This window comes from Lepidochelys kempii, chromosome 6, assembly GCF_965140285.1.
Source record: "Lepidochelys kempii isolate rLepKem1 chromosome 6, rLepKem1.hap1, whole genome shotgun sequence".
Classification (NCBI taxonomy): Eukaryota; Metazoa; Chordata; order Testudines; family Cheloniidae; genus Lepidochelys; species Lepidochelys kempii.
This window is the reverse complement of record NC_136385.1, coordinates 15,690,265-15,932,786: the sequence shown is the minus strand read 5'-3', so window position 1 is coordinate 15,932,786 and position 242,522 is coordinate 15,690,265. Positions and strand designations below refer to the sequence as shown.

The following is a 242,522-nucleotide window of genomic DNA, read 5'->3' as shown; positions in this document are numbered from 1 at the left end:
TGTGTTAGTCTGTATCCATAAAAGGAACAGGAGTATTTGTTTCAGAGTAACAGCTGTGTTAGTCTGTATTCGCAAAAAGAAAAGGAGTACTTGTGGCACCTTAGAGACTAACCAATTTATTTGAGCATGAGCTTTCGTGAGCTACAGCTCACTTCATCGGATGCATACCGTGGAAACTGCAGCAGACTTTATATACACACAGAGAATATGAAACAATACCTCCTCCCACCCCACTGTCCTGCTGGTAATAGCTTATCTAAAGTGATCATCAAGTTGGGCCATTTCCAGCACAAATCCAGGTTTTCTCACCCTCCACCCCCCCACACACAAATTCACTCTCCTGCTGGTAATAGCCCATCCAAAGTGACAACTCTCTACACAATGTGCATGATAATCAAGTTGGGCCATTTCCTGCACAAATCCAGGTTCTCTCACCCCCCTCCAAAAAACACACACACAAACTCACTATCCTGCTGGTAATAGCTCATCCAAAGTGACCACTCTCCCTACAATGTACATGATAATCAAGGTGGGCCATTTCCAGCACAAATCCAGGCTTTCTCACCCCCCCCTTTTTTTTTTTCCCAGGGACACACACACACAAACTCACTCTACTGCTGGCAATAGCTCATCCAAACTGACCACTCTCCAAGTTTAAATCCAAGTTAAACCAGAACGTCGGGGGGGGGGAGGTAGGATAAAACAAGGGGAAATAGGCTACCTTGCATAATGACTTAGCCACTCCCAGTCTCTATTTAAGCCTAAATTAATAGTATCCAATTTGCAAATGAATTCCAATTCAGCAGTTTCTCGCTGGAGTCTGGATTTGAAGTTTTTTTGTTTTAAGATAGCGACCTTCATGTCTGTGATTGCGTGACCAGAGAGATTGAAGTGTTCTCCGACTGGTTTATAAATGTTATAATTCTTGACATCTGATTTGTGTCCATTTATTCTTTTACGTAGAGACTGTCCAGTTTGACCAATGTAAATGGCAGAGGGGCATTGCTGGCACATGATGGCATATATCACATTGGTGGATGTGCAGGTGAACGAGCCTCTGATAGTGTGGCTGATGTTATTAGGCCAGTGCTAATAAACAATGGTCACATAAACACCACCCTATACCGGAAACCTACTGACCGCTATTCCTACCTACATGCCTCCAGCTTTCACCCTGACCACACCACACGATCCATCGTCTACAGCCAAGCTCTGCGATACAACCACATTTGCTCCAACACCTCAGACAGAGACAAACACCTACAAGATCTCTGTCAAGCTTTCTTACAACTACAATACCCACCTGCGGAAGTAAAGAAACAGATTGATAGAGCCAGAAGAGTTCCCAGAAGTTACCTACTACAGGACAGGCCCAACAAAGAAAATAACAGAACGCCACTAGCCGTCACCTTCAGCCCCCAACTAAAACCCCTCCAACGCATTATTAAGGATCTACAACCTATCCTAAAGGATGACCCAACACTCTCACAAATCTTGGGAGACAGGCCAGTCCTTGCCTACAGACAGCCCCCCAACCTGAAGCAAATACTCACCAACAACCACATACCACACAACAGAACCACTAACCCAGGAACTTATCCTTGCAACAAAGCCCGTTGCCAACTGTGCCCACATATCTATTCAGGGGACACCATCACAGGGCCTAATAACATCAGCCACGCTATCAGAGGCTCGTTCACCTGCACATCCACCAATGTGATATATGCCATCATGTGCCAGCAATGCCCCTCTGCCATCTACATTGGTCAAACTGGACAGTCTCTACGTAAAAGAATAAATGGACACAAATCAGATGTCAAGAATTATAACATTCATAAACCAGTCGGAGAACACTTCAATCTCTCTGGTCACGCAATCACAGACATGAAGGTCGCTATCTTAAAACAAAAAAACTTCAAATCCAGACTCCAGCGAGAAACTGCTGAATTGGAATTCATTTGCAAATTGGATACTATTAATTTAGGCTTAAATAGAGACTGGGAGTGGCTAAGTCATTATGCAAGGTAGCCTATTTCCCCTTGTTTTTTCCTACCCCCCCCCCCCAGACGTTCTGGTTTAACTTGGATTTAAACTTGGAGAGTGGTCAGTTTGGATGAGCTATTGCCAGCAGGAGAGTGAGTTTGTGAGTGTGTGTGTGTGTCCCTGGGAAAAAAAAAAAAAGGGGGGGGGTGAGAAAGCCTGGATTTGTGCTGGACATGGCCCACCTTGATTACCATGCACATTGTAGGGAGAGTGGTCACTTTGGATGAGCTATTACCACCAGGAGAGTAAGTTTGTGTGTGTATGGGGGTGGGGGGGGTGAGAAAACCTGAAATTGTGCTGGAAATGGCCCACCTTGATTATCATGCACATTGTAGGGAGAGTGGTCACTTTGGATGAGCTATTACCAGCAGGATAGTGAGTTTGTGTGTGTGTTTTTTGGAGGGGGGTGAGGGGGTGAGAGAACCTGGATTTGTGCAGGAAATGGCCCAACTTGATTATCATGCACATTGTGTAGAGTGTTGTCACTTTGGATGGGCTATTACCAGCAGGAGAGTGAATTTGTGTGTGGGGGGGTGGAGGGTGAGAAAACCTGTATTTGTGCTGGAAATGATGGCCCAACTTGATGATCACTTTAGATAAGCTATTACTAGCAGGACAGTGGGGTGGGAGGAGGTATTGTTTCATATTCTCTGTGTGTATATAAAGTCTGCTGCAGTTTCCACGGTATGCATCTGATGAAGTGAGCTGTAGCTCACGAAAGCTCATGCTCAAATAAATTGGTTAGTCTCTAAGGTGCCACAAATACTCCTTTTCTTTTTAGAAGTATTTGTGGCACCTTAAAGACTAACCAATTTATTTGAGCATAAGCTTTCGTGGGCTACATCCCACTTCGTCGGATGCACAGAATGGAACATATAGTAAGAAGATTGTATATATATATATACACACACACACACATATAGAGAACATGAAAAGGTGAAGAGGCTAATTAATTAAAATGAGCTATTATCAGCAGGAGAAAATAACTTTTGTAGTGCTAATCAAGATGGCCCATTTAGACAGTTGACAAGAAGGTGTGAGGCTACTTAACATGGGGAAATAGATTCAATATGTGTAATGACCCAACCACTCCCAGTCTCTATTCAAACCCAAGTTAATGGTATCTAGTTTGCATATTAATTCAAGCTCAGCAGTTTCTCATTGGAGTCTGTTTTTGAAGCTTTTCTGTTGCAAAATTGCCACCTTTAAATCTGTTACTGAGAGGCCAGAGGGGTGGAAGTGTTCTCTTAAATGGACACAAATCTGACATCAGGAATAACAACATTCAAAAACCGATAGGAGAACACTTCAACCTCTCTGGCCACTCAATAACAGACTTAAAGGTGGCAATTTTGCAATAGAAAAGCTTCAAAAACAGACGCCAACGAGAAACTGCTGAGCTTGAATTAATAGATACCATTAACTTCGGTTTGAATAGAGATTGGGAGTGGCTGGGTCATTACACATATTGAATCTATTTCCCCATGTTAAGTATCCTCACACCTTCTTGTCAACTGTCTAAATGGGCCATCTTGATTAGCACTACAAAAGTTTTTTTCTCCTGCTGATAATAGCTCATCTTAATTAATTAGCCTCTTACAGTTTGTATGGCAACTTCCACCTTCTCTGTATGCATATATATATCTTCTTACTATATGTTCCATTCTATGCATCCGATGAAGTGGGATGTAGCCCACGAAAGCTTATGCTCAAATAAATTTGTTAGTCTCTAAGGTGCCACAAGTACTCCTGTTCTTTTTACTTCCAACAGTAACTTGTGAAATGGCTTTCTGGGTGTGAGCCATGCAATCAAATCCTGATGCCTTAAGGGGGGCAGGACTGTTAATTGGTTATCACAGCAGTCCCCATCTATCCCCAGCTGGGCCTGGAGGGCGGTGAGGTCTGTAGCCTAATGACCTGAGCTCTGTCCTCCCCTTCAGTTTCCTACTGACTTATCTGCACTGTAGTGCTCCATCTGAGGGGCACAGAGGATGCTCTTTGGCTGCAATGATTCACACCTCTCATTGTATGTGCCTATCCTGCCATCTAGCACCTTGGAGCTGGCTGGGAGCTGCCCTGTTGCCCAGCGGTTGGTGCTGTGCAGTCCTAGTGTTACCCTGAAAATTCAATTTTGGGGCACTCCTAGAATCACCCTCTTAATCTGTTCTTCCCAAGGTAAAGGTTTCCAGGATAGTTAAGGTAACACTTAAAGGACAAGGATACAACCTTTCAGTAAAATGAGTGACACAGGCAGTATTCTTTCCCCATAATCGAGTATCTTTTTATTAAATGTAACTAGTAATCATATACTACAATATGATCTCAAATTAAAAATCAGGCATGAATCCCCTATTGCAAGTTAAAGAGCATTTAAACCAAAAGAGCAAACAGTTTAAATGATTCTAAGTGATGCGCTCTATTGCAGATGGCTAGTCTGCAATAGATCACTGACAGCAGTTCTTCAAATGTACTTTAAAATTTTACATATGTAAACCACAAATTAACACACTTATACATCCACATACTAATACTGCTATACTATCACTATACTAGCTCATACAATGCTATACAATAATTAAATCTAACAGGCTTACGGTGATTTCACTGTGTAGTCTCTGACACTGCTGCTGCTTCAACTTTTTTGCCTGGTTGCTTTTCTCCACTCTTCTCCCAACTTTTCTCTCTTACAGCTGGTTCTTCCAACTGATCTTCTCTGTTCTGTCTCAATTGTGTCACCATTTTATATTGTCCTGTCAGAACTTTATATGCTTTTTTTTTTTAACTTTACAACTTCATTCATTTTTTTTTTTTTACTACACATTCATTCATGCTCACTGACACCGTTTACTTCAGAGTTACTGGTTGCTGAGACATATCATGTGACCTAAGCTTCCAATCGTACGTGGTCTACAGTTTCCGATGGTGGAATGACTTTTGCTTATTCAAAAATGGAGATCAGGAATACAAAATGTAGTCTGGGGAATTTCTCTGGTATCACCTGCTCTGATTCATGGTCTCTGACTGACAGACCAATTAAGGTCTGAGTCAGCATCTAGTAAAGACTCCCATTGACTCCAGTGGGCTTTGGATCAGGCTGTTCTTTGCAAAGTCAAGTCCATTTCTTTCAACAGCATTTATTTGACCTGGTTATTGGCCATGCCAAAAATAAATCTGTCTCTGATTAGTTAATCTGGTACTTGTCCAAATTCACATGACCTTGTGTTATATAATAGTCAGTGGTCTCAGATGGCGGCTTGTTCTTTGCAGAGAAAATGCACCTTTCCCAGTTGACGTATTTGTATGAATCACAGTATTCCTGGGTACATCACACCTGAATAACTTTGTCAACAGTTTACAGCGTCCTTGGTGTTTTCATTTTGGAGATTTTCAATGCCACTGGGCCTGCCAAGTAGAGGATTTTACCCTTTCTTGTCAACACCCCTTGCTCTCATGAGAATTTGGGAGCACTTTTGTCACCACTGCCCATTTTCTCTTGAAGACAACAGAGTCAAGGGGCTTCATTCATTCCGTTTTTGCCAAGGAGTAACACAGCAATTGTCGGAAAAGACTGATCTTTATTTCCTGGCTCATCATATGATCTGGGTTAACCAAGGTTATACATACCGTTGTCACATGGTGGAGGTTAATATTCAATGCCTACAGTGGCTAGTGTTATAATTTATTTATATTGCAATAGCATCTAGATGCACCAGTCACCTATTAGGATGCCAATCTTCTAGGCCAGGGGTCTCAAACGACGACGAGGGCCACATGAAGACTAGCACATTGGCCCGAGGGCCACACCACTAACCCCCAACTGCTGCCCCGGCCCCGCCCCCACTCCACCCCTTCTGTGAAGCTCCGCCCCTGCCCCGCCTCTTCCCACCCCTTCCCTGCCCCCATTCCAACCCCTTCCCTGAAATCCCCACCCCAACTCCGCCCCCTCCCTGCCCCCAGGGGGAGCAGGAGGGGTGCAGGATGCATCAGGGACTCAGGGCAGGGGGTCAGGGTACAGGGTGAGGCAGGGGGTCAGGGTGCAGCAGGGGGCTTAGGGCAGGGAGTTCGGCTGCAGGAGGGGTTTGGAGGGCAGCTCCGGCAGGGCGCACACTGGGGGCAGGGCAGGCTCCCTCCCTGCCTGCCTGCCCTGTCCCCACGCCGCTCTGGAAAGTGGCCGGGATCTGGGGGGGGGGGGGCACAGGGGTCTGTGTGTTGCCCTGGCCACGCCTCCAGGTACCTCCCCTGAAGCTCCCATTGGCCGCATGTTTGACACCCCTGTTCTATGCCTTCTACATCTTTACTCTCTGTCTGCATCTCCATGCTCATTGTGCTTATTTTGCCCCGGATCAGTCTCCTTTGCTGTTCTTCGTTACTGACTCAAGGCCGGATCCAGGCACCAGCTTTCCAAGCAGGTGCTTGGGGTGGCACTGAGAATGAGGCAGCAGTCTGTGTCCCACAGCAGCAATTCGGCAGCAGCTCCCGTGCTGTTCCGGAGGCGGCAGCAAGTCGGCAGTAGCTCCATTGCTGTGGCGGTGGCAATTCGGCGGCGACTGCTTGGGGTGGCAAAATTGGCAGAGCCACCCCTGGCTGGACTTGCCAGGAATGTGTCTGATAAGAATTATATTTACTGAACACAGAGGCATGGAACAAAAATGTGTTAGTCAGTGCAAGATGAGCTGTGTATTGGGTAATCTAGCCTCACAGGGAGCTTCCTTGCCCAGCACTAGAAGAGAACGCTGGCTCCAGGGAAGTCCCAGCATTGCGGGAAGTCATCCAGCTCTGAAGAGACACCAAAGACAAAAGTCTTGCATACACGGGGGTTTTGCCTCAATTTCAGCCACCAGTGTAAAACTCCAGTGTAGGCAAGCAAAACTGCTATTTGTACTGATGGAGCAGACCCTGGTTTTGAGCAGCTACAGGAGTGGCTGGGCCTGATAGCTGTACTCAGAGCAAATCCCCACATAGATACTGATGTAAAGGAGGGAAGTGAAGAGAGTGACAGGAAAGCACTGACTGGAACTGCTATTGTTCAATTATGCAGTGAGTCAGTTAACTGGGGAAGCAATTATGATCTGCACCAATAACACAAGAAATCAATAATGAAACAATTATTACAGGAATCCATTAATGAAAGATTCAGCTGTACACCAAATCAATTATAGAAGGGAATGGGGACAACAGCCAGCCAGTTGGGAACTAATACTACCAGGTCTAGACGATCAGGGATTGAGTGATGTTAACAGTTAAGTAAAGTTGTAACGACATAACTACGATTCTGGTGCTGGTTGGGTGCCTGGTTCCTCCAGCCCAGCGGGAGGCAGGGAGAAGATAGCACTGGCATGGTGATGCCTGGAAGAAGTGGTAGCGAGGGCCTACAGGTGTCTCAACAGCAACACCTCCACAACTGGGAGCAAAGGGGAAGGTTGGGAAGGATCTGGATCCCACAAAGGTTAAATCTACCAACTCCCCCCTTACCCTCAAAAAACAAACAAAAAATCCTAGATGAACATTAAATGAGATCTGAATCCCAGAGTCCCTGTTTTCTTTGATAGTTTCTAATCACATCCCCCAAAATCTAGATGAGGAGGTGGGGATGGAGGTAGAAGTAGTGTTCCCAGCTACCTTTGTTTCTGCTGAGTGAACAGGAAAGGTCTGTGCCCAGGGGGCAGAAGCCTGTTGGCACTCCTGCTGCGTGATCACAGCTGGTACCAAGCGTTTCCCAAATTGCTCCCGCCGGGCTAATCCATGGGCTGAAAATGCCTCGGCAGCGTTAGCATCGAGCGGGGGTCCTGGCGGCAGCTTGGTGTTGCGTGTGCCACGGTGATCTCAGCATGACAGTGCTTGCTGTAGGTGCCGCGGTTGTCCCCAGGTTCACACCTGCCCGCACCAGGCAGGGACTGTCTGGAAATGAATTAACTCTTCCTGTGCCAAGGCTACGTCGTGCCCGTGAGTTAACGAAGCAGGGAGTCAGCCAGGGCCCGGGAGGGTTGTGACATATGCAGGAACCATGGCGCCGGCTTAGTGCTTGGCGGGGGAGGGAAGACGGAGGCGTCTCCCTCCCAAATATGCCGGACTCCTCAGCTCCAGCACTCCGGTGCCCTGCCCCCAGACGGCTGATGGTGGCAGCCGAGCCCTGGAGGGGTTCGGCCTGTTGTGTCCATGGGGGTATTAGCCCAGGTCAGAGCTGGGCCAGGTGTAGGATTTACCCCTCCCCCCATGCTGGAGGTGGCCCGCATCCCATACAGGGCACGGGCTGTCGGGGGACGGGCGCTCAGAGTCAGCCGCTTGAGGCCCGGCCCAACCCCGCCCCCTCCGCAGCGGAACAAAGATGGCGCGCGGCTGAAAGCGCTCTAGACCGGACCAGCTGCCGGAGCGTACCATCCTCCTCACATTGCCACCGTCTTCCCCACCCCCCTACCTCCACAGCAATGGTGAGGCTCACTTCCGGTCGAGGACCGGAACCCGGAAGTGTGTGGCCCTGGGGGCTCCCCGGCTGCTCACAGGTGAGTATTCTCTTACCGATTATCGGCTCCTTATCGCTTAACCCCTTCCCGGCCAGGTCTCGCGAGAACAGTGGGGATTGGCTCTCTTCCTCCCCTCAGCTGGCGACAGGGGCGGGACTGTGCGTGCGACGATGCACCGACATTCTATGCTCCCCGCCCTCCCCTGTCGCGCGCCGATCTCTTTCTCCTCCTCCCCAGGTGGCGTGGCACGTGCATCAGCGCCAGCTGTCCAGCCCAGCGCGTGCCCTTCCCGCCCTTCGCCGGCGGTGGGGGGAGGGGAGAGGCTGTTACGCTGGGAGCCCCCGTCACTATCTCTGCCCGTACCCCGCCCTGTCCTCGCACCAACACACCCGGTGCCAGGGCCAGATTAACCTTTTGTGGGCCCAGTGCCAAACATATTTGTGCGCCCCCACAGGGGCAATGGAGCATGGCGCGGCGAGGCCAGTCCCCAGGGCGAGGGGCCCGCCAGGCGCATGGCATGGCAGGGGCGGCCCCGCTCCGCCCAGTCCAGTGCGAGGCCACTATTTACAAACTGGCAGTTGCCAGATGCACAGTGGCCATGTGATGCCAGCATGTCCCATCCCACGCCAAAGAGCCCCCCCGCCCAACACCCCACTGACTTCCTATGACCATAGCCCCCCCAGACCTCCCCTGGAAATGCACAGCACCCTGCCCAGCACTCCCCTGCCCACAGCCCCATCACAACTGCCCAGCACCCCCCACAGAACCCCCACTCCCTATTGCCCCAACACACACATCTTCCCTGCCCCCTCACAACCCAGCACCCTCTCCCCCCCAGATTCCCCAGAGACCCACTCCCCCAAGCCCTGCCTCCCGGCTGCACTCACTGGTCCTGCTGGGAGGCGACTGTGTCTGCTGGGCTGAGCTGGCAGTGCAGTTAGGGCTGGTCCCAGGGCCAACAATTGCTCTGTCCCTTCATGAGTGCTGCAATCAGCCAGGCCAAGGCCTGCTCCGCCAGGCTCCCTCAAGAGGCTCTTGCCTGGAGGGGCCCAGCTAAGCCCCCCACACTGTCCCCCCGCCCAGACTGAGACTGGCCAGGCTTCTGCGCCAGTCCCAGGCGGCTCAGCTCCAAGGAGACAGGTGGAGCCCCACAGGCCTGGAGCCAGCAGTGCACTGGGGTCCAGCCAGGGGGCAGAGAGGAGCCAGAAGCAAGTGGTGGGTGGCGGGAGGAGTGTGGTCTCGGGGTACAGTGCAAGTGGAGTAGGCCAGGGCCGCTTCTGAGCTCTATGGAGCCACTGGCACCATTATAAACCTGGCACTGCTCGGTGCAGCCATCAAGGTGGGTAACTCGCCCCCGGTATAGCTGGAGCGGGTGACTTGCGCCGATGCGGCCAGTGCTGGCCCTTATGTGGGCTGCTCAGCCCAAGTGCCCACCGCTGGCCCTTCCTCGTGCGGGCAGCTCAGGTTGATGCTGCCAGCACTGGCCCTCGTGCAGGTGACTTGCATCAGTGTCCAGTGCAGTCCCTGTGTGGGTGAATTATGCCAACACACCCAGCTGCACGCACCCTGTGTTCATGACTCACACTATGCTTTGCCGACGTGGGAGTGGCCTGTACCCAATGTGCCTAACACCAGCCTTAAGTGGATGACTCATGCCAACACTCCTAATGCTGCTGCCAGGTGAGTGACTTGTGCTATTGCACCCAGGGCTGCCCCATGCATGTGACTTACACCAACCCTCCCAGACCTGGCCTGTGTGGGTGACTCATGCCAACAAGCTCTGTGATTGTGACCCCATGGGCCGCCCCATAAACGGCTTGCTTTCACTGTTACTAATGTATGGGCCTCATCAGCTGAGAAATAGCATTGCTACTCATCAAAGGGCTTACTAAATAGATAGCCCGATCCCACTGTGCTTTCCAGGCTTCTGATTCTGGGCCTCTTCAGCAGAAGTCAGTTCTACTAGTGAACATCCTCTACTGAAATTCTTCTGGTATAGGTATGGCCATGCCATTAGAATTGTTTTTGTTCTCTAGGAGATTATAGATACACTGAAGCAGGGGGTAGGGTTTCCAGCTGCCCCAGTTCTCACTGCCCTGTATCATTCATCTTGTGAGTGTGGCTTGTGAGACAGCTAAGAGCCCTGAGTTTGTTTAAGAGTCTGCAGCGTGATGGCAAAATTTGCTGATGCACATATGCCTTCTGGTTTCACAACGTGATTATTAGATGGGTTTGGTTGTGTCCTGGCTGGAGGGGATTTGGAGACCTGAATGTTCATTTGACATAATATGTTATTTGCAGAGACTAATGCAACATCTCCAGAGTCAGAATCTGTGAGATATTTCACTTGAATCAGAGGTAGAAGAGACACCCGTAGCTAGTACTAGGTTAAAATCTGCACTAGTTGTCTCATTGGTCCCTTTTCGCACCTCTGCAGGAATGTACCTCTGTTTTTTTTTTTTTCCTGTTTAGTTTTTATTCTGTTCCCAGTTACTGTATATAGCACTTTTCTGACAGAGTGTGACCTTAATGCGTAACAAAGCTAAATGGTACAAGACAGCCAGAGCATATATAAATGATGGAAAAGAGTGCTGCAAAGGGTTTATTCCACTGACCTCAGTGGAGTTAATCCTGATTTACAAAGGTGTGAGAGCCCATTGCATGGAAAATATGAAAGTATTTATTCATAAAGGGAAAAGAAAGGAAAGGGAAATTCAGGTGTGACATGGGCAAGAAGATAAAAACATATTGTCAGACATGATTTGAAAAGGTAGGGAGATACAGGAAGGCTGTTCCAGGTGGCAGGAGTGCCAGAGTGGAAGGCATTTACATCGGGTGATGTGTAGAAGACTAGCAGGAAAATGAGCAGGGAAGTGTGTCTAGAGATAGACGATTGGTTTTAAAAACACAGGGGGATCATGCTGAGCAGAATCTTGAAATAAATGGCCAGCTAGTGAAGTTGTTTAAGAATTGGATTGATATAGCCACACACTTTGGTATGACTGAGAAGGTGTTTTTCTCCACTTTTAAATGCCTTTGTCCTGGCACAGAGGAGGAATCATCTCCCTCTATTGTCCCTGAAATGGAAATACACTGTTGTTGTAGCTGTGTTTGTCCCAGGATACTAGAGAGACAAGGTAGATGGATAATATCTTTTACTGGACCAACTTCTGTTGGTGAGAGTGACAAGCCTTCGAGCATACCTCTCTCGCCAGCAAAAGTTGGTCCAAAAAAAGATATTAGCTCATTCACCTTGTCTCCCTGAAATGGAAAGACCGTTGCCAAAATCAAAATGGCTAGATTTGCTGTTTTCTTTTTCTCTCTGTCCTCAGACTCTCTGTTGTGACAGAATCCCCCCTACCACTGTTGATTGACATAATTTATCAAAGCGTCTTGTTAAGTCTGTCATGGGATTAATATCTATATATTGTCAGTGTGCAGCTGGCTTTGTGAAACCTAGTAATTGTCCATTTACACTCCTCATCTCTTAGGAATTCACATTCCCCAGTGAAAATGGAGACCTTAAGGGACCTATCTGTGAAGGAGCTCCAGGAGCTGCAGGAGAATTCTGAGGAGATAGAGCGTCTGGCACTGGAATCAACAGAGGTAAACATTAACATGCATGCTGCAGGGTAAGGAAAGTGTGGATGCAGACAGGAGGTGCTGCTCCTCATTGGCTGTGGCTTTTGATCTCCCCTCTCAGGTCCAGGAACTACAGCTGGAAAGGGAGATGGCCTTGGCCACAAACCGGAGCCTGGCAGAACAGAACCTGGAATTCCAGACGCCGCTGGAAACTGGCCGCACAAACCTTTCCGACAGATACCAGAAGCTGCAGAAGCTGGCTGAACAGTGCCAGGAGCAGAAGGCAAAATTGGGTACGTGTCTCCCAAACCACCCACCCTCCCCAGTGTAGTCAGGTCATCTGTAACCAGGACTTTTTCCCATCTCTTTCCCCACCCCCCGCATTCCTGCCCAGTGGACTGAGGAGCTCCCTTTCTGTACAGGAGGTCTGTATTCTGAATCTGTCTTCTGGTTTTTGTTCAGACTGACATGGACAGAGTAGAGGTGATTCCCTAGCCAAGAGACTGCACAATGTTGGTTTCTCCTTGGGTTTTCTCCCTATATTAAAACTCCCCAAGGCAGCGAAGGTTCCCATTGTGAATGTGAGGGGTTTAACAAAGTCTTGGTGGCATGGGGCAGGAAGGTGACATAGTTTCTACTTTACGCTTTGCTGGGATCATGAGTTAAAACATAGAGCCTTGGGATAGGTGCCTAGTATTGTCTCTGAGAGAGCTGGAGACATGGTAATTTTGCCTAGTTTTTGTATGTCACGTTTTGGTCATCACATTTTTCCTCCCCAGAGAAATTTTCTGTGGCGATGCAGCCTGGGACCTTGTTAAATCTTCTGCAGGTGGAGGGCCAAAGGATTGAAGAGGAATCTGAGGTGATACTAAAATTTAAGTTCAAATGAAAATAAAATTGACTAATGGAAATCTCCCTGAAAACTTGAAATTGCCCTCCCCAACCAGCACCCTAAATTGGAGATTATCTCCCATAGATTGAAGCCATTGTCCTAAAGATTGGGATTATCACTCCTTTATAGTTGAGTGGTTTAATTGTTTCCATGTGATCTAGGCCATGTCTGAGAACATGGGGTCTGAGCTGGAGCTGGGAGAGAACATTGGAGGGGGCAGCGTTGGTATCAGTGGTGTCTTGTGTTTCAGACTATGGCCGAGAAGTTCCTGGAGGGCGAAGTGCCACTGGAGATATTTCTTGAGCAGTTTTCCTCCATGAGGAAGTTGTCCCACCTGCGACGGGTCAGAGTGGAAAAGCTCCAAGAGGTACTGAGGAAGTCCGAAGCTTCACAGGAACCAGCCAGTGACTCTCATTTTAACCACCAGCATCCTGCTCCTCACGTAACTCCTGGGCCTGCTGATGAGCAGCAGCCACAGCCCTTCCTATCAGGAACACCATCCTTCCCTTTGCCCTATAGTCCAGCCCCACGCATGCCTGTAGGCCCCACAGCCCATGGAACTCTCCAACCTGCTCCTTTCTCTGGAGCACCAGTTATAATGGGACCCCTCACCTCCTCTCAGCCAAGCACCCAACCCACATTTCCCTATAAACCACCTCCAGCTCCCGGATACCCACAGGCCCCACCTGGAGGCTCGGCACCAGGATACTCCCAGCCTCAGACAAGAGGCTCATCTTCAGCCCCAGGGTACCCTTGGGCTCCATGCAGAGGGCCACCATCTGCCTCAGGTTACTCTCAACCCCAGCCCAGAGCTCCATCTGGACTAGGGTACCCCCAGCCTCCACAGTCTCCATATTTTCCACCAGGAGGTGGAAGACCACAGTGTCCATACCCAACCCAGCCACCGCTACCTAGTTTTCCAATTCCATCCCAGCCTCCGTATCCTCCAGCTTCACATTCTCCCTTTGGATACCCACCACCTCCACCACCTCGAGGCCCTGCTTGGCCTGGATACTAGTTAGTACTTCTGGAGAGCTTGCTTCATCATCCTCTCCTGTGTCATGGTCTGAGATATCGATCCTTGCTGAGAAATAAGCAAAAGAAGAAAGAGCTGGGAGTGTTGTCCTCAGACCCATACATGTATAAGCATTATGTAAGGTGAGAGGTGTGGTTCTGGCGTCCTATACATGCTAACAGCATGAGATGTAAGACAAAGTGACACCGTAACAGCACATCCGAGGATTGCACTATTTTAGGTTTTGGTTAATGAATAATACCGTGTGATGGCTGCTGGCATTCTTCAGTGGCCACTTGTACTGCTTGGTCTTTCGAAGCCATGTTGGAAAATATAAATAGTAAGCCAGATTCTCTACTACTATAAATGGGCAAAACATGCATTGATTTACACCAACTGAGGACCTGTGTGTGAGATGCCTGTGTGTATAGTTTTCTACATATATAGATATATACCAAAAGAATTCTAAAGACACAGGTGTGAGAGAGATGGAGTGAGAATCTCTGACAGTATTTGACCGGAAATGCTCATATTGCTTCCTAGGGAACTCAAGTCTGGAAACTAGACTAGCAGAGTCAGCCAGATTCAGAATCAATGCATAATTTATCTTGTCAATGAGAAGCGACTAGCTAGCATGTTGGGATAGGTCACCCCTTGATATGCCCCATGTCACTGTAGCGTAATTCAAAACCGGCTCCAGTCCTGCCATTCCCAGGATACTGCAGGACCAACATTTCCTTACCACTGCCTCTGTCCGTCTAACCATACTGATGTTATGATTTTACTGCAAAGCAAAGGTCTGTCCAGTGCTGCCACTGTCTATCCATTTCAGCTGTTTCCAGCCTACTCGTGGGAAAAGGCCCCTTTAGCACTGGCCCCTTTTAGCTACGAGGCAGGCAGAGCCCTCCTTTGCAGGATGTGGATTATCACAGAGAAGGCATCAGGGTCATGAAATATGCCTGGGATTTGATATGTGGAATATCTGTTCTGCCATGGAGATAAAATGAGTTGGCGTGATGCTTCTGGAGCTGCTAATAATTTGGAGGCAAGGCAGCATGTGCCTTGACCTGTAGAAATCTGGGTGACTAAGCCTTATTTGCTGGTTGATGGTGGAAAACAACACTACTATCCAAACTTTGGTAATGGTTCAGTGAAACACTGAGGTATGTAAGGTCTCCTGCAATGTCTCTTCCTCCTCTCTAGTGACCTGCGGTAGGGGTGAAGGTACACTGGATCAAGAAGCATCCAGTATCCCTTGCATATTCCCCGCCCCCCTTCCTCCTTTGTTGACCTGAGGAAACAATGGACCCAACAGAGAGAATGAAGGATTCTTAACAAAAATGGTATTTTGCTTTGGTCTGCACTTACCTACCAAATTCTGTTGCTTACCTGTAAGTTATTTATAAAGATAGATGACTAATGGACTAGACCAAGTTGAAAGCTTTTGGAATTTGATGGAAACAGTTCTCTATCTGTGATTAATTAGAGTAATAAAACTTGATTAATTGCACACAGGGTTGCAGCTGTGATTGTTTTGGGATATGAAGTGGTGCCTGGTTGAAATTTTTTATTGATTTTGGTTTTTTGCCAACTCAGCATCCTTGCATTGATTTCCCTTTGATGTCCATATAGTCTTTCCTCTTCTATCTCTCGCTGCCAAATTCTCTATGCATCATCCTTCCTGCCTTTCAGTCTGCAACATACCCTAGGCGCACATTTGTGCAATCCTCTTCTCCAGGGGCTAATTGATCTCATGCTTCAGCATCATTTCTCCTTTACCTTCCTCTTCTCTGCACTGTAGTTTCTATCCTCCATTTTCCCTTCCCACGCCTCATTCCTTTGTCTCATTTCCTTTCTGTCTTGGTTTAATATTGACCTCCTCAGCCCCCATTTCTGCAGCTTTTGGTGTCTTGAAGCTGACCGGATCAGATTGTCTCAGCTTGAATGAGAGGGTAGTTCACTCTCCATGGTTACACACACCCAGTCACAATTACAACCCAGCAAAGACTATTGCCGAAGTTTTTAATTTTTTTTTTTTTAATGGGCGAGTCTTTTCATATCAGTATTGTTTGGTCTGTTCCATCTGTAGCACCAGCTGAGCAGTTCTTTAGCGCCCAGGATGCACGGTGTGACCTTCACTGTGAAGAGCTTTCTGTGAAAGAGAATTCTTCTAATATTGGTTTTGTGAACTTCTACATCTAGTTCTCTAAATTCATGGAAATATGAGTTCTCTGTGTGTCCCCCCCCGGCTCACTGTTTCTTTATCTACTGGAAACAGCAACAATAGCACAAACTCATATGTTTCAAACAGTCTCTCTGCAGATGTAAGGAGTGAGTTTCTTCTTCATTTTGTCTGGGTGAGAAGAGTGTTGCTGGGTTTTGTTGTTTATTTCACAAGTGATATCATATGCCTGTGACATAACAGCTGGCTGCTGTGGAGTTAGTGATATTATAGGACAGTGAGTTAAAACAAAGAATGGTTGGATTAACTCAGAATCAGTTGTGATAATCTGTTTTCACACACATGTTCTTTAGTCATAGGGAAGGGGAAAGACAGAAGCAGAAACCGCTCTAAAAAGAATTGGTTTGGTACACTTTCTGCATGGTGTCATCAATTGTTGAATAGCACCACAGTGTGGGGTAGGCTGTGAAGTGTATTTCAGGAGGAGTCTAAGAAGGCGCTTAAAAATCTCCAAATATCTATCTTATTTTTCTAGGAACTTATACTTCATTAATTATAGTGGTCTTTGGATGAGACTGAGTCTCCTTTTAGATTAAATAGATTAAAGCATAATTTTGCTGTGAAAAGTGATTACATAAAAATGTTACTGCCTTACTCCAAAGGCCTGCTCCCTGGGTGTAGTCAGAGTTGGCTCTGTTGACTTCAGTGACAATTGAGGCTTTTGTGTTTTTGACTTCTTAGTCCCTATTCAGCTTTGGAAGACTTACTTGAATTCTGTTCTGGGTCTGGCATCATCAGCATATATCAGCTAAATTCCAGGTGCTGAATCTTTATTGTCAGCGTTATGCAAGCCAGTAAGATCCCAGCTTAACTGTCAGATAACAGGCTGAGCTTGTGGCACTTAGTAGAAACATCTTTTCTCATGTCATCTGAGAGAACTGATATGAAATTCACCATGAGAAATAAGCATGGAGCTTGACAATGCCATTTTTGCCATGTCACTTCAGAACCAGGTTTTAGGAAAATCTTCTTAATTTGTTTTACAATAGTGCCTGAATTGTGCTAGGCACTGGAGATGCACCAAGTAAGAGACAGCCCCGGCTCTGGAGGGTTTACACTATAAATAGACAAGAGAAGTATTATTATCCCCATTTTACAGATGGGGAAACTGAGGTCCAGAGAGAATAAGTGGCTTTCCCACAGTCACCCAGAGAGTTTGTGGCAGAACCACGACGAGTGCCTTAATCCCCCACCCCCACCCCAGAGTGTGTAGCTCGTTCTGTTGTATTGAAAAAAGAAGCATAACTACTAGAAAAAAAGTTTTATTACAACTGTTATTGCTTATTAAATATCTCAGTCATGTTTGTGTTCAGCATTATCTCCTCCCACTCTCATCACACATCCAGCTTGCCTCAATCTTACATATGCCTTCTCTTCATAAACCTAGCCATGCACACCCCCACACATACACACCAGCCCCACTCACATACACATTACCACAGGATATTGTACTCCTCGGGTACTTCAACCATCCAGCCATTTGCTGAGCCAAACATGCATCATCACAGCTTCCTAAGTGACGTAAGAAGACAGTTTATTCCTAATCTTTTCCATGGTGCTTATTACTCTGGTATCTGAGCACCTTGCAGACAATAATGAAGTTAGCTTCACTATATCCTTGGAAGATAGTGAAGTATTCGACTGATTTAGAGTGCAAGAGCAGGCATGGAGACTTGCAATCCACTCCTCCAGGGACTAAGGCCTGGTATACACTTAAAAATTAGATCAACCTAGCTACATTGCTCAGGGCTGTGAAAAATTTCGCACCCCAAACACCATAGTTAGGTTGACCTAACCCCCATTGTAGAAGCAGCTAGGTCGATGAAAGAATTCTTCTGTCGACCTAGCTACTGCCTCTCGGAGAGGTGGATTAACTGCAGCAATGGGAAAAAACTCTTCCATTAATGTTGGAAGCATCTATACTACAGTTTGTTATGTAGACATATCTTAAGTAAACAAACACCACCACTTCACAGCCCAAATGTAAAGCACAATTCTTACACTTGCCTGCCCTTAACAAACAACAACAAATCAACTTCAGCACACACACACACATTTCCTCCCAGTGAGAGGAATGGAGAAGAAACCACAAGCAATGAATGCTAGATGAATTTGTCATAGGAAGGTGCTCACATACCATAGCGATGGGCATAGTACAAGAACCTGAATAGAATAGAATACAGAGGTTAATGACCAACATAGAAAAATCAAATCCACTGATCATGGGTGCCCCAAATTTTAGATGCCTAGCATGAAACACACAGGCCCCTTGAGTTCAGCTCAATACCGCTGAAAATTAGGTCCGGTGGGTCTGAAGCTGTACACCAAAAAATAGAGACACGCACAATTAGGGGTGCTTTTGAAATTTTGGGCCTAAGTGACTTGCCAAAGGTCACTAGGGGGAAAAGAAGGCAGACATCCTGATTCTCTTTGCCCCTATGCATGGAAAGGGATGTGTAATTTGGGGCTGTACAGATTCCCCCATCTCATGTCTCTGGCAGTGTGGGAAAAGCCTTTACAGCTGCATGTAGTAACACGGAAATGATTCCAGTGCAGGATCGTCTCAGATATTTTTTTTCTTCTCTTCTGTCAGTTTTTCAAGTTGTCTTGTCTGCAGGGCAAGAAAACGAACCATGTAGAAAATCACTTAACAGCTGCCAGAATTTTAAGAAGCACAAACACAGCTATTGATTCAGCTCTCATGTGCCTCCCCTCCCCTGCTTGGGTTTGGTGATGACATGATTTGGGAATGGCTCAGCCTGGTGATATAGTGCCAAGGTTAGGGAATGGCTTACCTGGGGGAAAGAGGCTAAAGTCGCCGAGCAGAATGCAAGTCATAGTCACTGTCGGAGGAGTTGTCTGGAGGGTTGGAAGACCTGATCGCCCCTTCCAGAGCTGTAAAAGGAAGAAACCATCACTCTCTTCACTACACAGCCAGAGATCAAGGTGCTAATGACCTCTGTGAGGAGTACCAGGGGTGTAGGAATGAATATCAGGTCCTCCATCCCCAGTACCTCTTAAGTCATGGAAAAATCATAAGAGGTAACAACTACTTCATGCATTCACATAAGTGCCTTTCAGCCAGCTATCACAAAAGTGGTTACTACCCCTCATTTACAGATGGGGAACTGAGGCACAGAGAGTTTAACTGATCTGCCTGAAGCTACAGAGTGGAAGAAGAACCCCTCTAGAATGATTCCCACTCTATTCTAGGGAAACACTGTAGTCCATCTCTGCAAAGCAGGCCTGACTGTCTCCCTTCCCTGCTCTCTTGTTCCTACCTGTCCACTTCTTTTTTTGTGTCATACCTGGTCACTATACACTGTGCTGTCTCTTACCTGGATAAGCCGAAAGGTAGGAGTTCTTCTTAGGGGTCTGAGAATAGTCATTGTCTTCTCCCTGTGCGCCTTGACCTTCCTGACGGGGCCTGAGAGTGACAGTGCTGTTGCGATGGAATGAAACTAGATGGCAGCACAATGGGGAATTGTTAGTCACTGCATCTTTAAGGTAGAATCATAGCAATGTAAGAATCCACTCCAGTCCCCCATGCAGAGGCAGGATTAAGTATACCTAGACCATCCCTACTCCCTCTCCTTTTGAGCTGCAGAACTGTCTTATTGTTTAACCAAAATATCGAGTCTTTTTTCAACATTTTCCCCCAAAGCCGTGGTTGAAACTCCTCACCCTCATTCGCCAACCGCCAGTAGCACCTCCCAAACCCAAACAGGCCAATGTTTGTCAGTCAGCGGGGCTGAGTAAGAACTGAACCAGTGCGGGAACACAGTGGAAGTGTACTGTGCCACTGGAATTGGTGTGTGACTCAACTTTCCCATCTGAGTCACTAAAGAACCATTGAGTCAGCATGGGCCCAAGGTGGGATGCTGCACTACGCATCCCACTACGTGATAGTGGTGAGTCATGCATGGTACTAAGAATTACAGTCCTGCAACAAGTGATCAATAGGGGGCGTTCTTCCTTCTGAGCAAGTATGAAACCAGCCACTAGTCTGGTGAGGAGGGAGTGTTGTGTTGCTGGAGGTGCTGCCTTTTGGTTGAGGTATAAAGCCCCAGTCCTGACCACTTGTGGTCATTAAAATCCCAATGTCATTTAAGCTGGGTAATGACGTTCTCCCTGCCTAAAACTCCCAGCAGTTTCAATGGGAGAGATTATCCTTCACTGTGCCTCCTTAAAGCAGTACAATGCTGCTGTGTTCCACCCCAGAGATGGCTGCATTTCAGGGGTGGGTGTACAACCTTTTCTATGCAGTGTTCTGGGATACTTAGTAACATTTCAAGGGCTTGGATAGGATCTTTCATCCCAGAGCCCTGTCACATATGAAGTTCCTGAGGCCTCGGCCTTATTTTCTGCTTCAGACACGTCTTGTACCTGGGCTGTTTTCTGGCCCTGTGATCATTCAGACAGCCTGAATGAAGGTGGTGAAATGGTGGGATCAGAGGGAAACCTCAGCACCTGTGGTGGCTGTTGGCTGTAAACCACTTAACCCTCAGGCTGAACAATAGCCATCCTGTTGCTGAGTTGTGGAGCCCAGGGGGCCTGTGTGCCTGAGATCAAACTGACCGCAGCAGTGCATCAGATGCTTCAGAGGAAGCTGAAGAGATGAGAGTATTAGGGGTGACCTGCAGAGACCTGCCTCTGTCTTGTGCTTGCTCCTTACCAGTTTGCTGTAATCCAGTTGGGCCTATCCACTGGCGCTGCTGCTTCTTGGAGTCTGCAAAGAGAGGGAGAGGCAATGGGGGGGAGGGATAGCTCAGTGGTTTGAGCATTGGCCTGCTAAACCCAGGGTTGTGAGTTCAATCCTTGAGGGGGCCATTTAGGGATCTGGGGCAAAAACTGGGGATTGGTCCTGCTTTGAGCAGGGGGTTGGACTAGATGACCTCCTGAGGTCCCTTCCCACCCTGATATTCTATGATAAGTGCGGTGGAGGAGGGAAGGGTGAAGTTAGATGGGTACAGACCAGTCTGTCACTTTATACACATCACAGAATCACAGGCACTAGGGGCTGGAGAGCCCCATTAGATCAGCTTGTCCTAGAAGTGCACTTTCTAGTGCTTTGTCCATTTGGATTTCACACAGCTCCAGCAATGGGGATTCCCTTGGAGACTATTCCCCATCTTGATTGATCTCGCTGTCAGGAGCAGTTTTTTTCTGGATGTTCTGCCTTAATTTCCCTTTTGTCTCCTCCTAGCCCCATAAGCCACATCAAATAATCCCTCTGCTTCCTGGCTAGACACTTGAGATGCTAGAAATCATTTGGATAAGACAGGGCCTGGCTGATCCTTTGTGTCATTTCCATGTCTAAGCCTCTCAAGAGCCTGTGAAATACACAACACTGGGTGATTCAAGAGGCTTTTCCATTCTGAACTCCTTTTTTATTTTGCCTGCATTGTGTGGGCTAGACAATTGCGGATCTCGAGGAGAGGCATTTGTGGTGTGTTTCAAAGACTGGGAAACCCCTCTGACTCAGGAACTCACATTCCAAAAACTGATGTACAAGATCAACAGGAGAAATGCGTGTGTGTCTCCTGAATCCTCAAAGGGACGATATATAAAACTCCTTTTGTTTAAGAGCAATACATCAGCCAATATAGCTCTGTGATGCCACCGCTCCAGAGGTAATGGAGTGGGAAAGAGGCCAAAAGAAGGGGAGGGCATGGGAAGACAGACAGCAACAGAGCAGGAGGAAGAGAGCAAGAGACTGGGAGAAAAAGAGAGAGAGAAGAAGACGGGAAATAGACATAAGAGCTAGAGGGACAGTGACTCCCAGCTGTGTGAGTGAGATGAGAACTTGCCCTAGACTCCTTGGAGGAGTGAAGCTGAGGGAGTCAGACATGCTATGGTATAAGGACAACAGGATCAGTGGTCTCACAGCTACAGCAAGAGTTTGTCACATACATTTCTTCTGTAGCTTCTTGTAGGCGGGAGGTCCACAGATAATGATGAGAACTCCAAGGAGGATCAGAGCCAGGAGGATGCTCACAATGGTTCCTGCTCCCACCCCAGCTGAGCGTGGCTTGAAATTCTGGCCTGGGAAAAGGAGTTGCAGTTACTGATTAATTCCCATCTCTCCAGAGACATGCCAGTGCTTCGGACAGGTTTGACAGCTTAGCCAGCCTCTGGTGATCCCTAGGAGAACAGTCCCACCTTAAACCCCAATCCCTCCACTCCGCCCCAAAGACTCAATTACAACCCAAAATCCCCATGCCAAGCCCTTCCCAAGCTCCCAATCTATATCACAAATCTCACTCAACTCACATCTTCTGCCCCTAAACACCACCTTCTACCCAATTTCCAACCCCAGCAATTTGCAAAGGTTGACTGTAGATCAGGCAAATTTCTCTTCCTCCCCATTTCCTTAGTACATCAGCCACATGTGGGTCTTTGTCCCTTTTGAGTGGCTGGTCCACGTAAAAGATTTATGAGTCTGCTTCTGCCGCCAGGCTAATGGCATTAGTTCTTTAGCCTACGAGTAGCAGCTCATGTGAGATCCAGAGATCCTTTGTTCCATCCCCATAGATGACCTAGCCAAAGGGTCATCACCGACCTGTTTCCTGATGTAAAGTGGTCCTATCCCATGAGGGATAAGCACTGGTCTAAAACACAAGAGAACCTGTTGGCTTACACGTGACTCTCGTTTTGGAGCAGCTTTCTCTTTTGAAAGTGGAACACTCCTGGAGGTGCTGTTGGCTGCAGGACACTCCCTGTGTCTTGGCACCTGGGACTTGGACGCTCAAGGAGAGCTTCCCGCACTGCAACTCTTGGCACACCTGCTGCCCCCTAGATTTCTTCCATGAATTGGAATCGCACAAGACTTCCCATTTCCCCTCATGGAACACCTCCATGACCCCTTCACAGGGGCTCTGGCTGTCCCCAAGCCTTCGCATCACCCTTGGCTGGGAACCTGGGGAGGAGACAAGCAGGGATTGGTGAGACCCCAGGCGAGTGGATATCTGAATGACCCAGCTGACTACAGGCAATGTGGCCTAGTGGGTAGAACACTAGCCTGCCAATGGGGAGACCTGGATTCTGTTCCCATCCCTGCCGCTAATCTGCTGGGTGATCATGGACAAGGTACTTTACTTCTGTGTCCCCTCCCATCCTTTGTCCTGTGCAGTAAGAATGGAAGCTCTTGGGGGTGGAAGCTGTCTCTCATGATGTGTCTATACAGCGCCTAGCACAGTGGGATCCTGATCTCATATGAGGCCTTCAGGTGCTGCAAATAATTATCAACAATGGGCAGACTGATGGGGTTCCAGTGCATTTCATACCTAATGCTGCTAGTTAATAGTCGTTTGTGTGGTATACGTGGCCATGAAAACCACCCCATTCACTGCTGCATTTCACAGCTGGTGATATTGCACTAAATTCCTATCCATTCTAGTGATCTCATGGTTTGTTGGTTAGACCCCAGGCTGGGGTGGCAGGTGCTCTGAGTTCCAATCCTGACTCATTGTGTGATCCGGGGCAAGTCTATGGTTTTGCCTCCTGTAAAATGGGGACAATAATCACGCCTCATAGGGAAATTATAAGGGTTAATGATTAATGTGTGAACAGTGCTTGGAAATCCTCATCTACAAGTGGCTAGAGAAGTTCAGAGTATTAGTAAAGTAATATTGTACTGCATCATATGGAATATTAATTGCACTGTATTGTATCATATAGGCTTGCATTGCAATGGATGCTATCTATGGTACTGTATTTCAACAGGATTGCATCATATGGCATTGCATTGCCATGTATTGTGCTGCAGCGTATTTATATTATATTTGCCTTGTATTGCATTTTAACCTATAGCATTGCATTGGCTTCCACTGTTCTCAACCCAAGAGTCTGAAAATTCTCAGGGTCAGAAGTAGTTGTTACTAGAAATAAACTTGGTAATAATTTTGACTGACAGTCGGCATTTCTGAGGCTAATGCAGAGGATGCCGTTGTGTGGAAAAGTGATGCCAATCTTGACACTTTTAGATTTGCATACTAAGGGATGAGGGAGGAAAAGAGGAGGTGAGGGTCAAAACTGCTGGCAGTTACAGGCAGCAGAGGCCAGCAGCAGGCGTGGAGATAGAAGAGAGTGGGATATTTTTGAGGAGTTTCGTTGCTATTCGGGAAATGTACCACAATCTGACACTAGGTTCATGGCCATGCAGGCTGCCAGTGGGGTAAGTACCCTCTGCCCACCTTGTGCAATAAATGGGCTGCGGGGATGGATTGGCCTCTTTAGAATGCACAGGAGTAAAGGTGAAACGTGGCAGGAGAGGAAAGCAAAAAGGAACTTGACTTGGCTGTCCTAAGATGGACTCACTCACTGGAGCAGATGACAGAGGCTGGAGTTTTGTCCTGAGAGTTCCTGGTTCTGTTGAAACAGTCTGGGATAGAGTCACTTCCACATGAAGCCACCATCTCCCAGTGGACAGGTAGATGCTGCCTTTCATTTTGCACCAAGAAAGACCGATCTTTCTGCTCTAAGGCATCACCGCAGCCCATCTTCCGGCAAACCCAGCGGGCCAGCTCTGTCTCATTTTCTGGATTTGACTGGACCGTTCCCCAGTGGCCTCCCATGTAGAGCTCCACAATCCCTGAGCAGTAGAACTTGCCATCGACCAGCCGCATCCTGGGGGGGCCTGGGAGAAGGACAAAGAGAAGGGGATTGTTACAGACAGTGACATCATCTCACATAATTTACCGACATTGCCTGTGATAAAGGTCCTGGGATGCCTTTCTGCTGCTTTTTTTGGTCACATTAACCAGGGGAGTATTTTGGTGTTTTCTCTCCCTAGTCATCTGATAGGCATACCCTGGTAGACTCCAGCTGTGGTAAGCTGTGGGTGATTGTTAGGAGACAGCTTGGGCCCAGTGGGTAAGTGAAATCCCACTGGGGGCATGTACCTGCATTGACAGCATATCCCTTCCCACCACTTTCCTTATTCCAGCTTTTCATCTACACCTGACACAATGGGAACAGCTCTGGGGGTGTTTTCCAGCCCACATCTGCTCAGCCATAGAGGGCTGCTGTGACCCTGTGGGGTAGTTCAGTTCCTGAGCAGAGTTTTCATCAATAATTTAAATTAAATCACCCAAATGCCCATTAAATTGAAAATATAATCGATCTATCAATCACGATACAGATCTATCTAATAATCAGATTTCAGAGTAGCAGCCGTGTTAGGCTGTATTTGCAAAAAGAAAAGGAGTACTTGTGGCACCTTAGAGACTAACCAATTTATTTGAGCATAAGCTTTCGTGAGCTACAGCTCACTTCATCGGATGCATACTGTGGAAAATACAGAAGATGTTTTTATACACACAAACCATGAAAAAATTGGTTGTTTATCACTACAAAAGGTTTTCTCTCCCCCCACCCCACTCTCCTGCTGGTAATAGCTTATCTAAAGTGATCACTCTCCTTACAATGTGTATGATAATCAAGGTGGGCCATTTCCAGCAAAAATCCAGGTTTTCTCCCCACCCCCAGGTGGAAACCTTTTGTAGTGATAAACAACCAATTTTTTCATGGTTTGTGTGTATAAAAACATCTTCTGTATTTTCCACAGTATGCATCCGATGAAGTGAGCTGTAGCTCACGAAAGCTTATGCTCAAATAAATTGGTTAGTCTCTAAGGTGCCACAAGCACTCCTTTTCTTTTTGCTAATAATCAGAGTAACATAGGATTTGCCATACTAGATCTAATTACTGCTCCCTCCCCTGCTTTACCATAAGAGACCATTGGCCTATTTTATCTAATATCTCACCCCCTGCCAATGCCATACTAGATTAGACCATTGATCCACAGAGTTCAATATCCTGCCTCCTGCTGCACCAGTTCAGACAGCTGTCCACCTGGTCCAGTACTGTGTTTCCACTACCAGCCTCTATGTGATGCTTCAGGGCCAGGTGAAACCCCCGTAATCCAGCTTGCCCAATGTGCAGTGCTGTTCATTGGGGTGGGAAAGGGGAATTACATTCCAGCCGCAGAAGAGATCTGTTTATGCCCCTGAAGCATGAGATACAATTACCACATTTTAGCTGGCCTCCCTACAAATGTTATTATCCATCATAAGATCATCTGTCTCTCTTAAAAACCCATACACAGATGGCCTCCTGCAGCAGTGAGTTCCATGGATAGATGTCTCACTGTGCGAAGAAGCATTTGCTTTGATTTGCTAGATGCTAATTTCACCAAGGGACTCCTTTGATTTCTTGCATCTTCTCTCCTAATGATCACCTTTAACTGTGGTAACTTGCAACCATTTCTATCAGAAGAGTGAATGTGGATCTGAAAGGATTTGGTGATCCTGGATGTGTGGAGTTTCCTTACCGGTGGGTTCTGGTGTAGTTGTTGGTGGTGCAGTGGTGGTTTTTTCCGGATCTGAAATGATAAGGATGTCCAAAATGTTTTAGTAGGGTGCAGACCCAGCCCCAGGCAAAGTTCTAAGGGAGGCAGTCAGGAAGAATGTTATGTTCACTGAATAGACACAGCGAGAAATTAAATAAAAAAGATAAATTCCCTTGCTGGAAGGTTTCAGTGTAATTCTACTTTATTTCTTAGAATTCAGAACAGTAGCACATGAAAACTCAAAAACACAGAGAGAACACAGGCTGCTCCCTATGGAAGCGAGACACAACTCACCCACCTTGCTTTAAGCTGGCTCTTTCCTGCCTGACTCCGATTGCAAGCAGGACCAAGAACACCTGTTCCCCTGCTCTTAGTGGTAGCTTGTAATTCCAATACAGTCCTCAATACAACCCAGAGGGGAAGACCAGACCTACCTTTGCAGACCACGGTCAGAACCTGCGTGCAGTTGGATTTCTCCCAGTGGCAGTTCCTGAGGGCAGCCTCATTCCCCTGGCAGCTCAGCTTTATCCCTTCAATGGGTTTCTGCTCTGAGACTATTTCACTGGAGGGGGAGCCACAGCCCAGCCATTCACAGACCATTTTTGTGACCGTCTGGTTCCAACCACTTCTACAGACTCTCTCCCAGTGGCCCCTAGGGTTAACCTCCAGCAGGCCAGAACATCTGCAGTGAAAGCCTGTGAGTCTCATGGTCCACTCTGCTGAGAAAGTAAAACAGCATGTTAGAGAGAAGAGCAGTGTTTAGGAAATCTCTCCTCTCTCTCCCCTTGTGTCTGTCTCCCTCCCTATAGCTTTGTCTTCTTTGCCACAAAAAAGTGTAAAAATCCGATGAAGTGAGCTGTAGCTCATGAAAGCTTATGCTCAGATAAATTGGTTAGTCTCTAAGGTGCCACTAGTGCTCCTTTTCTTTTTGCGAATACAGACTAACACGGCTGCTACTCTGAAACAAAAAAGTGTATGTTTTATGGCAGGATAACCAGTACATGTTAGCTCCCCTGCTGTCCAGTTCCAGTGGAGACAGGGCACTGTAGTTGTTAAATAGGTAAGATTGACTACGGGCAGCGGGGGAGATAGTGCTGACCAAAGCTAAGCAAATAATCGATTTTGCAGTTTGTGGGCTGACCTGAAAGACTCAGGAAAAAAATCAGTTTGGTTTGAACTGAAACCAAATTTTGCTGTTTTTTCTTGCTGAAATTAAACAACAACAAATCTTTTCAAGTCAATCGAAACATTGTTTTTGACCCCAAATGACATTTGTTTTAGTTTTTGTTTCATTTCAGGTTAAACTAAATGTTTCATTCAATCTCAAATGAATTTTTTTTTTAATTTTCCTTTTTGGGTGTTTTTCACCCTATGTTTTTAAATGTAGCTAAACTTTGAAATGCAACAAGGTGGGGGAGGTAATATCTTTTATTAGACCATCTTTTGTTGGTGAGAGAGAGACAAGCTTTCCAGCTTACACAGAGCTTCAGACTTGAAGAAGAGCTCTGTGTGAGCTCAGACGCTTGTCTCTTTCACCAACACAAGTCAATCCAATAAAAGTGATTACTTTCCCCACCTTGATTATCATGCACATTGTAGGGAGAGTGGTCACTTTGGATAAGCTATTACCAGCAGGATAGTGAGTTTGTGTGTGTGGTTTTTGGGAGGGGGGTGAGGGGGTGAGAGAACCTGGATTTGTGCAGGAAATGGCCCAACTTGATTATCATGCACATTGTGTAAAGAGTTGTCACTTTGGATGGGCTATCACCAGCAGGAGAGTGAATTTCTGTGGGGGGGGTGGAGGGTGAGAAAACCTGGATTTGTGCTGGAAATGGCCCAACCTGATGATCACTTTAGATAAGCTATTACCAGCAGGACAGTGGGGTGGGAGGAGGTATTGTTTCATATTCTCTGTGTGTATATAAAGTCTGCTGCAGTTTCCACGGTATGCATCCGATGAAGTGAGCTGTAGCTCACGAAAGCTCATGCTCAAATAAATTGGTTAGTCTCTAAGGTGCCACAAGTACTCCTTTTCTTTTTGCGAATACAGACTAACACGGCTGTTACTCTGAAACCTTTCCCCACCTTGTCTCTCTAATATCCTGGGACCAACACGGCTACAACAATGCCGCAAACAATTTGAAAGGAAACATCATTTTGAAATGGCTAAAATGGACTGTTTTGACTTTTTCCAAAAAAAAAATTCATTTTTTTCAGCCAACGCTATTTACCAAATTTGACACAATTTTTGTGAATGGTTTTGGTGCCCTGAAAAATGCACTTTTCTGCAAATTTACTATTCACCAAAGGAAAAAAAAATTCACTGAGCTCTAGTGCTGACCCTACCCTTGTAAAAGCTACAGGTGCCTTGTCTCCACTAGGATTTTACAGTAGGCTAGTGAATGCACGTTAATTATCCCCATGTAAACCCCACCTTTTCTGCAGTGAAGTTAGCCTTCAACTCACTCGTCTCCTGTTAGTTCCCTTTGCTCCAGTGCTGTCTGAAATGTCAGCAGGTGTTTTGTGAAGCAGAGCAGGAAGGAAATGGTGCTCGTTTGTTTGTGTGACTCTCAGATGTGTAGTAGTGTGTGTGTGTCTCTCTCTCTGAGCGTGTAGACACACTAGTGTGCATGGGGAGAAGGCCTGCCTGTCTAGCTGGTCTATACTAGAGAAATGTTGCCGACACTGTTGCAGCTCCATGATGTTAAAACACTGGCAGCCTTGGGATAGATGGGCTGCCAGGTGGATTAGCCTTGGGCTGATCAGCGATAGAAGACATGATGCTAAAAGCCCTGCGGCAGATAGCCGTATGTCTGCATTAGGGCTCCCAACATTGCTAACCTCAGTGGAGCTGTTTGCAATGGTGAGACATTTTTGGAAAATTTAAAATGTCAGGGACCCAAGGTCATCTAGTCCAACCCCCTACTCAAAGCAGGACCAATCCCCAATTTTTGCCCCAGATCCCTAAATGGCCCCCTCAAGGATTGAACTCACAACCCTGGGTTTAGCAGGCCAATGCTTAAACCACTGAGCTATCCCTCCCCCTTCTGTAGCTGAGGCTTGTGTGCCCCAGAAGTGTTGAGGGGTAAATATAGTCATCGGAGCCCGGGTTGCTTGATTCAATCCTCCCGCAAAGATTTCTCAGGGTCCAAGGCATCCCAGGGCTACGAGGGGGCGCTATGCCTGGTTGCCTAACCCTTGCTGCAATGACATCCTGGAGCCATATCCACACCAGGGCCAGGAACCCAGCATAAGTCTATCTCATGATGCCACAGAACACTAAGCCGGTTGCTGATAAGCTAAGTAACTGATGGCTGCCTGATTGGATTTTATTTTATATCCAAGATCAACATGGCTTGAAAGAGGCTTCAACAGATGCACTGACCTGCAGGTTTCTGGCCTTCTCCATTGTGGTAGGAGGTCACTGCAAAGAGAAGAGACTGTCAGAAGAAGTGAAGTGGGCAGGGCAGCCATGACTACAGTTCAAACCTACTTCTCATTAGGAAACAGGCAGCTAATGCTGCGCCATTCCCCTTGGCCAGTGAACCTTGGCACCTGGTTCTAAAGTATGCTCCCGCTGAGGGACATTTCCTGCTAGAACAGTCTCCTCTACATCTTCTGTCCATCCCTGCAACATTTTTGGAAGCGCTTTCGCTATCCTTCAATAAAACCATCACACCACAAACTATACCCTCTCCGAAAGGAGCTAAGCACAGACTATCAGGCCTAAGCAATGCAAAGGATTTCTTGGGGCCCAATGAGACCAGTACAGAATCGTTCCCTATATCAAGCCTGTTTTAAATGTCCTAAGTGATAGAGCTGCTGCTACTTCCATGTCTGGGGCCTTTTCTGATCCACAGTTCAATTATTATTATTTATATTACAAAAGCACCTCAAGCCCCAGTGGAGACTGGGGCCCTGTGGTGCATGGTACAAACAAATAGTGAGAGACAGTCTCTGCTCCCAAAGAGCTTACAGTCTAGAGAGACAAGACAGGGAAAGGGTGGGAGGGGAAACTGAGGCACAAGAGGGGGAAGGACTTGCCCAAGGTCACGCAGCAGGTGAGAGCTGGGGATAGAAGCTAGGTGTGGGGCAGCAACCTCTTGATGCCTACTGGCAGAGGATACAGGGGTGCCTAAGGGTTCCAGGAATCCCGTGGGTCTGGTCTCTACATAATAGTTCATCAGAGGGCATCATGTAAGGGCTCTGCTGAAAGCTTGTGTCACGCTGATCAGCATCACCACTGTGAAATGTAGGTATGGATAATATGTAAGGTGCTGTTTATATATTCTGAAAATTAGGCTCTTCGGGTTTGTTACTTAGGGCCGGTCACCAAAAGGTGACAGACAACCTTCGTTCCAGCAGGAGACACTTATCTATCTGTCTGGCTATATGCAAATTGGGTATTGTTTGCTTCACAATGAACAACTGTTTACAGTCTGAGCCAAATGCTAATCAAGAAATAACAAAGTCTCCAGGGTTGATTCTAGACAGGCAATAACAAGCAGCAGGGGGGTACCCCATTTACAAGTGAAGACACTGGGTGGTTGGAACTCTATCTGGGGGTACAGAGGTACCCCATTAACCATCACCTACGGGAAAAGCCACCAGCATGCTTGTTTAGCTGGCCTGGTTGTTAGGTGCTGGGAGAAAGACTTTGGGTGAGCTAAACTTCATGAGCCAGAAAAGTGTCTTGTTTGTTAAGTCTAGGCCTGGACAGCAGGAGGTGGTTTTATTTGACATGTAACCAATCATTTCCAATATTTCTATTTACTTGCTATGACTTGAACCGCTGTTCCTTGTTAAATACACTTATCCTTGATTTCCCTATAAACGTATCGACGTACTGTGAGTTGAGCCGAGCGGTGATCTGAGGTATAACTGGGAAGCTACCGGATACTGTTCCTTTGGGAACAGCAGCTGTGTGACGTCTGTGAGTGTCCAGTGGACTGAGGGCTGGGCACTACAGGGAGATGCTCACAGGGACTTGGGGGTGGATTGTGCCAATTGCTAACCTGCAGAGGGACAGTGGGGCTGTGTAGACTGAGAAGGCAGTGCTTGTGTGGGCGGAGGAGGCAGGGGCCTGACCCCCGGCAGGCACAGACAAGGCTCCCTCAAGCTAAGGGCAGGCGGTGGGAGAGGTGCCTCACAATCCTGGAAACTCCTGGGAAGTGTCACATGACGTCTCCTGAGTTCCCATCTGTGGCCCTATCCATTAGCCCAACCTGCCTCTCAGTGTCTGTGACACATGCCCTGCCAATGGCTGGCCTACAGACCTTTATGAGTCTGGCCCTGCTTCTAGGGGGAGGATTCACTCCTGCAGCTCGTGTCCTTAGTGCAGAAGACCCTGGGTGCAAGCCCTGCCAGCACCCCAGTGGGATCATGTTCACGTCTGAAAACCCCATTTTAAAGGAAATTTGGCCCAGCTTGCTTGAAAGTATTTGGAGTGAGATGGTAGCAGCTCCAACACCTTCAGTGATCACCAAAGGCTGCAGAGGGTGTGGGGGCAGCTGAAAGAAGGATTGCAAAGCTCCAGCAAAACTAAATGCATTCTCTGATTCGCTGTGTGCCACTGAAGCTGATGGGAAGTTGTGCAGTGCAGGCGGATTCCTACCCCAAGGGCTCTGCCTGGAAAATCACCAGGAAACCCTTACCAGCCGTGATCTTGAGGAAGGAGTGGGCAGCAAAGTAAGGACATCTTCAGAGCACACAGTCTTCACTGGGTTTGTGCTGAAAATGGCCCAACTTGATGATCACTTTAGATAAGCTATTACCAGCAGGAGAGTGGGGTGGGAGGAGGTATTGTTTCATGGTCTCTGTGCATATAATGTCTTCTGCAGTTTCCACGGTATGCATCCGATGAAGTGAGCTGTAGCTCTCGAAAGCTTATGCTCAAATAAATTGGTTAGTCTCTAAGGTGCCACAAGTCCTCCTTTTCTTATTTAAACTGTGGTTCTAGTCAGTCTGTTCCAAGGAGATCACGGGCTCCACACTGATTCCCACCCGCAAGTCTAGATACCACGTGCTCAATTCGCAAATCCACGGTGGATTTTTCTAACCGCCATAAGCGCAACAAGCTCCCTGCGGGATCTGGAAATCCAGCTTAGCCATTCCTGCCTCCTGCACCATTGTCATTGCCAGAGCGGGCAAGCCTGCTGATGTTGCCAGAAGCAGAATAGACCATCCCCCCCCGACTCTCCCACAGCTGTGCAATGCTCACAGGACTGGCGCAGAGACAATCTAAGGTGATTCAAGGACACCGTGAGGAACGGGCCATGTTTCCATGCACTTTCCCGCTCATGTCGCACCTGAATATTGAATTTTTGGTTATTTTTAAATACTTGGATCCAGATCTCCAGCTGGTGCAAATCAGCATAGCTCCATTGGAATCAATGGGCCAGATCCCCAGCTGGTGCAAATCAGCATAACTGCATTGGACTCAATGGGCCAGATCCCCAGCTGGTAGAAATCAGCGTTACTCCAATGAATCAGTGGCCCAGCTGGTATAAATAGGCCCTAGCTCCATTAGAGTCAATGGGGCTACATCAGTTTACCTCAGCTGAAGATCTGGCCTATAGTATCCTTAACACAGAATATAAATAGGGCATGGGATCTTGGGCAGGCCCTCCGCACTAACGTGACTTTATAGATTCACTGGTGATCAGCTAGTCTGACCTCCAGTACAACATAGGCCTTAGAAAATAATCCCTAGAACAGATCTGTTAGAAAAACATTGTATCTTGATTTAAAAACTGTCAGTGATCAAGAAATCCACCACAACCCTTGGTAAATTGTTCCACTAGCTAACTGCCCTCACCATTAAAAATTGACACCTTTTTTCCAGTCTGAATTTTTCTAGCTTCAACTTCCAGCCATTGGGTTAGTGTTCTACCTTTCTCTGCTAGACTGAAGAGCCCATTGTGACGCCGGCAGGCCAGGTGCCAGGACATGCCAACGCCCCAGGCTTCACTGAACACTTACAAATGCAGAGCTGGAAGCCAGGCCGACCCACTTGTGTATTAGTATAGATCAAAGTGATTGATAAATGTATAAGAATGTCTTTGGTGTTTGAACTTCATGAAAACAAAAGGGATGCTGCATGCATTGTTATCACTTATTTGTATCCTGTTATAATGTAATGGCAAACATTTATATTGTGTGCACCCCTGTAACTAAATAACTAAGGCTGTCAAGCGATTAAAAAAATTAATCATGATTAATCGTGCGATTAAAAAAATTATTCACGTTTAATCGCACTATTAAACAATAATAGAATACCATTTATTTAAATATTTTGGATGGTTTCTACATTTTCAAATATATTCATTTCAATTACAGCACAGAATACAAAGTGTACAGTACTCACTTTATGTTTATTTTTGATTACGAGTATTTGCACTGTAAAAAACCAAAAGGAATAGTATTTTGCAATTCACTTAATACAAGTACTGTAGTACAATCTCTTTATTATGAAAGTTGAACTTACAAATATAGAATTATGTACAAAATAAACTGCATTCAAAAATAAAAAAATGTAAAATTTTAAAGCCTGCAAAATCACTTAGTCCTACTTCTTGTTCAGCCAATCGCTCAGACAAACAAGTTTGTTTACATGTGTAGGAGATAATGCTGCCTGCTTCTTGTTTACAATGTCACTTGAAAGTGAGAACAGGCATTCTCATGGCACTGTTGTAGCCAGCGTCAATGCCAGATATGGTAAAGATTCATGTGTTCCTTCATGCTTCAACCACCATTCTAGGGCACATGCGTCCATGCTGATGATGGGTTCTACTCAATAACAATCCAAAGCAGGATGGGCCGATGCGTGTTCATTTTCATTATCTGAGTCAGATGCCGCCAGCAGAAGGTTGATTTTCTTTTTTGGTGGTTCGGGTTCTGTAGTTTCCGCATCAGAGTGCTGCTCTTTTAAGATATCTAAAAGCATGTTCCACACCCCGTCCTGATCAGATTTTGGAAGGCACTTGAGATTCTTAAATCTTGGGTCGAGTGTTTTAGCTATCTTTAGAAATCTCACATTGGTACCTTCTTTGGGTTTTGTCAAATCTGCAGTGAAAGTGTTCTTAAAATGAACCACATATGCTGGTCATCATCTGAGACTGCTATAACATGAAATATATGGCAGGATAGGGGTAGAACAGAGCAGGGGACATACAATTCTCCCCCAAGGAGTTCAGTCACAAATTTAATTAACACATTATTTTTTTAACGAGCATCATCAGCATGGAAACATGTCCTCTGGAACAATGGCTGAAGTACAAAGGGGCAAACGAATGTTTAGCATATCTGGCATGTAAATACTTTGCAATGCCATCTACAAAAGTAGAAGCATTGCCAGCAGATCGAGGGAAGTGATTATTCCCCTCTATTTGGCACTGGTGAGGCCACATCTGGAGTATTGCATCCAGTTTTGGGCCCTCCACTACAGAAAGGATGTGGATAAATTGGAGAGTGTCCAGCAGAGGGCAATGAAAATGATTAGGGGGCTGGGACATATATCTTATGATGAGAGGCTGAGAAAACTGGGCTTATTTAGTCTGCAGAAGAGAAGAGTGAGGGGGGATTTGATAGCTGCTTTCAACTACCTGAAAGCGGGTTCCAAACAAGATGGAGCTAGGCTGTTCTCAGTGGTGGCAGATGACAGAACAAGAAGCAATGGTCTCAAGTTGCAGTGGGGGACATCGAGGTTGGATATTAGAAAAACCTATTTCACTAGGAGGGTGGTGAAGTACTGGAATGGGTTACCTAGGGAGGTGGTGGAATCTCCATCCTTAGCGGTTTTTAAGGCCCAGCTTGACAAAGCCCTGGCTGAGATGATTTAGTTAAGGTTGGTCCTGCTTTGAGCAGGGGGTTGGACCAGATGACCTCCTGAGGTCTCTTCCAACCCTAATCTTCTATGATACTAAGAAGAAGGCAGCATTATCTCCTGTAAACAAACTTTTTTGTCTTAGTGATTGGCTGAACAAAAAGGACTGAGTGGACTTGTAGGCGCAGAAGTTTTACATTGTTTTGGTTTTGTACACTTTTTTATTTCAGTTACAACACAGAATACAATATATATGAAAATGTAGAAAAACATCCAAAATATTTAATACATTTAAATTGGTATTCTATTGTTTAACAGTGCAATTAAAATGTGATTAATCACATTTATTTTTAAAATCGTGATTAATTTTTTGAGTTAACTGTGATTAATTGACAGCCCTATAAATAACCCTTCAAATGAGAAAGAAGCTTTGTGGAATGCAACTGAAGAACTTTAACAGGAGAGTGCTAATTTCAAAGCAAGTGGTCACTGTGTGTGATGATCGGAGATCAAAGACTCTAAGTGCACTCCTCATTCTCTGGCATCAGAGAAAGAGCCCATGTGTCAGCTTGGTTTCTGTGAGAAGCTATAAGTACGGACACAGGGAAAAATTCTTCATCTCTGGACTGTTTAGATTCTAACAGGGTAGAATAACAGAACAAGAAGACGGAGATCTCCAGAGTTATTCTGGGTAGCCCTGAGAGACTTTTTTTGTTTGTTTTTATTTGGGAAACTGACAGATTATTACATCTCTGCTACCATTTGGAATTATAGACTGTCCAGATATTTTCACCTGCTTTAACCTCTCAGTAACTCTCATTCCTTTTTCTTAGCTAATAAACCTTTAGTTAGTTTACTTTAGAATTGGCTACCAGCACTATCTTTGATGTGAGATCTAAGACACAAATTGATCTGGGTGAGTGATTGGTCTCTTGGGACTGGAGGTAACCTGAATATTTTGTGATTTATTTAGGTTTAAGGGACCATTTGTCACATAGTCCAGCTTGCCTTGGTAGCAAGATGGACTGGAAAGTCTAAGGGGACTGTCTGTGAACTCCATTATAAGACTATTGTAGTACTCTGGTACTGGGTTGGTGAAATCTAATTATAGAATGTACCGCCTGTTTGGGGTGTTTTTGACAGTCTGCCCTGAACTAGGCACTCTTAATCACGAGCGACTCCAGACAACATAACACCTATTATTAAATATTTGTCACTCATGTAGGTACTTATAGAGTGTAATCAACTCACCCATAACCTTCTGTTGTTAAGTGAAATAGATTGAGCTCTCTGAGTCTTTCACTATATGGCATGGGTTCTAATTCTTTAATCATTCTTGAGGCTTCTCTCCAAACCCTCTCCAATTTATCAGCATCTTTCTTGAATTATGGACACCAGAACTGGACGCAGGATTCCAGCAGCAATCATGCCAGTGCCAAATACAGAGGTTAAAAAAAACCTCTCTGTTCCTATTTGAGATTACCATAGAAGCATCCCAGGATAGCATTACCCTTCTGGCCACAGCATCGCATGGGAGCGCCTGTTAAGCTGATTATCCACCATAACCCCCAAATCTGTTTCAGAGTCACTGCTTCCCAGGATAGAGTCCTCCATTCTGTAAGGATGGCCTACATCCTTTGTTCCCGGGTGCATACATATTAAAACACATATTGTCTGCTTGCCCCCAGTTTACCAAGTGATTCAGATTGCTCTGTATCATTATTTACCACTCCTGGATTATTATGTCATCTGCAAATGTTATCAGTGATGATTTTACATTTTCTTCCAGGTCATTAATAAAAATGTTAGTAGCATAGGGCCAAGAACTGATCCTGTGGGACCCCACTAGAAACACATCCATTTGATGACGATTCCCTGTTTGCGGTTACATTTTGAGACCTATCGTTTGCCAGCTTTTAATCCATTTAATGCATGCCATGTTAATTTGATATCTTTCTAGATTTTTCATCCAAATGTCATGCGATACCAAGTCAAATGCCTTACAGAAGTCTAAGTATATTACATCAACTCTATTACCTTTATCAACCAAACATGTAATCTCATAAAAAGAAAAAAAAAAGATATCAAGTAAGTTTGACAAGATCTGCTTTCCATAAACCCATGTTGATTGGTATTAATTGTATTACCTCCCTTTAATTCTTTATTAACTGAGTCCTGTATCAGCCCCTCCATTATCTTGCTTGGGATCGATGTCATGTTGACAGGCCTATAATTATCTGATTCATCCCGTTTATCCTTTTAAAATATTGACACAACATTAGCTTTCTTCCAGTCTTCTGGAACTTTCGCTGTATTACAAGACCTGCTGAAAATCAGCATTTTAGGGTCAGAAGGGGGCCATTATAATCATCCAATATAACAGAGGCCATGGAATTCACCCAGTGATTCCTGAATCAAGCACATTTCTTGTGGTTGAGCTAGAGTGTAGTTTTAAGAAAGGCATTCAATCTTGATTTATTATTGTGTATGGCTGCTATTGCACTTCCAGATCCCAGTCAGGGATCAAGACCCCTTTGTACTAGGCTCAGTATAAACAATACAAAAGCAGCCGTTGCCCCAGAATACTCACAGTCTAAGATTTAGACAATACTTAACCTTGTCTACACTAGAAAGTTGTACCGCTTTAACAATCCCAGTGTAGTTAAAAGGGGCACAATTCCTTGAGTGTGGACATCGTTATATTGGCATAACTGTGCTTATACCGGCATAGCTTATTTCCTTATGAGAAGTGGAATGAAGTACAAAATGGTATAAGGTAACTTGATACTGGTATAGCTGTGTCCACACTGGAGGTTGTGCTGGTAAAAATCAAACCTCTAAACAAAATAGATAGACCAGTACAGAAGCTGCCTGTAGACCAGGCCTTTAGGCAGGGGCCATTTGTTTGTTATGCATGTCTGTACAATGCCTAGCACAAGTGGGGCCCTGATCCATGCCACACAGCAGGAGCGTGAACAGACAAGTGGTGGGGAAGACAAAGTGGCTTCCAATGGCCAGGACTGTGTTTTATTAATGCAGCCTTGCAGATTTCAACTCTCCTGGTGCCAGTGATTGTGGTTTTTATTTTATTTTTCTGAGGGGTGAGTCCGATAGAGTTAGATTTCTCTTTCTCATTACTCAGGGCTGCTAGCAGATTTTGTGCATGGGTTGGCAAATGTGCCTGATGGTTTTTTGCAAGGCTGGCTTAGCTACATGACGAGGTTTGGAACCCAAATTGGCTTGCATCACTGGCACACGCAGAGCCCCACTGACCCCTTTGGGCACCTCTAGGGTGAATAAAGCGGGCAACATATGGCCCCATGCAAAGAGATTGCCGCCTCCAAGGTAGTTGAGCACCAGTGGAAGAAAAATTAGAGGGGGAGGGGCCTAAGGTGTATCAGATAAATGGGGGCAAAAGGGAAAATGGACTGAGCCGTAGGCTTACTTGGTCCTGCTACAGTGCAGGAGCCTGGAGTTGATGATGTCTCAATGTCCCTTCCAGCCCTATAGTTCTATGATTCTATGATCCCTCCTTGATCATAGAATCATAGAAGATTAGGGTTGGAAGAGGCCTCAGGAGGTCATCTAGTCCAACCCTCTGCTCGAAGCAGGACCAACCCCAACTAAATCATCGCAGCCTGGACTTTGTCAAGCCGGGCCTTAAAAACCGCTAAGGATGGAGATTCCACCACCTCCCTAGGTAACCCATTCCAATGCTTCACCACCCTCCTAGTGACATCGTTTTTCCTAATATCCAACCTAGACCTCCCCCACTGCAACTTGAGACCATTGCTTCTTGTTTTGTCATCTGCCGCCACTGAGAACAGCCTAGCTCCATCCTGTTTGGAACCCCCCTTCAGGTAATGAAGGCTGATATCAAATCCCCCCTCACTTTTCTCTTCTGCAGACTAAATAAACCCAGTTCCCTCAGCCTCTCCTCGTAAGTCATGTGCCCCAGCCCCCTAATCATTTTTGTTGCCCTCCGCTGGACTCTCTCCAATTTGTCCACATCCTTTCTGCAGTGGGGGACCCAACGCTGGACACAATACTCCAGATGTGGCCTCACCAGTGCCAAATAGAGGGGAATAATCACTTCCCTCGATCTGCTGCCAATGCTCCTACTTCTGCATGCCCTTGTCTGGGTGGGTTTGACCCCCATATTGAGGCCTTTAGATCTTGTATTTGGTGCCTAGATGCTATGGTGAGGCAGACAGATGATTGGCAGCTTGCCTTCCTCCCAGCCATTGGGTCTCAGGTGCAGACTGGCTGGGCCGAGAGGCTGGTTCAGTACAGCAGTCTAATTTGTCAAGTCTTGTGTCTCCCCTCTTCCCTTCCTCTTCCAGAGTCCCTCCTCTGCTTCTTCTTTGGCTGGTGTTGGCGGGTGGGGAGGGGGGCTTATTACAGACCTGAAATAACTATTCAGGGCAAACGCCCATTGAAGTCAATGGGCTACATCCTGACTGGTGCTGTGCTAGCCCAGCAGAAATTTTGCCCAAACAGGGACTGAATAAAGCCCTAGAGCCAGGTTGTCCCAGAGAGAGAAGAGATGGAAAAGATCTAGACATTTACTTCTTCTTGAGTCACCTCTGGGTCCCCCAGCCTGGGCTAGGGTAGGATTAGTCCCCGGGCTGTTGTTATCAAGGAGGAGGTTTGTTATGCATTTGTTAAGCACCGACAGCACAGCGGGCCCTGCGCAATGCCTCCAGAATATGCGTCCCTCGCCCTAAGGTGCTTACGACCTCAGTTAGACGGACCGTGCAATCTGGACACAATCCGTGGGCTGTCTGGGGAACAGGAGGGCTGGTTTCCCAGTGGCACTGTGGTGAATATGATGCACCCTGTAGCGATTGTATATTGGCCTGGTTATTAGGATGGTGTTTTCTGCATGGACATTTTGGTCTGTTTCTCACAGGGTCAGGCAGGAAAGAGGAGGTGGTTTGTGATGGTCACTATCACTCGCCGCTTAAGAGTCATTATGGGACAATGCTGAGCAATTAGCTCCAGTGGCTCTCGCTTGATCCCCTTTGAGCCTTCAGGACTGGTTTTGCCAAGAGGGGCCAAAACCTACCAACCCTGGAATAAACCTCCTCAGGAGCAAAAAATCTTGGCAAGATTTAAAAAAGGGATGCCAGAAGGAACCAGATTGAGACATGGGAGTCTGCGGGGTGTTTGAGGAAATGTGACCTGCTTCAGTCACCATGGTGGGATGGCAGAACTTAGGTAAGGGCTTGTCCACATGTGAGAGTTATTCTGGATTAATAAGGTAGAGTGTGAATTTGAGGTGGCATTTCTGAATGACTCCTTTTAAACCCTAAATTAGACACTCACGAAGGCTGGCTGTTGATTTCAAATCCCTTTTTCTCTCATGCTTTGTTCCAGCTGCTAAATAAAAAATCCTGTGTTTAAGGCGGCTGTTGGCTGCTATACCTGGTCATAGGTTCCCCAAGCCCAGTAGGGCCTGCAGGATGGTAGCCAGTTTGTGTAAGCGGGACTGTGTTCCTAGCTCCTGGTCTAAGAGTGGAAGAATTGTGAGATCCCACCCTGAGACGGGGACAAGAGGCCCAAAACCTGCTGTAGGTGCGCTCAGAGAGACCAGACAAGGAGACAGAGGGGCTACCAGCCCGCCCGCCCTGTGTTTGGGACACGTGCATCAGTACATTCTCAACAGAGCTCGGCGGGAAATGGTTTTCCTGTCCTGCAACAGTGTCTGAGATTTCAAAAAAAGTTCCTGTGATGCACTGGGACAAAGGAGAGGCCTTTTCAAATTTTTTTCAGAAAAAACAGAGTGGGAGAGAGGCCCCAGAATAAGCCAGTGGTTAGGGTATTCACTCATTGTATGAGAGGCGCTGGTTTAAATCCCTGCTCTGCCTGACTTGGATAAACGAGTTGAAACCAGCCATCTTGCAGGGCAGTGCCCAAACCGGAAGGCTATTGGCCAGGCCCTGGCTGGGCTCTGTCTCTCGCTTTGACCAGAAATTCCATCCTGGACCTGAGCAACCATCCCAAAGAATGTTTCCTTTCCTGCATAAATATTTGGTTTTGACAAATCAGCATTCTCCGGTGAAAAACCATTTCACTGAAAATCTCCTGACCAACTGAAGCTCAGCACATCCAGATTGAAATGACTCAAGAAAAACTGATGCTGCTTTCCCTTATTTCGAGTTCTCGCTCACACGCTTTACAGGACTCACAGAATTACCACTTTGCATGTTGTTATGCTTCTTATTTGTATTGCAGAAGTGGCTACAGGGCCCAGTCAGTGATCAAGGCCTGCTGTATTCAGTGCTGAACAAACAGAGAGAGAGAGACTAGTTCCTGCCCCAGAGAGCTCCTGATCTAGGATTACAACAAGATGCAATTTGTGGATAAATAGACAAAAGGGAGGGATGGAGGACCTGGTAGTTACACAAGACGGAGTCATGGCATAACTGCTTTTTGCACCTGATCCTCAGGCGGTGTAAATTTGCATAGCTCCATTGCAGTCAATGGGTCAGATCCCCAGATTGACTGTAACTCCATTGACGCCAATGCCCTTTTACACCTGCTGAGGCTCAGCCTCATATTTCTTCATGGTTTAGAGCCCTGCTTTATTTCAAAAGGTGCAGTGCTAAATAGCAGGCTGGTTTCATTTATGGGGCTCTGCTCATTTTATTGGCTGATGGTTTGACCATCTATGTTTGGTTTTTAGTCCTTTAATCAGCCTATGTTGAAGAGTAAATCACCAAACACACTTTGGCGCCACGTAAATACGACGTATCGTTATTATGTTAAACTGCTAAGCACAATGCCCGACCAAGGCCGCAAATACAAAGACACAGCAGATATTCTTTGGAAACTCCTCATCTGGTGTAAATCAGCCCCAGTGGAGCGAGATAGATAGATCCCATTTGGGGATCTGGCCCATCGATGCCAATGGAGCAAAACCAATTTACACTGATTAGGGATCTGGTCCATTGACACCAATGGAGTGATACCAATTTACCACATTTGGGGCTCTAGCTCATTTTTTTAAGTTCCTGAAAACCAAAGCTAGGACAGGGTGAAATCTACCACTCCACCTAGGGGATCTCTGCATCTCTGCACCAGTTCAGTAGGACCTCATCTATCCTGCCCTGGTTCCCCTGGCTGGACGCCTGCAAGTGGCAAGAAGATGTGTGATTACTGCATGCCCCGACTGCAGAGGGAAGGGCGCTCGCACACACTGGGACTCCTCTGTAGATCAGGGCAGCCGCGCTGAGTCCCTGAATGGCAGAGGCCAGTTTGAGTACTCACCCCACATCCCCACCAAGACCAACGAGATGAATGCCGGCTGCTGGACTCCCATCGGGCTGGGTCTCTCCCTCCTCCACCCCGTCTGAATCTGTGAGCTCGGGGCTGAGCGACCGGGCGTTTGCACCCCAGCTGGCTCTGCTACCTGGCACGGGGAAAGGGAGGGGGCCGGGAGGAAGAGGCTGCTTTTCCTCCCTCTGTGGTTCTCTGCGTCACGGCTCGCTGAGTTGAAGCCCAGCCTGCCAGCTTCCTTGACAGAGCCTGTCGAGCACAAGAGAGGCGCAGACGTCTCGCAATGAGGTTCATGCTCATGCTTCCTCACAGCCAGTATCCCCAAGACCCGAGCACATGAATTCCCAGGGCCAGGAGAGAGGGGGAGCACTGTGTGTGTCACGAGTGTAGACTGAGTGTCTATGGAGCACCAGGGAAAGGTCCCACAATAAGGGGCTGGGCTCCCATTGGAGGGGAGCAGGGCAGAACACAGCCCAGGGCTGAATAAACCTAGGGGCAGAATCCCCCTCCTACTCTAGGAGATGGGGACTCCCTCCCAGGTCAGGGACTGGAGTCCCACTGGGGTGATCAGTGTAGGAGCCCCGAGCCCCCAAGACTGAATCACTATGGAGATTGAATTCCTCTCAGAACTGAGGGGTAGTGGTGAGATCCCACTGAGCAGGGAATTCAGGGGGTGACCCTGATATGGGGGTGAGGAAGGGGCTGTGGGTACCAGGGGAGACTAAAGATTTAGAAGTGCCAGATCCCCAGCTGGTGTAAATCAGCTATAGCTCCATTGGAGTCAAAGGGCCAGATCCCCATTGGGTGTAAATCAGTGTCTCTCTAGCGGAGTCAGTAAGCCAGCTCCTCAGCTGGTGTAAATCAGCATTGCACTATCAGAGTCAAAGGGGCCAGCTGGTGTAAATCAGTGTCGCCCTATTGGAGTCTATGCTCCACATCTTGCAAGGTGTAAATTGGCATCACCTCTGCTAAGGATCTGGCCCTTATTGTCAGTGGCAGAGCCATTGCTGAGGAGATACTGATGTGGTTGTTACGTAAGGCCCAGCCCCGACAGAAATAACCTGATCCATTTCAATCATAACCTCCCCTTGTCCCTGAGGCAGTGTGTTTTTTTCTCCCTGCTATATTTATTCTCTTATCGCCGCCTGCGGTCGCCGTTTGAGGTGAGAAAGTTTTCTGCTCAGTGGCAGGAAATTTGCAGCCAAACGCGCAGTGCAGCAAAAGCCCCAGAGCAGGGAGTGAACGGCACCCCCACTGCTCAGCGCCGGCTTGCTGTTATCTGCACAGCGGAGACACTCGGTGGGGACAGGACCCTGCAGGCACACGCATGAAAACCAGCACCGTTATCTGCACAGGGCCACTGCAGCAACCGACATACGGTGGCAGTTTAGCTTCATCTTGATGATTGCGCACCAGTCCCCTCCCCTGTGCACCTCCAAAGGTCACTGAGGCATTGCTCACCTGCGCTTCCTCGACTGGCACCAGGAACTGGCTTTCAAATGGCAGTTACTGAGAAACGGGCGCGCCAGAATTCCTGCTCTGAGTTAAACGAGAAGGTGAACCCCAGCCGGGCAAGTCGGGCAGTTCCTGGAGACGCTTGAGACTCACACAGAATCCGGTTCATGTGCCCATGATTTCTATAGCCTGGGGCTAAACACAGGGGCCAGGTCCTCGCTGGTGTAAATCAGTATTGGCACAAATTGAGCAATGTTGATTTACACGAGCTGAGGCTCTGGCCGTGTACTCCAATGGAGCTGTGGTTGATTTACCCCATTGCGGGGAGCTGGGCCACTGACTCCAATGGAGCTGTGGCTGATTTACCCCATTGCGGGGAGCTGGGCCACTGACTCCAATGGAGCTGTGGCTGATTTACCCCAGCTGGGGATCTGGCCCATTGACTCCAATGGGGTTATGGCTGATTTACACCAGCTGGCACCTGCTCTGCAGAGCCCAGGACTGAGATGGGAGCTTAGTCTCCACGGCCTGTTCAGCCCTCGGCTTCTCTGAGGAGGTTGCCAACAACTGGCTTTGAGCTTGATCAAAACTCATTGGGGCCAGTGGGATTCTGTCCATTGTCTCTGGCCCGTCCGGCCTGCCATGGACCTGTCCTGAGTCTCCTGATTAATTTCGCATGGGGTCATTTGGGGAATGCACCCTGCAGGTACAAACCTCGGTCTCCCATTCACACTGTGATCCCGGGGGCAACTGTTCTGACCCGAGGTGTGACGGGGCAACTGGACCGATCCATTCTCCCCCAGACTCCCCATGGCACAGCTCACCCCAGAGACACCCCCCTGCACTCCCAGAAGGGCATAGCCTGCTATTGCCTGTAAGGGAGTGGTGGAGGGGTGGGGAAGGGTGATCAATCATCCCCTAATTAATTTTCTGGAATTCAGTTCAAGTATGTTAATAAAGGAGGTCATTTCCCATCGACCGGCCAGCACTTCCACTGCGGGGAGAATTGCCCATCTATTCCTGGGTGCTAAGGCCCCTGGGGTGTGTTCCAGACTCTCAGGCGGCATCCCTCATTGACTGGCATGGGCATTGCGCGCTGTCTGGAGAGAGCAGGATTTGACCCCAGCATTGTCTGTTTTAATTGTCTCCTCTTCTAGCTCCCTTTGCCTTCACACCTCGTCCGCTTTTCTCCGCCCTGATCCTGCTTCCAGTGGAGTCAGCAGGAGCTTGGCCACTGGCTCCAATTCCTTCTCCCCCATGATACAGGGATCTAGACATGCTGAGCAGGGCTGAAGTCAATGCCATTACCCCAGGGAAGGAGAGGGCCCGATAGGCCCGATTCTGATCTCCTGTGCACAGATGGGGCCTGATTCTGCTCGCATCGCAGCTTTTCTCATGTGCAGGGGGCTGGATTTTCACTGGTAAACATGGGATTAAGAATCAAGCATATGGGACCTGATCCTCATCTGGTATAAATGGGCATAACCCCCCCCTCCCCCCCCGCCCCAAGCTTCAATGGAGCAACACTGATTTACACCAGCTGCAGATCTGGCCTGTTGAGGGACACAGGGGTGTACCCACATCCCCCCACCCCCGTGACATCCTGGTGGCAGTGCAGCAATACATGTCCCGGGTGCCCTGCTCTCACCACATGCTCCATCCCTTTCGGGCATTTCCTGCACTCACAACTATTGACAGGCTAAAGATTTTCCATGACACAAGAGGAAGTTTGCTTGCACGGGCCGGGTGTGTGGTACTTGCCTGTCAGCCGGCAAGGTCATGAGCTGGGGTTTGGAGGAGGGGGACAGAGAGAGCTTGGTATGGAGCTGCAGGCTACACAGCCCTGCTCAGTGCCTCCGGCTCCTGGGGCCAGAGCGGATGGGAAGTGGCATCTTGGAGAGGTTCCAACGAGGTAAATAACATTTTGAGCTTATGCCGCTGTGCTCCTTTCGCTTCTCTCCCCCACCCAGAGCTCGTCAGCAAACAAGAGCCAGTCCCTGCCACCCCACGGCCTGGGCAAAACTTGCAGGGGTGGGGATGAGGAGGAGATTGTCCGCCCAGCCTGGCAGCTGTGTAGGCCCAGAAACATCATGTTCCCAGGAATGGTAGGGAGTGCTGACCCAGGCTCTCCAGCCCCACAGGTGTCAGAAGCGCCATGGGGGAAATCCCTCCTGGCTCGATTCTTGGGCCATCTGCATAGAGGGCAGGGATACCGGCACTGAGGGGCTGCCCCTGTCTAGCACTCCCCCTACCATAGTCCCAGGTAGAATGGCTGCGGAGCACCTAAGCCGGATGTTGCTGACTACATCTGCTGCTTCATGACTGCGGGTCAATTCCGGTCTCTCCACTCCACACGTCCTGCGGCTGGGTTGCTCCACTCGAGCATGGGAGGTGTGGCTGAGCTGCAGCTGTGCTTGGGCTATTCCCAGCTTTAGCAATGGCTCTGGGAGCTGTGGGCAGCTGGGCATACATTAGAGCAGCCACACTGAGGTGTCTGGCCAGCCACAGGGTCTACAAAAGGCTGAAATATAAAATCCGAGGGGTAATTTCACACATGGTGGAAGATCACAGAGAAAGGCCTGTTGCCTTTGTGTCTAGCTCTACACAGAAAGTAACTGTGCTCAGGTTGACATGGATGCTCCGAGTTTAGTCTGGGGAGCTAAAAAGTGTCACCGCTATGTGGATGGGAAGTGATTTTCTTTGGTCACGGACCTTCAGCCTCCAGTTTCAATGAGCAACCCGCAGAGAGCAGCTCGGACGGTTACAGACAGGGGCAGGGTTCTCGAGTGCTCACTGGTAGGAGATCAAGTTTGAAAGCACCAGCCGCCAGCCCAGCAGCCAGCTGCTGGAACTAGCAGACAGGGGGCCAGCTTTTCCAAGTGATTTAGGTCCCTAAAGATGCAGCTGAGTGCCCAGCGGGATTGCCAAAAGCCCCAAAGCAGGGTAGGCGCCTAAGTCCCAGTAAAACCCTTTGTGGGGTTCACCAGTCGTGTACTTTAAATCCACCTTTGGCCCCCAGCCTGGGCCTGGGCCGAGGGCAGCTGGGCCGGAGCAGAGAGTCTGGGCCTTATTGCCGTGCTACAGAAGCACGAGGCAGAAGGGCGAAGGTTAACGGTGCAGCCTGACCGTGCTCTGACTGCAGTTGTTATTGCTGCATGGGACGGCCTTTAAAAAAGAAATGAGAGAAAAAGCAGGAGCTTCCTTCCCTAGGCCTCTGCAGACCGGGCCATCGCACGGGGCAATTCTACAGCCTAGATATGACGACCTGTGCCCATCCACCTTAGCAGGACCCCTCCCTCCTCTGAGCCTTAGGAGCTGCAGAGCTTCCTCCCTCCCTCGCTCCCTCCCGTGAAACCTCCTGGGTATATTGGGATCAATCCCCATCCCTTTCCGACCCCCCGTCAGCCCGCCCGTCTCGTCTGCGCACGGCTCGCACTGCACGGGCGTGTGCGACCTGGGCCTCTGGCGCTACCTACGCTGAGTGAAAACGCACTGGGTACGAGCAGCATGGAGAGAGAGGGGAGCAGTCGGGAGGTCTGATCCCAGGCTGGCAGCCAGGGGCTCCTTGCAGTGCGAATGACAGGACAAGATAGATCTACCCCTGCTGCCCTCGGACCAGTCAGTTAGGGCTGGCGGTTAGCAGCTAACCCCCTGTCCAGGCAGAGGTTAAAGCGGACTGGAGCAGGAGGGAGAGCTTCTGCCCCGCCAGCCCAAGGAGGAGGTGTTCCCCGTCACCCCTGTATTTAAGGATCTAAATAAGTGGCCACGTGGTCAGAGGTGCTGCAGCCCCAACCGCCCCCACTGGCTTCTGTAACTGATTGCGTTTGTTCCAGTTCATCCCTGCCAGAATAAAAGCCCAGGGGCCACGCGCATGTGAGATGGGGTGAGGCAGACCCCCAGCACTTCGTGGTCTCCCCTCAGACCCAGTTGAGATTGTGTGTGAGGGCGCAGAGCTTCCGCGCCAAGGAAACAGACAAAAGTGCAACTGAAAGCAGGGAGGGGGCTGCTCGGCCTTGCCCCCACATGGGAGAGGCTTTCCCTGGGGCACTCTCTCCCAGCCCTTCAGCACCAAGGAGCTCAAAGTGTGACTTTTTCAAATCCCTGAGCAATGTAGCTAGGTCGCCTTAAGTTTTAGGTGTAGTCCAGGCCCTAGAGATGGGAACGATCTGTTAGCTTCTCTGCCATTCAATCCCTTGGGGTCTGGTGCAGGCTTGTCTCCCACACTGTGCCAGATCCTTGGGGTCAATGGGTGAAGCTCCATGAAGCCATTGTAATGGGGCCGTGGAGACCCAACTCCCCTCTGGCTCCTTATCTCTGGCCTTCCAGAATAGGGCTGAGACCTGCGCCTTACTCCCCGGGTGGCCTTGGACAATCATTTCACTTCCCTGCCTGTCTGTTTCCCATCATCGTATATGAAGACACAGGCCCTGCCCCTAAGAGTGTACATGCTAAATAGCCAGCAACAGATGAGGGGTGAGAGGAAGGGGATGTAACGTACAAGCAAAGTGTTCATGGTCTTGTGAAATCGAGCTGTCTGTGTTTGTACGTATGCCCATCCACCACCATCATAGCTGTCTGGCAGATGTTATAATCCATCTTTCTTTCTTCCCCCCTAAGGGACAACACACACCAGAGTGGAAGAATGGTAAAACAATGACACAGCACCCACGGGCCAAACTCAGATCGGGTGGAAGCAGCTTCGGTGGGGTTTGCATGTAAAGGACAGCAGAATTTGCCTCTGTGAGACAGATACTGAGCTAGTGTAAATCAGTGTCACTCTACTGACGTCAGACAATTTGGATCAACTGGGGATCTGGCCCACTGACCCCAGTGGAACTGCGGCCAATTTAAACCATTTGGGGATCCATCCATGTACAGTTAGTGCCACGTTCCAATGAGATGCAGCATTAGATCCTTAGAGGGAAGGCAGAGGCTGTTTTCTGCCTTAATGTTCTCACTGCATTGCTCCTATCTCTATCTGATCTGTTGCTGAATTGCCTTTTATGAAGAAATAGAAAACTGTCACAATTGGGCTCAAACCCTTTGATCTCTGCACTGCATGAAGCACCTTAGCCTGCCTGCTGTGTCATTCTCATCCTTCTCACACACCCCTTTTCCTAATAAATGAAATAGTTAATGACAGCCACTGAAATCTCCAAACAAATCTTTCACTCCCACTTCCTTGGCTGGGTTTAAATTTAGCAGCAGCTTCAGCAGCTCTCATGAAATACAGTGGGGTTGCTGGGGTGACGGCTGCTCATAAATCATCCTACCAGCAAATCAAATCAGCAAAAATCCAAGACAGCAAAACACAGGGCTCGGTGTCACAGCCTGAAGCCCACTGACTTCAGTGGGAAAGGCTGCAGGATTGGGACTTTTACTCAGCTCTTTTGAAGTTGGGATCTGGCAGTTTCTACACAACCACAGCTCGAAATTTGGCCCTTAGACCTCTGCCTGGCTGCAAGGAGACTGGGGAGTGCAGTTAAAACATGGGCTGGTCCCATTGGATGCACATCACGTTGTTAATTGTTGCCAGATCCTGTCACACAGTGGAAATGACCTTCTAAGGCTGGGCTTTCGCCTCAGTAAATGGGGTGGAGGTGAAAGTTCTAGCTCTGAGGAATATGAACGGGTTAATTATTCCATGGGGATAATTCCATGGGACATTAGTCCCTGAAAATCAGGGCTGAAGGAAACTCAAAGAGCTGATGCTAAAAACTGATCCCCAGAAGACATAGAGGAGATGCTTTTTTATTTGGGTCATGGAATCATGGAAGATTAGGGTTGGAAGGGACCTCAGGAGGTCATCTAGTCCAACCCCCTGCTCAAAGCAGGACCAACCCCAACTAAATCATTACAGCCAAGGCTTTGTCAAGCTGGGCCTTAAAAACCTCTAAGGAAGGAGATTCCACCACCTCCCTAGGCAACGCATTCCAGTGCTCCACCACCCTCCTAGTGAAATAGGTTTTCCTAATATCCAACCTAGACCTCCCCCACTGCAACTTGAGACCATTGCTTCTTGGTCTGTCATCTGCCACCACTGAGAACAGCTGAGCTCCATCCTGATTTGTTTTTCATGTGATCAGTAGAGACGGATTCATGGGGCAGATCCCCAACTGGTGTAAATCAACATTGAAGTCAAGGGTTTGTACGCCAGCCCGACCCATTAAAAGTGAAATGAGAGAAAAACTCCCACCTTCGTAGCAGGATCATATAGAACACTGCGCTGAAGTTAGGGCCCGATCCTGAGAGAGTCAGGCTTCCTTGACTTTAAAGGCAGGTGCCGGCGATTGACACATGTCGGGATCAGGCTCTTAGAGCATTAAACAGAGAGGGGTTGTTCTTGCACAGATCTGGTTGCACAGTCATGCCTAAGCTATTCACCTAATGACTGATGGGTGTTAGTAACGCCACTGACCCCAAAGGATTTTGCAGCAGCCGTGTGCATCAGGGATGCTGCTGTTTTTGCACGCCTGGGGGGTGGGCGTGCGGGTATTGATTCTTTGCAGCAACAACTGCTCTGCCGCAGGAAGTGGCTCATGACAAACCCAAGCTGCAAGAGGTTTTTAACGATGCAAAGCCTGCAGAATTGGGGACAGATTTCCCCCCACCCACGCTTGCTCCCCTTTCCCCTCAGCTCTTTCTTCAAGCACGGCAGAGTCACGGAACTTAGAGAGACAGAGAATAGATCCTCTGGGGTGATTTGTCTACCCACCAGAGTCAACGGGTTTGTTGCCGCACTTGTCCAGTGCTTTGGTGGTTCTAGAGTTAAATTGCTCTGAAGGGGAAAGTATTTGCTGGAGAAAGAAAAAAAAATTAGATCCTCAGGAGGTGTAAACTGACACATCTCTGTGGAAATCCATAGGTGTTACGGGGTAGATGTATATACGGCCAGGCTGGTTTGATACTTCAGTTGTACACCTGGTAACGCCACCAAAATCAGTAGAGCTGCACCCATTTATGCCAGCCAGGGATCTGGCCCACTGACTCCAATGGACTTAGGACAATTTGCACCAGCCGAGGATCTGGCCCTAAATCTATCAGGGCTTTTGTAAGAAGGCAGTTTAGTTCCAAAAATGCTGATGTATCCAAATGCTTCTCAGAGCCTGATCCAATAACAAAACGGACAGGCACCTAATCACAATGGCCCTAATTCTCCTCTTGCCTATTTTGGTGTAAAATGGGAGTAACTGGTGTAAATCCAGAGTAATTTGCACCAATGAGACGCTGGTGCAAGTGAGTGAACGTCGAGGACCTGATTTTGCCCTGTGTTCCACCACTTTTACACTGGGGTAACACCATGGGATCCAGTGTAAAACTGGAGTCATACCATAGTGAGCCAGACTCACAATGTATCTAGCTGCTCTCTGAGAGGCTCAGCTGACAGTCCTTACTCATGCAAGCAGGCTCAATAAGTTGGATTCTGCTCTCACTTATACCAGTGCAGGTCAGGAGGGCCTGATTCTGAGCTTAGTTGGTGTAAAGCCAGATTGGCGTGACTGGGTCAACTCCCCAGCTGGTGCAAAAAGGCAGAGCCCCATTTAAGTTAACAGAGTGACATGCGACAATGACATACACCAGCTGGGGATCTGTCCCACTGATGCCAACAGCCTTACTCTAGATTTATACCAGTGTAACTGAGCTCATACATTGGACCCATTGACTTCAATTGGACCGAGTCAAGAATAAGGGTCCTTATTCTTATTTTGATAGCATTATTCCTCCCCACCCCATATGATTTTCAGGTGTGCTGGTCTGAGCTGCTAACAGGCTGCATGGGTGGTTGATTCACAAATGCTGTTCTCTGAATTTTTACTAGGTTTAGTAAAAGCCCAATCTCAAGCTTGGAAGCTTAAATTCATAATTTTGCTGGACACTAAAAATCACAGACACAATCAAGACACTGGATTTATGGCTCAGTATAACAATCTGTAACCCGCTAGCCCTGCTTTGTCCTAAAACTGCAGAGGTGTTAACTGCCCACTTCACCTTGAACGGTCTCTTACAAGGTGTTAACTACTTGTGCTAAACAATCTGTCCCACCTGGTATTTAGCTGTGACACTCTGAGTACCTTTCCCAGCCCTGAAGAAGAGCTCAGCATAAGCTCAAAAGCGTGTCTTTTTCACCAGTAAAAGATATGAGCTCACTCTCCTTGTCTCTGTACTATGTTTAGATCATTTGATCATTTTATTCTGATAGAGCTGTTACCCTCAGAATTTTGTACTGATTTGCAGCCCATCAAAGCCAGTGGGAGTTTTGCCTGAGTAAGGACTACACAACTATGTCTTGTTTAAAATTCCTTTGCTTAGTTATGCATTAAGGCTATTGGTCCAGAATTGGATAAATAACTTGTAACAAATTCTTCAGTGACTTTTGCCTATTTTCCTGTTCATAATTTTTCTGCAGATAAATGGTGAAATTCTCAGCTGTGCTTGTTGGCTGGAATCTCATTCACAAGTGTCTTCAGCAAACAAGTCTCAGCCTGCAGATTGCAGATGAAATGTGCATTGCAAAGATTCAAAAGGAGTACAATTTACCTCCCCCCCCAAGTGTAGGCATCACCTATGTGAGGGAAAATGAACCCTTTAGCACAAGGCTTATACATCGATGTCCCTCTTCAGCCCTGCAAAAAGGTGAATTTCACACATTAGATGGGTTTCAGAGTAACAGCCATGTTAGTCTGTATTCGCAAAAAGAAAAGGAGTACTTGTGGCACCTTAGAGACTAACTAATTTATTTGAGCATAAGCTTTCGTGAGCTCACTCCGATGAAGTGAGCTGTAGCTCACGAAAGCTTATGCTCAAATAAATTGGTTAGTCGCTAAGGTGCCACAAGTACTCCTTTTCTTTTTACACATTAGATGCTTACATAAACACCTGATCAAAAATTTTCAGCTGAATTTCTCCTTCTCCCCCCATCAGAAAATATGGTTATGTTGAAATTAACGTCTTCCATGGGAAGATGTCAGTTCAGATGTGATTTTTTTATTTTCTGATAGGGAAAATCAAAACGAAAGAATTCATTTTGAATCACCATTTCAAGATTAAATGAATTTTTCATTTTGATATGTTGATTCAAACTGAAAAAAATTCATTTTGAAAGGCTGATTTGACTCAAATTTAGCTTCAACTTAATATGTAGTTTTGCTTCAGTTTTTGGAAACAGAAAATTTTGGGGGAGGATTATTCTCAATTTGGGGGTTTTCAGGGTTATTCCCCTATTTGTCCCTCTATTTTATCCCAACCTCATTTCCACCACCACCCCCAACTATAATAAGGAGTAAAGGGTAAGAATGTGTGTGAAAATGGGGGAAAGTTAATTTTTCACAGCTTTTCTTTTTTACTATTTTCCACCTGGAAAAAATTGGAAAACACTAAGAAAGTAGTTTTCCTGCTACTTTTCACGCTCTTACTATTTTCAGATTTTTCCAGTGGAAAAAAGGGTGAAAGATAAAAAAGGAAAAGAAAGCGGGAAAATAAACCCCCAAATCCCCAAATTTGAAATGGAAATAAAAATCTTTCTATTTCCATAAACAGCAGTTTAAGTCAAAATTAAATGGAAATTTTCATTTTGAGTCTAAATGTAAATTCCTGTAGAAAACCCAAAATGTTTTTATTTTAAATAAATTTGAAAGGTGATTTTTCCTGAAGAAAACTGTTTAGTTTTCTAGTTACCTAGTTAAATCATGTTTATCCTTTCTGATCCCTTATTGGTTAGTTCAGGGTACATTATTAATGACAAAATCCTAAGTAATTCACAATTTGCTCTGTTATTGGATAGTTATATACACTTGGGGTGGATGCTTGAAAATTCAAGTGAAACGCTCATTTTGTAACTATTGGAGCTAGCAAAGCTTTAACATTTTAATGTTTGATCATACTTCATAATAAAAGGATGTTTATAAAATTAAATAATTAATAGATCCCATAAGCATATTAGAGACATGAGTAGCATGTGTTAGAGATGGTTATAAGTACATCAGTCACTCTTTATATTATAAGCAATCTATTGAGCTAGAGTGAGCAAATGTTTGTATTAAAAGGTGAAATCGAAATGTTCTTTCAAAGTCATAAATAATTTTCAGTGCTAGTCAGGTGGAGCGTGTCCAGACCAAAAGAATTGCTTGCTTTTTTTCTTGTGGTCCACTCTGCGTCAGTGATGCCTGTGTTATTGGTTTGCCCTAATGATCATCTAGAAATGCTGGAAACACACATTTTCGGTATTTATACCCTGTAGCTATGGCACTGCCTTTTTATGGACTGTCTGAAAGTTGGATCTGTTACAGTTTTCAAATCAGCACTGAAAAGGTTCGTGTTCAGTTGTGCAGTTCAAGTAGTTTAAGACCAAAGTTCAGCTTTGGTTCAAAAGAAGTGTTTTGCAAACCCCTGTATTAATAGCCATGTTCTCACGAGGCAAAAAGAACCCAAAACAAACCACTTCATTGAAAACAGGATATTTTTGCCTTAACTTTCCCTGGCAGTGTTTGCAACCAACCTAAACAGTGTGGTGTTAGCTATGCCAAATGCACAGTGAAATCGACAAAAAACTGACGTCCTCTTTTCATTATACAAAAGAGTGAAAAGTAAAAATTAAACCAACAGACTAAAAGGTGAATAATGAACTGAATAGTTTAAATTTCTGTAGTTAGAGTAACGCAAGATCCTAGTAAGGAAATGGGCCAGATATTCAGGTGGTGTAACAATCCAGCTCCATTGATTTCCATAGAGTTATGTCAGTTTACACCAGCTGGGGCTCTGGCCCCAGAAGTATTTAAACAACTCATTCTGTAAATGTCTGAGGAGACCTCTGAAACCTGGAATATTTGGACTTCTACAAACCACTGGAAGTTAGGAGCTTAAATACCTTTGTGGATTTGGGCCCAGGTGAACAAAATTCACTTTTGATATGAATTTCAGAGTTGGAGAGTTAATACAAATGTTAGGTGACCTGAAATCCAGTTAACCAGGGTTTGGATAAGGTTTTACTTTATATGGGTTTGAACGTTACAGTGTCCCTTTCAATTGGGTTTGAAATGCAGATCAGCTTGGCCTTTTATTTCTTCAGGTGAATGGTGTATTTATGCATTATGTGATATTATTATTATTATATCTTTATTGAGACTGATTCTCATTTACACTAAGGCAACTTTACACTGCTCTTGCCGCATAAAGAGGCCTTAAAGTGAGTGAAGAGCAACCTTAGTGTAAATAGGAATGAGGTCCATTAGTTGTGATCACTACATTTCTTCTGGTTTCTGGGAGCAACTTTAAAAGAGATTGTTGTCTTGATGTCTCTCTTTCAGAACCTGAAACCAACATGGGCTTGAAGAGCTACCTAGACTGAGGGCGCTGGCAAGCTGATGCCAGTCAAACCGGAATTTGGATTCCATCTGCAAAGAGCAGTCTGAGACCAGATCCTCAGCCGGTATAAATTAGCACAGCTCTATTAAAGTCAATGGAGATATATGGGTTTACCCCACGTAGGGATCTGGCCTGAGATTTAGGTTTGATGATGCTTTCAGTGCTTCTCTGAAATGGGGATGTAATAGCTGTTGGTGCTAAAAGATGTGTGTGCAGTTTTTATGCTTGGAAGAATTTGATTTTTATTGGTAAATGGCAGTAAACATTGATTTCACCGAACACACACACTCACCCACAAACACACACACATCCTGATGAAAAAATATTTTAATTGATAATAACAAACGGGCAGATAAGCAAAGTAAGAAAAATGCTGCTTGAAAACTTATTAAGGGCATATTTCATTTGTACATGGTGACAGAAAGACAAGGTGGGGAAGGTAATATTTTTTATTAGATCAACTTCTGTTTGTGAAAGAGACAAATATTTGCACTGTAAAAAAAGAAGAAATAGTATTTTTCAACTCACCTCATACAAGTACTGTAGTACAATCTCCATTGTGAAAGTGCTACTTACAAAAGTAGAATTATTTTTTGTTACATAACTGCACTCAAAAACAAAACAATGTAAAACTTCAGCGCCTACAAGTCCACTCAGTCCTACTTCTTGTTCAGCCAATCGCTAAGAGAAACAAGTTTGTTTACATTTACAGGAGATAATGCTGCCCACTTCTTATTTACAATGTCACCTGAAAGTGAGAACAGGCATTCTCATGGCACTGTTGTAAAATAAATTCAGAAGTGTACACTTTGTATTCTGTGTTGTAATTGAAATCAATATATTTGAAAATGTAGAAAAACATTCAAAAATATTTATAATAAATTTGAATTGGTATTCTATTATTGTTTAACAGTGCAATTAATTGCAACTATTTTTTTAAGCTAGTTAATTTGTTTTGCACTAATCATGTGAGTTAACTGTGATTAATTGACAACCCTATTATAAACCTTTAGCTTTTTGAATCTCAACATCTGTCATAAATAATTATTGTGTGACCCCCCCATTATCTGACTGCCCCATCATTTTCTGCAAGTGTGAAAATTTTTAATTGACGTCAGAAAAAATGCTTAGAAATGAACATCGATGTTCTCTGTCAAAACTATAAACAAAAAATGGAATTCTGCCACAACTAAATATTGTGTGTTGTGAGTATTTTTTATTATTTGTAAATCCATCTGATTCAGCATTTAACTCCTGATTTACACCACTGTGAATGAGAGACGAATCAGCCCCATGATCAAAGTTAGGATTGGGGTTAAGGTTAGGATTACAGTTAGATGACTGTCATGCAGATAGCAAGACAAATGTTACCTGACTGTGTCGGTGTCTGTATGGGATCAACAGCGATTAAATCATCATCCAATAAAATGTACTAACAGGTACAGGTCAGAGCATGGCCCGGGGAAGGAGAGATTGCCTCCTATGTTACCAGTAAGGTCTCAGCCTCTTTCCTCCAAGCACCTGACAGACTGGGATCTTTATAAATCTTTGCCACAAATAAGCGCCACAATTTCAAGGGTTTGGGAAAAATTTTGCCAACCATCCATCCTATCTCATCCACCCATCCCACCCCATCTCACTATCCCATTTAATGAGACAAGGTGAGGGAGGTAGCTCTTCTTGTAAGCTCAAAAGCTTGTCTCTCTCAACTACAGAAGTTGGTCCAATGAAAAGTATTACCTCACCCACCTTGTGTCTCTAATATCTTGGGACCAACGTGGCTACAACATCACTGTATATCCCATTTAATCTCATCCGTCCTTCCACCCACCCTCAGCCTATCCAGCAATTCATCCACCCATTCATCCATTCCACCCCATTTCATTTCATCCACCCATCCCTTCCCAGTCCAGCTGATCATTCCATTTTATCTCATCTGTCCATCCATCCATCCTACCTATTCACCCCATCCACCCTTTCTTTCTTTCTTTCTTTCTTTCTTTCTTTCTTTCTTTCTTTCTTTCTTTCTTTCTTTCTTTCTTTCTTTCTTTCTTTCTTTCTTTCTTTCTTCACTGTTGGCTGCTTCGGCTTTGTTGCTATTCTGGTGCTTCCTCTAGCTTTGCGGTGTAGGGCAAAATCTCCTTTGTTCTGGGGCTGCCAGACCCTCTCCGAGTTGGTAAACAGCTGAAGGATGTGGCAGAGAGTGAATTTTCCACTAAGGCTGGTTTGAACTAGTCCCGTCAAGGTAGGTCTCCCTCACCCCCCCATCCCAACACCACGTCACCTCTCCCCTCCCCCCTCTCGCAGCCTGCAAAGCAACCCCAGTGAGTGTCAGTGCTTCAAAACAGCTTGACGGGGAGAAGGGTCTAAGCAAGAGGAAATGAACTCCTCCCCCAGCACACACAACAGGGGACTGGTACCACCAGGGCAGGAAATGGAAACCCACAGATGGAGCTGATAAAATTGCTGAGGGCATGGCGAGGGGAGATCCATATCAGGGCTTAGGTTTCCAGTGGAAACAGCTCCCCTGGCCTACTGCACTGTGATGTATTCTGCTGGGTGTGTAGTGTCATGTGCTCAGGTGCCATGGTGATGGGGCTGGTGGAGAATCGTGGACAGAGAGCGAGCTGGTCATTGATCCTAATGCGCTGCATGGTGCTTTGCTGTATTGCACTTGGCCGCAGGGCATGCACCACCTCAAGGCGAATGCATGTTGCTGTCACGGGGCATTGCGTGCCACCTGCCGTAGTTAAGGCTGCACAACAATTTCCATTCTAACCCCTAATTGATCCGAACTACTCCTGTACAGTAGATGTCTTCACTGAGGGCCCCACTGGTGTCAAGGGCCGTTAGCGTATATGCTTATAAAGGGAGCAGCAAGTGACGCCCGTCCCCTTAACAGAAGGGCAGCAGAGAAAGGTAGACCTTGAGCCAATGTCTGGAAGCCGAAGCTAGACAAATTCAGACTGCGATTAAGGAATACATTTTTAAATTGTAGCCACTGGAACAATTCGCCAAGGGTCGGGGTGGATTCTCCATCACTGACCATTTCCAAATGAAAATCAGATATTTGTCTAAAAGATCTGCTCTAGGGATTATTTTGGGGAAGGTCTGTGTTATACGGGAAGTCAGACTAGATGATCACAACAGTCCCTTCTGGCCTTAGAATCTACGCAACTCCACAGCTGTCTAGTGTCAGCTGCGTGGAACTTGATGGGAGAAGCACAAGTTGCGGGGGGGAAGAATTTTGGAGGCGACATGAGGAAGTTGTGTCTGTGTGCACATGGTTGGAATGCTCCCTGCAGTTGCAATGTTTCTGGAAATAGTTCTCTTAATAAAGAATCTCTTTACTTTTAGAAACAAAGAGTCCTCTCCTGTTATAATCCATTATACATGAAACACCTGGGACGGCTTTGCTCAGGAGATCACAGACCTGGGTAGGTGATCTTTCTCCATTCTTCCTCATAAGACCTAGTGCTGGGGTTCTGGGGATCGGGACCACCCCACTAGGGTTGTCAACTTTCTAGTCACACAAAACTGAACATCCTAGCCCTACCCCTTCCCACAAGGTTCTGCTGCTTCCCTGAGGCACGGCCCCCGCTCAATACATTCCCCCTCTCTCGGTGGCTCGCTCTCCCCCATCCTCATTCACTTTCACTGGGCTGCGGTAGAGGATGGGGTGTGGGAGGACGTGAAGGCTCTAACTGGGGCTTTGGGGTGGGGCCAGAAATGAGGGGTTCAGGGTGCTGGAGGGGCTCTGGGCTGGGGCAGGGAGTTGGGGTGTGGGAGGGGTGAGGGCTCTGGCTGGGGGCGCGGACGCTGGGGCGGGGCTGGGGATGAGGGATTTGGGGTACAGGATGGGGCTCCAGGCTGTGGGATGGAGCTGAGGGATTTGGAGTGCGGGAGGGGGCTGTGGGTTGAGGCAGGAGGTTGGGGTGTGAGACGAGGTGAGGGCTCTGGGCTGGGGGTGCTGGCTCTGGGGAGGGGCTGGGGATGTGGGGTTTGGGGTGCAAGAAGGTGCTCCAGGTTTGGGGGGGTTCAGGGCTGGGGCAGGGGATTGGGATTCAGGGTTGGGGCGTGAGCTTTCCTCAGGAGGCTCCTGGTCAGCAGCACAGCATGGGGGATAAGGCAAGGCTGCCTGCCTGTCCTGGCACCGCGCTGTGTGCACCCCGGAAGCAGCCAGCAGGTCCGGGTCCTAGGTGGAGGGGCCAGGAGGCTCCACGTGCCGCTCTTGCCCGCGGGCACCCTAACTCCACAAAATGTGAGAAATAGTCTGTGATCCTGGAATACAGACCATGCTCTAATGTGGCAGATGCACGGGGGGCGGTCAGAGTTAAGGTTACGCACTCGACCTTAATGTTGGCATAGCTTTGCCATGTAATGCAGTTTTCTGTACTGGATCCTGTATTACAGGGCACTGTCTTGTAGATCAGTGCGTTTGATGGTGTATCTGAGAAAACATATACACCATCTGCCCTGGATTAGAACACTAGAATGTGGTGCAATAGAACACATTCCTGTGCAACGTATCTTTTCAATGCATTTGCTTGCACTATGCTGCAGTGTACTGCGATGCTTTTGATCATAATCCATTATAATGCAGTACACTGGGTGGTGTTAACGTGTATTGTGGCAGGCACAATGCAGTATTGTGCACTGCATTGTATTGCAATTCTGCTTTCTTCCCCTGCTAGTAAAGGAATGAGAGTAGGTTGCTACAGCAGTGCTGGAAGGATTTTAAACAACATAGCTACAAGCAGAGGGCTGAGGCTGTACTGGCATATTTCTTCCAGCCTCCGCAAGTATCAGGTAAACTGCTGGTCTTTTTACCGCCATGTCCTTCAACCCTGCTTGTGAGAGAGACACGATGGGGTTAAAGCACAGCGGATGGGGGAGGGGGAACTGAGCTCATACCTAGCAGAGCAGCAGTGATAGGAGGTTAAGGTTATAATGCCAATCCAGGCTCAGCCTAGTGTGTGAAAGCATAAGAGGGATGTTGCTTTTTCTTAGCTTGGCCTGTAGATGGCAGGAATGGCCGAGGGAATTTCTGACTGTCATGCTTCTTCTGAGAGGCCTTGATCCTAATCCCTTTGAAGTTGATTGGACAGACTCCCATTGAGTTCAATGGGCTTTGGATCAGCCCCTAAATTGCTAACTCCAGGAATGTGCAGCAGGATCACCTAGGAGCTGGGGAGGAGGGGACCCCTTCAGGGCAGAGTTAGTTCTGTAGAGTCATGGAAGAGCCAGAGCAATGCCAACCAGGGGGTTAACCCTTTGAAGCGCTGAGTGCCCTCAATTCCCACGGATCCCAGGGAGAGAAGAGAGAGCTCAGCAGCCCATGCACCATGTTAGTTTGGACCTTGGAGGTGCTAAGATGATCCGTCCGCTGGTCAACATGAGAGTCTGGGTCTCCTTATTGCCCCTAGTCGGGCACAGAATCGACCAAGCTTCTGCATGGCACAGCACAGTGCAGATATTACACACGCTGGCCGGCGGACAGCAGTGAAAGGGGAAACCGCATCCTGTGACGGTTACACAATGACTGGGGGGGAGGGGGGGCTTTGTGTGTTTATGTGGAGGGGGGTAGAGACAAGGTAAAAACCAGCAGTGCGCATTTCATCGTCTCCTAAATTTTCAATGCATCGCTGGTAAAGGTGACTCTGCTGTCCGATGGCCTATGTTTTCGCCTGTAATACTGCACCTATGCATTGCATTTAATAAAGGAAAAGGCTAGAAATGGATCTGTGTGTTGGCAATGAGTCCTTGTTTGTTGAATTGGGACCCATCTTCTGGTTCCTTGCCATTTTACACTCATTTTGGTATTTCATTTCCGTGGGATGGGGGGATGGAATTTGAGGAAAAAGAAAACCATGGCTAAATGCTTGGGAACAGCCTGAGTGCTACCAAATCAATTTAGCAAGAGTCCACCTTGAACAGAGTCCTTTTGTCCTTAACCAGGGTATCCTTAACTCAGGCAACCTTTGCTGTGCACATCCTAGGCCAGCTCTCTGGTGATGGCTGAGCTATGCACAGCACTACTGGGTGGGGGGGATGAGAAAAGGTGGCTCTAAGCCATCTTTCTGCTCCAGTGATCCTGGGATCAGCTGCTCATGGTGGGGGGTTGTTTAAGCCCCTTGTGTAGCTTGGTGCAGCCTAAGGGCTATTCTAAATGACCGAGTAAGCAGGGCTGTCCCTACGGAGGTGCGGGGCCGAGGACATAGGTGCTGAGTTTCTATCTGCTGGGGAGTGCTTTGAATTTAACATAATTTGTTGCATTAGGCACTAATTAGTTAGTTGCATTTCATCCTTATTCATCTTTATTTTTCTTTATTTTTCATTTTTATATTTCTGACTTTTATGCCTCATTACTTGTATTCACTTAAAATCTCTCTTTGTAGTTAACAAACTTGTTTTATTGTTTTATCTAATCCAGTGTGTTTAAATTGAAGTGTTTGGGAAACTCCATTTGGTGTAAGAAGATGTGTGCATATTATTTCTATTAAAGCAATAATGAACCTTATCTAAACTTGTATTGTCCAGCAGAGGGTTGAGAAGTACAGGACATATAACTGGGGGGGAATCTAAGACTGGGAATGAGTTGGGGGTCGCCCTGCAGTATAACCCAGGCTGGTAAGAGCCAAGGTGTGACTGGCTGGCTGTAGCACACACACAGCCATAGCTGGAAGTGACTTGCATGAGGGAGGCTGTTTGTGAGCAGTCCAAGATGGGGGCTACTGCGGCAAAGCATTGTAAAGGGCACCCCAGGCTAGAGGGCAAGGGTGACACCACTACTTATTAGTCTGGGTTGTATCCTGGTATGTCACACTGGTCAAAAGATCTAATGCGCTGGTTTTCTTGCTGCGCTCATGTTGGCGTATGCTCAGTGGTCTTAACTTTTGGCTGCGCATGTCACGGCTGGGGGCACGCCACGGCCCAGCCAGCACCTGGGTCTCACTCTGTGTGTGCGCAGCATGCCAGGTCTCTCGGCATTGGGGACCGGTTGGGAAATGGGACCCAGAGGGCGAGGCTCTCCCTGCTGGCGGAGAGGGTTATAGAACACAGGGACTCCTCAGAAGGGATGGTAGGGGGGCTTCCTCAAGGACTGAGGCTCTTGGGCGGGGATGGGTGGAGGGGTTCATGGGCCAGAAGGGTCAGACTGCTGGGGGGCAGAGCCTAAGAGGTCAGGCTGGGGAAGTGGGACAGAGCCAGTGGTCAGTTTTTCTGTGCCTCAGAGGCAGCAACCCTGCCTTCCAAACATTACTTTCTCTCTATCACTATCTCCTAGGTGCTTGTCCATCTTAGACCTCCCAAAATCTTAAAGGGCCACTCCCTGTCATGGGGGTGGAGCAACCCCTAGGCCCCACTACCCATATCACAAGATGTTTGTGGCACCTTAGAGACTAACCAATTTATTTGAGCATAAGCTTTCGTGAGCTACAGCTCACTTCATCGGATGCATACTGTGGAAAGTGTAGATCTTATTATATACACTCAAAGCATGAAAAAATACCTCCTCCCACTCCACTCTCCTGCTGGTAATAGCTTATCTAAAATGATCACTCTCCTTACAATGTGTATGATAATCAAGTTGGGCCATTTCCAGCACAAATCCAGGTTTTCTCACCCCTCCCCCCCCCACACAAACTCACTCTCCTGCTGGTAATAGCTTATCCAAAGTGACCACTCTCCTTATACACAATGTAAGGAGAGTGGTCACTTTGGATAAGCTATTACCAGCAGGAGAGTGAGTTTGTGTGGGGGGGGGGAGGGTGAGAAAACCTGGATTTGTGTTGGAAATGGCCCACCTTGACTATCATACACATTGTAAGGAGAATGGTCACTTTAGATAAGCTATTACCAGCAGGAGAGTGGGGTGGGAGGAGGTATTTTTTCATGCTTTGTGTATATATAATAAGATCTTCTACACTTTCCACAGTATGCATCCGATGAGGTGAGTTGTAGCTCACGAAAGCTTATGCTCAAATAAATTGGTTAGTCTCTAAGGTGCCACAAGTACTCCTTTTCTTTTTGTGAATACAGACTAACACAGCTGTTACTCTGAAACATGTCACAAGATGTTTGTCAGCCTTTTTGCATTTTATTTTTTTAAACGGGCTAACTTTACACCGGAAATGCTGTTTCAACACAAAAAGAGTGAAACAAAACATTTCAACTCATTGAAAACAAAATTTCCGCAGTCGAAACTCTCCATTGAATTTGAAGAATAGTTTTTGGACCCTGAAAAAGACATGTTTTGGCAGAAAAAAACGATAAAAAACCCCACCCCCAATTCTAGTTGTGTGGCTCATTGTTGCACACACGTTGCTGTAGTCATTCTGAACAGGAGAGAGTCAAGATCCTGCCCACACATCAGCTGAACATACTCAACTGGTGGATAGCCCCTTCGGCTGACATTCAGCGTAAGTCCTACAAGCGAGATACGTACTGTACGATATCAGTCTGTAGGGCCGTCCCAAGCTATTCTGGGGCCCTACAAAGCCCCCCCATGGGGGGGCAGGCATCTGCGGAGGGGCGGGGCTGGCTTGGGGGGGTAGTGGGGCACCACCCCCCAGCACTCACTGGTGGTGGGAAGTGCAGCGACCTGGCCCCGGCCGCGCCGCCGGTGAGTGAAGGCTCAGCCCTGCTGCAGTCCTCAGGGGAGTGGGGTCAGAGCAGGGGCGGGAAGGGGTGGGGTGGGGGCGGAGCAGGATGGGGGCTTTGGGGAAGGGGTGGAGTGGGAGCAGGGCTGGGGTGGAGCAGGGGTGGGAAGAGGCAGGGCTGGGGCTGGAGCAGCACGCAGCTGCGCAGGGCACCAAGAAATTTGGTGCCAAATTTCCTGGTGCCCTATGCAGCTGCATAATTTGCGTATGGGTAGGGATGGCCCTGTCAGTCTGGCCCCACGTGCGCACTCCCCTGGAGCCTGGGCTTTTTCTGATAGGTGACTTGACATGCAGTTCTGTTGAGAAGCGATGATGTATTGTCGAGATCTACACCTCATGTGGCAGCGTGACATTATTGACATAAACTGTGACCGTATAGATCATTGTTGCAACCAGGGTCCTGTGGTTGCACCGGTTCAGTAGAGAGGAGGCCAAGTGGGGTGTCTATGGAAAAGTTGTAGTTTGCTCGTTATGATTATGCTGTCTGTATCATTTTTGAATTTGAAGTTATGAATATTGGCTATGTATTTGTTTGATTCTAAGTAGCCTCAGAGAAGCATTTGGTTAGCTTCTTGAGAAAGGACTATTCTCAGTAAGTGCCCAATCAAGAAACACTTAACTGACAATGACAACTGACAATGGACTTTGGGAGAAGCCAATCCACATCTGAGCTTTCCTCCGAACGTTCAAACTAACATGTAAACAATGGTGATGTGTCTTCTTACATTTATTTTGCAAAAAGAAAAGGAGTATTTGTGGCACCTTAGAGACTAACAAATTTATCTGAGCATAAGCTTTTGTGAGCTACAGCTCACTTCATCGGATGCATTCATTTGTTAGTCTCTAAGGTGCCACAAGTCCTCCTTTTCTTTTTGCAAATACAGACTAACACAGCTGCTACTCTGAAACCATTTATTTTGCAGAGACTCAACACTGAGAGGAAGGAAGACAGGAGTGAGCTCTGCAAACTGGATTTGTATCTTGCTTGCAAACTTTCCCAGTTCTAGCAGATCTCCAAAGCTGCACATCCGGTAGTCTGAATATTGCCTGTGAAGGGATCATTCTTCCCTGAGGATGCTAAAGCAGTAGATCAAATCAGAGAACTTAGGAAAGGACTTGAGCATTTGGGCACTCAGGAGGAGTTCAACTGCTGTAGCTCAAACCACTGGAGAGAAATTAACAAGGCTCTTACTTAGAGGTGGACAGATGCCAGCTCAGGTAATTGCAGCTCGGCCTTGTCTGGAGCTAACCGCAAGTGAAGAACCCCCCCTATTGCATCACCAGCCTCCCATGGTGCTATTAACACAGCCTGCGCCCCGTTTAGCTGGCAAGAGCTGGCAGCCGTTCCCCAGTGGATATCTCTACAACGTGTATAATGATGAACAGGACTATTTAATCCTTAACTTTGATAGGCTGAGATCTCCCTCTGGCAGAGATAGCATGGCCAACCCCAAGAGTTCAGCACATCATGAGGCAGGCTCCAAAAATAATCACAGCATTGGCTTAAAAATCATGAGATCTGAAAAGAAAATCTATGAAATGTTGGCTTCTTTTTCTTGGCCTTCTGCTTTCTGAGCCTTTGGGATTCCTCTAAGGTTTTCCCTACACCCATGAGGGCCAGAGACTTACTTTTATTTGTAAAGAAAAGCTGAGACACTCCCCAAAATCACATGAGATCAGGTGCTTGAAGGAAAACCCCACATATTGTGAGACTGAGGCTGAAGTCCTGAGAGTTGGCGACACTAGTGGGACTGCCCTGGCCTCCATTAGCAGAGAGAAGCTGTGGGCTCTGGTGTTTATTCTAAGCTCAGTATTAACGGATGCACTTCAGAATTCTTGTTGGTATCAGTCACTGCTGGATTCGCTGTCAGGCAGGGGGTGTTAAGGGAATTGGTGCTTGGGTGAGCTGAGGAGCCTCTTTCAGGGTCTCTTTCAGGGTAACAGTCCCTCCTTTCTGTTACTGCCTAAAAGCTATTTTTACGGATCAAGCCCTGTTCCCAATGGGAAGTGGGTTAGCCTGGAGTAATTGGATGGCAAACAAGAGCATCTTCCCTGAGGCAGAGCTTACCCGGGCCCAGCCCTCCTGAGCCACTGCGCAGCTCAGGAATGAGGGTTACATTCTGCGACCCCGATCCCTGGTGTAATGATCTGACAGCCCAACGCAAAGGTGACACAGGCCCGGGGTTTGACCCAGAGCGAATCTGGGAGGAGCTCCAGGGCCTAGTGCTCGGTGAGGCTCCTGGGGTATCACAGGCTCACAGGCAGCCTGGCTACAAATTAGGCTTCTCTCTCTCACAAACACACTAAAGGCCAGATCCTCTGCTGGTGGCAACTAGCACTGCCCATGTGGGGATCTGGCCCCATTGATTCCAATGAGGAGACACCGGTTTACACCAGCTTGGATCTGGCCTGGAATTTTACTCTGCCCCAAAGCCACCATTCTTAAAAGTTTAAATAAAGAGATTCTCCTTCCAGCCCCTCTCGTTAAAGCCTTTTAATCTCACAACACGCCTTGCAATGGTGCTGCCACATGGGAGAGTGAGGGAGCAGCCGTATGCGGCAGCCACATGCTGCTCCACTATTTACACAGTGCTTGTGCTCCCAGATCCTGGAAGATACATTCATTATTGCCATCCTTCCATGCAGCTCTCCTCTTCCCCCACCCCCACCCCTGCTCCAAGAATGGAGGGGAAGGTTTCAATTCAGGGTCCCAGGTCCATGTTGCAGGGAATTGTTAGCTAAATAAAATGCCCCCGGAGCAAACCACAGAGGAGTGTCCCGGGGGGTGGATGAACAAGCATAGGGCTAGGAGCTGCAACTGACTCGGTAGGTGGCCTTGATCAAGTCATTTCATCGAGCCGTGCCTCACTTTCCCCTCCATGTAGAATAGAGATTGGAATCCTCAGCCACCTGGCAGGGCTGTGGGGAGGATCAGTGAGTGACTGCAGGGAAACTTTACAGTTCCGGGTGCTCGGGGTTCCCCAGTGAAAGCAGCCCAGAGCGTCTCATTCTCACTCTTACAGCTGCTCAGAAGTCTCCTGTCAACACAGTTCTTTTGGTGCAAAAAGGGCTTTCCCCCAGCAGGGGCCGGTTCTGTTGAAAGGTTTTGGGGTTTCGTGGGGGAAAGATAAAGATTCTGTTCAATGAAAACCCAGGAAGATCTCAGGGAAAAATGTCGATGAAATTTTTTTTTTTTCTATTTTCATCTACACTTTCCAAGGAAAAAAAATCCCTAAAAGCCTTAGCCCTCCATAGAAGGTTGGAGCCAGTCTCTTCTCTCCAGTGACAGCTTTGGAGGCGGGTACAGCATGGGCAGCAGCTGTGAATCCCCTGGCACTGCCAGCAGCCCCTCGCTTGGGGGAGAGGGAAGAACCATCCTCCATGGCCTCATTCATCACCCACAGTTCTTCAAAGGATATTTTGCCCATTGACAGCACCTTCTGTCTCAGGATCTCAACACTGTTCCATTAATGCAGACTTGCATTATCCCCATCTCCAACAGGGAAACTGGGGGATGGGGGAGGTGATTTGGCCGCACTCCCAACAGCGAGGTAGCAGCAAGGCCGGGGACACAAACCAGCCTTCCTGAGTGTCAGGCACTGCCTCAACCACAGGCTGACCTTCCCCTCAAAGCCAAGGGCTTGGATTTCATAGGCAGCCCCCCTGACAAGAGAGAGCCATTGCTGGAACCCAGGTATGGAACATCCCCTCCTAGCTGCTTCTGCCCAGTGGGGATGAAGCCAGAGGCCTGGGGGAGCTACCCCCTGTGCATTGAATCTGAGCACCCCAGTTCCTGTCTGCGGGCTAATCACTGGGGACTGGTTATTGCTGCAGGGAATCTACATACAGAGGATTGAACCCAGCCCCCTAAGTCACTGTCCCAAAGGGAGCCAAGCAGTCTGGCTGCTCCCCTAGGACTTCTGACCTCCAGCTTATCACCCCTAGGGCTCCAGCTAGATCTCTGTGCTGCGCCCATCACCGTGTGTCCAAGCACCTTTCCCGGCGGGGAATAGAGCCCACGGCCCTGGCAGCCATCCTGGAGAGCTTGGCCTATGTCCTGAGCATTGAGGATGGAGTCCCGGACACCCCCCAGACACCAGGGGTTCACTTATGGGCCTGAGTGGTCAGGGCTAGCTGGGCATCAGCAGAGAACGTGGGCTGGGAAGAGGATGTTCTTGGGAAGGTCTCCGTGGATTTCTCAGGGTCAGAGCTGCCAGTGGGTAGAGGAGTGCAGCTCCTTCCGAACCCATGGGGGCTGCACTGGAAGATGCTGGTCCATTCAGGGCTGGTTCTGGGACCCGCACAGAAACCTTCCCCCCATGGCTGAACTTGTGCTAATCAAACACACGCAGTGCAGGGATGTGAGGTTCAATTATCACCCACTGATTTGCTGTCCTCTGTGTTGAAGGCAGGAGGGAGGTCTGGAGGCACAGACTTGCAGTGACATCCCTGCTCTAGTACGCCAGGCCTTGGACATCATCGTAATCGCTGCCCTCTGAGTTGTCGCTCCCAGGCTCACAGCTCCCCAATGGCTGGGAGACAGCCGGCCAGCCTGAAACAACGGATCCCATCAACTCCCTGCCTCCCTCCCTCCGTCCCCACAGCCACCTCTCCTCCCTGCCTCCCTCCCTCCGTCCCCACAGCCACCTCTCCTCCCTGCTTCCCTCCCTCCGTCCCCACAGCCACCTCTCCTCCCTGCCTCCCTCCCTCCGTCCCCACAGCCACCTCTCCTCCCTGCCTCCCTCCCTCCGTCCCCACAGCCACCTCTCCTTCCTGCCTCCCTCCCTCCGTCCCCACAGCCACCTCTCCTTCCTGCCTCCCTCCCTCCGTCCCCACAGCCACCTCTCGTTCCTGCCTCCCTCCCTCCGTCCCCACAGCCACCTCTCCTCCCTGCCTCCCTCCCTCCGTCCCCACAGCCACCTCTCGTTCCTGCCTCCCTCCCTCCGTCCCCACAGCCACCTCTCCTCCCTGCCTCCCTCCCTTCGTCCCCACAGCCACCTCTCCTCCCTGCCTCCCTCCGTCCCCACAGCCACCTCTCATCCTTGCCTCCCTCGATCCCTACAGCCACCTCTCATCCCTGCCTCCCTCCCTCCATCCCCACAGCCACCTCTCATCCCTGCCTCCCTCCATTCATCCCCATGCTCACCTCTCCTCCCTCCCTCCCCAAAGCAACCTTTCCTCCCTGCCTCCCTCCATCCACACAACCACCTCTCATACCTCCCTCCATCTCCACAGTCATCCGTCTGTCCCTCCCTTGGTTACTCACTCTCTCTCTTTCTCCACCCCCTCCCTGCTGTTGATCTCTATCCGTTCCCTTTCCTATTCCTCTTTTGCATTCTCTTTTTCTGTCTTTGTGAGTGGACTGTAACCTGATCTGAATCATGTTATCTCACATGAGCCCCCGGAATTAGGCTCAGCGCTGTTGGGAACACAGGGCCCCTGCCTGCTCCACACTCAGTAGGTCTGCAATTCCCTCCCCATGCTCCCTCCATCCTCTCCTCTCCTCTCCTCACCCGATGTGTTCCCTGGCTGGGCTCCCTGGTGTTCTGTGCTGTGGAAGTTTTCATACCATTCTCCGGATGAGGTGCTGGAGCTGTCGGCTCCGGAAGGCCCTGCTGGAGACAACCCCGGACATGCTCACCCTTCTGGTGCAGAGGGTGAGGAGCATTTCCAGGCTCCTGGCAGGGTAGTGGGAGTGACTATCCAGCAGAGAATCCAGCAGGAGTGACTATCCTGCTGGAAATCCAGCAGGAGGGGACAGAGGTTGTTTCCCATCAGCTGTCTCAGTCCAGACCAGGTCATCAGCCCTGATGTCCCCAGAAAAGAGATTCCCCGTACCGCAGGTCAGGGCATTGTCAGAGACTTAATGGCCCATGGGTGACCTTTCCCTGTCCCACCGATGCACAGAGAAGAGTCTGGAGGCTCTGTGGAGGCCTTTCTCCTGGAGATTGTGAGGGATGGCCAGGGCCCAGCACACACGGAGGCACTGTTGGGCAGGTTGGGGCAGAATCATTGCTCCTGGGATGATTTTCCCTTCTACAAACAGAAGGGGTTGGATTTTCCAGTCTTGGATCTCAAGCCCAGCCCAGACTTCCCTCCCTTCCCCTTTCCTCTCCTGGGGCAGGAGAGGATGTGCTGGGATGTTGCTCCTCAAGGGCCAACGCTCAGAGGTGGTCCCACCGGCCGTCAGAGCCAGCAGGTGCTGGCCCATCTTGCTAACCTTGGAAGGAGAGCTGGGAGCCACTGTTGCCCTGAGCAGGAGGCACTGGCATTAAGAGGCTGCCGGTGGGAGGAGGGGCTGGGTTGCCCCACTGTTGCTGCCTGGTGGTGCCGTTATTGTAGTAGTTGTCCTCAGAGGATGAGCTGGACTCAGCGGGGAGCTCTGCAAGAGAAGTGGCCTCTCCATCAGCCTTCCCACTGGCCAATGCCGGCAGTGCCCGAGCCTGCTCCACCCAGGGGGGCTACAGAGAGCCCCCTGGAGCTAGATGGAGGGTTTGCAACACTGCCCTGCCCACCTAGCCCCAGTACCCGGGGTGTGGGGAGAGCTGGGAAATGGCCCACCCTTGCTCTGCCCCAGCAATGGCCCATCAGCCAAAACTCCACTCCACCCCATGCACTGGCATAAGCCAGACAGAGAGGCGAACACCAGGGGAGCTGATGCCCCAGCTCTAGCATTGCCCCTGCCCACCCCAGCTGGGGCTTTGGGGCCCCTTTCCTGGTACTGTGCTTCTCATCCTTATCACCCATCCAGTCAGCAGCACCAGCTCTTACCCTCGCAGGGTCTTTGTTCTGGCTGGCCCCAGGGCTCCGGGCCCTCATTCAGCACCTCCTGGCCAGGTGCCGGGGGGAAGCCGCTCACAGGGAGGGTCTCGTCCGCTGCTCGGTGCCGAAGTGAATCTGCAACCAGAGGCAAAGGGTTCCAGCAAACCTCGCCTGGCCCAGCATCCTAGCGGGGTGAGCTGGGAGATCACCACTAACAGTACTGCCTGACCTGACCTGCCCCCAGCTCCCCTTGACCCCAGCCAACCCCATACCCCCTGATCTCTGGATCCCCTCTGACCCCAACCAACCCCTGTGGCCCCTACCCCCACCCCCGATCCCTCTGACCCCACCCCCATATATCCCTGTCCCCAATCCCTGTTGGTCAGGATTGAGGGGCACTGGGGGAGCTGTGGGGTGGAGAGCCCAGGGCTAAGATAGCAGTGGCTATGGGTAGGGATGGGGGGCATTGGGGGAGCTGTGGGGTGAGGAGCCCAGGGCTGGAGCAGCAGTGGCTGCAGGTCGGGATGGGGGGGCACTGGCAGAGCTGTGGGGTGGGGATCCCAGGGCTAGGATAGCAATGGCTGCAGGTCGGGGGGTGGGGGGCATTGGCAGAGCTGTGGGGTGGAGATCCAAGGGCTAGGATAGCAGTGGCTGCAGGTCGGGATGGGGGTCACTGGCAGAGCCGTGGGGTGGGGATCCCAGGGCTAGGATAGCAGTGGCTGTAGGTTGGAAGGGGGGGCATTGAGGGAGCTGTGGGGTGGGGATCCCAGGGCTAGGATAGCAGTGGCTGCAGGTCGGGGGGTGGGGGGCATTGGCAGAGCTGTGGGGTGGAGATCCAAGGGCTAGGATAGCAGTGGCTGCAGGTCGGGATGGGGGTCACTGGCAGAGCCGTGGGGTGGGGATCCCAGGGCTAGGATAGCAGTGGCTGTAGGTTGGAAGGGGGGGCATTGAGGGAGCTGTGGGGTGGGGATCCCAGGGCTAGGATAGCAGTGGCTGCAGGTCGGGGGGTGGGGGGCATTGGCAGAGCTGTGGGGTGGAGATCCAAGAGCTAGGATAGCAGTGGCTGCAGGTCGGGATGGGGGTCACTGGCAGAGCTGTGGGGTGGGGATCCCAGGGCTAGGATAGCAGTGGCTGTGGGTAGGGATGGGGGGCATTGGGGGAGCTGTGGGGTGGGGAGCCCAGGGCTGGAGCAGCAGTGGCTGTGGGTCAGGATGGGGAGGCACTGGCAGAGCTGTGTGTGTGGGGGCAGCCCAGTCTGGCACAGGGCAGTGTGAGGGAAGGCAGGGCTCCATGGGGAGGCAGAAGCCCCAGGCTGCGAAGAGCCTGCATGGTGCAGGTTGGGGGTCGCTCACTGTAGAAGGTGGAGAGCGCCACGGGCGGCTTGCTGCTGAAATCATAGTGTTCATAGTCGGAATCGGAGTCCTCGGAGCCAGGAGCGGGCACAGCCAGCGGCTCTGCTAGAGGGGCATGAAGGGAGCGGTTACCGGGGGACCTGCCTGGACCATGCCTTGCCAAGTGTGGGGCAGTGCCTCCTGCCCTGCCCAGACCTGCTGGCTGCTCCCGGGGCTCAGCGCAGTGCCCCAGGACAGGTAGGGACGAGCCTGCTGGAGCCCCACTGTGCCACTGATCAGGAGCCGCCTGAGGTAAGCCCGTGCCCCAACCCTGAGCCCCTCCCAAACTCAGAGCCCCCTTCTGCACCCCGAAGCCCGCACCCCCAGCCCAGAGCCTTCACCCCCCCTGCACCCCAACCCTCTGCCCCCGCGCAGAGCCCCCTCCCTCTCCCACACACTGAACCCCTCATCCCCAGACCCACCCCAGAGCCCTCACCCCCTCCTGCACCACAACCCCCGCCTCAGCCTGCAGTCCCCTCCCACAGTCTGAATCCCTCGGCCCCACCCCCAGCCTGGACCTCCAGCCTGCACCCCAAACCCCTCATCCCCTGCCCCACCTCAGAACCAGCACCCCCAGCCCTGAGCCCGCAGCCCTTCCACACTCCAACTCTCTGCCCCAGCCCAGAGCCCCTTCCCGCACCCTGAATCCCTCATTTCTGGCCCCACCCCAGAGCCCACACCCCCATTTAGAACCCTCACCCCTTCCTGCACCTCAACCCCTTGCCCGAGCCCAGTGAAAGTGAGTGAGGGTGGGGGAGATTGAGCCACAGAGGCAGGGGGAATGTAGTGAGGGGGGGTGGGGTCTCGGGGAAGGGGCGGGGCTAGGGTGTTCGGGTTTTGTGCGATTAGAAAGTTGACAACCCTACCAGGAAGGGCTGAGAGGCAGGGAGAGGTGTGGTGAAGGGGAGGGGCAGAGACAGGTTGAAAGGCAGGTTGTGGGGAAGAGTCAGGATGTGGGGCAGGCAGGGAGGGGTGTTGGGGGGAGGAGCAGAGAGTGTGGGAGGGGAAGGGGAGGCAGGCAGAGAAGAGGAGGGGGGGCAGAGTTTATGGGAGGGGCTGCAAGGAGAGGGGAAGGTGGGGTGGGGACAGAGAGGTAGGGTATGGGGGAGGGGAAGGTGAGGTGGAGGCAAAGAGCTTGGGTGTGAGGGGGTAGAGTGTGGGAGGCTATGGGGGAGGAGCAGGTTGGTTGGTCAGAGAGGTGGGGTGTGGGGAAGGGGCAGTGGGGGCAGGCCAAGCAACAGCTGCTACCTTCTGCTTTGGGGGTCACTTTCCTGTAGTCATTGGCACCCCCTGCAGGCATCTCCGTGCCCTGTGCGCTATGATTCACCAGGACCGGGGCAGCTAATGAGGAAGAGGACACGGTGTGGGCTGCAAACAGAGAGGGCGAGAAAGGAGATGGGTTGCTCTGTGAAGCCGTACAGGGCCTGGCACAGCCAGGCCAGGGCTCCCCCCACCCCCATGCTGGGAGGGGGTCCGCACTAGTCCAGCATGCCCCACAGGTCCCGTCTAGCCCTATGCTCTGGTGCTGGGCTGGCTCCCCCTTTCATGCTGCAGGCTGCCATTGTTCTGGTGAACTGCTCTGCTGAGCATGAGTGACACCCTGTGCGCTGCCTGGACGTTCGGGGACAGGACAGCAGCCACGGCGAAACAATCCTGAGCCCCTGAGCGGGTAACCAGGGCCAGATCCTGGTGTAGATCAGAGCAGCTCCACTGGGATCGGGCCCATGGACTCCAATGGAGCTAAGACCGATTGACACCAGCAGGGGATCTGGCCCCGTTCCATGTCACCCCATGGCTGGGTGCTGCCAATGGCCTCACCCTGGACCAGTGCTTTGGCCTGGTGCAGCCCCTGTGATGTCACTCCCCCGTGCAGAAGGGCCTGTCTGACGCCTCTTCATGGCGGGCCATGGCTCTGCCTGGCCCTGCAAGTGCCCAATCTCACTCTGGCAAAGCCCCAGGCAGCAAAGCTACCGTGTTTTCTCCTCATCCTCAGAAGGGCGGCAGTGAAGGCCAGCACGGTGACCAAGAAGAGAAGGCTCAGGACGACACAGAGGAGGAGGAGAGTCCAGTTCGAGAGGGCCTTGGCTTCCCAGCATAGTGGCTCAGCTGTGCCTGGCAATGGGGTGGGGGGAGAGAGGGAGGGGACAGACAGATGGACAGACAAACAGACAGCAAGTCAGAGAGGCACACTACACAGGGGAACTGCCACTAGGGCCTGGCACAGGGCCCCATCCCTGCTGATGTCAGGGGAGTTCCCAGCACCGTGCAGGACCCCAGCTCAGGAGCTCTCTGGGACAGGCTGTGGGCTGACCCTTGAGCCTCTTCCTGGCCCCCCAAACTTGGCATGGGGGAGGTCGCAGGAGGGGTGGCAGGGCCGACTCCCTGGTGCTCTCTGGGCTGTGCCGTAGCAGGGGGAAGCCTGGGAGTGCACGCAGTGTAGGGCTCTGCCAGGGGTGGGGGCACTGGGTATGGGCAGAACTGGCGCGCTGACAGCAGGTACGCAGGAGGAACTCAAAGCCAAGTCCCCGGCTCTCGGGGGATCCTTCTGAGGGGAGGGGGGCCTCTTTGGCTGCCCACTCTGGGGAATGGGTGCCGCCAGAGGAGAGTTGCCCACGGTGCAGTCACCCCGGAGAGGTTTGCCCTACAGCAGGGCTGGCAAATTTCCCCTCCCGCTCCAGTGGAGGAGGGCTCATCTGGGATCTGGAGAGAGGCACTGCAGGAGGGCAGGGAGGGTCTGCCCCCCAGACACTCACTTCTCCCGGTGTCTGGAGTCATCATCTCCAGGGGGGGCACGGCAGATGTGTTCAGCAAGCCCAGCGAGCCTGGGGGCACCACAGACAGAGGGAGAAGAACAGTCAGCTGGGCTGGAGGGACAGACCCATTCAGAGGTGGAGACCCTCCCCTCTCTCACTGCCCCCCCCATCCCCTGGATTGCCCCCCTCATCCGCTTCCTTCCCTCCCCTCTCCTGCCACCCTGCCCATGTCCCCTGGATCACTCCCCACATCCGCCTCTTTTGCCCCGTCCCACCTCCCCATCCATCCCCTCTATCATCCCTCATGTTTGCCTTCTTCTCCCCCCGGTCCCTGGCACCGCTGGCATACGTATGGCCATGTCTCCCTCTTGGTCTCAAAGATTACAATGCGATGCTGCTGCCTTGTCCCTAGCTCAAGCCTTAGCAACGCGTGTTCTTTCTCCTGAGAGTTGCAGGTTCGATCCCTGCTCGGGTCTGTCTGGGTGGGGGTTGAGTATGTGAGGAGGCAGCATTACCGTTGCAGATCAGGCCGGCAGCCTGGGACTGGTGGCACAGGTTCAAGTTGTTGTAGTGCCATTGGCACCAGGACAGCGAGGCCTCAGTCCCCGAGCACAGGTAGTTCATCCTGCCCTCCTGCGTGTGGTTGAAGCTCAGCTTCTGGACAGAGGGGCCACAACCCAGCCACTGGCACAGCACGTCCATCTCCTCCTTGTACCAGGTCCCGTCGCACACCATGTTCCACACGCCCCGGTAATAAGCTTCGACGCGGCCAGCGCAGGCGTCCCTGCCCCCCAACAGGCGCCACTCCTGGTGCTCTGTGCGGAAATGAGGGGGGCCACAGGTCAGCAAAGAGGGAACAGCCTAGGGGTCCCCACTCTGATGCAACACAGACATTAAGGAGCTGCCCACGATGGAAGTTTAGACCCCTCTGCACCTGCAGCCAGCTGGAGGCAGGAGGGATTTACCCCTTCCCCAAGCTGCCAGAGTCTAATTTCACTGCCCATCCCAGAAAGACAGACAGAGACAGGAACAATCCATCAGACAGATGGACATGCAGGAGTGCTCTAGTGGACAGACAGAGAGGAGCTCTCCACTGGATGGACAGACACACAGGAGTACTCTGACAGACGGACAGGAGCTCTCCAATGGATGGACAGACAGACAGGAGCACTCCTTCAGATGGACAAGTGGACAGACAGATGCTCTCCATCAGACAGCCAGGAATCCTCCACTGGACAGAGATGGACAGTAATGTTCCACCAGACAGACAGGTGGGGGGTGTTCCACCAGACAGAAGGACAAGTGCACTCTTCTGGATAGAGGAACAGACCTGAGCACACCACACCGGCATCTTCTTTATGGCCGCAGTCATGGCTCCTCTCAGCTGGACAGTCCCACAAGTAGGATTCGTTCCCAGCACAGCTCACCTCATCCAGGTGGATGGGGCCTGTCCCTTTACGGAAGAAGGAGGCCACTGGAGCCTGGACGGCCCAGCCGCACCTCAGCTGCTGACATACCACCCCAGCGTCATCCAGGTCCCAGGCGTCGTCGCACACTGTGCCCCAGACACCGTCCGCCTCAACCTCCACGCGGCCCTCACAGCAACTGCCCCCGCCAACCAGGCGCACAGAATGGGAACCTGGCAGAGAGGGCAAAGGGGGAGTGAGCATGGCTCAGAGAGGGGCTCTGGGAATGGCAGAGAGAGAGATAGGCACAGGGAGGGAGAGAAAGGATGGATGAAGAGGTATGTATGGGGGATGGATCTGCTCTCAATGGATGGTAGGTTATGTATGGAGATGGATGGATCTAGTCTCAATGGATGGATGATGGGTTATGTATGGGGATGGATGGATGGATGGATGGATGGAGCTGGTATCAATGCATGGATAGGTGGATGGATGGATCCATGGAGCTGGTTTCAGTGGATGGGTGGATGGATCTGGTCTCAGCTCCATCAGTCATTTAATTATTTATCAGGAGCGTAGCATGCAGGGGCACTCACCTGGGATGCTGCGATGGAGTTCACAGGTGGAATGACCTGCTGGCCCTCTCAATTTTCTAACCTGCAAGGTGTGGAGGGGCAAGACTGCCTCATGGGCCAGAAACAGGCAGCTGGGAGGGCTGGGCTTTGGCCAATGGGCAGGGGCAGAGCTGGACTGGCCTCACCATGAAGTATGGATGGATGATGGGGATAGAGAAGCAGCAGCAAGAGGAGAGCAGCCAGCGTGCATGGATGGTTTCCCATTGGAAGCTGCTGATGGCTAACCCGGGCTCTACAAGACATGGGATGGATCCGTTTCTTACCTGTACAGGTGACGCTGGCCAGCTTCTCACTACAGCACAGCTCTGACACATTGCACTGCTTCCATGTGCTCTCCAGACCCACGCAGTGGATGTGCAGGGAAGGGCAGAGGCTCTGAGAGGACAGGTTGGCTTTCTTTGTGCGTGTTGACCTGGGCGGGCACACAGGGCTGGGGATGGGTCTAGCAGCTGTCTCCTTTGCCTCCCCACAGTGCAGCTGTCTGCAGACCACGTGGGAGGCCTCCTTGTCCCACATTTTCTGGCAGACTGGCATCCACCGCCCATGATGATGGACCTCCACGGCACCACTGCAGCGGCTGCTGCCATTCACCAAACGGACGGATCCCTCTCCTGAGAGGCCTGCAGGGCAGCACACATTATTTCAGAGATAATCCATGAGATTGGTCAGAGCCATATGGGATCCTGCGTAGCGGGGTGGCTGCCCATAAGGGGTGGGGCAGAGGGGTGGCTGCCCATAAAGGCATGGGGCAGGGCTCAGGGGGGCATAAAGCCTGAGCATGGGGCAGCATGGGGGGGGAGCCCATAAGGGCCCGGTGTGGGGCAGCGCTGTGGAAGCTGGTGCAGAAATCCCCAGCTCCGGCTAGTGGGAGCAAAGGGCATTGGCTGGGCTCAGACGCGTGACTAAGCCCGCGCCCTTTGCGAGCGATGCTGAATTCTTTACAGGTGGGATAGGTGCACCACATGCTGCCGCCCACGCTGCTTCCTTCCTCTTCAATCCAAATGTCACAGACGAGCGCGTGAGCACCCCATGGTGACCTCAAAAAAACAGCTCTGAGCTACAGCTACAGGCTAGCTGGTCTCAGCAGTGAGGAGTCCCACCAAGGCACAAGGAGTGCTGGGCAGCTGTCATGCATAACCTGAGCACCCCCATCTCTCCACTCTCCCTTAGTATCGGGGATCACTGTGCTACTGCACGTCCTAACCTGGGCACCCCTCTGGGTACCCCCATCTCCCAGTGCTGCTGGAGCAGCTCACCCATCACAGCCTTTGCTCCATCTCCTCACTATGATGGAGTCAGCAATCCCTCCCTTGGCAGACCCAGCCTCGGTGCTAGAGATCCAGGAGGCTACACAGTCTTTGTGTCCATCACCTTGAGTAAGGACCCCCCCTTGGTGTCTGCTGCCCCAAGTCCTGTCCTTTCCATATGGAGAGGGTCACACTGAGCACCAGGGGGCTTCCCCCAGCCTCCCCGCTGTGTCCTCACCTGGCTCTGCAGACGTGTTCCCGTGTCCACCATGTGTGATGTTCCAGGGGATGGCAGGGGACGTTGTATTTGCCTGGACTGGAACAAACATGGAAACTGTTAGAACGGGATGAGATCTCTGTCACCGGGGTGACTACTTAGATCCAGAAGAGGAAACCACCCTGAGCAAATGTCTAGGCCTGGGCTGAATGGCTCCATTCTGGAGAAGCATCCACAGACTCTGGAAGCTGATCTGAACCTGGGGCCAGTTATCCAGGTTACTCAGTGAGGCTGGCGATCTCAGGAGAACAGACAGTCTAGCTGAGAGATCTCGGGGACCTCTGGCCAATGTAAGATTCCTAGCCATTAAAATTGCTGAGGGATCTCTGGGCCATGAGCCATGCTAGAGCAATGAGTGAGGTACAAATGCCTCGATAGATGGCTGGACAGACAGAATCAAGTGCGATAGAGTAGATTGCTGCAAATGTGGAGCCAGTCGGAGGGTATACACCACCATAATGCTTTAGCGTAAACACTCACTATGCCGATGGGAGTTCTCCTGTCGCTGTAGTTAATCCACCTACTGGAGAGGTGGTAGCTGAGTCAACGGGAGGAGGGATAGCTCAGTGGTTTGTGTATTGGCCTGCTAAACCCAGCATTGTGAGTTCAATCCTTGAGGGGGCCATTTAGGGATCTAGGGCAAAAATTGGGGATTGGTCCTGCTTTGAGCAGGGGATTGGATTAGATGATCTCCTGAGGTCCCTTCCAACCCTGATATTCTATGATTCTATTCTATGATGGAAGAATTCTTCCATCAATCTAGCACGGTCTTAGCTATGTTAATGTATGTTTTCAGTGGCTGGTCATTTCTTTCTTGTTCTGTGGGAAGGTCTCACGCAACCAAAATGCATCAAGATCCAATAATATTGTGGGGGAACCCATCAGTCTGATGAGCCCCACTTAGCTGAAGGTCTTGGAGGACATCTGAAGCCGTCAGATGATCAAGGGGATCAGATCACCTGAAGAGCTCCTAAACTCCATAGAACTACAGCCAAGTTCCCAAGCTCCACCAGAGCAGAGTGCTCTGAAGCTAATGAAGCCTAGGGTGACCAGATGTCCCTATCATATAGGGACAGCCCGATTTTTGGGTCTTTTTCTAATATAGGCTCCTATTACCCCCCACTCCCTGTCCTGATTTTTCACACTTGCTGTCTGGTCACCCTAATAAAGCCAGCCCTGGTAACAGGAGTTTGCTTGGTTAGGGCTCACCTCTGTGCATGTGTTATAGGGAGCTGGTGAAAAAAACAGCAAAGCCCAACTGGGGCTCTGAGCTGCTGGGAAAGTCATGGTAGTTGAATGGCACAGGCTGGGTTACAGGGGAAGTGACATGGCAACCAGTTCCCGGAAAAGACTCACCCAGGCAATGTCTGTCGATGTGGCTTCCCTGATCAATGCTACAGCGAGCCCTGTGCTGACACAGCCTGCACATCTACACCCCTGCCCTTGCATTTCGACAGCACCACACTGAGTTCTGCTGGTGTAAATCAACGTAGTGCCATTGACTTCACTAGAGCAATGATGATTCATACCAGCTGAGGACTTGGCCTGGCATCCTTTTCCCCCTTTAGCTCCCTCCAGCTGGGACGGCCTCCTCCTCTCCAATGCAACCAGCAGCCGGGCTCTCCTTCAAATCCCCCTTCCCAGTCCTCTCCCTTTGGCCCCATCCCCCACTCACCTCACTCCTCTCATCACCCTTCGACTAGGCTCCCGGTGGGATCTCACCATAAAGAAGCCTGTTCATGTGAATGGACAATGGGATTCCTCCCTATATCAACTCTAACAAGCCTCCTGCCAACCCCCACCACTTGGAGCAGGCTGTGGTACCCTTTATTCCCACTGAGCCATACCTTGGATGGCCCACTGACAACATGTAGAACCAAGAGTGACCCAGTGGGAGTAGGGGCATCAGGACCCAACCCTCTGCTTTGATATCCCATCCCTTCATTCCCCCATCCACTCCAACCATTTGAATTTTTTCCATTTCAGTTGTAAGCTTTCTGGAGACGGGATCATGCCGTGTCTGCAAAGGGCCTTGCACAGCAAGAGAGCGACGTGAGGAATAACAGCAACTGTCAACGTCTCATCATCATAACAGCCCATTTTACGATGACGCAGTGACAGACAAGCTGGTAGAGTCTTTCCTTTTCAGACTATTTCCTGATCTGCAGAGCGTCTCCTTGTATCTGTTTTTGCTGCCCCGCCTCTAACAGTGTTCACCGGCTCCTGTTCGTACTGTACCTACCACAATGGGCACCTGGTCTATGATAAGGGCCCCTGTGTGCTAGGGTAACACAAATAATAATCAAAATAATAATTATGGCATGGAGGGAGGGGCCTTCCTAACCAGATCTGGGCAAATAATGGATTTTTTTATTTGCTGGAAATTCTGAATAATTGGTCCCCGGAGTGGGGGAGTGGGGGCGGGAAGGGATTTGATTCAGTTTGAACCAAAAATAAAAAAAATCTGCAAATCAAAATGTTTCACACAGAACTATTTTTCATAGATTCCAAGGCCAGAGGAGACCACTATGATGATCTAGTCTGACCTCCTGTGTAACACAGGCCAGAGAACTGCCCCAAAATCATTCCTAGAGCTTTTTTTTTTTTTTTTTTTTTAAACATCCAATCTTGATTTACACATTACCAGTTTGGGGTAGAATGAAATGTCTGGATCATTTAAAATGGTTTTGATGTTTTTTTTAAAACATAAAATTAAAGGAAAGTTGGAAGAAAAAGTCATTTTGAACCAAAAAATTGACACATTTCAATTTTCTCTGAATTTTTAAAGTATATTTTTTTCCTGACTGAAAACAATTTGGTGAAAATAACATGAACTCATGAAAGGTTTTGGAGTTATTGAATTTTCGTTGTATGCCATAAAAAGTTGCCAATGAATAATTTCACCCAGTTGTGCTCCTGACCCCTGTTGGGTCACCAGTGTATGCCCTGGAGCGTGAGAATGGAGATTCATTCCTCAGATCATTTCATCCTAGCAAGCAGCACAGCAGATGCTGTTCTGATGCAGACAATGCTTCTGACAAACTGGGGTTAGACTTTAAAGGATGCAAAAGTACCTGGCAGAGACCAGGGAGATGAAGTAGTGGGTGAGCTCTGGGGTTTATGGGAAATAACCCATCTTTGCATTGACTGGAAATCCAATCCATGCCTTCCTGTTTGACATCTATTGCTATGACCCTCAATCTCCTGTGAAGGACTTCTCCCTGATTTCTAGCATTTTAATTCTGTTCCTCGACCCCTTTCTCCCATCCCAATGCTCCGGCACCCTGTTTGTTTAAAGACTGGGGCCAAAGTTATATTTCTTATTTCTAAATTGTATCCACATTGTGTAGCTCCATTTCCCTGCTTGTTCTCTCTGTTCGGATGCCTCACTTTCTCTCCCACAATCTCAGAGTGAGAGCCTTCTCCTTTGCATCTGCTTCCAGCTTTCCTGTAACTCTCCACTGCATCATCTCTTAGCTGAAAGCGCTTCCTTCCCCCACCATACTAATGATAAAGGCTCTGGGAAACCAGCACTCAGGACACTGAAAACCATTCTATGAAACACTGTTAATCGAGAAGAAAGGATGGAATACAGGGATAAGAATCTTCCTTTCTCCATCTAGTCTGTCAGTTCTTCTGGGCAGGAAGTGTCTCTCACTATGGGTTTGTGCAGCACCAAGCACAATGGGGATACAGAACACAAATACTAACAACAATGTATTACACACCTTCCTGGCATCACGTAGTGAGTTTCCTGGCAGCAAGGCATGAACCGCATGCAGTCAACAGCCCTGTATAGAACAAGAATCGTTCCTGCACAAATGCAACCTGAGCCACCCAGGTGGAAATGATCATCTCTGAATCTTTGAGATTCCTGACCTCTCTGAATTGACTCTGCAGCATGGAACAGAATCTGCTCCTGCAGCCACGGAAACACACTGCATTCAACAGGGGGTTGCGTGCACACTCGGCAAGGTAGCGTGAGCACGAATACGCCTTTGAGGATTAAAACAAAGTCAGGGCTCTCCCAGAGCTTTGTCGCTTTGCCTTGCGGGGAAAGGAGGACAAAGACAGCAGTGACTCGGGAAATTGTTCTGATTCTGCTGATGAGGAACTGAGACCTCGCATTGACTTCGCCTATCTGTCTCCCTTTGGGCAGAATTTGGAAATAGAGCGCACAACTATTCCTGGCCTCATTTTCCTCCGCATGCCAGGCCTGATGATTTGCGAGTCAGACTTCATTTCACACACAAGAATTTCCTGAATTCTCATTGCTGGGAATGACTGATCTCTCTTTTCAGCTCCACTTAGCTTATTCTGGGGGTACTGTGTCTTTCATTTTCTTTCCCTCCTTGTTATTCCCACTCGTAACAAGACTTTCCCTTGCTAGGACTTTCGTCGCCCAAAGATCTTTAAGAACGCAAATGGATAAAGTCCTCCCACACGCTAGGTCGAGTGTCATTATCCACAGGCAGGAGGCCAGGCACAAGAACATAAACTCACCAATTAATTAACTAATTAATAATTAAGAGGAGCCATGACTGAGTTGTTAAGGTTCTTGATTACAACCCTGAAGGACGTGGGTTCGAGTCTCGCTTGATCTCACACTGAAACGCCACCTCCAGTTCACTGAGCTGCAGAATGGGGAGCTGGCCCATTGGGTTAAGGCAGCCAAAGGCAATTGGACATGATCACTCCTTTGTGCGTGAAATTAACATGATTTAACTGCATCAGCCCAATGAGCCATTGGCTCAGGGGAACTTTGATTGTGCTGTGAAGACAAGCCTGGAGAGGTTAAAGGCCTGTTCCAAAGCTCACTACAGTCAGTGGGAGCCTTTCCAGTGACTCCAGCGAGCATTGGATCATCTCAGGTATTTTGCCCAAGGCCTAACAGCAAGCGAGCTCCTGACTCCCAAGCCTGGGCTTTCATTCAGCCTCTTCAGACCATTCTGCTTCTCCTTCCGCTGAATAGCATCCCAGTGGGCTCAGCAGAGTCCGAGGACTGAAGGGGAATTTGCACCTGCTGGGGATCTGGCCCACTGACTCCCATGGAGTGACACAGCCTTCCATCAGCTGGGGATCTGGCCCACTGGGCTTACATGGAACTACAGAAAAGTGCTACTCAGCATGAGTAAGTCTTTGAGACAATAACTGTTTTCTGTAGCTTAGCAGCATGGCCCAGAGTGGATCCTATTTCCTGCTGACTTCCCTGCCCTCCCCCATATCACCTCATTTCTCCAAAGCCTTAGTCTCTCTGCACCTGCATCTCTGCATAACGGCCCCTCGAGCTCTGTGTGTCAGATCAGCTAGGTGCAGACAGAGACTCCTTTTTGAGAGGAATCTAGAGGAGTTGGAGCAGGGCCAGGCTTAGAAAAACCACAGCTTGGCTTTGACCAATGATCAGAAGTGGGAGGCGGGATGTGGACTAAACCAAGGTCCAGGGAATGGAAAAAAAGGGACCTTAATTCCGGAATGTTCATGATGCGCTTGGATATGATGAGTGCCAGAGAAAAGCCAGTGAAATATACACACACAGAGGAACATTCGCAGGGAGGATGTGTTTACGGCATATGCACCATGGAGATAATCATTATCATCATTATCCGCACTTTTATAACCCTTTTCACTTAAGGCTGTTGTATTGCTTTAAGATTTTTGTATTATTATCATGATTAATAATTATTATTATTGTTTACGATTGAAAAATTTCCACCAAAATGTTTTTCCAACTGAAAACTGGGTTTCTGACTGATTAATTTGTGAGTGTGTGTAAAGTCTCTGCTTTCCTTTTTTATTTTTATTTTTATATTTTTTCATCAGAAAACTGAAAATTTTTGGCTGAAACCCATTTTTTTCATTTTTGACAAAAATCAAAGTTTTCCATGGGAAAATTTCATAGATTCGTAGACTCCAAGGCCAGAAGGGACCACTATGATGGCCTAGTCTGACCTCCTGTATAACACAGGCCATAGAACTTCCCCAAAATCATTCCTAGAGCTGAGTTTTTAGCAAAACAACCAACCTTGACTAAAGAATTGTCAGTGCTGGAGAATCCACCACGACCCTTGGTAAATTGTTCCAGTGGTTAATTTCTCTCACTGTTAAAAATTTACACCTTAGTTCCAATCTCAGTTTGCCTAGCTTCAACTTCCAGCCATTGGACCATGTTCTACCATTCTCTGCTAGACTGAAGAGCCCATTATTAAATATTTGTTCGTTATAGACTGTGATCAAGTCACCTGTTAACCTTCTCTTTGTTAAGCTAAATAGATTGAGCTCCTTGATGTATCACTATAAGGCATTTTTTCTAATCCTTAAATCATTCTCATAGCTCTTCTCTGAACCCTCTCCAATTTATCAACATCCTTCTTGAATTGCAGATACGTGAACTGGGCACAGCATTCCAGCGGTGGTCACACCAGTGCTAAATACAGAGGTAAAATAAACTCTCCACTCCTCCTCATGATTTTTGGCTTATGATGGCACGATCATCTCAAGCAGTTTGAAATGCTGTGAGCCAGATCCCTGGCCTTTTCTCTGAGCTCTTCAGACAAGGCAAATAAGCCAGAACTTGCCCTAAAGGAGAAGCTAGGAGATTTATCTAGTGTGCAGGAACCCCAGGTGGCAAAGAACCACCGGCTTCCCAAGTCAGGGGCAACTAGGGGTCTTGCTTAGGGTGGGAGGGAGTAGGGACAGGAGGTTCTATAGAAGTTGACTCTTGTTGGTGGGCACACAGAGGTTCAGAGATTAAATGACTTGCTCCAGGACTCATAGAGAATTAGTGGCAGAGCTCAGAATCAAGAACTCTGGATATCCAGTCCCTGTTCTATATGCCAGACCAGCAACTCTCAACTAATTTTTTTTGGGGGGGGGGGGCGGGTCTGTGACCCACCAAACAGCTGAAAATTCATCCCATCACCAACTGTGTTTCAAAAGCGACTGTGACTTAGATTTTAACCAAACCATAGTGCAGCATGGCCAATCCAAGTCTTCAAAAAATAACCACCATGCCCCATATAATGAAATTGGCTTAAAAATCATGAGATTTTTTTTTTAAAAAAATCCATTTTAGGTTCTTTAGATTTGCTTTCTTCATTTATGAACTTTTTGGTCGCATTTTCAAGCTTTTCTCCTCAACTGTGAGCGTTAGCAACTTACTTTGCAATGAAAGCTGAGATTCTCCCAAAATAACATGACTCCAGGAGCTTGGAGTTGAAGAAAAATAACTACTTTTGCAAGACTGGCAATCAAATCATGAGAATTGACAACACTCACTAGAACCATAGAGTTTAAGGCCAGAAGGGACCACCAGGGTATCTGGTCTGGCCTCCTGCAGATCACAGGCCACCATCACCCCTTACCACCTGCACATTAAACCCAGCAATCGGAACTGGACCAAAGTCTTACAGCCCACAGGAGACTAGACTGTTATGTGCCACAGGCAGAGAATAGGAAGGACCGAGGTGCCCCAGTGCCCAAGGCCCCTGCAGTGGCAGGGAAATGATTAAGTGAGATACACCCAGAAAATCCTGGCAAGTGACCCCACCCACGTGCTGCAGAGGAAATTGAAATCCCCACGGTCACTGCCAATCTGACCTGGAGGAAGACTCCTTCCCATCCCCACAGGTGGTGATCAGTCAGAGCCTGAGCACATGAACAAGCACGAGCCAGCCAAGCACCTGAGAGAGAGAATGGTAGGTGCCACACCTCATAGCCCTCTGAACCCACTGTCCCACCTCCAGCCATGACCATCCTTGATGCCTCAGAGGAAGGAGATACAAAACCTCCCAGAACACACTGCGGTGGGATCCCTTCCTGACCCCTGCAGGTGGCTGGCTGAAACCCTGAAGCATGAGTTTTAGGAGCAGAAGATGTAAACCGAAGTGAGACCCAAAGCTCTGGAGCCCAGCCCCCCACCAGCACAGGCAACCCTGTCATACAATCACACTCATACATTAGGCCAGCTCTCTCTCAAAATAAATTAAGAGGTTTGCCTCCACAACTGCTATTGGGAGGCTGTTCCAGAACAACACCCCTCTGATATTTAGAAACCTTCTAATTTCTGGCCTTAATTTATTCATGTTGATGAGGCACATTGGGTCAGATCCTCTGCTGTGGTGTTGAACTGCATAACTCTGTTGAAGTTGGTGAAAACCAGCTGAGGATCTGACCTCGCATGTATTCACTAGGTTGTCAATTCCTTTCACTTAAACTCCACTAGAGATGTTGGAGAAGGGGGAATCCATGGATGACTTTCTTCCGTTTTTCATTGAAATGTTGCAATTTTCCAAGCAGGGACAGTGCTGGTCGGAAAATGGAAACATTTACCCATCTTTTGTCAAAATCAACATCAGAATTTTCCACCCAGTTCTAGCCACAACCCAGTTAGGATGGGTCATGACCCACTTCCGGAGGGTGTCTCACAGGCTGAGAACCTAGGCATCTGGTGGTAAGCTACTCCCTGGCATGCAGATAGCTACTCTTGGACCATCACTATATAGACTAGGTTTGGTGGGGTTCCTTGCATTTTCTTGGCTCTGCTGCCCTATGTAATCAAAGTGACCAAATAATTGACACGCCACAGGCCCTGATCCCACAAACACCTAGGGATGGGCTTCACATTAACCATGGGACAACTCACAAGCTTAAAGTTAAGCAGGTGCCTAAGTGTTTGCAGAATCGGCGCCTGGTTCGTTGTGACTGAATTGCCCTTCATGTTCAGAGTGTGTTTGGCAGGGGGAGGACAAATAAAACAGATATTTAGGTTCCTAATTCCCATCAACCTAACTCCCAAGGTATTTGGGGGCCTGATCCTCAGCTGGTGTGAATCATCATTTTTTGGTTTACACCAGCTGCAGCTCTGATCCACGCAGTCAAAGCCACATGGAAGGGCTCCAATAACCCAGCGTGTGGGCTGCCTGGATTGTATCCACACAAGGCAATCTGTGCACCAGGCTGCAGACATGCTCTGGAACCACACTGGAGCCGCTGCTGGGAAATGAAGTGAGACTCTCCAGCGTGTTCAGTTAAGTCCTCCTCCTCGGGGAATCACAAGCGCTAACCCAGTTAGTCACTCATCAGGGAGAGTGGCTACAATAACCCAGTGACACAAACATGTCAGCAAGTGGCACAGACTCCTCGTGCCACTGCAGCCAGAGCTCAAGAGTGAACTGGGCAGCCAGGCACCTCTCATTTAAAGCGCCCTTGGGTGACAGTCCTGTGTAGCCTGGGCCCCCTGTTGAGGGACACTGTCATGTGTTAGATACGGGGTGATGACGTGATAAGAGTCTGGAAGGATGGACAAGGGATCCCAAGGATGGGAGATGAGGGAGTGGGAGAGATTGCTTCCAGAAGTCAGCTGTGCTGAGACAGAGTTACGGCCTGCCACTGAGAAAGGAGACATTGCAGCTACAGATATAAAAGCAAACCTTAGAACGGTGAGGTCAGCTGGGCAGTGGAACTAACCAGCTGCCCAAGCCCGGCTGAGGTTATCCCAGTGGCCCATGCCAGTCAGAGACTGCCTAGGTTATCCACTCCCTCTTCCGACTCCTACCCAGCATCAGGCGCAAACACCCGGCTCTGTCTGCTGATGGGTTTCCAGGAGGAGAGGCATTTTGGAGGTGGATCCATGGGGGTATAAGCAGTGTCACATTTGCCCGTCACACAATGGACCAGAACTTGTGGCCACAACCTCTGTGCCCTGCAGCAATATTAATGTAGTCGATCACCATGGACACCCGTGGTTCCCATTCCCAGCCCCCACACAGACAGATCTACACTTCTGGCTGCCCCTCTACCTGGCTACTCCTGGACTCTGGATCCCTGACCCCCTACTGCTTGGCTCCATGGATCCCGTCCTGTCACCAAGTTAACTCCCCCTTGTTGGAAGAGCTGCCAAGCAACAGGCAGCTGCTGGCAGGTCCCAGCTGGTCAGGGAGCCAGAAAACAAAATGCCGGGCGCGTGGCTGCAACAAAATGGCCGACTGCACAGCGGAAATGCTGAACTCCAGAATCCCCCAAGGCCTGGCTGAAGAGGATGGGGCAGTTCACACCTATTTTTTCAGGCTCTCGGCACACTCAGGTAAAGCCTTCACGTGCCGTTTCTTTTCTCCAGAGCCATCCAGTCTTTTGGGGTTTAGTTCTGATTATAAGCTGATTTAAGCTGTTGCCAGTAGCCTCAGGTGACAGAGCAGCGGGGGATCAATCATCAGCCATAGAGAATCCCACTGAGATACTGCCAAGCAAGGAAACTGACTGGCAAAAGCAGACTGACTAAAAGAACAAAAAAGATACCAGATCATAATGTCCATCTCTGCAGTAACTGTAGTGAGTACGTCACACTGCAAAAAACCCACAGCAGCCGCAAGTCTCAGAGCTTGGGTCAACTGAGTTGGGCTCATGCTAGGGGGCTAAAAATAGCAGTGTAGACGTTCCCCCTCAGGCTGCATCCCAGGCTTTGAGACGCTCCCTCCTCTCTGGGTTTCAGAGCCCGGATTCCAGCCCAAGCAGGAATGTCCACGCACCTATTTTTAGCCCTAAAGCACAATTCCAAATCAATTGCCCCTGTAGTGTTGAGCCCTGTGAGCCTGAGTCAGCTGCCTCAGGTCTTTTTTTGCAGTGTAGACGTACCCTCAGGCAGGAATTTCTGCACTGGTGACGCTTGGTTCCCATCGCTGGTATTATCCTCACGACCTGAAGGGTTAGAAACACTCTTCTTTTTAAATGACAGGTTTCAGAGGAACAGCCGTGTTAGTCTGTATTCGCAAAAAGAAAAGGAGTACTTGTGGCACCTTAGAGACTAGCCAATTTATTTGAGCATGAGCTTTCGTGAGCTACAGCTCACTTCATCAGATGTTTACCGTGGAAACTGCAGCAGACTTTATATACACACAGAAATCATGAAACAATACCTCCTCCCACCCCACTGTCCTGCTGGTAATAGCTTATCTAAAGTGATCAACAGGTGGGCCATTTCCAGCACAAATCCAGGTTTTCTCACCCTCCAAAAACCTGGATTTGTGCTGGAAATGGCCCACCTGTTGATCACTTTAGATAAGCTATTACCAGCAGGACAGTGGGGTGGGAGGAGGTATTGTTTCATGATTTCTGTGTGTATATAAAGTCTGCTGCAGTTTCCACGGTAAACATCTGATGAAGTGAGCTGTAGCTCACGAAAGCTCATGCTCAAATAAATTGGTTAGTCTCTAAGGTGCCACAAGTACTCCTTTTCTTCTTTTTAAATGACAGCCGTGACTCTGGAGCAATGGGGTGAATGCTGGGACAGCGGAACCCTGGGATGCAAGCAGGGGCTTTGGTTGTAACCAGGTGAGATGGGACGAAACACAGCAAAGCAAAAGCTAGGCTAGACAGCAGGAAATTGCCTGCTGCAGGAGAGAGCTGTACAACTTTGCAGTTACCTCTCAAGCAAAAGTTCAGTTCACGCCAGCTGAGGATCTGGTCCATAGACACAAATTTTCAAAAGCAGCCACTGACACCGAGTGCCCAGTGTGAGGCTGCTACAGGGCCCCAGGTCTTAGCCACCACAGCTCCAAGGGGCTGTGTCCAGTTGTACGCCCAAAAACGGAGTACATAGCGGCCACTTTTGCAGCTGTCAGAATCAGAGATGGAAGAGCCAGTGTGCGCCTCATTATTAAATCCACCGATGCCAACAGACTGTGCCCTTAGAAAATGGCAGGTGGATGCCCAGCTGCCTTTTGATTTGCAGGCAGCTGCTCTAATTCGTGCCCGCGCCTGATGGTGCATGAAAAAAATGACAGCACCACCAGCAAGGCTGGTTTTAAAAAATCAGGTCACTTCATCCACTTCCAGACAGCACAGGTCTAGCCCCTGCTTCCTTGAGTGCTCTGTTCACTCCAATTATTCCAAGCAACAGGACTTCCCCTGGGAGGCAATTCCACAGCTTAATAAATCTCATTGTTAACATTGCTTTATTTTAGGCTAAACACTCTTATCTCATTCCCTCTGGGTAAGCTATGCCCCTGGGGCCTTGTATCATTTTAGTTTTGTCTCCTTCACTCTAACCTTGCTGGCTTTCCCAGGATCTTTGTTGATATAACATATACCAACAAACCATTTTATGGAGGGTTTTTAGCAGGGAGTAGACAGTTTGGCTGAGCTAGAGACTCTCCAGCTGTGAATGCTTTGATGTTTATCACTAGAAATGCTATGCTGTCTGAATTAATTATTCTACTTCCTCACTGCAGGGGATGTAGGCCGATGGCTAAAGTCAGGGTATTTCCACAGCGATGGGAAGAAATGGTTTTCTTTGGCCGGGGAAAGGACACAACACAGAAAAATCGCCGGCCGGCACCCGGTGTCTGAAATGGACTGCACACAGCAAATCTGATCTGATCCTTATCCCCTTATTACCACCCCATGTTATCCACATCAGGATGGCCCAGTGCTTAGGCTACTAGCCTGTGACTCAGGAAACTCTGGTTCAATTTCTTATTCTGCCACAAGCTCCCTCAATGACCTGGAATAGGTCACTTTGACTCTCCATTCCCCCTCTGCAGAATGGGTACAATAGCACATCCCTACCTCCTGAGGTGTCTGTGGGGATAAATATATTAATGACTGTGAAGTATCCAGATGCTATGGTGATGGGGGCCGTATATACATATTTAATCCACCTTCGCGGGAACTGTCAGCCAGAGGAAGATATTCAGCATTTGGCACCTTCTGTATAATATGGTGACATATTTCTGCTCTTGTGCTAAGATGGCGCCAATGGACAGATCAGAGTGAAGGTTTTCTTAACGCAATTGTAAAGAACAGCAAACTATTGTATGTAAAGGTCAAAGGAAAAATGGATCCCCAGTATAACTGTTGACTTCAAAGGGTTTCTATAACCTGCTGTTAATTTGAGAGATTGTGCAGAAAATGCGGTATGTACTTGCTATATTCCAGAATGCAAGATCCTTTCCATATGGACCAATATATATTGAAATATAGATACATAATAATGTTTTATAATATATTTATTATTCATTGTCTCTAAGCATATTGAAGAGGCTATAATAAGGCTAAGACCCATGGGAGTTAGGTGCTTAAACACCTTAAAAACCTAGCCCTACGTGTTACCATGAAAGCTATGTTATGTTGTTAGGGATATAAAATGCATTTAAAATTAATAGGATAGAATTAATCCTTCTCTTGCCAAATATAATATCTAACTCAACAACACCAATTATACAGGACCAGGAGCGGGTAGGTGATTTTTCTACAAATGACTAAAATGGACATCACACCTGACATTAATCTCACAGGGTGATGTTTAGTTGAATAATGATTTGAGGAAAGACAGCAAGTATTATTGTTGCTAATCATTTCCATAGCGCTGGAGTTTTATACAACGGATCCCTGCCCCCAAAGCGCTTATTAATCTGATTGTTGATGTATTGATTTTGTTAAATGAGTGATGCCATGTTTACATTGGGATACCTTCATCGAGTGCGCCAAAGTCAATAGGACAGACATGGTCAGTAGTTTCTTACTCTGAGATGATTTCATGGAAACAGATGATCAGAAGAAAATGTCGAGGAAAGCATTGCCAGAATTGAGTCCTATTATTATTTCTTAAATATCCGATCATGGCTTTGCTGATACAGTATAATGAGCCTGATCCTTAGCAGGTGTAAATCAACACACTCAATGAAGCTAGATCAGTTTACACCGTAAGAGGATTTGGTCCCTTGAGACTTCACTGCATCAATAAAGCCATTGCAGGATAGTTAAGAAATAATAATAGGACTGGATTCTAGCAACAATTGTTTTCTTCTGAATGGTCTCCAGTGATTAAGTGATTAAGAATAAAGGACAGAATTCAACAGACACATGGTGATCTGGGGCAGGGGGGTGGGGGTTAAAGTCAGGCTATTAATAATAATTAATTCATTGTGAATTTAGTGCTGGGAAAAGGCTCTAAATTTACAGCCCTGGAGACTGAATTCGTCTAGTTATGCAGGTTCAGTAAGGGACCAGCAATAGGGCTCAATGCTGATCTTTAGGGCTATGGAAGTTCAGGCTTCTTTCTATCTACTGAGCGAGGGGGAGAACCAGCAGCAGTTGTGATGGGGCGGGGGGGAAGAAGAGGTTGTGACATGGAAACTGTCTCACTGGGAAGTGGGATGAGACTCTCCCTCTCCCCCCGTCCAACAAAAATAATAAATTCATTTCCCATAAAATCCTCATCAGCATTCATTTCCCAGGGCCACGCCCGAAGATCACTTTAAGAGAAGACTGCTCTAAGAAAAGGTGCCATGCTCCCAATTACACAGGGCTGCAGCGAGCAGCAAATAACCTGATTAAGAAGTAAAACAGGCCGTGGCAGTTGGCACAGTTACACAGGAAACAAACAATACCACAATAATAGATCAATCAATAGTAACAGTCTGAACAAGAGGATTTATATGCTGGCTGGGGCGGAGATCTGTTTTGTATAAAGTGCCACACGCATTTCTGGGGCTGGGTGAATAATAAATAATGACGCTGATGCTATATGGTGCTTTGATTAATTTAATTAGGGGCCAGATCCCCGGCTAGTGTAAATGGCCGTAGCGCCAGCTCTTGGGTAGCGCTATGCTGATTTACACCAGCTGTGTGCCTGGCCCTTCATCTGGAAAACACTAGATCCTCTCAGCCTGAAGGATGCCCAAAGGGACTGCGATGTGTGGGGAGCAGGAAGGGCCTCCCTAAAGCAATCAGTTCTGCACTGGGGACCCCGACAGAAATTGCTCGGGTGCCTTGTCCTCACTAGATTGCGCTACACGGGGCCCGACTGTTCTACGCTTAGGTGGTATCCAGAGAAGAAAGGGCGATGGCTGCTGATATTGATAGCAAGACCCCCACAACAGAGCATAGCAGTAACATAACACCTCTGCACCTCGCCGGCGTCCTCTGGAACATGCCCCTCTGCGTGAGAATGGCCATTTCTAGAGCCACATCTCTCTGGCAATCCCCACTGCGAGCCTGTCCCTAGGCCCGGGTAACCATCCCTTGGCCTCGCCGATACGGCTCTACATTCAGTCTCACCTCCCTCTGTACCAGACGGAGCCCCCCAGTTCCACCTCAGGACCCCATGGCCACCCTTCCCTATCCCAGCTCTGTCTCCAGGAGTGGGGGGGACAGGAGCTTATCTGGCCTGGCTGCCGCACAAGGGTCAGGGTTAGGTGCCACGCTAAGCTGGGCTGGACAGCATTTCTGCAGGCGGGAAAGAACAGGACATCCCCAGCCAGATCTCTTCCCTCCCACCAGCCCTTGCTGGGGTATTTGCTGGGAAGGGATGAGGGGGCTGGCTCTGCAGGGTGCCATGTATCCTGGGAGGGGGTGGAGGGAAAGAGGAAGTGGGTGAAGAAGAGGGGATGGGGCCTCACATCTCGCCCACCTGACGGCAGCTTAGAGACCTTCCCCCCGCTGTGCCTATGATGTGGGAGAAGGGAAGACTTCAGTCCCCAGACCTACCCCAGCTGAGGGCCTGGCCCAGAGTGCGTGCAATGCAGAAGGCTGAGAGGAAGGGCCGGATCCTACAACAGTGCTTTGGCCGGAGAGCTCGGCCAAGAGGCTCAACCCATGGGGATCCTGGCCCAGAGAGAAGGGAACGAAGCGGGGATGGAGAGAGGGCTGGGTACCTTGTCTGGGCGCCATCAGGAAAAGAGCCACCAGAGATACCCACAGCACGTCCATCACTGTCACTGGCACAGGCTGCAGCATGATCGCATTATAGGCTGGGAAGGGAGGGCCAAAACCAGGCTCTTTCGTCGTTCTCTGTCTGGTGTGTGGCTCCCACACAAGACTCTCTCGCTCTTGTTTTCTGGCTTGTGGTTGCAGTCTCCAGGAAGCCAACTCAGCATCTCAGGGGTGGGGAGGGAGCCCCCAGCACGGTGCTGAAAGGCAGCAGGGGCGGCCGCCACCTCTGCAAAGTGCAGCAAGCCTGAAAGCAATTGGGCCGGGCGAAAGCAAAACTAGGTAGTGGAAATGGGTTGCAGGCCACATGTCAGGAGCCGACCCCAAGATTCGCAGGGACTCCAGGCCCAGATGTCAGGATTCATCCGGATCCCCAGGGATCCCCCACACAGGACATGTGTCAGGATTGCACCAGCATCCCCAAAGACCCATGCCCAGACTATACCTCAGAATTTGAACTAGGATCTCCAAGGACCCTGCACCCAGATTGCGTGTCTGGATTGACCCCGATTGATGCCCAGAGACCCCCTTACAGGCTGCATGTAAGGATTCACCCCCGGATGCCCAAGGACCCCACACCCAGACCGCACCTCCAGATTAGTCTCGGGATACCCAGGGACCCCGTGCTCAGGCCTCAAGTCCAGATTCACCCCAGGATGCCCAGGGTCTCCATTCCCAGACCATGCATTAGGATTCGCTCAAGGATCCCAAGGGACGCCACTTGCAGGCTGCATGCCAGGATTCACCTCCGGATCCCCAGGAATCCCACGTCCAGGTTGTGCATCAGGATGTGCCCCGCAATTCCCAGGGACCCCATGCACAGGCCATGTGTCAGGAATCGCACCTGGATCCCCAGGGACCCCGCGACCAGACTGCATGTCCGGATTCACACTAGGTTCCCCAGGGACCAGGAGCAATGACTTTCTGGTCACATGCCCCATCTTGTCTCAAAGCAGTTCCTTCTGCCATGGCCCATTTAGCCTCTAGGGGGATCCTTCCCCGGCACTTGTGTTTGCTGCTCCTGGTATTTCACCACATGAGTGGCTGGGTGGGCATATCGCTCGTGCCGGCGGGGTTCTGGGCATCCCTCAAGAAGCAGAGCCAGTGCCCTCCTAGGATTGCTGGTCCTGTGGGACTGACAGGAAGGGGCGCTTCTGATGGCACTTTGGTGTGGACGGCCCAGCAGTGAGCCTGTCAGGAGCCCTGTTTGAAACCTGACATTCTCCCACTGGCATTCCCAGCATAGCACTTCTCCTGTTCTAGCTTCGGGCATTCAGCACCATTATAGCCACTTCTCGGTCTTCCACCCACTAAGCCGGGTAGACACCTGATCTAGGGCTTCTTCTGCCCTTCTGAGCCAGCCATCCCAGTGGAGCATTGCTAGGTGCACTGTGCTATTTTGACGATGCTAAGCACGGCTCCTTCCACTCCCCCGGGGCTTTCTGCTATCGAGTTTGTTGCTATTCGCTCTGACGCTCCTGCTCACCCGTCTGACTGTGGCTAGTCAGGGCCTGATGTGGGGCACGCGAAGCATCTGTCAAAGGGAACTGCTGAAATGTCACACGCAGGACACCTGGGGCATCGGCGCCCCCCTCCCCCTGCCGTGCCTCAGATGGCATCAAAACATGCTCCATTGAGCTTTACCAGGCTGCCCTCTCGAGGAGGCTCACTGACATGGCATAGAGATGCCAGGGGGCCGGGGCTGCCATGCACAGCTGGGAGAGGTGTGGTGCGGGGGGGTGGTGGTTTCCCCGTGGGCTATTTACCACTGCCCTGTGAAATAAGGAACCCCACTGCAGAAGAGCGACTCACCAGCTGTCATGCCCCCGTGTGGCTGGGCACAGCATAGCAGGCTCTCTTCCTCTGCCACCCTTTATCCACAGCTCTGCGGTGGTCTGCTTCTTGGGACTCGGCCCTGCGGCCCGAGCATGTATAATCCCACCCCTTCTGGGGTAACAGAGGGTCCATCGCCTGGCGGCCTCACACCAGCTCTTCCACTCTAGGCTTGCCGGTGCTCCTGCCCCTTGTGTCAGGGGGTTTCACCCCAGCTTCACCGTAGCCAGTGGGAGAACCCAGGCCCTCCTTCTACTCCAGGTGCCAGCCCAGGGGCCCTAAAGCAAGCAGCTCATGTCTGCTCCCTCAGACCTGCTGCTTCCTCCCTGAGCTACTTCCTAGCTGAGTCTGTCTCGAGGTCTTTCCCAGCTCTGCTCCTCTGCACCCTCTTCCCAGGCTCTGCGACGGTCTCACCTAACGACACCTCCCGGGGCTTTCTCCCTGGCGGCCCAGCTCCTGTCTGCCTCTCCCCAGGCTTGCTGTGCATCCATGTCTCTCTCCCGCACTGCCTTGGGCCTCTTTGCCTGCAATCAGCCACCCAGCTCCTCCCCAGCTGGGCCTGCAAACACAATTACCCCACCTTCCCTCCAGGTGCAGACAGGTTGGCTGTCTGAGTGCCCATGCTCCCATTAACCCTCTCTCTGCATGGGAGAGGGCGTACACCCCATCACACCCACAAACTCAGTCCCTGCGCCAAAGCCCGGGGAAGTAACAGGAACCTGTCCGTTGAGCTCAGTGGACTTTGGATCCAGCCCTGAAAACCTAAAGGATGTGGGTTGCCATTGTGACAGCTGCCCTCCTGGCGGGCACACCAGGAATTGAACTGGGGAACCTCTAGAGCATTTGCAGTAGGAGCTAAAAAGCAAAGGCTCCCTAGCTGGGGCTGTCACAGACACATAGCGGCTATGGCTCAGGCACCGGGGGGGGAGGGGGGGGCATGTAACCCACACTCACCCGCAGGTTACATCACGTTTGGCTGAAAGTGACACTGTGTGAGTGGAGAGGGTGATGGCTCCCACAGATGGGTGACATATTCCATCTAATAAAGCTGCATTAAGCCCCTGATCCTGCTCCCATTGAGGTCAGCTGCTAAACTCCTACTGACTCCAGTGGTGAAGGATTTGGCCCTGAGAGAACGTACAGGCTGAGCGCTAGAAAGGGAACATGATACACATCTATCGAACAATGACTGGTCTAGAGAAGGGAGATCAGGCACTTCTGCTCTCCTTGCCTCCTAACATAAGAACGAGGGGACACTAGATGAAAGGGGGAAAATTCAAAGTCAGTGAAAGGAAATACTTTCCACACAACATGCCATGAGCCTGTGTAACTCACTGCCACTAGAAGTTGTTGAGGTTCAGAATTGAACAAGCTTCCAAAAGGGATTGGATGTTTATATGGAGATCAAGAACTTCCAGCGTTACCATAATTAGTGATAACAAAAACATTGGCAGGAATATGTTTCAAGGTTTAAACCAATCTCTGTTAAAGACCAGGATGAACCCTGCTTGGGGACAAATTATCCCACCTCTGCCTCCTGCAGGGTTCTTTCACCTTCCCCTGAAGGGACAGGACAGTGGATTAGATGGACCATGGCTCTGATCCAGTCTGGCAATTCCTCTGTTCCTAGTTGTGGCAAGCTGCAGGAGAGTTTGCTGTCTGCCTTCATCTCTATAACTAGCATCCGTTCTCGCTGTTCCGTGGGCACCAAGCACAGGTTTTGGGACTGAGATCCCTGACAGAGGGGCTTGCCCGCATGTTGTTTGTGGCCACCTCTCTTCAGGGACTGGGGTATACAAGCTGTACTAATAGCCTGCACTCCGCCTCATTCGAATGAGCGGCTGAGCTGCAAGACCCTGAAACCTAGGACTGCTCAGCAGAGGGACAACAAAATCTTTTTCGCAGGGCATTCAATACTGGGCCCTCCTTGAAGCAAATTAGAGGAGACATCACAGGACAGATACTAAATAATTCCATGCTCCGTAAGAGGCAGCATCAAAAGGAGAAATCACAACATATATCAACTGGTAATAGAAACTCTGGGGGTGTATTTTTTATAGCAGCTGCTGCTGAAATACCAGTGCGAGAGATGACAGCTCCGAGGAAGAGCTGTCTGCCAGATGTCAATCCACACGACCACGTGGCCATACAAACCAACTGGGATTAATTTGCGGAGTGACTTTCCTGAGGCACGCTGTCAAAAGGGAATGGATAACTTTGCTGGCGAGAGGGGGCTCTGGCTGCACTAGTTACCCATGGCAGGAGGGGGAAATCAGGCAGGATGGGAGAGGTTAGAGTCTGAAGGACTTTAAAAAAACCTCAAGGGCCTGATCCTCAACTGTTATCAATCAGTGTCGCGGCACTGACTTCAGTGGCACCATGCTGCTGTGCAGCCATGGAAGGTCTGGTCCTAGGCTTGCTGCTTCAGGGCATAAACCAACCTCTAATGGGGGCTGGGAAGATGGTGATCCTACAGCTATCAGCAGTCAGGGTCTTGGACCTTCTGAAACACTAGCCGGAGGCAGCACAGATGGCTCCCTGCCCTCATCCAGCATGGCGATTCCAGTCCTCCTAGGGAGTCTCCTGTCCATTGGCAGGGGAGTTTGGAGCGGAGGAGTGCACTGGACTTCCTCGAGAGGAAGAAGGTAGGAAAGGCCCTTCTGAAGAGCCAAAGCTAGGGGCACTGGAGAGAGAGACACACAATCTGCAAACCCCATACGGGCAGAAGGGAGGAAAAGGCTTTTGGGGGAGTTGGAAGGCCATGCTACGCACCGCAAGGCTTTGGGTAATGACACCTATCCTGTGTTCTGACACCAGGATGGTGCTGTGCAACATTCAAGGCAGAAGCCCCATGGCAAAAGGCTCATCCGCAGCTCCATCACCACCTAAGTGTGATGGAGCTGAGGATGGAGCTGAAGGTCCAGTCTGGGCTGAAAATCTATGGATCAGCTTGTCACCTATTTTCTGGCCCCTCCCCCAGGGCTCTCCAGAACTCCTCCGAGACAACTGGGAGTGACTCAGGGTGGTTATTAGTTAAATCCCTCTTGTTGGGAGCCCATTGTTTGCACCCGTTCCCATTTGGCTAGAACTGCTCTTGGGCAAGAGCTACTAGAATGAACTATTGTTTCCTGTTTGCCTCCATTTCCTTTGCTACAGGATGGTTTGTTTGGTTTTTTGTAATATCTCTGCCACGATGAGCTATTCATTTCATGTTTGGGATGGGAGATCCTGTCCTATGACAGTCTCCCACCAATGCTTCCGCCCCTCTTGGCCTTAAGCAGGCCAGCTGTTCTTGGGGGCAGTGGGGCCTAGTGGAAAGAGCACTGGACTGAGACTCATGAGAGATGGGGTTTATTCCCAGCTCTGCCACTGGCCTGCAGGGTGACCATGGGCAAGTCACTTTGCCCCTCTGTGCCTCAGTTTCCCTGTCTGGTGCTAATGATAGTAAGTGCTTTGTAAAGAATGTTGAGATCCCCTGATAAAAGGTGCTAGGTATGATTATTAGGCAGAGGGAATCATCTTGGGAGAAGACTGGAGCAGGGGAAAGGAGAGTAAAGGGAAAGTTTGGGGAAGGGCTGGAAAAGCATGAAGAAGGGTGTCACACAGGGGGAAAAGGGCACAGCAGCAATCCCCTGAGAAAGGGGAACCCATGGGATGGAAGTTTCATTTCTGGGAAGGGAGGTGTCACATGATGTCTCCACTCAGCAGAGAAATGGGGAAGTGGGAGCTGGCCTGAGAGATCGGAGAAAACACGCCCAGGAAGGGTGAGACAGAGCATCTGCGAGAGCAAGAGACAGAGCAGGGAAGGCAGAGGCAGCCAGAGCTACAGGCGGACAGAGACTGAGAGGGGAGGACGGCCAGACAGAGCGTGGGAAGGGAAGGCTCAGGACAGACAGAGCAGCGAGGGCAGACAGAGCACAGGCTGAGAAGGCCAGGGGAAGTAGGAAGACCCGTGTGGTGCCCAGGCAGGGCGGTACATGGCCCGGGATGGTGGCAGAGGGGAGCGCCGGCCCCTGCTGGGGCAGGAAGAGGCCCCGGCCGGGGGTTTATGGGATGCCTTCGAGGGCCGGAAGGCGGCTTGTGCGGCCGTGCTGCTGGTGGAAATCCTGGAGCGGGCAGCTTTCTTCGGCATCGTCTCCAATCTTGTCCTCTACCTCAACAGCAGCAACTTCAATTGGGGAGGGTCACAGGCCTCGCGGGCCTCCCTGCTCTTCCTGGGCGCCTCCTACCTGCTTTCGCCCGTCGGGGGCTGGCTGGCTGACGTCTACCTGGGCCGCTACTGGACCATCACGCTAAGCTTCCTGCTCTACCTGGTGTCGGCCTGCCTGCTGCCCGCCACGGCCTCATTGGACGGGCGACTCTTTCTGTGCGGGGACATGCCGGCCTACTCGCTGCAGAATACCTGTCAGAACCAGAGTGGGGAGTGCCAGCAGTCGGCACCCGGCCACTACTGCGCCCCTCTGATGTACACCGGCCTGCTGCTGCTGGCACTGGGCATCAGCTCCGTCAAGGCCAACCTCACCCCTTTTGGCGCCGACCAGGTAACAGGCACGCCCTTCCCCTCCATCCCCCCAGGGTAAGCAACCTGGAGAGCAATACGTCCAGCACACAAAGGGCTACACACACACGCCCTCCCAAAGAGATTCCCCGGGGCAGGACCCTCACCCCGGCTAGTGCCAAAGGGTTAACGTTGCACACACACACACACGAGCGTGCATATGCACAGACACAGGCAATGCATACAATGCGTGCGCACAAACACACTCAGAGGCAATGCATGCAATGCGCGCGTGCACCCACACCCAGAGGCAGAGACAATGCATGCAGCACATGTGTGTGCACGGACGCACGCACACACACACACACACAGGCAATGCATGCAAACAGACACACAAAAGTTTGCACACATGAATACCCATGCGCAGGGGCACCCACATGCAAATGCATCTGGCACACCCTTGCGCAAAAGCACATCCACGCAAGCAGCCATGCAGACAATGGCACACGTTGACCCCCTCCCCCTGCAAACTTGCACACATGTGAGAACACGTTTCCATGAACATGCACAAGCGCGCATGTGCTTACACACACAGGCATGCAAAAGCACACACACACACACACACACACGGCAATGCAGGCACACACAAGTCCACCTGTGTGCTTCCACAGATTAATGCACATGGGGGGTGCAGGGGCTTTCCCTGTCAGGCTATGGGGGAGGGGGCTGTTTCTCTCTCTCCCCCCCCCCCAAGCAGATGATGGATAAAGTCTCCTCTCTACCACCCCAGAAACAAGCCAGAGTTCCCAGGCGTGGCTGGGGGCAGGGAGAACGTCCCTCGGGATGATCTCCCCTCCCAGAGCGCAAGGGGTTAATCCTCTCTGTCTCCCCCGGGAGTGAGGAAGTTCTCCCCCCCACAATTCGGGGAGGTAAGGGGTCTAACTGGGGGAAGGGGATTGTTTCTCTGGTTCATAGGAAATGGGGGTGGGGAGTTAACCTCTTAGGGGCTGTAGGGGGAGAATGTCTAGACCTCTTTAGGGGGCTGCCTCCCATCTCTCCTTCCCTTTGGGGAGCCAGGCAGAGCCTCAGCCAGGCAGGGGGGCCACCACCCTCCACACCCTCAGGGGGTGCTGTTGCAATGGGGCATCCTGATTGGGTGGGTAGGTGAGAGGATGGGAAGGGCTGGGGGACGGAGGGAGCAGGGGGCCGGGAAAGGGGGAAGAGGACAGGAAGGAGGGAGGCTGGGTCTAGGTTAAGGATGAGCCCCCACCCCGTGTTTTTGGCTCAGTTTTGGCCACGCGCTCCCTGCAGGTGGAAGTCCCTGGGGTGGAGGGGTGGTGAAAGTCCCCCTGCCAGGCCTAGAAACTGCTGGGCTCCCCAAAGGGCGGGAGAGATGGGAGGCAGCCCCCGCCAGGGATCTAGAAATTCTCTCCCCACAGCCCATAAAGGGTTAATCCCCCCCCATTTCCTTTGGGACCCCCCCTTCCCACAGTGGGGACGGGGACGAGGTCCTCACTGGAAGAGGCAGAGCACAGCCTGGCTCACGCCGTCCTGCCTTGCGCTCCCTGCAGGTGACGGACCGTGGCCGCAACGCCACACGGCGCTTCTTCAACTGGTTCTACTGGAGCATTAACATCGGGGCCGTGATCTCGCTGCTCGTGGTGGCCTTCATCCAGCAGAATGTCAACTTCCTCATCGGCTACACCATCCCCGCGGCCTGCGTGGCCCTGGCCCTCCTCGTCTTCCTCCTGGCCGCCCCCACCTTCATCACCAAGCCCCCTGCGGGCAGCCAGGTCTCTGCCATGCTCAGGCTGGCCTTCCGAGGCAGCTGTGGCAGCCGAGCGCGCCGTATCAGGTAGGGTGGGCGCTGGTGGCCCAGCTGCCCCCATCCCCTCTAGGGCCATGCTCATGCTGGCCTCCTCACGCCGTCTGTGCTCTCCCCTTTCGCTGCAGGCCAAGCTCTCTCCAATCAGAAGCCCAGGGCGTGGATCCTCTCCTTGACGGCAAATCGCAGCCCCGGGCTCCTTCGTCCGAGGAGGATCTTGCCAACTTCCAGGTGATGGCCAAGATCCTGCCGGTGCTACTGACCTTCATTCCGTACTGGATGGTCTACTTCCAGGTAGGTAGCCGGCAGAGCAGCAGCATCAGCTGTGCTGATGCATAGAGGGGGTTGGCAGTTGGGCTGGCATCGAGCCATCCTCACGGAGCTTAGAGTTGAGGATCAATACCATCAGTGCTTGTGAGACCCTCAGATCCTCGGGTAGTGGAGGCTTCAAACAGGGGTGCTGCCTCCAGAGCGCCCCCTCGTGGCCAGGGGCAGCTCTGGCTCAATGTCCCTGAAATAATCCACAAAGGCTTCCTCCAAGCTTTTACCTCCACCCCTCTCCCAAGCCTGGTTTCATCACATGACCAGCACAGAACAATCCATCAAGTCCATCTCCACAAGAGCTCCTCAGCTCTGGCATCTGCTGCCGATCCCATTGGTCTGAGTCTTCAGCCAGCAGCCGTTCCCACCCCTCCCTAGCCAGAGGCTGCCCTTCCTCCCAGAATCGGCGCCAGGACTTTCCCTGAGTTGTCCTCTCTCGGGCTCCAAGAGGCCAGCAGCTCATCCCCCTATCTCAGGAGTGGGCAAACTATGGCCCGGGGGCCGCATCCAGCCCTTCAGATGTTTTAATCCGGTCCTCGAGCTCCCGCTGGGGAGCAGGGTCTGGGGATCGCCCCACTCTGGTGCTCCAGCCAGGGAGCAGGGTCAGGGGCTTGCCCTGCTGTGTGCATGCCATGACTCCACATGGCTTCTGGAAGCAGCAGCATACCCGCCCTCCAGCTCCTACACATAGGGTCAGCCAGGGGGCTATGCATGCTGCCCCTGCCTCAAGCAATGCCCCCACAGCTCCCATTGATTGGGAGCCAAGGCCAATGGGAGCTGCAGGGATGGTGCCTGCAGACAGGGCAGCGTGCAGAGCCACTTGGCCGTGCCTCTGCATAGGAGCCGGGGGGGACACAGGGACATGCTGCTGCTTCCAGGAGCTGCTTGAGGTAAGTATTGCTCAGAGCCTGCACCCCTGACCCCCTCCCATGCCCCAATCACCTGCCCCAGCCCTGATCCACCTCCCACCCTCCGAACCCCTCGGTCCCAGCCCGGAGCACCCTCCTGCATCCCCAACCCCTCATACTCAACCCCACCCCAGAGCCCACACCCCCAGCTAGAACCCACACCCTCTCCCACACCCCAACCCAACCCCCTGCCTCAGCCTTGAGCCCCCTCCTGCAGCCTAAACTCCTCATTTCTGGCCCCACCCCAGAGCCCACACCCCCAGATGGAGCCCTCATCCCCTCCTGCACCCCAACTCCCAATTTCATGAGCATTCATGGCCCACCATACAATTTCCATACCCAGATATGGCCCTTGGGCCAAAAAGTTTGCCTGCCTGCCTGCCTGCCTCTCTCTCTCTCTCTCTCTCTCTGACCCATTAACCCTCTCCTGGGGGCCACCCACACACTGCTCCCCTAGTCCTGGCTTGGCAGAGTTTCCTGGGGTAGGGTCGGGGTGTGGGGGGGTGTCAGCCCATGCCCTCCTGCTGGGTGTCTCTGCCCTACCTCAGTGGGGTAGGAGAGGGGTTCAGTTCCCATGGGGGCCAGGGCATGCAGTGGGGATGGCAGGCAATGACCCCAACTCAAGGGGGAAGAGGAGGCACAATGCCCCTGGCAGCGGGGGTGGGGGGGCGCTAAGTGACATCACTGGGGTGGATGATGAAGTCCCAAGAGGTGTGATGGGGGGAGGGATGTTCCATGAATCTGAGCCCCACAGTGACCTCCCTGTTACATTCCAGATGCAGTCGACTTACTATCTGCAAGGCCTGCACCTCTTCATCCCCAACATCTTCCAGCACAACAAGACAGGCAGCAGCGAGGGCAGCAGCTACGCGGTGAGGGGCTGGGGCAGACAGTGGCGTCAGTTCAGGGGCTGAGTGGCATCGCTGGGGCTGAGGATGACACCCCAAGAGGGGGTGACAGGGAGAGGGCTGGCGCCAGGCCAAGGGAAGAGACCACCTTGAGCCACAAGGGTGAATCCTGCTGCCCATTCGAGTCGGGTGACATGCCCAGCCTGGGCAGGGAGGCAGGTCCAGGATATCACTTGCCCCTGGCAGCACAATCCCTCCTTTGTGAGAGGCCCAGCGTGAGCGGCATGTGATACTGGTTGTGGTTACCGGCCGGGCTGGAGACAGAACAGAAACCATCCCAGTTGCTTCCGCTTCTCCTCAGGCCCCGGGCAGCTGGAGAGGAGCAGGGGACCAGGAACAATTTGTGTAGCGGGGGTGCTGAGAGCCATTGAACCAAACTGTAAACCCTGTATCTGATGGACACCACTTCCAGCCAGAGGGTGCGGCAGCACCCCTAGTTCCAGCACCTATGGGCGGGAGGGGATGGGGAAGCAGGGGGAGACAGGGCTGGGAGAGGTAGGAGATTCAGAATAAGGGTTTTCAGTTGCTGTAGAGTCGTTTCTCAAGGAGATGCCTGGTTCTGTTAGCCCAGGTGCTGGTTGTGACCCAGTTCTCTCTCCTTAGATCAGGGGTGGGCAAACTTTTTGGCCAAGGGCCACATCGGGGTGCGAAACTGTGGAGGGCCAGGTAGGGAAGGCTGTGCCTCCCCAAACAGCCTGGCCCCGCCCCCTATTTGCCCCCTCCCACTTCCCGCCCCCTGACTGTCCCCCTCAGAACCCCCGACCCATCCAACCCCCATGCTCCTTGTCCCCTGACTGCCCCCTCCTGGGACCCCCCCGCCCTAAACCACCCCGCCCCCCAGGATCCCACCCCCTATCCAACCCTCCCTGTGCCCTGACTTCCCCAACTTATTCACACCCCTGCCCCCGACAGGCCCCCTGGGACTCCCATGCCCTATCCAACCCCCCTCCCATTCCCCAACCCCTGACCACCCCAGAACCTCCTCCCCATCCAACCATGCCCTGTCCCCTGACTGCCCCCCGGGACTCTCTACCCAACCCCCTTATCACCACGGGTACGCCGCCACTGCCCCCTTACCATGCCGCTCAGAGCGGAAGGAGCTCGCAGCCCCGCTGCCCGTGCAGCGGCATGGCTGCGTGGGAGGGGGAACAGCGGGGAAGGGGTCGGGGGTAGCCTCCCTGGCCAGGAGCTGAGGGGCCGGGCAGGACGGTCCCACGAGCCGTAGTTTGCCCACCTTTGCCTTAGATCCCCAGTGCCTGGTTCTGTTAGCCCAGGTGCTGGTTCTGACCCAGTTCTCTCTCCCTAGTTCCCTGATGCCTGGCTCCTGTTAGCCAATGTGGTAGTCCTGCTGATTCTGGTCCCGCTGAAGGATCGAGTCATTGACCCGTTCCTGGTGAGGCGGAAGCTGCTGCCCTCGGTGCTGAAGAGGATGGCCCTGGGCATGTTCTTTGGCCTCACCTCTATCATTGTGGCAGGTAACGCCTGGTGCCCGTGGCTAGGGAGGCCATGGCTGGTGGGTGGGAGGCTACTGCCCAATGCCAGGGCTGGAGCTGACCGGCATTGTTGGGGGATCCCAGAGGATGGCTGATAGACTCTCCCTGCCCTGAAATCAGGGGCCCATGGGGCCTTGCTCAGATGGGGCTGACCCCTTCTGAGCGTGTGTGGGGGAATGCCACATTGATCCATCCTGCCCCTCCTCGGCAGGCACCCTGGAGACCAAGAGGCTGCAGTATGTGAAGAACAACCAGACCATCTCACAGCGCATTGGAGAGGACATGTACACTGCCGCCACGCTGCCCATCTGGTGGCAGATTCCCCAGTACCTGCTCATCAGCATCAGCGAAATCTTCGCCAGCATTCCAGGTAACTGTGCTGGGTTTGTGCAGCGCCTAGCGTGATGGGGTTCAGTAACGATAAGGCAGCACGGGTGAGGTGTGAAGCGCCAGGTGCTGGGGCTAGACTGAGCATGTGCAATGGGTCGGACTAACAGCCCCTTGCACCGTGCTGGGGGTGGGGGCAGAGAGCTCTACTACAGCTGTATCTTGGCAGGAGGTGATGGCCTCTGATTTCATGAAGCTAAGCAATACGAGGCTTGGTCTGTAGCTGGGGATGGGCGACTGATAGGTTCAAGGCTAGTGCTTGGGTTGGGACTGCCAGCTCAGCAATCTGCTGACATGGTAACAAACAGCCTGTTTGATCCCATCCCCTGGTGGCTACAAGCAGTGTCCATTTGCCCTAGTATTACTGAGGTCCCTCAGAGCTCTCTGCTCTCCCCCAGGGCTGGAATTTGCCTACTCTGAGGCCCCCAAGTCCATGCAGGGAGCCATCATGGGGCTCTTTTTCTTCATTTCCGGCGTGGGCTCGCTCCTGGGCTCTGGGCTGTTGACCCTCCTCTCAATGTCGGAGCATGGCTGGATGGACTGCCCCAAGGACTACGGTGAGTGTGGGGTCCAGGGGCGAATACAGAGCCAAAGGGAGAGAGGCAGCCGCTCAGCAGAGTTGGGGGTGGGAAATGTATCCCTGGGGCCAACAGGGGGTGCTCGAGGCAGGTTGGGAGATAGGTCTGTTCTCCAGTCTCAGGCCTCATCATCCCACTGCCAGCAGGGGGAGCTCTCCATGGAGAGGGTTCTGCTGACAGTGCCAGGGGAGATGGGTCCCTGGGGCTGGGAATGTGGCAGAAGATGGTGTCTACTTGGTGCCAGGTTGCACTGATTGTGTAGGGAGAAATGTGCCCTGGGCTAGGGGTGCTGCAGGGGCTAGAGGTGGAGGGGACTGTCTGGTACCAGGAGGGAGTGCTCTGACGGCTCGCCCCTTGTTTCCCCAGGGAACATTAACAATTGCCACATGGACTATTACTTCTTCCTCCTGGCTGGGATCCAGACTGTGACCTGCATGCTCTTCTTCTGGATCTCTGGCCGCTACGAGAGGCAACAGCAGCCCAACTGCCACGCCTGTGTTGGCCACGAAGGGGACTGAGGGGACCCTGCCCCCCTCCAGCTGCCCCTTTCTGCTCAGTGACTTGCCCGGCTTGGGCTGGTGGATGGAACTACTCCCAAGCAGTGCAGCAGGGTCAGCAAACCTCCCCGGGGAAGGGGGAGGAGGGATGCCCCTAGTAGGACACCAGGGACTCTCACCCATAAGGCACCCACGGGACGCAGGGACAGCCCCAAGGGGGAGGGGGATGCCCTAAAGGGCAGAGCCCCCTCATGGCTCACTTGGGGGCTTGCTCTTTCTCCTTGTCGGAGACCCTTAGGAAACGTTGTCCTGCCTCCTTGGCTACCCCCAGGCTTTAAGATCCACCCTCCAGGCCCAGAATTCCTAAGGATTCCCTCTCTTGCCTGGGTTTTGCCATCCAGCAGGGTCCTGACATGGCCGATCTCCTGGGACTGGCACCAGTAAGGGGTTAAATCAACAGGCAGAAGGAACTTGAAATGAGGGGTTGGGAAATGATTCCCAGAGCCCAGGAGAGGGCGGAAGATTTGCCCCATCCTACACAAGGAAAAAATCTCCTTCTCAGCCCGTACTAATATCAGGGCTCAACTGGGCAAAGGCTGGATACAATCTCATAGAGTGGCAAACCTGCTGGCACCACTGGTGGATAGGACCTCAGAACTGCCATGATCCGTGTTACTCTGTGTAATGCTAAATGGGCTCTGATGGGGAGAGGGCAGCGGTGGTGGGTTGTGCCTGGCTGTTCTCTGGGGGTTGGTCCAAGTGGAGGTGTTTGTAAAGATGGAATTTTAGAGCGTGGGGGCTTTAATTTATTCTGGGGGGAGAGGGAGTTAGATAAAGGTGCTCCAAGCCACCAGCACCTGGTGGAAAAGACAGAGGGGTGAATGCAATGGCCCTTAAGTGCCCAGCCAGTATCTATTTACAATTTTATGACGCGTGAAAATAATGCAGGGAAAAGCACAGCAGAACTCAAAGCAAAAAAGTGTTCCTGTAAAAAAACAACACTCCACTGGAAAGAGATTTCTGTAAACGAACAAGACTTGCCCCTGGAGCCTTTGCAACCCAAACACTGCGGGAGATACTGAAACGGAATGGCCTGTTATCAAGGATGGGGATTGCAGTTCATGGCAAGGGTCCACTTCCGAACAGTCTATAAGGGGTTGATACGTGGTGGCTGGCTGTTCTAAGCAGCTTAAAAATATGACCAGTGTGTGCCAGAGCTGCTCTTGAGCACATCAGCAGAAGGTACTAGAGCTGGTTAAGTGGCTAGTAAGATTATTATGAGTATTGCCGTGTGCCGTTGCAGATGCAGAACAAGGTGCTGGTCCCTCCTCACCTCACCTAAGTCAAAGACAACAGACAGCTGGAGGAGCACCAGGAAACAATGAGGCAATATTGCTCAGTGGTCTCAGTGCACCAGTTGGCAAGTTTGTGGTAGGCATCCCGGCAGAGCAGAGTTTGACAGGAGGATAAAGCAGATAGTTATGACCAGTAGCAGCCTAGGAGAGAGCACAAAGGTGCTTGTTTGAAAATTGACCAAGTGGGCGATTGCTGCTGGCACCACTGGCAGAGCGGCACGGGACAGAATGGACTAATGATCTATAACAAATTAATAGGGCTGTCAATTAATTGCAGTTAACTCAAGCAATTAACTCAAAACAATTAACTCAATTAAAAAAATGTGATTCATCACAATTTTAATCACACTGTTAATTGAATACCCGTTGAAATTATATTTTTGCATGTTCTTCTACATTTTCAAATCTATTGATTTCAATTACAACACAGAATACAAAGTGTACAGTGCTCTCTTTAGATTATTTTTGATTATCTTTTTTACAGTGCAAATATTTTTAAACAATAAGTAATATTTTTCAATTCACCTCATACAAGTACTGTTGTGCAATCTCTTCATGGTGAAAGTGCAGTTTTCAAATATAGATTTTTTTGTTACATAACTGCACTCAAAACAGCTTAAAACTTTAGAGCCTGCAAGTCCACTCAGTCCTACTTCTTGTTCAGCCAATCGCTAAGACAAACAAGTTTGTTTACATTTATGGGCAATAATGCTGCCCACTTCTTATTTACAATTAAAACGAGAACAGATGTTCACATGGCATTTTTGTAGCCGGCATTGCAAGGTATTTACGTGCCAGATGTGCAAAACCAGTGGTTGGCAACCTATGGCCCATGTGCCAAAGGCGGCATGCAAGCTGATTTTCAGTGGCACTCACACTGCTCGGGTCCTAGCCACCGATCCGGGGGGCTCTGCATTTTAATTTAATTTTAAATGAAGCTTTTTAAACATTTTAAAAACCTTATTTACTTTACATAAAATAATAGTTTAGTTATATATTATAGACTTATAGAAAGAGACCTTCTAAAAACGTTAAAATTTATTCCTGGCACACGAAACCTTAAATTAGAGTGAATAAATGAAGACTCAGCACACCACTTCTGAAAGGTTGCCGACCCCTGTGCTAAACATTTGTATGCCCCTTTGTGCTTTAGCCACCATTCCAGAGGACATGCTTCCAAGACTGATTGGACTTGTAGGCTCTAAAGTGTTACATTTTTTTATTTTTGAGTGCAGTTATGTAAAAAAAAAAAAATAACTCTACATTTGTAAGTTGCACTTTCAAAGAGATGGCACTACAGTACTTGTATGAGGTGAATTGAAATACAATTTCTTTTCTTTTTTACTATGCAGATATAGGTAACCAAAAATAATAATCTAAAGTGAGCATTGTACACTTTGTATTCTGTGTCTGGTGGCACCTTAAAGACTAACAGATTTATTTCAGCATAAGCTTTCGTGGCTAAAAACCCCACTTCTTCGATGCATGGAGTGAAAATGCATCATACCATGCATTTGAAGAAGTGGGTTTTTTACCCACAAAAGCTTATGCCCAAATAAATCTGTTAGTCTTTAAGGTGCCATCAGACTCCTTGTTTTTGTGGATACCGACTAACAGGGCTTCCCCCCGATATTTGTATTCTGTGTTGTGATTGAAATCAATATATTTGAAAATGTAGAAAACATCCAAAAATATTTAAATAAACGCGATTTAAAACTGTGATTAATCGTGATTTTTTTATCTCACAATAAATTTTTTTATTCATTTGCCAGCCCTACAAATTAACCATTTATCCAAGTGTCTCAGCACTCAGCTCCGTTTGTAAATGGAAACTTCAGAGCAAGGTTTATAAATCTCTCCCACTTGGGATCCCCGCATAGAGGAAGGCTCAGGGAGGGAGCCATGCTGCTACTTTTCTTGACAATGGAAAATCTAATTATAATCGATCTGATGGGCTGGGCTGTTAAAAAGGCTGAAGCTGCTGGCAGTGGGGAGGGGAGGCTGGGACAGCAGGGAGAGGGGAGCCCTGTGGCCTGGCCCAGGCCCTGAAGGAAACTTTCCCTTTTCGATGAAGACTGTTTTTAAAAAGGTCTGTTCTCACTGTGCGGCTGTGAATCTAGTGCACGCATATTCCTGCTGACCTCACACGCAGCACGTTACTCTGTTCATGGAGGACACCTCTCACCTCTTCGAGCCTCCAGCATGGGGCTGGTGTTAAGCCACCGTCATGCTCCCTGCATTCTTGGGCTGTGCCTGGTCCAGGGATAGCTTAGAGCAGCCCCAGGGCTGCTCTGATTTATGAGCTGCTTCCTATGGCAAGCAGGTAAGTCACAGTGAATGCAATCCAGTCACGCCCCTGATCCACCTCGCCCCGATCCACCTCGTTTGCTGGGGGCTGGTAGATAGCCCCTTCTCCCAATTCTTTACCAGCTGGGAAGGCCCCTCAGTGCAGGGGGTATTCTCAAGGGGCCATCCCCCATTCCCCTCTACAGTCCAGTGGAAGAATGGCCTACGCTGGCAGATGGGGCCAGAGAATGAGGCCGAGAGACTGGAGAAGTTTGATAGCAGAGGGAGCCTGCAGCTGGTCATCTCCTTCCACCCAGGGGGTGCTCTGAGTACAAAGGCAGGGAGGGATGGAACAGGTCCCCCCATTCACCGAGGGGCTGGGTATTTGTTTTTAAATACTTTATTTTTGTAACAACATAAGAATTAAAAATCTTCCATAAATAAAGGACCCGTCGTGGCAGCCTCCCGACGCTACAGGTATAAAATGCCAGAGATCGTACAAAACGAACGCACGGCCAGGGTGAAGGGGGCCGGCTGGTGCCCCCTGGGAGGGGGCCCACCCCTGAATGGTGGGCAGGTTGGGGGGATATCCCAAGGGTCAGACCACAGGAAGGACACTCGCCATGAAAACCATCACAATCAACACAACATTGCAATGAGAGCCAAAGCAAAATTGGAATCCGGCCCCGGCTCGCCCCTCAATGGGTTGGAGATCAGCGGGGAAAGCACCCCCAGAACCTGGGCGATAACCAGGACACCTGGGTTCCAAGTTCGGGAGGTCAAACTCCCTCCAGTGAGAGGGAAAGAGGGGCCTCAGCTGGGATCAAGATAGAAACTGACGGAGCACAGGCTGGATCCCCAGGACAGAGACAAAGAGTCAGAGATAATTCTATAGGATGCAGCCCTGCATCTCAGTGATCCAGGGGCCTACAACTCATCCCTAGTGGGTAGAGCCCTGACCCCTGGCAGCAACCCCAGGGGACAGTGCTCTCCTCCTAACACTGACTGGGAGGGAGCAGGTTTGGACAGAGAATGCCCAGTGGATCCCAGGACAGATCCCTGGGAGGGTGGCCAATGGGAGCGGGGGCTGGTCCCTTACTGCTTTGCCCTGCACGGTGTCAGTGGGGTGCAGGGGCCCCGAGGTCAGGAGCTGCCCCGGATCCTCTCCATGTAGCTCCTCAGCTCGTCGGGGTCCCGCAGCCCCATGTCCTCGCATACCCAGCGGATGTCGTCCTCGCTGGCCACCAGGATGGACTGGATGGTGGGGGCAGAGGAGGGCGGGGGGGACGCGGCACCCTCAGGGGCCCGGGGTGAGGCAAAGGTCACAAACTCCACCCGCTTACGCCTGCCCCCTGGTGCAGCCACCTCCTTCCGGGACAAGGTGCTGGGGGGTGCTGGGCTCCCCAGAGCCGCAGGGAGGAAAGTGCAGGAGGAGACCCCACCGTCGGGCCCTGTGATCTCAGGGGCACCAGCCTCCCCTTTGCCCCCCTCCATGCCCGGGGGAGTCCCGCAGCAGCAGCAGCTGCCATCTTTGGCAGCGGCGGAGGGGTCGGGGGAGGGATTGGGGCTGAGCTCTTGGTGCTGGCTGCGGCGATCCAGCTGGCGGCTCAGCTCCTCCTGGTCGGTGCCCAGCCACACCCAGTTGTGGGGCTGCTGGGTGGAGGGGGCTGGGCCGGGCCCAGCGTCGGGGGGCTCCTTGCGCTGGTAGCGCAGCACAAAGACAATGCAGTTGACGAGGAAGATGAAGATGGCCAAGCAGAAGACGCCCAGGAGAACGTACATCCCAATCTCCAGGTCCGTCACCCGCTCCGGGGCCTTCACCATCTCATCCTCCTCCTCCTCCTCCTCAGGCCAGCCATCCTCAGAGAAGGTGCCACCCTCGGGCCTCTCAGACTTGGTCAGGTTGGGTCCCACCCCAGCTGGGGCCCGCTTCCGGGGCCCCACCATGGTCTCCGTAGCTGCCGCCGTCACCGCCTCCCCCGACATGGCCCCCTCGGCCCGCTGGAAGGGGGACTCGGGGTGGGGATTGCGGGGCCGTGGGCTACCGGGGGTTGGGGGCCGTCGGCTGATGCCAACCTCCAGCCAGGCAGTGCCAGTGGCCAGCGGCGCCCGGTGCTTGCCTTTGCGGCAGGAGTCTGCGGTGTGCAGGCCCAGCTGCAGGAGGGGTCCCTGGCCCGGCCCCTCAGCCACGATCAGCGGGCGAGCTAGCTCCTCGTCCGGCCGCACCCAGGCCACGCCAGGGTCCAGGGAGGAGACAGAGAGTGCCACGTCCCGCCAGCCATAGAGCTCCACGGGGGCCAGGGTGTGGTCGGTGAATGCCAGCCAGACACTGAGTGCTGCTTCCTGGAGGGGGGACATCCGGGGCCACAGGGATCAGGCAACAAGAGTGTAGTGTTGGGGGGGGCGGGGAAAGGGGGGACGGGACACAGACGGGCAGGGGGGTGGGTGTAAACGGAGGGTGCGAGAAGAGACACACCCGTGATCCCTATGCTGCTGCCCTCCCCGCTTTGTGTGGGGGCCACAGCTGCAGCAGGCCCCACTTCCCAACTCTCCCAAGCAATGTGCGCTTGACTCCCTCCTCCCACCCGTGCTGCAGCAAGGAGAGACACTGGGCAAGGCCCAAACCCATGGGTTCTAGGGCTCTGCCGAAAGCCAGGGTCCCCACCCTCATCTGCCACCAGAGAGGTCTGGATCGCATGCCAAGGCCCAGCACTGGAGGGGCAGAAGCTGCAGCTTTAAAGGCCTGGTATAGCCAGGCTTGCTCAGCTCCAGGAGCCTGGGATGTCCCCAGGAATCACCTGGCTACACCCCGTGTTCCCAGCCCTGCGCTCTGCCTCCCAGGCCCCACGGACCGCCCCTCTCACCTGCTTTGGGGAGTGCAGGGCTGAGAGTGCTTGGCAGGTGGCGGTGAGGACATCGGGGTGTCGTGGCTCCGTGCTCAGTGCCAGCGAGAGGCCCGACACCAGCTGGGCCTGCAGCTCCAACACGGCCACCTTCTCATCCGACACCACCAGGGTCTGCTCGCCCAGGATGGAATCCGAGACAGGGGAGCGCACCTGCACCCATGGGAGAGCAGGGGATACAGGCACTAGCAGCAGCTCTGATCTGGACAGAAAACCTCCACAAAGCCTCCCCCAATCTCCCACACTCCCTCCTGTGTCCCCAATCTCCCATGTCCCCAATCTCCCATGTCCCCCATCTCCCATGCTTCCCCCTCTCCCAGCCACCCCTCATCTCCCACGCTACCCCCGTGCCCCCGCAGCCACCGCCACTCACCTCTTGTGCCTCCCCCAGCCTCAGCCACCCCTCCCATCTCCCACACTTCCCCCTCCCCCCAGCCAACCCCACACCCATCCTCTGTTCCTCTCCCCTCAACCTCCTTGGTGCCCCCCACTCCATCCCTCTGCTCAGCTGTCCCCCCACACCATCCCCCTGCACCTCTCCCACACGATTCCCTGCTACTACATGCATCCCCCAGCTCACCCCACACCATCCCTCGTGCCCCTCCCCCAGCTCACCCCCCCCCGCCTCCCACCTCCCTGGGCACCCTCCAATCACCCCAGTCCCTACCTCCACTGACGTCACTCCCGGCTCGCGGCCTATCACCACGCTCCCGCCCTCCAGAGTGGCCACGCGGGGGTCCTGCACCTTGGCTTGCCCGCCCACCAGGTGGGAGACGTCCAGGAGCCAGTCAGAGCTCGGCATGTAGGTCAGGTGCCGTCCACCGTCCAGTGGGTGAGCCACGAAGTGCGCCAGGAAGCGGACACCAGCACGCTGGTACTGGAGCCGACAGCTGCGAGCTCGCCTCTCTGCCTCCTCCCCAGCCTCCTCGGGCTCCGCCAGGCCACTGCTCGCAGAGGAGAGCGCCACGGTCTCAGCAGGGAGCGGCCAGGCATGGGGCTCTAACCCCACATGGTGCAGGTGGCCGAGAGCCACCTCATCCCAGTGCCATGGCCTCCAGGACCCCACGCTGCCAGCCTCTGCACTGACATGGAGAGCCTGCTCTCTGTTCATCTGCCCCATCAGACACACTGGGACCCCCCCCGGCCTCTGCCCAATCAGCAACTCTGGAACTCCCTGTTATGAAGTGGGAATTTTTTGTATGAAGACTAGGTGTGCCTCAATTTCCCCCGTGTTACCTAGGGAGTGGAAAAGGGCTGTTTGCTCTCAGGGCAGGTGAAGAGACGTAGACATGGGTGTCACCTAGCTGTCTAGATCTTGGTCCCCATACCAGTGGAGCCTCTGAGGGTATGCCCACACTGCAATTAGATGCCTGTGTCTGGCCCATGCCAGCTGACTCAGGTTTGTGGGGCTGGTTAATTGGCTCAGGCTGCTGCCCAGGCTCTGGGACCCTCCCACCTCGCAGGGTCCTAGTGCCCAGGCTCCAGCCGAAGGAGGCCAGACGGACAGAGACACACAGCTTGAACCCTGGAGGTCACTACAGCTTAGCTCGGCTATTTCATTCCTCTGTGCTAACCTAAGGCCTTCCTATGCCGCGTTCCCACTGACTAATAAACCCAGCTGTTCTGACAACACCGTTTGGTGTCACTGCTCATGCTGGGTGAGGTGCATTAATCCCTGAAGGGTTGACAGGTCTCTGCCAGGAGTCTGTCTGCATGGGACTCGCTGAACAGAGCTCACGGTGTGACGCAGGAGTGCGGAAAGCCCAGAGGTTCAGGCTGAGGACATGGTGACACCATGTGGCTTGCCCTGGAGGAAAAGTGAGACCCCTCGGGGGTCTGGCCCACTGAGAGGTTCCTCCTAGAGGCTGCTCCAAAGCTGGGGCCCAGCACCAATCCTGTGGATCTGTGACACCCCACCGCAGGTCCCCCTTCCCCATCACAGAGACTCCGTCTCTTCCCCGCCAGCTTCTGGCCCCCACCCCTAACTGCCTGCGCCCCGAGTGCAGAGCCTTTCACTCAGCCAGCCACTAGAGACTCTGGGCTCCTCACTCAACCGACCTGCCCGCTCCAAGGGGAAGTCTCCCCTGGGCCCCTTCTCCGCTCTAGTCCGGCCAGGTTCTTAGACTGCGCCCATCACTGTGGCATCTGAGCTGCCCCAAAGCATACACTGGAGTCTGGACATGGCCCTGGTGCCAGCCCTGCCTGCTTCCTTCATGCCCCCACCTCCCCTATCTCCAACACATCCTTCCCATGCACCAGGCCCCAATGCCCTCTCTGCCTGCCAGGCCCTGCCCACCCTCCCACTGGACAGGCCCTGGTGTCCTCCCAACACACCATGCCCTGGCACTCTCCCTGCCCACCCACAAGGCCCCGGCACCCTTCCGGCAGCCCCAATCCCTGCTCCAGGTTGGGAGCCAGAGGGACTGACCTGTCTGGAGCGGCGCCGGGCACCCTCCAGCCGCGCACCTGCTCCAGCGTGGTGTCGGTCAGCTCGATGCGCAGCGGCAGTAGTGGTACCCAGACGGTGAAGAGCAGCGAGGCGTGGAGCCGCCGGAACCAGAAATCCACTCGCGCCCCGCGGGCGCCCCGGTTCTCCTTGCCCCCCACATAGACGGAGTTGCATGTGTCCGTCACCTGGGGCCAGGAGGGCATGAAGAATGGCACATATGTGGACAAATGTCCAGACACCTTCACCCCTGCCCCGCCCCCCAAACCTCCAAGCCTGCCACTCGGGACACTCCACGGAACCAGGGAGAGGGTGTGGGGAGTAGCTTGCAAAGAGGAAACAGAGCAGAAGGGAACTAGCGAGCCCTGGCTACAGGGTGAGAGGCGGTGGGGATGGGAACCACATAGGGGCTGAGCCCCAAGCGGTAGGAGGGGGCCAAGGACATGTGGCTATGGAGCTGAAGGTGGAGAGGGCAGGGGCTGGGCCATTGGGGAGGGAACAGGAGGCACCTGGCAGAGATGTTGAGTTGTGGAATGGGGGTGAGGGGAACCTGGGGGGCTGAAAGCCTGAAGGGGGAGCAGTGGGGAAGCCCAGACCTTCCAGATGGAAGAGGCAGTCCCACTACCGACCGGGCTGAACTATGACCTGGGGAGTGGTCACACCGGACTCCCACGTAACCTCTGCTCCTGCCCTAGCCTGAGGGGTCAGGGGAGATCTGGCATTGCAGAGGGTGAGGATGGGGATGATGGCCCAAGAGGGCACCTGAGGATGGTGAGAGGGGATCTGGTGTCTCAGAGAGCGAGGAGGGCACTTGAGGGTGATGGTGGGGGATCTGGCATTGCAGAGGGCAAGGACAGGGTATGATGGCCCAGGAGGGCACCTGAGGATGGTGAGAGGGGAGCTGGTGTCTCAGAGGGCAGAGCTAGAGAATGATGCTCTGGGAGGCAACTGACAGTGAGAGGGGGAAAAATCTGGGTCTCAGAGGGCCAGGATGAGGGATGATGGCCCAGGAGGGCACTTCCCTATGGGTCAGTGGGTGGTTCATTTGTTTCTCACCTTCAGGACCTGCTTGTTGGCAGACTCACACCCCATCTGCTCGGTGACCTCGAACACAGCTCCCCCCATCTCCACAGCGACCAGCTTCACCGGCACTGCCAGGGGGATCCCCGTCAGGGGGGCGGTGTTCACAATCTCTTGCTCCTGGGGAGACCAAGAGGGTACACAGATTGAGACCCTGCCTCTGGGGGGCTGCCTGGCGCGGGAACAGAACCACAAGGCCTTACCTTCACCAGTGGGACCAGCGCCCTGACGTCGCGCTCCGACACCTGGATCTCCCACACCATCTTGTCCTTCTCAGCTTCAGGGTCCTGGCCAGGGTACTCCACCTGCCAGGTGACAGGGCGCGTGGAGGCCAGGCCGCTCGTGCCGTTCTCCACCGCCAAGTCCAGGTAGAGGAACTCGGGGAAATCCGCTGCCCTAGATGGAGGCAGGAGGGAAGTGAGGGGGCAGTGAAGCAGAGGACGGATACAGCGCCCCCAGGGGCTGTGGCATCTCACCCCTGCTCCATCACGAGCCACACAAATTTCACCTTCAAGCACAACCGGGAGGTGACCAGAGAGAGGAACTGTCCTGTTCAGCGGCCCATGGTTCCCTCCCTCCGATCTGATTGGTCAGTATGTGGTGGAGTAGCAACAGCCATCCCATCCCCAGGCCAACGGCATCAGACCTACAGTCTGATTGGCTGGGTCCTGGGAGAACAGCTACATTATCACTGCTCCTCCGCGTCACATGGCCTCCTGTCCCCACTGGCTGATGCCCAGGAGAATACAGGTATCAGCCCAGCCCCCCGCAGGAGTCACATGGTTCCCTACATCCTGCCCAATTGGCCAATACCCAGGAGAATAAGCGTGTCAGCCCTGTCCCCTTCAGGAGTCACGTGGTTACTACCTCCAGGCCAACTGGCGAGCGTCCAGCCGGCGACAAGTGACCACAGCGGTGTGGTGCTTTGAACCCTTGAACTTGTCCAGCTTGGCCGTCCATGCCTCGGGGACGGCAGGGCGGGCAGCTAGGACCTGCAGCCCCTTCTTCACCTTGATCCTGAAAGAAGCACGGCTCAGAGTCAGAGCATGGACTCCTGAAGAGACATCACCCAAAGCAGAGACCCTCTGAACCCTACAGAGTCCTTGGCTGGATCCCTGGATCCCCTTGGATCTCACCTGAGGGTCAGCAGGCCAGGGTAGGGTCCCTGAGTCTCAGGGTAGGTTCCTGGGTCCCCCGGATCTCACCTGAAGGTCAGGTAGGGTCCCCCATATCTCAGGGTGGGCCCCTCGATCTCACCTGAGGGACAGCAGGTTAGGGTAGGGTCCCCGTGCCTCAGGCTGTATCCCTGGGTCCCCCTGGATCTCACCTCAGGGTCAGCAGGTTGGCGGTGAAGTTCTGCTGGAGGATCAGGGTGGCCGTGAAGAGCTGCCCTGGCCGGAGTGCCATGTCGGGGACCCGGATGAGCACGTTGTCATCCAGCCGCACCTCCTGGCGCCGAGGCGGGTCCGTGCCTCGCAGCTCCACAGCGCTGACATAGTGCAGTCTCTCCTTGGTGCCCTCAGCACCCGGCCGGGGCCTCTCCTGGGGCCCCGCATAGCTGCACTCTGCAGACGTTTCCACGGTCCCCAGGCTGTAGTACAGCTCGGCTCGCTCGGGGGGCCGGGAGGGCTCTGCAGCTCTGCGCCGGCTGTGTGCGGAGGGGTGTGTGGCAGAGAACCAGCGTGGGGGGAACTCCAGCTCCACCACGCACACTCCCAGGGGTGCCTGAGTGGGAAGAGCAGGGAGTGGGCTCAGAGAGCATGAGTCTACCCCAACCTCATTGACCACCCACCTCTAGGGTGGGCCCTGAAGTCTCCATCACCCACCCCAGGGGGAAACCAACTCCTGCTCCAGCCCGACCTACACTGCACTGCTGTCCCCAGCACAGAGCACCCCTCTTTCCCCAAATCTAAGATCACTTAGACCCCAAGCTCAACCCCTGGAGAAGAGCTAGCCTTGTCCCAGGGAGCCCCCCAACCCCAGCTGCCCCTGCAGCCTTGCTATGGGGGACACACAACCTTCATCTTCTCCATGGTGACCCCGACACACCACGATCTGGTGCCAGGAAGGGGCGCAACGTACCCAACCAGAGGGACTTTCAGCTCCCACTGCCCCTCCCCCTTCCCCCACTCCTCCAAGGATGTCTGGGTGCTGGACCCTCTATCTCCTGGGAGGGCAGATGTTGGCGGGTCACGTACTGACCTGGAGGCGGCAGGCTCCATGCACAGCCCGTGTCTGGTGGAAAGCATGCAGGGAGACACAGGGCAGGTCATGCCGTCCCGGCAGCCAGTCCTGCCCCTTGAGGTGGAAGAGAACCCTGGCATACGGCTCAGCTGGAGACACTGTGCCCTCAATGGACACGGCTCGGACGTCCCAAGCCGCGGAGCCGTACCTGTGGTGGGGATCGGCTGCTGGCACCACCTGGAGAAAGAGACGCAGATTGAGACCGGGAGAGATGGGTCAGATGGGACACCGAGATGCCCAGCTGAGCCCAGAGTGGAGGCACTGCTGGATGGGCAGGGTTACCTGTTGGGCAGTGAAGGGCAGGTAGGTGGCTTGGATGACAGGCTTTGCCGTGGGCCGGCGATGGAGGAGGAGGTAAGTCTCAGAGCGGGAGCCCAGGGAAGCATTTCCCGGCAGGTACCGATCCACCCGCTGCAGCCGGAAATGTTCTGGAATGTCCAGCACCTTGAGTTCGGCCGGCAGGTACACCAGGTCATGGGGGTCCGATTCTCCACTCACTGCGGGGAGAAGAAAAACCAGGTCTGCGGCCGGCAGTCATGTGCCCCCTACCCCACACACTTACCAGAGCACGTGTCCTCCCCCTCACCCAACCCCTCCTGAGAGAAGGAGATGCCAGGACGTCAGCTGGAGTGGAGCGTCACTGTTCCTGAGCTATTCAAGGGGGTGGACCAAGCCTGCCTCCTGCTGGAGAAAAGGGAGCTAAATTATTTGTATTACAGCAGCATCTAGAGGTCCTGGCTGAGATCAGGGCCCTGTTGTGCCAGGCACTGTCCAGACACATAGGGAGAGACAGGCCCTGCCCTGGCTGAGATCAGGGCCCCGTTGTGCCAGGTGCTGCCCAGACACACAGGGAGAAAGGCACAGCCCCAAAGAGTTCACATCTACATAAAATTATTATTTCTCCCATGTTACAGGTGGGAAACTGAGGCACAGATTTTTTTAAGTGACTCCCCCAGGGAGTCTGTAGCATAAATGGGGTTGAACCCAAACCTCCAGAGTCCCTGTCCAGTGCTTTAAACAAAAGACCAGCCTTTCTCACAACCAAGGCTCCATGGCCTATGTGATGCAGATCAGACAGGACGAGAACAGTACAGTCTGGGTGAAATCCTGGCAGCACTGAAATCAGTGGGAAATTTGACATGGGCTTCAACAGGGTCAGAATTTCACTTTCTGAATCTAAGCAAACCTTTGGCAAGCCACTTATGGCCAGATTGTCTACGGCTCAGCAACGAAGCTTACGTTCAATCTGCCAGAGTTCAGCTCTCATTCAGCATCCAAATTAGAGTCGGGTTATCAAAAGTGCTCAGCAGAGGGCTGAGCTCTTGAAAACACTGGCCTAAGCTCCCTTTACCTCAGTTCTCCATTTGGCAAATGATCCCACTCCCCCTCCCCACCGCTTTCTCTATTGAGCTTGTTAGCTCTGCCGGGCAGGGACTGTTTCTTCCGTCTACATGTGCAGCACCTAGCACAACGGAGTCCCACTATCTCCGTTGCGGGGAGTAGGTGCAATTGTAATACAAACAGGCTTGTGCTCGCCTGCTTCTTTGTGATGTACAGAGCCAGTGGAAATTCAGATGTTGTTTCCCCAGGGTTTCCACAGACACTTGGAGATTCAGTGGGACTTTGACATGACGAGGCAGGAAGGCCAAAGCTGAGTGACAAAGAGGAAGGGGCCGTTAGCCTGACTGTTAATCATGTGCTGCTCTTTGCTTCTGTTAACATCTGAACTTAGTGGGTTCAAAAGCGTTTGAGATTGTTGCTCTCTGGGGCACGGGCTGTGTTTTTGTCCTGGGTCTGTACAGAACCTAAGCACACAAATGACAAAACTGAACACACAACAACATGGCATTCTGGTGGAGCTGATTCACTTTTTCTTTTTATAAAAAAAAAAAAAAAAGACACCCCCCATACCCCTCCAAACCCCACAAAAATGATGAAAATCATTGAGATTTTTCACCCACTGGGTTTCCGATAACAAAAAAAGGTCGATACCATTTTCAGTAAAAAACCCCCACCAATTTCCCCCCCGACTAATTAAAAAACAATACAAAAACGATTTCAACATGGTTTGCAAAAATGGTTATTTTATTCTTCACCCAGCCCTAGAGTTGACACAATTTGTCAAAGAGTCAATACTTCGATGGCAATGGAACCAGCCATTTGGAAGATCTCAGAAATCAGTTGATTTCAGTGTTTTTTAAGAGTCTTGGGTGTGCTTTACTCTGGAATTTCCCTGCCTCTTAAAGAGAGGGCAGTTCCAAAAATAATAACCCAACCTGCTCTGATGATCAGAAATGGGCTGATCTTTACTTAACAGCCGCAACTCAATGTTAGCACCATCTCGACCTGCAGATAGGATGCAGAGCGGGTCACTGCATGGAGCTTGAAAGCCACTTCCCTTACTGGGCCAGGACTAGCAGGAATCTCGCCTGGGCTAGCACCTTTCAGCTTGCACAGGAGCCATTTTCAAAAATGAGAAGTCTTTAGTCTTTAGCAAGTTCCCCAACTGTGCCCGATCTACAGAGGATTTGCGTCTGTTACAACCCTGGTAGTAGCAGCTCCTGCTTTTTAGCTCTGGAGGTCCCAGGTTCAATCCCCAGCATCAGCGAAGATAGGAGCCAGGGCCTAAGCAGACTAAACAATTGCTTAAGGCCCCAAGCAGCTCAAGGGGGCCCCCATTAATTATTAATATGTGCTATTCCTGTTTAGGGCCCTAATGGGCTACCATCAGCACTGGACAAGATGGTACCTGTCACAGACCGTGGGACTGGGGAGGTCACACACATGGGGTAAGAGGCTCTATGACGGTTCTGCCAGAAAAGCCAGCTCCTTCCACACAGAGGGATGGAGATCACCAAACCTTCCTCCCCAGCATGTCCAGGGCTATGATCCCCCTGCCCCACCAGCCAGCCCATTAAATGTTGATTTCCCCACCGTTGTGATCTCTTATCATGCCTGCCCCAGTCCCTGACCCCCGGAGAGGGAGCAGGTGGCGGAGAGATACTGTGACATCCCCCTCTGGGTCACTACATCCCAAGATCCAGGGGATGGGAGTTGGGGGGGGGGGGGAGAAACAGGTGGGTTCTTTACAAGCCTGGTATCTGCCTCCCACAGGCAGTGACCTCTGCCATCTCCCCTCTCCCTGCTTGATTGGCCTGCTAATTACATTGCACTCTCATCTATTTCCCCTCATCATCCTGACAGCTCCAGCCTACCTCCTGCCTCCCATATCGCCCCCTCTCCTGCTGGGGGTCTGGCTCCCTACCTCTCTTCCCAGACCCCTCTCCAAACCCTCCTACTCAGCCCAGGGACCCTTCTCTCTCCTATGGCCCAAGCCCCTTCTCCATTTGTCCCTGCCGAGGTCAGGATTCATCATGAAATGTCACAATCCCACCACAGGCACCAGCCCCGTGGGACAGAACAAACCACGCAGAGATGGCTTGCTCTGAACCACAGCTCCGGTGGTGCCTTGAGATCCCAGAAGTTCCCCATCACGCTTAGGACCTAGAGGACCAGGAACGGACCCTGTAGAATCACAAGCAGGTGATTTTGCTACCAATGCAACACTGAATCGATTGGGTTTGGTGACCCTGTGGAGCACAGATGGGGAAACTGACACACCTGCTCCATCAGGTCCAACCCATCCCGTCCCAGCCTGTGGGGCCACCAAGCCCTGCACAGTTCTGCTCCCATTGCCCCTAGAGCACTGGGGGCTAAACATCTCAGAGCAGGAAAGATTTTGGGGGGGAGGTGGCAGAAAGGATGTGGGGGGGCACGGCAGGAGGGAGTAACTAGAGCTGAGAACAGTCAACATACCCAGGAGGGAGGAGGCCCCTTCAGGCTAACAGACAGCGGCTGGGACAGAAGAGGTAAGGACTGGCTAAGCTGGGAGCGTTTGCTAACAGAGATGCATTAACCTGGGGAGCAGCCTCCCAAGAGATGGGGGTCAGCCCCATGGCTTGAGACCTTCACAACTAGACTGCCTTGGGGAGTGCCCACAAGGGCCCGACCTGCCCTGCCGTCAGGGCTAGCCACATCAGGAGCATTGCATGCCCCAGGGAAGATTGATTGGCCTCTTTCTAGGGGGAGTCCTGCTGTCACGGGGGCTCCAGCCTGGGCTGTGTCATGAGCAGGGGATGCAGGAAGGTGCAGATACGGCGGCTCAGGAACAGATCAGAGGACCTGGGGAGAACTCTGGGGATCTTGTTAGCGCCTGAGGCGGACCTGGGGTTCCACCAGGACCAGACCATAAAGGGAATGTGGGGAAGCCTGTGGGGTTCCCTGCTGTGACCTAAGAGGAAAGACAAGGGGCCCTGCTGGCTCTGGACCACAGGGCATGAGGGAAACCACAGGAGTGAGATGTTGGTTCTTATGGATATTAGGAGAGGGCGCAAGTTCTGTGGGGTCCAATGGGGCTCAGAGCCAGGTCCCAGTAGCAGGAGTCACCACTAGATCCCATGGGGGTCTGGGAAGTATATGGGTCCTGCAGGATCCAATGGGGCTCAGGGTTGGGTCATTGGGGCCAGGGTACCCATTGGATCCTGGGGGGAGCCCATGGGTTCAATGGAGCTCAGAGCCAGGTACTGCAACTAGGGTCCCCACTGGATCCCATGGGGGGTGTTGCACGGGTCCTTTGGGGCTCAGAACTGAGTCACTGGGACGGGGTCCCCACTAGATACCACGGGGGGAGCGGGGGGCTCAAGGGTCCAATGGGGCTCAGTCCTAGGTGATTGGGGCCGGGGCCGCACAGGTCTAATGCGGCTCAGAACCGGGTCACTGGGGCAGGGGTCCCCCCTGCATCCCACGGGGGCGGGGCGCGCAAGGCGCACGGCTCCTGCGGGGTCCGACGGAGCTCGGCGGGCCGGGGGAAGCCCGGCGCGGGGGGGTCTCAGCGGCGCTGCCGGGGTGTCCGTGGGGCGCCAAGCGAGGGGCGCACCCCGAGCCCGCACACTCACCTCTCGCCGTCTGCAGGGCCAGCAGTGCGGCCAGCAGAACAAGGCAGCCGCGTCCGGAGGCCAGGGGGGCAGCGAGCCGTGGGGGGCCCATCCCTGCCTGCCCTGGGGCCATGGGGCTGGCGCGGGGCTCAGATCCCCCCGCCCGCGCCCTGCACCCGCAGCATGCCCCGGCCCCCGAGCGTCGCGCCCGCTCTGTCCGTGCGCCCGGGCCGCGCCTCCGTCTGCAGCCGGCAGCTCGGGGCTGCCGCTCCCAGACAATAGAGGGATGGGGAGGGAGGGAGCACATGGGCTGCTCGCCTGGCGCCCCGGCCGGGTCCTAAACCCCTCCTTTTCCAGCCGGCATCCTAGTGCCGCCCCCGGTACAGCGCCTAGCACTGCAGGGGGCCTGGAAAAGCGGCTAAAGTAATGCGAATCCCAGAGTAACAGCAATACACGGGGCCTAGGTGGAGCCAGAGGCAGGAGGGAAGCAGCCAGAGAGGGAGAGAAAGAGGTCGAGATGGAAAGAACAAGGCAGGGAGCAGTAGAGAGGGACAGAGGGTGAGGGAGAGATGGGAGAATGGAGAGAGCGAGATAATGGCAGAAAATGAACAAGAGAAGGTGTGAGCAAGGAAATGAAGGAGGGGAAAGAGGAAGGGGATGAGTGAGAAGCTATAGAAGGAGGAAGAGACAAATGGAATGACTGCGAGCGCTGGAGACGGCCAAGCAAGGCGCAGAAGGAGCCGAGGATGGACAGGGCAAGCCAGTGAGGGGGGAGGGGACAGGCTGTGTCAGTTGGAGGCAGGATTGGTGCTTCCCTGTGCATGGGAGATTGGAAGCTGCTTGGGGCTGGGGCTGGGGCTGGCTCCCGTGCTGTGTGTACAGAGCCTGGTGCCATGGCTCCTGAAACACTGATTCGGGCTCGGGGCTCCAGTATCATACAGGCTATAACAGGGACAGGACGGATCAAGGGAGCAACAGGAGAGGAAGTGCAAAGGAGAGAGAACATGAGCAGTAGGTAAAAACAGGCAGAAGGAGAAAGAGTAAAAGAGAGCAAGAGGCAGCAAGGAAGATTGGTAGGAAAGAGAGTGAGGGAAGGTGAAAGGGACAGACAGGCAGACAGCAAGAGACCCACATGGACAGATAGGCAGGCAGACACAGGGCTGGATTTCCAATTAGACACAGTAGACATGTGCCTAGGGGCACCAGCATTCTAGGGGTGCCCTTCTCTCTCTAAAATTGTGTGCAACACAAAGATCAGCTGCGGGGGGAGCGCTGAAGATGTAAATCTGGCCCTGGGCAGACAGCTAGAGAGAGCCACAGGGACAGACAGAGGTGGGGACAGCTCAGCCCACAGCTCAGCCCCCTGGTGACTGGTGCTTTGTAAATAACCAGACAGCCAGGACAGAGCAAGTGGATTCTTGAGAGTGCCATAAGCTGTTGCCCTGCGGCTCCCCCAGCCCAGCTGCAGCAGGGCCTGCGCCGAGGTCTGCAGCCTGCCAGAGCCCCCCGGGCACCAGAGGAGTGCTGGGAGCCACTGAGAGCTCACGCCCAGTGCTCTTGCTCTTCCCCCCACCGAGAGGAGCCAGCCAGCAGCAAGGAGCTGCAGCTGGTTGGCTCTGCCCTCAGGCTCTGGGAGAGCACAGGCTGCCATGGACCCTACTTCACCCGCACCCTGCCAGGGCAGAAATAAACCTGCCCAGGCACTGAAGGGTTAAAAAGGCCAAAAAGCAAGAGCTTGGAGTCTTCAGCCTGTATCATATAACAGCTGGAGACCCAGACACGGGCATGGGGAGGAATTGGAAGCTTCAGATACAGGGATAGAGAGGATAAGCAAACAAGGGACATGGGAGAGAGGTGGGGTGAGGGTGATACTGAGTCCACACAGCCTAGCCAGACACAGCCCCCAGGACCCCACCCCTTTCCGCTCTGTGACTGTACAGTGCCTAGTGTAACGGGGCCCTGGGCCACAAGTGGGGCTGCCAGAGTCCTAGAGTTTAAGGCCACAAAGATACATCAGGTCAGCTAGCCTGACCTCCTGCACGCCACAGGCCTGCACACCACACCACCACCACCCAGCACCCACCTGCTAAACCCAACCAGCAAAGTATTACAGCCTGCAGGAGACCTGGCCAGTGTGTGCCAGAGGCAGAGACCAGGAGAGAACGAGGTGCGCCAATGCCCGAGACCCCTGGAGCAGCAGGGAATTGAGAGGCACTGATCAGCCTGCAGGGGTGAGGGGATGGGACCCCACGCAGCTGCTGGGCTATCCCAGCGCTCCATTCACATCCAAAGAGGGGGAGAGCTCTGGGGCTCCAACCCCTTCTTGCTCCTACCCTGCTGGATGGTATCCCCACTCCCCCCTGGCATGTCCTGAACTCCCAGCCCCTGGGGGACTGTAACCCAGCAGGGGAACCGGCCCTTCTCCTACCGAGCACAGTGGGGGATGGCAGCACAACTCCTCTCCCCTGTCCTGCTACACACCCCTGTTCATCCCTGGGGTTTCTGGGGGCTCCAGGTGGTGAGGGATGAGCACAGACAGCTTCATGGACTTTAATCCTCCCTCCCTAAGACACCAGAGCTTGTTGCCTAAAACCCAACTGTAATATAAGAAGCTCTGGGAATCCCTATCCTGACAGCTGGGCACAGAGAGGAGAGGAAAGGGCTTAGCCAGGGTGTTGGCAAAGACTCCCTCCCACAAGGCTTGCAGCAGCTGTCCTTGCCTAGCAGCACCTCCCACACCATCCATCTCCCAGCAGCCAGGGCACCACTCTCTACAGCTCTACTTCCCCTCAGCGCTCCTGCCCCACTCCTTGCTGGCAGAGGCTGGGACCAGAGTAGCACATTGTTCACCCCACAGCCAGTACTCCTGTGTGCTAGTCCCCCAGCTGGGAAAGACTGGGACTGGGGTGCTGTCATTCCCTGCAGCGCCACCTGCTGGGAGTGGCAGAAGAAAGAAACCCAAACTTGCCCATGGGCTGGACAGAGTGTGGTTACATAGATTTTATTTCGGACCTGGTAACAAAATGTCCTGTTTGTTTAAAATAGACAGAACTTTCAAAACACAGACTGGCAACTATCAGCCAACAACACGTGCCCAGTCCAAGCCCCGGCCGCACTGGCCTCCTCTCCAGCTCCTAGCTGGCGGGGCAGGAGAGACAACAGCTGAGCTCATTGTGGTCATGACAGGATGGGGCTACGAATCCCTGCAGCTCGGAGATGCTCGCCCTAGTTCTCATGGAGTTAGCACAGTAAAAACAGCAGCGTAGCTGGGGTAGCAGGAGCTGCAGAGAATGGTGGAAGGGTCTAGCCAGGCCGAGTCTGCACCCACGGGGTTCAGGAGGGTTTGTACTTGGCCAGGCTGTGTACACTACTGTTTTCAGCATGCTAGCGGAATGAGAGCTAGCACAAGTGTCTACACGAGCTGGGACTCACACCCCTTGCTCCAAGTGTAGACGTTCCCTAGGGGCACATAGGAGGATGAACAGAAATTGCTACGTACCCCTCCTTTCTGATCAATCGTGGCCCGCTCCACCACGATCCTGGGGCAGGATTAACACGAAGGCCACCTGCCATGCTTGAGGTGGCACCAAAAGACAACTTCCACCCCAGCTGTGAGAAATGTAGGAGGAACTTCCATGTGCCCACTTCCATGTGCTGTGTGTCTTTGGCTTGGATGGTGTTGGAGGGTTCTTAAAAAGGACCTGTAAACATCTTCCCATATCCACATATCCCAGTTTCCCCTCCCGCCCCACAACAAACACCATCCACTCTTAGCATAAGAAGGCACCATTGGCTTGGATGAAGGCACTTGGGGAAACCCTTCCCCTGTACACACCCTCCCTGATCAGAGATCCCCCAGGGGTACACTACCCCCTCCTGCAATGGGATATAATGCACCTGCTCCCAGTTTATCTACCCAGCATCTGATTTCTAAAACCACTGAGCAACCCCCAGCTCCAGCTGAAGTCAATGGGAGCGGCAAGAGCTCAGAACCTCTGTGCATCAAGCCCTTAGGACCCAGTCTTCTTAGTGAGACTGGTCTGGGGCTAGGTAAGGGGGTGGAGAAATGAGGATGCGGTGGTGGTGGGGAAAGGATCAGGCAGAGGTAGAGGGTGGAGGGAAAGGCCAGGAACCCCGGCGGCAGCTGTAGGGCAGCATGGGAAGGGGACAAGAGGGAGACAGCAGGGAAATAAGAAGGGGCGGAATTCAGCATCTTAGCACCCAAGACCAAACATCACTTCGTCCCAGACTTCACCAACATCAAAGCAGCCCTTTTAAGCCCCAGCACGATGAGCTCCATGGCAGCAAATCTATGGGAGATGGCAGGGGTGGGGGCAGGCAGCTGAGGGAGCACCTCCCATCCCCAGTCCATGGGACCAGGGCAGGCTGGGGAAAAATCACACCACCTCCCACTGGTTCATTCCTCCACTCCAGAGAGCTCCCTTTTGGCTTTGCTTGTCTGTGGGGTGGGTGTGGGGGACAGAATGCAAGTGCCCTGGGGAATAGAGGTGTGGGTAAATTAATGCACGGGGGTGGGGCCTGCGAGTCCCTGAGGTGGGTAGTGTCTGTCAGTTTGTACAATGGGGAGGCACCTCAGGAGGACCATGGGGCTGGTGGGGCCTGTGAGTGTGCACAGAGGGGAGGGGCTGTGAGTACCCGAGGGTGGAGATGCCCCCATGAGCACGTGCAGAGGACCAGGGTAGCTGTGAATGGTGGAGTGAGAGTCCATAGTGTGCTGGGAGGGGCCACCTCCTGCCCCTCACTCGTCCTGCTCCAGGTTCCTGGGGGACACCCGCCTCTGCCGGCGCCGCAGCTCCTCCACCTGCCACTCCAGGTTGCGCACCTTGGCCTCCAGTTGGCTCCCGGCGCGGCGCGCCCCGCTCAGCCTCCCCAGCAGGGCATACAGGGTGAGCAGGCACAGCAGCAGCAAGGCCTGCACCGAGGGGCTGGGCGCCGCCGAGACGATCAGCAGGAAGCAGCCCAGGAAGACCACCACCTTCAGCCCCCACAGGACACGTCCCAGGATGGACAGCAACAGGCCCAGCAGCTGTGAGAGCAGCCAATAGCCCACCACAGCAGCCAGGCCCCACAGCAGCAGGGTCTGTACCTGGGCAGGGCCCAGCTTAAGGGGCTGGACCACGTGATCACCTGGAAAGGGAAGGAGGAGGAAAGTGGTTAGACACATGTGAGACGTGATGCTGTGCTGACCTTCTGTGGGGCTGGGAAACCCCCATATGCAGGCAGGAGGATCCTCACCCTAGTGGGGCTGGGACAGGCTGGGGGGGGTTAATCCCTGTGCTGGAAGGAGGATCCCCACCCCTGTAGGGCTGGGACAGGCTGCTCCTGGAGAGAAGGGCATGATGGGGAAGGAGGTGATGGTTGCAGGAGTAACCCCTCCTGCCCTGGAAGGAGAAACCATGTTGTCTCCTGATCTCCCCACACAGGCTCAGACATCCTGAGGTGGGGTACTAGGGGCTGCATGTGTGAAGTAACCCCCCTGCACTGGAAGGAGAGATCCCCTTGAGAGACACAAACCTTCACCATCAGACTGGGAGGCCCCTCTTTCCTCAGGGGAAGGACCATTTTTAACCCATCAAGTGCTGGAAGGGAAGAAGCACCATCCAGTGATACAGGCACCAACTGCAGGTTGGACAAACCCCTCTTTGCTGTAGAGGGTGGGACTGGGTCCCTCGTGCTCCGTTTAGAGACAATGATGAAATGGATCCTCCCTGCCAGGTAGGTGAATGAGAAACATATGCTCTCCTCCATCACATGCAGGTGAGGAATATGCCCCAATGGCTCACAAAGGCAGTGTCAAACAGGGGATCAGACACTGAACCGGGACTCAGGAGAACTGGGTTTTATTCCCAGCTCTATCACTGGCCTGATGGGCCAGCTTCCTCACACTCTTTGTGCCTCAGTTTCCCCTCCCACCCTGTGTCTATTTGATCTGTTTAGACTGTAAACTCTTTGGGGCAGGGGCTGTCTCTCACTGTGTGTCTGTGCAGCGCTTGGCACAATGGGACCCTGATCTCAGCAGAGGCAGGGACGGTCTCTCCCTGTGTGTCTATGCAGCGCCTGGCACAATGAGGACCTGATCTCAGCTGGGGTCTCTAGGTGACACTGGTAAATAACAAACAACTTACCATTCACTCCGAAGGCGCTTAGGATCTGCCCTGCGATTCCGGACAGGATGATCAGACCTGCCGAGATGCCGGAGGACACAATCCAGAACCCGGCAGAGACGTTCTGCAGGGAAGAGAGCGTGAGAACGCTTTTCTCAGTTGGCTTGGAGGTACCCAAGAGGGTGAGAGGAGACAGGGCCAGGGAGGAAAATAAGGGGAGAATGGGGGAGCACCCCACTCCTTCGTGTCTGCTAAAGGCACCGGGACAGAGCCTCGTCCCTGACTTGAGCCAAGCTCCAATTTTCTGGCTGGGCAGGTAAATTCACATGGGATTCTCAACAGGAGCTGGTGCCTGGCTGGGTGAGTACAGTCTTCCCTGCCAGTAAGGGGAGCAGCATCTGGCATGGGAGATTTGTCCAAGCTGCCTCCTACAAGGAGCCCTGTGCCCCTGCTGTGCCCCCCTCTGCTCCAGGGTGAAAGGGAGACCTTGCCATTGCTTGCCCTGTGTAGAAGCCAGGGCAAGCAGAAAAGCCCCAGCAGGTCCCTCTCCCCAGCTGCAAAGGAAGGAGGGATGGCTGGGCTGTGCTTAAAGTGCTGGCTTAGACTCATTGTTGGCTCCAAGTTAGACCCCCCTGTGACCTGCAAGTCACTGCATCTCTGCAGAGCTCTGCTGCCCAGCTGTAAGATGGGGAGAACAAAGGCTATTTCTCCACACTGGCTTTGGGCCTGTCTGGAGACATGGCTGCCTTTCAGATCTACCACTCCCTTGCCTTCAAGATCATAGAAACGTAGGGCTGGAAGAGCCTGGGGAATTCCCCTGGCATAGGGAGAGTCTCTGGAGAGCCTAAAGCGAGCTCTAACTACACTGGGAGCTGTTGGTGGACAGTGCTACAGTCTTCCTTGGGGAAGGGGTGGCATGGCCTGAGTGTCATTGTGCTCTGGCTATTCCTGACTGCAAGGGTAGCCTCTTGGGGCCTTGGGCAGTCTCTGAAGCTGTCCTAACTTTACCAGGGGCTGAGACAGCCTCATCATAGGAAAACCACAAAGGTGGTGTGGAGTCCGTTTTCCCACCACCCCTGAGGCCTGGTGCCAAGCTCAGCTGGGCTGCAATCAGGGTGGATTGATTTAAATCAAGGCGATTTACATCAGTGATTTAAATCACCAAGTGAAAAGCCTCAATTTTAAATCAATTTTAATTAATGGTTTCATTTCACTAGGAGGGTGGTGAAACACTGGAATGCATTGCCTAGGGAGGTGGTGGAATCTCCTTCCTTAGAAGTTTTTAAGGTCAGGCTTGACAAAGCCCTGGCTGGGATGATTTAATTGGGGATTGGTCCTGCTTTTGAGCAGGGGGTTGGACTAGATGACCTCCTGAGGTCCCTTCCAACCCTGATATTCTCTGATTCTATGATTTGTACTTCAGTTATTTTCTAAAGAAAAGTGTTCTCATTGGTTGATCTAATCTTAGAACATGCTGATCTACAGCTAAATAGAGCCTTGACACTAGATTTGGTACATCTTTTTGCTTCCTAGTGATAAGACACATGGTAGCGGCTCCTAGAGTCGGAGGCCAGATCCCAATGCCCATGATGACTAGATCAGTCTTGTGCGTGCAGTAGCCCAGCCCCCATGTCTCCTCTTAATACAGGACATGACCTGTTGTGCCATATGTAGAAAGCATGACCTCAAAAGTGAGATGTTTTACCCCTTATTCTTTATCTAGTAAAGCAGCCTTTAACTCACGGTTTTTGATAGAGGCTCAGGGATTTTTTTATTTAAATGTTCTAAGAGATTAATAAATGCAGGCCTTAACATATTTTGATTAAATTCAGGATTTCATTTTAGACAGGTTTATTTTTTAAAAGAAACTGATTTAAATAATTAAAAAAAATCCAATTTAAAAACAAAAGAAAAATACCCACAAATTTTTATCCATCCTGGCTGCAATCCAGCCCAGAGCAAACAGACTCCACTCAGCTCTTGCATCCAAGCGAATGCATACAAGAGGCACAAGTATTTAGGGAACGTATCCCAAACCTTCAGCTAATCGGGTGCCAATGCTGCTATTTTCAAAGCCGGCTGGCTGGTTTCCCCGGTGACAGAGACACAGCCAGTTTCCCCAACACACAAGTCAGCCTGGGTGCTGGAATCTCACTCACTTAATAAGCCTTAATGCTCTGAAGTGCTGCTGAACCAGCCAGCTCGCTCCGGACGAAAAACACAGGGGCTCCTTCTCTCTAACACACTTTTACAGCCCCGTTTACAGCCCCTTTATCTGAGCACCTCACAATCTTTAATGTATTTATCCTCACAGCACAGACAGGAAAGGGCTGTTGTCCCCCCTTTTACAGATGGGAAGCTGAGACACAGAGAGGCTAACGGACTTGACCAGGAAAGCTAGGGCAGAGGAGGAAATTCGATCCAGGTCCCCCAGTCTCAGGCTACTGCCCTAACCATGGACCATCCTTCTGCTATAACCATTTCTGTGCACTTAACGATCCTTAATAAACCAAGGCCTAACACCTCCTACCTTGGGAGGCAACTGTCACTTGACAGATCAGGTAAGAGGTTGCAGGGGGTTGCCACCAGAGGAGCTAGGAATAGAACCAATTGAGAGTCCCAAGACTTTGGCACACCCTGCCTTCTGCCAGAGTAGATGGCTGAGTTGATCTAAACTTCCCTGCTCTGAAATCCCTGGGGGGACATACCAAGCTATTGGAAATGGGTAAGCTGGGTTTTGGCCAATAGAGGCTGCACTGGAAATGTATTGTACCAGACTTCCTAGCCTATCGCAATGTGCTTCAGGTGGCACATGAACAGGATTTACCACCAAATTTGGTTCGCTGGTTGGATCATTAGCTTCCCCAGCTCAGGTCGGGTACTGATGGGGGAGTGTGACGTGAGCACTGATCCATGCCCCCCTGTAGCAGTTATTTTGCCTAATGTAGATAATAAAATAACGCTACCACCACCTAGCTCATATCTATCACTTGTCATCACTAGATCTCAATATACCTTACAGTAGCTTTTGCTTCATTTTATAGATGGGGAAACTGAGGCATACCCAAGGTCACCTTGCCCAGCTGGGAATGGAACCCTGATCTGCTGAGTCCCAGTGGCTGCTCAATCCACTAGACTATGCTGCCTCCCTCCATAGGCCTCTTTTTACAGCTCTGGCAATGCTTATAAAGTTATTTCAATGGAACTGACAGAGGAGGTGAACCTTGATCCTAGAGAGCAGTCAAGCACACCGCACAAATACATGGTGCTCCAACCCCTTTTCCTGACTTAGCTAGGATTCCTCTGTATTTTCCACTGAATGCATCCGATGAAGTGAGCTGTAGCTCACGAAAGCTTATGCTCAAATAAATTTGTTAGTCTCTAAGGTGCCAGAAGTACTCCTTTTCTTTTTGCGAATACAGACTAACACGGCTGCTACTCTGAAACCTGCCTTACCTCTGTCACTAGCTGAAGTGTGTCCCGGCCAATCCACTCCTCCAGGGTCTCCCTCATGCCCTGAGCCAGCTGGGACAGGAAGTCAGCCCGGACAGCCGCCTCTCTCCAAGCTTCCCTGTGATAGTGCTGAGTGCTCGCCATGGCTACATGAAGGAAAGCGACTGACATCAGGATAGCCACGGCACGTTGGAGCAGGGCTTGGCGGCAGCACCAGACCGTAGGATCCCACCCAGTCATCTCTCCAGCTCTCCTCTCAGCCCCAGGAATCTCTGCCGAGAGAAAGAGCAAAAGGCACAGATCATAATGAAGTTATAGGAGCCATGTAATTTTGCTGGCCCCAGGCCAGAACTGCAATGTCAGGAATGCCGAGTAGGCAAATAACATCCTAGCAACCCCAGGGCAATTGCAATCTCTCCTTTTAGTTGAGAATCAGCCACTTACCAGTCCTCACTTATAGGCTTTGTGACCTCTCCCCAGTCCCCCCCCCCCATTTCCCTTTGAGCTGCATAGCCCCATGGAAAAGGAAAAGATGACTCATGTTTCAGCCTGTGAGCTATGATGATGCAGACTGGCAGGGCACCAAGCCAGTCAGAGAAAGTCATTTGACACCCAAGTACCACCCTCTGGACCCCAAGCATTCACAGCACATGGGAATGAGGTCAAAGGTCAAACCTGCACCCAGCTTAGGTAGTGACTGCATCACACAGCCCCTGCTGAGCAAGTTCACAGTAGCTCAGTACTTGGATGGGAGAGATTGAAAGAACAGCTGGGTGTTGCAGGCAGGCTGACTCAAAAGGAGGTGCTCTCTCTGCACTGGGACCAGCAATGACTCAGCAGCCAGAGGTGCCATCTTTGGGAGGTTTCAGAGTAGCAGCCGTGTTAGTCTGTATCCGCAAAAAGAAAAGGAGTACTTGTGGCACCTTAGAGACTAACCAATTTATTTGAGCATGAGCTTTCGTGAGCTACAGCTCACTTCATCGTGTAGCTCACGAAAGCTCATGCTCAAATAAATTGGTTAGTCTCTAAGGTGCCACAAGTCCTCCTTTTCTTTGGGAAGGATCATCTAGGCCAGGTCCAGGACCACTCCTGACCTGACGCCAAGGCCCCACGTAGCAGCGTGTTGCAAAGCCGCAGCGTGGCACACAACAAGAGGGAACCAGCGCAGCACCGCTCGCTGGCTCCAATCACGGCGTGCAGGTGGCCCAAGCTCCCCTGTGTCATTGTGAGCTCCCCCCTCCTGTCCCCTATTAGGTCAGCTGCCAGCCCAGAGCTGGTGCCGCGGCGATGCCCCAGGGCTGGCTGCCCTCCGGGCGACGGCGGAGCCAGCACAGCGCGTGACACGGGGGCGCGGCGCCCCGGCGGGAGCAACGAGCGTCGTGGGGGCTGCAGGCTTCGCCCGTCAGCGCCAGGCCCGTGACTCCCAGGAAACGCCCCTGGCCCAGCCGCGCGTCTCACCCTCGGAGGGCGGGGCAGCCTGGGCCTGGCCGGCTCCTGGCAGGGCGGGCCCGAGCGGAGGCTGCCCGGCTGGGGCTGCTGCTGGGAGTGAAAGTCAAATCCGGCACCGGGCCCGGGCCCGCTGGGAACTGTAGTCCCAGGGGCTGGGGGCGGGCCGGGAGGCGTCGGCCCAGTGCATTCTGGGAATTGCAGTCTCCAGTAAGAGGTGCATGCCGGGAGCGGCAGTTCCAGCCAGGCTCGTTCCCCCCTCCGGAAACGCCCGAGCGGTAGCCGGAAGATCCCGATCTATGCAGCGAGCCGGCCCGGGGCATGCCGGGAAGAGTAAAGTTCCGTTTCCGGTGAGGGCGGGACTCAGGGTCTCCCGCGCGCGCTGGGGCCCCGCGTGAGCGAGTGGACGCGGAACGGGGCTGCCCTCGGTTGGGGCACGGAGAGGGGACACCCTGCCCCGGAAGCGGAGCCCGTGACCTGGAAGCAGAACCAGGAGCCGTCGGGGAGACGCCGCTATGTCCCTCATCTGCTCGAGTGAGTGACGGGCTGGGGGCTTGCGGGGGGACTTCCCCAGCCGGCCCCAGTTACGGGCCGAGCCGCGCGCCCCGTGGAGCTGGTACCCCCCCCACCCGCCGGCCCTGGTGTCTCCCCAGCTCAAGGAGCCCCACGAGGAAACTCTAAAAGCTGCCCCCCCCCCAACGTGCCGCCCGCTCGGGGGGGCCTCGAACTCGGCTCCTCTGCAAAGCCCGTGACCCCACCCCCTCCCCCCCGCAGGGACCCGAGTCTGCGCCTGCATCCATCCCTCTGCATGGCCGCTTCTGCCTGGCGCGCTGGGGCCAGTCGCTCCCCCGCCGGCGCCGTGTGGTTCTTGAGAAAGGAGCCGTGTCTGGGTTGGGAAGGGTCAAGGACAGACAAACAGATTCCCGCCCCCCTACCTCAAGGTGTTAGGGCAAGGGAATTTCATAGCCAACACAGTGATGGGGCCGGCATCACCCGCCTTTGCCTGCCCAAGGGATCAGGTACTAATTTTGCAGCTTGGGTGAATTGAAGGTGGCCTTCCAGAGTGAGATCGAGTGGGACTCAAACTCACAACCTTCAGTATTGTGGTAGAGCACCGTAACCCCTTGGCCACTGTGCTGCTAAATAAATAAATGTGGGGAGAATCAGTGGAGCTAAAATATCAGTAGAAACATTTTAGATGTTTGGGTGGAAATCTGCATGTGCAGTTTTCAATGGTGCCAAGCTCCTACCAGTTCATGCGGAAATGAGCTCAGAGAGCTTTCCATGGTAGCTCCTTCCCCTTATGCATGTGCACCATAACAATTAAACCTCTGAGTATTTCTCACATTTTATACCTGTACAAATGTTGCATGTAGCATTGGTCTGTACACCTCTGAAAGCTTGTGATATATAAAAGCAAGTCAAGGTTTTGCAGCCTATGCTATGGATTACATGTAACAGCACAGAAGAATAGCCATGGTGTTTGTAGTTATGTTAGATTCATCATTAACTGCCTGATCTGCCCCTGAGGAAGACTGAGCTGCTGGTTGAAAGGGAAATGTGTAGCACAAAGGAACTAACAGCATTATTAGAATGCAGACCTTGGGGAGAAGGACTGAGCACAGAAGTGTAAGTCGCTAAAAATAAACTAGGCCGTGGTGTCAGTAGCGTACATAGAAAACCTGGTGACAATGCTGTACACGTAGAGGCTGTAGGAAAAATTGATCTGTGTCTTGGGGCTTCTCTGGTAAGTATGGGGTACGGGTGGGGATTTAGGCTCTGTTTGTCCACTTGTCACCCCTGCAGTCTCTGTCTCTTTGCAGTCTCAAATGAAGTGCCAGAGCACCCGTGCGTGTCTCCGGTCTCAAACCACGTCTATGAGCGAAGACTGATTGAAAAATACATTGCGGAAAATGGGACTGACCCAGTGAACAACCAGCCGCTGTCTGAAGAGCAACTGATTGACATCAAAGGTATCAAGCAGAGGGGAGCAGAGCTAGAGGTGTGACCTGGTAGATTCTCACCAGCTCCAGGGAGCTGGGCAGACCATCGCTACCCTGATTGCCTGAGCTCCCACAGCTCACCAAGCAATTGCCAGGTGGGCCTGACCATCACAGAAAGGGTTGGGGAAGGAAGGACACCAAGAGAATCTAGGAACCCTTATAAAAGGGATGAATCAGTATTCATTTTATCATCACCGACACCCAAAATCTTTAGGATTTCCCCATAGTCCTTTTACTTGCCAGGCAAATCCAAAGTTTCCTGGGGAGGCAGGCCCACTCTCACCAAACTCTGTACCTTTCCCCCAAGGAGTTTGGCTCTCCTCTGGCTCCTTTCTGGAGATGTTTTTTCTCTTGACATGCCTTCAGCCTTTTTGAATGCTGCCTCTTCTTCCTCTCCCCTGTTGGAATGAGCTGGGTTTGGCTTGTATAGGCCAGAGTCCTCCCACTCCCAGCAGCCTCTGAGAGGACTGGTTAATTGGAGTCAGCTGCTTGGGGATTTCTGTTCCTCTCCATCCCATTGACAGTTCACAGTATCACAAGAATTGCATCACTGGGATTTGGGGGGGGTCTCTGCTGTACCTGATACTGGCCACCATCCTAGGCAGACTGTTGGGCTAGCTGGGCTACTAGCCTGGTCTGGTGTGGTAGTAGTTGAGACACCAGCTTACCTGCTGTGACCCAGTATGATGACTGCAGAGATATGTTAACAGCCTCATTTTGCAATGGGATTCTTCCACCAACAACTGATGTAGGCATAAAGTAGAGAATGAAGTGAGGGTGCAAATGGATCTGGATAAAGGGGTGAGTGAGCGGGTGTGTTTGAGGGTGGGCAGTGGGGATGGAGAAGTAGGGATGCAGGAGACAGGGAAAGGGATTAATCCTCGCTGCTGAGGCTAATACCCCCATGTGTCTCATTCACAGTTGCCCACCCGATCCGGCCCAAGCCACCCTCGGCCACCAGCATCCCGGCCATTCTGAAAGCCCTTCAGGATGAGTGGGTAAGGGCTGTCATGGGGACAGTGTTGGGGGCCATTGAAGTGGGCAGCTGATGGGATGGATGCCGGGGCAGCGGAAAGAACAGGGTTCTGCTCTGATTGGGTGGGGGGACCCGCCCTCTTTTGTTGCTGAGGTTGGGTGGAGCCATTCACTCTACGTACCCAGGTGGGCGGAGCTTGCTGAGCTGGGGTGGGCAGAGCATTGAACCCTGGCTGTCTCCCTCACATTGTGGGTCCTTCCATAGGATGCTGTCATGCTGCACAGCTTCACACTCCGCCAGCAGCTGCAGACCACCCGCCAGGAGCTGTCGCACGCACTGTACCAGCATGACGCTGCCTGCCGCGTCATCGCCCGTCTCACCAAAGAGGTCACTGCTGCCAGAGAAGGTAAATCGGTGGGGGCAGGGGGTCTGACTGAGGAAAAGGCTGCAGCACCATGGGGACAGTCAGTCCAGGGAGGGATTCTGACTCTAATGCCCTGGGAGCAGGAGGGGGAGGAGCAGCTTGCGCCTCTGGAGCAGGCAGGGGTCAGTACTGATGGAAAAAGGTAGCTGTAACAAAACCTCTGTGGCACTCTTGTGAGCCTGCAGTTGGCTCCCATTTTAACCCATCGAGCTGCTGTTTGTGTCTCCGCAGCGTTGGCGACTCTGAAACCCCAGGCTGGCCTCATAGTCCCCCAGGCCATGCCATCTTCCCAGCCCAACATCACGGTGAGTCCTCCCTGCACAGCTCTCTCTGTGTGTCTCCTGACTGTGCTCTCTCTCCTCCTCCTGGACTCACGGGCCTCTTCTTTCCCTGATCCAGGGTGCTGGCGAGCCGATGGATCTGGGAGAGTTGGCAGGCATGACCCCCGAGATCATCCAGAAGGTAAGGAGTCATCCGTCCCAGTTTCACCCTTTGCTCTGCTGCAGGAGTGACTCTCATTCCTGCTTCCCATGAGGTCACTCCTTTTCCATCTCCCTGACCCATCTGTTGTGCCCTGGTGCTTGCATGGCGTAGGCAGTCAGATAGCTGCCCTCCTGTGCTAGCCTTTCGACTATTAGCGTCACATTTCCTGAGTTCACTTTCCTGTTTTCCAGCTTCAAGACAAAGCCACGGTGCTGACCACGGAGCGTAAGAAGGTGAGAGCCTGCTCCCTGAATCCCCTTCCTTCCCTGTGATGGGGGGCAGGATCTGGGGGGGCCTGAGTTGGGAGGGGACTCTCCATTGGAGCAGGGGTAAAGAAGCAGGGAGGTGAGCTCAGCGGTTTTGGAGGTCTCTATGGAGGGAATCTGTCCTGTAAGGAGGAGGATCTCTCCGCTCCCTGGGTGGGGGAAAGGCAGGGTGCTGGGTGCTCTCCCAGAAGCATAGTCATTTCTCTTTGGGTGCTCTTCCTTCTGCAGAGAGGCAAGACGGTTCCAGAGGAGTTGGTGAAGCCGGAGGAGCTCAGCAAATATCGACAGGTGGCCTCACATGTGGTGAGTTCGCTGATGCAGAGGGTTGAAGGTTAACTTGGGGTCTCAAACCTTACTGCTGGCAGCGAATGCCTTCCCTGGATGGCACAGTCCCTTATGCAACTACACTGGGCTGGGCTGTCCCCCTTCAGAACCTGGGCACGCTTTATCACCACCCTGACATGGCAGCAGGGGGCGCTGTGCTGCTAGGGGATGGTCGCTGCTTCTCCCTCTTGGTCCACTGAGGCTCTGGAGTCTCCTCTCAGTAGGTGGGCCGTTAGCCCTGGTGCATCTCTTGGCACCTGGACCCTGAGCTGTCTCCTGCTTGCTTCTCCCATCATTGTTGGCCATTAACACTGCTGCTAATGATCGGAGCCGAGCAGGTGCTGGCTCGCAAGCACTGCAGGGGGGATATAGCAGGGTGCGGAACAGATCTGGGTGGGAACAAAGAGCCCTGATTATGGAATCTGTTTCCAGAGCTCTTTGTTAGGGTCCCTCCCTGTCTTGAGGGGCTCTTCCTGCTTGGCAGTGGTTCTGTCTGATCCCCCTTCTCTTTGTACAGGGCTTGCACAGCGCCAGCATCCCAGGGATCCTCGCTCTGGACCTTTGTCCTTCCGACACCAACAAGATCCTCACAGGTAAGGCAACAGCCTTGGCCCCAGCTTCTCCCACCGGCTGCCGGGGATTGTGGCCTCTGGGACCTACTGCTGATGTTCGCCAGAGGGCGGGGATATGGGTTAAAAGTCTCCCTGCTTCCTGGGGACACCCCTCTTCCGGCTGCGGGCTGGTGGGGATGAGGTAGAGGGCAGTAAGGACCTCTCTACTCACAGCTGCCGGGGATTGTGGGTCTCGTTCAGTTCCAAGGTGGTGGATGTTGAGGGGAGTCAGATCTGCACAGCTCTGGGCCCCATCCCCTCTGTTTGTGTTCCAGGCGGGGCGGATAAAAACGTCATTGTCTTTGACAAGAGCTCGGAGCAGATCCTGGCGACTCTCAAAGGGCACGCCAAGAAGGTCACCAGCGTAGTGTTCCATCCATCCCAGGTAAGGGCCAGGGCCAACTCCCCATCTCCGTTATGGCCATGCCATGCCAGGGGAGGGATTGTGGGGCCACCTCTTGGGGGTCTCCAGGCCCATATCGCAGTCTGGTCCCCTCCTACAATGTGCCTTGGTATTAACCCCTTCTCGCCCCTCCCAACACTGGTGCTCTAACCCCCAGGAATGTTCTCTCCCCACACATCTAGGAGCTGGTGTTCTCTGCTTCTCCCGATGCCACTATCCGGATCTGGTCGGTCCCAAGCGCCACTTGTGTGCAGGTTGTCCGGGCCCATGAGAGCGCCGTGACGGGGCTGAGTTTGCATGCCACGGGCGACTATCTCCTGAGCTCCTCTGATGACCAGGTGAGACTCAGGTCGCCCCGGCCCCTCCTTCCCCCCATGTCGATCAGCATGTGTGGGGAAGGTGTCGATCAGCAGGTGTGGGCAGGAGGCAGCGGAGGGCTGGCAACCGTGGGATGCACTCACGCCTTGTTCCTCTCTTTCAGTACTGGGCTTTCTCTGATATCCAGACAGGCCGTGTGCTCACCAAGGTCACAGATGAGACCTCTGGCTGCGGTAAGGATTGGGTATTGAGGACCCCTGGCTCGCAGGGTCATTGTGCTCCATTTTATTTTAGCTGGATGATTTTCTAGAGCATAAGATGAGGAGCTTGTTAAGAACATCTGTTTCAGAAATAGACTGTAGAACATGGTCACTATTAACCTTGGATTACATGTTCTCACTTCTTGCATGTTAATCTAGTGTACAGTTTAAGTGGAGTCCAACATCAAAATCAGATAAAGTTGCTTTCTGTAACATTTTTAGCAGGACCTTTTAAAGAAGCTATTTTATATGTTAAAAAAATATTTTCTCCTAGATAATTTTTCCATACTCTTGCTGGGGAAGAGGCTGCAGAAAGGGCTGTATTATGTGTCACGCGAGTCCTTCAGAACCCTGTCATGGGGAAGGCTGGGAGAGGGCCTTGCTTTCTGCTGTGTCCTTTCGTTATCCAAGTGAGACGTCCCCTCTGGCAGCGTCCCTGAATCTTTCTGTCTTTCTCTGTCTCTGCAGCTCTCACCTGTGCTCAGTTCCACCCTGATGGGCTCATTTTTGGGACGGGGACTATGGACTCGCAAATCAAGATCTGGGACTTGAAGGTAGGGCTGGCTGACTGGGTGTGCCCGATGGCTGCGGAGCCTGGTGCTGGAGGATGCTGGCATTTTGGCACCTCCAGCCTCATGGCTAGGAGTGCATTCAGACTAAGGCCTGGTCTCTATATACTTTCTAGAGCATGGGGCCATCAGGCCAGCTATGGCCTCCTCCCTGGCATACTAGGATCTCTGCTTTCATTTAAAGAAAGATGTTTCTAGCTCTTACCTTGTTGTCACAACCATTCTCCACGTGACTGGTGTGTGAGTGAGGCAGCAGTGGCTTCCTGAGTTTGCAGACAGCCTGAAACAGTGGGGGCGAAGTGCTCCATTCAGCTCAGTGATGTTAGCTCTGCAATGTAACAATGCTGTACATTAACAATGACTGTGTTCAGCGCTGTTTGAAGCATGCAGGAAAAGAGAGGCTGATGGAGGTGCCATTGTTCTGATGAGCTCAGTGATGTTAGCTCTGCAATGTAAGGGGTGCGGAGAAGGCTCCTGTCCCCTGGACCAAGCTCTCTTTGTGGGAAGAGAAGATCCAGCCTACCTGCTGCCCCCATCTTTTCCCAGCTGGCCCAGGCTTGACTCAGCGCCTGCCTTTCAGCGACGGGCGACTAACTGTCTGTCTGTCTCAGGAACGCACCAATGTGGCGAACTTCCCAGGGCACTCCGGTCCCATCACCAGCATCGCGTTCTCAGAGAATGGCTACTACCTGGCCACGGCCGCTGATGACTCCTCCGTGAAACTCTGGGATCTGCGCAAGCTCAAGAACTTCAAGACGCTGCAGCTGGACAATAACTTTGAGGTGCGTGCGACCCTCCTGCTCTGTCGAGCCCCGTCCCTGCTCTCCCACCCTCTCCCTGATATGATGAGCCAGCTGAGCGGTGTGACCTGGGGGCTTTTCCTCTACGTCCTTGTGCATCCTAGTTTGACTGGGCTTCTCCCTGCATCAGGGAGCCAGTGCCTAGTATGGGGTCTGTGCGTGCGTGTGTGGTGGGGGTCCTCTCTCTCCCCAGGTACCCAGGGTGGGTATATGGGGAGAGGTGTCCCTCTGGGAGCCAGGTGTATGGTAGCAGTAGGTGAGTGTGTGTGGGAGGGGGTTGCCCAGTATATGTGTGTGTGGGAGTACCTGGCAGCCTGGAACAGCTTCCCCCCCTCCCCCCGCTCCAGGTCTGGCTCAGAGTTGTGCCTGGGGCTCAGATATCTCTCTTCTCTGTAGGTGAAGTCCCTCATATTTGACCAGAGTGGTACCTACTTGGCCCTGGGTGGCACGGACGTCCAGATCTACATCTGCAAGCAGTGGACGGAAATCCTCCACTTCACAGGTGAGGTGCTCAGCTGGGAGAGTCATGTGCCTGTGCTGGACTCATCGAGTGGATGAGCAAGCTGCTCCTCTCCCTGTGTTCCTGAGATCCCATTCCCGTGGAGTGCGCTATGTGAGGTGGCCTTGGGGTGGAGGGCAAGGTCTAGTAGTATGAGTTCCAAATTAACCATGTGGTGTCTCTCCCCACAGAGCACAGTGGCCTGACTACGGGTGTGGCCTTTGGCCACCATGCTAAATTCATCGCTTCCACAGGCATGGACAGGAGCCTGAAGTTCTACAGTCTGTAGCCTCTTTTCCTAGGATCTGGGGGGATGGGCTGTGTCCTTCACTGTAGTGTTGGGGTTATTGGAGGGAGGTAACGTGGGTGGGGTTATCATTGCTTTACTTTGAGGTATCAGGGGCAGGCCAACCTAGCGCGCTCCCTCCCCTGTGCTCAAAGGCTTTGTTTTTCCAGTTTTGTGTTTGTCTTTCCGGCTTAATTCTGTTCTGTGATTGTAACAAACAAAATAGAACCAAACCCATCCACTGACAGACAGCTGTGAATGAGAGGCTGGATGGGGGAAAGAAGCGGGTGGTATAGGAATGGGAGAGAAGGGGGGATGGGGAAATGTGCATTTTTTTTTTTTTTTTTTGGTAAGCAGCTATCTACTTTCATTAAAAAAAATAAAGAATGTTGAACCCTCTCAGGCTGTTTGAGTTGCATGTACCTTTTCCCAGATGAGCTGTGGGGTAGAGCATGGAGGGAAAAGAGCCCCTAGGCCTTGGGCAAGGGGATCTAAGGGTAAGAGATACTATCCACGTCATCTGAGTCCCTTCTAAGTGCTCCCAGTGCTGTTTGTGTAGTGATGACAGGAAGAGAGGTTGGGGCCTGCATAAGGTCAGTATGCCCTGGCCCCATCTCCTTGCAGTTCTCAGCTGATGAGTAAAGTCCTGGTACCTGGGTGAGTTGTAAAATTATCCACCTCCTTTGAGTTTGTGGGACAGCACTGGACTTGCTGTCGTTTGTTGAACAAACAGGCACTTGCTGTTTCTCCTGTGCCCCTCAGCTAGTGATCTCCAAACCCTTTAAGGATATGAATCCTCCCCAGTCCTCTGCAAAGTAGGTATGGAACGTATCACAATCCCATGTTACAGCAAGGGCATTGAACGTGGCAGAGGTCACATAGCAGGGCTGGGAATACCAGACTGCAGGCCTGAAGCCCTAGTCCTTGGTCTAACCACCAGATCAGGCCTCCCACAGCAATTCACAGATCCACAGAATTTAGTTTTGTTGCAGTTTGAACCACTAAAGATGAAATGGGTCATTTTAGTGGGGTTTGAAAGGGATTTGTCAAAGGGTGGCCCTGCTTGGAGGCCAGGACTAGTATGCCTGCCTCAGTTTCCCCTTCAGATTTCCCCAGAAATAGTCCTTAAAGACTTTCCAAATGTGCATAACCCTTGCAGGGTTAATTTATTACAAGAAACCACCCCAGGAAGCCAAAATTCCCCCAGCACAGTCCAAATTGTATCTGCAACACACCAAGTATAGTGCTAGACTCTCCAGGACAGCTCTTGTGTCTCATCACACCTCATGCCCAGCCTTGAGCCCTGTCTGGCTCTGAGTGAGCCAGCTTATCCTGTTGCTGCCTTCAGCCTTCTCCAGCGCAGGAAAGGCAGCAGGCCCAGCCCCTCCATTGGCTTCTTGACACTTCCTTCCCCCTCTCCAAGGAGGGTCTGTTGTGAGCATTTCCTGATTGGTTGCTCACAATGCATGTAACCAGGTGCACTGTATTTTGAAGGTTATACTGAAATGGCTGAACTGCAAGCCTTCTGCTGAGGAGAAGTCAGGCTGTGCTTGTGTTAGATCTTCAGTTGGTATCTAGAATGTGCTCGCTTCTGGTATTTAGGTCCTTAGAGAGAGTGATCTGGTGCTGGTAAAACAGTGCCTCACATCCTGCCTTCTCTACAGATAAAATAGATCAGATTTGCTTGTAGCAGGCCTCCAGCTGGTCCTGCAGGCCTCCAGCTGAGAGGGGTAACAGGCAGATGCACTACAGGAAATGTACACCTGAAAGCCACAAGGTAGGAGCTAGTTAGATCTGGCCAGGGCTGCCTAATGCACTGAGCCAGGTGCTGTGAGGTCCTACTTCCTAGGGGAAGCCTCATGTGTAGCATGGTTGGGGAAGGAGATAAGGAGAGTTTACCCTGCAGATAATGGTCCTAGGTTAGACAGGCCCCTAGCACTGAGTTTGAGGAGTTTCCATTACTGTGGTGATCAGTGTTTAGGAGATCCTTCCCATGGACCTCCAGCCACTGTAGGATGGAACAAATATGCTAGTGGACATCAGATCTACTTCACTAGAGGCCAGAGAGGTTTGAGAGTTACCCACAATGTTTCTGTTCAGAGGAACCAGCCTCAGTGGTGACAGAAGAGCCATGCTGCAGTGAGAGGGCACAAGGAGACCCTTACTCAGGTTACCAGCTATGTCTCAGGTTAGCTATTTGCTGGGCATCCAACAGCTAGGTGCCGCACTAGAGCATGCAGCAGGAGTGTGGGGGAAGAAATGTCTCATTGTCTCAGGTAGCTAGTTTACCTTCCCCTCCTGCAGGGAAACCAGGGGTCTTCCCCCTGATAGAGGAGGAAGGGGTTCTATCCCATCACCACCCCACAAACAAGTTCCAGCAGAGTAGATAGTGCCTAGAGCCAGGGCTGCTCAGGAAGTCAATCCCAGCCTGGAGCATGGTAGGAATGACTCCTTTAGTTAGATTTCCAGCCCCTCCCTTACCAGTCCATCAAGTGCCACCTGGGAGGCAGAGTCCACAAAGCAGCTGCTGGCTCCAGCCTCCCTCCAGACACAACGTGCACCACAAGCCGCTGGTGCAGTTCAGCAGTTTTTATTTTCCACCCTTGTTTGACAGTGAGCCACTAGAGAGCCTTTGGGATCTTGTCATCCAGCTCTTTCTCCTGCAGAGCAGGGTCACAACAATGAGGGAGGCCACAGCCACCAGAGACAGTACAGCCAGAAGCACAGGAGTGAGGTCCAGTCTGGAGACAGGGTCCAGAGGAGGAGGAAGAGGGTGTTAAGGCAATATTGGGTGTGTGACCTGCATTTGCACACTAAGACTAACACCCCTGCCCGTCTGATGCTGTTGCTACCCATTAACAGTGGGTTGGCCTTCACCACATCCATTTGAGGTTACACCTGATCAACTCAGTGTACCAGGCAAGCATCTGCATTAAGTCATCACCCATCTCTTCCTAGCAGGGGAGACTGATTCTTTGCAGGCTCCAGTCAGTCAATAAAGAAAGTTCATGGGGATAAATTCCATCCAGCAGAGGTCAGTGCTGATACCAGCCCAGTGCATTGTAGGCACAGTCTCCCTGGCTTGCAAGTCACCATCAAGGGGTTATTCACGCCCCACTGAGGTCTGCCTTGCTTTGAATGATGGGTTGGTTGTCCCTCACCACAGCAGGGAGGTAGTGTTCTTCTACTCCTGGGAGTCATACTATAGCAATCAACATAAGCTTAGATATTAAGATGATCACTTCTTGCTCATCCATGTGTGGCCCCAGGAACGTTTAGGACACATGGAGTAGTACCCACATTAGAGGCAGCATTGACTTGCAGGTCTCAGGCTATTATGCGAGACACCAGTTAACCATAATGGCAGGACAACTCACCTGTGTTCTCATAGACTTGCTCTCTGTGTGGCCCAGGACTCTCCTGGAAGATCACAGGTCCGCGAGAACTCACTAGGTCCTGGGGCTCTCCTGTCCCATTTCCAATATACAGAAACCGGCGGCCTCCTGGAAGATGGAAAGGGGAGAGTTGGAGAGCTCTCTGGAGACAACTCCCTAATGCTGTCCAAGGTTAGGTGGAGAGTGCAGTATTTGATGAGGCAGAGGCCACTGTAGACCCATCTGCCCAGATAAGTGGCTTCTGCTCAGTATGCCCAAAGAGCTCCTCCTGAGTTGGTCATTGGGGGTTTGGATCAGGTGGGAAGAGGCAATTTTAGCAGTAGCAGCCCACATTAGAAATCTGCTCTGGGGATCCCAGTGGCCCATTACAGTTCCTACATACTAAGGGTGTAGTTACAGAGTAGACCATAGTACCATCTAGCCCGGGTACTTGCCTCCAAATCCACAATACACCTAGCTAGTTTGGCAGGTCACATGTAGGAGATCTGGCTGAGTTCATATTGCAGTGACTACATAATGGGACAATTAGAGCTCTAGCTGTTATGCCCCAGGATATCCTCATATATTTGTTTGAAGCAGTGGGGCTGGGTGCTCTCAAACCCACATGGATGGCAGACCTTGCCACTGGTACACAGTGGAAGCTATGGAGACTTACCTATAGCAGCCCCTGATGGGCACATGGTCCTGCAGAGCTCCAGCTGGGAGGGACAGCAGGCAAAGGTACTACAGAAGAGGTACACCTGAAATCCACACAAATGGAAATGGAGTTAATGAGTAGCTCTGACCCAGCAGGTAGCAATTCTATTGTGACCAGCTTCCCTGCACTTAGACAGCACCAAGGGAGGGAATTTGGTCCCTTCAGCTCCAGAACAACTAGCTGCTATCACATGGCCTAAATCATAGAATCATAGAATCATAGAATATCAGGGTTGGAAGGGACCCCAGAAGGTCATCTAGTCCAACCACCTGCTCAAAGCAGGACCAATTCCCAGTTAAATCATCCCAGCCAGGGCTTTGTCAAGCCTGACCTTAAAAACCTCTAAGGAAGGAGATTCTACCACCTCCCTAGGTAACGCATTCCAGTGTTTCACCACCCTCTTAGTGAAAAAGTTTTTCCTAATATCCAATCTAAACCTCCCCCACTGCAACTTGAGACCATTACTCCTCGTTCTGTCATCTGCTACCATTGAGAACAGTCTAGAGCCATCCTCTTTGGAACCCCCTTTCAGGTAGTTGAAAGCAGCTATCAAATCCCCCCTCATTCTTCTCTTCTGCAGGCTAAACAATCCCAGCTCCCTCAGCCTCTCCTCATAACTCATGTGTTCCAGTCCCCTAATCATTTTTGTTGCCCTTCGCTGGACTCTCTCCAATTTATCCACATCCTTCTTGAAGTGTGGGGCCCAAAACTGGACACAGTACTCCAGATGAGGCCTCACCAATGTCGAATAGAGGGGAACGATCACGTCCCTCGATCTGCTCGCTATGCCCCTACTTATACATCCCAAAATGCCATTGGCCTTCTTGGCAACAAGGGCACACTGCTGACTCATATCCAGCTTCTCGTCCACTGTCACCCCTAGGTCCTTTTCTGCAGAACTGCTGCCTAGCCATTCGGTCCCTAGTCTGTAGCTGTGCATTGGGTTCTTCCGTCCTAAGTGCAGGACCCTGCACTTATCCTTATTGAACCTCATCAGATTCCTTTTGGCCCAATCTTCCAATTGGTCTAGGTCCTTCTGTATCCTATCCTTCCCCTCCAGCGTATCTACCACTCCTCCCAGTTTAGTATCATCCGCAAATTTGCGGAGAGTGCAATCCACACCATCCTCCAGATCATTTATGAAGATATTGAATAAAACCGGCCCCAGGACCGACCCTTGGGGCACTCCACTTGATACCGGCTGCCAACTAGACATGGAGCCATTGATCACTACCCGTTGAGCCCGACAATTTAGCCAGCTTTCTACCCACCTTATAGTGCATTCATCCAGCCCATACTTCCTTAACTTGCTGACAAGAATACTATGGGAGACCGTGTCAAAAGCTTTGCTAAAGTCAAGAAACAATACATCCACTGCTTTCCCTTCATCCACAGAACCAGTAATCTCATCATAAAAGGCGATTAGATTAGTCAGGCATGACCTTCCCTTGGTGAATCCATGCTGGCTGTTCCTGATCACTTTCCTCTCATGCAAGTGCTTCAGGATTGATTCTTTGAGGACCTGCTCCATGATTTTTCCAGGGACTGAGGTGAGGCTGACTGGCCTGTAGTTCCCAGGATCTTCCTTCTTCCCTTTTTTAAAGATTGGCACTACATTAGCCTTTTTCCAGTCATCCGGGACTTCCCCGGTTCGCCACGAGTTTTCAAAGATAATGGCCAGAGGCTCTGCAATCACAGCCGCCAATTCCTTCAGCACTCTCGGATGCAACTCGTCCGGCCCCATGGACTTGTGCACGTCCAGCTTTTCTAAATAGTCCCTAACCGCCTCTATCTCCACAGAGGGCTGGCCATCTCTTCCGCATTTTGTGATGCCCAGCGCAGCAGTCTGGGAGCTGACCTTGTTAGTGAAAACAGAGGCAAAAAAAGCATTGAGTACATTAGCTTTTTCCACATCCTCTGTCACTAGGTTGCCTCCCTCATTCAGTAAGGGGCCCACACATTCCTTGGCTTTCTTCTTGTTGCCAACATACCTGAAGAAACCCTTCTTGTTACTCTTGACATCTCTGGCTAGCTGCAGCTCCAGGTGCGATTTGGCCCTCCTGATAACATTCCTACATGCCCGAGCAATATTTTTATACTCTTCCCTGGTCATATGTCCAACCTTCCACTTCTTGTAAGCTTCTTTTTTATGTTTAAGATCCGCTAGGATTTCACCATTAAGCCAAGTTGGTCGCCTGCCATATTTACTATTCTTTCGACTCATCGGGATGGTTTGTCCCTGTAACCTCAACAGGGATTCCTTGAAATACAGCCAGCTCTCCTGGACTCCTTTCCCCTTCAAGTTAGTCCCCCAGGGGATCCTGGCCATCCGTTCCCGGAGGGAGTCGAAGTCTGCTTTCCTGAAGTCCAGGGTCCGTATCCTGCTGCTTACCTTTGTTCCCTGCGTCAGGATCCTGAACTCAACCAACTCATGGTCACTGCCTCCCAGATTCCCATCCACTTTTGCTTCCCCCACTAATTCTACCCGGTTTGTGAGCAGCAGGTCAAGAAAAGCACCCCCCCTAGTTGGCTCCTCTAGCACTTGCGCCAGGAAATTGTCCCCTACGCTTTCCAAAAACTTCCTGGATTGTCTATGCACCGCTGTATTGCTCTCCCAGCAGATATCAGGAAAATTAAAGTCACCCATGAGAATCAGGGCATGCGATCTAGTAGCTTCCGTGAGCTGCCGGAAGAAAGCCTCATCCACCTCATCCCCCTGGTCCGGTGGTCTATAGCAGACTCCCACCACTACATCACTCTTGTTGCACACACTTCTAAACTTAATCCAGAGACACTCTGGATTAAAGAGACACTCTGGATTAAATGGAGGACCCATTTAGCTGCAGTAGGGCTTTCTTCTTTGCTGGACTCTGGTCATTGGAAAGATGCTTACCTGAACAGAGTCTATCCAGCAGGGGGCAGTACCAGCCCCAGTGCATTACACAACAAGGAAGTTCTGTTGGACTAAGCCCCATGAGAACTCTGGTTTGGTACCTTCACTGTGTACATGAGGTGTGTCTTGAGGTGTAGCAATGCCATGGAGGCTGTTGACACCTGATGTTGGTAAGTGAATATTCTCTCCAACGCAAGAGAAATCCTGGGGAGCATTATCCACTAGCCAGCTGGAGTTAGGATATTAAACAGCAGAGATGCAGAGACTCCCAGCTGGTCACTGTTCTTATACAACCTGGATCACATGTAATTCAAGGGACTGTGTCTCTAAAGCAGCTATCATTTTGGGAGTAATGGCTGTAAGTGCCAGACTCAAGCAAGGTGTTAATTTAGGAGCATCATAGGCCAGTAGGGTGACCAGATGTCCCAATTTTATAGGGACAGTCCTGATTTTGGGGTCTTTTTCTTATATGGGCTTCCATTACTTCCCCCCCCCCCCCCGTCCTGATTTTTGACACTTGCTGTCTGGTCACCCTATAGGCCAGTGAGATCAAGGGAACCAATTCCTCCAGCTTGGGGGGGGGGGCGAGGAGGAGGGAGAGAAGAGGTTTTTTTAAAGGCACACCTTCCCACTTGGCTATGGCCTCATCTAGAGGCAAGCTTCACAAAAGGTGGGGACATTGCTCTTTGCTCTTTGTGAGAGGAGCGCAGAGGGCACAGGTCCCTGCCTGACCAAGAAAGGACCCTTTCCACCCCTGAGTGGATTCAGGCCGTCCTTACCTCTCCATCAAGTGCTATCTGGGAGGCTGAGTCCACAAAGGCAAAGGTGGAGAGGACAAAGCGCTGGTGGTGAGTTGGGAAGGGCAGCTCAGAGCCCACGGACACAAGCTGGGCTCTGTAGTTGTCTCCCAAGAATGGACACCTGAGAGCAAAAGGGACACTGTTCAGTTTTGACTAAGTACTATTCTTTCCTCCACTAATAGCCACTAGGATGCCTGTACCTCACTCACGCGTCCACCAGGATGGGCCACTGCGGCTGCTGCAGGGGGTTAGCGCTTGGGTGGCCCAGCACTGGTGCAGAACCAGAACCAGGGACGGGTCTGTTCTCTGCAGGATGCGAACCTCCATGTAGACAGGGTCCCTGAGCACCTTCACCACAGGGTAGTCTCTCTCTGAGAGATAGGATCTGTAGCTCAGGTCTGTGGGGGAGAGAGCAGGAGGAGAGCAGAGCTGAGATGCCTGTGGCCCTTCAGGGGGATGGGATCTCCGTGCTGGAGTGAGGGGTCACCTACCTGTGGCGATGCGCAGCTCAAGCCGGAGGGGTCCTGCCTGGGTGACTGGAGCAGGTGTGGGGGGCAAGAAGACCTCGACCTGGACTGGCAGGAAGTCACTGGCATTGTAGATGCAGCGAGCATGGAGGCTGCACAGGAGAGAGCAGAGGGAAGAGACCGGGGGGAGGTGGTGGGGGGCATGCTCAATGAAGTCAGATTGAGCTAATACTGCTTCTGGCAGTGACCTTATTAGTGCTTGAGACAAGCAGGGTCAGGCCCTATCAGTACTTGGATGGGAGACATCCAAGGATGCCAGCACATCAACCCTTCCAGCAACTCGTATGTTCTTCCTTACAACTCAGGGGCTCAGCAGGAGTGTCTGAGCACGACCACATGGGGGCCTTCTCAGACAGGCTAGAAGCACCTGCTCACCTGTAGTCAAATCTCATTCCTGGCATACCGAGTGCCATGAACAGAGGGTACTTCTGGTCTGCCTCCCTAGATGAGCCCATTACAGCAGTTGTTTCTATATGCTGTTAGGTAGGTGGTGCACTGCATCTCAGAAAAGGGTTAGCTCACTTCAGAAGATGGCTTCGACTGCAAGATGCTTGGGAAACCTTCTGGATAGGAGAAGCTGTTGAAGTGGGGAATGGTGGGATCACAGTATCTCACTAGTCAGTGAGGCAGCCTATTCCCTTCCCCTTGGGAAATGGGAAGGTTGGAGTTATTTCTCCAACACCATCCCTTCAAGCAGGGAGCAGGACAACTTACACGAAGAGGCTGTCCCAGATGATGGAGCCATCTGGCCCAGTCTGAATGTCAATGCCTGAGATCAGCTCGTTCTCATAGATCAGTTTGTCCCCAGTCACCTGGCAGAGTTGAAACATAAGGTGGGTTAGTCCCCGAAGACCCTGAGCAGAGCACTCACCCTGGCTTCCACAGAGAGTGTCCTCACCGGGACTGTGGTGCCACACAGCATGAGAGGGAAGTGGAAGATCACAAAAGCCTCTGTCATCCTGATGGGATCACACCTCGTCTGGGCATAGGCTAGCCCTGTCTAGGATGATGGGGTGATCAGACATGTCCCTGGAGACCACCAGAACGAAGTGACCATCCACAAGGCACTGAACAGTGACTAACACAAGGGAGCAGGTTAAGTACAGAGGCCTTAGAGAAATAGATTTGGAACACGATGGGGCAGGAGTCCTGGATCCCACCCTGGTTTATATAGTGATTGTTGTTAAGCATCAGTATTTCATATTCCTTGTAGGGCAGCAGCTTGTATCTGTCAAGAATCAGCAGAGCTCTCGAAACAGGTTCCAGGCCATACTAACTCACAATGCATGGAGCTAGAAAATGGGGTTCCTCTGCTAGTAAGGTAGCAGCAGAATGTGTGTTGCGTAGGATCTATATACACACTGGCTATTTCTCAGCCTCAACTCTGTGGATGCCAGGCTGTGCTCCCTGGCTGCTCTCTTCTGCCACACACATTTGGTGGTGTTAGTCTTGCTTTACTCAAGACAGATCTGAAGAGCAGATAAGCGAGACCATGATCTGGGAAGTAACTCATTCTGCATGTGACTGGCACTCACTGCAACCCTCAGTAAGAGGTACATGACAGTAGTTTCCACTTGGGACAGCAGTCCTAGAGCAGCAGCTAAATCCGAGCCTAGTTCACCACATTAATAGGTGGTGACCAATCAAATCTGAGAGTGTATTGCTAGGCTTCTCAGGACAGAGAAGGTTTCCATGAGTCAACACAAGGCCAGGCCTCCTACCTGTGTTGCCATAGTAGCAGGGGTAGTGAGGTCAGTCTCATCATAACAGCAGCCAGCCTGGAAGCAAGCAGCTTGGCCTGGGGCATCTGCACAAGGAATCTTCCCAGCCACCACATGGCACTACTCCTGTGTGAGATGAGCCCCTAGAACAGCAGGGTGTGGATTAAGGAGAGCTGGAGATCCTCTGAAGGGATTGCAGTTGGGGAGCTGCCTGCTGCTTGGGAGGGGCCGGGTGAAAAGTGCAAAGCTTAGGGTGAAAAGTCCCATGGTAACTGATGTTTTATTTCAAGCCCCATCTCCTGGAAACAAGGAACTAGCTGAGAACCTCAGTGTGCATTCAAAAGAAAAGTAAGTTTCTTGCCCTCACAGTTGCAGAGAAAAGCTTGAAAACAGGGCTCAAGCACACCCCAAGTGCCCCAAAAATCAGAAGGCCAAGTTGCCTGGATAACAGCTGGTGAAACAGAGACACTTGTTCTCAGGGGATAGGTCTGAGACTCCCCCATTGAGGGGATGGATGTCCCAGGCACGTGAATAGATCACCTGGGAGAGTATCAGTCCTGGAATCGAGGGGTCTACTCAGTGTATCCTTCTGGGATCGGATGATTTAGTTGGGGATTGGTCCTGCTCTGAGCAGGGGGTTGGACTTGATGACCTCCTGAGGTCCCTTCCAAGCCTGATATTCTATGATTCGAAGTGGGCGGGCAGGCACAAGGTCGAGTCAGTGTGCAGGTGGCCATGGTATGAATGAGGCCTTTTTCTTTCTTGTTCTGTGTGATTAGGTTATTGAAAAACGGAAGTAGATACAGAGAAGAGTCACAAATGCAATTTGCCGTCTGGAAGAAGTGCCGGCTAGCAAGAGACTTACAGAACTCAGTCAGTTTAGCTTATCGAAAAGGAGATCAAGAAGTGGCTCAAGTACAGTGCCCAAGTACATTCATAGGGAAAAAAGACTGCTATTAAAGGGCTCTTTAATCGAGTAGAGAAGGTAGAACAAGATCCAGTGGTTGGAAGTAGGAGCCAGACAAATCCATGGACGGTGCGTACAATAGCCTGGGGAGGCTGTACCTCCGCAAAGAGCCCCGCTCTGCCCAAGGCCCCCTCCTTCTGCTGCTGGTAGTTGGCCCCAGCCCAGGCAAGCAGCCTGCTCCTCTTCCGGGAAGCCTGCTGGGCTGGGGCTGGGGCTAGGGCGGCTAGGACTTGGGGTGGCTGGGGCCGCACCACCCAGTTCTCCAGGGCTGGGGGGAAAGGGAGGGCTGCCCGACGCCCACCCGTGGTCTGGTGCTGGGGGGCAGCCCACCCACCCAGTGCTGCGGGGCTGGGGGGGCAGCCTGCCTGGTGCTCTGGAGCTTCAAGAAAAGCACAAAGTATTGCGTCACTCACAATAGCATGATGAGAGTTGGTAACTCTGTCTCTGCTTCTTCCCCACTTCCCTGTTGTGTTGTGAACACTGGGGTGGGGGGCCATGGGGGGAGGAATGTAAAACTCATTCAAAGATGCTTTATCTTTGTGGCAGGCAAGGTGTGTAGAGAAACTGCTCCTGTGACTGGGGAATGGAGAACGGACCCCTGAGCCTGATGCTAACAGATGCCAAACACGCCTCCCCCACAGCTCTGCTAGTACTCTTAACTCTGACCTACACACATGCTGCTAGTCTGGTCTTCTCTCCCACTGCTCTGCACCCCCTTGCCCTGTATGTCAATCTCTGGCTTGCAATTTTAACTGCTCCTGCTTGGGCCCACACTGAGATTTAAACTCCATGATCTTCAGAGCAAAAACCAGGCGATTCTGAACGAAAAGGACTAACCATCTCTAGGGAGTGGCTGTAGCACACTCATTAACATCCATGTGAACCAGCCCCTAGAGAGCAACAGATCCCCAAGCTCCCCTCATGCGGGTGACATCATCATCTCCGTACAGGTGTAGTCCTGGCCCCTAGTCACCCTGGTGCTTTATCCCTTCACCAATCCCATAAGGGACAGCTGCTGAGACCTAACATTACATGTCATACATTTGGAAGGATCAGGCCTGAGTAGGGGGATCTGTGGGCAAAACCCCAGAGGTCCGAAAACAGTGGTGTTAATTCACTAGGAGTCACTGCGTTCTGTCTGAGTCAGTGTTGGAACAGGGCTCTGGCGTGGTGCCAGGGGCTGATGGAGGTGCCATTGTTCTGATGAGGTGTGGAACTGAGGCCCATGATTGTTAATGATTTTATAGCTCTTTTAAAATAAGATTAAGGGGGTTAGCCCTAGTGGCCTGTGCAGAGTCCAAGTTAGGGGTGAAACTAGTGAAAAAGCAGGGAGGCCTCATACCAGGCCTTGAAGAAACCTAACCTGGCCAAGTATGGAGCTCCACAGACCGAGGCAGGCCTCAGCCTGAGCTATGTGAAACCTGAGGATGAGATGTAAGGACACCTCAATAGGCTTAGGCCTCTTGAGCTTCTCTTGGCTGGTGGTTTTCCTAGGCTCCGTCTGTCTTTTTCTCATGGCACTGCTACCCCTCAGTACGTTTACAGTACAAAATTATTTCAAAATTATTCTATTCGAATTTTCGGAAGCTATTTTATACGTTTGGTCTTCTGTGTCCCTACTAAAGCGGGTGAATTTGGCAGATTGCGTCCACAGTACCAAGGCTGGCATCAAATGTCAGAGCGGTGCACTGTGGGTAGCTATCCCACAGTTCCCACAATCCCTGCCGCCCATTGGAATTCTCTGTTAAGCTCCCAGTTAAGCATGATGGGGCAAAAACATTCTGGCGGGTGTTTCTGGGTGTGTGTCACCAGAAAGCTACGGCAGACAATCGTTTCGCCCCTTTTTGGCATGCAGACGCCATACTGCTTTCAGCAGACGGTGCACCGCTGCTCTCCTGCTACGATGAATCCACCTCTCCAACTCAACTCTGCTCGGCCATTGTGAATCGAGCAACACAGCTTCTGCCGCCAACTCTGCTCTCCCGCTATTGCCACGCTTGCGAGCTTCTCCATGTTGTCTGTCCTGGGCTCCCACCTCTGTGAAAGCCACAGAAGACAACCATTGTCAGTCTTTGTTCGGCTACCGTGACCCAAACAGCACAGCTTCCGCTGCCACTCTGCTCTCCTGCGTTTCGCACCCCTTTTCCAGGATTACCCGTGCAAGCGCCATAGCCATGGAGCCCGATCAGATCTCTGCTGCATTTTGACCATTGTAAATACCTCATGCATTATGCAGCAGTATGTGCAGTACCTGCAAGACTGGGCAAGGAAGTGATGACAGCGCGATTACTATACTGATGAGAACATGGACACAGACGGTACGGCATGTGGTGATTGGGAGATCATGGTGCTGTTGGGCCAGGTTCATGCGGTGGAATGCCGATTCTGGGCCCAGGAAACAAGCACAGACTGGTAGGACCGCATAGTCTTTCAGGTATGGGAAAGATTCCCAGTGGGTGCGAAACTTTCGTATCCGTAAGGCCACTTTCATGGTACTTTGTGACTTGCTGTCCCCTGCCCTGAAGCGGAAAGACACCAAAATGAGAGCAGCCCTCACAGTTGACAAGCGAGTGGACATAGCCCTGTGGAAGCTTGCAATGCCCAACCGCTACCGGTCAGTCGGGAATCAGTTTGGAGTGGGGAAATCTACTGTTGGGGCTGCTGTACTGCAAGTAGCCAACGCAATCATTGACCAGCTGCCACTCCCACTCATCAAGGGGAGTGACTTTGGGAAACGTGCAGACCATTGTGGATGGCTTTAATGCACTGGGATTCCCTAATTGCGGCGGGCAATAGATGGAACACATATCCCCATCTTGGCCCTGGAACACCGGGGCAGCCAGTACATAAACTGCAAAGGGTACTTTTCCATGGTGCTGCATTTCATCGACATCAATGTGGGACGACCTGGAAAGGTGCATGACGCTCACATCTTGAGGAACTCTGGTCTGTTTGAACAGCTGCAGGAAGGAACTTACTTCCCAGACCAGAAAATTACTAATTGGGGATGTTGAAATGCCTATAGTTATCCTGGGGGACCCAGACTACCCCTAAATGCCATGGCTCATGAAGCCGTACATAGGCACCCTGAACAATAGTAAGGAGCAGTTCAACTCTAGGCTGAGCAAATGCAGAAAGGTGGTAGAATGTGCATTTGGATGTTTGAAAGCACGCTGGTGCAGTTTAGTGACTCGGTTAGATCTCAGCACAACCAATATTCCAATTGTAATTGCTGCTTGATGTGTGCTCCACAATATCTGTGAGAGTAAGGGGGAGACATTTATGGTGGTGTGGGAGGTTGCGGCAACTTGCCTGGCAGCCAGTTTCACACAGCCAGACACCAGGGCGATTAGAAGAGTGCAGCAGGGCCCGCTGCAGATCAGAGAAGCTTTGAAAGCCAGTTTCATGAGTGGCCCGGGTACGCTGTGAGAGGAGTTGTTGTTTCTCTTAAAGTTACCTACCCTCCCCCCCCATATATATATATATAAAAGGAAATAAAGTCACAATTGTTTAAAAACCGTTCTTTATTAGGTGTTGCACAAAACATTGAGAGAAATCAGAAGCTAGAGGGGGGTATTGGGTTAGGGGGGTGGACGAGGAGGAGGGAAGGACTAGTCCAGAAACCAAATCAAAATTTAGGATATGCCAGCTTTCTGCTGCTTGTGCAATCCTCTGGGGTTGACTGTGTTGGTCCTCGCAGCCTCCCCCTGGCCATGTACTTGGGTGTTTAGGTGAGGAGGCTATCGAACTTGGGGAGGAGGGAGGGCGGTTATTCAGGGGCTGCAGCGGCAGGCTGTGGTCTTGCTGCCTTTCCCGCATTGGATCCACTATACAGCGGAGCATGTCAGTTTGCTCCCCCATGAGCTTGAGAGCAGGCAGGATGCTATGGTCATCGCCCACGTCCTTCCTCTCTTCATATTCATGTAACGCTTTACACGACTCTGCATTTGTTTGCCTCCATACATTCAACTGGGCCCTATCAATGCGGGAGGACTGCAAGAGCTCAGCAATCGTGGTCCCGAGTTCATTCATTTTCCACCTTCTAATCTGGACCAGCCTCTGGGACGGAGTAGATAGGGGCTGCATTGAAACATTTGCACCTGCTCCAGGAGAAGAAAAAGGAAGGGTAGTATTTTTAAAAGATACAGTTTAGAGAACAAAGGGGATGCTGTTTCTCAGTGAAACAGGCAATTCATAATACACAGCACGTGTTCTTTCTGTACAAGGTCTCATTTTGCCTCTCATACTGAAGTGCCTGCCACTTTGGTGTGAGTAAGCCATCACATGCGGCCGGGCAGCAGAATTCAGCTTGCAGCTCCTTGATTTTTTGTACGACACTGTTCTGTGGCCCTGGAGTAGCCTCTTTCCATCATGGCAGTGGAGAGTTTAATGTACGTATTTGCGTTCCTTTTTTTGGAACATAGTTGTGCCAGAAGAGATTCGTCTCCCTAACATGCAATGATATCCAGTACCTCCTGTTCGGATCAAGCTGGAGCTCGTCTGCGAATCCGGGACTGCGTGGTCTCTTGAGATGGTGGACTGTGCTGATGGTGACCAAACAGGAAATTTAAAAGTTGGAGAGGGAAGGCTTAGCTAACTGCAGTCCTGGAAAGCACACTGCCCCCAACCATCACTGCCCATCAGCCAGTACTGACCCCCAGTTTTGCATCATTTAAATACACCATTGGGTTGTTGGAGGAAATAGCTTATTACTATTGTTCTATCCTGGCACAGATCAGTGCTGGCAATCCTAATGCAAAAATTGTAGCTTACACCACTCCCTGTGGATTGTTTCTGGTACCCTAAGGCAATCATGTGTCTTACTTCTGTGCCAAGATGATACCAAGTCTTTCATGTGCACACAGGCACACATCCAGTTGCATGCAACTTGGAGCTCCAGTGTTGCGTTATTGCTTATAGTTGGCTGTCCGCTGCCATTGTTGAGCTTTCAGTGAACCCCCTCTTTTCTGTCACAGACTTTAAGGCCAGAAGGGACCATCATGGTCATCTAGTCTGACCTCCTGCGCATTACAGGCTACAGAACCTCACCCACCCACTCCTGCAATACACCCATGACCTCTGTCTGAGTTAGTGATGTCCTCAAATAATGATATAAAGACAAAACTAAAAAGAACCCCCACGTTTACATTAGCTTAAACCTGCAAGTGACCCGTAACCTGTGCTGGAGAGGATGGCAAACTCCCACCCACAGGGTCTCTGACATGGGGGAAATTCCTTCCCAATCCCCAAAATGGTGATCAGTGAGACCCTGAACATGGGGGCAAGACCCACCAGCTAGATACCTTGGAGAAAGAATTCTCTAGAGTAACTCAGATCCCTCCCCATCTAGTGTCCTGTAACCAGCCATTGGAGAGATTTGCAGCTAGCAGTCACAGATCAGCCGTGTGCCATTGTAGGCAGTCTCATCCTACCATCCCCTTCATAAACTGATGAAGCTCAGTCTTGAGGCCAGTTATGCTTTTTACCCCCCCCCTCCCCAACTACTCCCTTTCAAAGGTTGCTCCAGAACCTCACTCCTCTGATGAAGAGGAGCTTTTGTCGAATCTAAAGCCTAAACTTGTTTATGGCCAGTTTATATCCATTTGTTCTTGTGTCTACATTGCCGCTTTTGTTAATTCCTCTGTATCCCTCTGATGCAGTTAGAGAGAGCAGTCATCTCTCTCTCTCCTCAGCCTTCTTTTGGTTAGGCTAAATGAAAGTATTTCAGTCTCCTCTCCTAAGTGAGGTTTGTTAGGGGGCTTATTCCTTCACCCACTTACTTCCCTGGTCCTTCTCGCATGAACAGCGAGCAACAATACCCAAAGTCCAAAGGTGCAAACAATTGGATGTTTATTGGGGGGAACTTCCAGTAAGCATGATTCCAGTTCCCTTCCTTAGTATCCTCCTTCCCAGCTCTGACACCACAGAGCCTTACACCTGGGTCCCGTTCCTGCCCTTAGCCAAACATGATTCCAATTTCCTTACTCCCATTCCCCCCGCCTGACTGCAGACTATGTAGTCAAACTTGAGTTCTGCTTAGCTATACCTTAACCAATCATTTTACTTAAATTTAACTACCCAATCCTAACATATTGGTACATGATTAGCCAACCAATTATATCCCACCACCTTAAGTAGTTGACCCCCAGCAAAATTAATTATACAGCAGACAGAAACAATCACAGAACCAGACAGAGATTATACAGACAAACAATAGTTCTTGCCAGGCAGGATGCTATCAAACTAAGTTTCCTTTTACATTTGCTAGGCCCAATAGCACCTTATTTCAAGGTGACTAGTTTGGAATGTGAGGATGTGACTGGTTGCTTCCCAGCTTATGGCTGCTTTGCCAGAGGCCTTGGCCTAAGAACAGGGCCTCAGATTGTCACAGTAAGAGAAGGACCTTACACTGGCAGACAGAGGTATAAAAGAGAGCATCAAAATCACTCTAACTAGCTTAGTGATAAGAATACACCTAAATTCTTAAAGTACAGGCCTTTGCAGACAGGCCTGAATATCTATATCCTAACAGGGTTATCCATTTCTCTGGACATCCTAGTAGCCCTTCTCCATATCTGGTCCAGTTTGAATTCATCTTACACATGGGAGACCAGAATCGCACACAGTATTCCAGATGAGGTCTCACCAGTGCCTTGTATAATGGTACTAGCACTTCCCGGTCTCTACTGGAAATACCTCACCCGAGTATCCCATGACTGGGTGAGCCTTGTTCCCAGCTGCATCAGAGTGAAATCTCAGAGTCATCCTGTGATCAAGCAATAAACCCAAGTCTTTCGCCTTCTCTGTTGCTTCTAGGAGATAGTGCCCAGCTTTCAGCAATAATTCTCTTCTCATGGTTAGTCCTCAAGTACATGATTTAAGCACAGAAGCAATGGCCTTTACAACTACAGCACGATCTTTATGCTACTTTGAAATTTTAGCAAATGGCAAATTCATTGCCTTGTGCCTATAAACCACCAGGCTTCCATTCATTATTGTGCCAAGCCATCACACAATGCTTTTTGCAGAAAGTAACAAAAAGCATGATCCCTGCTGCCATCTTCTTACAGTCCAAGACTCTGACCTTGCAACACTCCATTTTGGGAGGCAGGAGTACACAGGTGCACCCAGTCAGGCAGAGCAGGGACTCAAACCCATGTCTCCTAGATCTCAGGCAAGTGCCCATGCATTTCCATGAAGGGTTTTGAGGCATTGGTTTTGCCTACTGCAGGATGAACATTGACATTTAATGAACCGTTTGTGTTGCTTGGCCAGCCCTCAGCCCGTGCTTAACTCCATGCATGCGTGAAGTCCCCATGAAGTCATTACCACATGCACATTAAGTGTCTGCAGGATCCGGTCCCACAGTAGGCTACCCTAGAGGGGTTAGAACAGTTACACCAAGTTAGCGTGACAGTCCCTGTGGGTTCTACAGTAGGTGGAGGGTGTTGATGTGGTAGGAGCAGTGGGAGAGAGGATTTTAGCTGTTGGAAGGGGATTTGGAGAGGAGCTGGAGGGCTGTAGTTTCCCCAGGCGAGATGGAAGGAAACTAATGCCAATGGAGAAGGGTAGATTGCCGTGTAGACAGAGGTGAGTGCGTAGATGTAGCCGAGGTAGCTTTGGCCTAGCCAGATCAAGCAGTAGAGCAACAGCAGCACAGGCTACCCACTGGAGTACGACCCAGAGTCCCAGCTAGTCTTGTATAGGCCACCTGTTGATCACTTTAGATAAGCTATTACCAGCAGGACAGTGGGGTGGGAGGAGGTATTGTTTCATGATTTCTGTGTGTATATAAAGTCTGCTGCAGTTTCCACGGTAAACATCTGATGAAGTGAGCTGTAGCTCACGAAAGCTCATGCTCAAATAAATTGGTTAGTCTCTAAGGTGCCACAAGTACTCCTTTTCTTTTTGCGAATACAGACTAACACGGCTGTTCCTCTGAAACGCTTCCACTACCGTTATTTCAACTAGCTTGATGAAAGCTAGCTCACTTGGGTCTGTGTGTGCGCACTACAGCCATGCTTTGGAGTGCCCCAGAGATATAGCTTAAGGGTCAAGAAGCAGGAGATACCAGTTATGGGGCAGATCCCAGCTGTCAGGGAGGATGCTTAAGGTCTTGAAGCATCAGGTTTCCCAGTCACTAACACAATAGGGAAATCTTCTCCACCTCCTGCCAGCTAGGGGCTGGCCAGAGCCCCCACAGAAGACACAAGGGTTTCTAGTTACCAGACTTAGGCTTGTCCCCCAGCTGGCTCACATGGACTTCATGTGAGACTGGCAAGCGCCAGTAGTTCTTATTGCGTGCCCAGGGGAGTTAGAATCCAGCTATTCACAGTAAAGTTAATCAAAAAGTCTCTAGTTCGGCTGAGTGGCTTCCTCTCCCCCCAGATAGGACCCCAGGAGTGAGAGAAAGCCATTTGATTTACCTTGTCTAGTGCTAGCTTGCAGTCTTCTTCCTGTCCTCTATGCCACATCCTATTCTGGTGTCTATCCCTGCAGAGAGGTCTGTTCTGCTGCTGAATGGGGAAGAGCTACAAGGCTAGTAGCAGACCCCTGGCCTCAACAACTGCTGTTCCCTCCCCCAGAGGGACACACGCTACCACAAGACATTAGTGCACTCCAGAGATTTTATTTCTGCTCCTCTCCCTTATTTTACAGTCATCTGCCATGGAAGATTTGGGACCTTGTCATCCAGCTGCTTCTCCTATGGAGTAGTGTCACAGTAACGAGAGAAGCCACAGCCACCAATGAAAGCATGGCCAGAAGCACCAGGGTCAGGTCTAGTCTGGAGACAGGGTCTGAAGGAGGAGGAGGAGGAGGAGAGGTTAAGACAATCCAGATTTCTGTAGGGTCTAAAGTGTGGAGATGACACCTAGACTTCCCTGCCCCAGTGGTGCTCCCCCTACCACTTAGGCCAGCCTTCATCAGAAAGATACTTGAATTGTCAACTCACTTTTTAGACTGTGAGCCAGCACCACCATCCCATTGATAGCCATCCAATAGAGGGCAGAGGCAATGCTAGCCCCAGTGCATTGAGTGCCACAGAGGCTCAGGGCATACAAGTCACCATTGAGGTGCCATAGTGTCCCCCCCGCTTCCCCCAAGTTTGCTGGTTTTTGAGACATCCTATGAATGTCCATAGGATAAGGATATAACCCAACATTGGCCCACTCATAGGAAGCACTCACAGGTATGGTGTCAGCCAGCATTAGCTTACATATGGATCATCAAGGAGTGACTTCTGCATGTAGCCCCCCTCCCCCCATGAACATTTATATTAGAACCCCCTAGACAGCATTGACTTGCTGTATTCCAGGTTACTGTGCAAGATGCCAGTTGTCCTACTAGGGTTTAACAGAAACCTCACCCTTGTTCTCATAGACGTGCTCTCTCCACGGCTCAGGGCTCTCCTGGAAGATCACAGGGCCAGGAGAACTCACCAGGTCCTGGGGCTCTCCTGTCCCATTGTTGATATCCAGGAACCGGCGGCCTCCTGGCAGATGGAATGGAGAGTTAGGGAGCTGTCTGTCCAGCGCACTCACAACCAGAGGGCCCATCGTGATGAAATGCAGCGTCACCATGGACTCAACCATGAGTCCTTACAGGCCTCCTGACAGGTTGTGGTACCAGGTATTAGATCTTCCTGAATTGCTTATTTGAAGTGTGGGAGAAGTTGGGAAGAAAGGCCATTTCATCAGGAGCAGCAGACACTCCACTCTCCAGAGGCAATTTCTAGTATTGTCTCCTACATAGGGCAGTTGTAGGAGATTAGGCCATTTACCTCTTCGTGTTAGCCCATCATACCCTAGCTAGCGCTACAGGACATGGTAGAGGTACATAACGAGCTGGGCTGAACGCCTTGCAGTCAGTGTATAGCACAGGGCTGGGCAAACTTTTTGGCCTGAGGGCCACATTAGCACTGTAAAACTATATGGAGGGCCAGGTAGGGAAGGCTGTGCCTCCCCAAAGAGCCTGGCTCCCTCCCAATTCCTGCCCCCCGACTGCCCACCTCAGAAACCCCCTCTGCCCCCCAACTCCTTGTCTCCTGACTGCCCCCTCCCAGGACCCCTGCCCCTAACTGCCCAATGGGACCACACCCCTATCCAACCCCCCGCTCCCTGACAGCCCCTGCTGGACTCCAATGACTATCCAATGCCCCCTGACTGCCCCCCCGAACCTCTGCCCAATCCAACCAGCCCCTGTCCCGACTGCCCCCTGACACCCTCTGCCCCTTCTCCAATCCCAACCCCCTTATGATGCTGCTCAGAGCAGTGGGAGCTCACAGCTCCTACCGGAGCAGAGTGCTGGAGGCGTGCTGAGGCTGCGAGGGAGAGGGACAGCACAGGAGGGGCTGGGGGCTTGCCTCCCCGGCCGGGAACTCAGGGGCTGGGCAGGATGGTCCTGTGGGTGGTAGTTTGCCCACCTCTGATATAGCAGGACAGGCAGATCTCTGTTCACTATGAGTCCTCTGGTATTTGGGATGGGAGCTTGTAGAAACCCACATGGATTTCAGACCACTCCGACTTACTTGTAGCAGCTCCTGATGGGCACAGGGTCCTGCAGGGCTCCAGCCGGGAGGGGTAGCAAGCTGAGGCGCTACAGTAAATGTACACCTAAAATCCACACAAGTGAGAATGGAGTTAGTGAGTGACTGGCCAGTGCTGGTAGGAGGCAGGAAGTAGATCCACAGCTATCGGTTTGGTTCTGCATGTGCAGCGCCTCAGCAGAGACTGAGGAGGTCAGGACCTGACTAAAATAGGAGCTCCTGCCCCTGCACTCCGACTTCCCCCTCCTCACCCGCTTTATATGTGGGCCCCTTCTCACCTCTCCCTCAAGTGCCACCTGGGAGGCGGAGTCCACAAAGGCAAAAGTGGAGAGGACGAAGCGCTGGTGGTGAGTCGGGAAGGGCAGCTCAGATGAGGCAGGGCCCACGGGCACAAGCTGGGTTCTGTAGTTGTCTGCCAGGAACGGGCACCTGGGAGCAAGACATGAGAGAAGGGTGGACCAAGGAAACCGCCTTCCTCCTCCCCAAGCCATGCTCCCCCTCCATCCCAGCCACTCACCCGTCCACCAGGATGGGCCACTGCGGCTGCTGCAGGGGGTTAGCGCTTGGGGTGGCCCAGCACTGGTGCAGAACCAGAACCAGGGACGGGTCTGTTCTGTGCAGGATGCGAACCTCCATGTAGACAGGGTCCCTGAGCACCTTCACCACAGGGTAGTCTCTCTCTGAGAGATAGGATCTGTAGCTCGGGTCTGTGGGGGAGAGGGTAGGAGGAGAGCAGAGCTGAGACACCTGTGGTCCTTCAGGGGGATGGGATCTCCGTGCTGGAGTGAGGGGTCACCTACCTGTGGCGATGCGCAGCTCAAGCCGGAGGGGTCCTGCCTGGGTGACTGGAGCAGGTGTGGGGGGCAAGAAGACCTCGACCTGGACTGGCAGAAAGTCACTGGCATTGTAGATGCAGCGAGCATGGAGGCTGCACAGGAGAGAGCAGAGGGAGGAGACAGGGGCTGATGCTCTGTGACTTCAGCTTGAGGCCACGTGGTGTCTGGCAGTGACCTTATTAGTGCTCGAGACAAGCAGGATCAGGCCCTATCAGTACTTGGATGGGAGACATCCAAGGATGCTAGTGGATCAACCCTTTTAGCAACTCAGATGTTCTTCCCTCCAACTCAGGGACTCAGCAGGAGTGTCTGAGCACGGCCACATGGGGGCCTTCTCAGACAGGCTAGAAGCACCTGCTTACTTGTCCTCACATCTCTTTTGGCAGCATTCTCAATGTAAGCAGGGGAATAGTCCTGCTCTTGTGGGGAACTTTCCTGGCTTCTGCACTACCCCGGTGAAGTGGGCTAGCGAAAGGATCCGAGTCCTCGCTCCCACTTCCTTTATCCAGTGGCCTCCCTGCCCTTCAGGGCTCCCCTCCACTCTCCTGTCTGGCAGAGTTCTCGTAACCCCAACAAGGCTAGGCCCAGGATTCTTGGGGGGAGGGGGGGGAGAGGGGGCTCGACCCCCAACCCTGCTGTGGTCACCTAGGACTGGGGCTAGGGTGTCCCCACTCCGGTGTACTCTCTGCACTGGGCACTTCTGAACCATGAGCATTGCATTTGCTTTACCTTGTATGGAAGTTATCTAATCAACTATTTTAGAAAGAAGGAAACATGGGAAAGGTTAAAGGAAACACATGACCTGACTCTGTGACCCAGGCAAATCCAGCTCACACGGAGGACAGGACCTCCCTGGCCTCCTGACTCTGATTAGCCTGCCCACCCTGTCAGTCAGGCTGACCTGGAGCATTGGCCTCTCCCCATTGTTCCTGGGGACTGTCACTCTCAGGGTCCTGATTTCCCAGAGATCCTTCCCCTTTTAGTACTGGGAGCTAGCCAACCAGTACACCTCACTGAATGTTAGTAAGGGGGCAACAGTCCCTACATCAAGCTTTCTTTCTACCAACCCTGTAGGGAGTTATTAGTCCCTCAGGGTGGCCCCATGGAGCCCTTCTCGGGTCAGGCTGGCTGTGCCTACTTGTCATTGGAGATCGCACAGCAAGTGGCATTTACAATCATAAGATTAGGATTGGAAGAGCCCTCAGGTGGTCAGCTAGTCCAACCTGCTGCTCAAAGCGGGACCAACCCCAACTAAATCATCCCAGCCAGGGCTTGGTCAAGCCAGGTATTCAGAACCTCTAAGGATGGAGATTCTGCCACTTCCCTAGGTAACCCATTCCAGTGCTTCACCACCCTCCTAGAGGGATAGTCCCGTCCCCAATAGCCATCCTAGACCTCCACCACTGCAGCTTGAGACCATTGCTCCTTGTTCGGTCATCTGCCATCACCGAGAACAGCCAAGCTCCATCCTCCTTGGAACCCCTTCAGGTAGTTGAAGGCTGCTATCAAATCCCCCCTCACTTGTCTCTTCTGCAGACTAAATAAGCCCAGGTCCCTCAGCCTCTCCTCATAAATTATGTGCCCCAGCCCCCTAATCATTTTTGTTGCCCTCTGCTGGGCAATCTCCAAATTTTTCCACATCCTTTCTGTTGGTGAGGGCCCAAAACTGGACACAGTACTCCGGATGGGCTTCACCACTGCTGGTGAGAGGGGAATCACTTCCCTCCATCTGCTGGCAATGCTCCTACTAATGCACCCCAATATACCAGTAGCTTTCTTGGCAAGAAGGGCCCACTATTCATTCGTAGCCAGCTGCTCGTACACTGTAATCCCCAGGTCCTTGTCTGTAGAACTGCTGCTTAGCCAGTCGGTCCCCAGCCTGTACCAGTGAATGGGATTCTTCCCTCCTAAGTGCAGGACTCTGCACTCGTCCTTATTGAAGCTCAGATTTCTTTTAGCCCAATTTTCAATTTTTCTAGATCTCTCCCCCCAACTTAGTGTTATCCATTAACTTACACCCTCAGCAAGCCATCCCATCATCCAGATCATTAATGATAATGAACAAAACCAACCCCAGGACAGACGCCTGGGGCATGCCGCTTGATACCAGCTGCCAACTAGACAGAGCTGTTGATTGCTACCCGTTGACCTTGATGATCTAGCCAGCTTTCGAGCCACCTTTAATTCATTCATCCAGCCCCTACTTCTTTAACTTGCTGTCAAGAACACTGTGGGAGACTGTAACAAACTTTGTTAGAGTCAAGGTATATCATGTCCACCGCTTTCCCCACATGCGCAGAGCCAGTTCTCATCATAAAAAGCAATCAGGTTGGTCAGGCACGACTTGCCCTTGGTGAATTCATTTTGGCTGGTCCTGATCACCTTCCTCTCCTCCGAGTGCTTCAGAATGGATTCCTTGACAACCTGCTGCAGGATTTTTCCAGGGACTGAGGTGAGGCTGACCAATGTTGGCATTTGATCAGACAACGTAAAACCCTGACTCTTGGACAGTCAGCTGCACAGAGTGTCCTTCCCTTCACAAAGCAAGATTTTGCCCCATGCCCCATTAGGGATCAGGTGCATTCCCCCACTCAGAAAAGGGGATGTCTGTGACTGCAGGGAATCCATACCTGTAGAACATCCCCTAAGTCCTTTGGTGGTCAGGAGAGGCTGCTGGAAAATTGATGGATCAGATCTTTGCCAGGGGAAAGGATCTGGCCTCACGCTTCCACTGCGGAAGGGCTGAAGACTGCTCACCATCACTTCCTTGCTAGTCAACAGAGCAGGCCAACTTACATGAAGGTGCTGTCCCAGCCCTTCCACAGTGGAAGCGTGAGGCCAGAAGACTGCTCACCATCACTTCCTTGCTAGTCAACAGAGCAGGCCAACTTACATGAAGGTGCTGTCCCGGGTGATGGAGCCGTCCGGCCCAGTCCGGATGTCGATGCCAGAGATCAGCTGGTTCTCATAGATCAGTTTGTCATGGATCACCTGGAAGAGTGGAGACATGGGGCAGGTTAGTCCCCCAAACCCCTGAGCAGAGCACTCACCCTGGCTTCCCGTGGGTGTCCCCTCACCTGGACTGTGGTGCCGCACTGCATGAGGGGGAAGCGGAAGATCACAAAAGCCTCAGTCATCCTGATGGGGTCACACCCTGCCTGGGCATAGGCTAGCCGGACACTCTCCAGGATGATGGGGTGATCAGACATGTCCCTGGAGACCACCAGAACAAAGTGACCATCCAGGAGGCACTGAACAGTGACTGCAACACAAAGGAGCAGGATTAAGTATAGATGTTCCTGGTAGAGGAATTGGGCAAGAGTTCCATGCCACACTCAGGATGATAGATTGGAGAAGAGCCATGAGAAATATTAGAAAACAGGCCTTGTAGTGACCAAATTCTGTCTCTTTAGACAGAGAGAAGGTTAAGGGGTGACTTGATTACAGTCTAAGTATTTAAATAAGGTGTAGATCTGAGAGCGAGGGTAGTTAACTCTTGGAATGGTTTGTCCAGGGTCATGGTGGATTCTCCATCACTGACAAGGCAAGACTGGATGTCTGCCAAGAGATCTGCTGGAGGAATTATTTCAGGGAAATCCTATAGCTTGTGTTATACAGGAAATCAGACAGACTAATGATCACAATGGTCCCTTCTGGCTTTGGAATCTATCAAATGAAGCCCCATGGGGGTAAGTGGGTTTGTCTGAGACAGCATGATTGCAGCTCATGTTGTGCAGGAACGAGACACAAGCCGGCAAAGTTATCCATCGATCTGATGATGGAGCACCAGCCTGTACCGTCTGATGGGTCTTCCTCTGCCACCACACATTTGGTGTTGGCTCTCAAGATCTGCCAGGCATTGGGCAACTGAGGAGAGACCGTGATGTAGGAAGAATCCCTTTGCACACAACTGATGCCAGCTGCAGCCTAGGGTGAGAGTTAAAGACATTGCATCCAAGTCTAGTTCACCATGCTAGTAGGTGGTGACCAAACTCATCTGAGACGTACGGTGTGTCACCAAGCTTCCCAGGACAGAGATGACAAAAGGCTCCATAACCTGACATGAGGGCAGGTCTCCCACCTGTGTTGCCAAAGTAGCAGGGAGTGGTGAGGTCAGTCTCATCATAACAACAGCCAGCCTGGAAGCAAGCAGCTTGGCCTGGGGCATCCGCACAGGGCATCTTCCCAGCCACCACACGGCACTGCTCCTCTGTGAGATGCGCCCCTAGAACAGCAGGGTGTGGATTAAGGAGAGCTAGAGAGCCTCTAAAGAGATCACGAGAGACCCTTCCCCAGAGACTTTTTAAGATCTGTAGTGACCTCTGGACAAGTGGCTGACCTCAACACCAGTCCAACCCTCCTCCCCTTCCCCAAAGGGCTGCAAGAGCTCCCACAGTGGTCCTCCATCCCAGCTCACCCTGCCCCCCACAACCATAACCCCAAACCACATACCACCTCAGACAGCATTGTGCTCAGATCCCCACCCCTGTCCTCCAGATGTAGCATGTTGCCCTTCTCTGATAGCAGGCTTAACATGTCACTTGGAAATTCAGGCTCCTGATCTGCTGCTGTGTCAGAGGAGAGCCCCCACCTGCACCCTACAGCCCCCTCAACACAGCCAGCAGTGTGGTCAACTGTAATTTATCACTTAGCAGTTCTGAGGTGGGTTTCTCTAGCCATCTCATGAAATAGTGAGCAGACGCCTGCTCTATGAATTTTTCCTTTATTGAAGTCACCATCTCCCTTTACGGACGATGGGGCAGAAGCTAGCAGGTTGGCCACCATTTCCCCATAGCCGATCAGAGGAAAGTGTCCCTCATAAACATGGCTGCGAATTTCTTTCATGAGACTGAAGCTGTACCTACAGGCAAAGTGGATGCCACTCTGGTTTAGGGGGAGGCCTAGACAGGACTCTAGGAGAGGGAGGGACTAAGAGCTGTGAAGAGCCTGTGAGAGACACATGGGGGGTGAAGGAGACAGATTGCAAACAGATGTGGGGGTGAGATACGAAGGGATACAACATCAGATCCCAAACCCTGGGATACTGGAGGAACAGGGGAAGCCCCTCTGAGCAGCCAATCGCAAGGACACATTGGTGCATGTGTGACTGGATTTTGAGCCAAAGAAGCTCACAGACTTTGGAAGCAAGTGCCTTCCCCCTAAACTTTGAAAAACCAGAAGGCAAATAGCCACCCCTTCCCCTTCAAATAAACTGGGGGCGGGTGGGGGAAGAGCATGATTTCTAAACGAATCTCATTTTTGATTATGGCTTACAACACTTTCAACACCAGCTCTAACATGGCAGCCACAAGCAAGAGACTAGTTTCAGCTCCTCTGAAGGCCACCACAGGAGTCAGGAGTGGAGCATGAAACCTTCCATTAGAGGGGACCCACATGCACTCAAACCAGTTAGAGGTCACAGACACCCCCACACACCTATGTTGCTTGGTGGAGGATATATTTGGGGCACCGGGCGCACCAGGCCCGGCTGCGGCTGGGGCACCGGGCGCACCAGGCCCGGCTGCGGCTGGGGCACCGGGCGCACCAGGCCCGGCTGCGGCTGGGGCACCGGGCGCACCAGGCCCGGCTGCGGCTGGGGCACCGGGCGCACCAGGCCCGGCTGCGGCTGGGGCACCGGGCGCACCAGGCCCGGCTGCGGCTGGGGCACCGGGCGCACCAGGCCCGGCTGCGGCTGGGGCACCGGGCGCACCAGGCCCGGCTGCGGCTGGGGCACCGGGCGCACCAGGCCCGGCTGCGGCTGGGGCACCGGGCGCACCAGGCCCGGCTGCGGCTGGGGCACCGGGCGCACCAGGCCCGGCTGCGGCTGGGGCACCGGGCGCACCAGGCCCGGCTGCGGCTGGGGCACCGGGCGCACCAGGCCCGGCTGCGGCTGGGGCACCGGGCGCACCAGGCCCGGCTGCGGCTGGGGCACCGGGCGCACCAGGCCCGGCTGCGGCTGGGGCACCGGGCGCACCAGGCCCGGCTGCGGCTGGGGCACCGGGCGCACCAGGCCCGGCTGCGGCTGGGGCACCGGGCGCACCAGGCCCGGCTGCGGCTGGGGCACCGGGCGCACCAGGCCCGGCTGCGGCTGGGGCACCGGGCGCACCAGGCCCGGCTGCGGCTGGGGCACCGGGCGCACCAGGCCCGGCTGCGGCTGGGGCACGTAGCGCATGGTCTCCTCTGGGGTTAAGTCACGTTCAGTGGGCTTGGGGCAGGTCATGTTCACATCATAGGTGGCAGCGACGGCCCTGGCGCTCAGCAGTTCCTCCACTCGGACTTGCAGGTGGTTACGCCCATCCTGCAATGAAGAGACACCAATCAGTCAGTATTGTGGCCTAACAGACTCTGTAGGCGCTAAGCGCAGCGCCCCCCAGCTGCACAGGCTGCTGTGACTGCAGGTATGGACCCATCTCCAGCTTCTGTTGTTGCTCAGGTACACTGGGGTGAGGCGTGCCAACCCCCCTCACCTTCTTCTGCACATGACAGCCATTGTAGCCAGCTGAGAAGATCATCGCTCCTTGCTCGCCAGATGTGACCCAATGGAGACAAATGGAGCAGTTGGTAACTTCGAAGGGTGTCCCAAACTCATCTGTGGAGAGAGTCATACAGGTCGTGGGTAAGGAAGAGTTAAAGCCCTTGATGAAGCTTAGCCAAGTAGCCATGTTTGGAACAGCGACAGTGGTTTGTCACATCCTTCAGTGAAGTGGAGTTTAGCATGGTGGGAAGCAGCTCCAAAGATACAGGACGGCCGTCATTTACCAAGTCTGACCTAGAGCCAGGAGTGTTAGGATATAGATATTCAGGCCTGTCTGTCAAGGCCTATACTCTCAGAATTTAGGTGTATTCTTATCACTTGGCTAGTTCTAGAGGTATAAGAGAAAGAATCAAAATCACTGTCTGCTGGTGTAAGGGTCTTCTCTTACTGTGACAGTCTGAGGCCCTGTTCTTAGGCTAAGGCCTTTGGCTAAGCAACAGAGGCAGCCATAAGCTGGGAAGCGAAGGGTCACATCCTCACGTTCCAAACTAGTCACATTGAAATAAGGTGCTATTGGGCTGTTAGGCACTATCAGGACAGGATTGTATTCCTATCACCTCCAGAGAAAGGGAAGTGCCTAGAAAATGTAAAAGGAAACTTAGTTTGATAGCATCCTGTCTGGCAAGCACTCACTCATCAATAGCTGGGATGTGAAATCCTCACTTCTGTATTGTTTTTGGTCATTTATAGTTCCCACTTTCCTATTGTTTGTCTGTCTGTATAATCTCTGTCTGGTTCTGTGATGGTTTCTGTCTGCTGTATAATTAATTTTGCTGGGTGTAAACTCATTAAGGTGGTGGGATATAATTGGGCACATAATCATGTACCAATATGTTAGGATTGGTTAGTTACATTTCAGGAAAATGATTGGTTAAGGTATAGCTAAGCAGAACTCAAGTTTGACTATATAATCTGTAGTCAATAAGGAAGTGAGTGGGCGTGGGTGGGAGGGGATGGGAACAGGGGTGCGGAAATTGGAATCATGTTTTGTTAAAGGGGGAAATGGGAACAGGGAATGGGGGTAAGGAAATTGGAATAATGTCTGGCTATGGGCAGGAATGGGAACAGGGACACAGGTGTAAGGCTCTGTGGTGTCAGAGCTGGGAAGGAGGACACTAAGGAAGGAAACTGCAATCATGCTTGCTGGAAGTTCCCCCCAATAAACTTCGAATTGTTTGCATCTTTGGACTTCGGGTATTGTTGCTCTCTGTTCATGCGAGAAGGACCAGGGAAGTAAGTGGGTGAAGGAATAAACCCCCTAACAAGGAGGGCTGAGAGTGGCCGAGCCAGGCCAGGCCAGGCCAGGCCATCCCATCCCATGCTTGGGCATGACAACAGGGAGGTGATCGCCCACAGAGGGCGCAGGATCCAGGTGTCTGGAGCTCAAAGGGCCGAATTACACCAGAGCTTGGGATACCCAGCCACATTTTGGTATGTCCTTTTACAGTCTCCCCCCAGCAGGGTTCCCTCTTTACCCTCTGCTATTTTGTGGGTCACGGTCAGCAGGCTGTTGTGAGGAAAGACTTTGCTACCTGGATTCAACGGTTAGGGCTATCTCCAGTCTTTTCTCCAGGGGACAGAAGCCACAGACTCTCACTTCAGGAGACCAGGGCACTCAAGATTTGAGGGCAACAGCCAGGCCACCAAAAAGCACTAGAGTAGGACCTTCTTGTTCCCTTCCTAAAGCTCTCATTACATACTGTAGAAGTAAGAGGTTTCCACAAGAGACCCATAAAACCCGCCTGCATGTCTAAGAGGGCAGACGAGCAGGAGGCTTCTTAGCTTTCTTATGAAGCAGCCAGGCAGCTACTTACCCACAACTTTGAAGCGGACGGTGCGGCCCTGGCTGGGAAAGACCAGCAGCTGCATCCCATAGTCTCCACAGTCATACTCATGTTGCAAGACAGAGAAACTGATCCTGTGGAAGTCCCCCTGCCCAAGGGCTATCCTTAGGGACCAGAGCAGCACTAAGCCCACAAAATACCTACAGGCCAGCCCCATGGCTGAAGATGCTAAGAAAGAAGCCCTGTCTAGCAGCCACTTCTCATAAGGGGAGAGGCTGTGGGAGCGGGGCTTTGTAGGGTGAGTGAGTGGTGGGGAGGGGGCGGGGTGTGAATCAGATGAGCAGAGAGGCAGCACCTGGGGAGCTGCCTGGTGGTGGGGAGGGGCCGGATGAAAAGTGCAAAGCTCAGGGTGAAAGGGAAACATAACCATCGAACCCTTCAGCCCTAAGACCCCCCTCCCATTGAAGCCTCCTGTTACGCTACCTTTTCAGTGTTGCCAGCTCTCAGGATTTTATTGCAAGTCCCATGGTAACTGATGTTTTATTTCAAGCCCCATCTCCTGGAAACAAGGAACTAGCTGAGAACCTCAGTGTGCATTCAAAAGAAAAATAAGTTTCTTGCCCGCACAGTTGCAGAGAAAAGCATAAAAACAGGGCTCAAGCACACCCCAAGTGCCCCAAAAATCAGAAGGCCAAGTTGCCTGGAATCGAGGGGTCTAGTCAGTGTATCCTTCTGGGATCGGATGATTTAGTTGGGGATTGGTCCTGCTCTGAGCAGGGGGTTGGACTAAATGACCTCTTGAGGTCCCTTCCAAGCCTGATATTCTATGATTCGAAGCGGGCGGGCAGGCACAAGGTCGAGTCAGTGTGTAGGTGGCCATGGTATTGAATGAGGCCTTTTTCTTTCTTGTTCTGTGGGATTAGGTTATTGAAAAACTGGAGTGGATACAGAGAAGAGTCACAAATGCAATTTGCCGGCTGAAAGAAGTGCCGGCTAGCAAGAGATTCTCAGTGCTCAGTCAGTTTAGGTTATCGAAAAGGAGATCAAGAAGTAGCTCAAGTACAGTGCCCAAGTACATTCATAGGGCGAAAAGACTGGCTATTAAAGGGCTCTTTAATCGAGTGGAGAAGGGTAGAACAAGATCCAGCGGTTGGAAGTTGGAGCCAGCCAAATCCATGGACGATGCGTACAATAGCCTGGGGAGGCTGTACCTCCGCAAAGAGCCCCGCGTGGCCCTGCCCATGCTCCGCCCAAGGCCCCCTCCTTCTGCTGCTGGTAGTTGGCCCCAGCCCAGGCAAGCAGCCTGCTCCTCTTCCGGGAAGCCTGCTGGGCTGGGGCTGGGGCTAGGGCGGCTAGGACTTGGGGTGGCTGGGGCCGCACCACCCAGTTCTCCAGGGCTGGGGGGAAAAGGAGGGCTGCCCGACGCCCACCCAATGGTCTGGTGCTGGGGAGCAGCCCACCCACCCAGTGCTGCGGGGCTGATGGGGCAGCCTGTCTGGTGCTCTGGGTGGGTGTGTGTGCCCTGGCGCTTTGGGGCTGGTGGTGCTTGGGCAACCCGGGATTGGAAGGGGGGTCTGGTAGCCGTGGAAGGGAGGGATTCTGGGCTTTGGGGTGGGGCCTCAGGCTGAAGGGTGGGCCGGGCCAGGGGCTAGCCTCCCCAAGCCTGTGGTTCACCCATCGTCCATGGCCAAATCTAAGGTAGACGTAAGGCACACATTTTGAAGGGTGACTAACCCTTGGAACAGACGACCACTGGAAGTGATGGAGTCTCAATCAGGCTATGTCTACACAGCTGCAGTGCTGCCCTGTAGTGCTGAGACATACTGCAGCAACGCTGTCGTAAATCCACCGCTCCGAGAGGTAGGACGATGGCAGAGTTCTTCCAGTGAGCTCATGGCATCTACCCTGGGAGAGAGGTTGGATTAACTACGTCTCTCAGGAGGGTGAATTTTTCACAGCCCTGAGGGACACACCTGGGTCAACCTAACTTTCTAGTGTAGACCAGCCCACAGGCGGCCTGTCTGGAAGACGCTTTACTTAGACACAAGTTATCGGGCTCCATGCAGAGGTAACAGGGTGACATTCTCTGGTCTGTGCTCTGCTGGAGGTCAGATTGGTTGATCTAAGGGTCCCTTCTGGCCTGAAAATCCATGAACCTATGAAAAAAATCGCTCAAGTGTATTTTTTGTGTGAAAAATCTCATGATTTTTGCAGCAATCTCTTGATTTTTGGCTCTTTGGGGTTGGGGCTCCCCGTCTCATCTCCCTTGCTCTTTCTGCCCTTCTCACTGCTGAGAATATCGCCAACCCTGAGCGCTCAAAAATCATGAGTCCCCCCAAACTCCTGAGCTTCCCTTAAAAATCATGAGATTTTAAAAATAACAAATTTGTGGCTATTTTAAAATGCTTTTCTGGCTTTTGAATCTGCGGAGGTCATGCTTTGAAGCTTCTCTGTCTCTACAGTTATTATGTATTTGTATTCCTGCAGTGCTTAAGAGCTCCTGTCATGGAGCAGGACCCCATTGGGCCAGGCGCCATACAAACATAAAACAAAAAGATGAGGCTTGAAACCCTTTTTTTAAAAGGAAAGCTGATGTTCTGGTATGTTCACCTGACTCCAGGAGCTGGAGCTTTAAGAAAAGCACAAAGTATTGCATCACTCACAATAACATGATGAGAGTTGGTAACTCCGTCTCTGCTTCTTCCCTACTTCCCTGTTGTGTTGTGAACACTGGGGCGGGGGGGCATCGGGGGAGGAATGTAAAACTCACTCAAAGATGCTTTATCTTTGCGGCAGGGCAAGCAAGGTGTGTAGAGAAACTGCTCCCGTGACTGGGGAATGGAGAACGGGCCCCTGAGCCTGATGCTAACAGCTGCCAAACACGCCTCCCCCACAGCTCTGCTTGTACTCTTAACTCTGACCTACACACATGCTGCTAGTCTGGTCTTCTGTCCCACTGCTCTGCACCCCCTTGCCCTGTATGTCAATCTCTGGCTTGCAATTTTAACTGCTCCTGCTTGGGCCCACACTGAGATTTAAACTCCATGATCTTCAGAGCAAAAACCAGGCGATTCTGAACGAAAAGGACTAACCATCTCTAGGGAGTGGCTGTAGCACACTCATTAACATCCATGTGAACCAGCCCCTAGAGAGCAACAGATCCCCAAGCTCCCCTCATGTGGGTGACATCGTCATCTCCGTACAGGTGTAGTCCTGGCCCCTAGTCACCCTGGTACTTTATCCCATCACCAACCCCATAAGGGACAGCTGCTGAGACCTAACATTACATGTCATACCTTTGGAAGGATCAGGCCTCCTCAGTGCTGAGTAGGGGGATCTGTGGGCAAAACCCTGGAGGTCCAGAAAACAGTGGTGTTAATTCACTAGGAGTCACTGCGTTCTGTCTGAGTCAGTGTTGGAACAGGGCTCTGGCGTGGTGCCAGGGGCTGATGGAGGTGCCATTGTTCTGATGAGGTGTGGAACTGAGGCCCATGATTGTTAATGATTTTACAGCTCTTTTAAAATAAGATTAAGGGGGTTAGCCCTAGTGGCCGGTGCAGAGTGCAAGTTAGGGGTGAAACTAGTCATAAATTAGGGAGGCCTCATACCAGGCCTTGAAGAAACCTAACCTGGCCAAGTATGGAGCTCCACAGACCGAGGCAGGCCTCAGCCTGAGCTGTGTGAAACCTGAGGATGCGCTGCAAGGACACCTCAATAGGCTTAGGCCTCTTGAGCTTCTCTTGCCTGGTGGTTTTCCTAGGCTCCATCTGTCTTTTTCTCATGGCACTGCTACCCCTCAGTACGTTTACAGTACAAAATTATTTCAAAATTATTCTATTTGAATTTTCGGAAGCTATTTTATACATTCGGTCTTCTGTGTCCCTACTAAAGCGGGTGAATTTGGCAGATTGCGTCCACAGTACCAAGGCTGGCATCAAATGTCAGAGCGGTGCACTCTGGGTAGCTATCCCACAGTTCCCACAGTCCCTGCCGCCCATTGGAATTCTCTGTTAAGCTCCCAGTTAAGCATGATGGGGTAAAAACATTCTGGCGGGTGTTTCTGGGTGTGTGTCACCAGAAAGCTACAGCAGACAATCGTTTCGCCCCTTTTTGGCATGCAGACGCCATACTGCTTTCAGCAGACGGTGCACCGCTGCTCTCCTGCTACGATGAATCCACCTCTCCAACTCAACTCTGCTCGGCCATTGTGAATCGAGCAACACAGCTTCTGCCGCCAACTCTGCTCTCCCGCTATTGCCACGCTTGCAAGCTTCTCCATGTTGTCTGTCCTGGGCTCCCACCTCTGTGAAAGCCACAGAAGACAACCATTGTCAGTCTTTGTTCGGCTACCGTGACCCAAACAGCACAGCTTCCGCTGCCACTCTGCTCTCCTGCGTTTCGCACCCCTTTTCCAGGATTACCCATGCGAGCACCATAGCCATGGAGCCCGATCAGATCTCTGCTGCATTTTGACCATTGTAAATACCTCATGCATTATCCAGCAGTATGTGCAGTACCTGCAAGACTGGGCAAGGAAGTGATGACAGCACGATTACTATACTGATGAGGACACGGACACAGATGGCACGGCATGTGGCGATTGGGAGATCATGGTGCTAATGGGGCAGGTTCATGCGGTGGAACGCCGATTCTGGGCCCAGGAAACAAGCACAGACTGGTGGGACCGCATAGTGTTGCAGGTATGGGATGATTCCCAGTGGCTGCGAAACTTTCATATGCGTAAGGCCACTTTCATGGAACTTTGTGACTTGCTGTCCCCTGCCCTGAAGCGGAAAGACACCAAAATGAGAGCAGCCCTCACAGTTGAGAAGCAAGTGGCCATAGCCCTGTGGAAGCTTGCAATGCCCGACAGGTACCGGTCAGTCGGGAATCAGTTTGGAGTGGGGAAATCTACTGTGGGGGCTGCTGTGCTGCAAGTAGCCAATGCAATCAATGACCAGCTGCTATCAAGGCGAGTGACTTGGGGAAACGTGCAGACCATTGTGGATGGCTTTAATGCGCTGGGATTCCCTAAGTGCGGCGGGCAATAGACGGAACACATATCCCCATCTTCGCCCTGGAACATCAGGGCAGCCAGTACATAAACCGCAAGGGGTACTTTTCCATGGTGCTGCAAGCACTGGTGGATCACAAGGAACGTTTCACTGACATCAATGTGGGATGACCTGGAAAGGTGCATGACACTCGCATCTTCAGGAACTCTGGTCTGTTTGAACAGCTGCAGGAAGGAACTTACTTCCCAGACCGAAAATTACTGTTGGGGATGTTGAAATGCCTATAGTTATCTTGGGGGACCCAGACTACCCCTAAATGCCATGGCTCATGAAGCCGTACATAGGCACCCTGGACAGTAGTAAGGAGCAGTTCAACTCTAGGCTGAGCAAGTGCAGAAAGGTGGCAGAATGTGCATTTGGACGTTTGAAAGCACGCTGGTGTAGTTTACTGACTCGGTTAGATCTCAGCACAACCAATATTCCAATTGTAATTGCTGCTTGTTGTGTGCTCCACAATATCTGTGAGAGTAAGGGGGAGACATTTATGGCGGGGTGGGAGGTTGAGGCAACTTGCCTGGCGACAAGTTTCACACAGCCAGACAACATTTCAGGGCGATTAGAAGAGCGCAGCAGGGCGCGCTGCAGATCAGAGAAGCTTTGAAAGCCAGTTTCATGACTGGCCAGGGTACGCTGTGAGAGGAGTTGTTGTTTCTCTTAAAGTTACCTGCCCCCCCCATATATATATATTTAAGGAAATAAAGTCACAATTGTTTAAAAACCGTTCTGTATTAGTTGTTGCACAAAACATTGAGAGAAATCAGAAGCTAGAGGGGGGTATTGGGTTAGGGGGGTGGACGAGGAGGAGGGAAGGACTAGTCCAGAAACCAAATCAAAATTTAGGATATGCCAGCTTTCTGCTGCTTGTGCAATCCTCTGGGGTTGACTGTGTTGGTCCCCGCAGCCTCCCCCCCTCCCCCCCGCCATGTTCTTGGGCATCTGGGTGAGGAGGCTATCGAACTTGGGGAGGAGGGAGGGCGGTTATCCAGGGGCTGCAGTGGCAGTCTATGGTCTTGCTGCCTTTCCCGCATTAGATCCACCATACAGCGGAGCATATCAGTTTGCTCCCCCATGAGCTTGACCATAGCATCCTGCCTGCTCTCATCGCCCACGTCCTTCCTCTCTTCATATTCATGTAACGCTTTACACGACTCTGCAATTGTTTGCCTCCATACACTCAACTGGGCCCTATCAATGCGGGAGGACTGCAAGAGCTCAGCAATCGTTGTCCCGAGTTCATTTTTCCACCTTCTAATCTGGGACGGAGTAGATAGGGGCTGCATTGAAACATTTGCGCCTGCTGCAGGAGAAGAAAAAGGGAGGGTAGTATTTTAAAAGATACAGTTTAGAGAACAAAGGGGACGCTGTTTCTCAGTGAAACAGGCAATTCATAATACACAGCACGTGTTCTTTCTGTACAAGGTCTCATTTTGCCTCTCAGACTGAAGTGCTTGCCACTTTGGTGTGAGTAAGCCATCACATACGGCCGGGCAACAGAATTCAGCTTGCAGCTCCTTGATTTTTTTTGTACGACACTGTTCTGTTTCCCTGGAGTAGCCTCTTTCCGTCATGGCAGTGGAGAGTTTAATGTACGTATTTGCGTTCCTTTTTTTGGAACATAGTTGTGCCAGAAGAGATTCGTCTCCCCAACATGCAGTGAGATCCAGTTCCTCCCGTTCAGACCAAGCTGGAGCTTGTCTGCGAATCCTGGACTGCGTGCTCTCTTGAGATGGTGGACTCTGCACGGTCTCCTGTGCTGGTGGACTGTGCTGATGGTGACCAAACAGGAAATTCAAAAGTTCCAGGGGCTTTTACTGTCTACCTGGCTCGTGCATTGGAGTTCAGAGAGTTGTCCGGAGCGGTCACAAGGGAGCATTCTGGGATAGCTCCTGGAGGCTAATATTGTCAAATTGCGTCCACAGTACCTCTAACCCGGAACTGCGATCTCAGTTTTAGTGTTACTCCACTTGCCAAGGTGGAGTACAGAAATCGGAGTAAAGAGCCCTTTAAATTGAAAAAACTGGTTTGGTCGTGTGGATGGAACCAGTTTTATTTCGAGGTAACTCGCCTAATTCTGAAATAACTGCGTACTGTAGACCAGGCCCAAGTCTCCCTACTTCAGCAGGAGAAACATTTGGCCATTTTTCTATCATACTCAGCACTTTTCCCCTAAGTGGAGAAGTTTCATCCTCTCCTCCAACTCTCTCCTGTCTGGTGTCTCTGCCCCAGAAGTCAATGGAAGGATTCCCATGGACTTTGAAGCAGACCTTTTCTGTCACAGGAAAATCATCCCTCACCTTCAGTGTCTGGAAGAAACCCCACGCAATGACATTTTACACATCTTCAGAACTGGCCTTTCAGTAGACTACTGAGGCCTCCCTTCTTCTTCACCCTGCCTTTAGAATTAGGGATGGCCAGGTTTTTCCGTTTAAAGATTTTTATAGGGAGCAGTAGCAGAAATACAGAACTTACACCCTTGTGTCTGAAACTTGTTCTTCTGCTGCCATCCTATTGTATTGGCTCCAGGGTAGTTTGGTTAGCTAAGCCTTCCCCTTCCATCACTGTAGTCCTGGAAAGCACACTGCTGCCCCCCCACCCCCATAACTGCCCATCAGCCAGTATTGACCCCCAGTTTTGCATCATTTAAATACACCATTGAGTTGTTGGAGGAAACAGCTTATTGCTATTGTTCTATCCTGGCACAGATCAGTGCTGGCAATCCTCATTCAAACATTGTAGCTTGCACCACTCCCTTTGGATTGTTTCTGGTACCCTAAGGCAATTATATGTCTTACTTCTGTGCCAAGATGATACCAAGTCTTTCATGTGCAGGATTGTCTATGCTGACTGCATTGTCACATCATTTAGCTGGTAGAAGGAAAGTCACAGGCACCCATCCAGCTGCATGCAACTTGTATCTCCAGTGTTGCGTTACTGCTTATAGTTGGCTGTCCGCTGCCACTATTGAGCTTTCAGGGAACCCCCTCTCTTCTGTCACAGACTTTAAGGCCAGAAGGGACCTGAGCAGTCTGAGCCCCTGCACATTACAGGCTACAGAACCTCACCCACCCACTCCTGCAATAGACCCATGACCTCTGTCTGAGTTAGCGATGTCCTCAAATAATGATATAAAGACAAAACTAAACAGAATCCCCACATTTACATTAGTTTAAACCTGCAAGTGATCCGTGACCGGTGCTGGAGAGGACGGCAAACCCCCACCGACAGGGTCTCTGACATGGGGGAAATTACTTCCCAATCCCCAAAATGGTGATCAGTGAGACCCTGAACATGTGAGCAAGACCCACCAGCTAGATACCTTGGGGAAAGAATTCTCTATAGTAACTCAGAGCCCTCCCCATCTGGTGTCCTTTAAACCAGCCCTTGGAGATCTTTGCAGCTCGCAGTCACAGAGCGCTCGTGTGCCATTGTAGGCAGTCTCATCCTACCCTCCCCTCCATAAACTTATCAAGCTCAGTCTTGACGCCAGTTACGCTTTTTACCGCCCCCCCACTCCCTTTCAAAGGTTGCTCCAGAATCTCACTCCTCTGATAGAGAAACTTTTGTCTAATCTAAAGCCTAGACTTGCTTATGGCCAGTTTATATCCATTTGTTCTTGTGTCCACGTTGGTGCTTATGTTAATTCCTCTCTGATAGTAATCCCTCTGATGCATTTAGAGAGAGCAGTCATCTATCTCTCCTCAGCCTTCTTTTGGTTAGGCTAAATGAAAGTATTTCAGTCTCCTCTCCTAAGTGAGGTTATCCATTTCTCTGGATATACTAGTAGCCCTTCTCCATATCTGGTCCAGTTTGAATTCATCTTACACATGGGAGACCAGAATTGCACACAGTATTCCAGATGAGGTCTCACCAGTGCCTTGTATAATGGTACTAGCACTTCCCGCTCTCTACTGGAAATACCTCACCCGAGTATCCCATGACTGGGTTAGCCTTGTTGCCAGCTGCATCAGAGTGAAATCTCAGAGCGATCCTGTGATCAAGCAATACACCCAAGTCTCTCTCCTTCTCTGTTGCTTCTAGGAGATAAGTGCCCAGCTTTCAGCAATAATTCTCATGGTTAGTCTCCAAGTACATGATTTAAGCACAGAAGCAACGGCCTTTACAACTACAGCACGATCTTTATACTACTTTGAAATCTTAGCAAATGGCAAATTCATTGTCTCGTGCCTATAAACCACCAGGCTTCCATTCATTATTGTGCCAAGCCATCACACAATGCTTTTTGCAGAGAGTAACAAAAAGCATGATCCCTGCTGCCATCTTCTTACAGTCCAAGACTCTGACCTTGCAACACTCCATTTTGGGATGCAGGAGTACACACGTGCACCCAGTCAGGCAGAGCAGGGACTCAAACCCATGTCTCCTAGATCTCAGGCGAGTGCCCATGCATTTCTTGGATACACATGCCTTTCTGCTTTTTCCATGAAGAGTTTTGAGGCATTGGTTTTGCCTACTGCAGGATGAACATTGACATTTAATGAACAGTTTGTGTTGCTTGGCCAGCCCTCAGCACGTGCTTAACTCCATGCATGCGTGAAGTCATTACCACATGCACATTAAGTGTTTGCAGGATCCAGTCCCACAGTAGGCTACCCTAGAAGATGGTAGTAGAGGGGTTAGAACAGTTACACCACGTTAGCGTGACAGTCCCTGTGGGTTCTACAGTAGGTGGAGGGTGTTGATGTGGTAGGAGCAGTGGGAGAGGATTTTAGCTGTTGGAAGGGGATTTGGAGAGGAGCTGGAGGGCTGTAGTTTCCCCAGGTGAGATGGAAGGAAACTAATGCAAATGGAGAAGGGTAGATTGCCGTGTAGACAGAGGTGAGTGCGTAGATGTAGCCGAGGTAGCTTTGGCCTAGCCAGATCAAGCAGTAGAGCAACAGCAGCACAGGCTACCCACTGGAGTACGACCCAGAGTCCCAGCTAGTCTTGTATAGGCCATGCTTCCACTACCGTTATTTCAACTAGCTTGATGAAAGCTAGCTCACTTGGGTCTGTGTGTGCGCACTACAGCCATGCTTTGGAGTGCCCCAGAGATATAGCTTAAGGGTCAAGAAGCAGGAGATACCAGTTATGGGGCAGATCCCAGCTGTCAGGGAGGATGCTTAAGGTCTTGAAGCATCAGGTTTCCCAGTCACTAACACAATGGGGAAATCTTCTCCACCTCCTGCCACAGCCCCCACAGAAGACACAAGGGTTTCTAGTTACCAGACTTAGGCGTGTCCCCCAGCTGGCTCACATGGACTTCATGTGAGACTGGCAAGCGCCAGTAGTTCTTATTGCGTGCCCAGGGGAGTTAGAATCCAGCTATTCACAGTAAAGTTAATCAAAAAGTCTCTAGTTCGGCTGAGTGGCTTCCCCTCCCCCCAGATAGGACCCCAGGAATGAGAGAAAGCCATTTGATTTACCTTGTCTAGTGCTAGCTTGCAGTCTTCTTCCTGTCCTCTATGCCACATCCTATTCTGGTGTCTATCCCTGCAGAGAGGTCTGTTCTGCTGCTGAATGGGGAAGAGCTACAAGGCTAGTAGCAGACCCCTGGCCTCAACAACTGCTGTTCCCTCCCCCAGAGGGACACACGCTACCACAAGACATTAGTGCACTCCAGAGATTTTATTTCTGCTCCTCTCCCTTATTTTACAGTCATCTGCCATGGAAGATTTGGGACCTTGTCATCCAGCTGCTTCTCCTATGGAGTAGTGTCACAGTAACGAGAGAAGCCACAGCCACCAATGAAAGCATGGCCAGAAGCACCAGGGTCAGGTCTAGTCTGGAGACAGGGTCTGAAGGAGGAGGAGGAGGAGAGGTTAAGACAATCCAGATTTCTGTAGGGTCTAAAGTGTGGAGATGACACCTAGACTTCCCTGCCCCAGTGGTGCTCCCCCTACCACTTAGGCCAGCCTTCATCAGAAAGATACTTGAATTGTCAACTCACTTTTTAGACTGTGAGCCAGCACCACCATCCCATTGATAGCCATCCAATAGAGGGCAGAGGCAATGCTAGCCCCAGTGCATTGAGTGCCACAGAGGCTCAGGGCATACAAGTCACCATTGAGGTGCCATAGTGTCCCCCCCGCTTCCCCCAAGTTTGCTGGTTTTTGAGACATCCTATGAATGTCCATAGGATAAGGATATAACCCAACATTGGCCCACTCATAGGAAGCACTCACAGGTATGGTGTCAGCCAGCATTAGCTTACATATGGATCATCAAGGAGTGACTTCTGCATGTAGCCCCCCTCCCCCCATGAACATTTATATTAGAACCCCCTAGACAGCATTGACTTGCTGTATTCCAGGTTACTGTGCAAGATGCCAGTTGTCCTACTAGGGTTTAACAGAAACCTCACCCTTGTTCTCATAGACGTGCTCTCTCCACGGCTCAGGGCTCTCCTGGAAGATCACAGGGCCAGGAGAACTCACCAGGTCCTGGGGCTCTCCTGTCCCATTGTCGATATCCAGGAACCGGCGGCCTCCTGGCAGATGGAATGGAGAGTTAGGGAGCTGTCTGTCCAGCGCACTCACAACCAGAGGGCCCATCGTGATGAAATGCAGCGTCACCATGGACTCAACCATGAGTCCTTACAGGCCTCCTGACAGGTTGTGGTACCAGGTATTAGATCTTCCTGAATTGCTTATTTGAAGTGTGGGAGAAGTTGGGAAGAAAGGCCATTTCATCAGGAGCAGCAGACACTCCACTCTCCAGAGGCAATTTCTAGTATTGTCTCTTACATAGGACAGTTGTAGGAGATTAGGCCATTTACCTCTTCGTCTTAGCCCATCATACCCTAGCTAGCGCTACAGGACATGGTAGAGGTACATAACGAGCTGGGCTGAACGCCTTGCAGTCAGTGTATAGCACAGGGCTGGGCAAACTTTTTGGCCTGAGGGCCACATTAGCACTGTAAAACTATATGGAGGGCCAGGTAGGGAAGGCTGTGCCTCCCCAAAGAGCCTGGCTCCCTCCCAATTCCTGCCCCCCGACTGCCCACCTCAGAAACCCCCTCTGCCCCCCAACTCCTTGTCTCCTGACTGCCCCCTCCCAGGACCCCTGCCCCTAACTGCCCAATGGGACCACACCCCTATCCAACCCCCCGCTCCCTGACAGCCCCTGCTGGACTCCAATGACTATCCAATGCCCCCTGACTGCCCCCCCGAACCTCTGCCCAATCCAACCAGCCCCTGTCCCGACTGCCCCCTGACACCCTCTGCCCCTTCTCCAATCCCAACCCCCTTATGATGCTGCTCAGAGCAGTGGGAGCTCACAGCTCCTACCGGAGCAGAGTGCTGGAGGCGTGCTGAGGCTGCGAGGGAGAGGGACAGCACAGGAGGGGCTGGGGGCTTGCCTCCCCGGCCGGGAACTCAGGGGCTGGGCAGGATGGTCCTGTGGGTGGTAGTTTGCCCACCTCTGATATAGCAGGACAGGCAGATCTCTGTTCACTATGAGTCCTCTGGTATTTGGGATGGGAGCTTGTAGAAACCCACATGGATTTCAGACCACTCCGACTTACTTGTAGCAGCTCCTGATGGGCACAGGGTCCTGCAGGGCTCCAGCCGGGAGGGGTAGCAAGCTGAGGCGCTACAGTAAATGTACACCTAAAATCCACACAAGTGAGAATGGAGTTAGTGAGTGACTGGCCAGTGCTGGTAGGAGGCAGGAAGTAGATCCACAGCTATCGGTTTGGTTCTGCATGTGCAGCGCCTCAGCAGAGACTGAGGAGGTCAGGACCTGACTAAAATAGGAGCTCCTGCCCCTGCACTCCGACTTCCCCCTCCTCACCCGCTTTATATGTGGGCCCCTTCTCACCTCTCCCTCAAGTGCCACCTGGGAGGCGGAGTCCACAAAGGCAAAAGTGGAGAGGACGAAGCGCTGGTGGTGAGTCGGGAAGGGCAGCTCAGATGAGGCAGGGCCCACGGGCACAAGCTGGGTTCTGTAGTTGTCTCCCAGGAACGGGCACCTGGGAGCAAGACATGAGAGAAGGGTGGACCAAGGAAACCGCCTTCCTCCTCCCCAAGCCATGCTCCCCCTCCATCCCAGCCACTCACCCGTCCACCAGGATGGGCCACTGCGGCTGCTGCAGGGGGTTAGCGCTTGGGGTGGCCCAGCACTGGTGCAGAACCAGAACCAGGGACGGGTCTGTTCTGTGCAGGATGCGAACCTCCATGTAGACAGGGTCCCTGAGCACCTTCACCACAGGGTAGTCTCTCTCTGAGAGATAGGATCTGTAGCTCGGGTCTGTGGGGGAGAGGGTAGGAGGAGAGCAGAGCTGAGACACCTGTGGTCCTTCAGGGGGATGGGATCTCCGTGCTGGAGTGAGGGGTCACCTACCTGTGGCGATGCGCAGCTCAAGCCGGAGGGGTCCTGCCTGGGTGACTGGAGCAGGTGTGGGGGGCAAGAAGACCTCGACCTGGACTGGCAGAAAGTCACTGGCATTGTAGATGCAGCGAGCATGGAGGCTGCACAGGAGAGAGCAGAGGGAGGAGACAGGGGCTGATGCTCTGTGACTTCAGCTTGAGGCCACGTGGTGTCTGGCAGTGACCTTATTAGTGCTCGAGACAAGCAGGATCAGGCCCTATCAGTACTTGGATGGGAGACATCCAAGGATGCTAGTGGATCAACCCTTTTAGCAACTCAGATGTTCTTCCCTCCAACTCAGGGACTCAGCAGGAGTGTCTGAGCACGGCCACATGGGGGCCTTCTCAGACAGGCTAGAAGCACCTGCTTACTTGTCCTCACATCTCTTTTGGCAGCATTCTCAATGTAAGCAGGGGAATAGTCCTGCTCTTGTGGGGAACTTTCCTGGCTTCTGCACTACCCCGGTGAAGTGGGCTAGCGAAAGGATCCGAGTCCTCGCTCCCACTTCCTTTATCCAGTGGCCTCCCTGCCCTTCAGGGCTCCCCTCCACTCTCCTGTCTGGCAGAGTTCTCGTAACCCCAACAAGGCTAGGCCCAGGATTCTTGGGGGGGGGGGGGGAGAGGGGGCTCGACCCCCAACCCTGCTGTGGTCACCTAGGACTGGGGCTAGGGTGTCCCCACTCCGGGGTACTCTCTGCACTGGGCACTTCTGAACCATGAGCATTGCATTTGCTTTACCTTGTATGGAAGTTATCTAATCAACTATTTTAGAAAGAAGGAAACATGGGAAAGGTTAAAGGAAACACATGACCTGACTCTGTGACCCAGGCAAATCCAGCTCACATGGAGGACAGGACCTCCCTGGCCTCCTGACTCTGATTAGCCTGCCCACCCTGTCAGTCAGGCTGACCTGGAGCATTGGCCTCTCCCCATTGTTCCTGGGGACTGTCACTCTCAGGGTCCTGATTTCCCAGAGATCCTTCCCCTTTTAGTACTGGGAGCTAGCCAACCAGTACACCTCACTGAATGTTAGTAAGGGGGCAACAGTCCCTACATCAAGCTTTCTTTCTACCAACCCTGTAGGGAGTTATTAGTCCCTCAGGGTGGCCCCATGGAGCCCTTCTCGGGTCAGGCTGGCTGTGCCTACTTGTCATTGGAGATCGCACAGCAAGTGGCATTTACAATCATAAGATTAGGATTGGAAGAGCCCTCAGGTGGTCAGCTAGTCCAACCTGCTGCTCAAAGCGGGACCAACCCCAACTAAATCATCCCAGCCAGGGCTTGGTCAAGCCAGGTATTCAGAACCTCTAAGGATGGAGATTCTGCCACTTCCCTAGGTAACCCATTCCAGTGCTTCACCACCCTCCTAGAGGGATAGTCCCGTCCCCAATAGCCATCCTAGACCTCCACCACTGCAGCTTGAGACCATTGCTCCTTGTTCGGTCATCTGCCATCACCGAGAACAGCCAAGCTCCATCCTCCTTGGAACCCCTTCAGGTAGTTGAAGGCTGCTATCAAATCCCCCCTCACTTGTCTCTTCTGCAGACTAAATAAGCCCAGGTCCCTCAGCCTCTCCTCATAAATTATGTGCCCCAGCCCCCTAATCATTTTTGTTGCCCTCTGCTGGGCAATCTCCAAATTTTTCCACATCCTTTCTGTTGGTGAGGGCCCAAAACTGGACACAGTACTCCGGATGGGCTTCACCACTGCTGGTGAGAGGGGAATCACTTCCCTCCATCTGCTGGCAATGCTCCTACTAATGCACCCCAATATACCAGTAGCTTTCTTGGCAAGAAGGGCCCACTATTCATTCGTAGCCAGCTGCTCGTACACTGTAATCCCCAGGTCCTTGTCTGTAGAACTGCTGCTTAGCCAGTCGGTCCCCAGCCTGTACCAGTGAATGGGATTCTTCCCTCCTAAGTGCAGGACTCTGCACTCGTCCTTATTGAAGCTCAGATTTCTTTTAGCCCAATTTTCAATTTTTCTAGATCTCTCCCCCCAACTTAGTGTTATCCATTAACTTACACCCTCAGCAAGCCATCCCATCATCCAGATCATTAATGATAATGAACAAAACCAACCCCAGGACAGACGCCTGGGGCATGCCGCTTGATACCAGCTGCCAACTAGACAGAGCTGTTGATTGCTACCCGTTGACCTTGATGATCTAGCCAGCTTTCGAGCCACCTTTAATTCATTCATCCAGCCCCTACTTCTTTAACTTGCTGTCAAGAACACTGTGGGAGACTGTAACAAACTTTGTTAGAGTCAAGGTATATCATGTCCACCGCTTTCCCCACATGCGCAGAGCCAGTTCTCATCATAAAAAGCAATCAGGTTGGTCAGGCACGACTTGCCCTTGGTGAATCCATTTTGGCTGGTCCTGATCACCTTCCTCTCCTCCGAGTGCTTCAGAATGGATTCCTTGACAACCTGCTGCAGGATTTTTCCAGGGACTGAGGTGAGGCTGACCAATGTTGGCATTTGATCAGACAACGTAAAACCCTGACTCTTGGACAGTCAGCTGCACAGAGTGTCCTTCCCTTCACAAAGCAAGATTTTGCCCCATGCCCCATTAGGGATCAGGTGCATTCCCCCACTCAGAAAAGGGGATGTCTGTGACTGCAGGGAATCCATACCTGTAGAACATCCCCTAAGTCCTTTGGTGGTCAGGAGAGGCTGCTGGAAAATTGATGGATCAGATCTTTGCCAGGGGAAAGGATCTGGCCTCACGCTTCCACTGTGGAAGGGCTGAAGACTGCTCACCATCACTTCCTTGCTAGTCAACAGAGCAGGCCAACTTACATGAAGGTGCTGTCCCGGGTGATGGAGCCGTCCGGCCCAGTCCGGATGTCGATGCCAGAGATCAGCTGGTTCTCATAGATCAGTTTGTCATGGATCACCTGGAAGAGTGGAGACATGGGGCAGGTTAGTCCCCCAAACCCCTGAGCAGAGCACTCACCCTGGCTTCCCGTGGGTGTCCCCTCACCTGGACTGTGGTGCCGCACTGCATGAGGGGGAAGCGGAAGATCACAAAAGCCTCAGTCATCCTGATGGGGTCACACCCTGCCTGGGCATAGGCTAGTCGGACACTCTCCAGGATGATGGGGTGATCAGACATGTCCCTGGAGACCACCAGAACAAAGTGACCATCCAGGAGGCACTGAACAGTGACTGCAACACAAAGGAGCAGGATTAAGTATAGATGTTCCTGGTAGAGGAATTGGGCAAGAGTTCCATGCCACACTCAGGATGATAGATTGGAGAAGAGCCATGAGAAATATTAGAAAACAGGCCTTGTAGTGACCAAATTCTGTCTCTTTAGACAGAGAGAAGGTTAAGGGGTGACTTGATTACAGTCTAAGTATTTAAATAAGGTGTAGATCTGAGAGCGAGGGTAGTTAACTCTTGGAATGGTTTGTCCAGGGTCATGGTGGATTCTCCATCACTGACAAGGCAAGACTGGATGTCTGCCAAGAGATCTGCTGGAGGAATTATTTCAGGGAAATCCTATAGCTTGTGTTATACAGGAAATCAGACAGACTAATGATCACAATGGTCCCTTCTGGCTTTGGAATCTATCAAATGAAGCCCCATGGGGGTAAGTGGGTTTGTCTGAGACAGCATGATTGCAGCTCATGTTGTGCAGGAACGAGACACAAGCCGGCAGAGTTATCCATCGATCTGATGATGGAGCACCAGCCTGTACCGTCTGAGGGGTCTTCCTCTGCCACCACACATTTGGTGTTGGCTCTCAAGATCTGCCAGGCATTAGGCAACTGAGGAGAGACCGTGATGTAGGAAGGAACCCCTTTGTACACAACTGATGCCAGCTGCAGCCTAGGGTGAGAGTTACAAAGACATTGCATCCAAGTCTAGTTCACCATGCTAGTAGGTGGTGACCAAACTCATCTGAGACGTACGGTGTGTCACCAAGCTTCCCAGGACAGAGATGACAAAAGGCTCCATAAACTGACATGAGGGCAGGTCTCCCACCTGTGTTGCCAAAGTAGCAGGGAGTGGTGAGGTCAGTCTCATCATAACAGCAGCCAGCCTGGAAGCAAGCAGCTTGGCCTGGGGCATCCGCACAGGGCATCTTCCCAGCCACCACACGGCACTGCTCCTCTGTGAGATGCGCCCCTAGAACAGCAGGGTGTGGATTAAGGAGAGCTAGAGAGCCTCTAAAGAGATCACGAGAGACCCTTCCCCAGAGACTTTTTAAGATCTGTAGTGACCTCTGGACAAGTGGCTGACCTCAACACCAGTCCAACCCTCCTCCCCTTCCCCAAAGGGCTGCAAGAGCTCCCACAGTGGTCCTCCATCCCAGCTCACCCTGCCCCCCACAACCATAACCCCAAACCACATACCACCTCAGACAGCATTGTGCTCAGATCCCCACCCCTGTCCTCCAGATGTAGCATGTTGCCCTTCTCTGATAGCAGGCTTAACATGTCACTTGGAAATTCAGGCTCCTGATCTGCTGCTGTGTCAGAGGAGAGCCCCCACCTGCACCCTACAGCCCCCTCAACACAGCCAGCAGTGTGGTCAACTGTAATTTATCACTTAGCAGTTCTGAGGTGGGTTTCTCTAGCCATCTCATGAAATAGTGAGCAGACGCCTGCTCTATGAATTTTTCCTTTATTGAAGTCACCATCTCCCTTTACGGACGATGGGGCAGAAGCTAGCAGGTTGGCCACCATTTCCCCATAGCCGATCAGAGGAAAGTGTCCCTCATAAACATGGCTGCGAATTTCTTTCATGAGACTGAAGCTGTACCTACAGGCAAAGTGGATGCCACTCTGGTTTAGGGGGAGGGCTAGACAGGACTCTAGGAGAGTGAGGGACTAAGAGCTGAGAAGAGCCTGTGAGAGACACTTGGGTTGTGTGTGTGTGAAGGAGACAGATTGCAAGCAGATGTGGGGGTGAGATATGAAGGGATACAACATCAGATCCCAAACCCTGGGATACTGGAGGAACAGGGGAAGCCCCTCTGAGCAGCCAATGGCAAGGACACATTGGTGCATGTGTGACTGGATTTTGAGCCAAAGAAGCTCAGACTTTGGAAGCAAGTGCCTTCCCCCTAAACTTTGAAAAACCAGAAGGCAAATAGCCACCCCTTCCCCTTCAAATAAACTGGGGGCGGGTGGGGGAAGAGCATGATTTCTAAACGAATCTCATTTTTGATTATGGCTTACAACACTGTCAACACCAGCTCTAACATGGCAGCCACAAGCAAGAGACAAGGTTCAGCTCCTCTGAAGGCCACCACAGGAGTCAGGAGTGGAGCATGAAACCTTCCATTAGAGGGGACCCACATGCACTCAAACCAGTTAGAGGTCACAGACACCCCCACACACCTATGTTGCTTGGTGGAGGATATATTTGGGGCACCGGGCGCACCAGGCCCGGCTGCGGCTGGGGCACCGGGCGCACCAGGCCCGGCTGCGGCTGGGGCACCGGGCGCACCAGGCCCGGCTGCGGCTGGGGCACCGGGCGCACCAGGCCCGGCTGCGGCTGGGGCACCGGGCGCACCAGGCCCGGCTGCGGCTGGGGCACCGGGCGCACCAGGCCCGGCTGCGGCTGGGGCACCGGGCGCACCAGGCCCGGCTGCGGCTGGGGCACCGGGCGCACCAGGCCCGGCTGCGGCTGGGGCACCGGGCGCACCAGGCCCGGCTGCGGCTGGGGCACCGGGCGCACCAGGCCCGGCTGCGGCTGGGGCACCGGGCGCACCAGGCCCGGCTGCGGCTGGGGCACCGGGCGCACCAGGCCCGGCTGCGGCTGGGGCACCGGGCGCACCAGGCCCGGCTGCGGCTGGGGCACCGGGCGCACCAGGCCCGGCTGCGGCTGGGGCACCGGGCGCACCAGGCCCGGCTGCGGCTGGGGCACCGGGCGCACCAGGCCCGGCTGCGGCTGGGGCACCGGGCGCACCAGGCCCGGCTGCGGCTGGGGCACCGGGCGCACCAGGCCCGGCTGCGGCTGGGGCACCGGGCGCACCAGGCCCGGCTGCGGCTGGGGCACCGGGCGCACCAGGCCCGGCTGCGGCTGGGGCACCGGGCGCACCAGGCCCGGCTGCGGCTGGGGCACGTAGCGCATGGTCTCCTCTGGGGTTAAGTCACGTTCAGTGGGCTTGGGGCAGGTCATGTTCACATCATAGGTGGCAGCGACGGCCCTGGCGCTCAGCAGTTCCTCCACTCGGACTTGCAGGTGGTTACGCCCATCCTGCAATGAAGAGACACCAATCAGTCCGTATTGTGGCCTAACAGACTCTGTAGGCGCTAAGCGCAGCGCCCCCCAGCTGCACAGGCTGCTGTGACTGCAGGTATGGACCCATCTCCAGCTTCTGTTGTTGCTCAGGTACACTGGGGTGAGGTGTGCCAACCCCCCTCACCTTCTTCTGCACATGACAGCCATTGTAGCCAGCTGAGAAGATCATCGCTCCTTGCTCGCCAGATGTGACCCAATGGAGACAAATGGAGCAGTTGGTAACTTCGAAGGGTGTCCCAAACTCATCTGTGGAGAGAGTCATACAGGTCGTGGGTAAGGAAGAGTTAAAGCCCTTGATGAAGCTTAGCCAAGTAGCCATGTTTGGAACAGCGGCTGTGGTTTGTCACATCCTTCAGTTTAGTGGAGTTTAGCATGGTGGGAAGCAGCTCCAAAGATACAGGACGGCCGTCATTTACCAAGTCTGACCTAGAGCCAGGAGTGTTAGGATATAGATGTTCAGGCCTGTCTGTAAAGGCCTATACTCTCAGTATTTAGGTGTATTCTTATCACTTGGCTAGTTCTAGAGGTATAAGAGAAAGAATCAAAATCACTGTCTGCTGGTGTAAGGGCCTTCTCTTACTGTGACAGTCTGAGGCCCTGTTCTTAGGCTAAGGCCTTTGGCTAAGCAACAGAGGCAGCCATAAGCTGGGAAGTGAACGGTCACATCCTCACATTCCAAACTAATCACATTGAAATAAGGTGCTATTGGGCTGTTAGGCACTATCAGGACAGGATTGTATTCCTATCACCTCCAGAGAAAGGGAAGTGCCTAGAAAATGTAAAAGGAAACTTAGTTTGATAGCATCCTGTCTGGCAAGCACTCACTCATCAATAGCTGGGATGTGAAATCCTCACTTCTGTATTGTTTTGTCATTTATAGTTCCCACTTTCCTATTGTTTGTCTGTCTGTATAATCTCTGTCTGGTTCTGTGATTGTTTCTGTCTGCTGTATAATTAATTTTGCTGGGTGTAAACTCATTAAGGTGGTGGGATATAATCGGGCACATAATCATGTACCAATATGTTAGGATTGGTTAGTTACATTTCAGGAAAATGATTGGTTAAGGTATAGCTAAGCAGAACTCAAGTTTGACTATATAATCTGTAGTCAATAAGGAAGTGAGTGGGCGTGGGTGGGAGGGGATGGGAACAGGGGTGCGGAAATTGGAATCATGTTTGGCTATGGGCAGGAATGGGAACAGGGACACAGGTGTAAGGCTCTGTGGTGTCAGAGCTGGGAAGGCGGACACTAAGGAAGGAAACTGCAATCATGCTTGCTGGAAGTTCCCCCCAATAAACTTTGAATTGTTTGCATCTTTGGACTTCGGGTATTGTTGCTCTCTGTTCATGCGAGAAGGACCAGGGAAGTAAGTGGGTGAAGGAATAAGCCCCCTAACAAGGAGGGCTGAGAGTGGCCGAGCCAGGCCAGGCCAGGCCATCCCATGCTTGGGCATGACAACAGGGAGGTGATCACCCACAGAGGGCGCAGGATCCAGGCGTCTGGAGCTCAAAGGGCCGAGTTACACCAGAGCTTGGGATACCCAGCCACATTTTGGTATGTCCTTTTACAGTCTCCCCCCAGCAGGGTTCCCTCTTTACCCTCTGCTATTTTGTGGGTCACGGTCAGCAGGCTGTTGTGAGGAAAGACTTTGCTACCTGGATTCAACGGTTAGGGCTATCTCCAGTCTTTTCTCCAGGGGACAGAAGCCACAGACTCTCACTTCAGGAGACCAGGGTACTCAAGATTTGAGGGCAACAGCCAGGCCACCAAAAAGCACTAGAGTAGGACCTTCTTGTTCCCTTCCTAAAGCTCTCATTACATACTGTAGAAGTAAGAGGTTTCCACAAGAGACCCATAAAACCCGCCTGCATGTCTAAGAGGGCAGACGAGCAGGAGGCTTCTTAGCTTTCTCATGAAGCAGCCAGGCAGCTACTTACCCACAACTTTGAAGCGGACGGTGCGGCCCTGGCTGGGAAAGACCAGCAGCTGCATCCCATAGTCTCCACAGTCATACTCATGTTGCAAGACAGAGAAACTGATCCTGTGGAAGTCCCCCTGCCCAAGGGCTATCCTTAGGGACCAGAGCAGCACTAAGCCCACAAAATACCTACAGGCCAGCCCCATGGCTGAAGATGCTAAGAAAGAAGCCCTGTCTAGCAGCCACTTCTCATAAGGGGAGAGGCTGTGGGAGCGGGGCTTTGTAGGGTGAGTGAGTGGTGGGGAGGGGGCGGGGTGTGAATCAGATGAGCAGAGAGGCAGCACCTGGGGAGCTGCCTGGTGGTGGGGAGGGGCCGGATGAAAAGTGCAAAGCTCAGGGTGAAAGGGAAACATAACCATCGAACCCTTCAGCCCTAAGACCCCCCTCCCATTGAAGCCTCCTGTTACGCTACCTTTTCAGTGTTGCCAGCTCTCAGGATTTTATTGCAAGTCCCATGGTAACTGATGTTTTATTTCAAGCCCCATCTCCTGGAAACAAGGAACTAGCTGAGAACCTCAGTGTGCATTCAAAAGAAAAATAAGTTTCTTGCCCGCACAGTTGCAGAGAAAAGCATAAAAACAGGGCTCAAGCACACCCCAAGTGCCCCAAAAATCAGAAGGCCAAGTTGCCTGGAATCGAGGGGTCTAGTCAGTGTATCCTTCTGGGATCGGATGATTTAGTTGGGGATTGGTCCTGCTCTGAGCAGGGGGTTGGACTAGATGACCTCTTGAGGTCCCTTCCAAGCCTGATATTCTATGATTCGAAGCGGGCGGGCAGGCACAAGGTCGAGTCAGTGTGTAGGTGGCCATGGTATTGAATGAGGCCTTTTTCTTTCTTGTTCTGTGGGATTAGGTTATTGAAAAACTGGAGTGGATACAGAGAAGAGTCACAAATGCAATTTGCCGGCTGAAAGAAGTGCCGGCTAGCAAGAGATTCTCAGTGCTCAGTCAGTTTAGGTTATCGAAAAGGAGATCAAGAAGTAGCTCAAGTACAGTGCCCAAGTACATTCATAGGGCGAAAAGACTGGCTATTAAAGGGCTCTTTAATCGAGTGGAGAAGGGTAGAACAAGATCCAGCGGTTGGAAGTTGGAGCCAGCCAAATCCATGGACGATGCGTACAATAGCCTGGGGAGGCTGTACCTCCGCAAAGAGCCCCGCGTGGCCCTGCCCATGCTCCGCCCAAGGCCCCCTCCTTCTGCTGCTGGTAGTTGGCCCCAGCCCAGGCAAGCAGCCTGCTCCTCTTCCGGGAAGCCTGCTGGGCTGGGGCTGGGGCTAGGGCGGCTAGGACTTGGGGTGGCTGGGGCCGCACCACCCAGTTCTCCAGGGCTGGGGGGAAAAGGAGGGCTGCCCGACGCCCACCCAGTGGTCTGGTGCTGGGGAGCAGCCCACCCACCCAGTGCTGCGGGGCTGATGGGGCAGCCTGTCTGGTGCTCTGGGTGGGTGTGTGTGCCCTGGCGCTTTGGGGCTGGTGGTGCTTGGGCAACCCGGGATTGGAAGGGGGGTCTGGTAGCCGTGGAAGGGAGGGATTCTGGGCTTTGGGGTGGGGCCTCAGGCTGAAGGGTGGGCCGGGCCAGGGGCTAGCCTCCCCAAGCCTGTGGTTCACCCATCGTCCATGGCCAAATCTAAGGTAGACGTAAGGCACACATTTTGAAGGGTGACTAACCCTTGGAACAGACGACCACTGGAAGTGATGGAGTCTCAATCAGGCTATGTCTACACAGCTGAAGTGCTGCCCTGTAGTGCTGAGACATACTGCAGCAACGCTGTCGTAAATCCACCGCTCCGAGAGGTAGGACGATGGCAGAGTTCTTCCAGTGAGCTCATGGCATCTACCCTGGGAGAGAGGTTGGATTAACTACGTCTCTCAGGAGGGTGAATTTTTCACAGCCCTGAGGGACACACCTGGGTCAACCTAACTTTCTAGTGTAGACCAGCCCACAGGCGGCCTGTCTGGAAGACGCTTTACTTAGACACAAGTTATCGGGCTCCATGCAGAGGTAACAGGGTGACATTCTCTGGTCTGTGCTCTGCTGGAGGTCAGATTGTTTGATCTAAGGGTCCCTTCTGGCCTGAAAATCCATGAACCTATGAAAAAAATCGCTCAAGTGTATTTTTTGTGTGAAAAATCTCATGATTTTTGCAGCAATCTCTTGATTTTTGGCTCTTTGGGGTTGGGGCTCCCCGTCTCATCTCCCTCGCTCTTTCTGCCCTTCTCACTGCTGAGAATATCGCCAACCCTGAGCGCTCAAAAATCATGAGTCCCCCCAAACTCCTGAGCTTCCCTTAAAAATCATGAGATTTTAAAAATAACAAATTTGTGGCTATTTTAAAATGCTTTTCTGGCTTTTGAATCTGCGGAGGTCATGCTTTGAAGCTTCTCTGTCTCTACAGTTATTATGTATTTGTATTCCTGCAGTGCTTAAGAGCTCCTGTCATGGAGCAGGACCCCATTGGGCCAGGCGCCATACAAACATAAAACAAAAAGATGAGGCTTGAAACCCTTTTTTTAAAAGGAAACCTGATGTTCTGGTATGTTCACCTGACTCCAGGAGCTGGAGCTTTAAGAAAAGCACAAAGTATTGCATCACTCACAATAACATGATGAGAGTTGGTAACTCCGTCTCTGCTTCTTCCCTACTTCCCTGTTGTGTTGTGAACACTGGGGCGGGGGGGCATCGGGGGAGGAATGTAAAACTCACTCAAAGATGCTTTATCTTTGCGGCAGGGCAAGCAAGGTGTGTAGAGAAACTGCTCCCGTGACTGGGGAATGGAGAACGGGCCCCTGAGCCTGATGCTAACAGCTGCCAAACACGCCTCCCCCACAGCTCTGCTTGTACTCTTAACTCTGACCTACACACATGCTGCTAGTCTGGTCTTCTGTCCCACTGCTCTGCACCCCCTTGCCCTGTATGTCAATCTCTGGCTTGCAATTTTAACTGCTCCTGCTTGGGCCCACACTGAGATTTAAACTCCATGATCTTCAGAGCAAAAACCAGGCGATTCTGAACTGAAAGGACTAACCATCTCTAGGGAGTGGCTGTAGCACACTCATTAACATCCATGTGAACCAGCCCCTAGAGAGCAACAGATCCCCAAGCTCCCCTCATGCGGGTGATATCGTCATCTCCGTACAGGTGTAGTCCTGGCCCCTAGTCACCCTGGTACTTTATCCCATCACCAACCCCATAAGGGACAGCTGCTGAGACCTAACATTACATGTCATACCTTTGGAAGGATCAGGCCTCCTCAGTGCTGAGTAGGGGGATCTGTGGGCAAAACCCTGGAGGTCCAGAAAACAGTGGTGTTAATTCACTAGGAGTCACTGCGTTCTGTCTGAGTCAGTGTTGGAACAGGGCTCTGGCGTGGTGCCAGGGGCTGATGGAGGTGCCATTGTTCTGATGAGGTGTGGAACTGAGGCCCATGATTGTTAATGATTTTACAGCTCTTTTAAAATAAGATTAAGGGGGTTAGCCCTAGTGGCCGGTGCAGAGTGCAAGTTAGGGGTGAAACTAGTCATAAATTAGGGAGGCCTCATACCAGGCCTTGAAGAAACCTAACCTGGCCAAGTATGGAGCTCCACAGACCGAGGCAGGCCTCAGCCTGAGCTGTGTGAAACCTGAGGATGCGCTGCAAGGACACCTCAATAGGCTTAGGCCTCTTGAGCTTCTCTTGCCTGGTGGTTTTCCTAGGCTCCATCTGTCTTTTTCTCATGGCACTGCTACCCCTCAGTACGTTTACAGTACAAAATTATTTCAAAATTATTCTATTTGAATTTTCGGAAGCTATTTTATACATTCGGTCTTCTGTGTCCCTACTAAAGCGGGTGAATTTGGCAGATTGCGTCCACAGTACCAAGGCTGGCATCAAATGTCAGAGCGGTGCACTGTGGGTAGCTATCCCACAGTTCCCACAGTCCCTGCCGCCCATTGGAATTCTCTGTTAAGCTCCCAGTTAAGCATGATGGGGTAAAAACATTCTGGCGGGTGTTTCTGGGTGTGTGTCACCAGAAAGCTACAGCAGACAATCGTTTCGCCCCTTTTTGGCATGCAGACGCCATACTGCTTTCAGCAGACGGTGCACCGCTGCTCTCCTGCTACGATGAATCCACCTCTCCAACTCAACTCTGCTCGGCCATTGTGAATCGAGCAACACAGCTTCTGCCGCCAACTCTGCTCTCCCGCTATTGCCACGCTTGCAAGCTTCTCCATGTTGTCTGTCCTGGGCTCCCACCTCTGTGAAAGCCACAGAAGACAACCATTGTCAGTCTTTGTTCGGCTACCGTGACCCAAACAGCACAGCTTCCGCTGCCACTCTGCTCTCCTGCGTTTCGCACCCCTTTTCCAGGATTACCCATGCGAGCACCATAGCCATGGAGCCCGATCAGATCTCTGCTGCATTTTGACCATTGTAAATACCTCATGCATTATCCAGCAGTATGTGCAGTACCTGCAAGACTGGGCAAGGAAGTGATGACAGCACGATTACTATACTGATGAGGACACGGACACAGATGGCACGGCATGTGGCGATTGGGAGATCATGGTGCTAATGGGGCAGGTTCATGCGGTGGAACGCCGATTCTGGGCCCAGGAAACAAGCACAGACTGGTGGGACCGCATAGTGTTGCAGGTATGGGATGATTCCCAGTGGCTGCGAAACTTTCATATGCGTAAGGCCACTTTCATGGAACTTTGTGACTTGCTGTCCCCTGCCCTGAAGCGGAAAGACACCAAAATGAGAGCAGCCCTCACAGTTGAGAAGCAAGTGGCCATAGCCCTGTGGAAGCTTGCAATGCCCGACAGGTACCGGTCAGTCGGGAATCAATTTGGAGTGGGGAAATCTACTGTGGGGGCTGCTGTGCTGCAAGTAGCCAATGCAATCAATGACCAGCTGCTATCAAGGCGAGTGACTTGGGGAAACGTGCAGACCATTGTGGATGGCTTTAATGCGCTGGGATTCCCTAAGTGCGGCGGGCAATAGACGGAACACATATCCCCATCTTCGCCCTGGAACATCAGGGCAGCCAGTACATAAACCGCAAGGGGTACTTTTCCATGGTGCTGCAAGCACTGGTGGATCACAAGGAACGTTTCACTGACATCAATGTGGGATGACCTGGAAAGGTGCATGACACTCGCATCTTCAGGAACTCTGGTCTGTTTGAACAGCTGCAGGAAGGAACTTACTTCCCAGACCGAAAATTACTGTTGGGGATGTTGAAATGCCTATAGTTATCTTGGGGGACCCAGACTACCCCTAAATGCCATGGCTCATGAAGCCGTACATAGGCACCCTGGACAGTAGTAAGGAGCAGTTCAACTCTAGGCTGAGCAAGTGCAGAAAGGTGGCAGAATGTGCATTTGGACGTTTGAAAGCACGCTGGTGTAGTTTACTGACTCGGTTAGATCTCAGCACAACCAATATTCCAATTGTAATTGCTGCTTGTTGTGTGCTCCACAATATCTGTGAGAGTAAGGGGGAGACATTTATGGCGGGGTGGGAGGTTGAGGCAACTTGCCTGGCGACAAGTTTCACACAGCCAGACAACAGGGCGATTAGAAGAGCGCAGCAGGGCGCGCTGCAGATCAGAGAAGCTTTGAAAGCCAGTTTCATGACTGGCCAGGGTACGCTGTGAGAGGAGTTGTTGTTTCTCTTAAAGTTACCTGCCCCCCCCCCCATATATATATATGAAAGGAAATAAAGTCACAATTGTTTAAAAACCGTTCTGTATTGGTTGTTGCACAAAACATTGAGAGAAATCAGAAGCTAGAGGGGGGTATTGGGTTAGGGGGGTGGACGAGGAGGAGGGAAGGACTAGTCCAGAAACCAAATCAAAATTTAGGATATGCCAGCTTTCTGCTGCTTGTGCAATCCTCTGGGGTTGACTGTGTTGGTCCCCGCAGCCTCCCCCCCTCCCCCCCGCCATGTTCTTGGGCATCTGGGTGAGGAGGCTATCGAACTTGGGGAGGAGGGAGGGCGGTTATCCAGGGGCTGCAGTGGCAGTCTATGGTCTTGCTGCCTTTCCCGCATTAGATCCACCATACAGCGGAGCATATCAGTTTGCTCCCCCATGAGCTTGACCATAGCATCCTGCCTGCTCTCATCGCCCATGTCCTTCCTCTCTTCATATTCATGTAACGCTTTACACGACTCTGCAATTGTTTGCCTCCATACACTCAACTGGGCCCTATCAATGCGGGAGGACTGCAAGAGCTCAGCAATCGTTGTCCCGAGTTCATTTTTCCACCTTCTAATCTGGGACGGAGTAGATAGGGGCTGCATTGAAACATTTGCGCCTGCTGCAGGAGAAGAAAAAGGGAGGGTAGTATTTTAAAAGATACAGTTTAGAGAACAAAGGGGACGCTGTTTCTCAGTGAAACAGGCAATTCATAATACACAGCACGTGTTCTTTCTGTACAAGGTCTCATTTTGCCTCTCAGACTGAAGTGCTTGCCACTTTGGTGTGAGTAAGCCATCACATGCGGCCGGGCAACAGAATTCAGCTTGCAGCTCCTTGATTTTTTTTGTACGACACTGTTCTGTTTCCCTGGAGTAGCCTCTTTCCGTCATGGCAGTGGAGAGTTTAATGTACGTATTTGCGTTCCTTTTTTTGGAACATAGTTGTGCCAGAAGAGATTCGTCTCCCCAACATGCAATGAGATCCAGTACCTCCCGTTCAGACCAAGCTGGAGCTTGTCTGCGAATCCTGGACTGCGTGGTCTCTTGAGATGGTGGACTCTGCACGGTCTCCTGTGCTGGTGGACTGTGCTGATGGTGACCAAACAGGAAATTCAAAAGTTCCAGGGGCTTTTACTGTCTACCTGGCTCGTGCATTGGAGTTCAGAGAGTTGTCCGGAGCGGTCACAAGGGAGCATTCTGGGATAGCTCCTGGAGGCTAATATTGTCAAATTGCGTCCACAGTACCTCTAACCCGGAACTGCGATCTCAGTTTTAGTGTTACTCCACTTGCCAAGGTGGAGTACAGAAATTGGAGTAAAGAGCCCTTTAAATTGAAAAAACTGGTTTGGTCGTGTGGATGGAACCAGTTTTATTTCGAGGTAACTCGCCTAATTCTGAAATAACTGCGTACTGTAGACCAGGCCCAAGTCTCCCTACTTCAGCAGGAGAAACATTTGGCCATTTTTCTATCATACTCAGCACTTTTCCCCTAAGTGGAGAAGTTTCATCCTCTCCTCCAACTCTCTCCTGTCTGGTGTCTCTGCCCCAGAAGTCAATGGAAGGATTCCCATGGACTTTGAAGCAGACCTTTTCTGTCACGGGAAAATCATCCCTCACCTTCAGTGTCTGGAAGAAACCCCACGCAATGACGTTTTACACATCTTCAGAACTGGCCTTTCAGTAGACTACTGAGGCCTCCCTTCTTCTTCACCCTGCCTTTAGAATTAGGGATGGCCAGGTTTTTCCGTTTAAAGATTTTTATAGGGAGCAGTAGCAGAAATACAGAACTTACACCCTTGTGTCTGAAACTTGTTCTTCTGCTGCCACCCTATTGTATTGGCTCCAGGGTAGTTTGGTTAGCTAAGCCTTCCCCTTCCATCACTGTAGTCCTGGAAAGCACACTGCTGCCCCCTCCCCATAACTGCCCATCAGCCAGTATTGACCCCCAGTTTTGCATCATTTAAATACACCATTGAGTTGTTGGAGGAAACAGCTTATTGCTATTGTTCTATCCTGGCACAGATCAGTGCTGGCAATCCTCATTCAAACATTGTAGCTTGCACCACTCCCTTTGGATTGTTTCTGGTACCCTAAGGCAATTATATGTCTTACTTCTGTGCCAAGATGATACCAAGTCTTTCATGTGCAGGATTGTCTATGCTGACTGCATTGTCACATCATTTAGCTGGTAGAAGGAAAGTCACAGGCACCCATCCAGCTGCATGCAACTTGTATCTCCAGTGTTGCGTTACTGCTTATAGTTGGCTGTCCGCTGCCACTATTGAGCTTTCAGGGAACCCCCTCTCTTCTGTCACAGACTTTAAGGCCAGAAGGGACCTGAGCTCCTGAGTAGTCTGAGCCCCTGCACATTACAGGCTACAGAACCTCACCCACCCACTCCTGCAATAGACCCATGACCTCTGTCTGAGTTAGCGATGTCCTCAAATAATGATATAAAGACAAAACTAAACAGAATCCCCACATTTACATTAGTTTAAACCTGCAAGTGACCCGTGACCGGTGCTGGAGAGGACGGCAAACCCCCACCGACAGGGTCTCTGACATGGGGGAAATTACTTCCCAATCCCCAAAATGGTGATCAGTGAGACCCTGAACATGTGAGCAAGACCCACCAGCTAGATACCTTGGGGAAAGAATTCTCTATAGTAACTCAGAGCCCTCCCCATCTGGTGTCCTTTAAACCAGCCCTTGGAGATCTTTGCAGCTCGCAGTCACAGAGCGCTCGTGTGCCATTGTAGGCAGTCTCATCCTACCCTCCCCTCCATAAACTTATCAAGCTCAGTCTTGACGCCAGTTACGCTTTTTACCGCCCCCCCACTCCCTTTCAAAGGTTGCTCCAGAATCTCACTCCTCTGATAGAGAAACTTTTGTCTAATCTAAAGCCTAGACTTGCTTATGGCCAGTTTATATCCATTTGTTCTTGTGTCCACGTTGGTGCTTATGTTAATTCCTCTCTGATAGTAATCCCTCTGATGCATTTAGAGAGAGCAGTCATCTATCTCTCCTCAGCCTTCTTTTGGTTAGGCTAAATGAAAGTATTTCAGTCTCCTCTCCTAAGTGAGGTTATCCATTTCTCTGGATATACTAGTAGCCCTTCTCCATATCTGGTCCAGTTTGAATTCATCTTACACATGGGAGACCAGAATTGCACACAGTATTCCAGATGAGGTCTCACCAGTGCCTTGTATAATGGTACTAGCACTTCCCGCTCTCTACTGGAAATACCTCACCCGAGTATCCCATGACTGGGTTAGCCTTGTTGCCAGCTGCATCAGAGTGAAATCTCAGAGCGATCCTGTGATCAAGTAATACACCCAAGTCTCTCTCCTTCTCTGTTGCTTCTAGGAGATAAGTGCCCAGCTTTCAGCAATAATTCTCATGGTTAGTCTCCAAGTACATGATTTAAGCACAGAAGCAACGGCCTTTACAACTACAGCACGATCTTTATGCTACATTGAAATCTTAGCAAATGGCAAATTCATTGTCTCGTGCCTATAAACCACCAGGCTTCCATTCATTATTGTGCCAAGCCATCACACAATGCTTTTTGCAGAGAGTAACAAAAAGCATGATCCCTGCTGCCATCTTCTTACAGTCCAAGACTCTGACCTTGCAACACTCCATTTTGGGATGCAGGAGTACACACGTGCACCCAGTCAGGCAGAGCAGGGACTCAAACCAATGTCTCCTAGATCTCAGGCGAGTGCCCATGCATTTCTTGGATACACATGCCTTTCTGCTTTTTCCATGAAGAGTTTTGAGGCATTGGTTTTGCCTACTGCAGGATGAACATTGACATTTAATGAACAGTTTGTGTTGCTTGGCCAGCCCTCAGCACGTGCTTAACTCCATGCATGCGTGAAGTCATTACCACATGCACATTAAGTGTTTGCAGGATCCGGTCCCACAGTAGGCTACCCTAGAAGATGGTAGTAGAGGGGTTAGAACAGTTACACCACGTTAGCGTGACAGTCCCTGTGGGTTCTACAGTAGGTGGAGGGTGTTGATGTGGTAGGAGCATTGGGAGAGAGGATTTTAGCTGTTGGAAGGGGATTTGGAGAGGAGCTGGAGGGCTGTAGTTTCCCCAGGCGAGATAGAAGGAAACTAATGCCAAGGGAGAAGGGTAGATTGCCGTGTAGACAGAGGTGAGTGCGTAGATGTAGCCGAGGTAGCTTTGGCCTAGCCAGATCAAGCAGTAGAGCAACAGCAGCACAGGCTACCCACTGGAGTACGACCCAGAGTCCCAGCTAGTCTTGTATAGGCCATGCTTCCACTACCGTTATTTCAACTAGCTTGATGAAAGCTAGCTCACTTGGGTCTGTGTGTGCGCACTACAGCCATGCTTTGGAGTGCCCCAGAGATATAGCTTAAGGGTCAAGAAGCAGGAGATACCAGTTATGGGGCAGATCCCAGCTGTCAGGGAGGATGCTTAAGGTCTTGAAGCATCAGGTTTCCCAGTCACTAACACAATGGGGAAATCTTCTCCACCTCCTGCCACAGCCCCCACAGAAGACACAAGGGTTTCTAGTTACCAGACTTAGGCGTGTCCCCCAGCTGGCTCACATGGACTTCATGTGAGACTGGCAAGCGCCAGTAGTTCTTATTGCGTGCCCAGGGGAGTTAGAATCCAGCTATTCACAGTAAAGTTAATCAAAAAGTCTCTAGTTTGGCTGAGTGGCTTCCTCTCCCCCCAGATAGGACCCCAGGAGTGAGAGAAAGCCATTTGATTTACCTTGTCTAGTGCTAGCTTGCAGTCTTCTTCCTGTCCTCTATGCCACATCCTATTCTGGTGTCTATCCCTGCAGAGAGGTCTGTTCTGCTGCTGAATGGGGAAGAGCTACAAGGCTAGTAGCAGACCCCTGGCCTCAACAACTGCTGTTCCCTCCCCCAGAGGGACACACGCTACCACAAGACATTAGTGCACTCCAGAGATTTTATTTCTGCTCCTCTCCCTTATTTTACAGTCATCTGCCATGGAAGATTTGGGACCTTGTCATCCAGCTGCTTCTCCTATGGAGTAGTGTCACAGTAACGAGAGAAGCCACAGCCACCAATGAAAGCATGGCCAGAAGCACCAGGGTCAGGTCTAGTCTGGAGACAGGGTCTGAAGGAGGAGGAGAGGTTAAGACAATCCAGATTTCTGTAGGGTCTAAAGTGTGGAGATGACACCTAGACTTCCCTGCCCCAGTGGTGCTCCCCCTACCACTTAGGCCAGCCTTCATCAGAAAGATACTTGAATTGTCAACTCACTTTTTAGACTGTGAGCCAGCACCACCATCCCATTGATAGCCATCCAATAGAGGGCAGAGGCAATGCTAGCCCCAGTGCATTGAGTGCCACAGAGGCTCAGGGCATACAAGTCACCACTGAGGTGCCATAGTGTCCCCCCCGCTTCCCCCAAGTTTGCTGGTTTTTGAGACATCCTATGAATGTCCATAGGATAAGGATATAACCCAACATTGGCCCACTCATAGGAAGCACTCACAGGTATGGTGTCAGCCAGCATTAGCTTACATATGGATCATCAAGGAGTGACTTCTGCATGTAGCCCCCCTCCCCCCATGAACATTTATATTTGAACCCCCTAGACAGCATTGACTTGCTGTATTCCAGGTTACTGTGCAAGATGCCAGTTGTCCTACTAGGGTTTAACAGAAACCTCACCCTTGTTCTCATAGACGTGCTCTCTCCACGGCTCAGGGCTCTCCTGGAAGATCACAGGGCCAGGAGAACTCACCAGGTCCTGGGGCTCTCCTGTCCCATTGTTGATATCCAGGAACCGGCGGCCTCCTGGCAGATGGAATGGAGAGTTAGGGAGCTGTCTGTCCAGCGCACTCACAACCAGAGGGCCCATCGTGATGAAATGCAGCGTCACCATGGACTCAACCATGAGTCCTTACAGGCCTCCTGACAGGTTGTGGTACCAGGTATTAGATCTTCCTGAATTGCTTATTTGAAGTGTGGGAGAAGTTGGGAAGAAAGGCCATTTCATCAGGAGCAGCAGACACTCCACTCTCCAGAGGCAATTTCTAGTATTGTCTCTTACATAGGACAGTTGTAGGAGATTAGGCCATTTACCTCTTCGTCTTAGCCCATCATACCCTAGCTAGCGCTACAGGACATGGTAGAGGTACATAACGAGCTGGGCTGAACGCCTTGCAGTCAGTGTATAGCACAGGGCTGGGCAAACTTTTTGGCCTGAGGGCCACATTAGCACTGTAAAACTATATGGAGGGCCAGGTAGGGAAGGCTGTGCCTCCCCAAAGAGCCTGGCTCCCTCCCAATTCCTGCCCCCCGACTGCCCACCTCAGAAACCCCCTCTGCCCCCCAACTCCTTGTCTCCTGACTGCCCCCTCCCAGGACCCCTGCCCCTAACTGCCCAATGGGACCACACCCCTATCCAACCCCCCGCTCCCTGACAGCCCCTGCTGGACTCCAATGACTATCCAATGCCCCCTGACTGCCCCCCCGAACCTCTGCCCAATCCAACCAGCCCCTGTCCCGACTGCCCCCTGACACCCTCTGCCCCTTCTCCAATCCCAACCCCCTTATGATGCTGCTCAGAGCAGTGGGAGCTCACAGCTCCTACCGGAGCAGAGTGCTGGAGGCGTGCTGAGGCTGCGAGGGAGAGGGACAGCACAGGAGGGGCTGGGGGCTTGCCTCCCCGGCCGGGAACTCAGGGGCTGGGCAGGATGGTCCTGTGGGTGGTAGTTTGCCCACCTCTGATATAGCAGGACAGGCAGATCTCTGTTCACTATGAGTCCTCTGGTATTTGGGATGGGAGCTTGTAGAAACCCACATGGATTTCAGACCACTCCGACTTACTTGTAGCAGCTCCTGATGGGCACAGGGTCCTGCAGGGCTCCAGCCGGGAGGGGTAGCAAGCTGAGGCGCTACAGTAAATGTACACCTAAAATCCACACAAGTGAGAATGGAGTTAGTGAGTGACTGGCCAGTGCTGGTAGGAGGCAGGAAGTAGATCCACAGCTATCGGTTTGGTTCTGCATGTGCAGCGCCTCAGCAGAGACTGAGGAGGTCAGGACCTGACTAAAATAGGAGCTCCTGCCCCTGCACTCCGACTTCCCCCTCCTCACCCGCTTTATATGTGGGCCCCTTCTCACCTCTCCCTCAAGTGCCACCTGGGAGGCGGAGTCCACAAAGGCAAAAGTGGAGAGGACGAAGCGCTGGTGGTGAGTCGGGAAGGGCAGCTCAGATGAGGCAGGGCCCACGGGCACAAGCTGGGTTCTGTAGTTGTCTCCCAGGAACGGGCACCTGGGAGCAAGACATGAGAGAAGGGTGGACCAAGGAAACCGCCTTCCTCCTCCCCAAGCCATGCTCCCCCTCCATCCCAGCCACTCACCCGTCCACCAGGATGGGCCACTGCGGCTGCTGCAGGGGGTTAGCGCTTGGGGTGGCCCAGCACTGGTGCAGAACCAGAACCAGGGACGGGTCTGTTCTGTGCAGGATGCGAACCTCCATGTAGACAGGGTCCCTGAGCACCTTCACCACAGGGTAGTCTCTCTCTGAGAGATAGGATCTGTAGCTCGGGTCTGTGGGGGAGAGGGTAGGAGGAGAGCAGAGCTGAGACACCTGTGGTCCTTCAGGGGGATGGGATCTCCGTGCTGGAGTGAGGGGTCACCTACCTGTGGCGATGCGCAGCTCAAGCCGGAGGGGTCCTGCCTGGGTGACTGGAGCAGGTGTGGGGGGCAAGAAGACCTCGACCTGGACTGGCAGAAAGTCACTGGCATTGTAGATGCAGCGAGCATGGAGGCTGCACAGGAGAGAGCAGAGGGAGGAGACAGGGGCTGATGCTCTGTGACTTCAGCTTGAGGCCACGTGGTGTCTGGCAGTGACCTTATTAGTGCTCGAGACAAGCAGGATCAGGCCCTATCAGTACTTGGATGGGAGACATCCAAGGATGCTAGTGGATCAACCCTTTTAGCAACTCAGATGTTCTTCCCTCCAACTCAGGGACTCAGCAGGAGTGTCTGAGCACGGCCACATGGGGGCCTTCTCAGACAGGCTAGAAGCACCTGCTTACTTGTCCTCACATCTCTTTTGGCAGCATTCTCAATGTAAGCAGGGGAATAGTCCTGCTCTTGTGGGGAACTTTCCTGGCTTCTGCACTACCCCGGTGAAGTGGGCTAGCGAAAGGATCCGAGTCCTTGCTCCCACTTCCTTTATCCAGTGGCCTCCCTGCCCTTCAGGGCTCCCCTCCACTCTCCTGTCTGGCAGAGTCCTCATAACCCCAACAAGGCTAGGCCCAGGATTCGGGGGGGGGGGGGGGGGGCTCGACCCCCAACCCTGCTGTGGTCACCTAGGACTGGGGCTAGGGTGTCCCCACTCCGGGGTACTCTCTCTGCACTGGGCACTTCTGACCCATGACCATTACATAAAAGGTAAAGCAAATGCAAGTTATCTAATCAACTATTTTAGAAAGAAGGAAACATGGGAAAGGTTAAAGGAAACACATGACCTGACTCTGTGACCCAGGCAAATCCAGCTCACACGGAGGACAGGACCTCCCTGGCCTCCTGACTCTGATTAGCCTGCCCACCCTGTCAGGCTGACCTGGAGCACTGGCCTCTCCCCATTGTTCCTGGGGACTGTCACTCTCAGGGTCCTGATTTCCCATAGATCCTTCCCCTTTTAGTACTGGGAGCTAGCCAACCAGTACACCTCACTGAATGTTAGTAAGGGGGCAACAGTCCCTACATCAAGCTTTCTTTCTACCAACCCTGTAGGGAGTTATTAGTCCCTCAGGGTGGCCCCATGGAGCCCTTCTCGGGTCAGGCTGGCTGTGCCTACTTGTCATTGGAGATCGCACAGCAAGTGGCATTTACAATCATAAGATTAGGATTGGAAGAGCCCTCAGGTGGTCAGCTAGTCCAACCTGCTGCTCAAAGCGGGACCAACCCCAACTAAATCATCCCAGCCAGGGCTTGGTCAAGCCAGGTATTCAGAACCTCTAAGGATGGAGATTCTGCCACTTCCCTAGGTAACCCATTCCAGTGCTTCACCACCCTCCTAGAGGGATAGTCCCGTCCCCAATAGCCATCCTAGACCTCCACCACTGCAGCTTGAGACCATTGCTCCTTGTTCGGTCATCTGCCATCACCGAGAACAGCCAAGCTCCATCCTCCTTGGAACCCCTTCAGGTAGTTGAAGGCTGCTATCAAATCCCCCCTCACTTGTCTCTTCTGCAGACTAAATAAGCCCAGGTCCCTCAGCCTCTCCTCATAAATTATGTGCCCCAGCCCCCTAATCATTTTTGTTGCCCTCTGCTGGGCAATCTCCAAATTTTTCCACATCCTTTCTGTTGGTGAGGGCCCAAAACTGGACACAGTACTCCGGATGGGCTTCACCACTGCTGGTGAGAGGGGAATCACTTCCCTCCATCTGCTGGCAATGCTCCTACTAATGCACCCCAATATACCAGTAGCTTTCTTGGCAAGAAGGGCCCACTATTCATTCGTAGCCAGCTGCTCGTACACTGTAATCCCCAGGTCCTTGTCTGTAGAACTGCTGCTTAGCCAGTCGGTCCCCAGCCTGTACCAGTGAATGGGATTCTTCCCTCCTAAGTGCAGGACTCTGCACTCGTCCTTATTGAAGCTCAGATTTCTTTTAGCCCAATTTTCCTAGATCTCTCCCCCCAACTTAGTGTTATCCATTAACTTACACCCTCAGCAAGCCATCCCATCATCCAGATCATTAATGATAATGAACAAAACCAACCCCAGGACAGACGCCTGGGGCATGCCGCTTGATACCAGCTGCCAACTAGACAGAGCTGTTGATTGCTACCCGTTGACCTTGATGATCTAGCCAGCTTTCGAGCCACCTTTAATTCATTCATCCAGCCCCTACTTCTTTAACTTGCTGTCAAGAACACTGTGGGAGACTGTAACAAACTTTGTTAGAGTCAAGGTATATCATGTCCACCGCTTTCCCCACATGCGCAGAGCCAGTTCTCATCATAAAAAGCAATCAGGTTGGTCAGGCACGACTTGCCCTTGGTGAATCCATTTTGGCTGGTCCTGATCACCTTCCTCTCCTCCGAGTGCTTCAGAATGGATTCCTTGACAACCTGCTGCAGGATTTTTCCAGGGACTGAGGTGAGGCTGACCAATGTTGGCATTTGATCAGACAACGTAAAACCCTGACTCTTGGACAGTCAGCTGCACAGAGTGTCCTTCCCTTCACAAAGCAAGATTTTGCCCCATGCCCCATTAGGGATCAGGTGCATTCCCCCACTCAGAAAAGGGGATGTCTGTGACTGCAGGGAATCCATACCTGTAGAACATCCCCTAAGTCCTTTGGTGGTAGGAGAGGCTGCTGGAAAATTGATGGATCAGATCTTTGCCAGGGGAAAGGATCTGGCCTCACGCTTCCACTGCGGAAGGGCTGAAGACTGCTCACCATCACTTCCTTGCTAGTCAACAGAGCAGGCCAACTTACATGAAGGTGCTGTCCCGGGTGATGGAGCCGTCCGGCCCAGTCCGGATGTCGATGCCAGAGATCAGCTGGTTCTCATAGATCAGTTTGTCATGGATCACCTGGAAGAGTGGAGACATGGGGCAGGTTAGTCCCCCAAACCCCTGAGCAGAGCACTCACCCTGGCTTCCCGTGGGTGTCCCCTCACCTGGACTGTGGTGCCGCACTGCATGAGGGGGAAGCGGAAGATCACAAAAGCCTCAGTCATCCTGATGGGGTCACACCCTGCCTGGGCATAGGCTAGCCGGACACTCTCCAGGATGATGGGGTGATCAGACATGTCCCTGGAGACCACCAGAACAAAGTGACCATCCAGGAGGCACTGAACAGTGACTGCAACACAAAGGAGCAGGATTAAGTATAGATGTTCCTGGTAGAGGAATTGGGCAAGAGTTCCATGCCACACTCAGGATGATAGATTGGAGAAGAGCCATGAGAAATATTAGAAAACAGGCCTTGTAGTGACCAAATTCTGTCTCTTTAGACAGAGAGAAGGTTAAGGGGTGACTTGATTACAGTCTAAGTATTTAAATAAGGTGTAGATCTGAGAGCGAGGGTAGTTAACTCTTGGAATGGTTTGTCCAGGGTCATGGTGGATTCTCCATCACTGACAAGGCAAGACTGGATGTCTGCCAAGAGATCTGCTGGAGGAATTATTTCAGGGAAATCCTATAGCTTGTGTTATACAGGAAATCAGACAGACTAATGATCACAATGGTCCCTTCTGGCTTTGGAATCTATCAAATGAAGCCCCATGGGGGTAAGTGGGTTTGTCTGAGACAGCATGATTGCAGCTCATGTTGTGCAGGAACGAGACACAAGCCGGCAAAGTTATCCATCGATCTGATGATGGAGCACCAGCCTGTACCGTCTGATGGGTCTTCCTCTGCCACCACACATTTGGTGTTGGCTCTCAAGATCTGCCAGGCATTGGGCAACTGAGGAGAGACCGTGATGTAGGAAGAATCCCTTTGCACACAACTGATGCCAGCTGCAGCCTAGGGTGAGAGTTAAAGACATTGCATCCAAGTCTAGTTCACCATGCTAGTAGGTGGTGACCAAACTCATCTGAGACGTACGGTGTGTCACCAAGCTTCCCAGGACAGAGATGACAAAAGGCTCCATAACCTGACATGAGGGCAGGTCTCCCACCTGTGTTGCCAAAGTAGCAGGGAGTGGTGAGGTCAGTCTCATCATAACAACAGCCAGCCTGGAAGCAAGCAGCTTGGCCTGGGGCATCCGCACAGGGCATCTTCCCAGCCACCACACGGCACTGCTCCTCTGTGAGATGCGCCCCTAGAACAGCAGGGTGTGGATTAAGGAGAGCTAGAGAGCCTCTAAAGAGATCACGAGAGACCCTTCCCCAGAGACTTTTTAAGATCTGTAGTGACCTCTGGACAAGTGGCTGACCTCAACACCAGTCCAACCCTCCTCCCCTTCCCCAAAGGGCTGCAAGAGCTCCCACAGTGGTCCTCCATCCCAGCTCACCCTGCCCCCCACAACCATAACCCCAAACCACATACCACCTCAGACAGCATTGTGCTCAGATCCCCACCCCTGTCCTCCAGATGTAGCATGTTGCCCTTCTCTGATAGCAGGCTTAACATGTCACTTGGAAATTCAGGCTCCTGATCTGCTGCTGTGTCAGAGGAGAGCCCCCACCTAAACCCTACAGCCCCCTCAACACAGCCAGCAGTGTGGTCAACTGTAATTTATCACTTAGCAGTTCTGAGGTGGGTTTCTCTAGCCATCTCATGAAATAGTGAGCAGACGCCTGCTCTATGAATTTTTCCTTTATTGAAGTCACCATCTCCCTTTACGGACGATGGGGCAGAAGCTAGCAGGTTGGCCACCATTTCCCCATAGCCGATCAGAGGAAAGTGTCCCTCATAAACATGGCTGCGAATTTCTTTCATGAGACTGAAGCTGTACCTACAGGCAAAGTGGATGCCACTCTGGTTTAGGGGGAGGCCTAGACAGGACTCTAGGAGAGGGAGGGACTAAGAGCTGTGAAGAGCCTGTGAGAGAAACATGGGGGGTGAAGGAGACAGATTGCAAACAGATGTGGGGGTGAGATACGAAGGGATACAACATCAGATCCCAAACCCTGGGATACTGGAGGAACAGGGGAAGCCCCTCTGAGCAGCCAATCGCAAGGACACATTGGTGCATGTGTGACTGGATTTTGAGCCAAAGAAGCTCACAGACTTTGGAAGCAAGTGCCTTCCCCCTAAACTTTGAAAAACCAGAAGGCAAATAGCCACCCCTTCCCCTTCAAATAAACAGGGGGCGGGTGGGGGAAGAGCATGATTTCTAAACGAATCTCATTTTTGATTATGGCTTACAACACTGTCAACACCAGCTCTAACATGGCAGCCACAAGCAAGAGACTAGTTTCAGCTCCTCTGAAGGCCACCACAGGAGTCAGGAGTGGAGCATGAAACCTTCCATTAGAGGGGACCCACATGCACTCAAACCAGTTAGAGGTCACAGACACCCCCACACACCTATGTTGCTTGGTGGAGGATATATTTGGGGCACCGGGCGCACCAGGCCCGGCTGCGGCTGGGGCACCGGGCGCACCAGGCCCGGCTGCGGCTGGGGCACCGGGCGCACCAGGCCCGGCTGCGGCTGGGGCACCGGGCGCACCAGGCCCGGCTGCGGCTGGGGCACCGGGCGCACCAGGCCCGGCTGCGGCTGGGGCACCGGGCGCACCAGGCCCGGCTGCGGCTGGGGCACCGGGCGCACCAGGCCCGGCTGCGGCTGGGGCACCGGGCGCACCAGGCCCGGCTGCGGCTGGGGCACCGGGCGCACCAGGCCCGGCTGCGGCTGGGGCACCGGGCGCACCAGGCCCGGCTGCGGCTGGGGCACCGGGCGCACCAGGCCCGGCTGCGGCTGGGGCACCGGGCGCACCAGGCCCGGCTGCGGCTGGGGCACCGGGCGCACCAGGCCCGGCTGCGGCTGGGGCACCGGGCGCACCAGGCCCGGCTGCGGCTGGGGCACCGGGCGCACCAGGCCCGGCTGCGGCTGGGGCACCGGGCGCACCAGGCCCGGCTGCGGCTGGGGCACGTAGCGCATGGTCTCCTCTGGTGTTAAGTCACGTTCAGTGGGCTTGGGGCAGGTCATGTTCACATCATAGGTGGCAGCGACGGCCCTGGCGCTCAGCAGTTCCTCCACTCGGACTTGCAGGTGGTTACGCCCATCCTGCAATGAAGAGACACCAATCAGTCAGTATTGTGGCCTAACAGACTCTGTAGGCGCTAAGCGCAGCGCCCCCCAGCTGCACAGGCTGCTGTGACTGCAGGTATGGACCCATCTCCAGCTTCTGTTGTTGCTCAGGTACACTGGGGTGAGGCGTGCCAACCCCCCCTCACCTTCTTCTGCACATGACAGCCATTGTAGCCAGCTGAGAAGATCATCGCTCCTTGCTCGCCAGATGTGACCCAATGGAGACAAATGGAGCAGTTGGTAACTTCGAAGGGTGTCCCAAACTCATCTGTGGAGAGAGTCATACAGGTCGTGGGTAAGGAAGAGTTAAAGCCCTTGATGAAGCTTAGCCAAGTAGCCATGTTTGGAACAGCGACAGTGGTTTGTCACATCCTTCAGTTTAGTGGAGTTTAGCATGGTGGGAAGCAGCTCCAAAGATACAGGACGGCCGTCATTTACCAAGTCTGACCTAGAGCCAGGAGTGTTAGGATATAGATGTTCAGGCCTGTCTGTAAAGGCCTATACTCTCAGAATTTAGGTGTATTCTTATCACTTGGCTAGTTCTAGAGGTATAAGAGAAAGAATCAAAATCACTGTCTGCTGGTGTAAGGGCCTTCTCTTACTGTGACAGTCTGAGGCCCTGTTCTTAGGCTAAGGCCTTTGGCTAAGCAACAGAGGCAGCCATAAGCTGGGAAGCGAACGGTCACATCCTCACATTCCAAACTAGTCACATTGAAATAAGGTGCTATTGGGCTGTTAGGCACTATCAGGACAGGATTGTATTCCTATCACCTCCAGAGAAAGGGAAGTGCCTAGAAAATGTAAAAGGAAACTTAGTTTGATAGCATCCTGTCTGGCAAGAACTCACTCATCAATAGCTGGGATGTGAAATCCTCACTTCTGTATTGTTTTGTCATTTATAGTTCCCACTTTCCTATTGTTTGTCTGTCTGTATAATCTCTGTCTGGTTCTGTGATGGTTTCTGTCTGCTGTATAATTAATTTTGCTGGGTGTAAACTCATTAAGGTGGTGGGATATAATTGGGCACATAATCATGTACCAATGTGTTAGGATTGGTTAGTTACATTTCAGGAAAATGATTGGTTAAGGTATAGCTAAGCAGAACTCAAGTTTGACTATATAATCTGTAGTCAATAAGGAAGTGAGTGGGCATGGGTGGGAGGGGATGGGAACAGGGGTGCGGAAATTGGAATCATGTTTTGCTAAAGGGGGAAATGGGAACAGGGAATGGGGGTAAGGAAATTGGAATCATGTTTGGCTATGGGCAGGAATGGGAACAGGGACACAGGTGTAAGGCTCTGTGGTGTCAGAGCTGGGAAGGAGGACACTAAGGAAGGAAACTGCAATCATGCTTGCTGGAAGTTCCCCCCAATAAACTTTGAATTGTTTGCATCTTTGGACTTCGGGTATTGTTGCTCTCTGTTCATGCGAGAAGGACCAGGGAAGTAAGTGGGTGAAGGAATAAACCCCCTAACAAGGAGGGCTGAGAGTGGCCGAGCCAGGCCAGGCCAGGCCATCCCATCCCATGCTTGGGCATGACAACAGGGAGGTGATCGCCCACAGAGGGCGCAGGATCCAGGCGTCTGGAGCTCAAAGGGCCGAGTTACACCAGAGCTTGGGATACCCAGCCACATTTTGGTATGTCCTTTTACAGTCTCCCCCCAGCAGGGTTCCCTTTTTACCCTCTGCTATTTTGTGGGTCACGGTCAGCAGGCTGTTGTGAGGAAAGACTTAGCCCTAACCGTTGAATCCAGGTAGCAATCTCCAGTCTTTTCTCCAGGGGACAGAAGCCACAGACTCTCACTTCAGGAGACCAGGGTACTCAAGATTTGAGGGCAACAGCCAGGCCACCAAAAAGCACTAGAGTAGGACCTTCTTGTTCCCTTCCTAAAGCTCTCATTACATACTGTAGAAGTAAGAGGTTTCCACAAGAGACCCATAAAACCCGCCTGCATGTCTAAGAGGGCAGACGAGCAGGAGGCTTCTTAGCTTTCTCATGAAGCAGCCAGGCAGCTACTTACCCACAACTTTGAAGCGGACGGTGCGGCCCTGGCTGGGAAAGACCAGCAGCTGCATCCCATAGTCTCCACAGTCATACTCATGTTGCAAGACAGAGAAACTGATCCTGTGGAAGTCCCCCTGCCCAAGGGCTATCCTTAGGGACCAGAGCAGCACTAAGCCCACAAAATACCTACAGGCCAGCCCCATGGCTGAAGATGCTAAGAAAGAAGCCCTGTCTAGCAGCCACTTCTCATAAGGGGAGAGGCTGTGGGAGCGGGGCTTTGTAGGGTGAGTGAGTGGTGGGGAGGGGGCGGGGTGTGAATCAGATGAGCAGAGAGGCAGCACCTGGGGAGCTGCCTGGTGGTGGGGAGGGGCCGGATGAAAAGTGCAAAGCTCAGGGTGAAAGGGAAACATAACCATCGAACCCTTCAGCCCTAAGACCCCCCTCCCATTGAAGCCTCCTGTTACGCTACCTTTTCAGTGTTGCCAGCTCTCAGGATTTTATTGCAAGTCCCATGGTAACTGATGTTTTATTTCAAGCTCCATCTCCTGGAAACAAGGAACTAGCTGAGAACCTCAGTGTGCATTCAAAAGAAAAATAAGTTTCTTGCCCGCACAGTTGCAGAGAAAAGCATAAAAACAGGGCTCAAGCACACCCCAAGTGCCCCAAAAATCAGAAGGCCAAGTTGCCTGGAATCGAGGGGTCTAGTCAGTGTATCCTTCTGGGATCGGATGATTTAGTTGGGGATTGGTCCTGCTCTGAGCAGGGGGTTGGACTAGATGACCTCTTGAGGTCCCTTCCAAGCCTGATATTCTATGATTCGAAGCGGGCGGGCAGGCACAAGGTCGAGTCAGTGTGTAGGTGGCCATGGTATTGAATGAGGCCTTTTTCTTTCTTGTTCTGTGGGATTAGGTTATTGAAGAACTGGAGTGGATACAGAGAAGAGTCACAAATGCAATTTGCCGGCTGAAAGAAGTGCCGGCTAGCAAGAGATTCTCAGTGCTCAGTCAGTTTAGGTTATCGAAAAGGAGATCAAGAAGTAGCTCAAGTACAGTGCCCAAGTACATTCATAGGGCGAAAAGACTGGCTATTAAAGGGCTCTTTAATCGAGTGGAGAAGGGTAGAACAAGATCCAGCGGTTGGAAGTTGGAGCCAGCCAAATCCATGGACGATGCGTACAATAGCCTGGGGAGGCTGTACCTCCGCAAAGAGCCCCGCGTGGCCCTGCCCATGCTCCGCCCAAGGCCCCCTCCTTCTGCTGCTGGTAGTTGGCCCCAGCCCAGGCAAGCAGCCTGCTCCTCTTCCGGGAAGCCTGCTGGGCTGGGGCTGGGGCTAGGGCGGCTAGGACTTGGGGTGGCTGGGGCCGCACCACCCAGTTCTCCAGGGCTGGGGGGAAAAGGAGGGCTGCCCGACGCCCACCCAGTGGTCTGGTGCTGGGGAGCAGCCCACCCACCCAGTGCTGCGGGGCTGATGGGGCAGCCTGTCTGGTGCTCTGGGTGGGTGTGTGTGCCCTGGCGCTTTGGGGCTGGTGGTGCTTGGGCAACCCGGGATTGGAAGGGGGGTCTGGTAGCCGTGGAAGGGAGGGATTCTGGGCTTTGGGGTGGGGCCTCAGGCTGAAGGGTGGGCCGGGCCAGGGGCTAGCCTCCCCAAGCCTGTGGTTCACCCATCGTCCATGGCCAAATCTAAGGTAGACGTAAGGCACACATTTTGAAGGGTGACTAACCCTTGGAACAGACGACCACTGGAAGTGATGGAGTCTCAATCAGGCTATGTCTACACAGCTGCAGTGCTGCCCTGTAGTGCTGAGACATACTGCAGCAACGCTGTCGTAAATCCACCGCTCCGAGAGGTAGGACGATGGCAGAGTTCTTCCAGTGAGCTCATGGCATCTACCCTGGGAGAGAGGTTGGATTAACTACGTCTCTCAGGAGGGTGAATTTTTCACAGCCCTGAGGGACACACCTGGGTCAACCTAACTTTCTAGTGTAGACCAGCCCACAGGCGGCCTGTCTGGAAGACGCTTTACTTAGACACAAGTTATCGGGCTCCATGCAGAGGTAACAGGGTGACATTCTCTGGTCTGTGCTCTGCTGGAGGTCAGATTGGTTGATCTAAGGGTCCCTTCTGGCCTGAAAATCCATGAACCTATGAAAAAAATCGCTCAAGTGTATTTTTTGTGTGAAAAATCTCATGATTTTTGCAGCAATCTCTTGATTTTTGGCTCTTTGGGGTTGGGGCTCCCCGTCTCATCTCCCTCGCTCTTTCTGCCCTTCTCACTGCTGAGAATATCGCCAACCCTGAGCGCTCAAAAATCATGAGTCCCCCCAAACTCCTGAGCTTCCCTTAAAAATCATGAGATTTTAAAAATAACAAATTTGTGGCTATTTTAAAATGCTTTTCTGGCTTTTGAATCTGCGGAGGTCATGCTTTGAAGCTTCTCTGTCTCTACAGTTATTATGTATTTGTATTCCTGCAGTGCTTAAGAGCTCCTGTCATGGAGCAGGACCCCATTGGGCCAGGCGCCATACAAACATAAAACAAAAAGATGAGGCTTGAAACCCTTTTTTTAAAAGGAAAGCTGATGTTCTGGTATGTTCACCTGACTCCAGGAGCTGGAGCTTTAAGAAAAGCACAAAGTATTGCATCACTCACAATAACATGATGAGAGTTGGTAACTCCGTCTCTGCTTCTTCCCTACTTCCCTGTTGTGTTGTGAACACTGGGGCGGGGGGGCATCGGGGGAGGAATGTAAAACTCACTCAAAGATGCTTTATCTTTGCGGCAGGGCAAGCAAGGTGTGTAGAGAAACTGCTCCCGTGACTGGGGAATGGAGAACGGGCCCCTGAGCCTGATGCTAACAGCTGCCAAACACGCCTCCCCCACAGCTCTGCTTGTACTCTTAACTCTGACCTACACACATGCTGCTAGTCTGGTCTTCTGTCCCACTGCTCTGCACCCCCTTGCCCTGTATGTCAATCTCTGGCTTGCAATTTTAACTGCTCCTGCTTGGGCCCACACTGAGATTTAAACTCCATGATCTTCAGAGCAAAAACCAGGCGATTCTGAACGAAAAGGACTAACCATCTCTAGGGAGTGGCTGTAGCACACTCATTAACATCCATGTGAACCAGCCCCTAGAGAGCAACAGATCCCCAAGCTCCCCTCATGTGGGTGACATCGTCATCTCCGTACAGGTGTAGTCCTGGCCCCTAGTCACCCTGGTACTTTATCCCATCACCAACCCCATAAGGGACAGCTGCTGAGACCTAACATTACATGTCATACCTTTGGAAGGATCAGGCCTCCTCAGTGCTGAGTAGGGGGATCTGTGGGCAAAACCCTGGAGGTCCAGAAAACAGTGGTGTTAATTCACTAGGAGTCACTGCGTTCTGTCTGAGTCAGTGTTGGAACAGGGCTCTGGCGTGGTGCCAGGGGCTGATGGAGGTGCCATTGTTCTGATGAGGTGTGGAACTGAGGCCCATGATTGTTAATGATTTTACAGCTCTTTTAAAATAAGATTAAGGGGGTTAGCCCTAGTGGCCGGTGCAGAGTGCAAGTTAGGGGTGAAACTAGTCATAAATTAGGGAGGCCTCATACCAGGCCTTGAAGAAACCTAACCTGGCCAAGTATGGAGCTCCACAGACCGAGGCAGGCCTCAGCCTGAGCTGTGTGAAACCTGAGGATGCGCTGCAAGGACACCTCAATAGGCTTAGGCCTCTTGAGCTTCTCTTGCCTGGTGGTTTTCCTAGGCTCCATCTGTCTTTTTCTCATGGCACTGCTACCCCTCAGTATGTTTACAGTACAAAATTATTTCAAAATTATTCTATTTGAATTTTCGGAAGCTATTTTATACATTCGGTCTTCTGTGTCCCTACTAAAGCGGGTGAATTTGGCAGATTGCGTCCACAGTACCAAGGCTGGCATCAAATGTCAGAGCGGTGCACTGTGGGTAGCTATCCCACAGTTCCCACAGTCCCTGCCGCCCATTGGAATTCTCTGTTAAGCTCCCAGTTAAGCATGATGGGGTAAAAACATTCTGGCGGGTGTTTCTGGGTGTGTGTCACCAGAAAGCTACGGCAGACAATCGTTTCGCCCCTTTTTGGCATGCAGACGCCATACTGCTTTCAGCAGACGGTGCACCGCTGCTCTCCTGCTACGATGAATCCACCTCTCCAACTCAACTCTGCTCGGCCATTGTGAATCGAGCAACACAGCTTCTGCCGCCAACTCTGCTCTCCCGCTATTGCCACGCTTGCAAGCTTCTCCATGTTGTCTGTCCTGGGCTCCCACCTCTGTGAAAGCCACAGAAGACAACCATTGTCAGTCTTTGTTCGGCTACCGTGACCCAAACAGCACAGCTTCCGCTGCCACTCTGCTCTCCTGCGTTTCGCACCCCTTTTCCAGGATTACCCATGCGAGCACCATAGCCATGGAGCCCGATCAGATCTCTGCTGCATTTTGACCATTGTAAATACCTCATGCATTATCCAGCAGTATGTGCAGTACCTGCAAGACTGGTCAAGGAAGTGATGACAGCATGATTACTATACTGATGAGGACACGGACACAGATGGCATGGCATGTGGCGATTGGGAGATCATGGTGCTAATGGGGCAGGTTCATGCGGTGGAACGCCGATTCTGGGCCCAGGAAACAAGCACAGACTGGTGGGACCGCATAGTGTTGCAGGTATGGGATGATTCCCAGTGGCTGCGAAACTTTCATATGCGTAAGGCCACTTTCATGGAACTTTGTGACTTGCTGTCCCCTGCCCTGAAGCGGAAAGACACCAAAATGAGAGCAGCCCTCACAGTTGAGAAGCAAGTGGCCATAGCCCTGTGGAAGCTTGCAATGCCCGACAGGTACCGGTCAGTCGGGAATCAGTTTGGAGTGGGGAAATCTACTGTGGGGGCTGCTGTGCTGCAAGTAGCCAATGCAATCAATGACCAGCTGCTATCAAGGCGAGTGACTTTGGGAAACGTGCAGACCATTGTGGATGGCTTTAATGCGCTGGGATTCCCTAAGTGCGGCGGGCAATAGACGGAACACATATCCCCATCTTCGCCCTGGAACATCAGGGCAGCCAGTACATAAACCGCAAGGGGTACTTTTCCATGGTGCTGCAAGCACTGGTGGATCACAAGGAACGTTTCACTGACATCAATGTGGGATGACCTGGAAAGGTGCATGACACTCGCATCTTCAGGAACTCTGGTCTGTTTGAACAGCTGCAGGAAGGAACTTACTTCCCAGACCGAAAATTACTGTTGGGGATGTTGAAATGCCTATAGTTATCTTGGGGGACCCAGACTACCCCTAAATGCCATGGCTCATGAAGCCGTACATAGGCACCCTGGACAGTAGTAAGGAGCAGTTCAACTCTAGGCTGAGCAAGTGCAGAAAGGTGGCAGAATGTGCATTTGGACGTTTGAAAGCACGCTGGTGTAGTTTACTGACTCGGTTAGATCTCAGCACAACCAATATTCCAATTGTAATTGCTGCTTGTTGTGTGCTCCACAATATCTGTGAGAGTAAGGGGGAGACATTTATGGCGGGGTGGGAGGTTGAGGCAACTTGCCTGGCGACAAGTTTCACACAGCCAGACAACAGGGCGATTAGAAGAGCGCAGCAGGGCGCGCTGCAGATCAGAGAAGCTTTGAAAGCCAGTTTCATGACTGGCCAGGGTACGCTGTGAGAGGAGTTGTTGTTTCTCTTAAAGTTACCTGCCCCCCCCCATATATATATATGAAAGGAAATAAAGTCACAATTGTTTAAAAACCGTTCTGTATTGGTTGTTGCACAAAACATTGAGAGAAATCAGAAGCTAGAGGGGGGTATTGGGTTAGGGGGGTGGACGAGGAGGAGGGAAGGACTAGTCCAGAAACCAAATCAAAATTTAGGATATGCCAGCTTTCTGCTGCTTGTGCAATCCTCTGGGGTTGATTGTGTTGGTCCCCGCAGCCTCCCTCCCTCCCCCCCGCCATGTTCTTGGGCATCTGGGTGAGGAGGCTATCGAACTTGGGGAGGAGGGAGGGCGGTTATCCAGGGGCTGCAGTGGCAGTCTATGGTCTTGCTGCCTTTCCCGCATTAGATCCACCATACAGCGGAGCATATCAGTTTGCTCCCCCATGAGCTTGACCATAGCATCCTGCCTGCTCTCATCGCCCACGTCCTTCCTCTCTTCATATTCATGTAACGCTTTACACGACTCTGCAATTGTTTGCCTCCATACACTCAACTGGGCCCTATCAATGCGGGAGGACTGCAAGAGCTCAGCAATCGTTGTCCCGAGTTCATTTTTCCACCTTCTAATCTGGGACGGAGTAGATAGGGGCTGCATTGAAACATTTGCGCCTGCTGCAGGAGAAGAAAAAGGGAGGGTAGTATTTTAAAAGATACAGTTTAGAGAACAAAGGGGACGCTGTTTCTCAGTGAAACAGGCAATTCATAATACACAGCACGTGTTCTTTCTGTACAAGGTCTCATTTTGCCTCTCAGACTGAAGTGCTTGCCACTTTGGTGTGAGTAAGCCATCACATGCGGCCGGGCAACAGAATTCAGCTTGCAGCTCCTTGATTTTTTTTGTACGACACTGTTCTGTTTCCCTGGAGTAGCCTCTTTCCGTCATGGCAGTGGAGAGTTTAATGTACGTATTTGCGTTCCTTTTTTTGGAACATAGTTGTGCCAGAAGAGATTCGTCTCCCCAACATGCAATGAGATCCAGTACCTCCCGTTCAGACCAAGCTGGAGCTTGTCTGCGAATCCTGGACTGCGTGGTCTCTTGAGATGGTGGACTCTGCACGGTCTCCTGTGCTGGTGGACTGTGCTGATGGTGACCAAACAGGAAATTCAAAAGTTCCAGGGGCTTTTACTGTCTACCTGGCTCGTGCATTGGAGTTCAGAGAGTTGTCCGGAGCGGTCACAAGGGAGCATTCTGGGATAGCTCCTGGAGGCTAATATTGTCAAATTGCGTCCACAGTACCTCTAACCCGGAACTGCGATCTCAGTTTTAGTGTTACTCCACTTGCCAAGGTGGAGTACAGAAATCGGAGTAAAGAGCCCTTTAAATTGAAAAAACTGGTTTGGTCGTGTGGATGGAACCAGTTTTATTTCGAGGTAACTCGCCTAATTCTGAAATAACTGCGTACTGTAGACCAGGCCCAAGTCTCCCTACTTCAGCAGGAGAAACATTTGGCCATTTTTCTATCATACTCAGCACTTTTCCCCTAAGTGGAGAAGTTTCATCCTCTCCTCCAACTCTCTCCTGTCTGGTGTCTCTGCCCCAGAAGTCAATGGAAGGATTCCCATGGACTTTGAAGCAGACCTTTTCTGTCACAGGAAAATCATCCCTCACCTTCAGTGTCTGGAAGAAACCCCACGCAATGACATTTTACACATCTTCAGAACTGGCCTTTCAGTAGACTACTGAGGCCTCCCTTCTTCTTCACCCTGCCTTTAGAATTAGGGATGGCCAGGTTTTTCCGTTTAAAGATTTTTATAGGGAGCAGTAGCAGAAATACAGAACTTACACCCTTGTGTCTGAAACTTGTTCTTCTGCTGCCATCCTATTGTATTGGCTCCAGGGTAGTTTGGTTAGCTAAGCCTTCCCCTTCCATCACTGTAGTCCTGGAAAGCACACTGCTGCCCCCCCACCCCCATAACTGCCCATCAGCCAGTATTGACCCCCAGTTTTGCATCATTTAAATACACCATTGAGTTGTTGGAGGAAACAGCTTATTGCTATTGTTCTATCCTGGCACAGATCAGTGCTGGCAATCCTCATTCAAACATTGTAGCTTGCACCACTCCCTTTGGATTGTTTCTGGTACCCTAAGGCAATTATATGTCTTACTTCTGTGCCAAGATGATACCAAGTCTTTCATGTGCAGGATTGTCTATGCTGACTGCATTGTCACATCATTTAGCTGGTAGAAGGAAAGTCACAGGCACCCATCCAGCTGCATGCAACTTGTATCTCCAGTGTTGCGTTACTGCTTATAGTTGGCTGTCCGCTGCCACTATTGAGCTTTCAGGGAACCCCCTCTCTTCTGTCACAGACTTTAAGGCCAGAAGGGACCTGAGCTCCTGAGTAGTCTGAGCCCCTGCACATTACAGGCTACAGAACCTCACCCACCCACTCCTGCAATAGACCCATGACCTCTGTCTGAGTTAGCGATGTCCTCAAATAATGATATAAAGACAAAACTAAACAGAATCCCCACATTTACATTAGTTTAAACCTGCAAGTGACCCGTGACCGGTGCTGGAGAGGACGGCAAACCCCCACCGACAGGGTCTCTGACATGGGGGAAATTACTTCCCAATCCCCAAAATGGTGATCAGTGAGACCCTGAACATGTGAGCAAGACCCACCAGCTAGATACCTTGGGGAAAGAATTCTCTATAGTAACTCAGAGCCCTCCCCATCTGGTGTCCTTTAAACCAGCCCTTGGAGATCTTTGCAGCTCGCAGTCACAGAGCGCTCGTGTGCCATTGTAGGCAGTCTCATCCTACCCTCCCCTCCATAAACTTATCAAGCTCAGTCTTGACGCCAGTTACGCTTTTTACCGCCCCCCCACTCCCTTTCAAAGGTTGCTCCAGAATCTCACTCCTCTGATAGAGAAACTTTTGTCTAATCTAAAGCCTAGACTTGCTTATGGCCAGTTTATATCCATTTGTTCTTGTGTCCACGTTGGTGCTTATGTTAATTCCTCTCTGATAGTAATCCCTCTGATGCATTTAGAGAGAGCAGTCATCTATCTCTCCTCAGCCTTCTTTTGGTTAGGCTAAATGAAAGTATTTCAGTCTCCTCTCCTAAGTGAGGTTATCCATTTCTCTGGATATACTAGTAGCCCTTCTCCATATCTGGTCCAGTTTGAATTCATCTTACACATGGGAGACCAGAATTGCACACAGTATTCCAGATGAGGTCTCACCAGTGCCTTGTATAATGGTACTAGCACTTCCCGCTCTCTACTGGAAATACCTCACCCGAGTATCCCATGACTGGGTTAGCCTTGTTGCCAGCTGCATCAGAGTGAAATCTCAGAGCGATCCTGTGATCAAGTAATACACCCAAGTCTCTCTCCTTCTCTGTTGCTTCTAGGAGATAAGTGCCCAGCTTTCAGCAATAATTCTCATGGTTAGTCTCCAAGTACATGATTTAAGCACAGAAGCAACGGCCTTTACAACTACAGCACGATCTTTATACTACTTTGAAATCTTAGCAAATGGCAAATTCATTGTCTCGTGCCTATAAACCACCAGGCTTCCATTCATTATTGTGCCAAGCCATCACACAATGCTTTTTGCAGAGAGTAACAAAAAGCATGATCCCTGCTGCCATCTTCTTACAGTCCAAGACTCTGACCTTGCAACACTCCATTTTGGGATGCAGGAGTACACACGTGCACCCAGTCAGGCAGAGCAGGGACTCAAACCAATGTCTCCTAGATCTCAGGCGAGTGCCCATGCATTTCTTGGATACACATGCCTTTCTGCTTTTTCCATGAAGAGTTTTGAGGCATTGGTTTTGCCTACTGCAGGATGAACATTGACATTTAATGAACAGTTTGTGTTGCTTGGCCAGCCCTCAGCACGTGCTTAACTCCATGCATGCGTGAAGTCATTACCACCTGCACATTAAGTGTTTGCAGGATCCGGTCCCACAGTAGGCTACCCTAGAAGATGGTAGTAGAGGGGTTAGAACAGTTACACCACGTTAGCGTGACAGTCCCTGTGGGTTCTACAGTAGGTGGAGGGTGTTGATGTGGTAGGAGCAGTGGGAGAGGATTTTAGCTGTTGGAAGGGGATTTGGAGAGGAGCTGGAGGGCTGTAGTTTCCCCAGGCGAGATGGAAGGAAACTAATGCAAATGGAGAAGGGTAGATTGCCGTGTAGACAGAGGTGAGTGCGTAGATGTAGCCGAGGTAGCTTTGGCCTAGCCAGATCAAGCAGTAGAGCAACAGCAGCACAGGCTACCCACTGGAGTACGACCCAGAGTCCCAGCTAGTCTTGTATAGGCCATGCTTCCACTACCGTTATTTCAACTAGCTTGATGAAAGCTAGCTCACTTGGGTCTGTGTGTGCGCACTACAGCCATGCTTTGGAGTGCCCCAGAGATATAGCTTAAGGGTCAAGAAGCAGGAGATACCAGTTATGGGGCAGATCCCAGCTCTCAGGCAGGATGCTTAAGGTCTTGAAGCATCAGGTTTCCCAGTCACTAACACAATGGGGAAATCTTCTCCACCTCCTGCCACAGCCCCCACAGAAGACACAAGGGTTTCTAGTTACCAGACTTAGGCGTGTCCCCCAGCTGGCTCACATGGACTTCATGTGAGACTGGCAAGCGCCAGTAGTTCTTATTGCGTGCCCAGGGGAGTTAGAATCCAGCTATTCACAGTAAAGTTAATCAAAAAGTCCCTAGTTCGGCTGAGTGGCTTCCTCTCCCCCCAGATAGGACCCCAGGAGTGAGAGAAAGCCATTTGATTTACCTTGTCTAGTGCTAGCTTGCAGTCTTCTTCCTGTCCTCTATGCCACATCCTATTCTGGTGTCTATCCCTGCAGAGAGGTCTGTTCTGCTGCTGAATGGGGAAGAGCTACAAGGCTAGTAGCAGACCCCTGGCCTCAACAACTGCTGTTCCCTCCCCTAGAGGGACACACGCTACCACAAGACATTAGTGCACTCCAGAGATTTTATTTCTGCTCCTCTCCCTTATTTTACAGTCATCTGCCATGGAAGATTTGGGACCTTGTCATCCAGCTGCTTCTCCTATGGAGTAGTGTCACAGTAACGAGAGAAGCCACAGCCACCAATGAAAGCATGGCCAGAAGCACCAGGGTCAGGTCTAGTCTGGAGACAGGGTCTGAAGGAGGAGGAGGAGGAGGAGGAGAGGTTAAGACAATCCAGATTTCTGTAGGGTCTAAAGTGTGGAGATGACACCTAGACTTCCCTGCCCCAGTGGTGCTCCCCCTACCACTTAGGCCAGCCTTCATCAGAAAGATACTTGAATTGTCAACTCACTTTTTAGACTGTGAGCCAGCACCACCATCCCATTGATAGCCATCCAATAGAGGGCAGAGGCAATGCTAGCCCCAGTGCATTGAGTGCCACAGAGGCTCAGGGCATACAAGTCACCATTGAGGTGCCATAGTGTCCCCCCCGCTTCCCCCAAGTTTGCTGGTTTTTGAGACATCCTATGAATGTCCATAGGATAAGGATATAACCCAACATTGGCCCACTCATAGGAAGCACTCACAGGTATGGTGTCAGCCAGCATTAGCTTACATATGGATCATCAAGGAGTGACTTCTGCATGTAGCCCCCCTCCCCCCATGAACATTTATATTAGAACCCCCTAGACAGCATTGACTTGCTGTATTCCAGGTTACTGTGCAAGATGCCAGTTGTCCTACTAGGGTTTAACAGAAACCTCACCCTTGTTCTCATAGACGTGCTCTCTCCACGGCTCAGGGCTCTCCTGGAAGATCACAGGGCCAGGAGAACTCACCAGGTCCTGGGGCTCTCCTGTCCCATTGTTGATATCCAGGAACCGGCGGCCTCCTGGCAGATGGAATGGAGAGTTAGGGAGCTGTCTGTCCAGCGCACTCACAACCAGAGGGCCCATCGTGATGAAATGCAGCGTCACCATGGACTCAACCATGAGTCCTTACAGGCCTCCTGACAGGTTGTGGTACCAGGTATTAGATCTTCCTGAATTGCTTATTTGAAGTGTGGGAGAAGTTGGGAAGAAAGGCCATTTCATCAGGAGCAGCAGACACTCCACTCTCCAGAGGCAATTTCTAGTATTGTCTCCTACATAGGGCAGTTGTAGGAGATTAGGCCATTTACCTCTTCGTGTTAGCCCATCATACCCTAGCTAGCGCTACAGGACATGGTAGAGGTACATAACGAGCTGGGCTGAACGCCTTGCAGTCAGTGTATAGCACAGGGCTGGGCAAACTTTTTGGCCTGAGGGCCACATTAGCACTGTAAAACTATATGGAGGGCCAGGTAGGGAAGGCTGTGCCTCCCCAAAGAGCCTGGCTCCCTCCCAATTCCTGCCCCCCGACTGCCCACCTCAGAAACCCCCTCTGCCCCCCAACTCCTTGTCTCCTGACTGCCCCCTCCCAGGACCCCTGCCCCTAACTGCCCAATGGGACCACACCCCTATCCAACCCCCCGCTCCCTGACAGCCCCTGCTGGACTCCAATGACTATCCAATGCCCCCTGACTGCCCCCCCGAACCTCTGCCCAATCCAACCAGCCCCTGTCCCGACTGCCCCCTGACACCCTCTGCCCCTTCTCCAATCCCAACCCCCTTATGATGCTGCTCAGAGCAGTGGGAGCTCACAGCTCCTACCGGAGCAGAGTGCTGGAGGCGTGCTGAGGCTGCGAGGGAGAGGGACAGCACAGGAGGGGCTGGGGGCTTGCCTCCCCGGCCGGGAACTCAGGGGCTGGGCAGGATGGTCCTGTGGGTGGTAGTTTGCCCACCTCTGATATAGCAGGACAGGCAGATCTCTGTTCACTATGAGTCCTCTGGTATTTGGGATGGGAGCTTGTAGAAACCCACATGGATTTCAGACCACTCCGACTTACTTGTAGCAGCTCCTGATGGGCACAGGGTCCTGCAGGGCTCCAGCCGGGAGGGGTAGCAAGCTGAGGCGCTACAGTAAATGTACACCTAAAATCCACACAAGTGAGAATGGAGTTAGTGAGTGACTGGCCAGTGCTGGTAGGAGGCAGGAAGTAGATCCACAGCTATCGGTTTGGTTCTGCATGTGCAGCGCCTCAGCAGAGACTGAGGAGGTCAGGACCTGACTAAAATAGGAGCTCCTGCCCCTGCACTCCGACTTCCCCCTCCTCACCCGCTTTATATGTGGGCCCCTTCTCACCTCTCCCTCAAGTGCCACCTGGGAGGCGGAGTCCACAAAGGCAAAAGTGGAGAGGACGAAGCGCTGGTGGTGAGTCGGGAAGGGCAGCTCAGATGAGGCAGGGCCCACGGGCACAAGCTGGGTTCTGTAGTTGTCTCCCAGGAACGGGCACCTGGGAGCAAGACATGAGAGAAGGGTGGACCAAGGAAACCGCCTTCCTCCTCCCCAAGCCATGCTCCCCCTCCATCCCAGCCACTCACCCGTCCACCAGGATGGGCCACTGCGGCTGCTGCAGGGGGTTAGCGCTTGGGGTGGCCCAGCACTGGTGCAGAACCAGAACCAGGGACGGGTCTGTTCTGTGCAGGATGCGAACCTCCATGTAGACAGGGTCCCTGAGCACCTTCACCACAGGGTAGTCTCTCTCTGAGAGATAGGATCTGTAGCTCGGGTCTGTGGGGGAGAGGGTAGGAGGAGAGCAGAGCTGAGACACCTGTGGTCCTTCAGGGGGATGGGATCTCCGTGCTGGAGTGAGGGGTCACCTACCTGTGGCGATGCGCAGCTCAAGCCGGAGGGGTCCTGCCTGGGTGACTGGAGCAGGTGTGGGGGGCAAGAAGACCTCGACCTGGACTGGCAGAAAGTCACTGGCATTGTAGATGCAGCGAGCATGGAGGCTGCACAGGAGAGAGCAGAGGGAGGAGACAGGGGCTGATGCTCTGTGACTTCAGCTTGAGGCCACGTGGTGTCTGGCAGTGACCTTATTAGTGCTCGAGACAAGCAGGATCAGGCCCTATCAGTACTTGGATGGGAGACATCCAAGGATGCTAGTGGATCAACCCTTTTAGCAACTCAGATGTTCTTCCCTCCAACTCAGGGACTCAGCAGGAGTGTCTGAGCACGGCCACATGGGGGCCTTCTCAGACAGGCTAGAAGCACCTGCTTACTTGTCCTCACATCTCTTTTGGCAGCATTCTCAATGTAAGCAGGGGAATAGTCCTGCTCTTGTGGGGAACTTTCCTGGCTTCTGCACTACCCCGGTGAAGTGGGCTAGCGAAAGGATCCGAGTCCTCGCTCCCACTTCCTTTATCCAGTGGCCTCCCTGCCCTTCAGGGCTCCCCTCCACTCTCCTGTCTGGCAGAGTTCTCGTAACCCCAACAAGGCTAGGCCCAGGATTCTTGGGGGGAGGGGGGGGAGAGGGGGCTCGACCCCCAACCCTGCTGTGGTCACCTAGGACTGGGGCTAGGGTGTCCCCACTCCGGGGTACTCTCTGCACTGGGCACTTCTGAACCATGAGCATTGCATTTGCTTTACCTTGTATGGAAGTTATCTAATCAACTATTTTAGAAAGAAGGAAACATGGGAAAGGTTAAAGGAAACACATGACCTGACTCTGTGACCCAGGCAAATCCAGCTCACATGGAGGACAGGACCTCCCTGGCCTCCTGACTCTGATTAGCCTGCCCACCCTGTCAGTCAGGCTGACCTGGAGCATTGGCCTCTCCCCATTGTTCCTGGGGACTGTCACTCTCAGGGTCCTGATTTCCCAGAGATCCTTCCCCTTTTAGTACTGGGAGCTAGCCAACCAGTACACCTCACTGAATGTTAGTAAGGGGGCAACAGTCCCTACATCAAGCTTTCTTTCTACCAACCCTGTAGGGAGTTATTAGTCCCTCAGGGTGGCCCCATGGAGCCCTTCTCGGGTCAGGCTGGCTGTGCCTACTTGTCATTGGAGATCGCACAGCAAGTGGCATTTACAATCATAAGATTAGGATTGGAAGAGCCCTCAGGTGGTCAGCTAGTCCAACCTGCTGCTCAAAGCGGGACCAACCCCAACTAAATCATCCCAGCCAGGGCTTGGTCAAGCCAGGTATTCAGAACCTCTAAGGATGGAGATTCTGCCACTTCCCTAGGTAACCCATTCCAGTGCTTCACCACCCTCCTAGAGGGATAGTCCCGTCCCCAATAGCCATCCTAGACCTCCACCACTGCAGCTTGAGACCATTGCTCCTTGTTCGGTCATCTGCCATCACCGAGAACAGCCAAGCTCCATCCTCCTTGGAACCCCTTCAGGTAGTTGAAGGCTGCTATCAAATCCCCCCTCACTTGTCTCTTCTGCAGACTAAATAAGCCCAGGTCCCTCAGCCTCTCCTCATAAATTATGTGCCCCAGCCCCCTAATCATTTTTGTTGCCCTCTGCTGGGCAATCTCCAAATTTTTCCACATCCTTTCTGTTGGTGAGGGCCCAAAACTGGACACAGTACTCCGGATGGGCTTCACCACTGCTGGTGAGAGGGGAATCACTTCCCTCCATCTGCTGGCAATGCTCCTACTAATGCACCCCAATATACCAGTAGCTTTCTTGGCAAGAAGGGCCCACTATTCATTCGTAGCCAGCTGCTCGTACACTGTAATCCCCAGGTCCTTGTCTGTAGAACTGCTGCTTAGCCAGTCGGTCCCCAGCCTGTACCAGTGAATGGGATTCTTCCCTCCTAAGTGCAGGACTCTGCACTCGTCCTTATTGAAGCTCAGATTTCTTTTAGCCCAATTTTCAATTTTTCTAGATCTCTCCCCCCAACTTAGTGTTATCCATTAACTTACACCCTCAGCAAGCCATCCCATCATCCAGATCATTAATGATAATGAACAAAACCAACCCCAGGACAGACGCCTGGGGCATGCCGCTTGATACCAGCTGCCAACTAGACAGAGCTGTTGATTGCTACCCGTTGACCTTGATGATCTAGCCAGCTTTCGAGCCACCTTTAATTCATTCATCCAGCCCCTACTTCTTTAACTTGCTGTCAAGAACACTGTGGGAGACTGTAACAAACTTTGTTAGAGTCAAGGTATATCATGTCCACCGCTTTCCCCACATGCGCAGAGCCAGTTCTCATCATAAAAAGCAATCAGGTTGGTCAGGCACGACTTGCCCTTGGTGAATCCATTTTGGCTGGTCCTGATCACCTTCCTCTCCTCCGAGTGCTTCAGAATGGATTCCTTGACAACCTGCTGCAGGATTTTTCCAGGGACTGAGGTGAGGCTGACCAATGTTGGCATTTGATCAGACAACGTAAAACCCTGACTCTTGGACAGTCAGCTGCACAGAGTGTCCTTCCCTTCACAAAGCAAGATTTTGCCCCATGCCCCATTAGGGATCAGGTGCATTCCCCCACTCAGAAAAGGGGATGTCTGTGACTGCAGGGAATCCATACCTGTAGAACATCCCCTAAGTCCTTTGGTGGTCAGGAGAGGCTGCTGGAAAATTGATGGATCAGATCTTTGCCAGGGGAAAGGATCTGGCCTCACGCTTCCACTGTGGAAGGGCTGAAGACTGCTCACCATCACTTCCTTGCTAGTCAACAGAGCAGGCCAACTTACATGAAGGTGCTGTCCCGGGTGATGGAGCCGTCCGGCCCAGTCCGGATGTCGATGCCAGAGATCAGCTGGTTCTCATAGATCAGTTTGTCATGGATCACCTGGAAGAGTGGAGACATGGGGCAGGTTAGTCCCCCAAACCCCTGAGCAGAGCACTCACCCTGGCTTCCCGTGGGTGTCCCCTCACCTGGACTGTGGTGCCGCACTGCATGAGGGGGAAGCGGAAGATCACAAAAGCCTCAGTCATCCTGATGGGGTCACACCCTGCCTGGGCATAGGCTAGCCGGACACTCTCCAGGATGATGGGGTGATCAGACATGTCCCTGGAGACCACCAGAACAAAGTGACCATCCAGGAGGCACTGAACAGTGACTGCAACACAAAGGAGCAGGATTAAGTATAGATGTTCCTGGTAGAGGAATTGGGCAAGAGTTCCATGCCACACTCAGGATGATAGATTGGAGAAGAGCCATGAGAAATATTAGAAAACAGGCCTTGTAGTGACCAAATTCTGTCTCTTTAGACAGAGAGAAGGTTAAGGGGTGACTTGATTACAGTCTAAGTATTTAAATAAGGTGTAGATCTGAGAGCGAGGGTAGTTAACTCTTGGAATGGTTTGTCCAGGGTCATGGTGGATTCTCCATCACTGACAAGGCAAGACTGGATGTCTGCCAAGAGATCTGCTGGAGGAATTATTTCAGGGAAATCCTATAGCTTGTGTTATACAGGAAATCAGACAGACTAATGATCACAATGGTCCCTTCTGGCTTTGGAATCTATCAAATGAAGCCCCATGGGGGTAAGTGGGTTTGTCTGAGACAGCATGATTGCAGCTCATGTTGTGCAGGAACGAGACACAAGCCGGCAGAGTTATCCATCAATCTGATGATGGAGCACCAGCCTGTACCGTCTGAGGGGTCTTCCTCTGCCACCACACATTTGGTGTTGGCTCTCAAGATCTGCCAGGCATTAGGCAACTGAGGAGAGACCGTGATGTAGGAAGGAACCCCTTTGTACACAACTGATGCCAGCTGCAGGCTAGGGTGAGAGTTACAAAGACATTGCATCCAAGTCTAGTTCACCATGCTAGTAGGTGGTGACCAAACTCATCTGAGACGTACGGTGTGTCACCAAGCTTCCCAGGACAGAGATGACAAAAGGCTCCATAAACTGACATGAGGGCAGGTCTCCCACCTGTGTTGCCAAAGTAGCAGGGAGTGGTGAGGTCAGTCTCATCATAACAGCAGCCAGCCTGGAAGCAAGCAGCTTGGCCTGGGGCATCCGCACAGGGCATCTTCCCAGCCACCACACGGCACTGCTCCTCTGTGAGATGCGCCCCTAGAACAGCAGGGTGTGGATTAAGGAGAGCTAGAGAGCCTCTAAAGAGATCACGAGAGACCCTTCCCCAGAGACTTTTTAAGATCTGTAGTGACCTCTGGACAAGTGGCTGACCTCAACACCAGTCCAACCCTCCTCCCCTTCCCCAAAGGGCTGCAAGAGCTCCCACAGTGGTCCTCCATCCCAGCTCACCCTGCCCCCCACAACCATAACCCCAAACCACATACCACCTCAGACAGCATTGTGCTCAGATCCCCACCCCTGTCCTCCAGATGTAGCATGTTGCCCTTCTCTGATAGCAGGCTTAACATGTCACTTGGAAATTCAGGCTCCTGATCTGCTGCTGTGTCAGAGGAGAGCCCCCACCTAAACCCTACAGCCCCCTCAACACAGCCAGCAGTGTGGTCAACTGTAATTTATCACTTAGCAGTTCTGAGGTGGGTTTCTCTAGCCATCTCATGAAATAGTGAGCAGACGCCTGCTCTATGAATTTTTCCTTTATTGAAGTCACCATCTCCCTTTACGGACGATGGGGCAGAAGCTAGCAGGTTGGCCACCATTTCCCCATAGCCGATCAGAGGAAAGTGTCCCTCATAAACATGGCTGCGAATTTCTTTCATGAGACTGAAGCTGTACCTACAGGCAAAGTGGATGCCACTCTGGTTTAGGGGGAGGGCTAGACAGGACTCTAGGAGAGTGAGGGACTAAGAGCTGAGAAGAGCCTGTGAGAGACACTTGGGTTGTGTGTGTGTGAAGGAGACAGATTGCAAGCAGATGTGGGGGTGAGATATGAAGGGATACAACATCAGATCCCAAACCCTGGGATACTGGAGGAACAGGGGAAGCCCCTCTGAGCAGCCAATGGCAAGGACACATTGGTGCATGTGTGACTGGATTTTGAGCCAAAGAAGCTCAGACTTTGGAAGCAAGTGCCTTCCCCCTAAACTTTGAAAAACCAGAAGGCAAATAGCCACCCCTTCCCCTTCAAATAAACTGGGGGCGGGTGGGGGAAGAGCATGATTTCTAAACGAATCTCATTTTTGATTATGGCTTACAACACTGTCAACACCAGCTCTAACATGGCAGCCACAAGCAAGAGACAAGGTTCAGCTCCTCTGAAGGCCACCACAGGAGTCAGGAGTGGAGCATGAAACCTTCCATTAGAGGGGACCCACATGCACTCAAACCAGTTAGAGGTCACAGACACCCCCACACACCTATGTTGCTTGGTGGAGGATATAATAGGGGCACCGGGCGCACCAGGCCCGGCTGCGGCTGGGGCACCGGGCGCACCAGGCCCGGCTGCGGCTGGGGCACCGGGCGCACCAGGCCCGGCTGCGGCTGGGGCACCGGGCGCACCAGGCCCGGCTGCGGCTGGGGCACCGGGCGCACCAGGCCCGGCTGCGGCTGGGGCACCGGGCGCACCAGGCCCGGCTGCGGCTGGGGCACCGGGCGCACCAGGCCCGGCTGCGGCTGGGGCACCGGGCGCACCAGGCCCGGCTGCGGCTGGGGCACCGGGCGCACCAGGCCCGGCTGCGGCTGGGGCACCGGGCGCACCAGGCCCGGCTGCGGCTGGGGCACGTAGCGCATGGTCTCCTCTGGGGTTAAGTCACGTTCAGTGGGCTTGGGGCAGGTCATGTTCACATCATAGGTGGCAGCGACGGCCCTGGCGCTCAGCAGTTCCTCCACTCGGACTTGCAGGTGGTTACGCCCATCCTGCAATGAAGAGACACCAATCAGTCCGTATTGTGGCCTAACAGACTCTGTAGGCGCTAAGCGCAGCGCCCCCCAGCTGCACAGGCTGCTGTGACTGCAGGTATGGACCCATCTCCAGCTTCTGTTGTTGCTCAGGTACACTGGGGTGAGGTGTGCCAACCCCCCTCACCTTCTTCTGCACATGACAGCCATTGTAGCCAGCTGAGAAGATCATCGCTCCTTGCTCGCCAGATGTGACCCAATGGAGACAAATGGAGCAGTTGGTAACTTCGAAGGGTGTCCCAAACTCATCTGTGGAGAGAGTCATACAGGTCGTGGGTAAGGAAGAGTTAAAGCCCTTGATGAAGCTTAGCCAAGTAGCCATGTTTGGAACAGCGACTGTGGTTTGTCACATCCTTCAGTTTAGTGGAGTTTAGCATGGTGGGAAGCAGCTCCAAAGATACAGGACGGCCGTCATTTACCAAGTCTGACCTAGAGCCAGGAGTGTTAGGATATAGATGTTCAGGCCTGTCTGTAAAGGCCTATACTCTCAGTATTTAGGTGTATTCTTATCACTTGGCTAGTTCTAGAGGTATAAGAGAAAGAATCAAAATCACTGTCTGCTGGTGTAAGGGCCTTCTCTTACTGTGACAGTCTGAGGCCCTGTTCTTAGGCTAAGGCCTTTGGCTAAGCAACAGAGGCAGCCATAAGCTGGGAAGTGAACGGTCACATCCTCACATTCCAAACTAATCACATTGAAATAAGGTGCTATTGGGCTGTTAGGCACTATCAGGACAGGATTGTATTCCTATCACCTCCAGAGAAAGGGAAGTGCCTAGAAAATGTAAAAGGAAACTTAGTTTGATAGCATCCTGTCTGGCAAGCACTCACTCATCAATAGCTGGGATGTGAAATCCTCACTTCTGTATTGTTTTGTCATTTATAGTTCCCACTTTCCTATTGTTTGTCTGTCTGTATAATCTCTGTCTGGTTCTGTGATTGTTTCTGTCTGCTGTATAATTAATTTTGCTGGGTGTAAACTCATTAAGGTGGTGGGATATAATCGGGCACATAATCATGTACCAATATGTTAGGATTGGTTAGTTACATTTCAGGAAAATGATTGGTTAAGGTATAGCTAAGCAGAACTCAAGTTTGACTATATAATCTGTAGTCAATAAGGAAGTGAGTGGGCGTGGGTGGGAGGGGATGGGAACAGGGGTGCGGAAATTGGAATCATGTTTGGCTATGGGCAGGAATGGGAACAGGGACACAGGTGTAAGGCTCTGTGGTGTCAGAGCTGGGAAGGCGGACACTAAGGAAGGAAACTGCAATCATGCTTGCTGGAAGTTCCCCCCAATAAACTTTGAATTGTTTGCATCTTTGGACTTCGGGTATTGTTGCTCTCTGTTCATGCGAGAAGGACCAGGGAAGTAAGTGGGTGAAGGAATAAGCCCCCTAACAAGGAGGGCTGAGAGTGGCCGAGCCAGGCCAGGCCAGGCCATCCCATGCTTGGGCATGACAACAGGGAGGTGATCACCCACAGAGGGCGCAGGATCCAGGCGTCTGGAGCTCAAAGGGCCGAGTTACACCAGAGCTTGGGATACCCAGCCACATTTTGGTATGTCCTTTTACAGTCTCCCCCCAGCAGGGTTCCCTCTTTACCCTCTGCTATTTTGTGGGTCACGGTCAGCAGGCTGTTGTGAGGAAAGACTTTGCTACCTGGATTCAACGGTTAGGGCTATCTCCAGTCTTTTCTCCAGGGGACAGAAGCCACAGACTCTCACTTCAGGAGACCAGGGTACTCAAGATTTGAGGGCAACAGCCAGGCCACCAAAAAGCACTAGAGTAGGACCTTCTTGTTCCCTTCCTAAAGCTCTCATTACATACTGTAGAAGTAAGAGGTTTCCACAAGAGACCCATAAAACCCTCCTGCATGTCTAAGAGGGCAGACGAGCAGGAGGCTTCTTAGCTTTCTCATGAAGCAGCCAGGCAGCTACTTACCCACAACTTTGAAGCGGACGGTGCGGCCCTGGCTGGGAAAGACCAGCAGCTGCATCCCATAGTCTCCACAGTCATACTCATGTTGCAAGACAGAGAAACTGATCCTGTGGAAGTCCCCCTGCCCAAGGGCTATCCTTAGGGACCAGAGCAGCACTAAGCCCACAAAATACCTACAGGCCAGCCCCATGGCTGAAGATGCTAAGAAAGAAGCCCTGTCTAGCAGCCACTTCTCATAAGGGGAGAGGCTGTGGGAGCGGGGCTTTGTAGGGTGAGTGAGTGGTGGGGAGGGGGCGGGGTGTGAATCAGATGAGCAGAGAGGCAGCACCTGGGGAGCTGCCTGGTGGTGGGGAGGGGCCGGATGAAAAGTGCAAAGCTCAGGGTGAAAGGGAAACATAACCATCGAACCCTTCAGCCCTAAGACCCCCCTCCCATTGAAGCCTCCTGTTACGCTACCTTTTCAGTGTTGCCAGCTCTCAGGATTTTATTGCAAGTCCCATGGTAACTGATGTTTTATTTCAAGCCCCATCTCCTGGAAACAAGGAACTAGCTGAGAACCTCAGTGTGCATTCAAAAGAAAAATAAGTTTCTTGCCCGCACAGTTGCAGAGAAAAGCTTAAAAACAGGGCTCAAGCACACCCCAAGTGCCCCAAAAATCAGAAGGCCAAGTTGCCTGGAATCGAGGGGTCTAGTCAGTGTATCCTTCTGGGATCGGATGATTTAGTTGGGGATTGGTCCTGCTCTGAGCAGGGGGTTGGACTAGATGACCTCTTGAGGTCCCTTCCAAGCCTGATATTCTATGATTCGAAGCGGGCGGGCAGGCACAAGGTCGAATCAGTGTGTAGGTGGCCATGGTATTGAATGAGGCCTTTTTCTTTCTTGTTCTGTGGGATTAGGTAATTGAAAAACTGGAGTGGATACAGAGAAGAGTCACAAATGCAATTTGCCGGCTGGAAGAAGTGCCGGCTAGCAAGAGATTCTCAGTGCTCAGTCAGTTTAGGTTATCGAAAAGGAGATCAAGAAGTAGCTCAAGTACAGTGCCCAAGTACATTCATAGGGCGAAAAGACTGGCTATTAAAGGGCTCTTTAATCGAGTGGAGAAGGGTAGAACAAGATCCAGCGGTTGGAAGTTGGAGCCAGCCAAATCCATGGACGATGCGTACAATAGCCTGGGGAGGCTGTACCTCCGCAAAGAGCCCCGCGTGGCCCTGCCCATGCTCTGCCCAAGGCCCCCTCCTTCTGCTGCTGGTAGTTGGCCCCAGCCCAGGCAAGCAGCCTGCTCCTCTTCCGGGAAGCCTGCTGGGCTGGGGCTGGGGCTAGGGCGGCTAGGACTTGGGGTGGCTGGGGCCGCACCACCCAGTTCTCCAGGGCTGGGGGGAAAAGGAGGGCTGCCCGACGCCCACCCAGTGGTCTGGTGCTGGGGAGCAGCCCACCCACCCAGTGCTGCGGGGCTGATGGGGCAGCCTGTCTGGTGCTCTGGGTGGGTGTGTGTGCCCTGGCGCTTTGGGGCTGGTGGTGCTTGGGCAACCCGGGATTGGAAGGGGGGGCTGGTAGCCGTGGAAGGGAGGGATTCTGGGCTTTGGGGTGGGGCCTCAGGCTGAAGGGTGGGCCGGGCCGGGCCAGGGGCTAGCCTCCCCAAGCCTGTGGTTCACCCACCGTCCATGGCCAAATCTAAGGTAGACGTAAGGCACACATTTTGAAGGGTGACTAACCCTTGGAACAGACGACCACTGGAAGTGATGGAGTCTCAATCAGGCTATGTCTACACAGCTGCAGTGCTGCCCTGTAGTGCTGAAACATACTGCAGCAACGCTGTCGTAAATCCACCGCTCCGAGAGGTAGGACGATGGCAGAGTTCTTCCAGTGAGCTCATGGCATCTACCCTGGGAGAGAGGTTGGATTAACGTCTCTCAGGAGGGTGAATTTTTCACAGCCCTGAGGGACACACCTGGGTCAACCTAACTTTCTAGTGTAGACCAGCCCACAGGCGGCCTGTCTGGAAGACGCTTTACTTAGACACAAGTTATCGGGCTCCATGCAGAGGTAAAAGGTGACATTCTCTGGTCTGTGATCTGCTGGAGGACAGATTGTTTGATCTAAGGGTCCCTTCTGGCCTGAAAATCCATGAACCTATGAAAAAAACCGCTCAAGTGTATTTTTTGTGTGAAAAATCTCATGATTTTTGCAGCAATCTCTTGATTTTTGGCTCTTTGGGGTTGGGGCTCCCCGTCTCATCTCCCTCGCTCTTTCTGCCCTTCTCACTGCTGAGAATATTGCCAACCCTGAGCGCTCAAAAATCATGAGTCCCCCCAAACTCCTGAGCTTCCCTTAAAAATCATGAGATTTTAAAAATAACAAATTTGTGGCTATTTTAAAATGCTTTTCTGGCTTTTGAATCTGCGGAGGTCATGCTTTGAAGCTTCTCTGTCTCTACAGTTATTATGTATTTGTATTCCTGCAGTGCTTAAGAGCTCCAGTCATGGAGCAGGACCCCATTGGGCCAGGTGTCATACAAACATAAAACAAAAAGATGAGGCTCAAACCCTTTTTTTAAAAGGAAAGCTGATGTTCTTGTATGTTCACCTGACTCCAGGAGCTGGAGCTTTAAGAAAAGCACAAAGTATTGCATCACTCACAATAACATGATGAGAGTTGGTAACTCCGTCTCTGCTTCTTCCCTACTTCCCTGTTGTGTTGTGAACACTGGGGCGGGGGGGCATCGGGGGAGGAATGTAAAACTCACTCAAAGATGCTTTATCTTTGCGGCAGGGCAGGCAAGGTGTGTAGAGAAACTGCTCCTGTGACTGGGGAATGGAGAACGGGCCCCTGAGCCTGATGCTAACAGCTGCCAAACACGCCTCCCCCACAGCTCTGCTTGTACTCTTAACTCTGACCTACACACATGCTGCTAGTCTGGTCTTCTGTCCCACTGCTCTGCACCCCCTTGCCCTGTATGTCAATCTCTGGCTTGCAATTTTAACTGCTCCTGCTTGGGCCCACACTGAGATTTAAACTCCATGATCTTCAGAGCAAAAACCAGGCGATTCTGAACGAAAAGGACTAACCATCTCTAGGGAGTGGCTGTAGCACACTCATTAACATCCATGTGAACCAGCCCCTAGAGAGCAACAGATCCCCAAGCTCCCCTCATGCGGGTGACATCGTCATCTCCGTACAGGTGTAGTCCTGGCCCCTAGTCACCCTGGTACTTTATCCCATCACCAACCCCATAAGGGACAGCTGCTGAGACCTAACATTACATGTCATACCTTTGGAAGGATCAGGCCTCCTCAGTGCTGAGTAGGGGGATCTGTGGGCAAAACCCTGGAGGTCCAGAAAACAGTGGTGTTA

At 51.7% G+C, this 242,522-nt stretch overlaps 12 protein-coding genes across 16 annotated transcripts; 3 read left to right on the top strand and 9 right to left on the bottom strand.

The window, feature by feature from the left end:
- Positions 1-8,366: 8,366 nt before the first annotated feature.
- On the top strand, positions 8,367-33,768 carry VPS37C (VPS37C subunit of ESCRT-I). Of its 4 annotated transcripts, XM_073346905.2 has the most exons (6): positions 8,552-10,184; positions 11,996-12,110; positions 12,208-12,379; positions 12,866-12,948; positions 13,229-13,345; positions 33,431-33,768. In XM_073346905.2, the coding sequence occupies exons 1-6, from the start codon at positions 9,973-9,975 to the stop codon at positions 33,443-33,445; spliced, it is 714 nt and encodes a 237-aa protein (XP_073203006.1). In that variant the 5' UTR covers positions 8,552-9,972; the 3' UTR covers positions 33,446-33,768. The 4 variants fall into 4 exon arrangements, with proteins under 4 accessions (XP_073203005.1, XP_073203006.1, XP_073203004.1 ...); XM_073346904.2 differs by lacking the exons at positions 8,552-10,184; positions 33,431-33,768 and adding an exon at positions 8,367-8,543 and having other exon boundaries at positions 13,229-16,031; XM_073346903.2 differs by lacking the exon at positions 33,431-33,768 and having other exon boundaries at positions 13,229-16,031.
- On the bottom strand, positions 17,482-42,806 carry CD5 (CD5 molecule). Its single transcript, XM_073346902.1, has 11 exons — positions 42,683-42,806; positions 29,972-30,010; positions 27,021-27,305; positions 26,569-26,619; positions 24,559-24,873; positions 22,876-23,154; positions 22,149-22,280; positions 20,911-20,964; positions 19,574-19,696; positions 19,031-19,130; positions 17,482-18,846 (listed from the first exon to the last, which is right to left on the bottom strand). Exons 1-10 carry the CDS (start codon positions 42,732-42,734, stop codon positions 19,045-19,047), a joined length of 1,416 nt encoding a protein of 471 aa, XP_073203003.1. The 5' UTR covers positions 42,735-42,806; the 3' UTR covers positions 17,482-18,846; positions 19,031-19,044.
- A 23,840-nt stretch (positions 42,807-66,646) lies between these two features.
- Positions 66,647-94,510, bottom strand: CD6 (CD6 molecule). Its single transcript, XM_073350602.2, is given in 14 exon segments — positions 66,647-68,719; positions 69,681-69,782; positions 70,388-70,549; positions 70,939-71,064; positions 72,282-72,386; positions 73,569-73,688; positions 74,292-74,432; positions 75,074-75,142; positions 75,589-75,888; positions 76,404-76,712; positions 77,378-77,734; positions 78,600-78,677; positions 94,289-94,420; positions 94,423-94,510. Coding segments are annotated over 14 exon segments (2,187 nt in total). The 3' UTR covers positions 66,647-68,621.
- A 5,434-nt stretch (positions 94,511-99,944) lies between these two features.
- SLC15A3 (solute carrier family 15 member 3) lies at positions 99,945-109,371 on the top strand. Its single transcript, XM_073350601.2, has 8 exons — positions 99,945-100,717; positions 102,246-102,529; positions 102,628-102,793; positions 104,505-104,600; positions 105,943-106,111; positions 106,341-106,499; positions 106,915-107,073; positions 107,461-109,371. The coding sequence occupies exons 1-8, from the start codon at positions 100,154-100,156 to the stop codon at positions 107,610-107,612; spliced, it is 1,749 nt and encodes a 582-aa protein (XP_073206702.2). The 5' UTR covers positions 99,945-100,153; the 3' UTR covers positions 107,613-109,371.
- A 2,245-nt stretch (positions 109,372-111,616) lies between these two features.
- On the bottom strand, positions 111,617-125,157 carry TMEM132A (transmembrane protein 132A). Its single transcript, XM_073346897.2, has 11 exons — positions 124,861-125,157; positions 120,188-120,402; positions 119,864-120,082; positions 118,989-119,386; positions 118,529-118,678; positions 117,865-118,057; positions 117,638-117,781; positions 116,564-116,769; positions 114,803-115,079; positions 114,097-114,288; positions 111,617-113,575 (listed from the first exon to the last, which is right to left on the bottom strand). Exons 1-11 carry the CDS (start codon positions 125,144-125,146, stop codon positions 112,376-112,378), a joined length of 3,480 nt encoding a protein of 1,159 aa, XP_073202998.2. The 5' UTR covers positions 125,147-125,157; the 3' UTR covers positions 111,617-112,375.
- A 2,673-nt stretch (positions 125,158-127,830) lies between these two features.
- Positions 127,831-135,325, bottom strand: TMEM109 (transmembrane protein 109). Of its 2 annotated transcripts, none has more exons than XM_073346899.2 (4): positions 135,093-135,325; positions 134,421-134,689; positions 130,986-131,088; positions 127,831-129,987 (listed from the first exon to the last, which is right to left on the bottom strand). In XM_073346899.2, the coding sequence occupies exons 1-4, from the start codon at positions 135,118-135,120 to the stop codon at positions 129,599-129,601; spliced, it is 789 nt and encodes a 262-aa protein (XP_073203000.1). In that variant the 5' UTR covers positions 135,121-135,325; the 3' UTR covers positions 127,831-129,598. The 2 variants fall into 2 exon arrangements, with proteins under 2 accessions (XP_073203000.1, XP_073203001.1); XM_073346900.2 differs by lacking the exon at positions 135,093-135,325 and adding an exon at positions 134,862-134,940.
- Positions 135,326-136,184: 859 nt separating this feature from the next.
- Positions 136,185-144,484, top strand: PRPF19 (pre-mRNA processing factor 19). Its single transcript, XM_073346896.2, has 16 exons — positions 136,185-136,397; positions 137,687-137,836; positions 138,788-138,864; positions 139,107-139,248; positions 139,498-139,571; positions 139,666-139,728; positions 139,941-139,982; positions 140,244-140,318; positions 140,857-140,932; positions 141,226-141,335; positions 141,536-141,691; positions 141,835-141,904; positions 142,400-142,485; positions 143,112-143,282; positions 143,697-143,802; positions 143,991-144,484. Exons 1-16 carry the CDS (start codon positions 136,379-136,381, stop codon positions 144,086-144,088), a joined length of 1,515 nt encoding a protein of 504 aa, XP_073202997.1. The 5' UTR covers positions 136,185-136,378; the 3' UTR covers positions 144,089-144,484.
- Positions 144,485-146,675: 2,191 nt separating this feature from the next.
- Positions 146,676-154,385, bottom strand: LOC140913271 (zona pellucida sperm-binding protein 1-like). Its single transcript, XM_078853432.1, is given in 12 exon segments — positions 146,676-146,842; positions 147,466-147,588; positions 148,136-148,220; positions 151,850-151,991; positions 152,080-152,131; positions 152,134-152,268; positions 152,362-152,489; positions 153,112-153,209; positions 153,296-153,392; positions 153,394-153,475; positions 154,119-154,142; positions 154,145-154,385. Coding segments are annotated over 12 exon segments (1,374 nt in total).
- A 9,358-nt stretch (positions 154,386-163,743) lies between these two features.
- Positions 163,744-176,029, bottom strand: LOC140913264 (zona pellucida sperm-binding protein 1). Its single transcript, XM_073349344.2, has 14 exons — positions 175,998-176,029; positions 174,817-175,061; positions 172,935-173,056; positions 172,631-172,765; positions 171,904-172,384; positions 170,549-170,692; positions 169,545-169,729; positions 169,361-169,458; positions 166,432-166,559; positions 166,149-166,338; positions 165,910-166,060; positions 165,614-165,698; positions 164,453-164,578; positions 163,744-163,883 (listed from the first exon to the last, which is right to left on the bottom strand). Exons 1-14 carry the CDS (start codon positions 176,027-176,029, stop codon positions 163,744-163,746), a joined length of 2,262 nt encoding a protein of 753 aa, XP_073205445.2.
- A 9,487-nt stretch (positions 176,030-185,516) lies between these two features.
- LOC140913262 (zona pellucida sperm-binding protein 1) lies at positions 185,517-197,642 on the bottom strand. Its single transcript, XM_078853431.1, has 14 exons — positions 197,611-197,642; positions 196,430-196,674; positions 194,616-194,737; positions 194,312-194,446; positions 193,585-194,065; positions 192,224-192,367; positions 191,217-191,401; positions 191,033-191,130; positions 188,202-188,329; positions 187,919-188,108; positions 187,680-187,830; positions 187,384-187,468; positions 186,223-186,348; positions 185,517-185,656 (listed from the first exon to the last, which is right to left on the bottom strand). Exons 1-14 carry the CDS (start codon positions 197,640-197,642, stop codon positions 185,517-185,519), a joined length of 2,262 nt encoding a protein of 753 aa, XP_078709557.1.
- Positions 197,643-207,134: 9,492 nt separating this feature from the next.
- Positions 207,135-219,126, bottom strand: LOC140913260 (zona pellucida sperm-binding protein 1). Its single transcript, XM_073349331.2, has 14 exons — positions 219,095-219,126; positions 217,914-218,158; positions 216,039-216,160; positions 215,734-215,868; positions 215,172-215,652; positions 213,817-213,960; positions 212,813-212,997; positions 212,629-212,726; positions 209,814-209,941; positions 209,531-209,720; positions 209,292-209,442; positions 208,996-209,080; positions 207,835-207,960; positions 207,135-207,274 (listed from the first exon to the last, which is right to left on the bottom strand). The coding sequence occupies exons 1-14, from the start codon at positions 219,124-219,126 to the stop codon at positions 207,135-207,137; spliced, it is 2,262 nt and encodes a 753-aa protein (XP_073205432.2).
- Positions 219,127-228,617: 9,491 nt separating this feature from the next.
- Positions 228,618-239,379, bottom strand: LOC140913237 (zona pellucida sperm-binding protein 1). Its single transcript, XM_073349268.2, has 12 exons — positions 239,175-239,379; positions 237,361-237,482; positions 236,693-237,191; positions 235,332-235,505; positions 234,325-234,509; positions 234,141-234,238; positions 231,309-231,436; positions 231,026-231,215; positions 230,787-230,937; positions 230,491-230,575; positions 229,330-229,455; positions 228,618-228,757 (listed from the first exon to the last, which is right to left on the bottom strand). The coding sequence occupies exons 1-12, from the start codon at positions 239,359-239,361 to the stop codon at positions 228,618-228,620; spliced, it is 2,085 nt and encodes a 694-aa protein (XP_073205369.2). The 5' UTR covers positions 239,362-239,379.
- Between the last annotated feature and the right edge of the window lie 3,143 nt (positions 239,380-242,522).

What these genes read in the sequence shown, in the direction of transcription:
- TMEM132A (XM_073346897.2), bottom strand. Translation starts at nt 125,146, where the DNA reads ATGTGCTCCCTCCCTCCCCATCCCTCTATTGTCTGGGAGCGGCAGCCC. An exon ending in ATGGAGCCTGCCGCCTCCAG is followed by an intron (nt 119,387 to 119,863) that starts GTCAGTACGTGA and finishes CTTCCCACTCAG; the next exon opens with GCACCCCTGGGAGTGTGCGT. An exon ending in CGGGAGTGACGTCAGTGGAG is followed by an intron (nt 114,289 to 114,802) that starts GTAGGGACTGGG and finishes CCATGGGTGCAG; the next exon opens with GTGCGCTCCCCTGTCTCGGA.
- SLC15A3 (XM_073350601.2), top strand. Translation starts at nt 100,154, where the DNA reads ATGGCCCGGGATGGTGGCAGAGGGGAGCGCCGGCCCCTGCTGGGGCAG. An exon ending in CCCCTTTTGGCGCCGACCAG is followed by an intron (nt 100,718 to 102,245) that starts GTAACAGGCACG and finishes CGCTCCCTGCAG; the next exon opens with GTGACGGACCGTGGCCGCAA. An exon ending in GGACTGCCCCAAGGACTACG is followed by an intron (nt 107,074 to 107,460) that starts GTGAGTGTGGGG and finishes TTGTTTCCCCAG; the next exon opens with GGAACATTAACAATTGCCAC.
- LOC140913260 (XM_073349331.2), bottom strand. Translation starts at nt 219,126, where the DNA reads ATGGGCAGGGCCACGCGGGGCTCTTTGCGGAG. An exon ending in CCCATCAGGAGCTGCTACAA is followed by an intron (nt 207,961 to 208,995) that starts GTAAGTCGGAGT and finishes TCCATCTGCCAG; the next exon opens with GAGGCCGCCGGTTCCTGGAT. An exon ending in GCACGTCTATGAGAACAAGG is followed by an intron (nt 207,275 to 207,834) that starts GTGAGGTTTCTG and finishes CTCCTCCTTCAG; the next exon opens with ACCCTGTCTCCAGACTAGAC.
- PRPF19 (XM_073346896.2), top strand. An exon ending in CTTCCCAGCCCAACATCACG is followed by an intron (nt 139,572 to 139,665) that starts GTGAGTCCTCCC and finishes TCCCTGATCCAG; the next exon opens with GGTGCTGGCGAGCCGATGGA. An exon ending in TCAAGATCTGGGACTTGAAG is followed by an intron (nt 142,486 to 143,111) that starts GTAGGGCTGGCT and finishes TGTCTGTCTCAG; the next exon opens with GAACGCACCAATGTGGCGAA.
- VPS37C (XM_073346903.2), top strand. Translation starts at nt 9,973, where the DNA reads ATGCTGCCAGCACTGGCCCTCGTGCAGGTGACTTGCATCAGTGTCCAG. An exon ending in TGGCACTGGAATCAACAGAG is followed by an intron (nt 12,111 to 12,207) that starts GTAAACATTAAC and finishes CTCCCCTCTCAG; the next exon opens with GTCCAGGAACTACAGCTGGA. An exon ending in GGAGCAGAAGGCAAAATTGG is followed by an intron (nt 12,380 to 12,865) that starts GTACGTGTCTCC and finishes TTTCCTCCCCAG; the next exon opens with AGAAATTTTCTGTGGCGATG.
- LOC140913264 (XM_073349344.2), bottom strand. Translation starts at nt 176,029, where the DNA reads ATGGGCAGGGCCACGCGGGGCTCTTTGCGGAG. An exon ending in AGTGCGGCACCACAGTCCAG is followed by an intron (nt 169,459 to 169,544) that starts GTGAGGGGACAC and finishes CCACTCTTCCAG; the next exon opens with GTGATCCATGACAAACTGAT. An exon ending in TGGCCCATCCTGGTGGACGG is followed by an intron (nt 166,061 to 166,148) that starts GTGAGTGGCTGG and finishes TCTTGCTCCCAG; the next exon opens with GTGCCCGTTCCTGGCAGACA.
- CD5 (XM_073346902.1), bottom strand. Translation starts at nt 42,734, where the DNA reads ATGGGAGTCCAGCAGCCGGCATTCATCTCGTTGGTCTTGGTGGGGATG. An exon ending in TCTGACCGTGGTCTGCAAAG is followed by an intron (nt 26,620 to 27,020) that starts GTAGGTCTGGTC and finishes TTATCATTTCAG; the next exon opens with ATCCGGAAAAAACCACCACT. An exon ending in AACTACACCAGAACCCACCG is followed by an intron (nt 24,874 to 26,568) that starts GTAAGGAAACTC and finishes TCCTTCTCCCAG; the next exon opens with GCCCCCCCAGGATGCGGCTG.
- TMEM109 (XM_073346899.2), bottom strand. Translation starts at nt 135,120, where the DNA reads ATGCAGTCACTACCTAAGCTGGGTGCAG. An exon ending in ACTACCTAAGCTGGGTGCAG is followed by an intron (nt 134,690 to 135,092) that starts GTTTGACCTTTG and finishes TTCTCTCGGCAG; the next exon opens with AGATTCCTGGGGCTGAGAGG. An exon ending in CACTTCAGCTAGTGACAGAG is followed by an intron (nt 131,089 to 134,420) that starts GTAAGGCAGGTT and finishes TCTTCCCTGCAG; the next exon opens with AACGTCTCTGCCGGGTTCTG.
- LOC140913237 (XM_073349268.2), bottom strand. Translation starts at nt 239,361, where the DNA reads ATGGGGCTGGCCTGTAGGTATTTTGTGGGCTTAGTGCTGCTCTGGTCC. An exon ending in CGTCCGCTTCAAAGTTGTGG is followed by an intron (nt 237,483 to 239,174) that starts GTAAGTAGCTGC and finishes CTCTCTCCACAG; the next exon opens with ATGAGTTTGGGACACCCTTC. An exon ending in AGTGCGGCACCACAGTCCAG is followed by an intron (nt 234,239 to 234,324) that starts GTGAGGGGACAC and finishes CCACTCTTCCAG; the next exon opens with GTGATCCATGACAAACTGAT.
- LOC140913262 (XM_078853431.1), bottom strand. Translation starts at nt 197,642, where the DNA reads ATGGGCAGGGCCACGCGGGGCTCTTTGCGGAG. An exon ending in CGTCCGCTTCAAAGTTGTGG is followed by an intron (nt 194,738 to 196,429) that starts GTAAGTAGCTGC and finishes CTCTCTCCACAG; the next exon opens with ATGAGTTTGGGACACCCTTC. An exon ending in CCCATCAGGAGCTGCTACAA is followed by an intron (nt 186,349 to 187,383) that starts GTAAGTCGGAGT and finishes TCCATCTGCCAG; the next exon opens with GAGGCCGCCGGTTCCTGGAT.